The sequence below is a fragment of the Bufo gargarizans genome, chromosome 8, assembly GCF_014858855.1.
Source record: "Bufo gargarizans isolate SCDJY-AF-19 chromosome 8, ASM1485885v1, whole genome shotgun sequence".
Taxonomy (NCBI): Eukaryota; Metazoa; Chordata; class Amphibia; order Anura; family Bufonidae; genus Bufo; species Bufo gargarizans.
This window is the reverse complement of record NC_058087.1, coordinates 183,071,966-183,329,367: the sequence shown is the minus strand read 5'-3', so window position 1 is coordinate 183,329,367 and position 257,402 is coordinate 183,071,966. Positions and strand designations below refer to the sequence as shown.

Sequence of the window (257,402 nt, the reverse complement as noted above, 5' to 3'; positions counted from 1 at the left end):
AGTATTATAGTAGTTATATTCTTGTACATAGGAGCAGTATTATAGTAGTTATATTCTTGTACATAGGAGCAGTATTATAGTAGTTATATTCTTGTACATAGGCAGTATTATAGTAGTTATATTCTTGTACATAGGAGCAGTATTATAGTAGTTATATTCTTGTACATAGGAGCAGTATTATAGTAGTTATATTCTTGTACATAGGAGCAGTAGTATTATAGTAGTTATATTCTTGTACATAGGAGGCAGTATTATAGTAGTTATATTCTTGTACATAGGAGCAGTATTATAGTAGTTATATTCTTGTACATAGGAGCAGTATTATAGTAGTTATATTCTTGTACATAGGAGCAGTATTATAGTAGTTATACTTGTACATAGGGCAGTATTATAGTAGTTATATTCTTGTACATAGGAGCAGTATTATAGTAGTTATATTCTTGTACATAGGAGCAGTTATAGTAGTTATATTCTTGTACATAGGAGCAGTATTATAGTAGTTATATTCTTGTACATAGGAGCAGTATTATAGTAGTTATATTCTTGTACATAGGAGCAGTATTATAGTAGTTATATTCTTGTACATAGGAGCAGTATTATAGTAGTTATATTCTTGTACATAGGAGCAGTATTATAGTAGTTATATTCTTGTACATAGGAGCAGTATTATAGTAGTTATATTCTTGTACATAGGAGCAGTATTATAGTAGTTTATTCTTGTACATAGGAGCAGTATTATAGTAGTTATATTCTTGTACATAGGAGCAGTATTATAGTAGTTATATTCTTGTACATAGGAGCAGTATTATAGTAGTTATTCTTGTACATAGGGCAGTATTATAGTAGTTATATCTTGTACATAGGGCAGTATTATAGTAGTTATATTCTTGTACATAGGAGCAGTATTATAGTAGTTATATTCTTGTACATAGGAGCAGTATTATAGTAGTTATATTCTTGTACATAGGAGCAGTATTATAGTAGTTATATTCTTGTACATAGGAGCAGTATTATAGTAGTTATATTCTTGTACATAGGAGCAGTATTATAGTAGTTATATTCTTGTACATAGGAGCAGTATTATAGTAGTTATATTCTTGTACATAGGAGCAGTATTATAGTAGTTATATTCTTGTACATAGGAGCAGTATTATAGTAGTTATATTCTTGTACATAGGAGCAGTATTATAGTAGTTATATTCTTGTACATAGGAGCAGTATTATAGTAGTTATATTCTTGTACATAGGAGCAGTATTATAGTAGTTATATTCTTGTACATAGGAGCAGTATTATAGTAGTTATATTCTTGTACATAGGAGGCAGTATTATAGTAGTTATATTCTTGTACATAGGAGCAGTATTATAGTAGTTATATTCTTGTACATAGGAGCAGTATTATAGTAGTTATATTCTTGTACATAGGAGCAGTATTATAGTAGTTATATTCTTGTACATAGGGCAGTATTATTAGTTATATTCTTGTACATAGGAGCAGTATTATAGTAGTTATATTCTTGTACATAGGAGCAGTATTATAGTAGTTATATTCTTGTACATAGGAGCAGTATTATAGTAGTTATATTCTTGTACATAGGAGCAGTATAGGTTATATTCTTGTACATAGGAGCAGTATTATAGTAGTTATATTCTTGTACATAGGAGCAGTATTATAGTAGTTATATCTTGTACATAGGAGCAGTATTATAGTAGTTATATTCTTGTACATAGGAGCAGTATTATAGTAGTTATATTCTTGTACATAGGAGCAGTATTATAGTAGTTATATTCTTGTACATAGGAGCAGTATTATAGTAGTTATATTCTTGTACATAGGAGCAGTATTATAGTAGTTATATTCTTGTACATAGGAGCAGTATTATAGTAGTTATATTCTTGTACATAGGAGCAGTATTATAGTAGTTATATTCTTGTACATAGGAGCAGTATTATAGTAGTTATATTCTTGTACATAGGAGCAGTATTATAGTAGTTATATTCTTGTACATAGGAGCAGTATTATAGTTTATATCTTGTACATAGGAGCAGTATTATAGTAGTTATATTCTTGTACATAGGGCAGTATTATAGTAGTTATATTCTTGTACATAGGAGCAGTATTATAGTAGTTATATTCTTGTACATAGGAGCAGTATTATAGTAGTTATATTCTTGTACATAGGAGCAGTATTATAGTAGTTATATTCTTGTACATAGGAGCAGTATTATAGTAGTTATATTCTTGTACATAGGAGCAGTATTATAGTAGTTATATTCTTGTACATAGGAGGCAGTATTATAGTAGTTATATTCTTGTACATAGGAGCAGTATTATAGTAGTTATATTCTTGTACATAGGAGCAGTATTATAGTAGTTATATTCTTGTACATAGGAGGCAGTATTATAGTAGTTATATTCTTGTACATAGGAGCAGTATTATAGTAGTTATATTCTTGTACATAGGAGCAGTATTATAGTAGTTATATTCTTGTACATAGGAGCAGTATTATAGTAGTTATATCTTGTACATAGGGCAGATTATAGTAGTTATATTCTTGTACATAGGAGCATTATTATAGTAGTTTATTCTTGTACTATAGGAGCAGTATTATAGTAGTTATATTCTTGTACATAGGAGCAGTATTATAGTAGTTATATATTCTGTACTATGGGCAGTATTATAGTAGTTTATATTCTGTACATAGGAGGCAGAATAAGTAGTATATTTCTCTGTAATAGGACAGTATTATAGTAGTTATATTCTTGTACATAGGAGCAGTATTATAGTAGTTATATCTTGTATATAGGAGCAGTATTATAGTAGTTATATTCTTGTACATAGGAGCAGTATATAGTTAGTTATATTCTTGTACATAGGAGCAGTATTATAGTAGTTATATTCTTGTACATAGGAGCAGTATTATAGTAAGTTATATTCTTGTACTAGGAGGCAGTATTATAGTAGTTATATTCTTGTACATAGGAGCAGTATATAGTAGTTATATCTTGTACATAGGAGGCAGTTATTATAGTAGTTATATACTTGTACATAGGAGCAGTATATAGTAGTTATATTCTTGTACATAGGAGCAGTATTATAGTAGTTATATTCTTGTACATAGGGCAGTATTATAGTAGTTATATTCTTGTACATAGGAGCAGTATTATAGTAGTTATATTCTTGTACATAGGAGCAGTATTATAGTAGTTATCTTGTACATAGGGCAGTATTATAGTAGTTATATTCTTGTACATAGGAGCAGTATTATAGTATATATTCTTGTACATAGGAGCAGTATTATAGTAGTTATATTCTTGTACATAGGAGCAGTATTATAGTAGTTATATTCTTGTACATAGGAGCAGTATTATAGTAGTTATATTCTTGTACATAGGAGCAGTATTATAGTAGTTATATTCTTGTACATAGGAGCAGTATTATAGTAGTATATTCTTGTACATAGGAGCAGTATTATAGTAGTTATATTCTTGTACATAGGAGCAGTATTATAGTAGTTATATTCTTGTACATAGGAGCAGTATTATAGTAGTTATATTCTTGTACATAGGAGCAGTATTTAGTAGTTACTATTCCTGTACATAGGAGGCAGTATTATAGTAGTTATATTTCCTTTACATAGGAGGCCAGTATTATAGTAGTTATATTCTTTACATAGGAGCAGTATTATAGTAGTTATATTCTTGTACATAGCAGTAGAGCCAGTATTATAGCAGTATAGTCTTGTACATAGGAGCAGTATTATAGTAGTTATATTCTTGTACATAGGAGCAGTATTATAGTAGTTATATTCTTGTACATAGGAGCAGTATTATAGTAGTTATATTCTTGTACATAGGAGGCAGTATTATAGTAGTTATATTCCTGTACATAGGAGGCAGTATTATAGTAGTTATATTCCTGTACATAGGAGGCAGTATTATAGTAGTTATATTCTATTACATAGGAGGCAGTATTATAGTAGTTATATTCTTGTACATAGGAGCAGTATTATAGTAGTTATATTCCTGTACATAGGAGCAGTATTATAGAAGTTATATTCTTGTAGATAGGAGCAGTATTATAGTAGTTATTTATCTATAGGGCGCACTATGATGATAGTTAGTATTAGTGTAGTGACTTGGACCATCTTGGGCATAGATCCATTATTTCGGACAAGAAGAAGTTCTTGTTGTTTGCTACAGTATTTTAAACTGTAGAAATCTTGTCCTTTGTCACTCAGATCACGAGCTTGCGGTGAGGAGTTGAGGTCCAGGACTGGTGGGAGGCAGCATTCCTGTTTTATGTGCAGTATATTGGTTTTATGAAGAATATAATAAACATTTGATTCTAATGAAAACATGAACCTGTGTTCAGAAGAGAATAACAGGGCCAAGGGACGGCGTCGTTTATCTCTCCCCATTCTGAATCCTGTCCAGACCTCTCTATTGTAATGGGGTTTCCCTCTGGAACTTTTTACTGTATAATAGGGGGGATTTACTGACAGGTGTTTCCTACAACAGACTGGAGTTTGTGCGCCATAAGATCAAACCTACGGCAGCTATGAACCAGATTCTGGAGTGAATTGTAATAAATCTGTCATGTCCCGACCAATAAGTCCGCTGTTTTTTCAAAAGTGGCAAGAGCTGTTCAAAATGGCAAAGATTCACACTTTTTTATGCAAACTGCCACTTGCTGATAAAATGGGCGACTTTTGTACCTTAGAAAACTGGCGAGGTGCCAATGATAAATTCCCCTCTATGGCTTCCAATTCATCTCATATTCAAGATCTCTGTTTATAGTTAGTGAATAGGAACATTATGGTTCGCAAGAGGCTGAAAACCTGTCCAGGCCTATTATTTGTCACAGCTGAAGGTTTGTTACCATTGTATCCAGTCTACAAAATCCTCTGTGAGCTATGCATATCAGTAGCACACGTCTCCTGCCGTGATGTTTTCTACATTATATCAGTCTAATCTCAACTGACACGACAAAATCTAAGGGGAAATAATCAGCGGTTGTGAGAATCCCACTGAAAACAATGGAGCTTGGATTGCATATGGATTCTGCGTGGATTTCTGTGCTGATTTTGTATGGAAAAATCCATTGTGTGAAGAAGCTCAAAGAGAACTCACAGTTATGAGGTTTTCAGTTTCTGGCTGTAAACAAGAATGTTCCATTTATGGAAAGCAAGAGGAGGTCTTGAAAATTGTCGGAAATTGATACACAGTAAGCACATTTTATTTAAATTTTCCATTTTATTATAAAAATAGACAAATGGAGAGTATTAGAGAATTATAATAATAATAATAATATCTATAAAAATATTTAATATAATAATAATAATAATAATAATTATTATTATTAATATTAACACTGAATATAATCTGTGAAGGATATTGTAAATTTTAGGGCTCTTTCACACTTGCGTTCTTGTCTTCCGGCATAGTGTTCCGCCGTCGGGGCTCTATGCCGGAAGAATCCTGATCAGTTTTATCCTAATGCATTCTGAATAGAGAGAAATCCGTTCAGGATGCATCAGGATGTCTTCAGTTCCGGAACGGAACGTTTTTTGGCCGGAGAAAATACCGCAGCATGCTGCGCTTTTTGCTCCGGCCAAAAATCCTGAAGACTTGCCGCAAGGCCGGATCCGGAATGAATGCCCATTGAAAGGCATTAAAGCGGATCCGGCCTAAATCTAAACGTCGTTTCGGCGCATTACCGGATCCGACGTTTAGCTTTTTCTGAATGGTTACCATCATGGCTGCTGGGACGCTAAAGTTCTGTTTGCCATGGTAAAGTGTAGTGGGGAGCGGGGCGAGCAGTATACTTACCGTCCGTGCGGCTCCCGGGGCGCTCCAGAGTGACGTCAGGGCGCCCCACGCGCATGGATCACGTGATCGCATGGATAACGTCATCCATGCGCATGGGGCGCTCTGACGTCACTCTGGAGCGCCCCGGGAGCTGCACGGATGGTAAGTATACCGCTCCCCCGCTCCCCACTACTACTATGGCAACCAGGACTTTAATAGCGTCCTGGCTGCCATAGTAACACTGAACGCATTTTGAAGACGGATCCGTCTTCAAATGTTTTCAGTTCACTTGTGTTTTTCCGGATCCGGCGTGTAATTCCGGCAAGTGGAGTACACGCCAGATCCGGACAACGCAAGTGTGAAAGAGGCCTAATCCATTAAAACTCAAGAAGTTCCACTGTTACAGTTCCCAAAATCTAACGTACCTAGGGTACCGCCATGGGGTCTGTGTACATGCCTCAACATGAAGTCTTATTGTAGAATGATAATATGGATTTTATAAACTATTGCAATCTTCCTTTAGCCTAGAAGAGAAGGTATTTGCCTATTAAAGGACTTGTGGTGGCATTGGGGTGCCCTGGTAGTTAATATACTAAAGATGCCCTCTTCAGGAGTCAGCTCCGTTAAGCGGCAGGGGGTCTGACTACTTCTAGGTAAAATTTAAAGCTTCACTTCTTGCTTATAGATTTTCGTTGTGGGAGACAAAGAAGACGGAAGGATTTGGGGTAAATATATAAAAGCTGCCATTCCCCTCCCCCACAAAGAGTTTTTGGATATATTCCTGTGTATCAGTCCTGTGAATTTAATTGTATGCGTCGTGGGAAGAAGTAGTAAACCAATTCCCCGTGCTGCTGACAGACATGTCGTCTCATGCTTATGTTGCTACTTGGAAAATTACGCCTCAATCTCATCGGGAGGAAAGGGTTTGCACAATGAAAAGCAATATGGAAAGTTATTATATCTGAAATGAGCTCCTGCCGCTTCTGATTATAGAGCCGTGCACCTACTTGTTGTAGAGCTCATCGCTCTCATGGATCCGGCGCAACTTTCTCCAGTGTTTGGTGCCTATTTAAAGGAGAAATGCACCTAGAAACCTTACAGTGCACCCGTCCTTTCTCCTGACATGTCTATTTTAGTAAATAATTGTATTCCATGTGAAACAACAATTCTGGAGCTTTCATTCTTATGACTCTGTCTTGTGCCATTACTGTAGTATTCCTTCCAGAAGCTTATGAATAAAGGTCCAGTGAGGTATTACTACGCAATCAGTGCTGCCCCCCCCCCCCATCTGGTATCACCCAGATGAGCCGCCATTGCAGACTGCTGTAAACTCATTCATAACTTCAAGTAAGAATAATAGAGGATTGGTATAACATACAGTCATAAACATAGATGCTTCAGAATAGTTTTTACATGGGGGGTGCAAGTAGCTACTAAAACAGATGTGTCAGTAAAGGTGAGAGCTCCTCTTTAAAAAGGGGTCCCCAGTGTAGGGCAGGGTCAGCCACCTGTAAATAGTGTGGATGACAACTCCCAAGAGGCTCTTCTGCCTTCCTGCCATAGATTTCATATCTGCATTTGCTTCTGATTAGCAAAACATAAATAAATAAAAACATATTTTTGCAGATGACACTAAGCTGTGTAGCACTGTACGGTCTATGGAAGATGTCCACACACTACAAGCTGACTGGGACACTCTGAGTGATTGGGCATCAGCTTGGCAAATGAGGTTCAATGTGGACAAATGTAAAGTTCTGCATCTTGGTAGTAATAATCTCTGTGCTTCATATGTCCTAGGGGATGTAACACTGGGAGAGTCACTTATAGAGAAGGATTTGGGTGTCCTTGTAGATGGTAGATTAAATTACAGCACAATGTCAATCAGCTGCTTATAAGGCCACCAGGATATTGTCTAAACGAGGCATGGATTTGCAGGCAGGGATGTGATATTACCACTTTACAAAGCATTGGTGCGGCCTCATCTGGAATATGCAGTTCAGTTCTGGGCACCAGTCCATAGAAAGGACGCACTGCAGCTGGAAAAAGTACAGAGGAGAGCGACTAAACTGATAGGGGGAACGGAAGGTCTTAGTTATGAAGAAAGATTAAAAGCATTACATTTATTTAGTGTTGAGAAGAGACGTCTAAGGGGGGACATGATTAACCTATACAAGTATATAAATGGGCTATACAAAAAATATGGAGAAAAACTGTTCAGTTTAAAATGTGCTCAAAAGACGAGGGGGCGCTGCCTCCGACTGGAGAGGAAAAAGTTCAGTCTCCGGAAGCGTCAAAACTTCTTTACTGTAAGAACTGTGAAGCTGTGGAATAGACTCCTCAGGACGTGGTGACAGCAGGAACAGGGGACGGTTTCATAAAGGGTTTAGATAAATTCTTTAAAGTAAAAAAACATTAATGCTTATGAAAACGTGTAGAAATCTGAGTCTCACTTCCTTCTGGGATTCACGTCCCCACCGATCCCTTGGTTGAACTTAATGGACGTTTGTCTTTTTTCAACCGCATTAACTATGTAAGAAATAATAATTTAAAGAGCGCCCCTAGTGGTACCACCATGATATTACTATTAAATGTTTTCACTTGCGTTATTAATGTGATTTTTTTCTTTTTTTTTCTTGCATTTGTCATTTGTATTGTATTGTATAGCTGATAAAGTTTTTTTACCGATTTCTTTTTTTTTTTTACTCAATAGTAGTTGTTTTTTTTTAGGAATCAGGCTTTTATTTTACTTTTTATAACTATCATTTTTTCTATGACTGTGTCTGAAATATTTTCCCCCTGTAATAGTCAAACCCTGAAGCAGAGTCACATGACCAGACAATCTGTGATCACGTGAATCACGGCCTCCAGTGTAGACAGCGCTCAACCTGCGGCCCTCAAGATGTTGCAAAACTACAACTCCCAGCATGCCCTTATAGCTGTAGGCTGTCCAGGCATGCTGGGAGTTGTCGTTTTGCAACAGCTGGTGGGCCGCAGGTTGGGCATCACAAGGAGAGGCTGTAACAAACCGCCATACAGCGGTTATAACACACTAGCAATACATAATACTATACATAATAAAATCATAATAAAAAATAAAAAATTTTTGAACAAGAACGAGTTTTACTCCAACAATTTCCTGATCTACATCAAAGTTTGCGTAGTAAACAGTGTATGAAAATGGACTGGAATACAATTTCAAAAAGTCTAGTTTTTCAGTTTAAAAGTCTTTCTTGAGCAAGGCCCAGTACTGCTAAAAGTGCTTCAGGCATCACGTTGGGATTCCAGCGGGCTCGATACCCGTTCTCCATTGTAGAAATATCTTTATGGACCCGCTCTCCGTGTTCGTCACTTACGTGTCCCCAAATTGAGTGGGAAAAAGTCAAGATGGAAATGTAAGAAATGCACTTTCAATGACGTTCGGCAGCCAAGTTGTTCATGTGCTGTAAGCCGGTTGTCTACTCATTCAGTCTGTTCTGCACTGCGAGCACAAACGCATCCCGAGCTGCAGGACGCACTCGCTTTGTCAGATTCTTGTGCTGATCATAAGTAGTGTATTTGCCGTATATGTAGCAGAAATTGTCTGGATCGTTAACACATTTGCGTTTATCCATCTTAAAAGGGTTTCTGTCACCTGAAAAATGGGTATTAAGCTGGCTGACACTAGCGATGTGCTGACTATAACTATATTAGCGCCATCTCACTGCCTGCCGCGTTATTGAGAAAAACAAACTTTTATAATATTCTAGTTAGTCTCTAGGGGGGGGGGGGGGGCGTTGCACCTGCTCTTTGAGGCTCCATTTGCCCACCTCTTTTCACGCCCTTCTTCTCTTGATTGACAGGGCCAGGGCAACGCTGCTCTCCTGTGTCTACTTAGAAAATCTCGTCCCGTTCAGTATTCGGCGCAGGCGCAGTGAGGGAAGGACATTCTCCGGCAGCCGGCTTCCTCCCTGTGACGTATTCAGCGCAGGTGCAGTGAGGAAGCCAGCAGCCGCCGGGCGTCCTTCCCTCACTTTTTTTTTTTGTCATTTGTATTGTATTTTTTTTTTTTTTAAATAGCGCCCCTAGTGGTGACACCTTAATACTACTACTGTAAATGCTCATAATAATCATAGGCATTACGCTTTTTTTCCCCCCTCCCCTTGAACTGGTTAAACAGATGGAGCAATTCGATTGCTCAAGAATCCTCGGTCGGGAAGCTGAAGGAGAAGACAAGTTTTCCTTTCACTGTTCGAATGACTTTTTTCCCCCCCAAATCAGGGGATGTCAGCCATGTTCAGATCAGGAAAAACCCGAGTAACAGCCGGTGTTTATCACAGTTGCTTCCACCAGACAAGTCGCACTATAGCGCGCTGAGCCTCACCTCTTTGTATAGAGAAATAAGTAAAGGGGGGGCGGTGAAGCAGGAAGGGGACGCTCTCTTACTGTGCCAAAATAAGACAAGTCAGGCAGAAACAGCACTAAAATTACCAATATTTTGCGCCAAATAATATGTGATGCATTTTGGGACTCCTCCCTTATTCTGGATAGCTTCTAAAACGCTGAAAAAAACGGAGAATTTACGCCCGGTGTTTTGGCGCCACTTGACGTGGAATTCTTGTGCCCTCTGCTTCGTACCTCTTCCCTGTTCCACGTGTACGTGTCTGTCAGTGCAACAAATGCGTTTCTATTATGTATGTGCGCGAAGTCATGTTTGACAGCGCAGGATTGCGGCAGAACAGAGCGGGGCTGTCATCAGTGTAACGACGGGGGCTTCTCCTGTAGATCATCATCTAGGACATTTTTAATATAGATGAACCCCCCCCCCCCCCTCCCGAGATGCCCTCCGGCGCGGTCAGCAGAACGGACCGTGCCACCCAGATCTGCAGCACACAAGTATGTGAAGCTTCCAGCTCCAGTAGAGGGTGGTGGCGGCGTTCTTACAGGTTAGACCAGTCATCAAAGGGTTAAAGCAATCTCCGGGATTTGATGGAGTGAGAACAGAAGGTGTTTTCCTGGAAGAAGGTAGATTGCTGGGCACAATACATAGAGACAGATCTGTGGGCGCAGAGACGGCGGAAATAGTCCGAGCTTTGCTGCTCCTTCAACTTCTTTGTGCACCAAAATGAAAAAAAAAATAGAGAAACAAGTAATAAAATCATCACAAAAGAAAAATGTACAACCTGAGCGAGTGCTGGGAGAGTGCGGAGGACTATGACAGGGACCGGGGGAGACGGCAGTGTGGAGGTTTTATATCTTGGGCTGAAAGATTTCTCTCCTATCTCCAAGTTGCTTCAGGATTAGGAAGTTTGCAAAGGAAATTTTTGTAACTTTTTGAATGTAAAAAAAAGTTGTTGTTTTTTAGGCGGCGGAATAATAAAAAGCAAAGTCATCTGCATTAAAAGTGTATTCTCACATCAGAATATACCGTTCTGGCCTCTGTCACCGCCACCTAGTACATCTGACACATAAGGGTCCCACCTCTAGGACCACCACCTAGTACATCTGACACATAAGGGTCCCACCTCTGGGACCGCCACCTAGTACATCTGACACATAAGGGTCCCACCTCTGGGACCACAATGGACTGAAATGACGGGTGTCCCCTGGCCCTGACCCCATCCAGCCCAGGTAACTGCATACGGGAGAAGAGTGAATGGAAATGAGAGGAGATTATATTTTACAGGATCAATATGGTCAACACTTGGATCCTGTAGCACAAAATGTAAGGTAAAAGAATACTGAGTAACCAATCCCATCATGGGAATGATCCTAACACCAGGAGGTGAGGTGGGAAGGGGCGGGGATTGAAGAATCTGTAGCCAATCAGATCATGGTAGGGATCACAGCTGCAGGAGATGAGTTGGAAAGGGGCGGGGATAGAACACTCTGTACTGTAACCAATCGGATAATGGCAGCAGGAGATGAGTTGGAAAGGGGCGGGGATTGAAGAATCTGTACCCAATCGGATAATGGCAGCAGGAGGTGAGTTGGAAAGGGGCGGGGATAGAACACTCTGTAACCAATCGGATCATGGTAAGGATCATAGTTCATAGAATAGAAGGAAAATAGAATATCTTAGCCAATCAGATCATAGGACAGATCACAGGTGCAGAAAGTAACCCACAGCAGGAGAGGAGCGTGTTGACCTTGGCGGAGGCAGTGACCTGCCCACTCATGTGATTATATTAGTAAGGACATAATACAGAGGCGACAGTTTTTGTGTTACTTGATCTGAAGATTTTGTTTTGCACTGGGTGAGTAACGGGAGTAGGCGACAGTGTGGGAAATCTGAGGCCGAATAACAACCGCAGCCGCCATCAGTAGAGCAAAAATTGTATCATCTGCTATTTATCGAAGGTCTTAAAGAAGACCGGTCACTGGGACAACCCTAAAGGTGGTGTAAAGGGTGCGACAGTTACATCAGCTGCTGAACACCCCTCAAGGCCAATCAAAGGGTCAAAGCTAGCATGCCCTCCATGGTGATGAGGGGTCCCTACTGTCCTAACCCCATAGGGAGATCCAAAATTACATGACCCCAGGGGGCCTCGTGTCTAGTGCTGCGTCACCTTGTAGAGGCCCCAATTTGAAGCGATGATTCTGGTCACATCAACTATTATCACATTATCCCTATCTTATCTGATTTTTGGGGTCCCTCATTTCACCCATTTTCAACCTCTGTCATGGAGAATAAAGACATTTTCCATTCTGCAGACTTCACACCTTCTGCAGCATTCCCTGCTTGTTCGGTGTCTGCACAGGGATTCTTCTGCGAGTATTTTTCACCTGGCATTGTACAGTAATTATACAGTATGAAGGAAAAACTAACTGTTCCCCTGCATTATAGGAGCTCAAGCCTAGCTACTGGGGCCAACAACCAGATTGTTGACTGTTTCCAGTAATAAACTGCAGAATTGTGAATGAGGCTCTGGAGTATAATACAGGATGTAACTCAGGATCAGTACAGGATAAGTAATATAATGTATGTACACAGTGACTGCACCAGCAGAATAGTGAGTGCAGCTCTGGAGTATAATACAGGATGTAACACAGGATCAGTACAGGATAAGTAATGTAATGTATGTACACAGTGACTGCACCAGCAGAATAGTGAGTGCAGCTCTGGAGTATAATACAGGATGTAACTCAGGATCAGTACAGGATAAGTAATGTATGTACACAGTGACTGCACGAGCAGAATAGTGAGTGCAGCTCTGGAGTATAATACAGGATGTAACACAGGATCAGTACAGGATAAGTAATGTAATGTATGTACACAGTGACTGCACCAGCAGAATAGTGAGTGCAGCTCTGGAGTATAATACAGGATGTAACTCAGGATCAGTACAGGATAAGTAATGTAATGTCTGTACACAGTGACTGCACCAGCAGAATAGTGAGTGCAGCTCTGGGGTATAATACAGGATGTAACTCAGGATCAGTACAGGATAAGTAATGTAATGTATGTACACAGTGACTCCTCCAGCAGAATAGTGAGTGCAGCTCTGGGGTATAATACAGAATGTAACTCAGGGTCAGTACAGGATTAGTAATGTAATGTATGTACACAGTGACTGCACCAGCAGAATAGTGAGTGCAGCTCTGGAGTCTGATACAGGATGTAACTCGGGATCAGTACAGGATAAGTAATGTAATGTATGTACACAGTGACTCCACCAGCAGAATAGTGAGTGCAGCTCTGGAGTATAATACAGGATGTAATTTAGGATCAGTACAGGATAAGTAATGTAATGTATGTACACAGTGACTTCACCAGCAGAATAGTGAGTGCAGCTCTGGGGTATAATACAGGATGTAACTCAGACTTAGTACAGGATAAGTAATGTATGTACACAGTGACTGCACCTGCAGAATAGTGAGTGCAGCTCTGGAGTATAATACAGGATGTAACTCAGGATCAGTACAGGATAAGTAATGTAATGTATGTACACAGTGACTGCACCAGCAGAATAGTGAGTGCAGCTCTGGAGTATAATACAGGATGTAACTCAGGATCAGTACAGGATAAGTAATGTAATGTATGTACACAGTGACTCTTCCAGCAGAATAGTGAGTGCAGCTCTGGAGTATAATACAGGATGTAACTCAGGATCAGTACAGGATAAGTAATGTAATGTATGTACACAGTGACTGCACCAGCAGAATAGGGAGTGCAGCTCTGGAGTATAATACAGGATGTAACTCAGGATCAGTACAGGATAAGTAATGTAATGTATGTACACAGTGACTCTTCCAGCAGAATAGTGAGTGCAGCTCTGGAGTATAATACAGGATGTAACTCTGGATCAGTACAGGATAAGTAATGTAACGTATGTACACAGTGACTGCACCAGCAGAATAGGGAGTGCAGCTCTGGAGTATAATACAGGATGTAACCCGGAATCAGTACAGGATAAGTAATGTAAGGTATGTACACAGTGACTCCACCAGTAGAGTAGAGATTGCAGCTCTGGAGTATAATACAGGACCAGTATTGGTAATATAATATATTCAGAAAGTGACTGATCTTTGTATGCAGACTTCTTTATATCTATATCAGAAACGGGATGGCTCCTATAACATCCTGTAGAGCTGCTGACAGGCGTTCTCCTTCTTCTCCCTTGCTGTGACTGGTTTCTATACAGGGGACGTGCGGTGTCTTTATCTGGTGCCCTCTGCCCCCATTACACACTATATCTGCATTTAAATAGCACAACTCATCTCCCAACCTTTCCAAAATGTTTTTCGTCCTGAGCCGCATGAGAGGGAAAGTGGAATTTAAATGACTTCTTTGCTAGGAGCTCCACTGATGAGCCGCCCGACAACCTGCAAGAGGCAAAATCGCCTTGTTCAACGGATGACCCCGGCAGATGCCCAGATCCTGCCAGTCCACACATGCAGTATGGCGGTTATTAATGGCAGTTTACAGGGAAGGGGCATGGACCTCCTGAGCCTCAAGCAGGTCTCAGAGGGCACGGGGAGCCACGAAGCAAGGTGAACTCTTTGCCTCAGGCAGGGATCTACTCTGACTGCAGGGGGCAGCATTTCAGTCCCAGTGGGGCACCTATTGGCGGCCATGTTTAGCACCTGCTGATAGGCTATAGCCTCCTGGCTGATGTCTGTAGAGGTTGGCAACGAGGGGCACTATGAGTGTGGCCCTGTGGGGATTACTGTGTCCCTGGCACCACAGCGACTACACGAAGGCTGATATTATAGCGATCGTTATGGGGTGGCACTATGGGCAGTGTAGTCCTGACAGTATTCCTGGGGGAGCACCTAGCAGAGCCCATTGTGTGCCATGGCCCAGCACTGTATGGCATTATTAAATGCTTAATGCGTGGCACTATTATGTTGGTGTATTATACTAGTATGTCGTCACTGCATGGCAATATTATGCAAGCGTGTGGCACTATAATGAGGCTAGATTGTGGCACTGAGTGTTAGTGTGATGTAGGCATCGTATAGCAGTATCATAAGGGACGTGTATGGCAGTATTAGATGAGCAGGATGATACCATTGTGCATGCGCTGTTATGTAGCTGTTGTGTGACACTTGTCACAATATTGTAGACACTAAACGTTAGTATAATGTGTCACTGTATGGCAGTGTATACCCTTATGTGGCACTATTATGGGGTCAGATTATGATACTATTATGCACTGTATGACATCACACAATAATGTAGTCAGTGAATGTTAGTACAATGTAGCGGTATTATATGGAAAGCATATGATACTATTATGTAGGCAGTGTTGTAAGGGCAGTGCAGGCTACCATTGTGTATGAAAAGGGGCACCCAGTGTACCACTGTATCTGTATGGCAATATTACATTAGTATGTAGTACTATTAAAGGGGGTTTCCAAATGTTTACTATGCTCAGGATGGGTCATCAGTATCTGATCAGTGGGGTCCGACCCGTGGGACCCCCCACCGGCGCTCCTGTGAGTGCAGCCTCCTTCTCTCTATACTCACCAACCACAGCGCCGTACATGGCATAGTGGCCGTGCTTGGTATTGCAGCTCGGCCCCTTCACTTCATTGGGCTCTGAGCTGAGTCTAGGACACGTGACCGGGGAACGTGTCGTCGCACGGCCTAGGAAAATCTACTGCAAGTGCCGGTGCCTTCTCAAACAGCTGATCTGTGGGGGTCCCAGGTGTCGGACCCCCACCAATCAGATACTGAGAGAATAACACTTGGAAAAACCCTTTAATGGGCAGATTACTACACTATTTTGTATGACAGTATTATAAGAAAAGTGTATGATGCTATTAGGTAGTCACTGTGTTTCCGTATTATAAGAAAGTGATACAATATTATGGTCACTGTATGGCGGTACTATAAGAAAAATGATACTATGATGTGTTCAGTGTATGGCGCTATTATAAGGAAAGTGTACAATTCTATTTTGTAGTCACGTTATGGCAGTGTTATGAGGGTAGTGTACGGCACTATTATGTGGTCACTGTATGGCAGTGTATCATACTATTAATCAGTCACGTTATGGCACTATTATGTGGTCACTGTATGGCAGTGTATCATACTATTAATCAGTCACTGTATGGCAGTATTATGTGGTCACTGTATGGCAGTGTATCATACTATTAATCAGTCACTGTATGGCACTATTATGTGGTCACTGTATGGCAGTGTATCATACTATTAATCAGTCACTGTATGGCAGTATTAAAGGAAAATGATGATACTGTTATGTAGTCTCTGTATGACACATGACAGTATTATGTAGACGCTGCTATAGCACTGTTACTAGGCCTCATTTTTAACACCCTTATTTGGACAGTAGTATGGCGGCATTCATTTTCTCCTGTTTAAAATAAACTTGGTTGTTGGCCCCACATTTTAGGGTCCTCCAGAGACATTGGTCAGGTCATTATCGGTGTAGACGGCAGGGGTTACACAGGGTCGCTGAGAGAGACGTCCCGGAGCTGAGACAGAGCGCTCTTTTCATCTCTCAGGACCCCCGTCTGCTGTGAACGAGATTACAGTAAACCCGTATCAATGACACTTGACGTGTCCGGCCCTCCAAGTCCTCACGTTTCCACTTGACGTTTCTGCAGAGCATCCATATAGGGTCTGGCGGTTCCCGTATCTCTGACCTTTCGGGCCCGCTCTCACCCCACCGTCCTCTCCTTATCTGTGGCAGACCCATCATGGACACATGACGGGGCAGGCTGGTACTGCGGCTGATAACGCACATACGGAGACGTCGCCTAATCTCCTTAATGGCCTCTTATAGGAGTCCTCCTCGTGAAGGATGGATTAGCGTCGCCATCGGCGTTGGTTTAAGTGTATTAATGGTAAGGGTTAATCTCTTTTCTTTTTAGCAGCGACTGGAGGTGAAAGTTGGCTATTTACGTATAATCACAAGCGGCGGGCTGACATGCCTAACGTTAATTACAGTTTAGGAAGGATCCCGCCTCGGGCCGGCGCATCCCTTTAAAAAAGCCTTTGTGGGGTATACTGCTACATGTGTTGGGTGTGCACTTGTTGCCTTTATTAGTCTCCGCATTGACACTGACTTACCATTAACATGCAGAACGCTCACTTACTCCAACAGAGGGGAGATCAGCGACTTACAGACACCTCCGGCGCCGCTTATCTCAAGGGGAGACATAGGATTCTGACAGGGACCTTAGAAGCCATAGGAGTCAGAATCTTCCCGTAGCCGTGGGTAGTTTGATCTACAGTCTGCAGCAGGCGTCCTCAAACTGCGGCCCTGCAGCTGTTGCAAAACTACAACTCCCAGCATGCCCGAACAGCCTACAGGTATCAGCCTACAGCAGGGCATTATGGGAGTTGTAGTTTTACAACAGCTGGAGGGCCGCCGTTTGAGGATGCCTGGTACTCTACAGGATCAGACTACACAGGACGTGTTTGTAGTCTGTAACCATAGAAACACATAGGTTTGCAGAGGAGCTGCATAGACTAAATAGATTTTCTTAGAAGGTTTATTTACAGTTTTTAAGATTTTTTTTTTTTTTAAATGGTTACAAAAATATACACTCCCTGGAAAAAAAAATTACGAACAGGAATGATCATTTCCCGTGTAAGTAACAAATATAAAGATGTTCTTCGAGGAAGGCTTAGCGACAACCAATATGACCACCAGGGTGGTCGCCCAGCTTTTCCGAGAGTCTAGGATCAGAAATGTAATAGTAAGGAAAAAGGGGAATAAGATTTGTCATTTAGGAGCTCAGCTGAGGGACCTGTCACGGCGGCCATATTGGTTGTCACCCAACTTTTTCAGGAACTTAACAGCAATAGGCTGAGACCGGCCATTTGTTATCTATCCACCTACAGCATGAGGCTAGTGACGCCAAAGTGAGAGGTCTTCACTTACTTTGCGAAATCTTGGTCAATGAAACACCGGTTTCGGAGTAACCCCGCCCAGAGCTGGACGCCGACAATCCCGAAGATGAAAAACACAAAGAAACACAAGAGAAGGACGTTGCCTAACATAGGCAGAGTATCTAACAGCAGGGTCACCAGTATTCTCATACCTGCAGAGGAAGACAAAGACAACACGTCACAGACACGGGAAATATTACACAACTAGTTTAAAGGGGAACTCCATATTTCTAGTTCTCAGCAGCATTTTGCTCCAAAAAATAAATAAAAAATAGATGATGCCTGAGAGTAACATAATAACAAAATAAAAATTGTAACAAAATAGAATTGTTTTTAAAATGAGGAGTTCCCCTTTAACTGCCTATTTTTTATGTTGCTGGGTCTCCTACTACAGCATTGATAGGGGTTGTCATCCAGCTTTCCGGAGATCCTGATCTGCATTAAAGGGGTATTCAGACTATAGAATGCTTTATAAATGTCTGATAGGTCCTGTGACTTTCTAACATTTGAAAACCTAGCAGCGCCATATTTTACGTCCCACCCCGTATCAGCCACACTTGATGATAAGCCAGTAAATCTGATCCTCCGGCACAGAGCTGAAGGTTCTCCACTTTGGACAATCTGTACTTGGTAGAAGGGTCGTAGGACAACGCACTGAACACAAAGTGTCCTCCAGCGATCAGCCGTGATCTGTGGGGAAACCTGGCAGTTAGGCCTCATGCACACGACAGTATTTTTTCACGATCCGCAAAAACGGGGTCCGTAGGTCCGTGATCCGTGACCGTTTTTTCGTCCGTGGGTCTTCCTTGATTTTTGGAGGATCCACGGACATGAAATAAAAAGTCGTTTTGGTGTCCGCCTGGCCGTGCGGAGCCAAACGGATCCGTCCTGAATTACATTGAAAGTCAATGGGGACGGATCCGTTTGATGTTGACACAATATGGTGCCATTTCAAACGGATCCGTCCCCATTGACTTTCAATGTAAAGTCTGGAGTCCCTTTTATACCATCGGATCAGAGTTTTCTCCAATCCGATGGTATATTTTAACTTGAAGCGTCCCCATCACCATGGGAACGCCTCTATGTTAGAATATACTGTCGGATATGAGTTTTCACGAAGTGAAAACTTAGATCAGAAAAAGCTTTTATGCAGACGGATCTCCGGATCCGTCTGTATGAAAGCAACCTACGGCCACGGATCACGGACACGGATGCCAATCTTGTGTGCATCCGTGTTTTTTGACGGACAGGATACACGGATCACGGTCTCGGCTGCAAAACGGTGCATTTTCCGATTTTTCCATTGAAAGTCAATGGGTCCGCGAAAAAAAAACGGAAAACGGCACAACGGCCACGGATGCACACAACGGTCGTGTGCATGAGGCCTAAGTGTTTAATTTCCCTGCAGCGCCTCCACAGGAGAGATGAAGTATTACACAGTGTCCATTCCCATCGATGGTTTGTGTGTGTGTAATGCAGGACAGGATGGGTCCTCTGAGTAAACAGAGGACCCCCCCCCCCCCCCATCCAAACTCAGAATTCTCTAATAGGGTGTAAGAGAATGGGACAACCCCTTTAACATCTATTTCCATGGCTGCCCGATAATTCAGAACATTTGATAATCTGGCATCCGTTTCATCCCATTAAAGGGTTTTTCTGGCAGTAGAAAATCGATGATCTATCCTCAGGAAAAGTCATCAAAATCTGATCGGTGGGGGTCCGACTTCCGGAAAGCACAGCGCCATACATCGTATGGTGGCTGTGGCTGGTATTGCAGCCCAGGCCCATTCACTCGAATGGGACTGAGCTGCGCCTAGGCCATGTGACGTCACTGGCTGCAGTGCTCAACGGTCTGATTGGCGGGGGTGCTGGGAGTCGGACCCCCACCGATCTCCTACTGATGACCTCTCCTGAGGACAGGTTATTAATATTCTACTCCTGGAAAATCCCTTTAAAGGCATTTTAACGCTTTTTCTTTTCTTGGCGAATATTTTTTTGTGCACGGATAGAAATTAACATCCTAACAAACAATATATTTTGCTCGGATTGAGCGCCATGACGACCAAACAGCGAAACCAAGAAAACAAATAGCCTCTCTGTGCTGAACGAGCCCTCGATATACTAAACACCAAATAAACAGTATAAGCCGCTCTAAATCCAGACGCCCCCGCACCCCAGTAATGCAGCAAGCACTATCGCTGGGCCAAAGCATGTTCCATTAACGGTCAATCGCAATTAATAACAGACACAGAGCGCCTGTGTCCATGAATCACCTCGACTGGAATACTACCACCATCTTCCAGACTGATGATGGGTGAACCCTATTATTGTTAAAGGGGCTCTGCCCTGTAGGGTCTTCCCAAAAAATAAGCTGAGCACTGTTAGTCCTGCTGCTGGGGAACCAAGTGATCGGCTCTAATCTCTGAGGGAACCCAGTGTTTCATTTCCCTACAGCTCCACCACAGGACAAAGTAGGCATTACACCGTTTGCATTGAAATCAATGCGCTTCCTGTGAAATGTATGGATATGTCGGGTCCTCCAGAGGTGAAGACGCTCCTGAATTTGGCCTTAGAAGGGTAACGTGAAGCTCCTGGGCTCCAGAAAAGCTTTGCGTCGCCAAAGCCTGGGGGGCGACCTCTATCTCTGCACCCCCAAGTGTTTTCTAACCCCTTTAAATATGTACCTGCCTAAAAAAGTTTGATGTCACCTGTCACAATGGAAGCCGGGTGACACCTGATACAAGTGTCTGGCGTCTCCTTGTCACCTATCATTATGTCATTGATGAAAAAAAGCCGCTTTCTTCCCAAAACAGCGCCACACCTGTCCACAGGTTGCGTTTGGTATTACAGTTATGTCCGAGCTGCACAGCCAGGCACAAGTCTCGCACGTGACTCTATTACTGACTCTGTGGGACCCGACATATCCATGCACAGGTACGGTAATTTCAATGGAACTACTGTGTAATGCTTCATTTCCCCTGTGGGGGTGCTGCAGAAAAAGGAACACTGAGTTCCCCAGTAGCTCGCAGATGATCTCTGTGACCAGCTTATCATTGTGGGCCCCCGATGACCCCTTTAAAAACATTAATATAGCGCTAAGCATATGTTCACATATCAGGAACACACGTGCACTATAAGTTTAGATCCCGACTAATAAACTGATTCAATTCTTAATCTATCTTTGTAGCATTTGGCGCTAGTTTCTCCGTATAGACATTCTGCTACCAGCAGCCACCACTAGAGGGAGCTGACTGCAGACTGTGTTATTATTGAGTTCAATGTATGGACAGTATGCAGGCAGCTCCTGAGCTCCCTCTAGTGGTGTCTGCAGGTAGCAGAATTCTATGATTGAATTCCATGTCCATGCAGAGGATCTGGAGCTCTGTATCTGAAAAAAAAAAAAAACTAAGTTCTAAGTATTATAAAGATCTATGAAGAAATGAATCAGCATAGAATGCTCTAACGAAAAGTGACGGGGGGTCACAAGGGGGCATACGCTCAAAGTGAATCCACACAAAGCTGGAAAGCTGCTTCATTCGGGTTATATACGGTTGATGGGAAGGCAGAGCGGCCTGCAGGAAACTCTGACACCCGCTGAGATATTGATTTCATTCCTTCCAGATATTGTCAGATCAGACGTCCCTGCGGGGGCTGGAGTTGGGGGGTCCTACAGCTCCGGATGACATTTTTTCATTACTGTTTCTACCTTAAAAATAGTTGCAAAGTAAAATAAAATGACGATTGACGAAGCCATCAATATAATTCACATGGCAACGAGAAGGCAGCATTGGCCCCTTGTTCCAGGGGCCCCATATATTAGAGAGTGGCGGCTGAGAACTTGCACTTACTTGGGACTCTATTAATGGCTCTTAGCGGCCGTAAAACTCGGACAGTGCGGATGGCAGACAGGCTGACGTTGTGTCCGTCCAGAGAGTATTCCATCATCCTAGGAGAAAGAGAGCGCAGGTGAATGAGAGAGCACATAGTGACATCACGTGGAGAGCAGGAGAGTCCCCATAACAGAGCTAGCTATGCCCATAACAATAGCGCCCCCCGTCTCCCATAATAATGTCTGCCATGGCGCCTTCATAACACTGAGTGTTTCCATACAGTGTCCTCATATCAATAACAGCCACAGATCTAGCACAATGGCCTCATAACAGCAACGGTGCCTTCATGACACGGATATCCACAGCGTCCCCCATAATATAGACAGCCATAGTACCCTCATAACAGTGACACCCATAGTGTTCCCCATAATACAGCCAAACATAGTACCCTCATAACAGTGACACCCATAGTGTTCCCCATAATACAGCCAGACATAGTACCCTCATAACAGTGACACCCACAGTGTCCCCCATATTACAGCCAGACATAGTACCCTCATAACAGTGACACCCACAGTGTCCCCCATAATACAGCCAGACATAGTACCCTCATAACAGTGACACCCATAGTGTCCCCCATATTACAGCCAGACATAGTACCCTCATAACAGTCACACCCACAGTGTCCCCCATAATACAGCCAGACATAGTACCCTCATAACAGTCACACCCACAGTGTCCCCCATATTACAGCCAGACATACCACCCTCAGTACGGTCACATCCAGTGTCCCCAATACAGCCAAACATAGTACCCTCATAACAGTGACACCCATAGTGTTCCCCATATTGCAGCCAGACATAGTACCCTCATAACAGTCACACCCACAGTGTCCCCCATATTACAGCCAGACATAGTACCCTCATAACAGTCATATCCACAGCGTCCCCCATAATATAGACAGCCATAGTACCCTCATAACAGTGTCACCCATAGTGTCCCCCATAATACAGCCAGACATAGTACCCTCATAACAGTGACACCCATAGTGTTCCCCATATTGCAGCCAGACATAGTACCCTCATAACAGTCATATCCACAGCGTCCCCCATAATACAGCTAGACATAGTACCCTCATAACAGTCATATCCACAGCGTCCCCCATAATATAGACAGCCATACTACCCTCATAACAGTGTCACCCATAGTGTCCCCCATAATACAGCCAGACATAGTACCCTCATAACAGTGACACCCACAGTGTCCCCCATAATACAGCCAGACATAGTACCCTCATAACAGTCATATCCACAGCGTCCCCCATAATATAGACAGCCATAGTACCCTCATAACAGTGTCACCCACAGTGTCCCCCATAATACAGCCAGACATTTTTAATGTGTATAAATATATCAGGGGTCAGTACAGAGATCACTCCCATCATCTATTTATCCCCAGGACTGTGACGAGGGGACATCCTCTGCGTCTGGAGGAAAGAAGGTTTGTACACAAACATAGAAGAGGACTCTTTACGGTAAGAGCAGTGAGACTATGGAGCTCTCTGCCTGAGGAGGTGGTGATGGGGAGTACAATAAAGGAGTTCAAGAGGGGCCTGGATGTATTTCTGGAGCGTAATAATATTACAGGCTATAGCTACTAGAGAGGGGTCGCTGATCCAGGGAGTTATTCTGATGCCTGATTGGAGTCGGGAATTTTTTATTTCCCTAAAGTGGGGAAAATTGGCTTCTACCTCACAGGGTTTTTTGCCTTCCTCTGGATCAACTTGCAGGTTTGCAGGCCGAACTGGATGGACAAATGTATTTTTTCGGCCTTATGTACTATGTTACTATGTTACATGAGGGTGGTATGGCTGGCTGCATTATGGGGGACACTGTGGGTGTGACTGTTATGAGGGTACTATGTGATGCCCACTGTACCCCCATAATTGAGACAGTCATAGTACCCTCAGTACAGTCACCCCCACAGTGTCTCGAGGAGCTAATTCTAATTTATTTCTGCCATTGTTTGCTGTATCCGGTCCCGGCATCACGAGGCAGTAATTGTACCGCGCTACAGAATATGCAGTCGCCCTCACGTTTCGATACGATCACGGTGTCTGGCGCCGCTCCCACATAATGAGGGGTATTATTTCCCAATATACATCTGAATGTGCATTGTATTGATTTTCCCGCCTTGTTTTATACATCTCAGCAATCAAGCTATTGTGGTTATTTTCCGCCTCGGCGGCTCGGCGGGCGCTGTCATGGCTGATTGCCGTTCTCCTCGCTCTTGTGGGGAAGTGATTTTTCTCTCCTGGTCTCCGTTTGTCCTCATATCTGTTTACATGGGCAGAAGATTTCTCAGAAGACTTAAGAAAACTTTCTATCAAGTAGTAAACTTGTAGAGACGACGTGCCGCGACGAGAGCGACGATTACATTTAAAGGGACGGTCAGTGCAAGACTGGGGGGAAATCGTAGCCACAAAATAATATGTCCACCCCCCCCCCAGGTGCTGACTACAGGTTGTGCGCCGGGCCCTTGTTGATGTCTGGGCCCTAAGATCAAAGGAATTATAACAGTGGAAGGCAAAGTTATACAGGAGGCGGAGATAAAACATCTCAGAACCAATCAGATCGAGGGAGGGAAGACAGCGGGAGAGAAACTGTGAAGTGGGCTGGGATAGAACACAATGTAGCCAATCAGATCAAATGACTGATGACAGCCGGAGAAAGGAAAACGGGAAGTGGGTGGAGATAAAAAAAAAAAATATAACCAATCAGATTAAGGGAAAGATGACAGCGGCAGAAGAACCATTGTGAAGTGGGCTGGGATAGAACACAATGTAGCCAATCAGATCAATAGAGTGATGTCAGCAGTAGGAGAGAAACTGTGAAGTGGGCGGAGATAAACACAATGTAACCAATCAGATCAGGGGACTGATGACTTCAGGAGAGAAACTGAAGTGGGCGGAGATAGAACACAATGTAACCAATCAGATCAATAGAATGATGTCAGCAGTAGGAGAGAAAATGTGAAGTGGGCGGAGATAGAACACAATGTAACCAATCAGATGTGCATGAGGGAGGGCAACCTGCAAAGGCCAGTGCCAGAAGAGGGCACTGTAGATATATTTAAACAAATTGGGCAATATTTTCATGGGACCTGTACATGTCTACACAGCGACCCCTATGTGCAAGGCAAGGTAACAGACGGTGTCATCCATATCAGCCACTGCGTCCCCGCGGGGGCATGTGGGCTGTTATGTGGCCATTCCTACCAGCGACATGAAGAGAGGTGGGCGGACAGGGCAGAGAAGAGAACACTAGTGCGTAGACTGGGTGACCGGGTGACCAGAGGACTCCCTGACCTGAGGGCCCCGTACTACACTGTACATATAAAGCGACCAGGAACACATGTAAGGAGTCGCTATTTCAAGGGAAACTTTACAAAGCCAGTAGAGGTCCGCTGAATTCCTTTATTTCAGCTATTTTTTATTTTAATACATTTTTGTGTATTTTTAGGAATATAAAGATATTTTTCAGAATTTTTTATTGTATGTAATTTTTTGTGCATTTGTTGTATATTCTTTTATATATTGTGGGTGAACATCTCAATATTTCTGTATCTTTCTGCCTCTTGTGTATTGTGTGGGTATTTTTATACACTTTGTGTGTTTCCGCAGATTATTCCCTTTTTTTCAATTTATTTCTATGTGCATTTTTGTTTGTATTTTATACATTTTGTGACCTTTGGCATATTTTTTGCACATTTTTGTTTATTTTTATTTTATATATTCTTTGACAGCTGTTGCATGTTTTAGGATATTTTTGTATAACTGTAAAATTTTTGAATATTTTAAGTGTCTTTGCATGTTTTCTATTACTTTTTATATATTTTTTCATTTTTTTTTTGCCTGGCGTGGCATTTTACATAACCGAATAGCAGCTCGGTAAACAACTCCCCCAGCCACTATTCTCCCTGCCTTTCTCTCCCTCTTACTGGCACAGACATCGTGTCCTCTTATGGCAATCAGAATGTTCCCTGGAATTTACTGTCAGAATTAAGAAGACAGAAAAACACAACACAACAGACTTTACAGGACGGTGACTAAGCAGCTGAGAGGCCGCGTCTAATGAAATGACTAAAACCGCACAAACAAATGAGCGCACTCTTATAAGACCTTTCATTGGCTGTAATACACACATGACCCCAGAGCCCGCTGGTGCCAGACATCAGACCTGGCGAAATATGAAAGGGTAATTGTGCCAAGTCTGCTGCTGTTATACTCATCACTGTGAGGGAAAGACGGGGAGAAGATAAGAAGTCCAACGTCTAAAATGTCCCAATGTCAACACAATACACCAGTGGTTACAATCAGGTACATAGGAGCAGTATTATAGTAGTTATATTCTTGTACATAGGAGGCAGTATTATAGTAGTTATATTCTTGTACATAGGAGGCAGTATTATAGTAGTTATATTCTTGTACATAGGAGCAGTATTATAGTAGTTATATTCTTGTACATAGGAGGCAGTATTATAGTAGTTATATTCTTGTACATAGGAGCAGTATTATAGTAGTTATATTCTTGCACATAGGAGCAGTATTATAGTAGGTATATTCTTGTACATAGGAGCAGTATTATAGTAGTTATATTCTTGTACATAGGAGCAGTATTATAGTAGTTATATTCTTGTACATAGGAGGCAGTATTATAGTAGTTATATTCTTGTACATAGGAGCAGTATTATAGTAGTTATATTCTTGTACATAGGAGGCAGTATTATAGTAGTTATATTCTTGTACATAGGGGCAGTATTATAGTAGTTATATTCCTGTACATAGGAGGCAGTATTATAGTAGTTATATTCTTGTACATAGGAGCAGTATTATAGTAGTTATATTCCTGTACATAGGAGCAGTATTATAGTAGTTATATTCTTGTACATAGGAGGCTGTATTATAGTAGTTATATTCTTGTACATAGCAGTATTATAGTAGTTATATTCTTGCACATAGGAGCAGTATTATAGTAGTTATATTCTTGTACATAGCAGTATTATAGTAGTTATATTCTTGCACATAGGAGCAGTATTATAGTAGTTATATTCTTGTACATAGGAGGTAGTATTATAGTAGTTATATTCTTGTACATAGGAGCAGTATTATAGTAGTTATATTCTTGTACATAGGAGCAGTATTATAGTAGTTATATTCTTGTACATAGGAGCAGTATTATAGTAGTTATATTCTTGTACATAGGAGCAGTATTATAGTAGTTATATTCTTGTACATAGGAGGCAGCATTATAGTAGTTATATTCTTGTACATAGGAGCAGTATTATAGTAGTTATATTCCTGTACATAGGAGCAGTACTATAGTAATTATACTCTTGTACATAGGGGCAGTATTACAGTAGTTATATTCTTGCACATAGGGGCAGTATTACAGTAGTTATATTCTTGTATATATGAGCTGACTAAAAGAAAAGAGTAATATTTTTCTAATCTCATACCACCACTGTAACTTGATAAGTTAGCGCACAGTGCAGTCCAATCAGTGACATATTCGGTGAGTATGGTTATGTTCAGACCATAAAACCCCAAGTGAAATCTACAACGTCCTACCAGTGTAGAAGCTTAAAACCCCCTGGACATCATTTACTACTCACCCAGCCATGACGATAAAAAAATCCAGTCTGTTCCACGTGTCTCCCAGGTAACACTTCTGCCCGAAGATGCCCAATGCTATCATCTTAATGACCATTTCCACCGCAAAGAAAGCGAAGATGAAGCCATCGAATGCCTGGGGCAGAAGAAAAGACAAATCCTTATTACCACTGATTCAATTTACTTCTAGAAGACCAACTTCTGTTATTTCCTGTGGGACTGATACATCCGCACGGCCCAGTGCACCCATCAGAATGCAGGTAAATTATAAGACGGTGACATGTTGGGTTACTTCAGTATCTCCTCTATGCTGGTGGTGGGATGTAAAACCATGAATGGGTGGGAGAACACCATCATCATTTGGTCATAGACATCTTTGAGGACCCCTTTAAATTCCTTGTAGTGAAAGAAGAATAACCAATATGGCATCTACAAAGCATTTGACCACCCAAACCACATCCATATGATGTTTATCTTACTCAAAACCTTGGATTTGGTCTCTGGCTTCTTCTATAATAAGAAGAGTATTAGTATAAAGATAACGAAATGTCCAAAATGGTGTCCCTCATTGATTTCTATAGCTCCAGAGAATAGAGTATCTATCTATCTATCTATCTATCTATCTATCCTATTTATTTATTTCATCTATTTTTCTTGTATCTGTTTATCTCCTATCTATATTTCTATCTAACATCTATCTGTCTCATATGTATCTGTTTCATATCTATCAATCAATCTAACCCTATCTATCTTACTCCACCAAGGCCAGGACCCTCGGTGACACGTACCTATCATCCACAATGATTCCTTGTACCGTCTTACACTATCTATCATCTATCTCATATCTATCTATCTATCTACTATCTTCTATCTATCTATCTATCTATCTATCTCATATCTATCTATCTATCTCAAATCTATCTATTGTGGGGGTTCACTCTGGTAGTGAGGATAAGCGCAGTACAGAGGCAAATTACAAGTTCGTAATTCAAACTTCAGTGACTATTCACACATGATGCCTAAAACAAAACGTCACTTTTGCTGTGTTGGTGTTACATCACACCCAATGACAAGTTAATAAAACAAAAGTCACCTTGGTGGCAGTTCTGCCTCAGAAAGTTCAAATACAGAATTTAGGGGGCCTGTTCCCCTGACACACGGGTCTCCGCTCTCCAGCCCAGCACAGGCCTCAGATCCCAGCACACAGACCTCCTGAGCTCCACTGTCAGACGGAGGTAATCCTCTCCACCTGGCTGGTTTATGTCTGGCAAAACCCGGCCTGGAACGTGGGGAGTAGTCACCCACCCAGCACTTTGACAACTCCCAGTAAGAGCCGTCCTAGATCAGCTATTACAGCCATGCTAAGTACCAAGGTGTCAAACAGCAACTGCTGCTGACACATAAAAACCGTCTCTTACTCCACCAAGGCCAGGACCCTCAGTGACACGTACCTATCATCCACGATGATTCCTTGTACCTTCTTACACTACCTATCTATCTATCTATCTATCTATCTATCTCATATCTATCTATTATCTATCATCTATCTATCTATCTCATATCTATCTATTATCTATCATCTATCTATCTATCTATCTATCTATCTATCTATCTCATATCTATCTATCTATTTACTACCTTCCTTCTTAATGATGGATTTGGCTGAACCTTTGGGGATTGAGCCTCTTGCAGCAATAAGATGTTCTCCCCGGTATCTCTGAAGATGTATGTGATAGTCGCACTTTGGCAGTGAGCTCTTCTCTCCTGTATCCTCTTTCCCCTTTAAGTGACAGACCCAGGAGTGATACACAGGGATACATGGCAGCAGTGTAAACCACAGTGCGGTATGTGAGGACCGCGCTGCCGCGGCCTTGTACAGCGCAGTAACAATATTTCCGTGTTTTCTTCGCCATGATTGCCGCTGTTTACGTGAACTTTCAATCCTTCTTGAAAGCGGCTGCCAATAAACTGTGAACTGTCGAGGCGACTGCCAGGAGTCCTCGCTCTCTTTGTCCTACATGACTTTTTCTTTTTTCTAGAGAAGAAATATATTTAGCCGGCTCGTGCTGCGTGGCGACAGCCAAGAAACGGCAAAAAAAGTGAACGTGTTAACAATCCGAGAGCAGCAGAACGACAATTTAATTGGCCCCAGAAAACCAGTCAGTATATCCGAGGAGCTGAGAGCCTGAACTGCCCAGACCCCTCTATGGATTACACAACTGAATTATAGATTTACAATAGCGGTTCTGTGCTTCATTAGTGCAGGTGTAGCGGAGCTGAGTTTGTCACATGCAGCAGGGCTGAGATTAGCAGCGGGAATAGGATTGTGAGATATGCAGGTGCAGCAGCACTAGGGTTGTTCTGCTCTACCTGCAGAGCTTGCCGAAATCCATGTGCCTGCTGCCTCATTTACATGAATTGAACAGATTTTCAGTCGCTAAACCTGCCGCATGTGAAGGCACCCTTAGATGTAAGAGAACTAAAATGGTCCGCATAGTAGAGTTGGGTTTGTCAGGAGCATCTGATCTAGGGTTGCTAGATGTAACAGGGCTAGGATTATCAGTGTAGTAGAACTAAGGTTGTAAGATGAAAGAGAAATAAAACGTTCTGTATAGTAGAGTTGGGTTTGGGCTAGGATGGTTGGTGTAGTAGAGTTGGGTTTGTCAGGAGAAGCAGAACTAGGGTTGTTAGATGTACTGTAACAGGGCTAGGATGGTTGGTGTAGTAGAGTTGGGTTTGTCAGAAGAAGAACTAGGGTTGTTAGATGTACTGTAACAGGGCTAGGATGGTTGGTGTAGTAGAGCTGGGTTTGTCAGGAGAAGAAGAACTAGGGTTGTTAGATGTACTGTAACAGGGCTAGGATGGTTGGTGTAGTAGAGTTGGGTTTGTCAGGAGAAGCAGAACTAGGGTTGTTAGATGTACTGTAACAGGGCTAGGATGGTTGGTGTAGTAGAGCTGGGTTTGTCAGGAGAAGAAGAACTAGGGTTGTTAGATGTACTGTAACAGGGCTAGGATGGTTTGTGTAGTAGAGTTGGGTTTGTCAGAAGTAGGAAAACTTGGGTTGTTAGATGAAAGAGAAATAAAATGGTCTGTATAGTAGAGTTGGGTTTGGGCTGGGATGGTTGGTGTAGTAGAGTTGGGTTTGTCAGGAGAAGCAGAACTAGGGTTGTTAGATGTACTGAAACAGGGCTAGGACGGTTGGTGTAGTAGAGTTGGGTTTGTCAGAAGTAGGAAAACTTGGGTTGTTAGATGAAAGAGAAATAAAATGGTCTGTATAGTAGAGTTGGGTTTGGGCTGGGATGGTTGGTGTAGTAGAGTTGGGTTTGTCAGGAGAAGCAGAACTAGGGTTGTTAGATGTACTGAAACAGGGCTAGGACGGTTGGTGTAGTAGGGCTGGGTTTGTCGGGGGCAGTAGTATATAGGATGATCAGAGTAGTAACACTGCATTGATCAGATATAGTAGAGCTTTGGAGATGTGACAGAACAAGGATTGGCAGATATAGCAGAGCTGAGATGGTCAGGTGGAGCAGAGCTGAGCTTTTGTATGTAAAGCAATGGAATATTAGGATTAGCAGACCTGGGCAGTCACGTAGAGCAGAGACAGGTTTGTGCAGCAGAACTGTGTTTGCCAGGAGCAACAGACCTGAGACCAAATCGAGAGCGTACACCCAAAGAGCTAATAACAGGCTCAGCTCTGCTATATCTGTACATTAGCTCAGTGGTGACAATCAGGAACAGAAGGCTGTGTCATTTTACTTACCTGACCTCGGCTTGGGAGAAACAACAGGAACTAGTGTGAGGGCCCCGGGGGCCCTCTAATTACCGCACAATGCACCCGGTATTGTCAGAGCTGCGCTCAGCAAGTTACAGGTACATACAAGAGAATGGCAGAGCGGTACCAGGGGCCCCCGAAATGTGTACCACCGAGGGGGGGAGCAAGGTATCCTCTGATTAAGGTCACAGTTACTTAAAGGGCATCTCCATAAAAATTCCCCTTTTCTTCTGACGACCTGACAACCAATACGGCCCCCATTACTTCTCCCCCAGGGTTGTCATTGAGGTATAAAAAGGAGTAACGCCAGGTGAAGGGGTCCTGGTACTAGGCAGGGCTATTTGCAAATTTTTAACACACACTGTCTTTCAATTCCTTATTATTATCAAGATCTCTGCATTCTGTCAGTGAACGGGGACATTCCAAAGGCTGAACACCAGCCCCCAGAGGGTTTGTTACCATTATCTCCGGTCTAGACAATCCTCTGTCAGCCGAAATAAAAATCTGCAGCGTAAAACTCTCTCCGGTCCTGGCAGTTTGTTACAATGTATCAGTGCAGGTAAAATGGAACAGCATAGAGTCCAGACTGTCGGTGACCATGTACACTGGATGCAGACGTGCACAAGTCTTTAGCTTCTAGATGTAAACAAGAATGTTGCCATTCACTGACAGCAAGCAGAGATCTTTAAACCAGAAAGTGGATTAAGCTTAGTAATATAAAACGGAAACACCCCTTTAATTACTTGCTTGGGAACGGGGGACCTGCTGCATTCCGGTGGGCACTCAGAGGCCTCGTTTCAATAAACTTTATTGACAGTAATTCTAACATTCCCTTTAGGCCTCATGCACACGACAGTTTTTTTTCACGGTCCGCAAAACGGGGTTCCGTTGGTCCGTGATCCGTGACCGTTTTTCCGTCCGTGGGTCTTCCTTGATTTTTGGAGGATCCACGGACATGAAAAAAATGTCATTTTGGTGTCCGCCTGGCCGTGCGGAGCCAAACGGATCCGTCCTGAATTACAATGCAAGTCAATGGGGACGGATCCGTTTGATGTTGACACAATATGGTGCCATTTCAAACGGATCCGTCCCCATTGACTTTCAATGTAAAGTCTGGAGTTCTGTTATACCATCGGATTGGAGTTTTCTCCAATCCGATGGTATATTTTAACTTGTAGCGTCCCCATCACCATGGGAACGCCTCTATGTTAGAATATACTGTCGGATATGAGCTACATCGTGAAACTCATTTCCGACAGTATATTCTAACACAGAGGCGTTCCCATGGTGATGGAGACGCTTCAGGTTAGAATATACAAAAAAACTGTGTACATGACTGCCCCCTGCTGCCTGGCAGGTGCTGCCAGGCAGCAGGGGGCAGACCCCCCCCCCCCTGTTTTTAACTCATTGGTGGCCAGTGGGCCCCCCCTCCCCTGTTGTTAACTCGTTGGTGGCCAGTGTGCGCACCCCCCTCCCTCCCTCTATTGTTTTAATACATTGGGGCCAGTGTGCGCGCGCCCCCCCAACCCCCCCTCCCTCCCTCTATTGTTTTAATACATTGGGGCCAGTGTGCGCACCCCCCCAACCCCCCCCCCCTCCCTCCCTCTATTGTAATCATCATCGGTGGCAGCGGAGTAGAAGATTTTCATACTTACCTGCTTCTTGCTGCTGCGATGTCTGCGTCCGGCCGGGAGCTCCTCCTACTGGTAAGTGACAGCAATGCGCCGCACAGACCTGTCACTTACCAGTAGGAGGAGCTCCCGGCCGGACGCAGACATCGCAGCAGCAAGAAGCAGGTAAGTATGAAAATCTTCTACTCCGCTGCCACCGATGATGATTACAATAGAGGGAGGGAGGGGGGGGGGGGGTTGGGGGGGTGCGCACACTGGCCCCAATGTATTAAAACAATAGAGGGAGGGAGGGGGGGTTGGGGGGGCGCGCGCACACTGGCCCCAATGTATTAAAACAATAGAGGGAGGGAGGGGGGGTTGGGGGGGGGGGCGCGCACACTGGCCCCAATGTATTAAAACAATAGAGGGAGGGAGGGAGGGGGGTGCGCACACTGGCCACCAACGAGTTAACAACAGGGGAGGGGGGGGGCCGCACAATGATATTCAAACTGGGGAGGGGGGGGGGGTCTGCCCCCTGCTGCCTGGCAGCCCTGATCTCTTACAGGGGGATATGATGGGGTTAATTGTACTATCATATCCCCCTGTAAGAGATCGGGTGCTGCCAGGCAGCAGGGGGCAGTCTTGTACAAAGTTTGCAGTGTATTCTAACTAGAAGCGTCCCCATCACCATGGGAACGCTTCTGTGTTAGAATATACTGTCGGAAATGAGTTTTCACGAAGTGAAAACTTAGATCAGAAAAAGCTTTTATGCAGACGGATCTTCGGATCCGTCTGTATGAAACTAAAACCTACGGCCACGGATCACGGACACGGATGCCAATCTTGTGTGCATCCGTGTTCTTTCACGGACCCATTGACTTGAATGGGCCCGTGAACCGTTGGCCGTGAAAAAAATAGGACAGGTCATATTTTTTTCACGGCCAGGAAACACGGCTCACGGATGCGGCTGCCAAACGGTGCATTTTCCGATTTTTCCACGGACCCATTGAAAGTCAATGGGTCCGTGAAAAAAAACGGAAAACGGCACAACGGCCACGGATGCACACAACGGTCGTGTGCATGAGGCCTAAAGGAAACGGTCCGCGGTGGAGAATACTCCTTGTGATTTCCTGACACGTTCTGCCAGTAAATGAAGACTTTGTCATATCCTTAATTTAGGAGCCCGCGGAGAGCCATAATGTCATAGAATACGCTTTACGTCCAGAAATATCACCGCTCTGCAGCTTGTAAAAAGTGAATGTACAGATTTAGCAGAGCTGAGTTTGTCATGTATCTGTCTGGGCACTGATAGGTCTATCTGTACTGGCAGCCCTATGTAAAACTACAGATAACTGCATAATATCCTAGTCAGTTGTGCTAAAAATGATAAACTCGGCTCTGCTATATCTGCAGTCATAATCTCAGGCACAGGGAGTGCGCTGATGGAGATGAACAGGTTAATCTTTTTTCTTTTTAATTGTCCCTCCAGAGGTTGGGATTGCATGGGGCTGCTGGTTCTGCGGCTGGAGGATTGGTGGCTGTTATTAATATATAACGCTGCTGTCTATTTCTGTACCAGATGTAAATATAAAGTCAGATCCCACAAGAGAGGAACGTTCTGCAGGGGATCACACAGCAAACACACGTGTACATGAGGGGCCACATGCAGGATACATGGATGGATGGACTATAGACCAGGGATCAGCAACCTCTGGCAATCTATCTTTTCAGAAACTACAACTCCCAAATGCTTCATTCATAGATTGCGGATAGTGCAGCTCATACAGCAGAATAGTGAGTGCAGCTCTGGAGTATAATACAGGAGGTAACTCAGGATCAGTACAGGATAAGTAATGTATGTACACAGTGACTGCACCAGCAGAATAGTGAGTGCAGCTCTGGAGTATAATACAGGATGTAACTCAGGATCAGTATAGGATAAGTTATGTAATGTATGTACACAGTGACTGCACCAGCAGAATAGTGAGTGCAGCTCTGGAGTATAATACAGGATGTAACTCAGGATCAGTACAGGATATGTAATGTATGTACACAGTGACTCCACCAGCAGAATAGTGAATGCAGCTCTGGAGTATAATACAGGAGGTAAATAAGGATCAGTACAGGATAAGTAATGTATGTACACAGTGACTGCACCAGCAGAATAGTGAGTGCAGCTCTGGAGTATAATACAGGATGTAACTCAGGATCAGTACAGGATAAGTAATGTAATGTATGTACACAGTGACTACACCAGCAGAATAGTGAGTGCAGCTCTGGAGTATAATACAGAATCTTACCTCAAGGATTGTGCATCTCTCTGACAAACACTCCACGTCTTCACAGGGCTGGAACATCCCGAGGGTGACACAGTTCAGCAAAATGACCAGCATGCTGACGTGCTCAAACCACGTGGAGAGGAAAGAGTTAAGGAAAGCTGAGAGAAATGGTGGAAAAAAAGTAGTATAATACACCACAGAAACATATAGTAAGGGTATAGAGCGCTGCAGGATGTACTAGACTTATAGAATATAGACTTGGCCTCAGCAGACAATGTGTTACTTATAATTTATTGTATTGCAATCCCCAGAGGTGTGATGTAGATACAACGTTTCAGTCCTACATCTCGGACCTTCTTCAGTAACAGCCAAAACCACCGCTGGGAAATCAGCCAAGTCCTACAGCAGCAGACACGGTTCATATGTGTATGGCGACTATAGCCAGGGTCAGGGAAAGCTGGGTGACTGCTGCCCTCCAAGGCTGCCATACTGATTGCTGCCACCCAGCTTTTCCAGAAGGAAGTTTTCCGCCTCATGACGTCCATGACGAGGTCTCGTGTGACGGGGCAGAGGCTGCTAATTCAGCAAATTATTACAGAAGACATGTCAGGACAGAGATACGTATGGAAAATACAGATGGAAAAAGTGGCGGACTCCGGAGAGAGAAGAGAAATCCACAGAGTGATGATCGTCAGCGGAATAAATAACAGCGCGGAAAAGTGAGATAATGAGGATAGATAGATGGAGATATATGAGATAGATAGAGATATATGAGATAGATGGAGATATATGAGATAGATGGAGATATCTATCTGTCTAATATCTATCTATCCATCTATCTCATATCTATCCATTCATCTAATATCTATCTGTCTAATATCTATCTATCTATCTGTCTAATATATATCTATCATCTATCTATCTATCTATCTCATATCTATCTGTCTAATATCTATCTATCTCATATCTATCTATCTATCTATCTATCTCATATCTATCTATCTATCTATCTATCTATCTCCTATCTAATATCTATCTATTATCTGACGACCGGCGCTTGTATTTTGTGTTATGTTGATGTTTTTTCTTTATTCCAAGTTTCTGTCTTTTCTGTTTCTGGAGAATTTGAGCGATTCCAGAACGCGGGATCATAAACCAAGGTCTGGGATTCACTGGGATTAAAGGAACAGACCAATTGGACTGAATACCTGGAGACAGGAGGACGGACGGACAGACGCCTCCACGCAATGACTTCATGATCACAGGGGGCTCTTGGCCTCATGTTTTTTATATTCTGCAAACTTAAAGGGCCACTCCACCTTTCATTAACATTGGCTCTGTAGTCAGCAAACGTAAATTCCAGCAAGTTTATAATATATATTAGCTATATTTTTGCCATCTTCATTTATTTGTTTAGGCTTTATTTCTTAGAAAACCTTCAGCAAGCAGCTGTTGATGGATCTGATGTTCCTATACCTTGGCTATACATATAGTACATTGAACACATATTGGTGTCCTCTTGTGATTGTGGTGTTGGCATGATGTGTTCATTAACCCCTTAACGCCCTGAAGCTAAGTTCATTAACACATGCATGCTGTATACGCCGAGGGCTTGATCAGATTTAGGTGAGTAACCCATGCCGTGTACTGTCATAGGTGAATGCTGGCTGCTCGGGTATACATCACCATGTCCTATGGCTTTGGCTATAAACAACATAATGATAATCATACAAAAAAAAATCTTTTAATCTGCTTTTTGACAGTTTCCACTTTGCAATTTCTTTTTTTATTTAGCCTTTTTACGGTGTAATTACTAAAACACTGCATTGGAAGGCAAGCAAATCCTGCAAAACTGCCGTTATGAATGTAATCCACAACACAAGTGTGATCGTAGCCTAAAAGAATTAGATTGTAAGCTCCAGGGGTTAGCGACAGCAGACACAGAATTATTCCCTACTTTACCCCACGTGTAGAATGCAGCCCAGACCTCAGTAATATTAGATAAATGATTGTTTGATGTGACTACTCTCATCGTTATCATCATCCACATCCGTTTTCCATCTGGTGAATAATCATTTACAGAAGAACAGAGGAAGGAAGTCGGGAGACACAAGTGCTGCCTGACAGAACAGAACTCGGCCTGGCGGCTCCAATCATACGCCATGTCTGTTCTAAATATGACTCCACGCTCCAGAAAGATGAATCCATACATCTGCTAATAAAGCCCCTGACACTAGGGGGAGCTAGCTGCATGTTATGCTGCTTCCATTCATTTCAATGGGAGTTGTATAAATATGTATGTAGTGAACTCCCCCTAGTGGTGGGACGGGTGCTGGCAGTCAGAATTGTATCATTGATTTCTATGGTTGTAGAGGGGTAGGCATCATACTGGCTCCGCTTGTTAGGGGGCAATCTGCTGGCATCGTTTACGATGGATGATTTTGCTACTATTTTAGATTTGTGTTTTCAGCCATATTGCAAGCAAGATGAAGTTGCATGCCTCTGGGAATTTTTGTAGCTGCCTGTCTCTAGGTGATGTTGTAAAATAGCAGCCTGTCTCTAGGTGATGTTGTAAAATAGTTGCCTGTCTCTAGGTGATGTTGTAAAATAGCAGCCTGTCTCTAGGTCAGGGATCAGCAACCTCCGGCACTCCAGCTGTTGTGAAACTACGACTCCCAGCATGCTCCACTCACTTCTATGGGAGTTCTGAGAACAGCCAAGCAAGTGTGCATGCTGGGAGTTGCAGTTTCACCACACCTGGAGTGCCGAAGGTTGCTGACCCCTGCTCTAGGTGATGTTGTAAAATAGCTGCCTGTCTCTAGGTGATGGTGTAAAATAGCAGCCTGTCTCTAGGTGATGGTGTAAAATAGCAGCCTGTCTCTAGGTGATGTTGTAAAATAGCAGCCTGTCTCTAGGTGATGTTGTAAAATAGCAGCCTGTCTCTAGGTGATGTTGTAAAATAGCTGCCTGTCTCTAGGTGATGGTGTAAAATAGCAGCCTGTCTCTAGGTGATGTTGTAAAATAGCAGCCTGTCTCTAGGTGATGTTGTAAAATAGTTGCCTGTCTCTAGGTGATGTTGTAAAATAGCAGCCTGTCTCTAGGTCAGGGATCAGCAACCTCCGGCACTCCAGCTGTTGTGAAACTACGACTCCCAGCATGCTCCACTCACTTCTATGGGAGTTCTGAGAACAGCCAAGCAAGTGTGCATGCTGGGAGTTGCAGTTTCACCACACCTGGAGTGCCGAAGGTTGCTGACCCCTGCTCTAGGTGATGTTGTAAAATAGCTGCCTGTCTCTAGGGGATGTTGTAAAATAGCTGCCTGTCTCTAGGGGATGTTGTAAAATAGCTGCCTGTCTCTAGGTGATGTTGTAAAATAGCTGCCTGTCTCTAGGTGATGTTGTAAAATAGCTGCCTGTCTCTAGGTGATGTTGTAAAATAGCAGCCTGTCTCTAGGTAATGGTGTAAAATAGCTGCCTGTCTCTAGGTGATGTTGTAAAATAGCTGCCTGTCTCTAGGTGATGTTGTAAAATAGCTGCCTGTCTCTAGGTGATGTTGTAAAATAGCTGCCTGTCTCTAGGTGATGTTGTAAAATAGCTGCCTGTCTCTAGGTGATGGTGTAAAATAGCTGCCTGTCTCTAGGTGATGTTGTTAATAAAGCTTTTTAGCAAAATTCTAAATATATGTATATTAGCAAATTGATCAACATCCTATTCTCTACATAAATAAATGTAACCATTAAAACTGGAATACCCCTTTAAGACATTTCCCAAACGCATACGTAATAACATTTTAGTAGGTAAATTTGGGGCATGTTAAGCTCCGCCCCCGAGGAATGCCCCATACCCAATCGGTAATGCCCATTTATGGTCGGGACTTACATTAGCCCGAATTAGTGTGAAAACTAGGGACAATCCCTGCAAATTCGGATCAGGTGGCAGCTATGCTCAAACTCACCCAGCAACGCCCACTTCTGGACAGTGCCCCCACAGGGCCTGCTTATTTTGGGGTGGGGCCAATCCAAATTTTCTGGGATTGTCTCTGGAAATGCAGGACAATCTTTACAATTTCTGGATACGTAAGGAGTGGACGCAATCCCATTAGACGCAATGCGACATCACAATCTTCCTGTTGCGTGACACATGTTGCTGCGTCATCCCAGCTTAAGGTGACTGAGCGGCCGTACATACATAGAGCCGAACGGGCATGCACATGTATGTTTGTGGCAATAATCGCCGCTGCTGCGGTCTATCCCGCGTGAATATGGATGGTTACAGTTCTCACATCTGTAGGTAACATCAGGGAATTGATCATCTGCCGTTTCATCTCTCTCCATCTGTTTACTGTGTGCGAGGCTTAGGTCCTGCGCAGGCCTTGGTCGCCATGGTAACAGTGCAATATCAATTAAAGTTCAGTTGCCATGATCCTGCTTTCCTGCGCTGCGAAGGCCTTGATGATATTAGCAGAAAGCTTCTGTATTGTATGGGAGGGCAGGCGGATTATTATTATTTTTTCTTGGTCAGACAATCGCTTCCATTTAACTGTTTCGCCCACAAAATGCGCATTAAAAAAAAAAAAATGTTGCTAAAGTATTGGCGCCTGCTGAAAAAATACTGAGGGCAGCTGTTCCTAAAAAGTGCCCAGTGTCTTGGAGTGTCCACAGGGGTGGTCAATTTTGCATTCTCTGCTCCACCACCAAGGGAGTAGCTATGGGGTCATTGCACAGGTTCTGGGTGTCGGGGGTGATGTTACTGTACATACAGGGCACCAAACTGACTCTGTGACTATGGGGAAGCCATCTCCCCTACCCCAAGGGCCAGAGACATTTCCTGAACCTCCTGGGGAACAATACAAATGATGTAACAGGGCCCCCCACTTTCCATGTGCCATGGGTGTGGTCTTATGCAGCAGAAGGGCCCCTTTGGGCACCCGGGCCTGTGTCCGCTACCTCAGTATCCCCTATGGTGACGTACCTGCCGAGGGGAAATTACAGGGATGAGATATATGAGTAGAGGACTACAACTCCCAGCATGTCCAGGCTGTTATTATGGAATATCAGGGTAGAATTCAGAGAGGGACTATAACAGGTGAGAACTACAACTCCCAACATGCCCAGGCCACTATTATGGTATATCAGAGGACAATTCAGAGATGGGGAGTATAATGGGGGAGGACTACAAGTTCCATGGTTTTCAGGCTCACTATTTCTCCACTGCTGAACTCCGCCCCCCCTACACTGATCACATGACGGTGACATCACAGGTCCTTACCACTTCTCCTCTCCACTGCTGGACCCCCCCTCCCTGATCACATGACGGTGACATCACCACAGACCTTTACCACTTCTCCACTGCTGAACTCCGCCCCCCCTGCACTGAACACATGACGGTGACATCACAGGTCCTTACCACTTCTCCTCTCCACTGCTGAACTCCGTCCCCCCTACACTGATCACATGATGGTGACATCACAGGTCCTTACCACTTCTCCTCTCCACTGCTGGACCCCCCCTCCCTGATCACATGACGGTGACATCACCACAGACCTTTACCACTTCTCCACTGCTGAACTCCGCCCCCCCTGCACTGAACACATGACAGTGACATCACAGGTCCTTACCACTTCTCCTCTCCACTGCTGAACTCCGTCCCCCCTACACTGATCACATGATGGTGACATCACAGCTCCTTACCACTTCTCCTCTCCACTGCTGGACCCCCCCCCCCCTCCCTGATCACATGACGGTGACATCACCACAGACCTTTACCACTTCTCCACTGCTAAACTTTGCCCCCCCCCTGCACTGAACACATGACGATGACATCACAGGTCCTTACCACTTCTCCTCTCCACCGATGAGCTGCGGCCCCTCCTACACTGATCACATGATGGTGACATTATCACTGGTCCTTCAGCTCTTGTACTGTGGCAGATTTTTTTTGGTAATTTATAAATCCCTGCCAGACCATTTTTTTAGGTCCCAGAAAGAGGACATGTCTTACAAAGCTGCTTTTAAAATTCTGTGGTCGCCCTTGGAAACAGACAGCGGTTTAGCTCCACCCCCTGTCAGACATGTGACCTGACAGCTGGGCTCTGTCTTTTTAACTGTCATCTGAGCTCCCACAATGCAGTGCTCTCTGGTAACAGGAAACCAGCAGACGTGTGAATTTAGCTGCTTTAGATGTGAATGGAGAACTAAATTTAATACGTTTATTTTTTTTGGTAGGTTTTGACAATGGGAAGTCGTACATTTTTAGTCCAACTTTTAACCCCGTTTTTAGGTCCAACATTCTACGCCGATTAATTTCTTACCCTGCATAGACAGAGGTATGTGATAAAATGACGTCTGCCATCAGTCACCCCTAGGGGGAGCTCAAGAGATGACCGCATACTGTGTCGTTATTGAGATCTATGTAAACTGTATGCAGTCAGCTCCTGAGCTCCCCCTAGTGATGGCTGTATATATCTGTATGCAGTAAGCTCCTGAGCTCCCCCTAGTGGTGGCTGTATATATCTGTATGCAGTAAGCTCCTGAGCTCCCCCTAGTGGTGGCTGTATATATCTGTATGCAGTAAGCTCCCCCTAATGGTGGCTGTATATATCTGTATGCAGTAAGCTCCTGAGCTCCGCCTAGTGGTGGCTGTATATATCTGTATGCAGTAAGCTCCCCCTAGTGGTGGCTGTATATATCTATGCAGTAAGCTCCTGAGCTCCGCCTAGTGGTGGCTGTATATATCTGTATGCAGTAATCTCCTGAGCTCCTCCTAGTGGTGGCTGTATATATCTGTATGTAGTAAGCTCCTGAGCTCCTCCTAGTGGTGGCTGTATATATCTGTATGCAGTAATCTCCTGAGCTCCCCCTCGTGGTGGCTGTATTGACCTGTATGCAGTAATCTCCTGAGCTCCCCCTAGTGGCGGCTGTATATATCTGTATGCAGTCAGCTCCTGCGCTCCCCCTAGTGGTGGCTGTATATATCTATATGCAATCAGCTTCTGAGCTCCCCCTAGTGGTTGCTGCAGGCAGCCACAGTTTTACCCTGGGTAATTTTTCCATTAATGGCAGAAGAGACCAGCTCAGTGATTTATACATAGAAGTGATTTGCTGAATTAAAGCAGATTTGATTGCAAGCTCTTGGGACCAATAGGTTAGCAGTAGAATTATATCTCTATATCGCTCCAGTCACAAACAGTAAACCGCATCTCTGCTCTTTTTACTTGCGGTCATTAGAGGTCAATGTGCTATTACAAAATGCGCCAGCGCATTTCAAACTCAAAGCTTCCCACATCCGGCGCTGTGATAAAAGATTTTTTCTGCCTAAAATGTCAATAACACGATTATTACAGATCTCCGCGCTGCCACGGCTCATCAACTTAATTACTTGTTAATTAAACTTTATTGTTGCTATGCTCACAGAAATGATTGCAATGTGCTAGGAACACGCAACATCAATATGGATGGATATTGGACGGACATATTGCATCATGTTAGTTCACGTGAACGCTCTGTGTAAATTTTAATCACTGAGTTTTCTTATAAAGAGGTTTTCCAGGCTCCTGACTTTAGTATCTGATCGGTGCTGGAACAGGAAGTACAGCGCCATCCAAAGTGTAGTGGCCGTGCTGGGTTACTGCAGCTGAGCTCCCATTCACTTCAATAGTAGCTGATCTGCAGTAACCCAGAACGGCCAGTACACTTTGGACGGCGTTGTGCTTCCTGTTCCAATGAAAGGGCTAGCTACAGCACCGGGAGACTTCAGGGAACAGCTGATCGGTGGGGGTGTGGGGTGTCGGACCCTAGCCGATCAGATATAAATGGCCTACCCTGAGGATAGGTCATCAATATGAGAAACCTGAAAAACCCTTTAAGAAAATTACATCATGTACTGTAGAGGTGGTCTTTGTGGATGCTCTGGGTTCTACAAAGAGGGAAGCCCCCGTGGACTCGTTGGTCAATGGAATCTGCAACATTGGCCTTTTCCATATTTATAGATATAGGATGGGAAAGCATGTCCCACTTATAGTCTTATGGTCCACCGCTCGTGGAGGATCTCCAAGGAATACATAAACTGTTCAATAACCACGAGCCAGTTAGTCTAGTTGAGGTAAGCCCAAGACGATGGTTGGTTGAAGGCTCTTCTCGGCAACATTTTTCAATAATGGCTATTCTATGCATTTGGTAGGGATTTCTGGTCCAATAGAATTCCTTATTGGTCCATTCAAATGGACATACCATGTGACACTTCTTTGAGGAATTAATTCCACTCTTAGATTTCTATTGGCGTATGAGACCATTGGTGATGGTCTATGAACTGGGTCAGTCACCAATTTCCGGAATGAAGCAGCCTAGCCACACAACCATTGAAGGCCAACTAAACTGAATTCCATATGTTCCATATTCCATAAGTCCCTACTGCATTGACCAAGTAGGCATACGCTATAATACTACTATAATGGATAATTCCATCTGGAAATAGCTACAGACCTAAATAGTGGTGGCTTATGAGCTAAGTCAACCACTAATCTTTTAAATGAAGCAGCTAAGGTTCTCGACCATCAAAAGTCATCTAAACTGAATTCTCTGTATTCAGTAGGGATCTTTTGCAGACTAGAAGTCCCTATTGGCCTGATCAAGTAGACATACCTTGCGATACTTTTATGGATGAATTCCACTGATCTATGAGTGGACACTATTGACGGTGGACTATGAACTAGGTCAACCAACAATTAATGGAACAAAGCAGCGAAGACGCACAACCATCAAAGGTCAAATAAATTGTGTTTCGTAAAGATGTCTGGCCCACTGGAAGTCCCTACTGGCTTGACCAAGTAGGCATACCTTATAATCATAATGGATGTAAACATCTACTGACCTGGTGGTCTATGAGCTGGGTCAACTACAGAACTGATCCTTCCAATGAAGCAGCCAAGGTGCTCAACCATCAAATGTCAACTAAACTGCCTTCCATGTGCTCGTTATGGATATTTGTCTCACTTGAAGTCCCTACTGGCCTGAACAAGTAGGCCTACCCTGAGATATTTCTATTATGGATAAATTCTTAGATATATGCTGGCCTTTGAGTAGATATCATTGGTTGGGGGTCTATGAGCTGGATCAACCACCAATTCCTCAAAGGTGCTCAACCATAAAATGCCAATTAAATTCAAATCCTGTGGCCCAACCAAGTAGACATACCCAACGGTAACATCCTTAGATATCTATTGACCTGTGAGTATATACTCTTGGTGGTGCTTTACAAGTTGGGTCAACCACCAATTCCTGTAATAATGTAGCCACTGCGTGATCCAAATTTCCTTGAATCCTATGGTCGATTTCCCTAACTCAGAATCTCAAAGATGATGGACCCAAGAGGCCGCCAATGATCAAACTTATGAGGAACAGACGCGTAACTTTAGTGCCGCATTGGCGTATTTGCCACAACTGGAGGGTATCTGTAGGACACAGGGTAATGAACTAAGACTATCTCCATGGAGACGTTCTGAAAATGACCCATAAAAGTTTACACGCCCTTCCTTATTTTCAAAGTCTGAGATGTTAATGGCGTTGTCCCTCCCAGGCCTCTTTGTGTGAAGACTTCACCCTCTAGCGGGATGTGACCTAGAACTGAATCAGTTTTAATGTTCATGAAAGTTTTCCAATCCAAATGCATGAAAAAAAGCAATTAACACCATGCAACTATCATAGTCTGCAGATAACAAATAGTGTGTGAAAAAGGCGTGTGAAAGGAATTAGAATAAACCCCCGTTCCACTCCACTCGCCTCCCAAGACAGAAAATTCATTATCACCTAACTAAACGGCTTCCACCTCCGTGAGATACATCAGTGGCCACGTCCTGCAAGATTCTATCCGTACGGCCTCGAGATAAGATTGCTGTGAGCTTAGAGGGGCGCTCCATCTCAAGTGATGGTATATTTCTAGGACAGGTGGGGTCCAACCTGTGGGACTGAGGGGGCTGCTCCGCTGAGTCAGTGCGTTGGCCACCCACTGCGGCACAGCTTCATTCAAACAAATGGGTCCAGCTGCATTTCCCAGCACGGACAGGGAAGCACAGTGAAGGCACCGCAACCCCGATTCATCCATGCAACCCCTTCATTCCTGATATTGGGGGGACACCCCCACACACACACACATTGTTCCTAGTGATCACTTTATGAGATGGGAATACAACTTTAAGAGAACTAAAGATTTATTCTTGAACTTGATGGAAGCTGTAAACATTTGTATACAGTGAGCTCCCTCTAGTGGTGGCTTCAGGCAGACAGAAACTCCCTTTAAAGAACACTGGTCAGCAGAATCATGACATAGGTGCAGTTGATTCTGCTGATTGAAATAATACCTGTCTTGGTAGGCCCCGGCCCTGGGTGCACTGAAGCCATGATTTGCACAAAAAAATAAAAGGCCCCCCCCCCCCTCCCCTCTGGAATACTGCAACCTATTTTCACACGACAGGTACAATTTTAATCAGCAGGGTGAACCCTACCAGAAAGTATGTCTGGTTTTATAGGGTTGATCCTGCTGGCAGGTGCTCTCCTCAATAAATACAAGGTGCAGTCTAGTTACAGTAACTCTGAGCTGTGTATAACCACAGCTGATGTTTCGCTTCTCTGTGTGTCTGGGAGGCAGATTGATGCAGCACGGCACCAGGGAGAGACGCCACTAATGCAGCGCAGATGTCTCTTCTCGGGCTCCTCGTCTTCAGCACAATCTACATTTCTAATTCTGGATCCCGCACAGTCGCCCGGAGGAGCTGGGCCTCACATTGAGCGTTCTCTGTAATGCTGTCATCTATATTCACTGTACACATCAACATGGCGGCAGAAAGCAGCCACCAGTCTAAAATAACCATGCAAATCCTGCAGCAAAAACGATAAGGCGATGAAAGTTTCTGGAAAAAAGTAAGTTCATAAATATGTGATGTGCTCTATATCCCCTGTGCTTTACACTGAATGTGCTCTCACACACCAGTCTTGATAGCAAATAAAGCTCAAAATCAATCTGGTGAATGGTAAGGACAATCTTGGCTTCCATATAACTGGGCAGATTTGCTGGTCAGTTAGATTTCATCTGATCCTGAGAAAGCTGGGTGAAAACCAATGTGGCAACTACTACTACTGCTATCCAGCTTTCCTACTGCCCTGAGTCTGAATTTGCCTGGTAAAACAATGACCCCCCAGTATTGCTTCTCAACAAAGGGATTTACTGTTTAGGAGTCCGGTGCGTGGTCTTGGACTCCATGATTGTACAGTATGTCTATGTAACCAAGGGATGTGCTGTTCAGGAGTCCAGTGGGTGGTCTCTGACTCCAGCACTGTATGTCTATGTAACTAAGGGATTCCCTTTTCAGGAGTCCAGTGGGTGGTCTCAGACTCCATGATTGTACAGTATATCTATGTAACTAAGGGATTCCTTGTTCAGGAGTCCAGTGGGTGGTCTCGGACTCCAGCACTGTATGTCTATGTAACTAAGGGATTCCCTTTTCAGGAGTCCAGTGGGTGGTCTCGGACTCCAGAACTGTATGTCTATGTAACTAAGGGATTCCTTGTTCAGGAGTCCAGTGGGTGGTCTCGGACTCCAGCACTGTATGTCTATGTAACAAAGGGATGGTCTGTTCAGGAGTCCAGTGGGTGGTCTCTGACTCCAGCACTGTATGTCTATGTAACTAAGGGATTCCTTGTTCAGGAGTCCAGTGGGTGGTCTCGGACTCCAGCACTGTATGTCTATGTAACAAAGGGATGGTCTGTTCAGGAGTCCAGTGGGTGGTCTCTGACTCCAGCACTGTATGTCTATGTAACTAAGGGATTCCTTGTTCAGGAGTCCAGTGGGTGGTCTCGGACTCCAGCACTGTATGTCTATGTAACTAAGGGATTCCCTTTTCAGGAGTCCAGTGGGTGGTCTCGGACTCCAGCACTGTATGTCTATGTAACAAAGGGATGGTCTGTTCAGGAGTCCAGTGGGTGGTCTCTGACTCCAGCACTGTATGTCTATGTAACTAAGGGATTCCGTGTTCAGGAGTCCAGTGGGTGGTCTCTGACTCCAGCACTGTATGTCTATGTAACTAAGGGATTCCTTGTTCAGGAGTCCAGCGGGTGGTCTCTGACTCCAGCACTGTAAGTCTATGTAACAAAGGGATGGTCTGTTCAGGAGTCCAGTGGGTGGTCTCTGACTCCAGCACTGTATGTCTATGTAACTAAGGGATTCCTTGTTCAGGAGTCCAGCGGGTGGTCTCTGACTCCAGCACTGTAAGTCTATGTAACAAAGGGATGGTCTGTTCAGGAGTCCAGTGGGTGGTCTCTGACTCCTGCAGTGTATATATCTGTGTAAGCAGGGCCGTCTTTAATATTGATTGGACTCCGGGCAAGAATTTACTTGGGCCCCCTGGATCCCGCCTTCCCACACCCTAGCAGGCAATCACACCCTCCACCACAACACACACACACAAAAAATCCACACACCTTGTAGAGTAGTAAACTTTACTAATGATGAGAGGCCACTAGAGGTGTTCCTCGGCAGTAATGTAAATACTGTATTTTTTTGTGAAAAGTCAGTGTTTACATTAGAAAGCTTGCCGAGACGCGCTATAGACACCAGAACTACTACGTTTAGCTGTTGTGGTTCTGGTGACTATAGTGTCCCTTAATATAGAGAAGAAAAAAAGAATCAGCACAAAAGTATCAAATAAAATGGCTGTATAATTATTCTAAAAATTAAAAAAGCACAACTTCTGACACAAATATATAGTATTTTGCAGATTACTTTATTTCATTTTTTTACAATGTGCAGATAGTACTGTACTACTAACCCCTCCATCCACCCCTACATACAGGGTAATACAGCGCCTCATACCTCATACATACAGGGTGATACAGCGCCTCATACCTCTTACATCCAGTGACGTCTCTTTGATGTAGATGTTCTCTTTCCTCATCTTCTCCTTTCAGACCAGACACCATTTTTTCAGCCATTTCTCGTCTCTGCAGTTTGACAAACAAAACCTTAAGTTTCCTACTTTTCCATCATCCTCCCATCTTCTGGACAAATCATCCTACCACCCCCAATACTGTGCCGCTGTGCTCCCCAATACTATACTGCAGAAACAGATAAACCCCCTGATAATAGTAGTCCCATGCAGATAGTGCCCTTTAGTAATTATTGGCACACAGTGCCCTAAAATAACTGCGCCCAGCAAATAGTGCCCCTGACACTAATAGTGTAAACATAACTTCCCCCCTAAAAAAATAATTGTGGTAAGCTGATACTGTGCCAAGGTGCCCCCACAGTAATAGTGCTCCCAAAAGTCCAACCAATAGGAATAAATCTCTGCTAGAGCACACATGGTAGTAATAATAGTGCTCCTACAGGGCCCCCAACATGTCCCCACTGTGCCCCAGAAGTAATAATGCTCCCATAGTGCCCATACTAGTAATCATGTTCCCTGTTGTGCCTTTTCATAGGTGTATAACATTTATATCAAAATATCCTAATTATAGTGGATCTGATATATAATAGGCCATATTGTGTTAAATTCACCATTGTGTATGTATTCTAAAATAGGTCGAAATAGGTTCATGGAAAGGACACAGTTCATACAATTTCTTCTCTGTAGATGTACCAGTCTGAGAAGAGTCATTCTTGTCTCCTTATAGATTTATGACTGAGATAAGGATATTTTGTAGATGCTTCTTGTACTAATTATCCCAATGGTTTAATGTCTATTGATGAAGCAGAAAATCTGTGATGTATATGTATAATGAACATTAAGTTTTAGTATAAGATAATCAATAGGACATATGTATTGTACTATATTGATGAATATTATGAAGGACGTCAATGCATCTGTTATCTTATATATATATATTTCTCACGAGGAACGCATACACTCCTAAAGCATGGTGAGAAATGTTTTAAGTGTAAAATTTTGTTAGTAAGATAGTATTATTTTAACTAACAATCAATCAACAGAGGAGACACACATGTCTGTGAGAGTACAAGGTCTATTATATTCTTATCGGTACGTAACTTTGAGAGTATGGGAAAAGTCTAAATGGTACCACAAAGTCTATGCCTTAATTGGTTTATGTGTCAAAGATAATCCCTTACCTCTGATTTAGGATTCCATATATTATGTGTATAGAATGTAAGAGAAATCAGACCTGGACAGTTAACCCCTAATAGTGATGATGCTAATAGCTTATGCAATAGTGCCACCTAGGTATGAATAGGTAACATTGCACCAACAGCTGAAATGCATTCTGGGTGATACAGTGACATCACAGTCATTATCATATGTACACGCCTAACCGATAATGATTGGAAAACTCCAAGTTAGGAAGGTGTGTATAACTGATAAGTTTGTGATCATAAACCACACACATGTGAATGGTAAAAAATTATAACAGGTAGCAACAAAAAACACAGGAAACACAGAGAAACAAAAAAAGAAAGGAGAGACCCCAGGAGAAAATTCCCAATGATCAGAACGGGCCTTAGAGCTGACTTCCCTTAGACTCTGCATATCAACTGCATTCTCGGGTAATGTATAACTTTATTATGTGTAGTATCGATTGAATTAATTGGCCTGCTATTTAGATACTTCCCGCTTTATTGCAGATGTGTAATGTTAGATGTACTACATCAATATTATCACTATTCAGTAAATATGCATATTACTGAATAAACGATCTAATATTGATATCAGAGAGAATCTCTGATTGGAATATTCATTCCATAGTCATATCAGGCTTGATAATTTATAACTTATGCAGCAATACTACCCGATATCCGAGATTGGTCATAGTTTGAGCAGAGCAAGGGTTCGTATCTGTCCTTATCACTATTGAGTTTTATATCTCATAATTGTCGTTGGGACACTTGTATTACATTTTTATGTTTGAGAGGTGTTATGGAACGCTGGTAGTCGTGTTAGAGCAATCTAGTGATGAATTTTGGGTGCTGCATATCACTGTGTGTTATTTCATATTATTGAGTTTTTCTATTGATTAGGCTTTGACTGTATTCTGAGTTATTGTATAATAAATTATTAATATTTTTGCATAGACGTTTGTATCATGATTTACTGATCGCACAACATAATTCAATTAACAACTAATTCTTTTTGAGATGTTTTATATGTCCACCTCCAGAATCAATTCCCTTTGAAAATTTTCCTTTGATTCTTTCTTTTATATAAAGCATTTGCTTTATATCCCCAACATCCCCATAGACCCCCAGTAGTAATAAAGCCCATCATAATTCCCCCCAGTAGTAATAATTCTCCTTATAATGTGCCAGTGCAAAAAATACCACCTTTTAATGCCCCCAGTTGAGATAATGTCCCCATAGTGCCCCCATAATGTGCCAGTATAAAATACCCCTATATAGTGCCCCCAGTAAATGCCTCATAGTGCTCCTCTCTCCCCTTCCTCATAGTACTCACCATAATGTGCCCCAGTATAAAATGCCCCTATACAGAGCCCCCCATATAAAATACCCCTTCTTTGTGGCCTCAGTAGATGCCCCCACAGTGCCCCCAATAATGTGCCAGTAAAAAGTGCCACAAATAATGTGCCAGTAAGTAGTACCATATAAAAAAAAAAACACTTAAACTTACCTCCATCAGGCTGGCAGCAATGTGATGCCTGTGTCCCACGCTCTACAGTCAGGCGGTGCGATGACGTCATCGCGCTGCCTGCACCGGCCTCTGATAGGCTGCCTAGTGCCCGCAGCCTATCATAGGAACGGGGAAGGGAGATGCCTCTCCCTCCCCCGCCGCAGCACATCTATATGTATCGCCGTCCTGAGGAGGGTGATACAGGTGACTATGGAAATGAGCGCTTCCACAATGGAAGCGCTAATCTCCCTGTTCCCTGCCGCTGCCACCCCCCAATAGTCACCAGGGCCGCGCCGCCTGGGGCCATTGCCTCACTTTGCCTAATTGGCGGTGCGGCCCTGCTAGTGCCCCCTGGAATCTTGCGCCCGGGGCAACAGCTTCTTTTGCCCCGCGTTAAAGACAGCCATGTGTGTAAGGGCCCATGAGTCCTGCCCCTGATATAACCAGTAGTGTTGATTGAGCACCAAAGTGCTTGTGTGCAACACTTTGCGATGCTCGGGTGTTCTACCGAGCACAATGGAAGTCAATGCTCTGAAGAGGGGAGGGTGTCGGGACTGTAGTTCAGCTAAGGAGTCCCTGTTCTGACTCCATATAAAGCTATATCCATATATGGAGTCAGTGCTTGGGGACACCCAGTGTATTTAAATCTAATTTCTGAAAAGTTTATGCCGGGATTTGAACTCCCAATGTTGTACATTAGAGGTAAGGCCCTTATCACTACATCAGAAACTACTATGAGGTTTTCCTGACACACCTTAGCATTCAGCTTTATAGCTGAGTGGATAAGGTCCTTGCCTCTAATGTACAAGGTGTTGGGAGTTCAAATCCCAGCATAAACTTTTCAGAAATAGATGCTGAATTACATTTAAATACATCGCGCTCAAGCTGAACTGGTGTTTGGCCGAGCATGCTCAATGAACACTAATAACCAGGCGTCCACTAATGATGTCATCATGTGCCTGGTATAAAGTGAGGTTTCATTCAATTACCATTTAGAAAATCTCTACTTGCTGTCAGTAAATTGGTACAAAGCTGCATAGTCTCACAGCTGAGGGTTTGCTACAATTGTTCCCATTCTAAATAATCCTATATAAATTTAATAATCTGGACTACAGCCAGATACATTTCAACTGCTCTGATACACAGTAACAAACTTAGGCTACTTTCACATTAGTGTTTTTTTGCGAATCCGTCATGGATCTACAAAACCGCTTCCGTTACCATAATACAACCGCAGGAATCCGTCATGAAAGGATCCGGTTGTATTATGTCTTCTGTAGCCATGACGGATCCGTCATGAGCACCACTGAAAGTCAATGGGGGACGGATCCATTTTCTATTGTTTCAGAGAAAACGGATTCATCCCCATTGACTTACATTGTGTGTCAGGACGGATCCGTCTTGTCAGACATTGAAAGCAATCAGAGATCTTAAAATGCTGAAGAACTGAGACAAAGTCTATTAAAAAGTTAAAGAACTGTTCATTACACAATGATTAGGCTTCATTTACAAAAGAGTGGAAAATGGGTTGTCCAAGATAAAAAAACATGGTTGATTTCTTCCAAAAACAGCACCACATCTGTCCACAGGTCGTGTGTGGTATTGCAGCTTAGCCCCATTCACTTCTATGGAGCGGAGCAGAGCTGCAATACCAGTCACAGTAAATGAATGTTTGTGGGAATAGAAAAAAAGGAGCCATGTGTTTCAAATTCTGGGCAATGCCTTTAAGAAAAAAGCAACAGGGTACCATACAAATCATGTCAATGTTAGATCCCCCTCCCCCCCCCACTTCATGGAAAACGGCGAATGAGGCTGATGAAATGCTTGATTCTGTCATGGCGTAAAACCACAGAGGAAGGAAGGAAAGAAGCTCTTCACATCCCAAAATCTCTGTGGTTTGGATGTGGAGTGCGTTTGCATCTTCAATACTTAATGCAAAAAAAAAAAAGCTTCCGGATATAATAGAAAACATCCTTAAAGAGACAGTACACTAAAGAAGACAATGGAGGAGTCTTAAAGGGCAAGTCCATCCCTTCCTAAAATTCCTACCACTCACTCTGCAGCACCCATTGCTTCAGACCATGTATATATTACATTACAATAACTGTATGTAAAGTGTAGAAAAACATTTAAAGGGGAACACAATACATGAGAATAAATTAAACCTTACCCTAACCCAAGAAGAAATGGCAATTTTCCGTGGAAGTTTTTTGTTACATAAACTTCTAAAATCCTGTTTTTTCTGCTGTAAAGGTCACAAATTGGAGCCGCGCCGCTCACCCTTCTAGGAATCTAACAAGGGCCGAGAATTATCGCCTCTGGCTGCTGGAAAGCGCCATAAAAATTCTCCATCTTTAAGGAAAACATTAAAAAGGAGATTTGTAGGTGTTACGGTATTAATTATCGTCTAGAATCTGCGCTGCGGGCGCGTCCGGTGAAATATGGTTCCATCTTACATAAATTGTTACAATATGGGTTATTCTTCATGTTAATTGCAGGGGGAGGGGAGACACCTTTTAGGAATAAAACAAAGACGAGACGTCTTGTATACGGATGGGGAAGAGATAAAAGATGCAGAGATAATTTCCGTCACTGGGGTCTAATGGGCGCGAGCTGGAGGCCGGGCACGACATAAATCGCCAAAGTGCCCGTCAGGGGATCGGAAACAGCTTCCAAGAAATCATCCATCCCCTTTATAAGGCACAGCCAGTCAGCAAGGCCAAGAGCAGTCGAGATAGATCGATAGAGATGGCCTTGCGGTTCGCCCTGCGGTTGGTTCACGGCGAAATTTGCTCGTTCGCGATTCGCCGAACATGCGATATTCGCGCCCGCCATATTCTTTTTACATTGTGAAGAACTTTGACCCATGACACATCCATCAGGTGGGACAGGACAGCCAATTGAGACGTTTCGGCACATGGACATATCCTCTACCTTATAAATAAACCTGATCTGGCCGCCATTTTACATTCAGTGTTTTGCCAGTGTAGGGAGAGGTCGCTGTGTGGAGCAGGGACAGGCTGTTAGGGACACCAAACGCTAGCTAATAGGGCCACAAAAGTCCTTTTAAGGACTGGTATAGGTGTGCTATCGATAGGTGTGACATACTGAGGGGTGTAATACACTTATAATATACTTTCTTAGGCCTCATGCACACGACCGTTGTTGTGTCCCGTGTCCGTTGTTCCGTTTTCCGTGATTTTCTGCGGACCCATTGACTTTCAATGGGTCCGTGGAAAACTTGGCTAATGCACCGTTTGTCATCCGTGTCTGTGATCCGTGTTTCCAGTCCGTGAAAAAAATATGACCTGTCCTATATTTTTCACGGACAACGGTTCGCAGACCCATTCAAGTCAATGGTTCCGTGAAAAAACACGGAGGCACACAAGATTGTCATCCATTTTTTTTTCCTATCATTTGCATGGAAAACTTGACTTAGACTTTTTTTTACTTTCCTTCATGTCTGGAGATCCTCCAAAAATAAAAGAAGACACACGGAAACAAAAACGGACACGGATCACGGAACAACGGAACCCCTTTTTGCGGACCGCAAAAAAATACTGTCGTGTGCATGAGGCCTAACATAGAAAGCAGATTATAGTGCAGTTGTATTGTGCAGCAGTTGTGTGCGGTTCTGCAGCTATACAGAGGGACAAACGCTATTAGAAAAAATAATTATAACTGGTGTGATTTACCAGTCGTCCCCCCCAAAAAACTGATAGAAGCGGGGTGTTATATGCCAATAATATACTTTCTTTCTAGTGTATTTGGGTACTGCAGCATTTGTTTTCTGTTTTGCTGCGTTCCTTCAGCTACACACAGTGACAAACGGTATTGGAAAAAATGATTATAACTGTTGTGCGCATGCGCGTACGCGAAAATTACATTGCCGATATTTCGCATTGAAAGAAATAATGAATGGAGATCGCAAATTCGAATACTACATCTGGTGTCACTGTCCATGTTGTGGGACTATTTGTGCACTTCTAGTAAGTATTTCTTGGCTGCAAATATGAGCTGAAGGTGTTTCAGGTTCGCCTGCCATTAAAATGAATGGGACCCGCTGCGAACTTGCGGTTCTCGAACATTTGATCGCGTTAGCGAACCGTCCCGGCAGATGTTCGTCCTCCATCACTATAGATAGATAGATAGATATGAGATGGATAGAGATATTAGATAGGAGATGATAGATAGATAGATAGATAGATAGATAGATAGATAGATAGATAGATAGATAATAGATAGATATGAGATAGATATGAGATAGATACATAGATAGACAGACAGATAATATATAGATAGAATCTATGTTTGAAATAGTAGAACTGTGGTATATAATACAATCTGGGATAATCTATATTAACAGATCAGAATAGACCAAGTTCCACTGCATTTCAGACTTTGAGTTCCCTCCACTCTTCATCTCGTTAATGCTAACCTAAACATATAACATACACTCCACATATAAAAATAACACCCTCCATGATAAGCTAAACAGGGGATGACTAATATAAAGCTGTGTCCGCTGCGCACACATCTGGTGAAGTGGTTAATTCTGCAGAATTCCGTCATTTACACAAGTCTGTGAACACTTCTCTGGTGGATCCGACGCAAACTAATCGGGAAAGATCCACGGCCAGCGAATAAAGGGGAATCCTGCTCTAATATACCTTCATGGTAAGCAAAGGGATTCTTAATATATGGTTTGTACACAATCCAACTGCTAGATAGATATGAGCGAGAGGATAGATAGATAGATAGATAGATATAAAAAAATAGATATGAGATAGATAGATAATAGATAGGTATATATTAGGCTACTTTCACACTTGCGGCAGGACGGATCCGGCGGCACGGCGAAATAGCCGCAGGACGGATCCAACATGGTGAACAGCCTGTCGGATCCGTCCTGCCGCAAGTGTGAAAGTAGCCTTAGATAGATAATAGATATGAGATAGATAGATATTAGATAGATAGATAATAGATATGAGATAGATAGATATTAAATAGATAGATATTAGATAAATAGATAGATATGAGATGATATAGATCACCTTCATGCGCGTCCATACTATCTGTAGTATAAGTACTTTATACTATAGTATAAAGTAGAGACCGGTGATTTGATTTCTGTCATTTAAAAGTTAAAAGTAAGTGGTTGCTGAGAACCAACATCACAATCATTGCAGACTGGGCCTGGAAAAGAGTCACGGCCAGTGGGGTACACACAATCCATGGGGCCCCGGTGTGAAACTGATCCATGGGGCCCCCTCCCCAGCGCCGCCCCCCCCCCTCCCCCAACCTCTTACATTTAGCTCATGAGTGACACACCGCTGACATCAGCATTTCTGTCCCTCAGTGAGGTCTGCATAGAGTTAATCACAGGTTCCATTTAAATATCTGCCATCTTTACATTCTTTCAAAGCTGAGAGATATGACATAGAACATAGGGGGTCGGACTTTACAGGCCCTTACTGACATGGACATGTGAGAAGATGGAGTTGCCCTTTAAGCAGTATGAGGCAGTGTAACATGTGTCCTCCGGTAATGAGAGGCTGATCATCCCGAGCCGGGTCTGCGTTTCTTTTCTGTCAGGCAGAACTCTCTCTTTACATCATTATTATTCCGAGGAAAATACAATCTTCTTGTGTCAAACGTACAAGTCTGAACAGCGTCTCGTCCGCCCAAATTCAAATCAGAACATCATGCGCCGTGTGTTCAAGGAGAGAACCGCCGCCGTAACATTCCTTCGTCCCCTCTAACGAGCCCTCTCCTCCGATGGACGTGACACGATTGTTCTGTTACACCAAAGATAAAAAGAGCAAAGCATAATGGGAAATGTATCCGGAATATCTTTCGGCTGCTGCGACTCCATAGGTGGGGTTCACTGTGTCCTCGCCGAGAAGGGCGGCCATTTTGACTAAAAATTTAGCTGGGATAGCTGAAGTAACTCTACAGTCTGAGGACCCCATCAAGAGCTTCTTGGACCCTTATAAATGTAACATGTAAGCCTCACCCATGAAGCATTCAACCCACTCAGGATGCCCACTTATGGGTGGGGCTTACCAAGCTTGCCATAAGCTTACATAAGGTGGGCCAAGACAGCCTGAATTGGCCAGGACTGTCTCTGAAAATTAGGGACTGTTGACAGCTGTCCCTAATGTCCCCCTCAGGGACCCTATAAGCGCTGCCAATTTTAGGGAGCAGTTGAGGATTATCATTGGAGCCACAAATGAAGGATGGTTTGAGGAGTAATTTGGCCACCTTGATTTTTCTATGGTATTGTCCATGGGGCCTACAAAAATATATAACTAAATGATGTAAGTCCTGCCCCATAACGAGCCAAAAACATCCAAAAAGCAATTAAAGGGGAGATTTATCAAACTGGTGTAGAGGAAAACTTAGTTGCCCATAGCAACCAATCAGATCGCACCTTTCATTTTTCAGAATTCCTTTTTAAAATGAAAGGTGAAATCTGATTGGTTGCTCTGGGCAACTAAGCCAATTTTCCTTTACACCAGTTTTGATAAATCTACCACTAAATCTTAATTTCTGAGGATTTGTTTTGCTCCTTTCTGTAAAATGTGAGGGTTAATATGACGCCCGTTGTTGCAGGTCCCCACGGATGGTCTCGCCATGAGCGCAGCATCCGTGTCCTACACATCTCCATCATGTCTAATTTATACAGAGCTAATTAAGTCCTGGGGACCGTGTGGAAATTGAAGGGTTCGTGGCCCGCCGCCTTCATGGGCCACGTTATGAAATGTGTAAATCAATTATAATAATATCTCGCATATCACCATGGACGGGGATAAAATTAGGAACATGAATGTTTTAGCACCTCAGATTAAAAATCAATCATCTAAATGATCATCTTGTCTCTCGATGGGGAAGGGAGTCAGAGAAGACAAAAGCCGGGCTCCAGGGCCTAATCTGTGACCTTGGGAGAAAAAGGATGAAAAAAGCCTAATAAAAATCACATTAAATTGCTTGCATTATATAAACTTAACTACAAAGGATGCTTCTGAAAGTATGGAAATCAGAGGGAAACAAACTACATAATGGTGGCGGCCATTTTGTAGAATCAAGAAATGATGGGGGAGAGTTATGAAAATGCCTGCTGCCCATAGCAACCAATCACAGCACTACTTTCATTTCTCAGTGGGCTCTTATAAAATGAAACCTGTGCTTTGATTGGTTGCTAGGGGCACCAGGTATCAAAATGGTCTCAGTGAGAAGCGGCCTTGTCGCCCATAGCAACCAATCGCAGTCTCTGTTTAATTTCTCCCGGGTAGGTCTAAAAAATGAAAGATGAACTCTGATTGGTAGCCATGGTTGAACTCTGTAGGCTGAGAGGACTGGTATATTTAAGATTGCGCACTGTACACATTACAAATGACTTTGTATGCATTCCGTGTCCATATGTCCGCATGTCCGTTCCGCAAAAAAAAAAATGAATATGTCCTATTCTTGCCCGTTTTGTGGACAAGGACATACATTGTTACAATTTATCCACCCAAAAAACGTATGCAACACGGATGTCATCCGTTTTTTTTTTTTTTTTGCAGAGCCATCTTTTGTGGACCGCAAAATACATACGGTCATGTGCATGAGCCCTTACCAACATTTCATTTGGTAAAATCGTGACGTATAAGCCCCACCCACAAAACAGCCGGACCCGCCTGGAAACAACCGCATGTGGGTGGGGTTTGCATTAGTCACGCCCATTCTCACCCTGGGACTGAGCTAATTTGCCCGGCAAATTTGGGAAAGTGGGCAACTATGGAGAATTCCAGCAGGGTTGGATACGTTGCGACTGTTGGGTCCTGACATGTGTCCAATGAGTCTGCTCCTTTAAGGAGTGCTCCTTTAGGAGGTGTCTCATTCGAGACAACCTACTAATCACTGCAAGATTTATAAGCCTTGGGGATGGCTGACAACCAATATGGGCACCCACCGGAGCTGCCGCAAAGACTTTGCCAGTCAAATCTGCCGAGTTACATAGCGAATCGACTTCTCATCCCCCTATAGCCAGATAACTAGTCAGACCTGCCAGTCAGGAGTCTGGAAAAGATGAGTGACAACCTTTTCCCCATGACACATAAAGGCGGCCATATTGGTTGTCATTCAGTTTTCCCGGATATAGATATCGGCTATCTAGAATTCTTATTGGACGAAAGGGGGTGACCCAAGGGCTTATACTTACCTGTAATTACAGGGAAGAGGGGATTTATCCATGATAAACACCCGGCGAGTTATACTGCAGACTTCATTATACTGTAATAAAATAGACTTGAAGCACAATGACAAGGCACCGCGCAGCCGCCGTATTCCCTGAACAGGTTAACCTCGCGCCGAAACAGATGCGATTGTGCAAAATGCGTTTAGATTGGCCGGGCTTGTACGGCGAATTGTTTCCATAGCTTAATATTCCCAGGGGCCACCCCTTTAATAACATTTTGAAAGAACCTGTTCTCATACCATGCTTGAAGGATCTCCGGCCCCGTCTTCGGCAGAGAATGTCCTGGAAATTTGGCTTAATTCACTCAGAGGCTGATAAAAGAGTTCTCTACTGGGGCCGAGTACCGTTACAATAATAACCCCTCAATCTATTCGCCCGAGGAGGCGCATTTATCAATGACAACCAAAAAAAGAAATGGCGCTCTCTCCGGTTTATCTTGATTGATTGACCAGCGGTGCCAGCGGAACAGGGGTGAACCCTCTCAACTTGCTCCCGCCACTTTAAACAGAGCCACAAGGGTTTAGAAATGGTGGTGGAAGGGGAATATAGTGTAATACTAACAGTGCCACACAGTGCCCACATAATAGTGTCGCCATACAGTATAAGCATAACACTGCCATGCAATGGATGTTAACATGCTAAAATGCTCATATAATATTGCCATAGAGTGCACAGATACTACTGCCACATGCTGCCCATATAACACTGCTAGATAGTTCGCAAATACAACTGATGTAAAGTGTCTGTCCTCCCTAACACAGCCTAAATGATACATCTAAACAGGAAAACGAGATGGTATCATGATGCCCATGTAATATTGCCATATAGTAAGCACTGCAGATAATAGTGCCATACTGTGGCCAAATACAGCCAATATCCATAGTAACATAGCTCAAATAATACATCTGTAAAGGAAAAAGAGATGGTACCATAAGATGCCCATGTAATGCTGCCATGGAGTGAGCAGTACAGATAATAGTGCCATACAGTGGCCAAATACAACCAATATTCCCACTAACACAATCCAAATAAGGCCTCATGCACACGACCGTTGTGTGCATCCGTGGCCGTTGTGCCGTTTTCCGTTTTTTTTCGCGGACCCATTGACTTTCAATGGGTCCGTGGAAAAAGCGGAAAATGCACCGTTTGGCAGCTGCATCCGTGATCCGTGTTTCCTGGCCGCGACCTGTCCTATTTTTTTCACGGCCAACGGTTCGCAGACCCATTCAAGTCAATGGGTCCGTGTAAAAACACGGATGCACACAAGCTTGTCATCCGTGTCCGTGATCCGTGTCTGTGATCCGTGTCCGTTTTTTCCTATCATTTCAATGGCAAACTTGACTTTGATTTTTTTTTTATTTTTTATGTCCGTGGATCCTCCAAAAATCAAGGAAGATCCACGGACGAAAAAACGGTCACGGATCACGGACCTACGGACCCCGTTTTTGCAGACCTTAAAAAAAAACGGTCGTGTGCATGAGGCCTAACACCTCTAGAAAGGAAAAATAGATGGTACCATAAGGTAGCATTGTAATAATGCCCTAGAGAGTGCAAATAATTGTGTCGTACAGTGCCCTCATAGCACTGCTAGATAATATACTAGAAAAACTAATATAAAGTGTCTATCCTCCCTAACACAGACAAATAATACCTCTAAGGGAAAAAGGGATAGTACCATAACATGCCCACATAATACTGCTAAAAAGTGAACAGATAATAGTGCCATACAGTGACCAAATACAGCCAATATCCTTACTAACACTGCTCAAATAATACATCTATAAAGGAAAAGGGGATGGTACCATAAAATACCCATGTAATTCTGCCCTAGAGTGTGCAAATAATAGTGTCATACAGTGCCCACATAACACTGCTAGATAATACACTGGTAAAACCAACATACAGTGTCTATCCTCCCTATCACAGGCCAAATAGAACCTCTAAAGAAAATCAATGGTACCATGAGGTGCCCAGACAATACTGCCAGAGGGTGCAGATACTAGTGCCATACAGTGCCCATATACTACAAATAAACAAACCAATATATAGTGCATATTCTACCTAGCATAGCCAAAATAATACCTCTATAATGGGAAAAATAATAGATGCCTACATAACATTGCAATAGAACGCACAGAGAATGGCGCTATACAGTGCCCATATAATCATATCTGACAACTCTCCTGGAACATCCGGGAGACTCATGGAAAAAGTAGAGATCTCCTGGACTACCTGAAGAGCTGGTGAATCTCCCGGGGGCCCACATGGAGGGCTACGTTCTCTCAGTGAGTAGCCCTCCATGACATTAACTATATGTGCCTCCAGGATGCTGTCTTATCAGACCAAACAATGCAGAGGGGGTAGCAATGCGGTACTGAAAGGGTGTGTGGTCCATCATGAAGGGGCATGGTTTTACAATGCTCTCTTACAATGTGTCACATAAAAACCTCTTCAATAATCATAGGTTTTCTATACGTAGCCAACGCAAGGATCTGCCGGTGCCGAAACACTTTGTAGAGAAGGGCCACAATGAAAATGATCTAAGGGTCATGGTCATCGATCATGTTCCGCCCCCGAAGGGGATAGACTGAGTGCACCTAAGAAAAAGGAACTCTCATGGATATACCTTCTGAATAGACATAAACCAGCCAGATTAAACGTGGAATTTAAAAGCAATGTACACCTTTCAGATGCAAATTTGTTTATGATTGGATTTTACTTATTTTGGGCTAAAAATAATTTTTCGAATTGGTCTTTATTAAAAATATTGAGCCGTTCTGTCACAAAGGGTTAAAGGGGTTGTCTGAGTAAGGCTACTTTCACACTAGCGTTTTTTGCGGATCCGTCATGGATCTGCAAAAACGCTTCAGTTACAATAATACAACCGCATGCATCCGTCATGAACGGATCCGGTTGTATTACGTCTTCTATAGCCATGACGGATCCGTCTTGAACACCATTGAAAGTCAATAGAGGACGGATCCATTTTCTATTGTGCCAGATTGTGTCAGAGAAAACGGATCCGTCCCCATTGACTTACATTGTGCGCCAGGACGGATCTGTTTGGCTCTGCTTCGTCAGGCGGACAGCAAAATGCTGCAAGCAGCGTTTTGGTGTCCGCCTCCAGAGCGGAATGGAGACTGATCGGAGGCAAACTGATGCATTCTGAGCAGATACTTTTCCATTCGGAATGCATTAGGGCAAAACGGATCCGTTTTGGACCGCGTGTGAGAGCCCTGAACGGATCTCACAAACGGAAAGCCAAAACGCGATAAAAAAAATAAGGCTACTTTCACACTAGCGTTTTGGCTTTGTATGTTTCACACTAGGCAAATGTAAGGACTTTACAATGCACTTACTTTATCTCCAGTTGCTGCTTTCTCAGATTTGACTGAGGGTCACATGACCTGTGATGTCAGCTTCTCTCCCTGCTCTGATGATGTTTTGTGCACAAGCCTGAGAGATCAGATATGAGTCTGTACACAGATGTCACTGTGCTGGCCACGCCCCGCTTCACTGCCATCTGCTCTCTCCCTGGATTCTTAACCCCTTCAGCTGCACAGACTCAGGGCTGAAGGCTTTACTGAGTAGCTGCAGGCAGTGAGGAGACAAATGCTGGGCACAGGAGCTGACAGGAGTTCTGCAGAGCATTGCACAAGAACAGGTAGGGGGAAGATCCTGTATGTATCAGCAGTGTTATTATACAGCTGGGACTTTTAGTCCTACACATACAACATACTGCTAAAGTCTCCCAGCAGGCAGACATGTCACACATATTCACTCTCTTTGCAGAGCAGGGGGGAGGGGCAGAGATTGTTTTTTTTTATTGCAGGTAAGCAAAGGGCCAGAAGGGAACCAGGGAAATGAGGAAATATATTCTTTTTTGCTGAAAACTTGCTTAGTTCAGTTATATATTGCTGACCATCAGATTTACAGTGCTATATATTTTTTTCATAACTCGGACAACCCCTTTAACGGTTTGACTAGCTGTGTGAATTGTACTTTTTTACTTTCACTTTGTGCCGGTCATCTTATTATCTAATTTACTAAGAGGTCATAAACATTTATTTAAGATACATTCTTATTAGTAAGATAAGAAGTGAGCTATAATAGGTGTTTATAATGTCAGAGAGCAGAGATAAGGAGCCCGTCAGCTAAGCAGTCTGACGGAGCAGAGAGAAAACTCAGATCCCTCTATTAGAGCATCTCAGCCCTGTACAGAGAAAAGGGCTCCATATTTGTAATAAAGACCAATAAAAAAAATATGATTTTTAGCTCAAAATGAGTACAATGCACTAATAAAAAAATGCCCCTAAGGCCTCTTTCACACGGGCGTCTTCTTTTTTTTGCATTGCGGGAACACGCACGATTTTTCAGCGCGAGTGCAAAACATTGTAATGCGTTTTGCACTCGCGTGAGAAAAATCGCGCATGTTTGGTACCCAAACCCGAACTTCTTCACAGAAGTTCGGGCTTGGGATCAGTGTTCTGTAGATTGTATTATTTTCCCTTATAACATGGTTATAAGGGAAAATAATAGCATTCTGAATACAGAATGCATAGTATAATAGTGCTGGAGAGGTTAAAAAAATAAATAAAAAGATTTACTCACCTTCTCCTCTTGATCGCGTAGTTCCCGGTCTCTTCTTTACTTCTTTAATGATGAGCTGTGGGCTAAAGGACCTGTAGTGACGTCAGATCACATGCTCCATCACCACGGTGATGGACCATGTGATTGGAGCATGTGATCTGACGTCACCACAGGTCATTTAGCCCACAGCTCATCATTAAAGAAGTAAAGAAGAGACCGGGAACTACGCGATCAAGAGGAGAAGGTGAGTAAATTTTTTGATTTTTTTTTAACCCTCAATTGATCACCTACTAAGCATTCTGTATTCAGAATGCTATTATTTTCCCTTATAACCATATTTTAAGGGAAAATAATACAGTGAATAGACTGTCACCTAGCAACCATGCGTGAAAATCGCACCGCATCCGCACTTGCTTGCAGAAGCTATGCGATTTTCACGCAACCCCATTCATTTCTATGGGGCCTACGTTACGTGAAAAACGCAGAATATAGAACATGCTGCGATTTTCATGCAACGCATAAGTGATGTGTGAAAATCAACGCTCATGTGCACAGCCCCATAGAAATGAATGGGTCCGGATTCAGTGTGAGTGCAATGCGTTCACCTCACGCATCGCACCCGCGCGGAATACTCGCCCGTGTGAAAGGGGCCAAAGGGTGTGTATAGCCTTTGAGGTTAGCCATGTTGTACAGGTGTATTCTGCTTGTGCGCCTCCTTTACCTTTGGTTTGCTCTGCTATATTGTGATACTGTAATATTGTTAGAAATAACTGTACTGATATATGATCCTTTTTTTTTTCTTTCTCGTGTTTTAGATGCTGTTGATGACGTGGAGTGAGACCCCATGTGCCACTATTCTATTTCCACCATTTTTTTTCTTTCTGACTACTGCATCCACCGACGGTCTGATTAAGGCCTCTTTCACACTTGCGTTGTCCGGATCCGGCGTGTACTCCACTTGCCGGAATTACACGCCGGATCCGGAAAAACGCAAGTTTACTGAAAGCATTTGAAGGCGGATCCGTCTTCAAAATGCGTTCAGTGTTACTATGGCAGCCAGGACGCTATTAAAGTCCTGGTTGCCATAGTAGGAGTGGGGAGCGGTATACTTACCATCCGTGCGGCTCCCGGGGCGCTCCAGAATGACGTCAGAGCGCCCCATGCGCATGGATGACGTGCCATGCGATCACGTCATCCATGCGCGTGGGGCGCCCTGACGTCACTCTGGAGCGCCCCGGGAGCCGCACGGACGGTAAGTATGCTGCTCCCCCGCTCCCCGCTACACTTTACCGTGGCTGCCAGGACTTTAGCGTCCCGGCAGCCATGGTAACCATTCAGAAAACGCTAAACGTCGGATCCGGCAATGCACCGAAACGACGTTTAGCTTAAGGCCGGATCCGGATCAATGCCTTTCAAGTGTTCAGGATTTTTGGCCGGAGCAAAAAGCACAGCATGCTGCGGTATTTTCTCCGGCCAAAAAACGTTCCGGTCCGGAACTGAAGACATCCTGATGCATCCTGAACGGATTTCACTCCATTCAGAATGCATTAGGATAAAACTGATCAGGATTCTTCCGGCATAGAGCCCCGACGACGGAACTCTATGCCGGAAGACAAGAACGCAGGTGTGAAAGAGCCCTTAGCGACGTAATCATTTTTTTTTTTTTTTTTTTACTTTTCTTTTTCAGTTTCCTTTTTATAAAGGAGCAATGAAAAAAAAAATGGTCTGGAGGACTGTTTGATTAATATATATATCTGTGATTATGAGACCCATGATTGGATGACAAGAAGTGGGTAGGTTTCCACCTTCCTGGACACATACGTGTAGCGGCAGGTGGAACCAGCACAATTCCGCACATGGCGAGTAGTGCACGGGAAACATTGTCCCTAGCGAGCAATCGCAGTGCTGCAATTTTCTTAAGGATATATATATAAAACTTTTTACGTAAGACTCTAATATAGGCATGGGAGATTGTTTACAGCTTGGTGCAGTGTTACATAAGACCGCTATAATTGTGCTGTGCCGCTAAATGTCCATTTTTTCCAATGACACACGAAGTCATCGCTGCACGTCCTCATTTGACTGCTGTGAACGGTGGCAGCGTATAATTCAGGAGGGAGCACTACACCAACAACAGCTACAAACATTCAGTCTGTACAATAACACGTAGCACTTAGGAAGCTTTTAACTCTGTTTTGAGGTCGGGGGAAAAAAATAAGAAAAAAAGAAAGTTTTTCCTTGACTTTTACAACAGGTTGGAGGCATAGTCACAAGCACCAGCAATTAACCTATACTGGGGACAGTGCATACATATAAGTATGCCTCAGCTGCATGATACATCTGGAAAGGATGACTGATATAAACATCTATACATTACCTAAATAGACATCATATAGAATATAACTACTATAATACTGCTCCTATGTACAAGAATATAACTACTATAATACTGCTCCTATGTACAAGAATATAACTACTATAATACTGCTCCTATGTACAAGAATATAACTACTACAATACTGCCCCTATGTACAAGAATATAACTACTATAATACTGCTCCTATGTACAAGAATATAACTACTACAATACTGCTCCTATGTACAAGAATATAACTACTATAATACTGCTCCCTATGTACAAGAATATAACTACTATAATACTGCCCCTATGTACAAGAAGATAACTACTATAATACTGCTCCTATGTACAAGAATATAACTACTATAATACTGCTCCTATGTACAAGAATATAACTACTATAATACTGCTCCTATGTACAAGAATATAACTACTATAATACTGCTCCTATGTACAAATATAACTACTATAATACTGCTCCTATGTACAAGAATATAACTACTATAATACTACTCCTATGTACAAGAATATAACTACTATAATACTGCTCCTATGTACAAGAATATAACTACTATAATACTGCTCCTATGTACAAGAATATAACTACTATAATACTGCTCCTATGTACAAGAATATAACTATAATACTGCTCCTATGTACAAGAATATAACTACTATAATACTGCTCCTATGTACAAGAATATAACTACTATAATACTGCTCCTATGTACAAGAATATAACTACTATATACTGCTCCTATGTACAAGAATATAACTACTATAATACTGCTCCTATGTACAAGAATATAACTATAATACTGCTCCTATGTACAAGAATATAACTACTATAATACTGCTCCTATGTACAGAATATAACTACTATAATACTGCTCCTATGTACAAGAATATAACTACTATAATACTGCTCCTATGTACAAGAATATAACTACTATAATACTGCTCCTATGTACAAGAATATAACTACTATAATACTGCTCCTATGTACAAGAATATAACTACTATAATACTGCTCCTATGTACAAGAATATAACTACTATAATACTGCTCCTATGTACAAGAATATAACTACTATAATACTGCCCTATGTACAAGAATATAACTACTATAATACTGCCCTATGTACAAGAATATAACTACTATAATACTGCCTCCTATGTACAAGAATATAACTACTATAATACTGCCCCTATGTACAAGAATATAACTGCTATAATACTGCCTCCTATGTACAAGAATATAACTACTATAATACTGCTCCTATGTACAAGAATATAACTACTATAATACTGCCTCCTATGTACAAGAATATAACTACTATAATACTGCTCCTATGTACAAGAATATAACTACTATAATACTGCTCCTATGTACAAGAATATAACTACTATAATACTGCCCCTATGTACAAGAATATAACTACTATAATACTGCTCCTATGTACAAGAATATAACTACTATAATACTGCTCCTATGTACAAGAGTATAACTACTATAATACTGCCCCATGTACAAGAATATAACTACTATAATACTGCCTCCTATGTACAAGAATATAACTACTATAATACTGCTCCTATGTACAGGAATATAACTACTATAATACTGCCTCCTATGTACAAGAATATAACTACTATAATACTGCCCCTATGTACAAGAATATAACTACTATAATACTGCCTCCTATGTACAAGAATATAACTACTATAATACTGCTCCTATGTACAAGAATATAACTACTATAATACTGCCCCTATGTACAAGAATATAACTACTATAATACTGCCCCTATGTACAAGAATATAACTACTATAATACTGCTCCTATGTACAAGAGTATAACTACTATAATACTGCCCCTATGTACAAGAATATAACTACTATAATACTGCCTCCTATGTACAAGAATATAACTGCTATAATACTGCTCCTATATACAAGAATATAACTACTATAATACTACTCCTATGTACAATAATATAACTACTATAATACTGCTCCTATGTACAAGAATATAACTACTATAATACTGCTCCTATGTACAAGAATATAACTACTATAATACTGCTCCTATGTACAAGAATATAACTACTATAATACTGCTCCTATGTACAAGAATATAACTACTATAATACTGCTCCTATGTACAAGAATATAACTGCTATAATACTGCTCCTATGTACAAGAATATAACTACTATAATACTGCTCATATGTACAAGAAATTAACTACTATAATACTGCTCCTATGTACAAGACTATAACTACTATAATACTGCTCCTATGTACAAGAATATAACTACTATAATACTGCCTCCTATGTACAAGAATATAACTACTATAATACTGCCTCCTATGTACTCCTTTCCGTATATATACAGGGATCGGCCCCAAGATGGGAGGCCTTATTACTGGTATTACTGTCACTATATCGCACATTTCACTTGTACTGTACTTGAACTGCATTTCACCTGACTTTGCAGAAAAAAAATTGAAAGAATTGAATTTTATGACATGCGGCGCTGCCAAGAATCACCCGTCTGACACTAATAATTCCTGAGCAATAACTGTATGAAATCAGACTGAAGTGATCACGATCGTTAAGACTGAATACATTCTCCTCCCAACATGGCAGACGTCTGGCGGGAGAAATATGGGGTTAATGTGACTTGTGAACGCAGAATATTTTATCTAATGTGGATGGTGACATAGAAGAGTAGGGGCCCGATAGCACGGACCAAGGAAACCCCTATATTTATCTATCTAATGCTCAAACAATGGCCGCACAGGACAAAAAGATATGGAGGTGCACGCCCGTTGGTCCGACACTGACCCAAAATTGGAAAAAGGCTCCAGTATAGAGCCGAAACGTCGTGCTTCCAGCATGGGCGAATAAAGTATAGCAATTTTTAAGGTGAGAGCGCTGCCTGATTTTCTTTTTAATTTTTTTATCTTTGTATCTATCCCATATCTATCTATCTATCTATCTATCTATTATCTATCTATCTAATATCTATCTATCTAATATCTATGTGAGATCCGGATATTACAGGTCCTTCATTAGATCCGTTATTATAGAGCAGGTTCCGATCAGGTAGAAATGTCTGGATACAAGACATATAGCATATGCCATGTCTTACCGGGGCCCACCAGTAAAATTCCCTCTGGGGCCCCCAGTACAGCTACATGCACACAGTATCTGCCCACACAGCGGGGCGCTACCTGACGACTGAATATGGGGGTCCCTGCGGTCCTTGCGGAGGAGTGGACTAGGGGTCCCCAGGGGGGTTACCTGTTCTATGTGGACAAGTCTGAGCCCGAACATCTGCAATCATATACCAGCAGCCGGCTCGACATAAGATCCGAGGATACATGGGCGGGGGGCACAGTATAGGCACATAATGACTTATTGGAAAATGCACTGATTTTATAATCCCCGGAGGAGTCCATTAGATTTCATCTCGAGGGACAAAATACTATCAGATAACAGATCATTAGGAACCGCGAGGCGGCCTATAATACAATATGTCTCTAGATCTATCTATCTCCTTTCTATCTATGCTTCTATATGGCTGGTTAATGCCAGATTAGTGGGATTTCCGGATTACCTGGGGGGGGGGGGGGGGGGGGGGGGTGCTTATAAAGGATCTGTTATGAATTATGATGCGGTCTCGTGGGGCAGTGATTGACAGTCGCTGTGTTCTGGTGAGTGCCCGCATTACAAGCATGCTTCATACATACAGTACACACATATATACTGTAGATATACCGTATATGCTGACACACTGCGCTGTATACACACATCTATACGTCTGGGCGGTTTAGTCTTGGCGCTGTTCCAGTAAATGGCGCATTATATATTCTATTAATAAGACGTCTGTCAGGAACACTTCCCAGATTTCACCGAGCGCGGACTACTGGGGAATACGCTGCGATTAATTCACCCCCTGGTGTTTAACGCCGTGCTCTGCCCGCTCCCGGCCCTCGTCTCTCGTCTCTGACCTCCTTCATGGGGTCCATGGTGGTCACAGAGGTTTCACCGCGGATAACTCAGGTGGACCGCGGTTCTTGTCAGCCCATGATTATCGGAAGTGCACCGTGAGCGCCATCAAACCGCCGCCGGAACTCTAGTGGGCGCCAGCTGTGCCATGTACCCCGGGCACCCGTCTAATGGGCATGATAAATTATAACACATTGTTAATGGAGGAAATGAGACATTATGGAGGCAAATTTAAAGGGAGAGATCATCCATCATCATTTCCCCTCTAACTCCTTCATCTCGGCTTGTCACATATCCAGACTCTATATATATGTCAATGTCTGAGGAGGAATCCATGTTGTTCTCCTTCCCTCCAGCGCTGGAGCTTGTGATCCAAGAGTTTGGAGAGGAGGTGGAGCTCCAGCCTTGTGGTGCATTACCAGCTTCTGACAGCAGAGGGCGATATAACGGGAGGATCTACCAGATCCTAGAGCTGCTCCGTGAGAGATCTCAGTGTGTGCGGAGCAGATTCAGGGGATATAGGGGTCCTGTGAGGATGGACTATCAGCCTCTGGATGGAGGCAATCAAGGTCTCCATTCACTGACAGTAAGCAGAGATTGTTATATTGAGGTTCTAAGCCATGTGTAAAGTTTAATCTATCTGCTGTTTGCCTTACGATAAACCATTGCTGCCGCCATTTACATGCGGAGATCCTGGGATAAGAGAGGAAATCCCCGGCCGCCAATCTGGGGGATGTAATCCTTCTGTCACCTCCTTATATGTCACAAAGACTTCACAGAGAGAGAGAGCGAGAGACCGACAGAGAGAGCGAGAGAGAGAGCGAGAGAGAGACCGAGAGAGAGACAGAGAGAGCGAGACACCGAGAGAGAGACAGAGAGAGCGAGAGACCGAGAGAGAGACCGAGAGAGAGAGAGAGCGAGAGACCGACAGAGAGAGAGAGAGAGAGACCGAGAGAGAGAGAGCGAGAGAGAGACCGAGAGAGAGAGCGAGAGAGAGACCGAGAGAGAGACAGAGAGAGCGAGAGACCGAGAGAGCGAGAGAGAGAGAGAGCCAGAGACCGAGAGAGAGAGCGAGAGAGAGACCGAGAGAGAGAGCGAGAGAGAGAGCGAGAGACTGAGAGAGAGAGCGAGAGACCGACAGAGAGAGAGAGAGCGAGAGACCGACAGAGAGAGCGAGAGACCGAGAGAGAGAGAGACAGAGAGAGAGAGAGCGCGAGAGACAGAGAGAGAGAGCGAGAGAGACCGAGAGAGAGACAGAGAGAGCGAGAGACCGAGAGAGAGAGCGAGAGACCGACAGAGAGAGAGAGAGCGAGAGACCGACAGAGAGAGCGAGAGACCGAGAGAGAGAGAGACAGCGAGAGAGAGAGAGAGACAGAGAGAGCGAGAGACCGAGAGAGACCAAGAGAGCGAGAGAGAGAGAGAGCGAGAGAGAGAGCGAGAGACCGAGAGAGAGAGAGAGAGAGAGACCGACCGACAGAGAGAGAGCGAGAGACAGAGAGAGCGAGAGACCGAGAGAGACCAAGAGAGCGAGAGAGAGACCGAGAGAGCGAGAGACCGAGAGAGAGAGCGAGAGACCGACAGAGAGAGAGAGCGAGAGACCGAGAGAGAGAGACCGAAAGAGCAAGAGACCGACAGAGAGAGAGAGAGCCCGAGAGAGAGAGCCCGAGAGAGAGAGAGACCGAGAGAGAGCGAGAGAGAGAGAGACAGAGCACGAGAGAGAGCCAGAGAGAGACAGAGCACGAGAGCAAGAGAGAGACAAAGAGAGAGCAAGAGAGAGACAGAGAGAGAGCACGAGAGAGACAGAGAGAGCAAGAGAGAGACAGAGCAAAAGAGAGAGAGAGACAGAGAGAGCGAGAGAGAGCCAGAGACCGAGAGAGACCAAGAGAGCGAGAGAGAGAGCCAGAGACCGAGAGAGCCAGAGACCGAGAGAGACAGACCGAGAGAGTGAGAGAGAGAGACAGAGACCGAGAGAGAGACAGAGAGAGCGAGAGAGAGACAGAGCAAAAGAGAGAGAGACCGAGAGAGAGACAGCAAAAGAGAGAGAGAGACCGAGAGAGAGACTGAGAGAGAGCAAGAGAGAGAGACCGAGAGAGACAGAGCAAAAGAGAGACTGAGAGAGAGTAAGAGAGAGAGAGCAAAAGAAAGACCGAGCACGAGAGAGACAGAGCAAGAGAGAGACCGAGAGAGACAGAGCAAAAGAGAGACCGAGCACAAGAGAAACCGAGAGAGGCAGAGCAAGAAAGAGAGAGCAAGAGAGAGACAGAGCACGAGAGAGACTGAAAGAGACAGAGCAAGAGAGAAACCGAGAGAGACAGAGCAAGAGAGAGAGACAGAGAGAGAGAGAGACCGAGAGAGAGACAGAGCAAGAGAGAGACCGAGCAAAAGAGAGACCGAGAGAGACAGAGCACGAGAGAGACAGAGCAAAAGAGAGACCGAGAGAGACAGACAGAGCAAGAGAGAGAGCCAGTGAGAGAGAAAGAGCAAGAGAGAGAGAGCAAGAAAGACAGAGAGAGAGACTGAACAAGAGAGACAGAGCAAGAGAGAGACAGACAGAGCCAGAGAGACAGGGCAAGAGAGAGACAGGGCAAGAGAGAGACAGACAGAGCCAGAGAGACAGAGCAAGAGAGAGAGAGACTGAGAGAGCCAGAGAGAGAGAGAGAGACAGAGCAAGAGAGAGAGACAGAGAGAGAGAGAGAGAGACAGAGCAAGAGAGAGAGACAGAGCAAAAGAGAGACCGAGAGAGACAGACAGATTAAGAGAGAGAGCCAGTGAGAGAGAAAGAGCAAGAGAGACAGAGAGAGAGAGAGAGAACAAGAGAAAGAACGAGAGAGACAGAGCAAGAGAGAGACAGACAGAGCCAGAGAGAGAGACCGAGGGAGCCAGAGAGAGAGAGAGACAGACAGAGCAAGAGAGAGAGAGACTGAGAGAGCCAGAGAGAGAGAGACAGAGCAAGCGATAGACCAAGAGAGACAGAGCAAGAGAGAGACAGACAGAGCAAGAGAGAGACAGACAGAGCAAGAGAGAGAGACAGACAGAGCCAGAGAGAGAGACAGACAGAGCCAGAGAGAGAGACAGACAGAGCAAGAGAGAGACCGAGAGAAACAAAGCAAGAGAGAGACTGAGATAGACAGTGAGAGAGAGAGAGCAAGAGAGATAGACAGAGAGTCAGAGAGACAGAGCGAGAGAGACAGACAGAGCAAGAGAGAGATAGAGCAAGAGAGAGATCGAGAGAGACAGTGAAAAAGAGAGAGCAAGAGAGAGACAGAGACAAAGCAAGAAAGAGAGAGAAAGAGAGTGAGAGCAAGAGACAGTGAGGCAGAGAGAGAAAAAGATAGTGTGAGCGTGAGATAGACAGAGCAAGAGAAAGCGAGAGATAGAGAGAGAGAGGGAGAAAGACTGATAGAGAAAGTGATACAGAGAGAGAAAAAGAGAGGCAGAGGATGAGAGACAGATAGATCAAGAGAGAAAGAAATTAAGAGTCAGAGAGAGAGGGAACGAGAGTACAAAAGAGGAAAATAGAGACAGAAAGAGAGAGAAACAGTGATCTAGAGAGATAGCGAGAATAAGACAGAGACCAAGAGAGATAGTGAGAGACAGAGAGAGAGATAAAAAGAGACAGAGAAACAAACAGCAACTAGAGAGACAGAGACGAAATACTGAAAAAGAGAGAGAGAGAGCTCTCCATCAGTTATATATAGCTCTGACAGACAAGAGACTGTGAGGAATGTAGATGTAGCAGAGCTGGTATGGTTACAGGAGTGAGATATCAGCTCTTCCAGCAGGTCTCATTACAGTCCAGTGTGCGGCCGTCCTTCCTGGTCGTCAGGATCGTCCAGCACTTCTCCAAAAATGTATGACTGGTCAGTCAAAAAAACAGCGAGACAACGCTGCGATCCGATCATCGTCCCACCATACCGAGTCATCGCATCATCCCCCATCACCCAAATGCAGGCATTTCTAGTTTTTTCCTTGTCAGCCCTCCCCGGGTGCCCCCTGTTGCCTGGCATTCAGGGAACCATCCAGCGACTCGCGCGTGCTCATGCAGGCGGTTGCATGTTGTTTCCAGCGCGGCCCTGTCTGGTACATGTCAGTCTATGTCAGCTCCAAACAACTTACAAAGGATTTTAAATATTTATACGAATCTATATTTCAGATATACAAAAGGCGCTCAAAATGCCTTCCCTAATACTCATGAGCGAATGGAAGAAAGCGCGGAGAAGCCGCTCTGCGGTGCGGTATGTGCCGGGGGTAATTGCAGGGCGATAACCTTAGTTAAGCTAGTCAATCAGAGGTGACTGTCAAATTGAGCCCCTCTTAAAGGGGTAGATCTGTGTGGACTAAAACTAGGAGTGGTTCATCGATATGGATACCGGTGCGGTTTTCATAGGGGGTTAACACACAGCTTTCCTGGGCTCCTGATTGCCTAAATTCCCTAGTTATGGTCCCCTGTGCTCTACTGCGGCATAAGTAGGCAATGTTGCCATTCAGCAAGTCTGGGTACGATGAGCGACTACCCTTTTAGGGATCATAATGGTAGCGGAAATGGTTGTCAGGAAACCAAAGAATTACCGTAATCAAGAGTGAATGACCCCCCTTTTATTTAACTGAACAAAAGTAGTTATAATACTATCTGAATAGTACAATTACAGAGTCTGATACAGGCTGTCATAAAACTGCTGCAGAATGTTCACCTACTAGCTCCATATGGTGCTTACATATAGTACTGCAAAACAGTGCTTACTTAGCAATATACCGCGTACAGTGCTTGGAAAATGCCTCAGAGGTTTGTTAGAGAACATTAGTGATCAAACGGCATCATGAAAACCAAGGAACACACCAGACAGGTCAAGGATAAAGTTGTGAGGAAGTGTAAAGCAGGGTTAGATTATAAAAAGAAAAAAAAATCTCAAGCTCTGAACATTGTTCAATCCATCATCCGAAAATGGAAGGGGTATGGCACAACTGTAAACCTACCAAGACATAGCCGCCCACCTAAACCAACAGCCCAGGCAAGGAGAGCACTTATTAGAGAAGCAGCCAAAAGGACCATGGTCACTCTGGGGGAGCTGCAGAGATCCCAATTAAATACAAGGTGAGAAAATGTAGAAAAGTTCAAGGGGTATGAATACTTTTTCACTGTAGTGCTTAAAGGGGTATTCCTCTTATGTGAAGTTATCCTCTATCCACAGGATAGGATAGGGCAAAAGTATTAGATCGATGGGGATCCTACCGCTGGGACCCCCACAGATTACGACAATGGGTGTCACCGTACCCTGTGAAGCACCACCGAAATGAACTGAGCAGCCGGTCAGGCATACCCGACTGGCTATTCCGTTCATTTCGTGGGGCTCCATGGGGTTTAAGGCCCCCTTTATTGTGATCGGTGGGGGTCCCAGCAGTAGGACCCCTACCATTTAATAGTTATCCCCTATTCTGTGGATTGAGGATAACTTAATATAACCGGAATACCCCTTTAAATAATAATATTAATGATTACATAATACTTCCATACAGTCTCCACTTAATAGTGCCATATAGTGATTACATAATTTAGTGAATATATAATATTGCAACATAGCACTTAGCATAATACTGCCATACAGTCTCCCCTTAATAGTGCCATATATTTATCGCCGTATAGTGGCATTCAGAGAATATTTAAATGCTGCCATATAGTGCTTGCCAGTGCTTACATAAAAGTGCCATTTAATGGATACATAATACTGACATACAGTGTGCACGTAATATAATAAATACCCACTTAAAAGTGCCATATAAGGCTTACATAAGAGTGCCATTCCTTGAATAAATAATACTGCCACCTGCTGCTCACTTAATTGTACCATAGGATTCCTAAGTAATACTGCCATTCGGCAAATAAACAATACTGCCTTACAGCGCGTGTTTCATACTGCAATATAGATTTTACATAACAGTGGCATTCAGAGAATACATACCACTGCCATATAGTGCTATATAGTAAACGTGCCATTTAATGGATACATAATACTGACATAAAGTATTAATATAATAACACCGTACAATAAAAGTTCCATATAATACTTTCATAATAATGCCATTTATTAACAAATAATACTGCCATAGAGTGCTGACAAAGTAATACGATAGAGCACCCACTTAATATTGCCTTATAATTGTTACATATTAGTGCCATTTAGTGGAAAACTAATACTGCCAGATAATAGGGCCATATGAAGCTTACATAATGCTACCGTTCAGTGAATACATAATACCACCAATAGTCCTGTAGATTGCTTCTATAAATGTGCCATTTAATGCAGACATAATACTGCCATATAGTGCCAACGTAATTTTCGCTCTGTAATAGCGCCATATAGTGAATATATCTCGATAGTCCAAGCAATGCCACTGCACAGTACCTGGATAATACCGCTGCCGGAAATCCAGAGGGACCCCGGAGCCAATTTCCCCTTTTGCCCCTCTGTAATGACGGGCATACTTACCTCGATACCATTGCTCTGCTGACTGTTTCCTTCACCAGGGACTCCATAGTGTAAACTATAAGCCAGGGTTGGAGGAAAACATGAATAGTACAGGATTCTTTTTCGCTGTAACTTGTGTTTTTTTTGTTGTCTGTCCGCCCCGGGGTGAGAAAAGGAGCAGGTTACATAATTCTGTCATGCTGATGAATTTATTCCCGCGCCCGCACGTCTGGCGGTTGCACCTTTCTAATCTATCATTTTAATTGGTTTTCAGAAAGTCCGGCTGATGATCACGCTGCGGCGCCTCAGGAGTTCCAGGGCCGCCTCGTTCGCACCACGAGAAAAGCGGATCCAGAAAGGACCCGGATCCACAGGTACAAGGTGCACTTTTTCTTGTCTCTTTTGGCTTCAAAAATTTAAATAGCAAAAAAAAATACAAAAAAATAAAATAAAATGAAAAATTCAGCGCTTAACATAAAGTAATTTCAGGGGCGAAATAAGGGGATGGGCGCGCTCTCAGTTTTGGTAAGTACTCGTATTCCATAGGAGATCACAATTCTGTGGCATCGTCTTTTAGAAGTCTACATTGTGCTGTTCCTCTGTTATTCCTCCTGGAAATGAATGAATACATTGACTACAGAGTGTCACCATGTCACTGATCAGAGGGGCGTGCCCCTACAGCTCCCTGCACCAGAAAAGTGGTACCAAAAAGTTGCACATTTTTGCACAAGCCCCTGCGTTGCTCCAAAATGTGCAGGTTTTTGCTGAGCTCGTCACTTTTCTTTAAAAAAATAAGTGGGATAAGTGGGTGTGGCGTGATCGATATGGATTGACCGATATAACATTACTTATGCCAGAAAACTGATGGAAATTACACCTAAACTTTAGCACCTCGCTGCCGTAGATTTCAACTCCTTGCGCCCGGACCTCTTGAGATGTGCCGAAAATATTAAGAGGCGCCCACCTCCTAATATACAAGGCGCATCTTATCCCAACGTCTTTTCTATTAAGGCTACATGCACAGGACCGTATGTGTTTTGCAGTCCGCAAACTAGAGAAAAATAGGATATGCGCTATTTTTTTTGCGGAGCAACGGAACGAACATACTGATGCACACGGTGTGAAGCGAATGGGTCCGCATCCTATCCGCAAAAAAAAACGGAACGGAACACTGCAACAAACAACGTTCGTGTGCATGTAGCCTTAGGCCTCATGCACACGACCGTGCAAAACGGCCAAGAATAGGACATGCTATATTTTTTTTTGCAGAGCCTCGGAACGGTGCAACGGATGCTGACAGCACACAGAGTGCTGTCCGCATCTTTTTCGGCCCCATTGAAGTGAATGGGTCTGCACCCGAGCCGCAAGAAATGCAGCTCGGATGCGGACCACAAAAACGGTTGTGTGCATGAGGCCTTAGACTGTAGGGAATGGTAGCACTGTCAGAGGATATACACTGTACATTTCCAAGAGGAACAACAGAGGAACGGCACAATGTAATGTTCTAAGAAAAGATGCTCTAAAAAGATGGATGTGCCTTACAGTTTCTCGGAACTCACCCCCTCTCTCCCATTTATTGGAGTGTTTGGTTTGGCTGAAATGAGCTAATTTGCATACTTTTTTCCCATAGTGCATTGCAGGAACCATTACTACCAGGTCTCTTCAATGAGAAGAATACCCCCAGGAGCAATTTTTTTATTTGATTTCCACGCAAACAAAAAAAAAAATTCTGTTCTGTAGGTTTCTATATATTTGTGGTGAAGAATCCGGACGGCAAAATATTATTAAAAAATTAGATGAATAAAGAAATTGTGCTAAAATTTCTAAATAATCTGAAAAATGCACAAATATAAAAAAAAGAAAAGAAAACATTTTTTTAAATGAAGTTTTAAAGGACATTCTGAGGTTTAGGAAGAGGGGCCCCCATTTAGGACCCTTATTTATTATCCCTAACCCTGGAGCACCATCCATTATGCAGAGTTCTCATGGATTGTAATGTAAATGAATGTAACACTTCATTTCCCCTGTGGTGGCGCTGTGGGGAAGTTGAAGAGTTGCTGCCAGAATCAGATAAAAGCCGATCGCTGTGATCATCTTATCAACATAAGATTGTCCGAAGCTGACCCCTTGAAGATTAAGAAAGGGCATCTGTAGACCATAGGGGATAACAAGTCATTGGCACGCCCACAAACCGCCATAAACCCCCCTTCCTCCATAGTGTCCTGTAATTCATTGACATAGTACACCGCCAGGTGTATGAATATTTTTTAGGACCATGTAGGCGCCCGGCTGTCCGTGAATGCCTACGATGCCGCCCAGGAGGGTCTTGGTATTTTTCTCTCATTTTTCATACCTGTCATGATAGCAGACGATACCAGGAAACACCAGCGGCATACTTACCAAATTTGCAGTTGGTAAATTTGGAATGACTAGGCCCTGCCCTCAGGATCGCCCCCAAACCGTGTGTGGGACCGCCCTTTTCTGGGTGGGGTTTACATAAACCCTGCCCATTTTCTGCCAGAATTTGCAGGGATTGTACCTAATTTTACCAAATGAAATGTTGGTAAGTATGGACGTCTGATATGACACCTGTCAATGTCATGATGAAACCCGTGACCTGTAGCCTGATGAGCCCACCCCAAACATATAACATGGCCGCTATTCGTGAGGCCCATCCTAAATATTTCCTCATCAAATATTAAAAAGCTTCCTAAGGAAAGACACAGCGGCAGAAAGGCCCACAGGTTGTCGTCATATATCGGCTGCTAGACGGCCGGTTGCTAGGTAACGAGTGTCCCTGTGGTGGCTCAGAAAGTCACAAGATGGCTGCCACTCTGGCGGGCACATATGTCACCTATCCCCGTCCACCTGCTGCCGGATTCCTCCTCCTTCGGGGAATGAAAAATGAGTTTAGCAAGAGAGTAAAAGCCTTTCCTGACAGACAGTTTGAGATGGAGCGATTAAGTGCCGGCCCTGCAGGCCTCAGGTAGAAGCGGCCATCTTGCCCTTTGCAGTAGGTCACCCGTGGTCTCACGTGTCATATCTGTGCGTGGCTTCATGCTGTACCAGACACGTGACCATGGTTCATCCCCAACATACATACAGATTACTAAGTATCCTCCATTTAGATGAAAGCTGTGTATCCACCACAGAAATGGCGCCAGTATACTAAAAACTGGGGTGTCAGGATGTGATAGATAGATATGAGATAGATAGATATGAGATAGATAATAGATAGGAGATAGATAGATAGATAGATAGATAGATAGATATGAGATAGATAGATAGATAGATATGAGATAGATAGATAGATAGATAGATAGATAGATAATATTGTAGATAGCAGCACTCCAATTGAAAAATCAGGTGCTAAACCTCAAGATCTCGGACAAAAACATCCACAGTATGTAGAAAAGAAGGTGAAGAGGCAGCACTTTCTGAGTGCTGCCTCTTTACCTTCTTTTCTAGATAGATAGATATATAGAGAGATAGATGATAGACAGATAGATAGATAGATAGATAGAGAGATAGATATGAGATAGATATATATATAGATACAGTTGCAAGAAAAAGTATGTGAACCCTTTGGAATAATATGGATTTCTGCACAAATTGGTCATAAAATGTGATCTGATCTTCATCTAAGTCACAACAATAGACAATCACAGTCTGCTTAACTAATAACACACAAAGAGTTAAATGTTACCATGTTTTTATTGAACACACCATGTAAACATTCACAGTGCAGGTAGAAAAAGTATGTGAACCCCTAGACTAATGACATCTCCAAGAGCTAATTGGAGTGAGGTGTCCGCCAACTGGAGTCCAATCAATGAGATGAGATTGGAGGTGTTGGTTACAGCTGCCCTGCCCTATAAAACACACAGCAGTTCTGGGTTTGCTTTTCACAAGAAGCATTGCCTGATGTGAATGATGCCTCGCACAAAAGAGCTCTCAGAAGACCTACGATTAAGAATTGTTGACTTGCATAAAGCTGGAAAGGGTTATAAAAGTATCTCCAAAAGCCTTGCTGTTCATCAGTCCACGGTAAGACAAAATGTCTGTAAATGGAGAAAGTTCAACACTGCTGCTACTCTCCCTAGGAGTGTCCGTCCTGTAAAGATGACTGCAAGAGCACAGCGCAGACTCCTCAATGAGGTGAAGAAGAATCCTAGAGTGTCAGCTAAAGACTTACAAAAGCCTCTGGCATATGCTAACATCCCTGATAGCGAATCTACGATACGTAAAACACTAAACAAGAATGGATTTCGTGGGAGGATACCACAGAGGAAGCCACTGCTGTCCAAAAAACATTGCTGCACGTTTACAGTTTGCACAAGAGCACCTGGATGTTCCACAGCAGTACTGGCAAAATATTCTGTGGACAGATGGAACCAAAGTTGAGTTGTTTGGAAGAAACACACAACACTATGGGCCAGATTTATCACGACTCTGACAGCTCACTCCACTTTCACATATGGCTAAAGTCAGTTTTAGCCAAGTCAGATTTATGATCGGCCTTTTAAGACTGTAATAAATGTGGTTTGACGGTAGCAGTTTATCCGTCAGTAAGCAGCTTTACAAAAGTCGCACATCTTTATGAAAAAGTCGCACGTTTTATGAAAAAGTCGCATGTTCTATTAAAAAGTCTCATAAGATAAGCAATGTCCTCACTGGAGTGAAATTGCGACTTTTTTGCGACTTTTTTGCGACTTTTTAAAAAAGTCCCAATAGTAAATCTGTCTAGAAATTCATTTACATAAGAAAACACGCCCACTTTCAGAAAACTGGCGAGCATAGTGCAGAGCAGAAGAAAGTCGCAAATTTGTGCGCAGTTTTAGCCTTTGGGACTTTTTTGAGACTTTTTCACTCCATTATTCTGACCTGAGCTAATGATAAATCTGGCCCAATGTGTGGAGAAAAAGAGGCCCAGCACACCAACATCAAACCCTCATCCCAACTGTGAGGTATGGTGGTGGGGGCATCATGGTTTGGGGCTGCTCTGCTGCGTCAGGGCCTGGACGGATTGCTATCATCGAAGGAAAAATGAATTCCCAAGTTTATCAAGACATTTTGCAGGAGAACTTAAGGCCATCTGTCCACCAGCTGAAGCTCAACAGAAGATGGGTGCTGCAACAGGACAACGACCCAAAGCATAGAAGTAAATCAACAACAGAATGGCTTAAACAGAAGAAAATCCGCCTTCTGGAGTAGCCCAGTCAGAGTCTTGACCTCAACCCGATTGAGATGCTGTGGCAGGACCTCAAGAAAGCGATTCACACCGGACATCCCAGGAATATTGCTGAACTGAAACAGTTCTGTAAAGAGGAATGGTGAAGAATGACTCCTGACCTTTGTGCAGTCTGATCTGCAACTACAGGGAACGTTTGGTTGAAGTTATTGCTGCCAAAGGAGGTTCAACCAGTTAATAAATCCAAGGGTTCACATACTTTTTCCACCTGCTCTGTGAATGTTTACATGGTGTGTTCAATAAAAACATGGTAACATTTAACTCTTTGTGTGTTATTAGTTTAAGCAGACTGTGATTGTCTATTGTTGTGAACTGCCTGATCAGGCAAACTGTATGCAAACAATCCGGATCCGGCCTTAAGCTTTTTCTGAATGGTTACCATGGCTGCCAGGACGCTAAAGTCCTGGTTGCCATGGTAAAGTGTAGTGGGGAGCGGGGAGCAGTATACTTACCGTCCGTGCGGCTCCCGGGGCGCTCCAGAGTGACGTCATCCATGTGCATGGGGCGCTCTGACGTCATTCTGGAGCGCCCCGGGAGCCGCACGGACGGTAAGTATACCGCTCCCCACTACTACTATGGCAACCAGGACTTTAATAGCGTCCTGGCTGCCATAGTAACACTGAACGCATTTTGAAGACGGATCCGTCTTCAAATGCTTTCAGTTCACTTGCGGTGTTACGGATCCGGCGGGCACTTCCGGCAAATGGAGTACACGACGGATCCGGACAATGCAAGTGTGAAAGAGGCCTTAGATGAAGATCAGATCACATTTTATGACCAATTTGTGCAGAAATCCATATCATTCCAAAGGGTTCACATACTTTTTCTTGCAACTGTAGATATCGTTGCCTCGGGTGCAGGAAAGCCTAGCTACATCTCTGCCCTTGGTCACCACCAATATTCTGTTCTGTAAGGGGCAAATACCCTGTTAGCACCTATAAAGATTTATTATGGTGAACTTGTAAAAAAAAAAAAAAAAAAGTTAATCAAAAGTGGAAAATTCCTTTAAGAATTATCACTGCCAATCAATTATAACTTTCCCGGCTGTAAACAATTATTGGTCGCAGGTAATTCACAAAGCGCGTCTCCCTGTGAGCTCTGTTCTCCAGTCTGAATGCAGAAGACGTCTCACATCCCTCCTCAAGTCTGACTTCTGGCCCCTCGGAGCAGCAGGCAGGTCAGGGCCAAGCACAAGACTCCACTGATACATATGTATGAACCGCATCTGCATGTATTAGACGGGATTCATATCTACCCATTACATATCAAGACTTGTCTGATCCGACCCCTCACTCTGGGGGTCACATACTTGTTTAGAATCTCACAGTTACCGAGCCAGCTCTAAATTATCTGCACTGCGGGGTTAAATGGTAGACGGAGCAAATCATTATACGGGATAACAATATAGCGGTCATATACACACAGAAAAGGAGGAGGAATATTCTGCAGAATTCAACCAATGCCAGACACAGAACAGCAAGAACAAGATGTCATTCATTATAAGATACAGGAATATTCCTGTACATAGGAGCAGTATTATAGTAGTTATATTCTTGTACATAGGAGGCAGTATTATAGTAGTTATATTCTTGTACATAGGAGGAGTATTATAGTAGTTATATTCTTGTACATAGGAGGTAGTATTATAGTAGTTATATTCTTGTACATAGGAGCAGTATTATAGTAGTTATATTCTTGTACATAGGAGGTAGTATTATAGTAGTTATATTCCTGTACATAGGAGGCAGTATTATAGTAGTTATATTCTTGTACATAGGAGGCAGTATTATAGTAGTTATATTCTTGTACATAGGATGCAGTATTATAGTAGTTATATTCTTGTACATAGGAGACAGTATTATAGTAGTTATATTCTTGTACATAGGAGGCAGTATTATAGTAGTTATATTCTTGTACATAGGAGCAGTATTATAGCAGTTATATTCCTGTACATAGGAGCAGTATTATAGTAGTTATATTCTTGTACATAGGAGACAGTATTATAGTAGTGATATTCTTGTACATAGGAGCAGTATAGTTATAGCAGTTATAGTTCTTGTACATAGGGAGCAGTATTATAGTAGTTATATTCTTGTACAGAGGAGACAGTATTATAGTAGTTATATTCTTGTACATAGGAGCAGTATTATAGTAGTTATATTCTTGTACATAGGAGGCAGTATTATAGTAGTTATATTCTTGTACATAGGAGGCAGTATTATAGTAGTTATATTCTTGTACATAGGAGGCAGTATTATAGTAGTTATATTCTTGTACATAGGGAGCAGTATTATAGCAGTTATATTCTTGTACATAGGAGCAGTATTATAGTAGTTATATTCTTGTACATAGGAGCAGTATTATAGTAGTTATATTCTTGTACATAGGAGCAGTATTATAGTAGTTATATTCTTGTACATAGGAGCAGTATTATAGTAGTTATATTCTTGTACATAGGAGCAGTATTATAGTAGCTATATTCTTGTACATAGGAGCAGTATTATAGTAGTTATATTCTTGTACATAGGAGGCAGTATTATAGCAGTTATATTCTTGTACATAGGAGGCAGTATTATAGTAGAGTTATATTCATTGTACATAAGGAAGGCAGTATTATAGTAGTTATAATATCTTGTAACATATGAGGCAGTATTATAGTAAGTTATATTCTTGTACATAGGAGGCAGTAGTATAGTAGCTTATATTCTTGTACATAAGGAGGCCAGTATTATAGCAGTTATATTCTTGTAACATAGGGGAGACAGTACTTATAGCCTGTATATTGTTAGTACATAGGAGCTGTATTATAGTAGTTATATTCATTGTACATAAGGAGGCGAGTATTATAGTAGTTATCATTCTTGTAAATAGGGAGCAGTAAGTATAGTAGTTATATTCTTGTACATAAGGAGTCAAGTATTATAGTCAGTTAATATTCTTGTATCTAAAGAGCGCAGTATTATAGGTAGCTTATAATTCTTGGTACATAGGAGACCAGTACTTATAGTAGTTATATTCTTAGTACATAATGAGGCTGTATTAGAGTAGTTATATTCTTGTCACATAGGAGCAGTATTATAGTTATTATAGTACTTGTACCATAAGGAGGCAGTAATAATAGTAGTTATAATTCTTGTACATACGGAGCAGTATTATAGTAGGTTATATTCTTGATACATAGGAGGCAGTATTATAGTAGTTATATTCTTGATACATAGGAGCAGTATTATATTAGTTATATTTCTTGTACATAGAGGCAGTATTATAGTAGTTATATTCTTTACATAGGAGGCAGTATTATAAGTAGTTATATTCTTGTACATAGGAGGCAGTATTATAGTAGTTATATTCTGTACATAGGAGGCAGTATTATAGTAGTTATATTCTTGTACATAGGAGGCAGTATTATAAGTAGTTATATTCTTGTACATAGGAGGCAGTATTATAGTAGTTATATTATTGTACATAGGAGCAGTATTATAGTAGTTATATTCTTGTACATAGCAGCAGTATTATAGTAGTTATATTATTGTACATAGGAGCAGTATTATAGTAGTTATATTATTGTACTAGGAGCAGTATTATAGTATTATATTCTTGTACATAGGAGCAGTATTATAGTAGTTATATTCTTGTACATAGGAGGCAGTATTATAGTAGTTATATTCTTGTACATAGGAGGCAGTATTATAGTAGTTATATTCTTGTACATAGGAGCAGTATTATAGTAGTTATATTCTTGTACATAGGAGGCAGTATTATAGTAATTATATTCTTGTACATAGGAGGCAGTATTATATCAGTTTCATTGTTGTACATAGAGGGCAGTATTATAATTGTTATATTCTAGTAAAATCTTTTGACCACTGTTCAGGATTTATTAATATTAATTTAACACCAAAAAAAAGTTTCCACCTGAATTCCAATGTAGTGACCAGAGACGATTGAGAAAGCATTTCTCAGAAAATTCATAAGGTTGATTTATTTCATCCTGTCTGGGAATCTATTGTTTTATATAAACTCGTTCCTTGGAATTCAGATCAAGTCTCTATTAATTCTGTGTGTAAACAATACATAGCCATGAGTCATGCGCGCACTAAATGGTGGGAGATTTCTTGCATCGAGGATCCAAGCACTTCACAACCTCAAGAGTATGTACCGGCCAATTATACAATCATCCCGTAGTGTAAACCTATCATTTTCCCCTTAGTAGCAGAACAGGGATGATCAAAATGGAGCTCAGGACTTCAAAGTAACTTGCAACCTTTCGATTTATTATTATTCTAAGGTCCAAAATGATTTTCTTACTATATCTTATATAGTGGTCGGAGATCTTTTTTCTGATATAGAGCTCCAAATTTTACACACAGCTGAATAAGGCTACTTTCACACTCGCGTTTTGGCTTTCCATTTGTGAGATCCGTTCAGGGCTCTCACACGCGGTCCAAAACGGATCAGTTTTGCCCTAATGCATTCTGAATGGATAAGGATCCGCTCAGAATGCATCAGTTTGCCTCCGTTCCGCTTCCATCCCGCTCTGGAGGCTGCCTGCAGCGTTTTGGTGTCCGCCTGACGATGCGGAGGCAAACGGATCCTGACGCACAATGTAAGTCAATGGGGACGGATCCATTTTCACTGACACAATATGGCACAATAGAAAACGGATCCGTCCCCCATTGACTTTCAATGGTGTTCAAGACGGATCCGTTTTGGCTATGCTACAGATAATACAAATGGATTCGTTCGGACGGATGCATGCGGTTGTATTATCTGAACAGAAGCGTTTGTGCAGATCCATGACGGATCCGCACCAAACGAATGTGTGAAAGTAGCCTTAAGGATAACATTCTGACTTCCTGGAGTCACCACCAGAGGGAGCTGCGGAGGATAAAAAGTACAATGTAAATTCATTAGCTCCCTCTAGTAATGGCTGCAGGTAGCAATTTTTTTTTTCTTTAAAGTGTAAGATTAGAGGCCCGATTTACATTTTTGAGACCCAATCTTTCATCTTCTGTAAGGGGCCAGTCGGGAGGTCACCATACACATTGGTGGTCCTGCTGAAGTTGACATGTTTGGCCAACAGTTATCTAATGCGTTCAAAGCAACACTGACCTCTGTGTTTGGTCCTGCCCACAAAATGTCTGCCCCTTCTGGTGGTCACCACCGTCTTTAATTTGCATTGGATCTCAACAGAGCTTTCGAGAAAACTACTTTCCCCCCCGACAGAGTTAACTCTATCTGTCTACATCATGAGGTATCTGGAAACGCAATGGAAAACAGATGCCAACGTGGGCCCTTTGATGTTACCGAAAAAAAGAAATGTCTCAGAACATCTTAATATTTCTGTAAACGCAGAAGACGCTCGTCTCGTCCTTCCTGCCTTATCGGACTGACGATCTGCGCGCTGACAGCTCCTGGTGTATCCACGTCGTTATTCAAACCGAGAGACCCCTGGGTCCGGCCGCCCCATCCGCCTGCATTATCCTGCGCAGACCGCTCGCTGTCCTCACCTCATTTTTCTTTATATGATTTTTTTTCCATCTTTTATCTCGACCTGTCGGTATAAAAGCCGCCATATCAATGCTTTATCCGTCTGCCGCCCTTCTCTACTCATGAAAGACATTTAAGCCGAGTTCCAGGACCGGATGAAAGAGAATAAACATCTTAGAGGATTAATTAGACATTTCCCAAAGTCCTTGAGGAAAAATAAGAATCTGTAGATCCGCCATTACCAATGTCAACATTAACGGGGCCGAAGAGGAGGAAGAATATCTGACCAATAGGCAGCAGCCCCCAGTATATGTTATATAGACCGTGCTGGTATAACCTGGGCATCTCCTGTATATAATTATATATGTACAGCTGGTATAAGTTATACATCTTCTTCTATATAGTGATATGGAGCATGCTGGTATAACCTGGGCATCTCCTGTATATAATTATATATGTACAGCTGGTATAAGTTATACATCTTCCTGTATATAGTGATATGGAGCATGCTGGTATAACCTGGGCATCTCCTGTATATAATTATATATGTACAGCTGGTATAAGTTATACATCTTCTTGTATATAGTGATATGGAGCATGCTGGTATAACCTGGGCATCTCCTGTATATAATTATATATGTACAGCTGGTATAACCCGGGCATCTCCTGTATATAATTATATATGTACAGCCGGTATAAGTTATACATCTTCTTGTATATAGTGATATGGACCATGCTGGTATAACCTGGGCATCTCCTGTATATAATTATATATGTACAGCTGGTATAAGTTATACATCTTCTTGTATATAGTGATATGGACCGTGCTGGTATAACCTGGGTATCTCCTGTATATAATTATATATGTACAGCTGGTATAAGTTATACATCTTCTTGTATATAGTGATATGGAGCATGCTGGTATAACCTGGGTATCTCCTGCATATAATTATATATGTACAGCTGGTATAAGTTATACATCTTCTTGTATATAGTGATATGGACCATGCTGGTATAACCTGGGCATCTCCTGTATATAATTATATATGTACAGCTGGTATAAGTTATACATCTTCTTGTATATAGGGATATGGACCATGCTGGTATAACCTGGGCATCTCCTGTATATTATGATATATGTACAGCTGATATAAGTTATACATCTTCTTGTATATAGTGATATGGAGCATGCTGGTATAACCTGGGCATCTCCTCTATATAATTATATATGTACAGCTGGTATAACCTGGGCATCTTCTGGATATATTCATTTCTAGATATTATTATATGTCACTTGGAAGAAGTTGGGTGGAAATAATTACAACAACAATGGAGTCAGAATCAGAAATCCATACAGGAAGGAGATAATTAGCAGCTTGGGGAATAGGACAACATTGATGAGTCCTCTGTGATAGGCTCGTCGGTGAATTGCAGTTAGCTAGTTATTATGTAGGCTCCAGGGGTACGGGGCGATCGGAGGAAGTCAGCATTCACCTCTATGGTGTTAAAGGGCCACTAACCCTAAAGAGCTGAGCGGCTGATATCAGTCACATATGTACATTATATATATATATATCTTCCGGTTTGTGATGGTAAGTAGTGATCATGGGGGTAGGGGAGCTTCCTGTACTTCCTGACGCTCATCCTATGAAAATGGATTGAAAGGTTAGACTTTAGTGTCCCGCCCTCGGTCGCAGATTCTAGCTTTTCTACCCAGTTTCCACCATGATAATGAATTATGGCGCACAAATCCCACCCCAAGGACAATTTTCTCACTGGATACAATCGACAACTATTCTGGATGGACATGCCCTTTAATTAGAGACACAAGTCCCAATTTCAGCCGTGTAATCATTTCCATATTCATCGATTTGGACGTATTGGCAAGCCAAGAGTTAACCCTCTTTCTGCGAGAATCCGAAGTGCCCGTCTCAGTCTGTATTGAGGAAGCGGCGGAATGCAGGACGCGGTACGCATCAGTGTCTTCCAGCTCTTTCCCGATGTCTGTCCCTATGAAGATGGCAGATAAGTCTGTCAGTGTTTCTGCCGCCGTTATCGTATGAGTCAGTTAATAGGAGCGCTGAGGATCCCGGCACAGAACCGTCCGCGCTTATATACTGCACTGAGAGCCAGGCATGTGTATACGCAGTGACCCCGCACCCTATGCGACCGATATACTCCAACCACCGACTCCTGGGAACACATTTTACTTAATTTTCTAGGTTATTCTAAGGGGTGACCAGGGACAATAATTAAAATGCACCCCCCTTTTTTTTTGGGTGTTGGTTCATTCCTCCACACCCGTTCCATGAAATGGTATGGTCCAGAGTTTGACTTCACTCCCAGATTTCCACCACTTTCAGGACTCTTGGGCTCCTTCTGTTTTGCTTGGGGTGTGTAAATGGGCGATGGGGTCAACTTGAGCTGGGTTTCCCTCTGTATGGGCCCCCGGAAGAGCCACAGGGGTCTCTCTGAATATGTAATGTGGCACCATCAGATATCTCTGAGGGTTGTCCCTCTACTTCTCTTACAATGAAGTGAAAGGTTCCTATCCAAAAGGATAATTCCTTTAAACACCTAAAAAGTGACAACAACCCGAATGTCACTGTCCTTTAAGTAGTCAAGAAAAGCTTCTATTCATGGGACAACTTCTTAAAAGGGAGGCACTATTTTAGGACAACCTTCTTAAAGGTGTCCCCAAAAATAATCTGAGTTTTACTTCTCTGAATGAAAAGTGGAGAAAAATTCCTAAAGGCATCTAAAAAATTCAGTTGGGGACAGGATAACTTCCCTGGGCAGCCTTTCGGGGCACCTACAGAGGTTGTCACTATACTTTTTCTACATGTAGTAGACAGAATAGTTAAGCTTATGTTCTGGAGAAGACAGCTGGTGGCAAATCCTTGACAACCCCACGGAACAATTTTTTAGGTGTTTCTAGGAGTTGTAACTTTGCTGTTACATAGATGGGATAAAACTACTAACGGACAGCTTTTGGGGCACCTACAGAGGTTGGGACTACACTTTTTCAGCATGGTACAGAAGCAAAGATTCAAGGAGAAGACAACTACTTAAAGGTGGCAAATCCTTCACAACACAATGGCACCATTTTTCAGGTGTTTATAGGGGATGTCCTTCTGCTCATACATAGATGGAAGGAAAACAACCAATATGGACTGCCTCTTGGGTCACCTACGGAGGTTGTGAGTAGACTTTTTTTAACATGGAGCAGAGAAGGACGCAAAGCTCCCGGACGAAGGCTACTCCTTAAATCTGGCGAATTCTAAAAGTTGACAACCCTATGGCACCATTTTCAGGTATTTTTGGCGGTTGTCACAGTGCTTTTCCAAATAATGAAGTTAAGAGAGAAGCTCATACCTACATGGAAGAAAACAACAAAAATGCATGGCCTTTTGGGGCACCTACGGAGGTGGTCACTGGACTTTTCCTACATGGTACAGAAGTAAAGGTCCTGGAAGACATCATTGACAACCCTATGACCCAATTTCTCAGCTATTTTTAGAGGCAGTGATTCTGCTCATACATGGGATGGGAAACTTTTGGGTCACCTACAGGGCTTGTCACAAGACTTTATCCACATGGAGTAGAGAAAGAAGCAAAGCTCCTGGAAGAAGGCAACTCCTTAAAGGTGAAATATCCTAAACGTTAACCACCCTATGGCACCTTGTTCAGATACGGTCAGATATTTAGGGGTCATCACCCTGCAATCTCCACAGCAGGAGGCACCATGATGGTGTAAACTAACAGTAATGGCGGTGAATAAGGGTTCCTACACGTTCCTACTCACGCACCCTGCGGGCACACAGACCCTCCCCCACTTCCCACCATGGTGGCTGGTACCGTGGCTTCTCTCATCTTCCCCGTGTCTCGCTGGTACACCGAGGTGATTTGATCACAGCTGACATCTCAGCTTGATAACAGCATGACGTGCAGCAATTTCTCCAGAAGAAAAGACGTTTTATCGGCGGTAGATGGCGGCTTGGGATTTTGGAAAGCGAAATAAAATCAAGGAGTGATCTAAGACGCCAAGTCTGCGGAGACGGCTGAAGCCGCAGCGGGGTCCGGAGGGAAGTCTTACTTCTTATCCGCATGTTACAGGACGGCAGGCAACCATCGGGCACAAGGGACTTAGATGACTATTTTGTAATTTATTTTTCGGTATTTTCTGTTTAGGTAGAGGGGCATCAAACAACCAATCAGAACAAGCAGAAATGGTTGCTATGAGCAACAAGGCCAACTTTTGTTTCTTTAGGGTAATTAGGGCACTTTCACACTAGCGGTTTTTCTTTTCCGGTATTGAGTTCTGTCCTAGGGGCTCAATACCGGAAAAGAATTGATCAGTTTTATCCTAATGCATTCTGAATGGAGAGCAATCCGTCCAGGATGCGTCAGTTCAGTCCCTCTTACGTTTTTTTGGACGGAGAAAATACCGCAGCATGCTGCAGCTTTCTCTCCGGCCAAAAATACTGATCACTTGCCGGAATTCCGGATCTGGCAATAATTTACATTGCAGTGTATTAGTGCCGGATCCAGCATTAAGTGTTCCGGCAAAACGGATCCGGCTTTTCGGTCTGCGCATGAATACCGGATCTGTTTTTCCGGATGACACCGGAGAGACAGATTCGGTATTGCAATGCATTTGTCAGACGGGTCAGGATCCTGATCCGTCTGACAAATGCCATCAGTTGGCATACGTTTTGATGAATCCGGCAGGCAGTTGCCGCGACGGAACTGCCTGCCGGAATCCTCTGCCGCAAGTGTGAACTAGCGTTATGGAGTCCGTTATGGCTTTCCGTTATAACAGGTGGTTATAACGGAACATAACGGAATCCATAATGCGGAAGGAAAGATCCGTTTTGCTGCCCATAGACTTGCATTATGACGGAATGCAAAATGGACACCTTTAAAAGGCATTCCGTTTTGCTCTCCGTCCTAATAGAAGTCTATGGGAATCAAAACGGATCCGTCTGGTTCCCGTTATGCAAGACGGAAAACAAAATCCTGTCGACAGGACCCAGACGGGTCCGTTTTGATTCCCATAGACTTCTATTAGGACGGAGAGCAAAATGGAATGCCTTTTAAAGGCGTCCGTTTTGCATTCCGTCATAATGCAAGTCTATGGGCAGCAAAACGGATCCGCCCTTCTGTCTTATGGATTCCATAATGTTCTGTTATAACCCGGTTATAATGGAAAGCCATAACGTACTCCATAACGCTAGTGTGAACACGCCCTTACTGTGTTTTTTTTTTTTTGGTTTGTTTTTTTAACACAGAGGGGGCACATTGGCGATTGCTATCAGTTTGTGTCTGGATATCCGGATCCGGCAGGCAGTTCCGGCGACGTTTTGCGGACAAGCACAGGCATTGTTACAATGGATCCACAAACAAAACGGATGCAACACGGGTGTCATCGGTTTGTTTTGCGGATCCGTGTTTTGCATGAGCTCTTAGATAGATATTGATAGATCTATGCAAATGTGGTGCATGGATGGATATTAGATAGATAGGATCCTGATCAGTCAGAAAAATGCATTGCAATACCGGATCCGTTTTTCCGGTGTCATCAGGCAAAACGGATAAGGTATTATTTTTTTTCTCATCTTTAAAGGTCTGAGCATGCGCAGACCGGAAGGACGGATACGGTATTCCGGTATTTTGAATGCCGGATCCGGCACCTATAGATTCCTATGGAAAAAAATGCCGTATCCGGCATTCAGGCAAGTCTTCAGTTTTTTTCGCCGGAGATAAAACCGTAGCATGCCACGGTTTTCAATTTTGCCTGATCAGTCAAACTGACTGAACTGAAGACGTCCTGATGCATCCTGAATTGATTACTCTCCATTCAGAATGCACGTGGATATGCCTGATCAGTTCTTTTCCGGTATTGAGCCCCTAGGACGGAACTCTATGCTGGAAAAGTATAACGCTAGTGTGAGAGTACCTTGGCTGCTCTGTTCTGGACGTCTGTGGTGGATGATGAAATCTCCTTTCTGGCCTCGTCTTGTCTGACGTAGACACCTAGAGTATAAGTTGCTCCTTATAATACTGCTCTGCGCAAAAGTTCAATAGATTTAATTAAAGTCCGGCCGTTTGAAGCAGATAAGTTTAAAAAGAAGCATTTAATCCCAATAATTACGTTTTCGGAGGCGGCCATGATAAGCCCCTTGATGATAAGAATCGGCTTTAATTTGTCCCAGAGCCTGAGTTCTGATGGCGTGCCGTCCCTTCGCAGATTACTTCCCAGTATGAGAAGTCGTGAGATGGGGCGAGGACTATACGTATGTGTATGTAGGACAAACACCTCTCTGCTTCTCCCAGGCACAGAGGCTGTTCCGGAGTCTGGAGAAGCTGGGTGACTGCCCATTTTGGTTTCATACACGGTTTTCACCCGTCTTTTCCAGACTCCAGCTAGTCTACGATGTAATATATCCTGAACTGCTAGAAGGGAGGCGAGTGATACCCTCTGTGGGAGCTGTGGTGGAGGCCACACCGGTCTTCACCCAGCTTTTCCCCGCTCCTGAATGCCCCACCTTCATACATTCTCCAAACCTGACTGGTTGTATAACCGGACACATTTACTTTTCAGGCGTCTGGGAAAGCTGGGTGATAACAGCTAACGGAGCGGAAATGGATGCTACAAAGTCTTTTACCCAACTTTCCCAGTCCTTTGAATGGATGTATCACCCAGCATTCCAGGACCCCTGAATGGCACATCTTCCTAATTATGCCGCAATGCGCTCCCCTCTGCCATGTAGGTGCATAAGCAGGGATAGTTACTTCTCAGTGGTCTGGGAAAGCTGGGTGACCCCTCTGAGAACTGGGATCACCATTCAGGTGATCCACGTGTAATATGGCCCTGCCTCCCTGCAGTCAGATATCGCATCTTATGCCCATAGGCCGCCCCCACGTAGCGCCAGGTTTGCTCTTCAGGATCCTGGGAAAGCTCGGTGACATTGACCCAACTTTCTAAGCATGTACTATAACTGAGACAAGACCTTACAATGAGCCCTGCACGTCTTCTGTGTTCTTGGTATGTTACAGATGATTCCTGCATGTCTTCCATGTTCCTGACATGTTCCAGATGATCCCAGCACATCTTCCATGTTCCTGACATGTTACAGAGGAGCCCAGCACGTCTTCCATGTTCCTGACATGTTACAGATGAGCCCGGCACGTCTTCCATGTTCCTGACATGTTACAGAGGAGCCCAGCACGTCTTCCATGTTCCTGACATGTTACAGATGATTCCTGCATGTCTTCCATGTTCCTGACATGTTCCAGATGATCCCAGCACATCTTCCATGTTCCTGACATGTTACAGAGGAGCCCAGCACGTCTTCCATGTTCCTGACATGTTACAGATGAGCCCGGCACGTCTTCCATGTTCCTGACATGTTACAGATGAGCCCAGCACGTCTTCCATGTTCCTGACATGTTACAGATGAGCCCGGCACGCCTTCCATGTTCCTGACATGTTACAGATGAGCCCAGCACGTCTTCCATGTTCCTGACATGTTACAGATGAGCCCAGCATGTCTTCCATGTTCCTGACATGTTACAGATGAGCCCAGCACGTCTTCCATGTTCCTGACATGTTCCAGATGAGCCCAGCACGTCTTCCGTGTTCCTGACATGTTACAGATGAGCCCAGCACGTCTTCCATGTTCCTGACATGTTCCAGATGAGCCCAGCACATCTTCCATGTTCCTGACATGTTACAGATGAGCCCTGCACGTCTTCCATGTTCCTGACATGTTACAGATGAGCCCAGCACGTCTTCCATGTTCCTGACATGTTACAGATAAGCCCGGTACGTCTTCCGTGTTCCTGACATGTTACAGATAAGCCCGGTACGTCTTCCGTGTTCCTGACATGTTACAGATAAGCCCGGTACGTCTTCCGTGTTCCTGACATGTTACAGAGGAGCCCAGCACGTCTTCCATGTTCCTGACATGTTACAGATGAGCCCAGCACGTCTTCCATGTTCCTGACATGTTACAGAGGAGCCCAGCACGTCTTCCATGTTCCTGACATGTTACAGATGAGCCCGGCACGTCTTCCGTGTTCCTGACATGTTACAGATGAGCCCAGCACGTCTTCCATGTTCCTGACATGTTACAGATGAGCCCTGCACGTCTTCCATGTTCCTGACATGTTACAGATGAGCCCAGCACGTCTTCCATGTTCCTGACATGTTACAGATGAGCCCTGCACGTCTTCCATGTTCCTGACATGTTACAGATGAGCCCTGCACGTCTTCCGTGTTCCTGACATGTTACAGATGAGCCCTGCACGTCTTCCATGTTCCTGACATGTTACAGATGAGCCCTGCACGTCTTCCATGTTCCTGACATGTTACAGATGAGCCCTGCACATCTTCCGTGTTCCTGACATGTTACAGATGAGCCCAGCATGTCTTCCATGTTCCTGACATGTTACAGATGAGCCCAGCACGTCTTCCGTGTTCCTGACATGTTACAGATAAGCCCGGTACGTCTTCCGTGTTCCTGACATGTTACAGATGAGCCCTGCACGTCTTCCGTGTTCCTGACATGTTACAGATAAGCCCGGTATGTCTTCCGTGTTCCTGACATGTTACAGATGAGCCCTCGTCTTCCTCCTCGCTCCGCCTCCTGTCTCATTGTTCTTTATTTCCGCCATGTTATTATAATAATTCCGCCGGATAACGAGGAATCTTGAAGAAACACGGTGGAAATAAAGGAGCAGGCGGCACATCTGCTCGGGTTGGCGGATTTTAATAAGTTAATTGGCGTGGATTCGATGCTACATGGGGTCAGTTACATAATGGTGGGAGGCGCGCGGTTTGCCGGCAGAGCTGATCTGCGCAGCGTGCCAAGAACGTCTCCTCCATGTCACTGACAGGACAGGGGTCCTCACCCATAGCCTCACAGCACATGGAAAAGCATCATTTATATCATACTACACCTACTGTATGTAGCAGAGCTGGATTTGTAATGTCTCATTGTGATATCATAATGACAAACTCAGCTCTGTACACCAGACAAATCTAGCCCTGCATTATAATAGGTCTGCTACATCAGATAAATTCAGCTCTGCTATATCTAACAAATCTAGACATACTGCAAACCCAGGTCTGCTGCATTCACCATATTAGGTCTCCTGCATCAGATAAATGAAGCTCTGCTGCATCTACTTAACAGCCCTAAGACATGCGACAAACTCAGCACTGCCGCAGCTGACAAATCCAGTTCTGCTATATAGTATATTTTCGGCTCTGCTGCATCCAACAAACTTGATTTGCTACATCTAGCAAATGTAGGCCTACTACAAAACCCAGCTCTGCTTCATTTCACTAAGGCTCAGCTAACTCAGTCGCTCTTCATCTGACAAACCAGGCTGTAACACATCAAACTCAGCTCTGCTTTATCTGACAACTTAGCTTTGCTGCATCTGACACAAACCCCAATGCAAGGGCAAAGCTCAGCACTATAGCAGTTGACAAACACAGCTCTGATGTATTTGACAAACTAGCACTGTTCCGATGTTGCATCCCACAAAACTGGCTTTGTGGCATCTAATAAACCTAGCTCTGCTGCATCTAACAAAATCAGCTCTATTGCATTTGACTGCCTGGCTCTGCTACATTAAAAAAAAACGGATTATGCTGCATGCACCAAGCTCAGCTCTGCTGCATCAGACAAACGTAGCTGTGAGGCATCAGACAAACTGCCATGCAGGAGCCTGGAAAAGCTGGGTGACAACTAGTGTGCTGGCTGCCCTGGCAGACATATTGCTTGTCTTGACACCCAACTTTCCCAGAAACATGCAGATGTGATCCTTGCCCCTTGTCTCTGAGCCGCTGTCCATGGTCCTGAAGACAAGAACTGCATCCTGAGTCTCAGAGAAAGTCTTTAAACCCCTGATGCCAACCAGGAGGCAGTGCCCGGTGTGACTGTGCTGTGCCCTGCCTGAGCATGTAAGTGCGGGACTATTGCATGATATCATCATGACAAAGTCGCCTCTACGCCACAAGATAAATCTAGCCCACTCATTTTAGCTCTGCTGCATTAGATAAATTCAGCTCTGCTGCATCTAAAAGCCCTAGTTTGGATGCATCCAACAAACCTAACTCCACTGTATCAGATAAATTCAACTCTGCTGCATCAGAAACATCACTTTCTTGCGTCTAACAAACATAGCTCTGCTGCATCTAAGTAGCCAAATTCTTCTGCGTGTAATCAACCTAACTCTGCTGCATCTAACAAACCTAGCTCTGCTGCATCTAACAGACTTAAAACTGCTGCACCTAACAAATCTAGCTCTGCTGCATCCAACAAACCTAGCTCTGCTGCATCTAGAAAACCTACATTTTCTGCATATAGCAAACCTAGCTCTGCTGCATCTTACAAACCCAAAGCTGCTGCATATGAAAAACCCTGGTGTTCTTCTCTAACACATCAGACAAGCTTAGCTCTGCTTCATATGACAACATGTCTTTGCAGTGTTGAAAAAGAGCCTGAATGCATGTAACAAACTCAACTTTTTTGCATCCAACCAAATGGTACTATTGCACCTGACAACGTCAGCTCTGCTGCATTTCACAAACTGGTTCTGTAGCATCTAACTTTACTGTTTTACCGCATCTAATGCAATAACTAACTCAGCTCTGCTGCATCTGGCAATATCAGAGTCCGTGTATCACATGGCACGTCATTCATATGAATGTGATATCAACTGATTCCCTGCGCGCTGTCAATGAATGAGCTCCCCCACCACATGCAGTCCAGCCCTGCTCACCCAGCAGATGGTTTGTTACAGTGTGTTCAGTGTAGTCGTCCCCAGTCATTCTCAAAATACACAAAAATGTGTTTTCAAAAATGTGTCCGGAGAAAAGAGCGTGGCGAAGAGGCGACAAAAACGTGTCCGGAGAAAAGAGCGTGGCGAAGAGGCGACAAAAACGTGTCCGGAGAAAAGAGCGTGGCGAAGAGGCGACACATGAGGTGGCGTCAGGAAGAGAAGTCATAGTCATCCAACAACACTCACTGATAGAGCTGCAGTTTGTAACATTGTATCAGTGTAGGTTCTGGTATCTACTGTATCTATCTATCTCATATCTATCTATCTATCTATCATCTATCTATCTATCTATCTATCTCATATCTATCTATCTATCTATCTATCTATCTATCTATCTATCTATCTATCTCTCTCATATCTATCTATCTATCTATCTATCTATCTATCTATTATCTATCTGTCTATCTTTCCTTTTGAATCCAATTCTGGCTTTGGCTCAGAAAACTGCCACACAATCTGTGGAAACGTCCGAAGGGTAAATCCTTATTTTCCTGGTCCATGAACAGAATGCCAGACAGTGAAGACTGACACAAGCACAGAGAAGAGACAGAGCACAGGGGTAATGGAAGCCCCTCGGGGTCTCTGGTGACAAGCTGCCCCCAGCGTCTCTTATCTGATCAGACGGTGAAAACGGGGGAAATGTTTGAAGAGAATATCATAATATTTTTAAAGAATTTTTTTGCATTAATTCTGACCTGAAGAGCTGACAATTTAATGGGCTGTGATGTCATATGGTGTCCACACCTGACCCCTCACATCCCCCCACCACAATCCATCACACTGCAGAATCAATCGCATCCTTGTTGTGCCTTCGGCCAGTGCGCTCCCCATTACGGGATATGCTAAGTGCGCGGCTCTGGTCCAGAGCCAGTGAGAGGTCAGCACAGCGAGGACCCGACACAGCGGCCGCCAATTATACAACCGCACTATAGTCCCAGGAAGACACAGCCGCAGAAAAATGCCCAGTAACTGGCTATTATCCATCTGTCTAGGCAAATGTGGTGGATGGATAATAGATAGATAGAAGAGAGATAGATTTTTTACAGGTCCGTATGTGGAACCATTCACTTCAATGGGTCCGCAAAAAAAACGTAAATGACTACTTGTGCATTCTGTATCCGAATGTCCGCATGTCTGTTCCGCAAAAAAATAGAAGACGTCCTATTCTAGTCCGTTTTGTGGACAAGCACCGGCATTGTTACAATTTGCGGATCCGTGTTTTGCATGTGTGCATGAGCCCTTAGATCAGGGGTGCACAACCTGCGGCCCCCAGAGCCAAGGTTTGCGGCACCCGTCCTGATTGTGTGATCAGCTGTGTTTCTTCCTGGAGCGCGGCACAGGGAAGGATGACCGCTCCTGCCCCTGTACTCCTAGCAGGACGGGTCCCCGGCTATTGGTGAGAGTGGGGGAGCCGAGGAGAAGGCAGGCGCAGTTTATCAGCGCTTCTGCCTTCTCCTCAAGGAGCGCTCTGCAGCAGTGGCGTACTACTAAGGTGGGGGGGGGGGGGGTCCGCCCCGGGTGCTGGCTCTCAGGGGGGTGCCAGAAGCAATGAGCGCTTCCATCAATACAGATAGAACATCTCCTTGCTGGAGCGCAGGGAGCTGCGTCCTGTCACTCACCGCTCAGCTCCCCGCGCTCCTCCCCTTCTTCAGCCCAGCGGCAGGAAGGCGTCTCCCTGCCCCACCATTCTGCCTGCAGACATGGATCGCACTGCCAGCCGGTGTGGGCGGAGCCTGCAGCCAGGGAATCTGAGTAAGCTCCGCCCACACAGTGCTGCAGAGCGATCTGTGCCTGCAGGCGAGAGAGGACTGGACAAGGTGAGTAGTTAGGGTACTTTCACACTAGCGTTTTTCTTTTTCGGTATTGAGTTCTGTCCTAGGGGCTCAATACCGGAAAATAACTGATCAGGCATATCCCCATGCATTCTGAATGAAGCGCAATCCGCTCAGGATGTCTTCAGTTCAGTCTTTGTGCACCCCTGCCTTAGATAGATCTATGCAAATGTGGTGGATGGACAGACAGACATTTCAGATTGATGACAGATAGATATTTCTGAGGCTTGTGACCGCTTGTCAGTGACAGGTTAAGCCTCATTTTTCTACATCTTTCTCTCATTCTCTCCGTACACAATCAATTTATTTTATGACATTTAATTCATTTCCTGAGACTTTTGTAACATTGCAGCGGAGAGCGCGGAGCCGTGTCTCTGCAGCGTAATGCGCGCGCTGCACCTGAACCGTGACCAGCCTGGAATTCATACCATTTACATACAAGGGAATGTAATTACATGCAGCCGGTCATCAGCGCCGCACTCACATGTAATAACCCTGCCGGGGCTGGAACAATGGAATTAATGGCGTCTGGCATTGATAGCGCTGAGCTCATTCCCACTATGCGCAATTTTACCAATTATTTCCTCGCTGCGTAATCTTACACCACATCTAATTATTTCCTGACCATTCATTACACTCCAACACACTGGGGCTGAGCCGGAACTATAGCACTGCTCATCCTGAGCTGCCTGGTTCGGGAACAGAATTATACCGTAAGACTGGCACTGACAGTAGTAGAGAAAGCAGTGAGGAACAGAATTCTTCATTTATTTTTTCATCTATCTATTTATCTAACTTCTATCTATCTGTCTGTCTGTCTTTCTATCTAACATCCCAGAGTGGTGTTACCACTACTGCACCCTGCTACTATCTCTAATGGGCTAATATAATGTCATCTTATGTATGTCTTTCCAGGTCCTCCACAATCTGCATTCATAATCTTATGTAACTGTTTATTACATGTAATGTGCCTGGTTCACCAGCAGGTGGCAGCGAAAATGGCGGGGCTATCCTTAGAGAGTATAGAACTTACCATTCCATTCTCCCCCCTTTGGGCAGAAGTGGGCCAGTCCTGCTTGCTACCAGAATGAGATGGGGGCAGTTCTGGTTTGTTCTGGTTGAGACTCCATGTTGGAGCTGCCAGGATTCAAACCTACTTTTTGGCTGAACATAGTCCGACTACAAGAGTGAAGTGCAGCATAAAGAGGAGACAAAGACACCAAGTTAGCAGAGTTGAGTTTGCCTGCCAGTTTAATCCTAAAGCCTGCTGGAACCAAGACAAAGCCTGAAACAGTTTGAAGAAATGTTTATTCAAAGTAAAGCTGCCATTGAACTTCATCTCAAGGTCTGGACTCAAGTTCTTCTTTCCAATCCCTCAAATATTCCCCCTATTTATTGCTTCGAAGCCAAAGCCTGGGGTTCAGCCATATCCAGGTAGGAGCACCGTGACACATAAAGAGACATTTAGGCCGCACTACACCACTCAGCATTCCTACACCTGAGACGCTCGATAGAGAGGGCCCTGGGGGGAGGCGCCCGTTGCATATCTATCTCCTATCTCTATCTATCTATTTATCTCCTATCTATCCTTCAGTCACCTGAGGGTACTTTCACACTTGCGTCGCTGGATTCCCGCAGGCAGCCAGGCATCCGGAAATCTGTATGCAAACGGATACCATTTGTAGACGGATCCGGATTCGTCTCACAAATGTATTGCAATACCGGATCCGGTATTTATCTTTTTCACACGTTTAACCGGATCCGTTTTTCCGGAACACTGAGCGCCGGATCCGGCATTAATGCATTTCAATGTAAAATAATGCCGAATCCGGTATTCCGGGAAGTGTTCTGGAATTTTGGACGGAGAAAAAGACGTACAGTGACTGAACTGAAGACATCCTGATGCATCCTGAGCGGATTGCTCTCCATTCAGAATGCATTAGGATAAAGCTGATCAGTTTTTTCCGGTATTGAGCCCCTAGGACAGAATTCAATACCGGAAATGAGAAACGCTAGTGTGAAAGTGCCCTAAGGCTCTTAGTCCTTATTTTTCTGGTTCATGAAATGTTGAGATATTTCTGATATTATCCGAGATTCCCTCCTGCCAGTGATGTTGAACTTCTAAACCCCTGATAGATCTAGGACTCGGCAGGAGCCATATTGATCGATCCCAAATATTCTCTCCGGTTACCAGCTGAACATCAATAATTACATGTTCCTGGTTATTACAGCACATAATCCCCACAATACAGATGTACGTCTCCGTTATAGATTAATCCTGTCTGGACTGATGAGATTTGTTGTCACCGAGGCTTAGCCCTTCAATCAGAACTAATAGATCCAGTGATGTGTTTCAGCGGGGAAGACGACCACTGCGCGCCTCTGCTGTAGGTCCAGCAAAATGTCAGCCTTTAAAGGAGCCCTATCAGGGTATATGACCTGCAACAAAACTAGAAGGTGCCCTACAAAAATGTTCCCCTCAAAAAGAGGAAATCGCATGGTAATTAACCTCAGTTCACTGAGTGTGACTTGTTCTTTTCCATGTAGCCCTCTCTGCCTCTCCCACAGCAGGAATTCCTAGCATAAAATACTGATCAGCTGATGAATGTAGCTTTCTACACGCAAAAAATCCCCAAAAAGTTATTCTGGATGGAATGATCACAGGACAATGTATCCTGTGGCTGCCAGGCCATGCTGGGAGTTGAAGTTTATAACAGCTAAAGTGCAGCGAAACTGTTGGACCCATTTAGAATCAGGATCTTGCAGTTCTCTCTGCCCCTACCAGAGCAGGAAGTCTCAGCATAATGCTGATCAGATGGTCAATGTAGCTTTATATAAGCCCACTGCCAGGGCATACTGGGAGTTTACCAACAACTAAAGATCGTCAAAATAGGCAACACAATCGAGACTATGGCTGCTGCAGCTCTTTCTGCCTCTACCGCAGCAGGAAGTCTAAGCATATTACTGATCAGATGGCGAATGTAGCTTTAAGTATGATGGGAATTCCACAAAAACTAAAGATCTTCAAAATAGGTGGAGCAATAATGACTATGGTTCCAGAAGCTCTCTCTGCTCCTATCACAGCAGGAAGTCCAGAGAATTCTAAGATCACTTCCCCAGCCCTATAAGAAAATAGAAGGTTGGTCAATGCACTATGGGGTTCATATCATGGTCTCTGTTTTTTACAACTACAACCCCTACCAGCACAGCGGGCGATGTGAAAGAGGCTACAGACACCAGTTGTAGCTATGTAGAGTACACAGTGATTAAGGGCTGACGCGCTTTGAAGCTGTGTGAAGCTTGCAGGGATCCTGCCCTACATGATATTAACCTTTCCTTTTCTAATAAGAACTTATTTCCCAGAAGCCCTTTAGTTGTAATTACAGAGGAATTATCCAGCAGCATCATAGCACATGCTGCCCTCCACGCGTTTCACGCTCCATAATACCAACACAGTTATTACAGCTCCAGTACCCACTGGTATACAAGAAGCGGAGGCCAACCTCCGGTGCCAGGGGTACAACTGGTGCATGGAGGGCAAAGTTGACTTCATATCCTCTATACAGTGAGATTCCAATCATCTGGAATACTCGAGACCTAATGCCCTGGAGAACAGAACCATGCCCCCATAACAACTGTGACATCCACCGTGCCCCCATAACAGTGACATTCACAGTGTCACTATTACAGTGACATCCACCGTGCCTCCATAACAGTGACATCCACAGTGCCCCCATAACAACTGTGAAATCCACCGTGCCCCCATAACAACTGTGACATCCACCGTGCCCCCATAACAGTGACATTCACAGTGTCCCCATAACAGTGACATCCACAGCGCCCCCATAACAGTGACATTCACAGTGTCCCCATAACAGTGACATCCACCGTGCCTCCATAACAGTGACATCCACAGTGCCCCCATAACAACTGTGACATCCACAGCGCCCCCCCATAACAGTTGACATCCACAGCGCTCCCATAACACTGACATCCACAGTGCCCCCATAACAGTGACATCCACAGCGCCCCCATAACAGTGACATCCACAGTGCCCCATAACAGTGACATCCACAGTGCCCCCATAACAGTGACATCCACAGTGCCCCCATAACAGTGACATCCACAGTGCCCCAATAACAGTGACATCCACAGTGCCCCCATAACAGTGACATCCACAGTGCCCCCATAACAGTGACATCCACAGCTCCCCATAACAGTGACATCCACAGTGCCCCATAACAGTGACATCCACAGTGCCCCCATAACAGTGACATTCACAGTGTCCCGATAACAGTGACATCCACAGTGCCCCCATAAAAGTCACATCCACAGTGCCCCCCATAACAACAGTGACATCCTCTATGCCCCCATAACAGTGACATTCACAGTGTCCCCATAACAGTGACATCCACAGCGCCCCCATAACAACTGTGACATCCACAGTGCCTCCATAACAGTGACATCCACAGTGCCCCCATAACAGTGACATCCACAGCGCCCCCATAACAGTGACATCCACAGTGCCCCCATAACAGTGACATTCACAGTGTCCCCATAACAGTGACATCCACAGCTCCCCCATAACAGTGACATCCACAGTGCCCCATAACAGTGACATCCACAGTGCCCCCATAAAAGTCACATCCACAGTGCCCCCATAACAACCGTGACATCCTCTATGCCCCCATAACAGTTATATCCACGATACAAAACAGAGACGGCCACTGTGCCTCCATACCAATAACAGTCACTTTGCCCCAATAATAATAATAAAATGACCCCCATAGCAGGGGCAGCCACATTGCCCCACATGACCCAGGAAATTCTGGAAGATATTCGGAAACAATTAGAAGGCCAGCAGATTGGGATCATCAAGCAAGCAGTGAGCACAGGGGGCAACGCCAAGCCGTGGGGGATACATGACGTGTCATTGGTTACAGTGAGGCGTGGGAGGGCGATGGCGGCTTTCCCTGTCGATGTTGACAAACGCTGGACTGCTGGGGACTCTGAATTCCCCATTATCAGACTTCTGGATTAAAATACTTTTAATGACGTAATTGCGCTCACCACGCGGTGAGAGCGGTGACGTCAGCGCAGGTCCTGCTGAATGTAGATAGAAGATCCTTCTGCGTTCCGCATACGGTCGGTATACAGAGCCATTCATTTCAATGGGTCCGCAAAAAGATGCGGACAGCACTCTGTGTGCTGTCCGCATCCGTTGCTCCGGTCCCTGGCCCCGCAAAAATTATGAGTCCTGTCCTATTCTTGTCCGTTTTGCAGACAAGAATAGGCATTTCTGTAATAGGCCTCTTGTTCTGTTCCGCAAATTGCGGAAGGCACACGGGCGCCATCCGTGTTCTGCGGATCCGCAATTTGCGGACCGAAAAAAAAAAAGGCACGGTCGTGTGAACCAGCCCTTAGTTTGTGATTCCTGGTTTTAATAAAATGAGATAATAAGGCTTTATTATTTTATATTAGCGTTTCTTTACAGGCGCGGTTCTACACTTTCTTCTCACCCCTTCCTGGCCGCGAGAATCAAAAACCGTGAGAACACTCCATATTACAATAAAGTAAAAAATAAAAAGTAAATTAATAATACAAAACAGGAACATAACGAGGGAAGGAAAGCTGTGAATCTCGTCTCGTCGCTGAGCGTACTGGAGAGCACTTAAGACGGATTCAGCGTTCACTGCTCGTTCCTTGGAGAAAATCTGGAAATGTTTTTCTTTTAATTATTCATTTTTTGCAGCCTCCTTTTTCTTTTTTTTTTTCTACCGCCATCTGGTCAATCTGGAGCCAATGTCTACATCCAGTCATGGAGAAGGTGACTCTTCCCTGTCCTTCTCCTATGGAACCGCTGCGGTAACCGCTTGTGCGCCGGTATCTCACTTTAGCGTATTAATGCAATTTTAAAAAACATTTTTCCTTGTTTTTTTATGTTATCGAGCAGCTTTCGAGCGCAGATGGTTGTTTACTACGCCGCTCAATCATCCGATGGAGAGATGTGTGAATTTTACCGGGAATTTTCAATAATAATAACAATAAATAATTGACGGCGCTTTTTACGAGCCTCCATCAGCTCGCTCTCGGAAATCATCACTTCTTAATGGTGTCATCGCAATGTGTTTTTAATGAAGTGGAGAAAGCACTGGTTTGAGTCTTTGTACGGCTTCAGAGGCCTTGACATGTGAGGATGAAAAATGATGGACGTTGCGTGGACGATGGACATTTTCTGTCCATAACCATCACAAATGAGCTTATCACATGAGATAGTGAATGGTCATAATGGTCAAAGCACACATCTCTATGCGCCCACTCTGTACCTATGTGAGCCTCCTTGGGCCCGTATTGTCCATTGGTGGGGCTCTGAGAGCCAGTATTGTACAGCTGTAAACCGTCCAAGTCCTGGCCCTGGTCAGCATTGATGGACCCACGCTATACCCATGTGGTCCTCAATGGGCCTACAATGTACTGTATGGGCCTCTATGGACTCCTGTGAGCCTTCTTCATGGGGTGAACACTTTACCCTGTGAGCCTTTGAGACCATACTGTACTCCTGTGGGTCTCCAAGAGCCCATATGTACCACTGGTAGACCATCCAAGTCTCATACTGTACCCCTGTCAGCGTTTATCAGATTATACCATACCCTGGTCAGCCTTTATGGGCCCATACTTTACCTCTATGAACCTAAATGAACCTATACTGTACCCATGTGAGCTTCCATGGGCCCATATTGTACCTATGTGACCCTTTGAGACAATACTCCCGGTAGTCTCCTAGGAACCTATATCGAGCCCTTTGGACCATCACAGGCCCATAATTACATCTCTGAGCCTTCCTGGACCCATATTGTACCCCTGTAAGCCTCTATAAATCCATGCTATACCTCTGTAAGCCTCTATGGCTATATACTGTACCCCTGTATGCCTCTATGGATCCATGCTGTATCTCTGTAAGCTTCTATAGAGCCATACTGTATCTCTGTAAACCTGTATGGTTTATACTGTACCTTGGTTAGCCTCTATGGATCCATAATGTACCTATGTAAGCCTGTATGGATCTATACTGTACCCCTGTATTCCTCTATGGATCCATACTGTATCTCTGTAAGCCTCTATAGATTCATACTGTACCTCTGTAATCCTCTATGGTTTATACTGTACCTTGGTTAGTCTCTGTGGATCCATAATATAGCTCTGTAAATCTCTGTGGGTCCATATTGTATTTCTATAAGCCTCTATGGATCTATACTATACCCCTGTAATCCTCTATGGATCTATACTGTACCCCTGTAATCCTCTAAGGATCTATACTATACCCCTGTATTCCTCTATGGATCTATATTGTACCCCTGTAATCCTCTATGGATCTATACTGTACCCCTGTAATCCTCTATGGATCTATACTATACCCCTGTAATCCTCTATGGATCTATACTGTACCCCTGTAATCCTCTAAGGATCTATACTATACCCCTGTATTCCCCTATGGATCTATATTGTACCCCTGTAATCCTCTATGGATCTATACTGTACCCCTGTAATCCTCTATGGATCTATACTATACCCCTGTATTCCTCTATGGATCTATACTGTACCCCTGTAATCCTCTATGGATCTATACTGTACCCCTGTAATCCTCTAAGGATCTATACTATACCCCTGTATTCCCCTATGGATCTATATTGTACCCCTGTAATCCTCTATGGATCTATACTGTACCCCTGTAATCCTCTATGGATCTATACTATACCCCTGTAATCCTCTATGGATCTATACTGTACCCCTGTAATCCTCTATGGATCTATACTGTACCCCTGTAATCCTCTATGGATCTATACTATACCCCTGTAATCCTCTATGGATCTATACTGTACCCCTGTAATCCTCTAAGGATCTATACTATACCCCTGTATTCCTCTATGGATCTATATTGTACCCCTGTATTCCTCTATGGATCTATATTGTACCCCTGTAATCCTCTATGGATCTATACTGTACCCCTGTAAGTCTCTATGGATCTATACTATACCCCTGTATTCCTCTATGGATCTATACTATACCCCTGTATTCCTCTATGGATCTATATTGTACCCCTGTAATCCTCTATGGATCTATACTGTACCCCTGTAATCCTCTATGGATCTATACTATACCCCTGTAATCCTCTATGGATCTATACTGTACCCCTGTAATCCTCTAAGGATCTATACTATACCCCTGTATTCCTCTATGGATCTATATTGTACCCCTGTAATCCTCTATGGATCTATACTGTACCCCTGTAAGTCTCTATGGATCTATACTATACCCCTGTATTCCTCTATGGATCTATACTATACCCCTGTAATCCTCTATGGATCTATATTGTACCCCTGTAATCCTCTATGGATCTATACTGTACCCCTGTAAGTCTCTATGGATCTATACTATACCCCTGTATTCCTCTATGGATCTATACTGTACCCCTGTAAGTCTCTATGGATCTATACTGTACCCCTGTAATCCTCTATGGATCTATACTATACCCCTGTAAGCCTCTATAGATTCATACTGTACCTCTGTAAACCTCTATGAATCTATACTGCACCTTGGTTTGCCTTTATGGAGCCATAGCTCTGTAAATCTCTGTGGGTCCATATTGTATCTCTATAAGCCTCTATAGATCCATACTGTACCTATGTAAGCCTCTATAGATCCATACGGTACTCCTTTGAACCTTCTCCTGTAAGCCCTCTTTGGGGCCACCCTGCGCCCATGGGAGCCTCCGTGCGCGGTATGAGCTGAGACACGGCAGTATATCTGTAATATATTTAGTACAGCAATCTTCCATTCAAACAAGCTCTTTAAGAATATTCAGTGGAGCGCCTGTCCTGGTCGAAAGGCCGGACATGAACCACACAATACCAGGCAACATACGGTGTATTCCATAGACTAGGACCACAATTATTCGTGTCATCAGATCGCCCTCTTGACTCCTCGGTCCATTGTAACAAACATCAATAAGACATATATCCTGCCTTGTCAATTAGATAAACCAACCTCCCCAAAGTCCTAATTTACCATTCCATTAGTAGAAGGGTCAATGGAAAATTGTCCTTTTCTCCACCCAGTCAATACAAGCATGGAGACAGCTCAAGGTGAGGTGGAGTAATGCTGGCGGTGGTCATACTCTCATCCATTAGTGGTAGATGGCTGTGCCCTCATTACATTATAAAGGCCTTGGAGTTTTCTGACAATTCTCTGTATGTCCAGAATCACAGTCCACCCATCATGTCTCCAGAACTCAACATCACAAGAAGGTCTGGCCCAAAAGAACCCTTCAGAAACATTCAGAGCACATTTGGATACTTTGGGGGTCATTTACAGATATACACCACTTTTTGGCGTACATATGTTGCATAATCTGTGACTTTTCCCTGCTCACGCCAGGTCTAAAAAAGGGTGCGTGACGTGGGTGGGAAAGGGGGGCTGGCAGGCCTGTTTTAGGTGTAGAAAATGGTCTAAATCTACACCAGCAAAGTAGCTGGTGTAGATTTAGACAGATGGTGGATACGCCAAAGTTGAGCAGTTTTTTGCTGGATTTGGAGCAGGTCAGACTCGGCTCAGCGCTGGTTCTCTTCCTGAGATATTAATACGATTGCTCTGGGCTGTGTATCATTCGTGATGAGATGCAGGTTGTCAGGAATCCGTCCTGAGATACAGAGACCACAGAACACTGCTTTCGTCTTCTGAGCTCCTGCTTTGTGTTTCCGGCCTCCACTTCAAAGCTGGTTAACCCTACACAGGAAACTGCCTCCAAGACCAAGGAAACATATTGAGAAGCCTTCATGGCAGCCTGACTTACAAGAGTAGCTATAAGTCCTTCACAGTTATATCTGAATATACTTCGGCAGGAGGATATGATTTACTCCAGATACATCATGAAAAGGGGTTGCACTTCAATAAGCTGTTAAAATGTTTACTGAGACGATCTGTGCCCTATGTATCCCAAAAGGCTACATATGGGTAGGAAATAGTTAACTGGCAGTTCTTGGTGGGGATACAAGCTGGTCTTGAACCCCCCTGGATAGAGAAGAAGAGAGTCTGCTGCTGAACAGGCAAGACACAAGAAGTCTTCTGTGTGTGCTTCAGAAAAGTAGGCCAAAGCAGAAGTTCTCCAGGAAAACACCATTCCTGGGAGTGGAAAACTGCCAGAAAGACAACTTTCAAAAAACTGAAAAGAAAGTGCGTCACTGGGAGAACCATTTGTAAAAGCTGGTAGTAGAAGAAAGGGGATGCTCCTCACCCATTTGTGTCACACTCAGGGCACAACATCTTGTAAAGTGATCAAGAGGTGAAGGACTTCAGAATGCCACCAGATACTCCCTCTGGATCACACCAGGGCCAGACTGCACATTGGAAAGGCAGATGAGAAGAGACGGGAGCTTCACAGTCGGCAAAACCCAAGTAGGCGGTTTGTAGCTCAAATCAACACAGTTTTATTAAATAGTTGGCAATAGCAATAGATACAGAAAGTTTTCTAAGGATTAGGGAAGGAAGCACTGAATAATTTGCAGAAGGTTGAGGACCAAAGAGGGCATGTTGGATTGAGACAGTAAGGTAAATACAGTGATCCCTCAAGATACAATGGCCTCAGGATACAATATTTTCAACATACAATGGTCTTTTCTGACCCATCGTAAGTTGAAAAAAGACTCAACATACAATATCTCAGACTCAGATCCAATTAATCAAGGCCACTTCTCTGGTAAAATAGCTGTATTAGTTGCTAGTTATCAGCTACTCCCGACTGTGATATGTAAGGACTTGTTTTATCTCTCTTAGTTATCTTCTTATTTTTCTTAAATCTTAATTTTCTCTTATCTTGTATGACATTTTGGGGCTTTGGAACCGATTGCTCAACTTACAATGGTTTCAACATACAATGGTCCTCCTGGAACCAATTAATATTGCATCTTGAGGAACCACTTTACAAAAGTATGTGGCAATAGACTTTACTGCACTTGGTGAGGGTTAATTGCTTCTGGCTCCTGCCACACTTCAAATCTGATCTAGGACTGCACCCCTGCAGTTGGACACTGCAGAACAGATGTTGAGAGGGAATGCATGCCTATGGTCAATTTGGATCAGGATAGAGAAGGGAAAATTAGGGGCAGGTAATGCTGAAGTGATGACGGTATTATTCAACCAACTTAAAAAGGAACTCAGAGAAGAACTGCACCGCCAAATACATAACGTAGGATATTTAGCAAAACTGGTGAAAAGGAAAACTGGCTTAGTTTCCCACAGCAACCAATCAGATTCCACCTTTCATTTATTCAGAGCTCCTTTGGAAAATGAAAAGATCAATTTAGATTGGTTGTTTTGGTCAACTAAACCAGTTTTCCATACCACCCGTTTTGATAAATCTCCCCCTTTGTTTCTTGATCACGACTATAGACATCCGTCCTGTCACCAGGTTTCCCGTTTTCGCCTCCTTGTGATTCTTTTGCTTTTTATATGGGTATTAATTAATTGTAACATGTTTTTAAATAATTTAGTGTCTTTTTTTAATCAAGTCAATGCCTTTTTCTATGGATAAGTTTATGCAGATGTTTGGCGTGTCACTCGGGGAGTTTCTGCATATTCTTCACCCCCACCTCCTCTTTTCTTTACTGCCAATTTAGTTTTTTATATCACTTTTTGGTCTCATTGTTCATGTCATGAAGTACTTGATGAAGGAACCACTTTGGTTCCAAAACACATTGTGTATTGCAACAATACAGATCCTCTACCGCAAGTGCCAGATCGGAGTGTGTCTTCAGAGGTCTGATTTTCCTCCTGTATCTTGGTCCAAATTGACAATAGGCATGCAATCTTAGTATACCTTTAGCAGTTCCCAACTGCGGGGTGCAGTCCTAGATTGGATGGCTAGTCTGTCTCAGAAATCTGTCTGGCTCCAGAAGCAATTTATCCTCACCACATGCAATAAAGTCTATTGCCATATATGTGCGTTTACCTTACTGTCTCAGTCCAACACGACCTCTTGGTCCTCAACCATCTGCAAATATCCAGTGCTTTATCCCTTTGGAGGATGATTTTTAGCAAAGTTGCCTTTTTGACAGTTTTCCACTCTCAGGAATGGTGTTTTCCTGGAGAACTAGCCTGTTCCTCGGAGTCCGGTTAGGAAAGTGAGCAGCAGCCAGGGCCACTCTGCTATACCATTCTACAAGGTGTTATGCCCTTTGCATACCATCCCAGGTTAGCAGGTATATCCCGTATCCTTTTTCTCAATGCAGTATGGTCCCCCCTTTACTTTGTCATGTGATTATGGACAGTTTGGGCAGATTGCTAGTACTTATAGAAAGAGACTCCGGGAGGACGATCACTACAGCCACCTCCGATATACAGCTTTTTGGAAAAGCCTACTCTGTGAAATACCTGAAGAACTTTGCCTATTGCTTGTATTTCTACTGCAACCCCCATCATCTTTTCAGTTAAAAGAGAGATTTTATTTATTCTGACCTGGTCACTGCCTTCACCATCCGCCATAGTCAACCCTCTACCTTTGAACGCCATTACCATCCCCACTAACTACAAGGACATCCCACCCAGCACCAGGCAGGAGCCCTCAACAGTCCAGGGTGTGCGCTAAGGGGAAGAAGGGTTGCGCCCCTCCACTCACTGCTCGCGTGGCCCATGAGAACTACGCCCACCCTCATTGCCTTCCTCTCCAACTCTCCACAACCACGCTACCCTCCAGCGCACTGCACATATATGTTAGGAGCTTCTCCTGGCGTATACGTTAAATGAAGGAACAAATCAGTTGTACCCCCATTTGGCATCTGCTCAACTCCACTCCTAATGGACTGAACTGCAATGTACTGTACAAGGGCAACATCCATCATTTAACCTCTTCACTGCCGCCCCGCTCCTGGCGTGTCCCTGCTGAGTTCAGTAAGCTGTGTCCTGCAGCAGATTTGGAATGACGGATGGGGTTTCTCTGGAGTTCACCTGTCTAGACCACAGGAAAGCCAGGATGGATCCGTAAGATTTATGGATGATGAAGAACCAGAGAAACTGCAGGAGCCTAGAGAGAAAGATCCTACAGGGGAGCAGATGCAAAGCCCCAGCAACACAGCATCATATCCTCCGGGATCAGACGTGACTTCTACTTCTGAATGATGGGGAAAACATCTACACATCTCATATAGAAAGATTTACACATTCTGCAAAGCCTGATGTTAACATGGCAGGATATACAGGAGATGCCCAGGTTATACCAGCATGCTCCATATCACTATATAAACTGAGCAAAAATATAAACGCAACACTTTCGGTTTTGTTCCCATTTTGCATGAGCTGAACTCAAAGATCTGAAACATTTTCTACAGACACAAAAGACCCATTACTCCCAAATATTGCTCACAAATCTGTCTAAATCCATGTTAGTGAGCACTTCTCCTTTGCCGAGATAATCCATCCCACCTCACAGGTGCGGCGTATCAAGGCACTGATTAGACAGCATGAATATTGCACAGGTGTGCCTCAGACTTCCCACAATAAAAGGCCACTCTGAAATGTGCAGTTTGATCACACAGCACAATGCCACAGATGTCGCAACGGTTGAGGGAGCATGCAATCGGCATGCTGACTGCAGGAATGTCTACCAGAGCTGTTGCCCGTGCAATGAATGTTCATTTCTCTACCATAAGCCGTCTCCAAAGGCGTTTCAGAGAATTTGGCAGTACATCCAACCGGCCTCACAACCGCAGACCACGTGTGACCACACCAGCCCAGGACCTCCACATCCAGCATGGTCACCTCCATGATCGTCTGAGACCAGCCACCCGGACGGCTGCAGCAACAGTCGGTTCGCATAACCAAAGAATTTCTGCACAAACTGTCAGAAACCGTCTCGGGGAAGCTCCTCTGCTCGTCGTCCTCATCGGGGTCTGGACCTGACTGCAGTTCGTCGTCGTCACCGACTTGAGTGAACAAATGCTCACATTCGATGGCGTCTGGCGCGTTGGAGAGGCGTTCTGTTCACGGATGAGCCCCAGTCTTCACTGTTCAGGGCAGATGGCAGACAGCGTGTGTGGCGTCGTGTGGGTGAGCGGTTTGCTGACGTCAACGTTGTGAGGCAAATGGTGACCACACCAGATACTAACTGGTTTTCTGACCACCCCCCCCAGTAAGGCAAAACTGTGCACATTTCAGAGTGGTCTTTTATTGTGGGCAGTCTAAGGCACACCTGTGCAATATTCATGCTGTCTAATCAGCACCTTGATATGCCACACCTGTGAGGTGGGATGGATCATCTCGGCAAAGGAGAAGTGCTCACTAACATGGATTTGTGAACAATATTTGGGAGTAATGGGTCTTTTGTGTCTGTAGAAAATGTTTCAGATCTTTGAGTTCAGCTCATGCAAAATGGGAGCAAAACCGAAAGAGTTGTGTTTAATTTTTGCTCAGTGTACAAGAAGAAGTATAACTTATACCAGCTGTACATATATAATTATATACAGGAGATGCCCAGGTTATACCAGCTGTACATATATAATTATATACAGGAGATGCCCAGGTTATACCAGCTGTACATATATAATTATATACAGGAGATGCCCAGGTTATACCAGCATGGTCCATATCACTATATACAGGAGATGTATAACTTATACCAGCTGTACATATATAATTATATACAGGAGATGCCCAGGTTATACCAGCATGCTCCATATCACTATATACAAGAAGATGTATAACTTATACTAGCTGTACATATATGATTATATACAGGCTATACCCAGGTTATACCAGCATGCTCCATATCACTATATACAGGAAGATGTATAACTTATACCAGCTGTACATGTATAATTATATACAGGAGATGCCCAGGTTATACCAGCATGCTCCATATCACTATATACAGGAAGATGTATAACTTATACCAGTTGCACATATATAATTATACACAGGAGATGCCCAGGTTATACCAGCATGCTCCATATCACTATATACAAGACGATGTATAACTTATACCAGCTGTACATATATAATTATATACAGGAGATGCCCAGGTTATACCAGCATGCTCCATATCACTATATACAAGAAGATGTATAACTTATACCAGCTGTACATATATGATTATATACAGGCTATACCCAGGTTATACCAGCATGCTCCATATCACTATATACAAGAAGATGTATAACTTATACCGGCTGTACATATATAATTATATACAGGAGATGCCCAGGTTATACCAGCATGCTCCATATCACTATATACAAGAAGATGTATAACTTATACCAGCTGTACATATATAATTATATACAGGTTATGCCCAGGTTATATCGGCATGACCCATATCTGGTGAATGTGCCATATGACTGTGCCCATCTCTAGTGGCAGCTCTAATAATGCATAGACAGCACGGTGTGAATTAATATGGAGGGGGGTTGGCACAGTCTCTGTTATAAACGCTCCATCTGCGGGCCGCCATGTGAGCGCTCTTCTGCCCGTCTCTGTGGACCGACACTTCAGCTGTTTGTAGGTTCAGCTCTCAATAAAAATGTAACACATTAAATTACTCGTCCCAGCTGTTCAGGAGCCGCTGGCGCCGCTGCTCTGCGCTGGAGGTAATCAGGGGCCGCAGAGAAGACTGGCAACTCAGCAGCGTCTGATCCCCCCTGAGCTCCATCTCCTCTCTGCCAAGCAGTGGGCAATTTACATTAACTACTTAGCTGTCAAGTAGACGTTCCTGAAACGCGTCAGAGACAATATGGCCGTCATCTGTAGGTTTGTGGGTGTTCAGATTCGATTGCAAGCTGATACACTGGAGGACCCAGCACCTATATGCATGGCACAGATATAGAAAAGAACGGTGTAATACCTCCTTTCACCTCTGGAGGCGCTGCTCAGAAATTGAACACTTGTTTTCTCCAGTTGATCGCCGGGGGTCACAGGAGCAGGATTGTCGGAGCCAGTATCAAAGCTGGTAGGCTTAGATATACTGCCTGAACTGAATGTATTACGCAGGATAAGCTTAGATACACCAACCCAAGGGACAGTATCACAGCTGGTAGGCTTAGATATACTGCCTGAACTGAATGTATTACGCAGGATAAGCTTAGATACACCAACCCAAGGGACAGTATCACAGCTGGTAGGCTTAGATATACTGCCTGAACTGAATGTATTACGCAGGATAAGCTTAGATACACCAACCCAAGGGACAGTATCACAGCTGGTAGGCTTAGATATACTGCCTGAACTGAATGTATTACGCAGGATAAGCTTAGATACACCAACCCAAGGGACAGTATCACAGCTGGTAGGCTTAGATATACTGCCTGAACTGAATGTATTACGCAGGATAAGCTTAGATACACCAACCCAAGGGACAGTATCACAGCTGGTAGGCTTAGATTTACTGTCTGAACCTACCGTATTACGCAGGATAAGCTTAGATACACCAACCTAAGGGACAGTATCACAGCTGGTAGGCTTAGATATACTGCCTGAACTGAATGTATTACGCAGGATAAGCTTAGATACACCAACCCAAGGGACAGTATCACAGCTGGTAGGCTTAGATTTACTGTCTGAACCGACCGTATTACGCAGGATAAGCTTAGATACACCTACCCAAGGGACAGTATCACAGCTGGTAGGCTTAGATTTACTGTCTGAACCGACCGTATTACGCAGGATAAGCTTAGATACACCAACCTAAGGGACAGTATCACAGCTGGTAGGCTTAGATATACTGTCTGAACTGACCGTATTACGCAGGATAGGCTTAGATACACCAACCCAAGGGACAGTATCACAGCTGGTAGGCTTAGATATACTGCCTGAACTGACCGTATTACGCAGGAAAAGCGTAGATACACCAACCCAAGAGACAGTATCACAGCTGGTAGGCTTAGATATACTGTCTGAACTGACCGTATTACGCAGGATAAGCTTAGATACACCAACCCAAGGGACAGTATCACAGCTGGTAGGCTTAGATATACTGCCTGAACTGACCATATTACGCAGGATAAGCTTAGATACACCAACCCAAGGGACAGTATCACAGCTGGTAGACTTAGATATACTGTCTGAACTGACCATATTACACAGGATAAGCTTAGATACACCAACCCAAGGCACAGTATCACAGTTCATAGTTTTAGATACATCCAGAGAGTATCACACATATAGATATAGATGCACTGAGACTGTATCCCAGATGATAGGCTTAGATACACCAGTTCATGGTAGATTGGCAAATATGATAAGTTAGCTACACTGGCCCAGCAGACAGTATCACACATGATAGGTTTAGATACATCAGATCCACAGTAGACTGTCTCTTAGGCCTTATGCACACCGGCCGTGTGCTCCCCGCATCACGGATGAGGACCCACTCATTTCAATGGGTCCACAATCCGGAGCTGCGGTGCGGAATGGAGGAACGGAACCCCACGGAAGCACTATGGAGCGCTTCCGTGGTGTTTCTGGCCGTGCCTCCGCACTGCAAAAAAAATAACATGTTCTATTTTTTTTGCGGTGCGGACGGATCACGGACCCATTGAAGTTGAATGGGTCTCGCTCCGTCCCGGCCGCCGCAGGGACGTTGCCTGTGCATTGGGGACCACAAATTGCGGTCCCCAATGCACGGAACGGATGCACAACGGCCATGTGCATGAGGCCTTATAGTGAGATTTAGTAGCATGATGCGGCCTGAAGTGATTTGAGGTTGTCTGAAGCAGTATCACACACGATAGGCTTAGATACAGTGGCTCAGCAGACAGATACAGTAGGCGAGCAGATAGTATCACACGATAGGGTTAGATACATCAAGTCTGTCATATATGAGAGGCTTTTATTAGATACTTTCAGACCGTATCAGACATGAGGGGTTTAGATACACAGCTGTTAGGATTAGAAACAGTGGCTCAGCAGACAGTATCGCTCATGATAGGCTTAGATACACAGCTCAGCAGACAGTATCACACAGGATAGGATTAGATACACGGCTCAGCAGACAGTATCACACAGGATAGGATTAGATACACCGCTCAGCAGACTGTATCACACAGGAGAGGATTAGATACACAGCTCAGCAGACTGTATCACACAGGATAGGATTAGATACACAGCTCAGCAGACTGTATCACACCGGATAGGATTAGATACACAGCTCAGCAGACAGTATCACACAGGATAGGATTAGATACACAGCTCAGCAGACAGTATCACACATGATAGGATTAGATACACAGCTCAGCAGACAGTATCACACAGGATAGGATTAGATACACAGCTCAGCAGACAGTATCACACAGGATAGGATTAGATACACAGCTCAGAAGACAGTATCACACAGGATAGGATTAGATACACCGCTCAGCAGACTGTATCACACAGGAGAGAATTAGATACACAGCTCAGCAGACTGTATCACACAGGATAGGATTAGATACACAGCTCAGCAGACAGTATCACACAGGAGAGGATTAGATACACAGCTCAGCAGACAGTATCACACAGGATAGGATTAGATACACAGCTCAGCAGACAGTATCACACAGGATAGGATTAGATACACAGCTCAGCAGACAGTATCACACATGATAGGATTAGATACACGGCTCAGCAGACAGTATCGCACAGGATAGGATTAGATACACAGCTCAGCAGACAGTATCACACAGGATAGGATTAGATTCACAGCTCAGCAGACAGTATCACACAGGAGAGGATTAGATACACAGCTCAGCAGACAGTATCACACATGATAGGATTAGATACACAGCTCAGCAGACAGTATCACACATGATAGGATTAGATACACAGCTCAGCAGACAGTATCACACAGGATAGGATTAGATACGCAGCTCAGCAGACAGTATCACACAGGAGAGGATTAGATACACAGCTCAGCAGACAGTATCACACAGGATAGGATTAGATACACAGCTCAGAAGACAGTATCACACAGGATAGGATTAGATACACAGCTCAGCAGACAGTATCACACAGGATAGGATTAGATACACAGCTCAGCAGACAGTATCACACAGGAGAGGATTAGATACACAGCTCAGCAGACGGTATCACACATGATAGGATTAGATACACAGCTCAGCAGACAGTATCACACATGATAGGATTAGATACACAGCTTAGTAGATAGTATCACAGCTGACAGGGTTAGATACACAGCTCAGCAGACAGTATCACACAGGATAGGATTAGATACACAGCTCAGCAGACAGTATCACACAGGATAGGATTAGATACACAGCTCAGCAGACAGTATCACAGCTGACAGGGTTAGATACAGCGCCTCGGCAGACATCATTACATTTGATAGGTTTAGGTGCAATAAAACTGTATTGTATATGGTAGATTGGATAGACAGTATCACACATGACTGGCTTAGATACACTGAAGCATCACCCTTGACAGAGTTAGATACGCTGTCCCTTTAAGCCTCCTGCAGGATTTCCAGATTTCTAGCCGTCTCAGTGAAAGGTTACGGAGTAAATGATGGCGGTCGGTGGCGTTCCTTGTAGAAAGGCTTTTACCGCCACTGGTCGTAGCAGGATCCGCGTCGCTCTGTAGTGTTATTTGATCGGATACGCGGTGTCGCTGCTTGATTCTGCGCCCACTGGCACGCAGCTACAGGTGTCCGCCTTTTAAAGGTTAATAGATACAACACGGGGCGTTTAATTAAAATCTCACACAGACACAGACGAAAATGACTTTTAGGGAGAGAGCAGCGCCCACGCGAGAGCAGCACGGCGCCCTGTAAAACGCGGGACGAGGAAGCCCGAAGATTACACTTCCAGGTGCCATGCTGCATCTCATGTTGCTTGTGTTGCGATGGGAACGTATATAGGCCTGTTCATCCTGAGCATCCTAGCAAATGAACAGAATGCAAGTTCAGTGAAGACTGACACAGAGTGCAGCGTGAAGCTTCTGCGTCCTAAGGGAAAATGTGTAACAGGAGCCCACCGACTATGTGGCATTTATAGGGACCTACTATGGGGACCCTTGAAATTTGGAAAGGTAATGACAGTATTTTCCAGCTGTGTGCGCCAGCGCTGGGGTAATGTCAGGCAGCAGCAGAAAAGCCTGTGATTTAGCCGTCTCCCACAGTCACTTTGTGGAAATGACTGCAATTGTGACTTAGAAGAATCACTTTGACCTAGTTTAAGAGCCGCAGCGAGGGCCGCGTGCTGTGCCCATCTTATGTCGTGCCGCAGTCTGGCCATCGTACACACCTATAGGATGGATCCTGAGCGTGAGGGCATCACCGGGCACTGCTCATCATTATTAGGTAACTTATACATGAAAGGGGGGGGGGGACCCAAAAAATCTAAATTAAACCCCTTACTGGTGCTGGACCAGATGGCAGAGGGCCCAATGCTTGGTGTTTAAGGTTGACATACTTATGGGGTGTCTGTGGCTGATATACTTATGGGGTGTCTGTGGCTGATATACTTATGGGGTGTCTGTGGCTGATATACTTATGGGGTATCTGTGGCTGATATACCTATGGGGTGTCTGTGGCTGACATACCTATGGGGTATCTGTGGCTGATATACTTATGGGGTGTCTGTGGCTGATATACTTATGGGGTATCTGTGGCTGATATACTTATGGGGTGTCTGTGGCTGATATACCTATGGGGTGTCTGTGGCTGACATACTTATGGGGTGTCTGTGGCTGATATACTTATGGGGTATCTGTGGCTGATATACTTATGGGGTGTCTGTGGCTGATATACTTATGGGGTATCTGTGGCTGATATACCTATGGGGTGTCTGTGGCTGACATACTTATGGGGTATCTGTGGCTGATATACCTATGGGGTGTCTGTGGCTGACATACTTATGGGGTGTCTGTGGCTGATATACTTATGGGGTATCTGTGGCTGATATACTTATGGGGTATCTGTGGCTGATATACCTATGGGGTATCTGTGGCTGACATACTTATGGGGTGTCTGTGGCTGATATACTTATGGGGTATCTGTGGCTGATATACTTATGGGGTATCTGTGGCTGACATACCTATGGGGTATCTGTGGCTGACATACTTATGGGGTGTCTGTGGCTGATATACTTATGGGGTATCTGTGGCTGATATACCTATGGGGTATCTGTGGCTGATATACCTATGGGGTATCTGTGGCTGACATACCTATGGGGTATCTGTGGCTGACATACTTATGGGGTATCTGTGGCTGACTTACTTATGGGGTATCTGTGGCTGATATACTTATGGGGTATCTGTGGCTGATATACTTATGGGGATTTGTGGCTGATATACTTATGGGGTGTCTGTGGCTGACATACTTATGGGGTGTCTGTGGCTGATATACTTATGGGGTGTCTGTGGCTGATATACTTATGGGGTGTCTGTGGCTGACATACTTATGGGGTATCTGTGGCTGACTTACTCATGGGGCATCTGTGGCTGATATACTTATGGGGTATTTGTGGCTGATATATTTATGGGGTATTTGTGGCTGATATATTTATGGGGTATCTGTGGCTGACATACTTATGGGGTATCTGTGGCTGACTTACTTATGGGGTATCTGTGGATGACATACTTATGGGGTATCTGTGGCTGACTTACTTATGGGGTATCTGTGGCTGATATACTTATGGGGTATCTGTGGCTGACTTACTTATGGGGTATCTGTGGATGACATACTTATGGGGTATCTGTGGCTGACTTACTTATGGGGTATCTGTGGCTGACTTACTTATGGGGTATCTGTGGCTGATATACTTATGGGGTATCTGTGGCTGATATACTTATGGGGTATCTTTGGCTGATATACTTATGGGGTATTTGTGGCTGACTTACCTATGGGGTATTTGTGGCTGACTTACTTATGGGGTATTTGTGGCTGACTTACTTATGGGGTATTTGTGGCTGACTTACTTATGGGGTATTTGTGGCTGACTTACTTATGGGGTATCTAAGGATGGGGTACTGATGGGGCAGCTGTGCCTGAGACATTTGTGGGGCATCTGAGGCAGAAGCTTTTTTGGGGGCATCTCAGAATGAGGCATTTATGGGGGTGTTTGGTACCTATAAGGGCATCTCTAAGCCTGGCGCATCTATGGCTGGCACACTGTCATGTAGGTATTGGTGACAATGCAAATAAATAAATAATTGTAGTAAAAAAAAAAAGATTTGAAAAATTTACCAAAATGTTCCCAGTTGTCAAGTATGGTTTGGTAGAGGGAACCTTGGGGCCCCTGCTCCCCAGTCCCAAGGCGCCAGTGCCACGGTACATCACAATACATTCCCTCCACTGCGGTCTCCGGATGAATGGAGTCCTATGATCTGAGCGCAGCTGTTCGTTGTCACACGTCCATTGTTAATAAGCACCGGGGCCCAATGACGTCTCCGAATTCCCGGGGGCCACAGACACTTCCTGGGGTGTCCCTTAGAGGTTCCTCTTGACAAGATTACAGGGTATGACGAGAGGGCTTAGCGTGACATGCAGTGGCCATCCCCGTTGCCTGGGAAGGATCCCCCAAGGACAGAGAAGACGCAGGAAGGATGCGAGACGCCAGGGGCCCGATTGGCCGCGGGTTCCTGCGGAGTAAAACCGCGGATAATCCCTGCGCGCTTGTCTCTTCATTACCGTATCACCTTGACGCCGATGATTCCTGGAAATCTCCAAGAATTCGCATTTTACTAAGGTCAGGCGTAACTGGGACGCCTGGAAATGTACATTCAGGCTTCCATATTTCTCACAGTAGCCTGCGGCTGTCAGGGCATGATGGGAGTTGTAGTTTTGCCACAGGACTCCTGTGTTCTTGAAATGAAAACCAGTTGCGCCCCAATTCACAGGCACAAAGCAAAATCCGTGGCCAATCCTCATGCAGATGCTGACTTGGATGAGGTTCCCAAACTTTTCATATTGGGTCATCACCTCAGTTATGTTGCTAGTCATTGAGATCTGGGGATGAACCGTCGAAAATGGAGAGGCTTGGTCAATGGATCAGCTATTCTCCTGTTTAAGGTCCCTGGTCCTCACAGGTTGAAGACAGTGAGCAACAAATGGTTAATATTGGAGAGTTAGTGATACAGAGCTCCAAAGCCCCTGCGAAGACTTCGAGCTGAATGATGAAATTCTTGCTACCTGCAGCCACCACTAGAGGGAGCTCACTGCATACAGTTTTTGCATAGGAAGCAATAGTAAACCAGTATGCAATAAGCTCTTAAGCTCCCTCTAGTGGTGACTGCAGGTAGCAAGAATTATATCATAAGACTAAGCAGAGGATCTGGAGCTCTGTATCAGGAAAAATGGAACGGCGGCTGCTATGACGCTATATTAAGACATGAATCGGTTCACTGTAAGGGTTAGGCTCTCGTGTCTGGATGCTTGGCAGAATTCCCCCGGGAAAGACGGAGTTAATCATTATATCACACAGCAGATTTTCTCAGCACAAAACCCCCAGCAGGATGTCAGGAGGAGAAACAATGACAGTCTCTTTTTTATTCCGGTTATTTTCTTTCGGTGGCTGTGACGGGCGAGAATCTGCGCGTGTGACGTGCGCTCTGAATAATTACATTTTTCCCTTTAATCTGCTTTTGTTGCCATAGTTTCAAGCTGCTGATAGAACGAGATTAAAGGAACGCTGGTCTTTGTGGAGTTCCAATTATGGGGGATCTCTAGGAGAGGAGGAGAGGGGTTTTCCTGCGCTGTCACCGTGCAGGCGCAGCCGCTGATCTCTGATTATCGGGGCCACGTATGACCTCAACCGTAAGGTGATCCGGGATTTCTCCTCCCCCAAAAGATCCTCCGGTAGTAGTAGTTAAAGGGAACCTGTCACCAGGATTTTGGCCATAGAGCTGGGGACATGGGCTGCTAGATGGCCGCTAGCACATCTGCAGTACCCAGTCCCCATAGCTCTGTGTGCTTTTATTGTGTTAAAAAACAGTTTTGATCGATATGCAAATGACCTGATATGAGTCCTGTATCTGGAGATGAGTCCAGCGGAAAGGAGCCCAGCACCGCCCCGCGTCCTCCGAATCTCCTCCTTGCTGGCTGACGTCACAGAGCTGGAGCGCCGAAATCTCGCGATGCGCGAGCTAGCGCATGCGCAGTGTCGGCATCATGTTCATTCCCTGTACTGGCATCAGCACAGGGAACGAACTACGCATGCGCTAGCTCGCGCATTTAGAGATTTCGGCGCTCCAGCTCTGTGACGTCAGCCAGCAAGGAGGAGATTCGGAGGACGCGGGGCGGTGCTGGGCTCCTTTCCGCTTGACTCATCTCCGGATACAGGACTCATATCAGGTCATTTGCATATCGATCAAAACTGGTTTTTAACACAATAAAAGCGCAGAGAGCTATGGGGACTGGGTATTGCAGATGTGCTAGCGGCCATCTAGCAGCCCATGTCCCCAGCTCTATGGCCAAAATCCCGGTGACAGGTTCCCTTTAATGAGGGATCAGCAGAGAGGTCACCGACAGCAGATCCGACCTCTGCTAATTAATGTGGAGGGAAAATGTCACCCAAACACGTATCTCTCTATCTATCAATCAATAAAGCTTTATTGGCAGGTCTAAAATTATACATTAGTATTGCCAAAGCTTGTGGGAAATAGGGGGTTAAGAAATGGGGACACAACCGGGGTCGTGTATAGGAGTCCGATATATACGATCTATCTATCTCATATCCATCTATCTATCTATCTCATATCTCCTATCTATCTCATATCTATCTATCTATCTATCTATCTCTTATCTATCTATCTATCTATCTATCTCTTATCTATCTATCTCATATCTCCTATCTATCTCATATCCATCTATCCCATATCTATCTATCTATCTATCTATCTATCTATCTATCTCATATCTATCTATCTATCTATCTCATATCTATCTATCTCATATCTCCTATCTATCTCATATCTATCTATCCCATATCTATCTATCTATCTATCTATCTATCTCATATCTATCTATCTATCTATCTCATATCTATCTATCTATCTATCTATCTATCTATCTCATATCTATCTATCTATCTATCTATCTCATATCTATCTATCTCATATCTATCTATCTATCTATCTATCTATCTATCTATCTATCTATCTATCTCATATCTATCTATCCTAGTCGTTTGCTACATTGTATCATTTCAGGTAAAAATGTAACAGTCTGGAGGGCAGCTCCCAGAGGATAATCTAGACTGGATACAATTGTAGCAAACCCTCAGCTGTAAGAAGTACTGGCTCTGTACTGATTTTCAGCCCATGGAAAGGAGACTGTCCTCATTCCCTGACAGCCGGTAGAGATCTTAAACCTGGCGATGAACTGAAACACAAAGGCGCACAGTTACTAAATCTGTGGCGCAGAGTCATTGATCTTTTGCACAAACTGCGGAGGATCCATAATCTATTGATTTCAGCAGGGATTCTGTAATGCCCCATTTGCCCTGCGGAGGCGCTGCTGGGGAACTGACCATTGCTTCCAGGGTCTATTAAAAAAAAGTGTTCTCAGGGGCATTTGATATTGATGGCGCGTATCCTGAGGAGCCGACTACCAGCAACAGGATGACCTATGACCACCTTATATTCAGAGGAAGCCTTCTATGACAGGCTGTCCAAAGTGGAGAATTCCTTTAAAGGGGTTGGCCGCCCTTTGGAGGGGTTTTGGCTGCCCGCCCCCTCCTGGCCAGACCTGCATGAGGGATGCCTATTTACCTTCTTTCCACCCCTGGGTCCTGGCTCCTTCACTCCCCGGCCTCGGCTGCCTCGCTCGGGATCCCTGCTGCAAACATCCCCTTTGATACTGCTGCAGCCAATCACTGGCTGCAGCGGTGACCTGACCCCCTTGCATCATGTCAGTTGGTCACGTAAGGGGGTCAGGCCACGAATGCAGCCAGTCAATGGTCATTGGGAAACCGGTAAGTATGCCTGCCTTATGGAGGTGTGGTTTGCCAAAACACCACCAAAAGCTGGCCAACCCCTTTAACGCTGCATGGTGGCACAGTGCGGTATTATACAGGGGTATCATGTGACACATATATGTCATAGGTAAATATACCGCCACATGACGTCACAGGCCCTGCCTGGACATGTAATATGACGCCTACAGAATTCTATGGCGCCACCACACGCCATATTTCGGAGGTTTTGTCCTGGTGCCAGGTGGCATGCACATAGAGGAGGTGGCGGCTGTGCCCCAATGCCACCTATGCCAGTCTACCGGCGCTGGACACACTGACACGAGTTTGAAGTTTGCGCTCTCGTCTAATTACAGCCTGCAGTCTGCCTAACTAAACAACAATTAAAGCCAGGGACATGCGAGGAGCGCACACAGTCATTACCGTCTACTGCAGCCCCGCCGCGCAGACCGTTAACCCCCTCACCACCAGGCGCCTGCCAGCCGAGGCAGCTGCCGGCAGACAGCCCGGGCCGGGAAAGTGTTAATAGGACAGCTGTCGGCTGGGCGTGTAATAAATAAGTATATATGATGCACAATTACCGTCTCTAGGGCAAATGAATTTGCTTTACACCACGCAGCGTTCGCCTTAGAAATCCGATCGTCCCCGTTGCGATTTCCCGCCTCGTATTCCGTGGATTCCGCTTTTTATTTTTTTAGACATACGATTAATTTCATTTTAAAATAAAAAAGAATTCAAAGAGTCACATATTTGTAATAATGGAAGGAAAGGCGTTCGGCGGTGGGGTGCCAGTGAAGCCGCACCAAAACCGCGTGACCGCAAAGTCGGCGAGGAATTACAAAGCAACAATTTACTGCGCCAAAGTTTCTTAGGCTGTAAAACACGGGTGGAAGGAAACAGAAAGCACATAATAATCAGTCTGCAGCAGATGCATCACTCTAGGCAGGGATGCTCAACCTGCGGCCCTCCAGCTGTTGCAAAACTACAACTCCCAGCATGCCTGGACAGCCTACAGCTATCAAACTACAGCAGGGCATGGTGGGAGTTGTAGTTTTACAACAGCTGGAGGGCCGCAGGTTGAGTATACCTGCTCTAGAGGATCAGTGTTCATCCTAAGCCTCCTGGTTCAAGAACAGTGTCCCCAAGCTACAGTAGACAGTAGGTGTAAAACCAAAGGTTGCGAACTACAGTAACGATCACTGTTCATCCTGAGCCATCCGGTTCATAAATAGAATCCCAGAAGTATAGTAATAGGCAAATATAAAGCCACAGATGGCAGGTTCAAGGGCTATTCCAGAGAATTATTCTTCATCCTAAGCCTCCTGGTTATGTCCCATGAGTTAGCTATAGTAAGGATTACTGTTCATCCTGAGCCTCGTGGTTCATGAATAGAACTTCAGAACTACAGTGATCAGCAGATATTAAGCCACATATTTCAGATTTAACGGCTATTCCAGGCACTCACTGTTTATCCTGGGCGCCAGATTCATGAATATTATGCCAGAGCTACATAAAAGCTCGACTATAAAGCCTCAGATTGTAGACTCTAGAACCATACCAGGGAATCATTGTTCATCCTGGGCATCCTGGTTCATCAGCTTAATACCAGAAGTGCAGCAGAGAGAAGGTATACAAATTCTAGGGCCATTAGGAGATCAGTGTTCATCCTGGGCCTTCTGGTTCATGAGCAGATCTCCAGAACTACAGTGGAGAGCAGCTATATAGCCACAGGTTACAGGCTCTAGGGCCATTCTAGAGGATTAGCGTTCATCCTGAGCCTTCTGCTTCATGAACAGAATCCCAGAATTACGGTAAAGAGCAGTTTGTGGACAATTATCCTGGGCTTCAGTTTAGACCGACACTCAACAAAAGAGGTAACGGCGAGCTCAGTGAGTGGAAGGCTGAGTGACATCCTTTAAGGGCAAATTCCCCCTGGTGACATCATCAGTTGGGATGCGGTGATGTCACTTCTCCCAGATGCCGCTGTAGCCCAATAGCCCATATATTCCAGAACGTTCCCCGTCATGGAAAGGGTTAAGAAATTGTGGGAAAAAACATAAAGCTTAGGAGCCCCCATGAGACGATCCCGGTGCATTGTGGGTGCAGGGCGTCCGCAAAACTCTGAGGCCTCTCTTGTACAAACAACGCTGGTTCACTGGGCAGAGCAGAGCGCGCGGCGGTGTCGCTGGTATTCGGAGCGGGGGCAATGGCGCACGCGGGCAGGATTTCATCACTATTTAGTCTGAGCGCATTCCCCACATGTCAGCTCTGCCTTCTGCTAAACATCGCTGCACTTATAAGGAGCAAACCTACCGCGCCAAGCCGCGCGCACAGCCGAGACAGACATCCCGGTGTAGCAGAGCTGAGCTAGTCATTGGGCACCGCTCTCCATGCAGTATCTAAGGGTATACCGATGAAGCTGCTTCATATCATGGTGCCCCGTACCATGACAAATTCAGCTTTGCTACATCAGAGGGGCATCATGAATGCTGGCAACGCTGGCCCTTTAAGAGCAGAAAAAAAATCCCCATAAGGCTACATGCACATGACCGTATGTGTTTTGCGGTCTGCAAAAAAAAAAAAGAATGTCATCCGTATGCCATCCGTTTTTTTTGCAGATCCATTGTAACAATGCCTAAAAACGGACAAGAACAGGACATGTTCTATTTTTTTTGCGGGGCTACGGAACGGACATACTGATGCGGACAGCACACCTTTTTTTTTTTGCGGACCCATTGAAATAATGAAATAAATGGGTCCGCATCCTATCCGCAAAAAAAACGGAACGGACACGGAAACAAACAACGTTCGTGTGCATTTAGCCTAAATGCAAGTTTATAGCAAAGCTAAGCGGGAAAGCAACATGGCCGCTCCTTGGTATCCTGCGTCACCCAGCTTTCCGCAGACCACGAATGGTGGACACAAAGGGTCTGCTGGTACTGGAACCAGTATGAACCAGTGAGAGGTGTGAGCTCGGGGGGGGAGGTAAGAAAAGCAGATTCCTGCATTAAACTTTCACCAGGTGCATCTGTTCTCATAGTGAATGCAGTGACAAGAGCGTCCACAGGGGGCGCACTGCATGGCAGACACTGGGCTGAGATACACTCAGAGAGTATCACACGTGATGGATAGTGGAATGCACCAGCTCAGCAGACAGTATCACACATGATAAGCTTAGATACACAGCTTATTAGACAGTATCACACATGAAAGGCTTAGATACACCAGCTTATTAGACAGTATCACACATGATTGGCTTAGATACACAGCTCATCGGACAGTATCACACATGAAAAGCTTAGATACACCAGCTCATTAGACAGTATCACACATGAAAGGCTTAGATACACCAGCTCATTAGACAGTATCACACATGAAAGGCTTAGACACTAACTCAGCAACACAGTATCACACATAATAGTCTTAGATACACTAAGATAGTATCACACATGATTGGCTTAGATACACAGCTCGGCAGACAGTTTCACTCATGATAGGCTTGGATACATGACTCAGAAGAATGTATCACACATCATGATAAGCTAAGGCAGTCTAGCTCAGCATCAGGGTATCACACATGAAAGGCTTAGATACAACATTTAGCAGATAGAGCACATAACAGACTTAGATACACCGAGACTGTATTGCACATGATAGGCTTAAATACACCGCATAGCAGCTATATCACACATAATAGGCTTAGATACATGACTCAGTAGATTGTATAACTCATGAATGGCTTAGATACAGGAGCTTATCACTTGGTATCACACATGATAGGTTCAGATACACAGGCGCAGTCAACTGCATTGCAAATGATACGCTTAGATACATCACCTGAACAAAATCACAATGGGCTTAAAAACACTGACTTACAAATAGCATCACAACTAATGGGCTTAGATACATCCACTCAACAGATCTCATATACACTGTATACACCATGGATTTAGATACACCCTCTTAGCAAATGTCATTACACATGATAGGCTTAGATACACCATCTTAATAGAGAGGCTCACATGTGATGGGTTTTCATGTACTAGCTGATAGGATACACCATGTTGACAGAGAGTATCACACATGATGAGCTTATATACACACGCTCGACAAACAGTTTCAAACGATAGACTTAGATACGCCATCTTGGCTGATAATATCACACATGATGGTCTTAGATACACGCACTCATCCATTGTACACATAATAGGCTTAGATACAGCAGCTCAAAGGAAATGATTACATACAGACAGTATCACACATCATGAGCTTAGATACACAGCATCCCTGGGGATTGCTTTTTATTCAGTAACATTACATACTAGGGATTGTAGTGTTGTGTGGCTCTCTGAGACTGTATCACACGTGGAAGGCTTAGATACGCCAGGTACTATAGTGCTGAGTGGCTCCCCTGAAGATGTTAAGTGTAGCGGGTGCTGCCCCCTTGAGTGTGGGTCTGGCCGTATAACCCCTGAGTAACCTTCGTCAGGGTGGTTTCGCCAGCTTGGGCGCCGCTCGTCTTTATGTGGCCATATGTCCGACTGGAAAGCAGGAGATTAATCAGTGATGAAACTGCAGGAGAACCTGCTGGTGGGAATTCAACCTTCTCCCTAAAAGAATGTGAGGAACGGCGGCTGACAATGGCCGCCATGTTGATTACAGTACGATAAAAACAATTGGGGAGATTTATCAAAACTGGTGTAAAGGAAAACTGGCTTAGCTTAGTTGCCCATAGCAACCAATCAGATTCCACCTTTCATTTTGTAAAGCAGCTCTGAAAAATGAAAGGCCGATTCTGATTGGTTGCTATGGGCACTGACCCCCATACACAGCTTGTAACATGGGCCAAAGGAGCAGGAGCCATAGAACCTGGACCTGTGACGGCAGCGGTATTGCAGCTCCACTGAAGTGAATGAGGCTGAGCTGCAATACCACTCACCGCCTGTGGTCAGGGGCGGCGCTGTTTCTGGAAGAAAGCAGCCATGTTTTTTTCTAATTCTGGACAACCCTTTTAAACTGGAACTGAGTAAGCATGAAATGAAGCCCCCGAGAATCCTACAAGACCCTCGTATCACACGTGATTAGCTTAGAGACAATGCAACGGTATCACATGCAAAATTTTTAGATACAGTGAGATGGCGTTATATATGATAGGCTTAAATACACAACGCTGCATAACATTTGAAATGAGATACACGAGTACCACAGACAGTATCATACATAATAGGCTTAGGGTCCGTTTTTTGCGTTCCATATACGGTTCGTATACGGAACCATTTATTTCAATGTTTCCGCAAAAAAAACAACGGAATGCACTACGTATGCATTCCGTTTCCATATTTCCGTTTTTCTGTTCCGTTCAAAGATAGAACATGTCCTATTATTGCCCGCAAATCACGTTCCGTGGCTCCATTCAAGTCAATGGGTCCGCAAAAAAACTGAACACATATAGAATGTACTCCGTATATATTCTGTATCCGTTCCGTTTTTGCAGAACCATATATTGAAAATGTTATGCCCAGCCCAATTTTTTTTTTGTAATTACTGTATAATATATATGCCATACGGAAAAAACGGAACGGAACCAGAAACTCTACTGAAAAAAAAAATGGAAAAACGGATCAGGGAAAACGGCCCGCAAAACACGGAAAAAGCCATACGGTCATGTGAACGAGCCCTTAGATCCAGAACTCAGTATACAGGGTAAGGCCTCATGCACACGGCCGTTGTTTGGGTCCGCATCCGAGCCGCCAAAAGATGCGGACAGCACTACGTGTGCTGTCCGCATCCGTTGCTCCGCTCCGCGGCCCCGCTAAAAAAATATAACATGTCCTATTCTTGTCCACGCTTTGCGGACAAGAAGAGGCATTTATATTGATGGCCGCCCGTTAGGCAAATTGCGGAAGGTATACGGACAGCTTCCATTTTTTGCAGATCCGCGGTTTGCGGACCGCAAAAAAATGGAAACGGCCGTGTGCATGTAGCCTAATTCATAATATTTACCGGCAGTATCACACATGAAGGGCTTGGACACCAAGGGTCAGCAGACAGTATCACACATGAAGGGCTTGGACACCAAGGGTCAGCAGACAGTATCACACACACAACAAGATTAGGTACACCAGCTCAAAAGACAGTATCACACATGATAGGCTTAGATACAGCAGATCCCCTGATGGAATTACACATAGGCTTAGATACAGCAGCTCAGCAAACGGTATCACATGTGACAGAATTCGATACAGCAACTCAGCAGAAAACATCACACATGATAGGCTTAGATACAGCAGCTCAGGAGATTGTATCACACACGATAGCCTTAGATACAACAGCTCAGCAGACAGTATCACACATGATTGAAACACAGATCAGCAGCCAGTATCACGCATGACTTAGATACAGTAGCTCAGCAGATTGTATCACACAGGACAGAATTGTATCACACAGGATAGGCTTAGATACAACAGCTCAGCAGACAATATTATACACGATAGGCTTAGATACATGAGTCAGCATTCCGTATCACACATAAAAGTCTTAGAGATGCAGCTCATTAGACAGTATCACACATGATAGACTTAGATACAGTAACACACATAATATTGACAATATCACGCGATTGGCTAAGGTACAGTATCACACATAATATTCATCAACTCCATTGACAGTATCACACAAGGGACTTAGATACACTGGCTCAGTATCATACACGACAGGCTAAGATACAGTATCACACATAATATTCAATAACTCTATAGACAGTATCACACAATGGGCTTAGATACACTGGCTCAGTATCACACACGACAGGCTAGGATACAGTACCACACATGATATTCATCAACTTTATACGCAGTATCACACATGACCAGTTTAGATACACGACTCAAAAGACAGGGAATATTACTTATATCCTGTTCGCCGGCAGGAATTGAAGCACCTGAGGATCATCCGGCACAGACTATAACTCCTGCCATCCACCAGCCGCTCTGTAATGTATTATTATTTATTATTAAAGCGCTATTCATTCCATAGCGCTGTACATATGACATAAATCACACGGTAACACAGGCGGCTGTGATGCTCGGCTGATGGTAACACAACATGGCGCCCTCATCACACATGTTCTGCCGCACTGAATACTTTGTAGGACAAGAAGAGATTTTGCAAGGGTCGTATGAACATCTGTCAAGACAGAGACAACGTAATTCTGGAGATGGAAGTCTCATAAAACATCATCGCTTTCCCGTCCCGGAGAGATGACAGGACGCAGAATATCATTTTCTTCCTTCTCCGATGACTCTTTTATTACAGTGGAACACAATCACAGCTTCATGGTTTCAAGCAATGGCTTCCGGGTTTTGAGAAGAAACACGGTGGTCTCAACCAAACCTAGGGCCTTTCAAGCTCTTGGCTTACCAATTATGAAATCCTCGTTAAACATGATTATGCATATACCTCTTAAAATCCATTTCCACAGGCTCTATCCCAGCTAATTTCTCTCTGTGTCTTCATGAGGTCCACCACCACTCAAACCCATGACGGTGGATGGACCAGTTTAGTGGCACCTATGAAGAACTTTCATAGAAAAAAGTACAGTAGAAACTACTATTACATCTATCGGTGCATTGGCTATATGGACCCCACACTTGTCTGATCACAGAAGATGTAATGGTCTTCAAGTCCCTCATGAACTTTAGCCTTGCAAGATTCAATGCTGACTTTTGGAAAAGTCCTCTGCTCGTGACAGAATGTGGACAAAAAACTGCAGATTAGGGTATCCAACTGGTTCATTACAACACTCCAAGTACTGTCCTAGAGAAAGACTCCTACTCACTAGTACCATGCTGGATCTCAAATGGCTTTTCTTGAATATCTACAGGAAGGCCACCCATGCTTTATATCCAATGCAGCTTCTATGTTATATCAAGCAAAAGTTCCCAACTCATTACATTGTGGTAAAATCTTCTTCTGTAGGCAGGACCTCACTCATGTCCTTGCTGGTTTCTGTACAAAGGAAGTCTACCTCTTGCTATACCATTGGCAGGTCCGATAGTGCTTCTATTACAAGTCTGGAGAAAGGTTTTTATATAGTCACTAGAAGTTCGAACCATATAAGACTATAGTAATTCCCTCATACATTATACCCATTCTGGATCTCAGCAGTAATACCTCAGCTAAGTATAACCATGTTGGATCTCTGATAGCTTTTACTGCTTGTCTGGAGTAGGTTTCTTACTCATTATACTCATGTTAGGTCTCCGATAGCTTCCAATACTCATCTTGAATAGGTCCCCTACACATTACACCCATGTTGGATGGATGTGTGATAGCTTTCATTACTCATCTAGAGCAGATCTCCTACTCATTATACCAATGTTGGATCTCCAATAGCTTTTTATATTCATCTGGTGCAATTTACCTACTCATTTTAGTCATGTAGGATCTCGGGTAGCTTTCCTTACTAATCTGGAGCAGCTTTCCTACCCATTATACCAATGCTGGATCTCCGAAAAGCATCCTATACTTATCTTGAGTAGGTAACCTACTCATTCTACCCATGTTGCATCTTCGATAGCTACCTATACTCATCTTGAGTAGGTCGCCAATTCATTACACCCATGTTGGATGTCAGCTCGTTATTCATCTGGAATAGATCACCTACTCATTACATCCAGGTTGGATCTCAGGTATCTTTCATTACTCTTCTGAAGCAGGTCACCTACTCATTATATCCATGTTAGATCTCCAATAGTTTTCCTTACTCATCTGGTGCAAATATCCTATACATTATACCAATGTCAGATCTCAGGTATCTTTCCATACTTATCTAGAGCAGGTCTTCAAACTAACTATACACATGTTGGATCTCCAACAGCTTTCCTTAATCATCTGTAGCAAATCTGAAACTCATTATACTCATGCTAGATCTCCAGTAGCTTATCCTGATCATCTGGAGCAGTTTACCTACTAATTATATTTATATGGGATCTCCAGTAGCTTTCCTTATCAATCTGGATCTGCTTTCCTACTCATTATACCAATGTTGGATCTCGGATAATTCTCTGATACATCTGATGCAAATCTACCAATGTTGGATCTCAGAAACAGTATGTTCCTCTTCTAATCTGCAGCAGGCTTCCTAGTCATATATGTGGTATCTACCCGAGGCAGAGGTGATGGATGTTGGGTCATATGATAAGAACCACTTTATGAAACATCTCCCTTCTTCCAGTTTTCATCAGCACAGGATAATACCTCAATTAATTGCATGCTAATATATCTGTGCAGCATGGGATCTGATCTGCCTGGCATCAAACACCAAACTCTTCCTTTTAAGTAGAAATTTCTAGCTGCTCCAGTGAAGTTTGCCCAGCTGAACGCAATCCAGTTATCTGCACTTTCCAAAGTTCCATCTGATTCCCCGGCTCAGCAATCTGCCGCTTCTTCTGTTCTTCACCATCCTCCATTGACAATTATTCCTCAGTAGGAAAACATCATGTTTCCTAAGTCTGCAAGCAGATTGGTTTTCACAAGTGCAAAGCCAACTACAAGCTCTCTATCTGCTGCTTCATTATTACATCCCCCATTGAAATTTTTTTTTTATTATTTTTCTTTGCTTTACTTCTTTTTCTTTCAAAATGATCTGCATCTGTCATCTCCAAATACTATGATATACTGCCTAGAAGTCACGTGACATTTATGTCAAGAGCAATTCCAGTCTCAAACGCAATTAATATCAATGGTGCAGTGAGTGAAAAACCAACAACATCTACATAAATTAAGGTTTACCACATATGTCATTTACATTTTTTGGGAGATTAAAAGAAAGATAAATATTCTCTGTACCCTATTTAAATTTTACAAGCCACAGAAGAATATAACTACTATAATACTGCTCCTATGTACAATAATATAACTACTATAATACTGCCTCCTATGTACAAGAATATAACTACTATAATACTGCCTCATATATACAAGAATATAACTACTATAATACTGCCTCCTATGTACACGAATATAACTACTATAATACTGCTCCTATGTACAAGAATATAACTACTATAATACTGCCTCCTATGTACAAGAATATAACTACTATAATACTGTCTCCTATGTACAAGAATATAACTACTATAATACTGCCTCCTATGTACAAGAATATAACTACTATAATACTGCCTCCTATGTACACGAATATAACTATTATAATACTGCTCCTATGTACAAGAATATAACTACTATAATACTGTCTCCTTTGTACAAGAATATAACTACTATATTACTGCCTTCTATGTACAAGAATATAACTACTATAATACTGCTCCTATGTACAAGAATATAACTACTATAATACTGCCTCCTATGTATAAGAATATAACTACTATAATACTGCTCCTATGTACAAGAATATAACTACTATAATACTGCCTCCTATGTACAAGAATATAACTACTATAATACTGCTCCTATGTACACAAATATAACTACTATAATACTGCTTCTATGTACAAGAATATAACTACTATAATACTGCTTCTATGTACAAGAATATAACTGCTATAATACTGCTCCTATGTACAAGAATATAACTACTATAATACTGCTCCTATGTACAAGAATATAACTACTATAATACTGCCTCCTATGTACAAGAATATAACTACTATAATACTGCTCCTATGTGCAAGAATATAACTACTATAATACTGCTCCTATGTGCAAGAATATAACTACTATAATACTGCCTCCTATGTACAAGAATATAACTACTATAATACTGCCTCCTATGTACAAGAATATAACTACTATAATACTGCCTCCTATGTACAAGAATATAACTACTATAATACTGCCTCCTATGTACTAGAATATAACTACTATAATACTGCTCCTATGTACAGGAATATAACTACTATAATACTGCTCCTATGTACAAGAATATAACTACTATAATACTGCTCCTATATACAAGAATGTAACTACTACAATGTGTTATGACAAGTCAAAATACCTTTACATACTTTGCAATCTTCAAATTCATTGCAAAAAGTCCTCCTCTGCTCCATCTGCGTGGTATCGCTGCACAGCACATGGTGGAGCCTCTTCCTGGCAGGACACCGGCCCTATCACTGTCTGACCTGTGACGTGATCCCGCAGGCTGAGCAGATGACTAGTATGTGCTGCTGTTTACATATCTGTGGATGCTGTGAGCTGTTACTTGGTCTCATTAATTCTGGAGACTGAGATCCCGTTGATCCCTTCAGAGCTTTAATTAGATAAATCATGGTGGATGTGATGCTCAGAGTCGTCGGGGGTTCGAGGGGAGGAGGGGTGTGCGCAGTGGTCTATATCACCAGAATATTTCCTGTGACATCCAGAATGGTGTAAGGGATAGAAAAGATGATTCTCTGGAGGAGCCCTGGCCCCCTAAGGTGGCCCCGAGGCCTCTCGACCACATAAGGCGACACTAGTATTATAAACAGCACATAATTGGTGGGGGGTCCCTGGTAGTCAGTTTGCATTGGATCCCTGGATCTTCAAGTTCTGCGTCTGTTTTTCCAAAAAGAAGCGGGGCTTGTGCTGATTTGCATTAAAGGGGTGTTTCAAGACCGTGCAGGAAATGTTCCAATGTAGAATTGGGGGCAGACTTCAAAATGTTCTACAATTTGGGATTTAAAAGCTGAACGTTATAAATAGTACCGCCATTCAGCTGTGCAAATTCTTTAGCTCACAGACGATTGCCTGCACTGATTCGTGGTAGCAAACCTGCAGCCCAGTGAGCAGGATTTAGACTATACTTGCCAAGTCTTCCTGAACATCTGGGGGGCTCCCACAAAAAGGGGACAAGTCCCGCACATCCTAAACAGCAGTACCCAAAGTGTGCTTACTGTGCCTGGTGCCCGGGTGCCGCAACATCAGAATCCTAAAGAACATTTGGTGGACGGTGCCACGTCTCTGCAATAGGGTGTGGCCTGAAAAACGGAGCGTGGTTATGCAAAATATAATGATTTGGCAACGCATCTTGCATCGCTTCTCCTGAATCCTACTTTCACTTTTACTTTGTGCTAGTCATCTATTAACCCTAATCTCTAAATTACTAAAAAGTCAAAAACACCTATTTAGGCCAAGCTCTTAGCACTAGGTTTAACCCCTTACATGCCGCAGGCAATGGCACCCGCCACATGTAAGCAATGACAGAGAGAGCGGACTCTGTCTGTCTCTCATCGGCACCCAGCAAATCAGATTGCGGGGGTGCTGATGTGTGTATAGGTTGGATGGGACCTGGTGTAGGCCCCAAGCCTGCTGGTCAATGTCAGTATAGCACCAATATTAAAATGCAATGCACTATAGGGATAGTGCATTGTATTTTAGAAACAATAAAAAGATTGACTGTTTTAGTCCCCTTGTGGGACTATTAAGTGGTTCAAAAAAGTTAAAAAGATTATTAAATAAAAAAATTCTAATAAATACCGCTTTTTTCCATTGAAAATATGCTTTTCAATAAAAAAAAAATCTCCCCCACCATGTTTGGTATCGCCGCATCCGTAATGGCTCTCACTACGCAAATATTATGTAAATTATCTCCTACAGTGAAGATTGTAAAATGAAACCAACAAAAATGCCAGAATTGCTCATTTATTCTTAGTCACCACCGAAAAACTTAAAGAGGACCTTTCATCAATATAATTTTATTTAAATGACCCCCCTACCTAATAGTCCGGCATCCACTGATGTTCCCCCTTTTTTTTTTTTTTCAAATCGACCCCCGAATCTTGAAATAACAGCCTTTTTCTTCTGCTGCAGCGTCTGTCAATCAGACGCTTTTTTGTAGGGGGCGTTGCTCAAGTCTTTTCTTTGCTATTCTCCTTGGCTGAGAGCGCAGCCAATCGCAGCGCTCTCTCTCAGCCAGGGAGAAGGAGCTCAAGTTCTCGCGAGAATCGCGAGAACTTGAGCTACCTAACATCCGGGTTCCAGCGCCATCTTGGATTCCCCTGACGAGGATCGCGGCGGGTGAGGAAGCAGCGCAACGAGCGGCAGGGTAAGTATTAGAATATACCCCTTATGTCTAGGGGTATATTCTAATACTTACCCTGCCGCTCGTTGCGCTGCTTCCTCACCCGCCGCGATCCTCGTCAGGGGAATCCAAGATGGCGCTGGAACCCGGATGTTAGGTAGCTCAAGTTCTCGCGATTCTCGCGAGAACTTGAGCTCCTTCTCCCTGGCTGAGAGAGAGCGCTGCGATTGGCTGCGCTCTCAGCCAAGGAGAATAGCAAAGAAAAGACTTGAGCAACGCCCCCTACAAAAAAGCGTCTGATTGACAGACGCTGCAGCAGAAGAAAAAGGCTGTTATTTCAAGATTCGGGGGTCGATTTGAAAAAAAAAAAAAAGGGGGAACATCAGTGGATGCCGGACTATTAGGTAGGGGGGTCATTTAAATAAAATTATATTGATGAAAGGTCCTCTTTAAGATCAAAAAGTGTTATTTACCCCAAATTGATACCAATGAAAACTACAAGTCGTCTCGCAAAAATCAAGCCCTCAAACAGCTCCATAAAAAGAAGAATAAAAAAGTTATGGGTCTTGGGAAGCGGCGATGCAAAAAGATTTTCTTTTTTATATAAAAAGGGTTTTATTGCACAAAATTTGTAAAACGTAAAAATAACTATATGTATTTGGTATCGCTGTAATCGTACTGACCTGGAGAATACAGATGTTATGTAATTTAGGCCTCCTGCACACGACCGTTGTGTGCATCCGTGGCCGTTGTCCCGTTTAACGTGTTTTCTGCGGTCCCATTGACTTTCAATGGGTCCGTGGAAAAATCGGAAACTGCACCGTTTGGCAGCCGCGTCCGTGATCCGTGTTTCCTGGCCGTGAAAAAAATATGACCTGTCCTATTTTTTTCACGGCCAACGGTTCACGGACCCATTCAAGTCAATGGGTCCGTGAAAATCACGGATGCACACAAGATTGGCATCCGTGTCCGTGATCCGTGTCCGTGATCCGTGTCCGTTTTTTCCTATCATTTCAATGGCAAACTTGACTTAGATTTTTTTTTCATTTTTCATGTCCGTGGATCCTCCAAAAATCACGGCAGACCCACAGAAGAAAAAACGGGCACGGATCACGGTACAACGGAACCACGTTTTGCGGGACGTTAAAAAATACTGTCGTGTGCAGGAGGCCTTATGCTGAAAAATGAATGCCGCAAAATTTAGGGTCCATTCACACGTCCGCAATTTCGTTCAGCCTTTTGTGGAACGGAATTGCGGACCCATTCATTTCTATGGGGCAGCACGATGTGCTTCCCGGATCCGGAATTGCGGACCCGCACTTCCGGGTCCGCAATTTAGTTCCCGAAAAAAATAGAACATGCCCTATTCTTGTCCGCAATTGCAGACAAGATTAGGCATTTTCTATTAAGTGCCTGTGACGTGCGGTCCCCAAAATGCGGAACGCACATCGCCGATGTCCGTGTTTTGTGGATCCGTGGATCTGCAAAACACACACGGACGTGTGAATGGACCCTTATAATGTAGAAACTCAGTGGCGGCATTGCTGTTTTTCCCCATCTCCCTCCCAAAAAGAGGTAATAAAAGTTAATCAGTTAGTTATCTGTACCCCAAAGTAAAACCATTAAAAACGACAACTTGTCCCGCACAAAACAAGCCCTCATACAGCTACATAGATGGAAAAATAAAAACGTTATAGCTCTTGGAAGGCGACGATAAAAAAAGGAAGAAAAACGCTTGGTCAGTAAGGCCCAAAACAGGCTGGTCACTAAGGGGTTAAAAGTCATCGAGATTGATTCAATTCGCTGGCGATCTTAAAAGCGTTAAGAAATCGAAAGGACTCATTTATCAATCATGTCCTACAGCAAGAATGTTTTTGTTGCCTATAGCAACCAATCAGAGCTCGGCTTTCATTTATCAATCTGCTCTGGAAAAGTGAAAGCTGAGTTCTGATTGGTTGCTATGGGCAACCAAGACAGTTTTGATAAATAAGGTCCAAGGGGCAGAGTTATGAAAACTGCCTCTGTTGCTTATAGCAACCAATCAGAACTCAGCTTTCATTCTTCCACAGCAGAGTATGAAATGAAATCTGCGCTGTGATTGGTTGCTATGAGCAACAAGGACATGTTGTTGGAAAGAATTGCGCCACCTGTAGGTTCCTGGTGGTAGCTTCACTGAATGTCACTGCTATGATATGATAGGGGGACACAAATTCCAGTCGCACCCTTGACCTTTTTCCTCAGGGGCCTATAATAAATAGGGCAGCAGTAGTTTATATAAATGAGGGGGTCCGGGAGCTAGGTCTCCGTACTGACCCCAGAGCTAATTTCTTAAAGCGGCCATACTTAGTCCTGGCTAATGTTTCAGTGATTCAGGCCTCTGACAAACACCTCTGGTGTGAACGCTGGGCGCCGTTTCCACACTGCACGCCTTTGCTATAAAGAGACTCCATAAAGTCAAATGCACAGACATTCATAATTCAGAGGCCGCGAGAGGAACCAGATGGGAACCAGATCTCGCCGTCTGACTATTTTTATGTTCTTGGAAACTACGTGTTTTTTTGGACACAGCTGGTAACAGCACTGTACTCCGTATGCCCCTTTATCTCTGCCGCCGTCCCTTTAAGGATCAGCATTCAAAAATGATGTTGCGTTCTTCAAGTTCTTAGGGGGGCGCAACAGCAGGCGATTAGGGCATTAATAGTTGTGGCGTCCCTCATTCGGGCCTCCATCAGGATGCAAATCCTTAGGCCTATAGATTCCTTCCGCATTCCTTACAGTCCTTCTTATCATCAGCAGATAGAACTTCCTGTGACCTCTTCAGTCCCAACAGCGGCAAGTGCAAAAATGGTGGTCACCCAAACAAGAAGACTAATGGTTGCTAGGTTACCATCACAAAAATTCGAGAAACCCTATTTTTAAAAGCCCCGGGCAAACCTAATGTAGGAATTTGTTTGGTAAAATGGCCGCCCTGTGGAGCTGTACGGTAATAGATATTTGAAGTCGCGCTCAGCATCCTGGGAGTTCATCGAATTATTATTGCGCGTTATTCACGGTTATGTAACGCTGGGTCCGTTGTCACATACGGAGTCAATTGCGCAGCAATAGATGTGGAGCCAACAAGGGCGAGCCAGCGAAATATGGAGCAGAAATGAAAGCCACGACGGGGTGTTCTGACGAAATGAAGCAGCTCCATCATTCTCCATTGTTGTGTTGTCACACTCGGCGTCAGCCCTAACCAGCTGGCATCTGCTTAACCCTTCCCATCCTGGACAGGACCTCATCCTGTTCGGTTATGGCTATGACATTATTATTAATATTGGGGCGAGGGCAGAGTTGTCGGTGACATTGCTGTTTATGGGGAGTTCTTATAAATAAAGTTCATTGAAATAAGAAGACGACAGGTAGGCTTTGGCAGTGGTGACTACCAGGGGACCACTGTTTACGTATGATGTTGTCTGCAGATTTATCATACATTTTAGACATGTTGTTTGATATCATGTGTACTATGTATTATAAAATCTCAGAGGCCCCCTTTATTAATCATCACTTGGAGAGCCTCTTTAAGAACATCCTGGAGAGCCCTTTAAACAACCACCTGGCAAGACCCTTTAAACACCATCTGGAGAGCCCTTTAAAAACAACTATCTGGAGAACCCTGATCACTTCCACCTGGGGCTCCTCTTTAAAAACTACACAGGAAACACCTTTAAACACAACTTGATGTCATCCTTTACTAAAATCAATCGAGACCCCTTATAAACCATCCAGAGAACACCACCTGAAGAACACTTTTAATCAACAAAGAAAAGAGACTTAAAGGGCATCTGGCAGCAGGATCAATCCTGTTAAACCGGTCTGGTAGGGTTGATCTTGCTGATTAAAATGATACCTCTCTTGTGAAAATCGGTTGTGGCGTTCCCAAGAAAAAATACTTTTATTCTAAGTGCAAAAGAGAACGTCAGTGCATGGAGGGGCGTGGAAATCACTGGTCAGCTGAGGGGCTAAGCCCCGCCCCTCTGTGCACAGCAGGTCTTATTTGCATTAAGAATAAAAGTCTTTTTTCTCGGGAACGCCTCAACCGATTTTGACAAGACAGGTATCATTTTACTCAGTAGGATCAACCCTACCAGGCACTATGCCTGACTTAATAAGGTTCATCATACTGACAGGTACTCCTCAAAGGGTTTGTGCACTTGTGGACATTTTAGGAGAGAAACCAGATGGTGACCACGGATTACAGGATCTCCACAGTGATTGGCTGTAACCTCTTCCATTCCCCTGCAGTGCCTCCACAGGAGAAATTAGGTATTACGCAATTTTTATTGACCTCAATGGCCCGGCTGTGTGTCATTAGAGACATCTGTTTTTCCTTTTCTAGGTACAAAACCCAGCGCTGGATATTACTCTGCCGGTTTCCAGGCGACAATGAACTTTGCTGACAAATGTACCAATTATGCAACATAACAAGCCGCCTTAGGTTGCAGTGACCTTTCCCCATTGGAAGTAAGTGCCCCCCCCTCACCTTTCTAAAACACTTCACTGGGATGTTCAGTACATGAAAATACGAGGCGCTGCGCCCCTACCCCAGACTGCCGCACTCAGCCGAGAAACGCGGGAAACCTTCCTACTGCCTCCCTCCCTCCTCGATGTGTATAACACCCGAAATACCTGTTCCTGTTGGATTCATAGTCAGCAGCAGGAAGTTACAGCCTTCAGGAATCTGCTTCGAGAAAACACCTTACCTACAGTAATTAGAACGTGAGCTCTTCGGCTCGCGTTTCTTTCACCTTGGAAATAAATGAGGGGTTGGGGGGGATAATGCGTCCGATTATTAATACTTCCTATCGGAAAGACAATTTCATGCGACACTGAATTAAATGCACGTTGAGGACAATTTTTTTTATTGCACTGTGGGGGTCAGGCATCAATGGTTTATGTTTTATGTTTAGCACATTTTGTAGCAAAGAAATTCATTTCCATAATCACAAAATAAATTCTCTATCACAAAGTGCTATTCTGTATCAATTACTCGTATTCTGTATATCACAAAATGATATCCCGTGTCGCCAAGCAGGTCCTTGTGCCCCACAAAGTGGTTCTCTGGATCACAAAACTTTCTTTTTGCATCACAAAACTGTATTCTGTACAAGAAAATGATATTCCGTATCAATAAATGTTATGTTCTATATCACAAAATAACATTCTTTCAGGACAAAATGGTTCCTATTATTCCGTGTCTTATAGGCTACATGCACACGAACGTTAGGGCTCCGCAATTTGCGGTCCGCAGCACGGGCACAGACCGCGGGGCGGCCGCATGTGGATCGTGGACCCATTCACTTGAATGGGGTCCGCGATCCGCATCCGACGGTCCGCATCGCCAAAAAGTAGTGCATGCGCTACTTTTTGGCGGTGTGGCGGCACGGCCGGAAACACCACGGAAGCAGAGTTCACACACACACATGGAGTTGAGCGAATCGAATCTATCGAAGTGGAATTTGATCTGAATTTCAGGATAAATTTGATTCGCCGTGAAGCCGAATTTCTTCATGCTTCGTGGTGGCGAATCGATTTAACCTAAAATAGTGTAAAAAAAAATATATATCATACTTACCGTCTCCATTTGCTGGCGACGGGCCGGCCGCTGCCATCTTGATTTAAGTCCCATGCGTGGTGACGTGGGCCACGTCATCTCGGGCCACACGAGATTTCGTGCCAGATCTTCAAGCAAGATGGCAGCAGCGGTGGCATCTGAGACGTGCAATGATAGGGAGCGGCGCTATCGCAGATCCCTGTCATTGCACCCGCTACTTACAAAAGTAATTCGTCACTAAGCGAATTTTTGGGTAAAATTCGGAGAAGCAGCCAAATTGAATTTTGACGAAATTCGCTCATCTTGTTAACGCGTTATGACTTTGACTGTTAAAGGGGTTGCCCAGGTTAAGGGCTGCTTTGTTTACACTGGCACACTGCTAGGTGGAGACTTCCTCACTACTGCACCCGCTACTATCTCTATTGGGCTAATATCATGTGGAACCTTCTTTTCCATTCTAACACCCCCCCCCCCCCCTCCTTCTCTGTGGTGTGGTGGGTGAGTACCATTTTCTGCAGGAAGGGTGGGGACCAGTTCTAGTCAGTTTAGCTTACCCCCTGCTAGGGGAAGGAACCAAGGCCATGTCCCTGCTGGATGTGCCTTGTCTAGGCCAGCTAGAGCACCTTCAGCTCTGCTGGATGTGGAGGCCACAGCTTGGAGCCTCTGAAGCCAGGAGGAAGAGTACCTTGGATTAAGCTGGAGTCAGACTACAGAGAGAAGTTGCAGCGGACAGCTGAAGCCAAGTTGTACAGTTAGCTTGTCAGCACAGCAGAGCCGGACAGCAACTGATGTAGCAGAGAGGGGTTTGCCTGCCACAGTTTTAATGCTAAAGCCTGCTGGGACCAAGTTAAAGTCTGTAAGCTGTTGGAGAAACGTTTATGCAAAGTAAAGCTGCTTTTCAACTTCATCACAAGGTCTGGACTCAACTTATTCTTCATCCCACCATTCAACTACCCCCTTTTCATTGCTTTGGAGCCAACGCCTAGGGTCCAGCGTATCCAGGTAGGAGCACTGTGACACATGCACCAACATTAAGGGACATTTAGGCCACCCTACACCACTCTGGCATTCTGTCACAACCAGACAGCTGAGAAGCTCTGACAGAGGCTTTTCAGAACCTCCCCCTTGAGTTTCTGTGTTGTGGTATTCAGCTCCTCCTCTCGTTAGTCTCTCTCAGCTGTCATGTGTTGGACTAATGGCTTCCCTTTAAATTCTTCCCCAGAAAGCTTTTCTGGGCGGCTTATATTTCTTCCTGGAGTATGTGTGCATGCCCAAGCTGGTTCTCCTCTCCTCTACTAAGTTAAGTGTTTACTGTTATCTGTTATTTTCTGTTTGTTGGATCCCAGGTGACCCTGACTCCCTCCGTGTCTGGTGTAGGGAGCCGGTGGTCGTGTCCCCTCACTATTGTAGGGTGCTCAGGGCTTATATAGTCTAGGTACGTGGATATGCATACCTCCACCATTTGGATCTATGCATAGGCTGAGCAGCCAGGGAAAGTGCCAGGTCTTCTACAGGGGTCTCCCTTTTGTTCCTTAGCTTTTGGATCCAGCGAGTTATTTATGCATGTTGTTTTGCCTTGTTACCTGTACACATTCCGTGACATTATAAGCCGCCATAACCGTCTCAAGCATGGATCCGGTTTCACTTTTGGCTGAACGCCTTCAGGGTCTTTCATTGGAGGTAGCTGATCTCCGCAGGACTTGTTCTCAGCTTCAAGTGACCGGTTCAGCTGGCGTTCATGGAGTTTGTTCTGAGCCTAAGATCTCGCTCCCGGATACGTTTTCCGGGGGTAGTGAGAATTTTGTGCGTTTTAGAGAGGCTTGCAAACTCCATTTTTGCCTTCTTCCCCATTCTTCTGGTGATGAGGAACGGAGGGTGGGGATCATTATATCGCTGCTCAGGGGTAACGCTCAGTCCTGGGCCTTTTCGCTGCCGGAGGGGGCACGGCCCCTCCGTTCAGTGGAGGAAGTCTTTTTAGCCCTGGGTCAGATATATGATGATCCGGATCGTATTGCTCTGGCGGAGTCTAGACTACGTCTCTTATGCCAGGGTAAACAATCCGCAGAAATATACTGCTCAGAATTTCGGAGATGGGCAGCTGATACTGGTTGGAATGATGCTGCACTCCGAAGTCAATTTTGCCATGGTCTTTCAGAGGGATTGAAAGATGCATTTGCCTTTCATGAGAGGCCTATTTCTTTGGACTCTGCTATGTCTCAGGCCGTTCGTATTGACAGGCGTCTTAGAGAGAGAGGAGAGATCTCTCCTTCCTGTCATACTCGGTCCCAGGACTGTGCAGCGGTCCCATTCTGTGCGCAGGGGTCTCAGTCGCTGTCAGCCCCTTCTGAGCAGGAGCCCATGCAGCTGGGGTTGATTTCCTCTGACAATAGAAGATTCAGCTCGCATGGGAGGGTTTGTTTTTGTTGTGGAGGTATTAATCATTTGGCAAATATTTGTCCCTCTAGGAGATTCAGGCAGTTCTCTGGGTATAATAAAGAAACAAAGAGGAAAAAAGTCTTTTAAAAATGTTCCGTCTGTTACTATTGGCAGGGTTGAGGCGGAAATTGAAGATTTTCCGTTTGCTTGTAGTTCCCGTTTTGTCCTGCCAGGGTGGCGCTAGAGAGCAAGAACATTTTTTGTGAGATTTTTGTGGATAGTGGAGCAGCGGTCAATCTCATTGATAATCAATTTGCGATAACTCATGGATTCCAGGTGCGCACTTTGGGAAAGGATATTCCGGTTTTTGCTATCGACTCCGCCCCACTTTCTCAAAAATCATTAAAGGGCATAGTTCACAATATCCGTTTAATTCTGAGTGATGCTCATGTTGAGGATGTGTCATGTTTCGCCCTTAGCGGTTTACCCACCCCTCTGGTGTTGGGGCTGCCCTGGCTCACTAAGCATAACCCCACCATTGATTGGCAAGCGAGGCAAATAAATGGTTGGAGTGACTTTTGCAGAGAGAATTGCCTCATGACATCTGTTTCTGAGGTTGCTACTAAGACTGTACCATCTTTTCTCTCTGAATTTTCGGATGTCTTCTCTGAGAGTGGAGTTCAGGATTTGCCCCCGCACAGGGAGTACGATTGCCCTATTAATCTCATCCCAGACGCCAAGCTGCCTAAATCTCGTTTATACAATCTTTCCCAACCTGAAAGGGTCGCTATGCGTGCTTATATCTCTGAGAGTCTGAGAAAGGGACACATACGACCCTCGAAGTCACCTGTTGCCGCTGGTTTTTTCTTTGTCAAGAAAAAAGATGGTTCTTTAAGACCTTGTCTGGATTTCAGGGAGCTGAACAATATCACAATTCGTGACCCTTATCCGCTTCCTCTCATCCCGGACCTATTTAACCAGGTTGTTGGGGCTAAAGTCTTTTCCAAATTAGATTTAAGAGGGGCATACAACCTGGTCAGGGTCAGAGAAGGGGACGAATGGAAGACGGCCTTCAATACCCCTGAGGGCCATTTTGAAAATTTGGTTATGCCTTTTGGTTTGATGAATGCCCCAGCCGTTTTTCAGCATTTCGTGAACAGCATTTTTTATCATTTGATGGGAAAATTTGTATTGGTGTATTTGGATGACATTTTGATTTTTTCTCCCGATTTCAAAACTCATAAGGAACATTTACGTCAGGTCTTGCTCATCCTGCGGGAGAATAAATTATATGCGAAACTGGAAAAATGTGTGTTTGCGGTTCCAGAAATTCAATTTCTGGGGTTTCTTCTCTCCCCTTCTGGTTTTCGCATGGACCCCGAGAAGGTCCGCGCTGTGCTTGAGTGGGAGCTTCCTGAGAATCAAAAGGCGCTGATGCGTTTTTTGGGCTTTGCCAATTATTACAGGAAGTTCATTTTGAATTATTCTTCTATTGTTAAACCACTCACTGATATGACCAGAAAGGGGGTAGATTTTTCTTCTTGGTCAGTAGAGGCGCGTAAGGCTTTTTCTGATATCAAGGAGAGTTTTGCTTCCGCTCCCATCTTGGTGCAACCTGATGTTTCTTTACCCTTCATAGTTGAGGTTGATGCTTCTGAGGTGGGTGTGGGTGCGGTCTTGTCTCAGGGTTCCTCTCCTGCCAAATGGCGACCGTGTGCCTTTTTCTCGAAGAAACTCTCCTCCGCAGAGAGAAATTACGATGTGGGAGATAGGGAATTGTTGGCCATCAAGTTGGCTTTTGAGGAATGGCGCCATTGGCTAGAGGGAGCCAGACACCCTATTACCGTATTTACTGACCATAAAAATCTGGCCTACTTGGAGTCAGCCAAGCGTCTGAACCCGAGACAGGCCAGATGGTCGTTGTTCTTTTCTAGGTTTAATTTTGTTGTCACGTTCCGCCCTGGAGTTAAGAATGTGAAGGCAGATGCCCTGTCACGTTGTTTTCCGGGAGGCGGGAATTTTGAAGACCCGGGTCCCATTTTGGCTGAAGGTGTGGTGGTCTCTGCTCTTTTTCCTGAATTGGAGGCAGAGGTGCAGGCAGCCCAGTCAGAGGCTCCTGATCTTTGTCCTCCTGGGAGGTTGTTTGTGCCTCTCGCTTTAAGACACAAGATTTTTAAAGAACACCACGATACGGTCCTTGCTGGGCACCCGGGGGTAAGAGCCACACTGGATCTCATCGCTCGGAGATTCTGGTGGCCTGCGCTTCGTAAGTCGGTTGAGGGTTTTGTGGCAGCCTGCGAGACTTGCGCTCGTGCCAAAGTCCCTCATTCACGGCCATCAGGTCCTCTCCTTCCCTTACCCATTCCTTCCCGTCCTTGGACACATCTGTCCATGGACTTTATAACGGACCTGCCTTGTTCCTCGGGGAAGACTGTGATTCTGGTGGTGGTGGACCGTTTTAGCAAAATGGTGCATTTCATCCCTTTTCCTGGTTTGCCCAATGCTAAGACGCTGGCGCAGGCATTTGTTGATCACATTGTCAAATTGCACGGTATTCCTTCAGACATAGTCTCTGATAGGGGCACGCAGTTTGTTTCCAGATTCTGGAAGGCTTTCTGTTCTCGCTTGGGGGTTCGGTTGTCATTCTCTTCTGCTTTCCACCCGCAGTCGAATGGCCAGACAGAGCGCGTCAATCAGAATCTGGAGACATATCTGCGTTGTTTTGTAGCGGAGAATCAAGAGGATTGGTGTTCTTTTTTGTCCCTTGCTGAGTTTGCTTTAAATAACCGTCGTCAGGAGTCCTCTGATAAGTCACCATTTTTTGGTGCATATGGGTTTCATCCACAGTTTGGGACTTTCTCGGGAGAGGGGTCTTCTGGTTTACCTGATGAGGACAGGTTCTCCTCGTCTTTGTCATCTATTTGGCAAAAGATTCAAGATAATCTAAAGAGCATGAGTGAGAGATATAAGCGTGTGGCTGATAAGAGACGTGTGCTTGGTCCGGACCTGAATGTTGGTGATCTGGTGTGGTTGTCTACCAAGAATATCAAATTGAAGGTTCCCTCCTGGAAGTTGGGTCCTAGGTTTATTGGACCTTACAAAATCCTGTCTGTCATCAATCCTGTTGCATACCGTCTTGATCTTCCTCAGACTTGGAAGATCCATAATGTTTTTCATAAGTCCTTATTGAAACCTTATGTTCAACCCATTGTACCCTTGCCTTTGCCTCCTCCTCCGATTATGGTTGATGGGAATCTTGAATTTCAGGTCTCTAGGATTGTGGATTCTCGTCTTGTCCGCGGTTCTCTTCAGTACCTTGTTCAGTGGGAGGGGTATGGTCCTGAGGAGAGGATGTGGGTCCCAGTGACGGACATTAAGGCCTCTCGTCTCATCAGGGCTTTCCATAGGTCCCATCCTGAAAAGGTGGGTTCTGAGTGTCCGGAGTCCACTCGTAGAGGGAGGGGTACTGTCACAACCAGACAGCTGAGAAGCTCTGACAGAGGCTTTTCAGAACCTCCCCCTTGAGTTTCTGTGTTGTGGTATTCAGCTCCTCCTCTCGTTAGTCTCTCTCAGCTGTCATGTGTTGGACTAATGGCTTCCCTTTAAATTCTTCCCCAGAAAGCTTTTCTGGGCGGCTTATATTTCTTCCTGGAGTATGTGTGCATGCCCAAGCTGGTTCTCCTCTCCTCTACTAAGTTAAGTGTTTACTGTTATCTGTTATTTTCTGTTTGTTGGATCCCAGGTGACCCTGACTCCCTCCGTGTCTGGTGTAGGGAGCCGGTGGTCGTGTCCCCTCACTATTGTAGGGTGCTCAGGGCTTATATAGTCTAGGTACGTGGATATGCATACCTCCACCATTTGGATCTATGCATAGGCTGAGCAGCCAGGGAAAGTGCCAGGTCTTCTACAGGGGTCTCCCTTTTGTTCCTTAGCTTTTGGATCCAGCGAGTTATTTATGCATGTTGTTTTTCATTGTTTCCTGTACACTGTCCGTGACATTATAACCAGGTCTTCTACAGGGGTCTCCCTTTTGTTCCTTAGCTTTTGGATCCAGCGAGTTATTTATGCATGTTGTTTTTCATTGTTTCCTGTACACTGTCCGTGACACATTCCTACACCTGGGTACCAGCTACTACATCACTGTGCCCTTGTTGTACTTTTTTTCCTCATAAAGGCCCTGGGGGGAGGCACCCGCTGCACTACCAGTGTTCCTGGTGACATCACGACACTGATGGGCGGTCATTAGCGCTGCCCTAGACTAAGGCACGCCCATTAGTGCCAGTTATGTCACCGGGGTCACTGCTAGGCGGAAGCCTAGCTTACCCATGGCGAGCCCGGCACGTCACCGGATCTCCAGAAAAAGCCCTTGGCCTGCACAATTCGGCGCAGGGCAAAGGAGAGCATCGGAGCGTGAAATGCTCCAATGCTGATGTCATAGGGTCTGAGTGGGGGAAGTAGGGAATGTGTCCAGGTTCAGCTCTGAACCCAGACAGCCCCTTTGACCCTGCTGCATCTGTATATCCAAATTTTTTATTCTGTATCACAAAAGTATGGGTGGAAATCCCATAAAATTGCATTTCAGCTGTGGGGCAGTATTTCCGTGAGCTCCGTAAATGACCTTTTGCGTGTTGTGTGACCTCCTCTGCCTGGTTACACGCCTGTCGACCCACCTACGAGGACAGGTGGGGGCTATATCCGCGTCTTGCAGTGAGGATTAGTAAGAAATCTTGGCTGTAGGACAGCTGAGTGGTTACTCGCGGTCAGCTGTCTCTACCATCTATATGGTGTATAATACCGCAGTCATATGATCTACCTGATAACTGCCATGTATATGTCCCCGGCTGCCCTTAAAGGCACAGTACCACTTCTCTGCCTCCGGGTATTGACTGTAACGTCCTGTGTCTGTTCTTATCTTATTCATCTCGGGGATATTGCTCACGATTTTTCTTTTTATGTTCTGCAACTTTTTGATGGTATTGGGTTCCAATTTCTCACTGCGTTCAACATCTCTGCTTGCTTTAAGTGAATGGAAACCCAGCCTAATAATTCTCCCTTCTGAAGGTCTCCTACAGTTGCAATCCTGACTTGACTTGTAGCATGCTCCTTGGTACAGATTTTTAAGGATATGTATTCTAGTGTAGCAGAGCTACGTTTGTCATCTGCAGCGAGTCCCCTGGCACAGCTCATAATACAACCACCTTGTTACCTGTCGTTTTTTTTGCCATAGGACTTCACATACACCTTTCGGTCATAAAGATGGCCTAACCTTGGGATATTTGATATGTGGGGGTCCAACTACTGCCCAGCTGAATGGAGGGACCATATTACCGCAGGGAGCACCTAGTCCAGGCATCCTCAAACTGCGGCCCTCCAGCTGTTGTAAAACTACAACTCCCACAATGCCCTGCTGTAGGCTGATACCTGTAGGCTGTTCGGGCATGCTGGGAGTTGTAGTTTTGCAACAGCTGGAGGGCCGCAGTTTGAGGATGCCTGACCTAGTCCCTTCCACTCTACCCAGAGACACAGCGCCATATATACAGTAGTGGCTATGTCTGGTACTGCAGCATGCATCAACTCAGCCCTATTCAACTTAAACCGGACTGCAGTACCAGGCACAACCCGGCGCCATGTCTGGATAAAAAACGAAGAGGATGAGCCCCCTGAGCATTGCTGCCCCTTCATTTAGCTGATTATATAGGCACCGAAGTCAGACCAGCACGATCAGATATTGATATGACGATTCAGGAAAACCCCTTTAAATAACAAATTCCGGTGCATCCTATGACATATGACCTGTCGTATCCTTACTATTCATCAGAAGAGGAGTTTTGGACAGTAAGGTCCAGACACCCTGGCTCTCTCCAGTGGGTGGACGATCATGCTGGGCCTTGTAGTTCGCCCATGGCTGGAGAAGCGCCGGTTGTGGTGACTGAACTTACAGTAAGGCCTCATGCACACGACCGTTGTGTGTTTTGCAGTCCGCAAAACACGGACGGCGTCCGTGTGGTTTCTGCAATTTGCGGAACGGCGCGGGCAGCCATTGATATAACTGCCTATTCTTGTCCGCAAAACGGACAAGACTAGGACAGGTTATTTTATTTTTTGGCGGACCGCGGAACGGAGCAACGGATGCAGACAGCACACGGAGTGCGGGCCCTATTGAAGTGAATGGGTCCGCATCCAAGCCGCCAAAACTGCGGCTCGGATGCGGACTAAAACAACGGTCGTGTGCATGAGGCCTAATTCCGGGCTCATCCCTGTGATTACAGCGGGGACGAAGCAGCTGCTTGTTGCCGTTCTTCTAATGACATCCAGCTGCTGTAAACTGAAAACCATTAGCCACGACATGCCTTCCTCTCCTTCAGTCTCTCGCCGGCATCTCCCGTCTCCTGCTACGTCCTAAGGACTCCGCTGCAATCGCCCGCCCTAAAAGAGCGTTTCCACCCAAAACATGCTCCTCCCCTCCTGTCACGGAAACCCTTTAAAAGCTGAGTGACTACCATTATGGCCGCCATTACACCTTGCACCAGGGTGGACACCCAGAATTCGAGGATTCTGATATGATGAATTTATTTTATGAAAAATTTTCTAATTTCAATCCTTACGACAAGTGTGTCTATAGGCGGGCGCAGAAATAGCAGTTGCACCCGGCGGTCTCGCATCTTTGAAAATTCGGCTTGTCCTGACTCAAAAATGGGGGGGTATGTAAAATCTGCCTAAGGCCCCTTTCACACGGGCGAGTATTCCGCGCGGATGCGATGTGTGAGTTGAATGCGTTGCACCCGCACTGAATACCGACCCATTCATTTCTATGAGGCTGTTCACATGAGCGGTGATTTTCACGCATCACTTGTGCGTTGCGTGAAAATCACAGCATGCTCTATATTCGGCGTTTTTCACGCAACGCAGGCCCCATAGAAGTGAACGGGGCTGCGTGAAAATCGCAAGCATCCGCATGCAAGTGCGGATGCGGTGCGAATTTCACGCACGGTTGCTAGGAGACGATCGGGATGGAGACCCGATCATTATTATTTTCCCTTATAACATGGTTATAAGTGAAAATAATAGCATTCTGAATACAGAATGCATAGTATAATAGCGCTGGAGGGGTTAAAAAATAAATAAATATTATTTAACTCACCTTAGTCCACTTGCTCGCGCTGCCCGGCATCTCCTTCTGTCTCCTTTGCTGAACAGGACCTGGGGTGAGCATTAATTACATGAACAGGACCTGTGATGACGTCACTCCGGTCATCACATGTTCCATCACCATGGTAAAAGATCATGTGACGGACCATGTGATGACCGGAGTGACGTCATCACAGGTCCTGTTCATGTAATTAATGCTCACCCCAGGTCCTGTTCAGCAAAGGAGACAGAAGAAGACGCCGGGCAGCGCGAGCAAGTGGACTAAGGTGAGTTAAATAATTTTTAATTTTTTTTTAACCCCTCCAGCGCTATTTCACTATGCATTCTGTATTCAAAATGCTATTATTTTCCCTTATAACTATGTTATAAGGGAAAATAATACAATCTACAGAACACCGATCCCAAGCCCGAACTTCTGTGAAGTGCATTACAATGTTTTGCACTCGCGCAGAAAAATCGCGGGTGTTCCCGTTATGCACCCCCACATTTTCCCGCAACGCCCGTGTGAAAGAGGCCTAAGGCTTTTTCAGTGTTTTGCGGTCCGTTTTTCACGGATCCATTGTTCAGTTTTTTGTTTCCGTTGTGTTTCCGTTTCTGTTCCGTTTTTCCGGTCCGTTTTTTCCGTATGGCATATACAGTATACAGTAATTACATAGAAAAAATTAGGGTGGGCATAACATTTTCAATAGATGGTTCCGCAAAAAACGGAACGGAAACGGAAGACATACGGATGCATTTCCGTATTTGTTCCGTTTTTTTGCGGACCCATTGACTTGAATGGAGCCACGGAACGTGATTTGTGGGCAATAATAGGACATGTTCTATCTTTAAGGCCTCATGCACACGACCGTTGTTTGGGTCCGCATCCGAGCCGCCGTTTTGGCAGCCTGGATGCGGACCCATTCATTTCAATGGAGCCGCAAAAGATGCGGACAGCACTCCGTGTGCTGTCCGCATCCGTGGCTCCGTTCCGCGTCCCCGCCAAAAAATATAACATGTCCTATTCTTGTCCGCGATTTGCGGACAAGATTAGGCATTTATATTGTCGGCGCCTGTTACGTTCAGCAAATTGCGGAAGGAAACACGGACGCCTTCCGTTTTTTGCGGATCCGTGTGCATGAGGCCTAAACGGAACAGAAATGCGTAAATGCAATGCATACAGAGTACATTCCGTTTTTTTTTGCGGAACCATTGAAATGAATGGTTCCGTATGCGGACCTTATACGGAACGCAAAAAACGGCCAGTAAACGGGGAAAAAAAACGTGTGCAGGAGGCCTAAGGGCGAATCTGTAAAAAAACAGTGTAGCATTCGGAGCACGAAGGGTTAAGGCGGCTTCGTACCTGCCTACGGTTATGGAGGCTTTTTTCGCTGCTACTGGAGGGACATCCAAGGGATATTAAATAAATATTACCGGGTGTTAATAACGCCGCTCGCCTAAATTCTCGACTCTGCAATTTCCTCGTAAAATTCCCCAGATGATGACAATGGTTGCCTAGCAACCAGACATTATTTTAAAGAAATCACCCCCCCCCCCATTCCACTGACACTCCGCATCCGCGCACAATTTGTAAGGAGAAATTCACGTCTGTCAAGATCTTCAGATCTGAGTCTCCGCTGCTTTCTAGAACATTCTCAGGGTAAAATCATTCTCCTCATTTGCCTTCTCTTCAACCAGAAAAGTGAAATGAAATGTCCAGGGATATGGAACGGCCGGAAATACGCGCAGAACGGCGAAGCCTGGCGGCACCCAGCTTTCCCAGGCTCCTGTACCGCAAATACTGGCATGGTGACACAAGCAATGACTAGGCAGAACTCAGATTCAAGACTCAGGACTAATGAAAAGCTGGGTGGCCCTCTGTAGGAGACTAGATAGGCAGGATTACACCACTGACAAAAGTCTAGCATTTCCGTATTGGATCCCATTGTAACTAGAGGGCAAAGTTATCATGAATGAGACTGCTGGAGACTAGATAGGCAGGATTACACCTGGTAATAGTCTAATAATTCCTGTTCTGTCTATCCCTCTTTGGACCCTGTTGTGTAGAATGGCTGTTATCAAAAGGGTCTTCCTCTTATTACTAGAGGATAGAATTATAATGAATAAATGACAGCTCTGCTGTTCTGCTGGAGACTAGATAAGCAGGATTACAATACCGACAATAGTCTATTTTTGAATCTCTCTTTTTTGGCCCTGTCATGAAGATTGACTGTTATCAGAAAAATCTTCCCCTTATTCGTGGAGAGCATAATAATAATAATAATAATAATAATAATAATAATGAATACATGTTAGCTGTAGTTTGCTGCTGGGGACTAGATAGGCAGGATTACACTACTGACAATAGTCTAACATTTGATCTTTGGCTTTGCTGTGTATAATGATTGTTATTAGAAGGTCTAAGCAATATTACTATGGGGCATAATTATAAGAAACAGAATGACAGCTCTGTTGTGCTGCAGGAGACTAGATAGGCAGGATTACACTAATGGCAATAGTCTAACACTTCCTCTTCTGTATATCACTCTTTTCAGTCGTGGTGTGAAGAGTGACTGTTCTCTTTATTACTAGATGTATAGTATATATACTAGTTATAATGAACAGTTTGCTGTTGGGGACTAGATAGGCAAGAATATAACATTTACTGTTCAGTATATCTCTCTTTTTTGGCTCTTCTGTGAATATTGACTGTAATGACAAGGGTCTTTGCTTATTACTAGCGGGCAGAGTGTTAATGAATAAATGATAGCCCTGTTTTGCTGCCAGAGACTAGATAAGCAGGATTACACTACTGACGATAGTCTAACATTTGATCTTTGGCTTTGCTGTGTATAATGATTGTTATTAGAAGGTCTAAGCAATATTACTATGGGTCATAATTATAAGTAAGAAAAAGAATGACAGCTCTGTTGTGCTGCAGGAGACTAGATAGGCAGGATTACACTAATGGCAATAGTCTAACACTTCCTCTTGTGTATATCACTCTTTTCAGTCTTGGTGTGAAGAATGACTGTTATCTTTATTACTAGAGTTATAGTATATATACTAGTTATAATGAACAGTTTGCTGTTGGGGACTAGATAGGCAAGAATATAACATTTACTGTTCAGTATATCTCTCTTTTTTGGCTCTTCTGTGAACATTGACTGTAATGACAAGGGTCTTTGCTTATTACTAGCGGGCAGAGTGCTAATGAATAAATGATAGCCCTGTTTTGCTGCCAGAGACTAGATAGGCAGGATTACACACTGTAAATAGTCTAACAATTCCTATTTTGTTCAGCACTGCTGTAAAGACTGATTCTTCTCAGAAGGGTCTTTCCATTATTATTAGAGAATGACATTATTATGGCTGAATGGCAGCTCCATTATGCTGCTGGAGACTAGATAGGCAGGAGTACACCACTTCCTGTTTTTATCTCTCTTTTTTTGCCCTCTTATAAAGACTGATTCATTATCAGAAGGCCCTTCCCATTATCACTAGAGGGTGGAATTACTGTGAATGAATGGCCGCTCCACTGTGCTGCTGGAGACTAGATAGGCAGGAGTACACCAGTGACAATGACAGAGGGAATATAGATACACTCTGCTCTGTTATACTGTAGGTCGGGAGAGACTTCTATATGCAGCACTCAGTTGGGGAAGGGGCAGTGCTACTTTTACTATGAAATTATAAGACTCTTTTAGCCCCATACACCCCCACTGATCGCACTGCGCTGTGTATACAGATGCCATAAGGACATATATGCCTCCATACGGTTTTGTATATGGAGAGCTTCAAAATGGTTGTCACCCAGCTTTTCCTGACCCTTTACCGGGGCCTCCAGTGACAGCTGTTATGGCAGCCATATTGGTTTTCACCCAGAAACAGATATAACTAGACAAATCAGAGTCATGACAGCTGACCGCCCCCGGTCCGTGGTGGCGGCGATAGTGGCAGCAGAGATTTGCTGCCAGCACCCAGGTATAATGCTGCATTTAAATGCTAATCCATGACTGACAGCTTCTAATACCAGCCACGGTGCGGATAATTGCCGGCGCCAGGCCCCTGAGACGCATATGCCACCCCGGGCCCTAACCGCTGACACAAATAACGGCAAGGTGCCATGCAAATCTCCCGCTCCCCCCCCGAAGGCTTTTTTATATCACAGTAGTCAGCGGCAGATTATTGCTTGTATATTAATAAATTAGCACAAATTGAAGGTGTCCCTCGCTGGCGCCAATTCTCAAATTATACGGGCCGGGATAATAAAAATAAGAATTTCAAGAGAATCTGTCGGATAATATTGCGCTATGGAAATCTATAAGCTAAAGGGCAAAATATTCTACAGTTTTTAAACCGGCCCCTGGATCTGAATACTTTGGGAATTTCATGTAATTAGACATTTAGCATAGCCACTGAGTTATTCAATAAAATGTATCTGTACAGCGCCACCTGCTGGTTGCTCTTCTTATATTTCTGTGGCCTGCTCTCTGAGATGGAAGCACATGCTCAGTTCCATCCTTCAGCTGCCACCTGCTGCAGCAGAACACACCCTCTGAGAAAGGGCACGCCCCTCTGAGAAAGGGTACGTCCCCTAAGCTGAGAGCTTGAAATAAATCTAGCAGAACAATTGGAGCAATGAATGGGGAGATCTCTGGATCCATGTGAGGTACAGGGCTGGTTCTAGCTTTGTTAGAAGGAGGTTGTCATGAACTAGATCATGTATGATTTTCATTTTTTTACATTAATCATGGGATATCCCCTTTAAGACTCCAAATAGTCTGTTCATTCTGAGCTAGTTTTTGCATGAATAGAATGCAAGAAATACAGTAAAGACTGACACATAGACAGATCAGTGGGAAATAAAAAGCAATTTTTTTCCCATTACACCTGTATAATTATCTTTCCATCAGCTGACTCTAATGCACATAGTCATGTGACAACTTAGCTCCGCCCACATTAGGTAAGTCTGTGGAAAAACGGCTATAGTAAATGGTACCACTGAATAACAATACTAGGGCTCCAAGGCCGCAGCCTCGCCCTTATTCCCGCAACTTTTTTCTTCTCTGTTCACATCTAAAGCTAAATTCACACTTCTGCTGGTTTCTTGTTGCCAGAGAGCAGTGCCTTATGGAAGCTCAGATGACAGTTACAACAAGCTCAACTGTTAGATCACATGACTGAGTGGGTGGAGCTAAACGGCTGACTGTTTCCCGAGGCAGCCAGCAGAGCTTTGACCAGAAACGGAGAAATCAAATGGAAATAACTCAAAATCTGTACAAAAAACGTAAAGCAAACGATTTGCAAAGTTCCTCAGATTATTCTGTAGATTAAAACCGTGAGATTTTGTTAAAAAGTGGAATTACCCTTTAAATTCACCAGAAATCGGCCAAAGATTTTACAATGAAAAGGTATTTAATGACGTCAGGGAGCGTAGAAGTGAAGTGGAGGTAAGGAGGGGTTAATCCGGTTCTTGGTTCCGTTGCGGATTCATATACAAATAGTACATCACTGCTAGCGAGGAATGCGGAATATTCGCGGGTCCTACGGATGTCTAAATTCCACAGCGCTAGGTATGTGGCTCTGTATACTAACAGACAGATGGATCTCAAAACCCCGCAGGACGCTCGGCTCGCTGTCATCGTTTCCTGTGTCGCTCAGTTGATCACTGGGAAAGTCGGGGGAGGGAGGTGTGGGAACATCACCAATATGTAGGTACAGGACCATAACATTAAAAGAGTTTCCCAAGCTTTTATAACTGATGACCTATCCGCTGGTGGGGGTCCGACACCCGGGACAGTAGCGCCGCAGCCTTCTCACAGCTTAGCCTGGGCCAGTGACGTCACCTTTATCGGCCACATGGCCCTTTGAAGTGAATGCTGCAATACCAAGCACAACCACTATACAGTGTACGGCGCTGTGCTTGGGGAGCTGAGAGAAGGCTGCGGCGCTTCTGCAAGCATCGGTGCCTTCTCAAACATCCGATCGGTGGGGTCCCGGCAGTCGGACCCCCACCAATCAATTCAAAAATCCTGAAAAACACCTTTAAAACAGGAAAAGTGAATAGCATAGCTTATCTTGTGATGATGGCGCCTGTCAGGGGGCGGGATATATTAGGCAGCAAGTTGACAGTCATTGTATGGGAAGCAGGAAAACTGAGCAAGCGTAAGGATCTGAGCGAAGGGCCAACCAGTGGGTCACAGCATCTCCAAAACCAGTCTTGTGGGTATGTAGCTGTTAGTACCTACCAAAAACAGTCCAAGGAAGCACTGGCGACGGGGTCATGGGCACCCAAAATTTACTGATGCGTGTGGGTGGGGGGAGTGAAAGCGAGCCTGTCTGGTCGCGCTCCACAGAGAAACGGAAAAACTTATGGCTGGACTCCTTCAGAGGTCTTGCGGAGTCCATGCCATAGTGGTCACAGCTGTTTTGCCGGCACACGGCTGACCTACACAATATTAGGCAGGTGGTTTTAATGTAATGGCTAATTAATTGGCCCACTAGCCCTAAAAACCCCCGACGGCGGCCATGACACAGATACCCGGGAGATTACTGTGGAAGTTTTCAGGGATCAAAACCAATATTAGGAAGCTGCTATTTATTCAACCGCATCGTATGCAAGTGGTGGTTCGCCAAATTCTGTCTGCCTGCGGCCACCACTAGGGGGAGCTTACTGCATGCTGTGTATACATTGTTCAGTCTTCAGTGCGCTACCCCTAGTGGTGGCTGCAGGTAGCAGAATTGTATCATCTTTGAAGCGAATTTAGAGCCGCGTCAGAAAAAATGGATATACTAAGAAAGTATGCAGGATGCTACAAGGTGGACATCCCCTTTAAAAAATCAAATAAAAAAAATAATGCATAAAATGAAGATGGAGCTCAAGCCTTTGCATTGTATCCTTTGATATTTGGTCAGGCAGGGACAGGGGGGCACGGTATGGGTGAGAGATAATGGATATGACCCCTGTGCATTTTTATAGCGACCCCGTTACATGTCACTCCAGCGGTCTCCTCGTCCTTCATGGCGGGGGCCTGATTTAAACAATTTTAACTGGCTCCGGGCAATTACCTGTCAATTGAGAGTGTTGTCTCCCTGAGTAAGCAGTTTACATTGCCTGGGAGCAGAGGGAGAGCGCGAGCGGAGCTGCTACCCCTCTCCTGCCGCAGCCGGCCTCATTATTTCCATAAGCCTCCGCTTGCATGACTGATGGCCGAAGGGCGATACGGCGCCCCCTTAGCATGTGACTGTCACATGGACTGAAAATGCACAACGGGTAATTCCGAGCTCTGCTAAATGACACATTTTATTGCCGCGCGCCCGGGCAGCGCTCACCCTTTTCAGCGCCCGTAGGGAGCGTCGCGTGAATTTTTTATTTATTTTTTTCTCCCTCTTTTTTTAATTATTGCCTTACCGCTGGAGATGCTTACAAGACATTATGAAAGCAATAAAGCAAACGGGGTTAGACGGGACAACGTTATTATATGCGGCGTTAACCATTTCTCTCCCGGAGGGTGAGTAGCCGAGGCTGGGATTTAAAGGGGAAGTACGCCAGGAGAGGGGGTTTATGAAATCAGTCTTAAATGCATCTGTTATTTAAGATTTTTGATGTTTGTTTACACTTTTTTTGCGCACTTTTGCATCTCGTGCATGAGTAAAATACCTTTGGTTCTCACTGTGGCAAAATCCAGGATTTTTTATTTGAATGCCGCAGACTGGAGCTAAACCTGTGGTCCCCAGTGGTGTCCGTACGGACATTGCACCAAGAACGGACACGCCCTTTCTTCGTACGACTGAGGCTATAAACCGCGGCCGCATGCTTTGAAAACAATATGAGGCAGATTCAGCGACTTTCGCCTTTGTTGCAGGCGACTCTCTGGCGCGGAATTCGAGCCAAATTCCATTGGCAAGAAACCTCGTGCGAACGAGGCCTTCGGGTACAGACCACATGGGGCCGATTTTCTGCAGCGGGGTCGGGGTTGGCTACAATTGTATCCAGTCTAAACAGTGCACCAAACACCCCAAACCGATACATTGTATCAAACCTTCGGAGGATTATTTTCCTGTGCGTCTAGTCTCCATACGGTTGTAGCAAACCTAGTAGACCTGGAGACATGCACTGACAGCAAGCAGAGATGTTGAAAATGGTAAGTAATCGAGGCAGACCGCTTATTAGGAACTCTTCAGTTAATCCATAAACCACGTTCTCGACGACAGAGAACATGTTTTCCGAGTAAACAGTTTTGCTGTGTGGGTTTCGCTCTTGTCTCAGCTGCCGCTGACGCGTTTGGCAAGCATCTCCAGATGTTAAAAGGAATAGACATCTCAGATACAGGTTTCCATAGAGCCCGGGGCCATCATTCTGCAGAATAACTTCAGCGTGACAGGTAACTCTTCCAGCATTGAGAATAGCGGCTTGCTTAGGAATTACAGAGACAGTCAAGAATTTTGTTTTTCGGGTGGAGGATCAGACGTTCTGGAGTCTCGAGCTCAGAAGTTTACAGGTGGCTCATTCCCCAATGTACAAAAAGTGCATCCACAGCATGGATTCTACTCTTCAGTCATCTTGCTGATGGTTTCCACCATGGGAGGAACCACTGGTATCTCGTAGAGTAAGCCGGGCTTCAAAAACGTTCAACACTGTGACCTTCTGGAGGAGGGTGATATTTAGTGGACGGTGGTGGTAGACCGCTACATGTTATGCCATGCGGTGGTGGGAGTCATTGGGTAGACTCCTCCCTGCATTTGTAGACCAGGCTTAAAGGGACTGTCCAAGTCCGTCAAGAGGTGGAGGATTTGGTTATTCCTCTGCCGTCTTGCTGATGGTTTCCACCATGGGAGGAACCACTAGTATCTCGTAGAGTAAGCCGGGCTTCAAAAACGTTCAACACTGTGACCTACTAGAGGAGGGTGATATTTAGGGGACGGTGGTGGTAGACCGCTACATGTTATGCCATGCGGTGGTGGGAGTCATTGGGTAGACTCCTTCCTGTATTTGTAGACCAGGCTTAAAGGGACCGTCCAAGTCCGTCTAGAGGTGGAGGATTTGGTTATTCCTCTGCCGTTCCAGCGCCAACAATCAGCTCCTTCCACTGGTTCCTGTTTCCTTGGATACCCATGTGACCGCTGAACCCAACCACTGGCCTCAGCAGTCTCTTTGGACAACCCCTTTATTGGTCAACATGGCCACCTGCAAAAAGCAAAGAGGGATTTTTTGAGGACTGGTGCATGAAGCCTCCTAGTTCATGAGACCTTGGGTTCTATGGTGATCTGAGTTTGGTTCAGTAGGATCGTGGGAAGTCCGGGTGTCCTGCCCATAAAGTGGGATGGCGAATTATTAGCGCCCCCTAATGGAGGGAGTCAGTTGTCCAGAATCACACAGGCCCCTTGGATCCTGGACCCTAGGCTACAGGTCTGCATATTTGCCGCGTCTCTCGGTCACCTCCTTTTCTGAAGAGTCAATTCCTATTCTGTAAGCGACGGGACCGGTTCTGATCGCTGAATGGCAGTTGCGATCATTGGCATCATACATCTATAGGCCGGGCACCGCGCCAACCTGTATATGACTCAGCCATATGATGTGCGGTGAAATGTTGCTGTTTATTACACACGGCACATATGCTGATTATAGTGTTCTTTGCTCAGGATCCCCAACTGCTCATTTATGGTCAATGGTCCCCTTCAAAGAGTTGGAGGCCCTATGCCTAAATTTTACTATTTAAATTTACTTTTTTATGCACCCTCTTATAAATACCCGCTCTACGGCACTCCCCCTGAGCTATTAGCAGCGCTCATCCAAATTTTCCTGATTCAAGAATAAAATGCCGGTACTGCAATGATGACTGACACACTTGCAAAGTAATAGAATTAGATAATCTTATTCATAAATATGCAGGTAATGGGAAAAGCTGGGTGACAACCCCTATGGCTGCCACAAGCGTACAGTGTACTCATCGCTTCTCGAAACTGGCTGAATAGAATATAAGGGGTCGACCTGGGGATGTAAAAAAGGGAACCGCACACGGTATAAATGTTGAGCCACTTTGTAAATCCCTAGGTTTACTGATCTCATACCGATTCTGGTTTAGATGATGTTCTCTTCTCCATTCACAGACAAAGCTGCAGCCAGAATTCAACTGGAGCTCAGAGGACAGTCATGCTGTTCAAATCATGTGACTGACACAGGAGGTGGAGCTAAACCGCTCTCTATTTCCACAGGCAAACAGCAGAATTTTGAAAACAGCTCTGGATGTGAATAGAGAAAAATGCAAAAACATTTTCTAAAGTCCCACTGAATGAATAAGTGACTCCGTTTTTTAGAAAGTGACCCAAAAGGCGTGAATTCTCATTTAAACGTCTACCTCCATGAACGGCCATGTGACTGAGGATATGAACGCTGCCGCCTCCTCCCGGGAAGGTTTTCCCATGAACTGATATATTTAGATCCTATAGAAAACTTGAAATTGCAGTCATCTGGCTGACTGCGCGGTGACAACTTCCAGACCTCGCCACAAACTCCTCGTCTTAACTTAAATATTGATGTCATCACAAGATCCAAAAATGGCCTTCGCTGTGACCTTCATTCTGTCTGTGAAACTTTGCTTCCTTGTGCTTCCAAGCAGGCAGATATGGACGGGGACGTCATACACGCTATGAACTGCGACCTGTCTGCCATAGAGTTCTTAGGTGTCTGATATGGGGTCTGATATTGGGTCTGATTTAGGGGTCTGATATGGATCTGATTTAGGGGTCTGTTATGGAGTCTGATTTAGGGGTCTGATATTGGGTCTGATTTAGGAGGTCTGGTATACTGTTTGATTTAGGGGTCTGATATTGGGTCTGATATGGTGTCTGATTTAGTCATCTGATATGGATCTGATTTAGGGGTCCGGTATGGGGTTTTATTTAGGGGTCTGATATGAATCTGATTTAGGGGTGTGATATAGATCTGATTTATGGGTCTGGTATTGGTCTGATATGGTGTCTGATTTAGGGGTCGGATATGGATCTGATTTAGGGGTGTGATATGGATCTGATTTATGGGTCTGGTATGGGCTTTGATTTAGGGGTCTGATATGGATCTGATTTATGGGTCTTATATAGTGTCTCACTTAGAGGTCTGATATGGATCTGATTTAGGGATTTACTATGTGATCTGATATAGCGTCTGATATGGATATGATTTATGGGTCTGGTATGAGTCTAAAATGGCTTCTGATATGGATCTAATTTAGTGATCTGATATGGGGTTTGATTTAGAGTTCTTGCGTGAAGTCTGATTTAGGGGTCTTTAGGTGTCTGATCTGGGGTCTAATTTAGGAATTTGATCTGGGGCCTGATTTAGGGATCTGGTCTGGGATCTCAGAATCTAAGGTCTTATTTAGGGATCTGATCTCAGGTCTAATTTAGGGGTCTGACTTAAGTTCTAGTCTAGGGCATGATTTAGGGGCACGGTTTAAGGTCTGATTTAGAGATCTGATCTGGGGTCTGATTTAGCGATCTGATCTGGGATCTGATTTAGGGGTCTTGGATTTGATTATGATCCATTAGTCTTGTCCAGGGTATGATTTAGGGTCTGGTCTTGTGTCTTAATGTAAGAGTCTAGTCTGGGGTCTGAACTAATTTAGGGGTCTGGTTTGGTGACCAAATGAATTTACAGAACTGGGAAAGATTTTTACAGGGGTTCCCTGTGCTAAGTAAGAGGGCCGTTGGAAATCCCTGTTCTAGCTGTGTGTGACTATTATCTCAATGACACCTATAGGTGTCAGACTCCACCCCTCATGTTATTTTCCTTTTTCCAAAATTAGTCTCTCCTCTTCAGTTAATAGGGATTTCCCCTTTAAAGGGGCTTATTCCATAATTGATGTAAAACATGTTAATCAGACATCATATAGTACATGACATCCTCTTTCTAACAAAGCTAGACCCAGCCCTGTACCTCACATGTATCCAGAGATCTCCACATTCATTGATCCAATTGTTCTGCCACATTTATTTGAGGCTGGCAGCTCAGAGGCTAGTCCTTTCTGCAGCAGCTCTCTCCCTATCACAGCTCAGGGGCGTGTCCTTTCTACAGCAGCTCTCTCCCTATCACAGCTCATGGGGCGTGTCATTTCTGCAGCAGCTCTCTCCCTATCACAGCTCAGGGGCGTGTCCTTTCTACAGCAGCTCTCTCCCTATCACAGCTCATGGGGCGTGTCATTTCTGCAGCAGCTCTCTCCCTATCACAGCTCAGGGGCGAATCCTTTCTGCAGCAGCCCTCTCCCTATCACAGCTCATGGGGTGTGTCCTTTCTGCTGCAGCTCTCTCACTATCACAGCTCAAGGGCCCTGGCTTTTTCTGAGAGGGTGTGTTTTTTCTACTGCCACAGAAGATAGGGTTGGCAGCAGTTGAAGATTTAAACTGAGCATGTGCAACCACTCCACTGAGGTGGACAAGAAATAAGGAAAAGAACAAACAGCAGGTGGCGCTATACAGATACATTTTATTGAAAAACTCAGTGGCTATGCTACATTTTTAATCGCATACAATTACAAAAGTATTCAGATCCAGGAGCTGGTTTGAAAAATGTAGAATATTTTTTGTGGCATAACCCCTTTAACTATAACTTATCCCTAAAGTTAAATTTTAAAAACTCTTTTTTTTTGGAAGAAGCTGGGTGACAACCAATATGGCTGCCATTATTTAAGCGGACACTGTCCCAGACCCTAGAGTGATTCAGGAATAGTTTCCAACACTGAAATCCCAAATTGTGGCCCGTTTTCATTCTTGTTCTGCCCAGGAACGCCCCCACAGTCCAACTGCATAGAAACACCCCTTTTATGCAAATCACCACAAGCCCCGCCTCAATCACAAACAGAAGACAAAATGTAGATGTCATTTAAAGGGCCCCGGGCGGGTTCTTGCCTGGGAATGCTGACAAGTCCTTTCCTAAGTTTCTTCCAAGGAAATCACAAAATCCTTTACGACTTTTTTTCCCCAACTTTTTTTGTTCTTGGTTTTGAGAGGCGGCAGATGTTGGCATTTTGAGGACGGCGTGTCGCTGCGAACGAATGTACCGGAATAAAGCTGCAGATTACCAGCGGAATTAGATGCAAAGTAATCTCAAGAGCTGGCACTTGGAGCCGGTTCATAGGGTTTACAGCTGGGCAAATGGAGGGGGATTAGCGTCGCCGCCCAGGTGTGAGCCGCTAATCATCGTGATTCGCAGGACGGTACGTTTTCTGTTACAAGCCGGCAACAAGTGTTCACAAGTGTGCTTAACCGCCCGCTGACACAATGTGCATCAGAACGCGGCCAATAAACTTCAAAGCTGCTGATGGTACAACTGAGGCATGAGGCGCGAGGTACCTCAGCAATGTTATTAGTCTCTATTGACAACAATTAATAGATATATAATGATATATGGTTCCTCCATCCAATGTTCAAAAGTATGCAGGACGTGGAATCCTATAAGCTAAATAGCTGCTGTTGATATCACTGAGGCATGAGGCACCAGGTACCTCGGCAATGTCCTTTGCTTCTGGCGACGTCTATCAATATATATAGTTCACTATTTTATATGTTGGCTCAGTATTTAGGCAAATATAACCTATAGGCTTAATGGCTGCTGTTGATATCAGTGAGGCACGAGGCACCAGGTACCTCTATAATATATGTAGGTAAATACATATACAGACGTGGACAAAATTGTTGGTACCCTTTGGTCAATGAAAGAAAAAGTCACAATGGTCACAGAAATAACTTTAATCTGACAAAAGTAATAATAAATTAAAATTCTATAAATGTTAACCAATGAAAGTCAGACATTGTTTTTCAACCATGCTTCAACAGAATTATGTAAAAAAATAAACTCATGAAACAGGCATGGACAAAAATGATGGTACCCCTAGAAAACACAGAACATAATGTGACCAAAGGGACATGTTAATTCAAGGTGTGTCCACTAATTAGCATCACAGGTGTCTACAACCTTGTAATCAGCCATTGGGCCTATATATATGGCTCCAGGTAATCACTGTGTTGTTTGGTGATATGGTGTGTACCACACTCGACATGGACCAGAGGAAGCAAAGGAAAGAGCTGTCTCAAGAGATCAGAAAGAAAATTATAGACAAGCATGTTAAAGGTAAAGGCTATAAGACCATCTCCAAGCAACTAGATGTTCCTGTGAGTACAGTTGCACATATTATTCATAAGTTTAAGATCCATGGGACTGTAGCCAACCTCCCTGGACGTGGCCGCAGGAGGAAAATTGATGACAAATCTAAGAGACGGATAATCCGAATGGTAACAAAAGAGCCTAGAAAGACTTCTAAAGAGATTCAAGGTGAACTTCATGCTCAAGGAACATCAGTGTCAGATCGCACCATCCGTCGTTGTTTGAGCCAAAGTGGACTACATGGGAGACGACCAAGGAGGACACCATTGTTGAAAACGAATCATAAAAAAGCAAGACTGGAATATGCCAAACTACATGTTGACAAGCCACAAAGCTTCTGGGAGAATGTCCTGTGGACAGATGAGACAAAAATCGAAGTTTTTGCCAAGGCACATCAGCTGTATGTTCACAGACGAAAAAATGAAGCATATCAAGAAAAGAACACTGTCCCTACTGTGAAACATGGAGGAGGCTCTGTTATGTTCTGGGGCTGCTTTGCTGCGTCTGGCACAGGGTGTCTTGAATCTGTGCAGGGTACAATGAAATCTCAAGACTATCAAGGAATTCTAGAGAGAAATGTACTAGCCAGTGTCAGAAAGCTTGGTCTCAGTCGCAGGTCATGGGTCTTGCAACAGGACAATGACCCAAAACACACCGCTAAAAACACCCAAGAATGGCTAAGAGGAAAAAATTGGACTATTCTAAAGTGGCCTTCTATGAGCCCTGACCTCAATCCTATTGAGCATCTTTGGAAGGAGCTGAAACATGCAGTCTGGAAAAGGCACCCTTCAAACCGGACACAACTGGAGCAGTTTGCTCATGAGGAGTGGGCCAAAATACCTGCTGAGAGGTGCAGATGTCTCATTGACAGTTACAGGAAGCGTTTGATTGCAGTGATTGCCTCAAAAGGTTGCGCAACAAAATATTAAGTTAGGGGTACCATCATTTTTGTCCATGCCTGTTTCATGAGTTTATTTTTTTACATAATTCTGTTGAAGCATGGTTGAAAAACAATGTCTGACTTTCATTGGTTAACATTTATAGAATTTTAATTTATTATTACTTTTGTCAGATTAAAGTTATTTCTGTGACCATTGTGACTTTTTCTTTCATTGACCAAAGGGTACCAACAATTTTGTCCACGTCTGTATGTAACCTATAACCTTAATGGCTGCTGTTGATATCAATGAGGCATGAGGCACCAGGTACCTCTATAATATATGTAGGTAAATACGTATATGTAACCTATAAGCTTAATGGCTGTTATTGATATCAATGAGGCATGAGGCATCAGATACCTCTACAATATATGTAGGTAAATCAGTAAATTTAACATAGAAGCTTAATGGCTGCTGTTGATATCAATGAGGCATGAGGCACCAGGTGCCTCTATAATATATGTAGGTAAATACGTATATGTAACCTATAAGCTTAATGGCTGTTATTGATATCAATGAGGCATGAGGCACCAGGTACCTCAACAGTGTATGTAGGTAAATACGTATATATGTAACCTATAAGCTTAATGGCTGCTGTTAATATCAGTGAGGCATGAGGCACCAGGTACCTCTAAAATATATGTAGGTAAATACGTATATGTAACCTATAAGCTTAATTGCTGCTGTTGATATCAATGAGGCACGAGGCACCAGGTACCTCGGCAATGTCGTAGGTTTTTACTGACATCTATGGATATATACTGTGTGGTTCACACGTGTTAGATGCTGGCACATTACGCAAGGAAATGTATCCTACAGTCTTAATGGCTGCTGTTGATATCAATGAGGCCCGAGGCACCAGGTACCTCGGTAATGTCATTTGTCTCTGACCACTATTAAAATAGATTTATTTAAACATAATAAAACCAGCCGGATCCCCGGTGCCGGGAGCGTCTCTGATGCCAGGCTTACGCCAGGGAGGTGCCCTTGACTGTGTCAGGACTATTTACACTGCGCAGTTTATTGGCAGGGTCTGGTTGGCACCTGAACATCTACACAGCGTTAATAAGCTGTCACCACCGATCCTACATCATAACAGAGAGCTGGCAACAACAGGCAGCTGGCGGGGGCACCCGCAATCCTGGGGCGCCGTTTTAAAGGACCTGAAACGGCTGATAACAGAAAGTAACAGCCTGCATTCTGCTGCATCAGAAATAGAAGCAAAACTTTCCTTACAATGTTTCCTTCTGTAACCAGAAAGTACATTCAATGGAGATTGCTGGAGAACGGTTATGGAATTACATTTCAAGCGATTTTCCCCATGTAGTACTATGCTTTGGATGGCCCTCAGGGAATAACAGGGAGACTTGTGGGCTGCCACCAACATCCCCAAACAGAGCAGGGGGATTGACATTATCCACGTGGCAGTAGCATGCATAGCAATTCCATAAGTGAGCACTCGCCGTATTAAGGCATGTAATGCGCTGACGTGTTTCGTTCTATGCAGGGTGAGGACGAGTCGCCTCAGTACGTTCCAAGCGCTAATATTGATTTGTGTCAATGTGCTGGTTTATGGAATTGCTATATAAGCCATTAACAGTGCTGATGGGCCCACAGGGCAAACACAAGGAATTGAATTCCCCCATTATAATTCGATCACCCCCCCCCCCTCCCACCCATAAAGGGAGTGATTTCTAAAACAATAGTATATTAGGAAATTGCTTGAAAAGCAATTCCAAAACATAGAAAATGAAAGAATAATCCCCCACACAGTAAAAGGGCAGATATTTGTGGTTCCCCCTACATCTGACTACATGACCTAGAGAAGAGCCTCGTCGTAGCCGCAGCACATTCCCAGTTGCCTCCGCTCCACTTTCTACCTATCTGCATCGCCTTACTGCCAGGGCTCATGCACACAAACGTATTTTCTTTCCGTGTCCATTATGCCATGTGCATTCCGTTTCCGTATGTCCGTATTTCTGTTCCGCAAAAAAAATAGAACATGTCCTATTATTGTCCGCATTACAGACAAGGACAGGACTGTTCTATTAGCGGCCAGCTGTTCTGTCCCGCAAAATACGGAATTCACACGCACGTCATCCGTATTTTTTGCGGATCCGTTTTTGTGGACCGAAAAATACATACGGTCGTCTGCTTGAGTCCTGACTGTCACTCTTGTCGAACTCTATCTCGTGCAAAATTACCGGAACATCCCCGGGAGCTTCAGCGTTTCATTCGCTGCCAGGGGGTCTGAATTTTTGATTTCCCAATTAAATATTGTTGCAAATGTCACTGGCGGAACACAAAAGGCGGCGTACGGACTGCAAATAAATAAACCTGCATTAATGGCCGTTAGTGGAGTCGTACTCGCGTATTTTATTTTATTTTTAACTTTTTTTTAAATATTACATTTATATTTTTGTAAAGCTTTTATGGGTGTATGGGTCCTGGAATCTCATAACACTAAACAGATCTCTCAGTGACACGTCCTTCTCAGATCGTACACTCCCTTTACGACGCGCCCCTCGCTGTGTTTCCATTATTGTTTTTTTTTATTATATTACAACTTTTTTTTTTTCCCTTATGGTCTTTTCTAATGCTTTTATCGTGTCTGGGTTGCGCCATTTCTGTCACTCACGTGTCATGTATCCGATCTCTCAGTCTTACATAATGCATTCCCATTTATGATGTGCCCCTCGCTGTGTTTCCATAAAAAAATTTTTATTATATTTAATTTTAAAAAAAATATTTATTATTTCATTATTTCCTTTTCTAATGTTCTTATCGTGTCTGGGTCGCACTGTTTCTGTCACTCACGTGTCACGTAACAGATCTCTCAATCTTAAATAATGCATTCACAATAGTACCCCTCGCTGTGTTTTATAGTTTTTTTTATTGTTATATTTAACATTTTTTATTTATTTATTACTGAATGATATTTATTTATAGTGTATGAGTGGCACCGTTTCTGTCGCTTATGTATCTGTAAACAGATTTCTCAATCCTGAATAATGTATCCCCGTTTACGACGTGCCCCTTGCTGTGTTTCTATTTTTTTTTCTATTACATTTTTTTTTTTTTTTATATATATTTTTTGATTATAAGAGTTATTTATTTTTTTCTAATGTTTTCCAGTTATGGGTCCCGCCGTTCCTATCGTTCATGTATTGGTAAATGAATCTCTTAATGACATCTCCTTCTTAAGTAATAAATCCCCATTTGTGACGCGCGCCCCGCCATGTTTCTTTTTATTATTTTTAACGTGATTAAAATCCAATGGTGAAAATTGACGATGATGAGCTTCGCTATTACACCGTGTGTTTTTAAAATGAAAACTAATGACTGGGAAAATAGAAATGTCAAACGCTGGAAAGAACTAGAGGTAGAAAGGATAGAAAATAGCTGGGGCGGGAGGGGGAGGGATACAATATAGCAAAGTCTCAAAAACATGGTGTCACCATATTGGAAAAGGTTGCAGGATTAGGCCGCAGAGTGCAGCATTATCTGTTGATTGCTAATCCCAGCTCACGCGACTCGCAGGGGCTACTTTATCTCATTCGGGTGCCTTTTAGGAGCCAAGGACGAGATTACAGGAGGAGACCTTACACGTAATCTCCTTTATGGCACCCGATAAACCCTCCTTTTATCTTAAGTTCTTCCACTTACCCGCCTCAGCCTGAACATTGGATACACCACTTGCCTTCTGCTTTGATTCCACTTCAAATCCATTATATTGCCCTTTGAACTATTTGCTGGCACTGTCTCTTTAAGAAAACCACGCCCATTCTCTGCTCTTGTCCGTTTCTAGATCCTGTAGGGAAACACTTCACCGGTTGCAGGTTTGACCAGGATGAGAATATGCATTATATCAAAGTGGTCAGTGCTGTAGAACAGACTGCCTCTCTGGGCTGCACAGACTTGTTTCAGGTCCCTTCTACTCCAACATCTGGGAGCAGAAGGAAATCAGGTCCCTTTTTCTCTGACATCTGGAAGCAGAATGAAATCAGGTCCCTTCTACTCTAATATGTGGAAGCAAAAGGAAATAAGGCCCCTTCTACTCCAACATCTGGAAGCAGAATGAAATCAGGTCCCTTCTACTCTAATATGTGGAAGCAAAAGGAAATAAGGCCCCTTCTACTCCAACATCTGGAAGCAGAAGAAATCAGGTCCCTTCTACTCTAATATGTGGAAGCAAAAGGAAACTCCAACATCTGGAAGCAGAAAAAAATCAGGTCCCTTCTACTACGATATCTGGAAGCAGAAGGAAATCAGGTCCCTTCTAGTCTGACATCTGGAAGCAGAAAGAAATCTGGTCCCTTCTACTACGATATCTGGAAGCAAAAGAAAATCAGGTCCCTTCTAGTCTGACATCTGGAAGTAGAAGGAAATCAGGTCACTTCTACTCTGATATCTGGAAGCAGAAGGAAATCAGGTCCCTTCTAGTCCGATACCTGGAAGTAGAAGAAAATCAGATCCCTTCTACTCTGATATCTGGAAGCAGAAGGAAATCAGGTCCCTTCTACTCCAATATCTAGAAGCAGCAAGACATCAGGTCCCTTTTAGTTCAATACCTGGAAGTAGAAGAAAATCAGGTCCCTTCTACTCCGATATCTGGAAGCAAAAGAAAATCAGGTCCCTTCTAGTCTGACATCTGGAAGTAGAAGGAAATCAAGTCCCCTCTACTCCGATATCTAGCAGCAGGAAGAAATCAGGTTCCTTCTACTCTGATATATGGAAGCAGAAGGAAATCAAGTCCCTTCTACTCCCACATCTGAAAGTAGAAGTAAATCAGATCCCCTCTACTCCGACATCTGGTGCAAGAAGGAAATCAAGTCCCTTCTACTCCACATCTGAAAGTAGAAGTAAATCAGGTCCCTTCTACTTTGACATCTGGTGCAAGAAGTAAATCAGGTCCCTTCTACTCCGATATCTGGTGCAAGAAGGAAATCAGGTCCCTTCTACTCCGATATCTAGAAGCAGAAAGAAATCAGGTCCCTTCTACTCTGATATCTGGAAGCAGAAGTAAATCAGGTCCCTTCTACTCCAATATCTAGAAGCAGGAAGACATCAGGTCCCTTCTAGTCCGATACCTGGAAGTAGAAGAAAATCAGGTCCCTTCTACTCTGATATCTGGAAGCAGAAGGAAACCAGGTCCTTTCTACTCCGACATCTGGAAGCAGAAGGAAATGATTGAGCTTTCCAAACATCTCTTTTTATTTTGTGGGCTTATCCCTCAAAATGGACCTCAAAGGTGTGGGGCTTATGCCAATGTGCTCAAAAATGGGTGTTTTTCTGATGGTGTTGGGGGACGAAGCTTAAAATATTACGAAACATGGCTAGATTGTGTACTTATAGCATGGGCGCATGTGTCATAGAGACAGTCGATGCAGCTGCCTCGGGGGCCCCTGAAAAGAGGAGGGCCAATGGAGATTGGCCCCCTACCCCTTGCTATTGTTATGTAAGGTGCCAGAACCGTAGCTAGGATTTTTTTCACCCAGGGAAAAGATTTGGTTCACTGTCCTCCCTAGTCACTACATATCCCGGCCTAAGCAAAACACAGTCCTGGGAAACAGAATGGAAAGGGGTGGAGCTTGTACAAGATGACCCCAAAGTGGGCTGTTTGTGCACATTTGGGGGGGTCTTAGGGGGGGGGGCTTATTGGTAAATGCAGACCCTTCTACCCTGGGTAACAAGACCATGATAGAGGCCCATTCTGATCTCTGCTATGGTGCCCCCTGTCTTCTCAGGAAGGCATTGCAGAAGCTGGATGCAAGCTCATTACATGACCATCGTTAAGGCTTCTCATGCTTTCTAATTACACTTCATAACGAGCGGTAATTACACAGAATGATTTCCATGCAATTACCCACACCAGTATTACAGATCTGCCTCTATGTTCGTGTAGCGGGCAAGTGCCTAAAGAGCGATTCCATATAAACAAGGGGCGCTGAGCTCATTGCCTGCTAGAAGTTGTAGGCCAGAGGGTCATTACTAGGGACCGATCCCACGTAACTAGATATGAATAGATATGAATAAAAACTCTCATCATTCTCCAGCCATGTAAGGGAGAATAATGTGTATTTGTGGATCTGAGATCTCTAGAAGGAGAAGCCGCAGGATCCTATAATAGATAGTGGTGGGAAGCTTCCCTGTTAGGGAAAAAGTCATGACACCAAAAGTTTCTTCTTCCACGGAAAAGTCACATACGTCCAATCCTTACAATTAGTAATAATATTTTGGTACACCCCCTCCCCCTCCTTCTCAACGGCCCATGTTCTTTACGGCTGCTCTTTTTCTGCAATCTACAGGAACGTCTCAAAATTTAGGGTTGCCTACTGGGGTCCAAGGTGTTGCAATGGCAACCAGAGAGGCAAGCAGAAATTAAAGGGAGTGCACACCCTCCACTGGTAATACGCCATCTGTCTGCAGCGTATGATAGAGTTTTCATTAATCTTGTGAATACCCGTCTTCTAGGAAGTTCAGGGCATCTTGAGCGGATGGGAGGCTATAGTAAGGATGAAGCCTCAATCTTGTGGAGGGAGACTGTCCTCTATGAGGAAGGTCATCCAGGGGTGGTCACTGCCGTCGCATCAGTTTCCACCATGACTATGACCCCATTAAACCTACCTGGAACTTTTTATCTACAGGTCTGGCCGAATCACAAAACATCTCATGTGTATGGAGTTTGGCAGAAACTTGGATGGGGTCTACTGAGGTTGGGGGCTAGAGAAGGATCCAAAAGGATGGATTTTTCCAGTTGAATCCTTTTGTTGACTTTGTAGGTAATGAGAGGAAGTGAGGTTATACACTGGATGGGGGTCAATCATGTGGATCTAGGAGATCCTGCCGAATCGCCATCAATCTCATGTCTATGGAGATTGGCAGAGACTTGGACAGGGTCTACTGAGGTTTAGGGTAATAGAAGGATCCAAAAGGAAGGATTTTTCCAGTTTAATCCTCTTGTTGACTACGTTGGTAATGAGAGGAAGGAAGGTTATAAACTGGTTGTGGGGTCAATCATGTGGATCTAGCAGATCCTGCCGAATCGCCATCAATCTCATGTCTATGGAGATTGGCAGAGACTTGGACGGGGTCTACTGAGGTTTAGGGTAATAGAAGGATCCAAAAGGAAGGATTTTTACAGTTGAATCCTTTTGTTGACAATGTTGGTAATGAAAGGAGGTTATAGACTGGATGCAATGTCAATCATGCAGATTATGAAGATCCTGCCAAATCACCAACAATCTCATGTCTAAGGAGCTTGGCAGAGACTTGGATAGGGTCTACTGAAGTTGGGGGCTACAGAAGGATCCAAAAGGATTGATTTTTCCCAGTGGAATCTTTTTGTTGACTACATTAATAATGAGCGGAAGAAAAGTTATAGCCAGGATGTGCGGTCAATCATGCAGATCTAGCAGATCTTGCCAAATCGCCAACAATCTCATGTCTATGAAGATTTGCAGAGACTTGGATGGGGTCTACTGAGGTTGAGGGTATAAGAATGATCCAAAAGGAAGGATTTTTCCAGTTTAATCCTCTTGTTGACTACGTTGGTAATGAGCGGAAGGAAGGTTATAAACTGGTTGTCTGGTCAATCATGTGGATCTAGCAGATCCTGCCGAATAGCCATCAATCTTATGTCTGTGGAGATTGGCAGAGACTTGGACGGGGTCTCCTGAGGTTTAGGGTAATAGAAGGATCCAAAAGGATAGATTTTTCCCAGTGGAATCCTTTTGTTGATTACATTAATAAGGGTATAAACTGGTTGTGGGGTCAATCATGTGGATCTAGCAGATCCTGCCGAATCGCCAACAATCTCATGTCTATGGAGATCGGCAGACCCACGGTCCAGAGAAAAGAGGTGCCTGGTAGCCGCTTATCCCTGTGCTCAGTCACAAATGTTCAGCAGGGATATTGGGACTTATCGCCCTCAGACAAATGTAGTGGGATCTGCCAATTAGTTTCTAATACCTATGACCATATTAAACTAGTAATGCCTGTCTGATTACCTCACTGGTGGAGGTAAGCGTCCGCCACACACATCCAGCACCGCTTATCATTCAGATAATTAGCTGGGACAGAAAAAATGTTGTCCTATCAGATAGAATCATCTAGCGACCCCATAGGCTACCTGGCCCAGTCTCCATGATGATCTTAAAGAAACACGTGCTATGCTTAGGATATGGCATGACTCCGGCCATGAGCCCGGAGAGTACCTTAATCTGAAGATGTGAGTGATCTGTGACTGGTTGCTGGGGACTCACTTCCTGACAACCCCAAAACTGTGGTTGCTAGGTAGTATATACCTAGCAACGACTAAACCCCAATCATTACTGACCACATTCCCAATGTGTTCCATATTGTGTGCATATTTTTATGGTGCAGAAATGAAGACTTGTCTACAAAAATAACGAGGACAACTGGGGGGGGGGGGGGAGTCAATACGCCCCCTCCCCCCATTCATTTATTTCCACCGCCGCCAGCTTTACACCCTTACAATCAGATTGCAGACTAACAGCTCGATCAGCACTTTAATGCCAGGTGAATCCTGGAATCCTTTGTAATGTTTGATTTAACAAGGAATATTCTGCAGCTTTTCACAGGGCCGAAGGCGTCCTGCATCATGTAACAGGCAGCGAGTCTCCAACCGCGCCGTCCCACAGAGCGGAACACACACAGAATATGCTGCAGCCATCCAACTATTAACCCTCTGGATGTCGCCAGACCACACCTGCACTATAGCGAGGATTCACAAGGGAGGATGTGGTGGTCACACGTAATATACACTATACAATATCACACATAATGTCAGCCTATAGATATGATCTACATAAAAGGTTGACATACATTGTTGTACTGATCCTGAGTTATATCCTGTATTATACTCCAGAGCTGCACTCACTATTCTGCTGGTGCAGTCACTGTGTACATACATTACATTACTTATCCTGTACTGATCCTGAGTTACATCCTGTATTATACTCCAGAGCTGCACTCACTATTCTGCTGGTGGAGTCACTGTGTACATACATTACATTACTTATCATGTACTGATCCTGAGTTACATCCTGTATTATACTCCAGAGCTGCACTCACTATTCTGCTGGTGGAGTCACTAGGTACATACATTACATTACTTATCCTGTACTGATCCTGAGTCACATCCTGTATTATACTCCAGAGCTGCACTCACTATTCTGCTGGCTAATATCATTACCATTTAGTGCTGTACACCATGTTCATGTTCTTGAATTCAGATTCCTACATTTCCTTCCTGTGGAGTGTGGACTTTTGTCTTTATTTGAACCACATACAATTGTAATTAGCTCCATTATTCTAAATCTGTACAGCAGAGCAGCGTCCACATTGTCCCCGTCCCCCCCGTCCCACAGATCATCCAGTCCACAGCCCCGGGGAGCATCCACCATGTTCCTACAAGATGCTGCTGACAACAAAGTGAGTTTTCAGCAGGAAATCAAGTTACAGCTCTTGTAGTCAGCTCCCGCGTGCCGGGGGGGTACGTATCAGTCTGTCCGCCTCTCCCTGGCGGCACGTCACCGCCAAGATGAAGATGTGGAAGAGAGCCTGTGATTAGGAAGCCGGGAGTCTACTAAAGAGCGCGCAAAAAAGACGCAGCGCAGTCTGTGGAGAGGCGATAACTAGGGTAGAACTGCAAGTACCAGCAGGCCTAGAAAATTCAGGATTATTGGATGCTCCTAGAAAGGAGAATAAAACTCACTGGTCTCACGGGGTGAAATAAAAAAATCAAAAAAATGGTCACCGTGACTTTGGATCATCGATAATATGACACGTGGATGGGAATTTCTGGATTATTTAAAAGTATCGAAATTAAATTGATTTAAACCCCCTGCAGAATCGGCCGACCTTCTAGCATGGGGCATGTTGGATCTCAATCTGCCCAATCCTTTTAGTGAGATAAGTCCGGGATATCTGGCAGCAACATATCCCACTCCTGCTATTGAGAATACTCCCATCATTGGCCTAGCAGAGCGCGTGCGAGGAACAGCTGGGGGGCTACTTAGCGTATACGCTCTGGAAAGGGAGCACTCCTGCCGGATTACTCGATTTGGGTTGTAGTCCTGTTGGCAGATGACCCCCGATGCTGCATCCACTGGTGGCGGCTATTATCTATTCTGAGGATCCCTGCGGTTCCGCCATTTTCCTCTCAGACACTTTCCCACAGTCCAGAATAACACAGATAGCAAAAAGTCACATCGATTTGGCTATTTCTGAATGGGGGGCGGCGGGCGCTCGCTCGGCCCTGGGGACCTCTTCCCAGGACAATCTAAAGCATTTGGGACCTCATAAAAACAATGCAGCCGAGAGCTCAGGGAAGCTTCACCATCTGTTCCGTCCATCTCCCCGCTCTGCCGTCATTACAGGTTAACCCCTTGTATAACCACAGGTATAATCAGCCGCGGGCATGAGGTCCCTGGAATAAGGCATCGCCACTGGTTCCCCCAATTATCAGCCAGGGGCGGAACGGGTACCAAAAGTGGCCCTGGAAAAATAAACTTAAAGTGGCAGCAAGGTTGGTCCAAATTGATAGAAGGCAGGGAAAATATAAGTAGGCGGGGCCAGCAATACCAAAATACCGCCCCTGCAGAACCAGATACCACAGTGCAGCACAAAACACCGCCCCAGCAGAACCAGATACCACAGTGCAGCACAAAATACTGCCCCAGCATAACCAGATACCACAGTGCAGCACAAAATACCGCCCCTGCAGAACCAGATACCACAGTGCAGCACAAAATACCGCCCCAGCAGAACCAGATACCACAGTGCAGCACAAAATACCGCCCCAGCAGAACCGGACACCACAGTGCAGCACAAAATACTGCCCCAGCAGAACCAGATACCACAGTGCAGCACAAAATACTTCCCCAGCAGAACCAGATACCACAGTGCAGCACAAAATACTGCCCCAGCAGAACCAGATACCACAGTGCAGCACAATATACTGCCCCCGCAGAACCAGATACCACAGTGCAGCACAAAATACTGCCCCAGCAGAACCAGATACGACAGGGCAGCACAAAATACCGCCCCAGCAGAACCGGACACCACAGTGCAGCACAAAATACTGCCCCAGCAGAACCAGATACCACAGTGCCGCACAAAATACCGCCCCAGCAGAACCAGATGCCACAGTGCAGCACAAAACACCGCCCCAGGAGAACCAGATACCACAGTGCAGCACAAAATACTGCCCCAGCAGAACCAGATACCACAGTGCAGCACAAAATACCGCCCCTGCAGAACCAGATACCACAGTGCCGCACAAAATACAGCCCCTGCAGAACCAGATACCACAATGCAGCACAAAATACCGCCCCTGCAGAACCAGATACCACAGTGCAGCACAAAATACTTCCCCAGCAGAACCAGATACCACAATGCAGCACAAAATACCGCCCCTGCAGAACCAGATACCACAGTGCAGCACAAAATACTTCCCCAGCAGAACCAGATACCACAATGCAGCACAAAATACTGCCGCGACAGTATTCAACTGTATCATTAATTAATGCTGAGAGCATCAGATCATTTTGTACCCAGCAGGCGACCATGAGAAGGGCTTGAGTGTCCCCCCTGGCTATGGGCCGATCTGTAAATTTCACTGTAGGGTCTATGGCCGCCCCTGGGCCTCAGATCTGCCATGTTGGATTTTCCCACATAAGACATCATACGGCCTATAATAACCGGATGCCCTTTGGGCCCTGCTGTATCGTCCGCCTGGTGAAGGTGGTTTTATTGTAACCTAAAAAAAATGACATCTATTTCAGGGCTCCTGGGATGGAAGTGCTAACGACAATGCTAATTAATTTCTCGTAATGAGGCTGAAGGCCGTAAAACGCTGGGATTTCCTGGATACAAAGAACATTTCCTCTCCTCGCAATGATTTATGGTGACAAACGTCTTAGACTTACCGTACTGCTTATGTCTACAGAGAGAATGAAGGAGGATGCATGAGGCGGCCACAAGACTGTTCATGTCCTAGATATATTGCTCTTAAAGGGGTTGTGTCACTTCAGAAATTGGCATTTATCATGAAGAAAAAGTTAACACAAGGCACTTACTAATGTATACCTATAATCAATACACTGCTCGTTTCCATAGTTACGACCACCCTGCAATCCAGCAGTGGTCGTACTTGTACACTATAGGAAAAAGCGCTGGCCTCATTGGTAACTGGGATGGGGGGTGCAGATAGGCGGACACTTTTTCCTATAGTGTGCAAGCACGACCACCAGTCCTGTTGGTCGTAACTCCTGTGCATAATGTGATGGAAAAACGAATCCAGCCAGCAAAGGAGGCAATATGGACAATCACAATACATTAGTAAGTGCCTTGTATTAACTGTCTCTACATAATAAATGTAATTTATTGAAGTGAGACAACCCTTTTATGAAACTGACACTGAACAAGAAGGGGATGAGGAGAGACAGTTCATCATTTATATAATCATCGTAAAAGGTAAATTGCCTTCAGTTCATACATTTGTTACATTATTATATTATGCCCCAGTCACTGTGTACATACATTACATTACTTATCCTGTACTGTTCCCGAGTTACATCCTGTATTATACTCCAGAGCTGCACTCACTATTCTGCTGGTGCAGTCACTGTGTACATACATTACTTATCCTGTACTGACCCTGAGTTACATCCTGTATTATACTCCAGAGCTGCACTCACTATTCTGCGGGTGCAGTCACTGTGTACATACATTACATTACTTATCCTGTACTGATCCTGAGTTACATCCTGTATTATACTCCAGAGCTGCACTCACTATTCTGCTGGTGCAGTCACTGTGTACATTACATTACTTATCCTGTACTGATCCTGAGTTACATCCTGTATTATACTCCAGAGCTGCACTCACTATTCTGCTGGTGCAGTCACTGTGTACATACGTTACATTACTTATCCTGTACTGATCCTGAGTTACATCCTGTATTATACTCCAGAGCTGCACTCACTATTCTGCTGGTGCAGTCACTGTGTACATACATTACATTACTTATCCTGTACTGATCCTGAGTTACATCCTGTATTATACTCCAGAGCTGCACTCACTATTCTGCTGGTGCAGTCACTGTGTATATACATTACTTATCCTGTACTGATCCTGAGTTACATCCTGTATTATACTCCAGAGCTGCACTCACTATTCTGCTGGTGCAGTCACTGTGTACATACATTACTTATCCTGTACCGATCCTGAGTTACATCCTGTATTGTACTCCAGAGCTGCACTCACTATTCTGCTGGTGCAGTCACTGTGTACATACATTACATTACTTATCCTGTACTTATCCTGAGTTACATCCTGTATTATACTCCAGAGCTGCACTCACTATTCTGCTGGTGGAGTCACTGTGTACATACATTACATTACTTATCCTGTACTGATCCTGAGTTACATCCTGTATTGTACTCCAGAGCTGCACTCACTATTCTGCTGGTGCAGTCACTGTGTACATACATTACTTATCCTGTACTGATCCTGAGTTACATCCTGTATTATACTCCAGAGCTGCACTCACTATTCTGCTGGTGGAGTCACTGTGTACATACATTACATTACTTATCCTGTACTGATCCTGAGTTACATCCTGTATTATACTCCAGAGCTGCACTCACTATTCTGTTGGTGCAGTCACTGTGTACATACGTTACATTACTTATCCTGTACTGATCCTGAGTCACATCCTGTATTATACTCCAGAGCTGCACTCACTATTCTGCTGGTGCAGTCACTGTGTACATACATTACTTATCCTGTACTGATCCTGAGTTACATCCTGTAATACACTCCAGAGCTGCACTCACTATTCTGCTCGTGCAGTCACTGTGTACATACATTACTTATCCTGTACTAATCCTGAGTTACATCCTGTATTATACTCCAGAGCTGCACTCACTATTCTGCTGGTGCAGTCACTGTGTACATACATTACTTATCCTGTATTGATCCCGAGTTACATCCTGTATTATACTCCAGAGCTGCACTCACTGTTCTGCTGGTGCAGTCACTGTGTACATACATTACTTATCCAGTACTGATCCTGAGTTACATCCTGTAATATACTCCAGAGCTGCACTCACTATTCTGCTGGTGCAGTCGCTGTGTACATACATTACATTACTTATCCTGTACTGATCCTGAGTTACATCCTGTATTATACTCCAGAGCTGCACTCACTATTCTGCTGGTGCAGTCACTGTGTACATACATTACATTACTTATCCAGTACTGATCCTGAGTTACATCCTGTATTATACTCCAGAGCTGCACTCACTATTCTGCTGGTGCAGTCACAGTGTACATACATTACTTATCCTGTACTGATCCTGAGTTACACCATGTATTATACTCCAGAGCTGCACTCACTATTCTGCTGGTGCAGTCACTGTGTATATACATTACTTATCCTGTACTGATCCTGAGTTACATCCTGTATTATACTCCAGAGCTGCACTCACTATTCTGCTGGTTGCTATTGGAAACACTCTGTAGGCTTGTTTCCTATCAGCTCCTGTAATGTTGGGGGCAGGTAGATTTTCCTACTGTAAAGAGGACATTGTCCACAATGCTATTCACCAGAGCAAACCCCATGCAGAGCAGAGTAGTGGCGGTTCAGCGGGTGTATTTGTGTTTGTCATGGCTGACATTATAAGTCAACAAGGGCAGTGATAACGGAGTAAATGATGTCATGTTACGACGCATTTCGGCCTCGCTATTCTATTGATTTTCTGCGGATAATGTCGTGTAAACGCTTTCTCTGACATTTATCAGCGATAACTAAGCAAACATGCACGTCCCTTCCTACAAGGCGGATGCAATTACTCTCACATCAGATTCATCCCATTACGGACTGGGATGGCCCTTTTGTCTCGATAACTGCCGTCCAGTGTGAACACGGCTGAGTATTCATGTGTCCTGGATGAATAACCAGCCGGAGCAGTGACTAATCCTTCGGTCACATCCGCTATTATGGAGAGCCAGCTATTATACCGACATAAACATCCCAGATCCCCAAATGTCCTAATAGTCTGGGAAGGCGCATTCTTCTGTCATTTCTAAAGTATATTACCGCTCGCGTATACCGCCTCAGTGATGTCTGTAAAAAATGGCGTATACAAGAAAATCCTCAGATTATAGGCAAAATCAGGATGAGATCAAGACTTGTAGAGGCCGCTGGAGAAAGAGTGAAACCTCCTATCCACTGTCAGGAAAGAAAGAGGGACTTATGTAGAAGGATCCCCTAATAGCACTGCCATATAGTGCCCAAAAGATACTGTTATACAGTGCACACCTAATAGAGCCATACAGTGCCCAATAATAACAATGCCATGTGGTTCCTGATAACAAAATACCTTAAAATATTCAAATAATAGAGCCATACAGCGCCCACATAACGGTGCCATACAGTACCACCCAGTAACAAAACTATACTGCCACACAGTACACTGTAAGATTAATATCATAAATATTATATAGTAATAGTGCCATACAGTACACTTTAACAATATGCAGCATGCTGTAATAGTATTACCATACCCTATAATACCTTTGGTAGCAAAGCAATGATAAATGAAGTTCCTGTACTGCACAGTAATGGTTGTGTCGCTTGTCTCTTTGCAAAATTACAGCATGTGGATCTAACCTCACCCTCCAACACCAGTTTACGCGTTTCAGACACTTGGTCCTTAGTCATAACTGAACGGAATTTTACTATGGACATACCCTATAATACTAGTACCATACGGCACACTATAATATTAGTGCCATACAGTACATTTCAATAATACTGCCATACAGTACTATTAATATTAGTGTCACACTGTGCAATGTAATAATAGTTCCATACAGCACACTGTATACTAGTAACATACCCTGTAATACTATTGCCATGCTGTACAATGTAATAATGATGCCATAACTGTGTAATAATAGTGCCATACCCTGTAATACTAGTACCATACCGTATAATGTAATAATAGTACCATACCAGTGTAATATTAGTGCCATCCACTGTAATGATAGCATCATGCAGCACACTATATAATAGTACCATACCAGTCTAATAATAGTGCCATACCCTATATTTCAAAATACAATACTGTAGAATGTAATAATACTGCAATCCACTGTAATAATAGTACCATACACTGTAATAATAGTGTCATACAGCACACTGTAATAATAGTACCATACACTGTAATAATAGTGCCATACACTGTAATAATAGTGCCATACAGCACACTGTAATAATAGTACCATACACTGTAATAATAGTGCCATACCGCACACTGTAATAATAGTACCATACACTGTAATAATAGTACCATACACTGTAATAATAGTGCCATACAACACACTGTAATAATAGTACCATACCCTGTAATAATAGTGCCATACACTGTAATAATAGTGCCATACCGCACACTGTAATAATAGTACCATACCCTGTAATAATAGTGCCATACCGCACATTGTAATAATAGTACCATACCGCACACTGTAATAATAGTACCATACCCTGTAATAATAGTGCCATACCGCACACTGTAATAATAGTACCATACCCTGTAATAATAGTGCCATACCGCACACTGTAATAATAGTACCATACCCTGTAATAATAGTGCCATACCGCACACTGTAATAATAGTACCATACCCTGTAATAATAGTGCCATACCGCACACTGTAATAATAGTACCATACACTGTAATAATAGTACCATACCGCACACTGTAATAATAGTACCATACACTGTAATAATAGTACCATACCGCACACTGTAATAATAGTACCATGCCCTGTAATAATAGTACCATACCGCACACTGTAATAATAGTACCATACCCTGAAATAATAGTGCCATACCGCACACTGTAATAATAGTACCATACCCTGTAATAATAGTGCCATACCGCACACTGTAATAATAGTGCCATACCCTGAAATAATAGTGCCATACCGCACACTGTAATAATAGTACCATACACTGTAATAATAGTACCATACACTGTAATAATAGTGCCATACCCTGTAATAATAGTGCCATACCGCACACTGTAATAATAGTACCATACACTGTAATAATAGTGCCATACACTGTAATAATAGTACCATACCCTGTAATAATAGTGCCATACCGCACACTGTAATAATAGTACCATACCCTGTAATAATAGTACCATACACTGTAATAATAGTACCATACCGCACACTGTAATAATAGTACCATACACTGTAATAATAGTGCCATACAGCACACTGTAATAATAGTACCATACCCTGTAATAATAGTACCATACCCTGTAATAATAGTACCATACACTGTAATAATAGTACCATACCGCACACTGTAATAATAGTACCATACACTGTAATAATAGTGCCATACCGCACACTGTAATAATAGTGCCATACACTGTAATAATAGTGCCATACCCTGTAATAATAGTACCATACACTGTAATAATAGTACCATACCGCACACTGTAATAATAGTGCCATACACTGTAATAATAGTGCCATACCGCACACTGTAATAATAGTACCATACACTGTAATAATAGTACCATACACTATAATAATAGTACCATATCGCACACTGTAATAATAGTACCATACCCTGTAATAATAGTGCCATACCCTGTAATAATAGTGCCATACCCTGTAATAATAGTGCCATACCGCACACTGTAATAATAGTACCATACACTGTAATAATAGTACCATACCCTGTAATAATAGTACCATACACTGTAATAATAGTACCATACCCTGTAATAATAGTGCCATACCCTGTAATAATAGTACCATACCGCACACTGTAATAATAGTACCATACACTGTAATAATAGTGCTATATACTGCAATATTAGTGTCTTGCCATACACTGTCATATTACAGTACCACACAGGGTTCATATTTGCCCCAGATCATAACGCTAGCTCCGCTATGATAACCTCTTTTCAGTGATTATGCAATATAATAGTAATCTACTTATTATTTACAGGCCGGGACACATTTCCTTATGTAATGTCACACTAGTGATGCCATCAGCGGCTCCACATAATGGAGGGATTCATTAGCCCCTGGCACAGATCAGGGTGGTGACCCCTTGGACACGGCACAGAGCAGTCATGCATCATCATTTTCCTTGAGGGTTAATCATAAGAAGATTTCCTGCAGAAAATGCTGAAAAAGACAATAAACCGCACAGAAGAGAAGAAATCCCTGCGCAATTTATTAAAAAAAAATATAACGAGAAGCTTCATTTCACCGTACGTGGGAGAGCCGGTCGGGTATTAGTGACTGGTTACCATGGTAACTATCGCTGCGAAACTTGTGTTCCCCGGATCCTGCCAGGAATCTGAGTCTCTGACAAGGTAAAAGGGAACTCCAGAGATTCGGCAAGAAGTTCCCCTAGTAACCAGTCAGCAGTCACAACCCCATGTACACAGCGCCATTATACAGGGAAGACATCACTGCTACATGACCCCCAGACCGGACAATGAGACACTGACACTCGGGGTACAGGATAATGACACCGACACTTGGGGTACAGGATAATGACGCTGACACTTGGGGTACAGGATAATGACACTGACACTTGGGGTACAGGATAATGACGCTGACACTTGGGGTACAGGATAATGACACTGACACTTGGGGTACAGGATAATGACACTGACACTTGGGGTACAGGATAATGACGCCGACACTTGGGGTACAGGATGATGACGCTGACACTTGGGGTACAGGATAATGACACTGACACTCGGGGTACAGGATAATGACACTGACACTTGGGGTACAGGATAATGACGCTGACACTTGGGGTACAGGATAATGACGCTGACACTTGGGGTACAGGATAATGACACTGACACTTGGGGTACAGGATAATGACACTGACACTTGGGGTACAGGATAATGACACTGACACTTGGGGTACAGGACAATGACACTGACACTTGGGGTACAGGATAATGACGCTGACACTTGGGGTACAGGATAATGACACTGACACTTGGGGTACAGGATAATGACGCTGACACTTGGGGTACAGGATAATGACGCTGACACTTGGGGTACAGGATAATGACGCTGACACTTGGGGTACAGGACAATGACACTAACACTTGGGGTACAGGACAATGACACTGACACTTGGGGTACAGGATAATGACGCTGATACTTGGGGTACAGGATAATGACGCTGACACTTGGGGTACAGGATAATGACACTGACTCTTGGGGTACAGAATAATGACGCTGACACTTGGGGTACAGGACAATGACACTGACACTTGGGGTACAGGATAATGACGCTGACACTTGGGGTACAGGATAATGACACTGACACTTGGGGTACAGGACAATGACACTGACACTTGGGGTACAGGATAATGACGCTGACACTTGGGGTACAGGATAATGACGCCGACACTTGGGGTACAGGATAATGACGCTGACACTTGGGGTACAGGATAATGACGCTGACACTTGGGGTACAGGATAATGACACTGACACTTGGGGTACAGGATAATGACACTGACACTTGGGGTACAGGATAATGACACTGACACTTGGGGTACAGGACAATGACACTGACACTTGGGGTACAGGATAATGACGCTGACACTTGGGGTACAGGATAATGACACTGACACTTGGGGTACAGGATAATGACGCTGACACTTGGGGTACAGGATAATGACGCTGACACTTGGGGTACAGGATAATGACGCTGACACTTGGGGTACAGGATAATGACGCTGACACTTGGGGTACAGGACAATGACCACTAAACTTGGGGTACAGGACAATGACACTGACACTTGGGGTACAGGATAATGACGCTGATACTTGGGGTACAGGATAATGACACTGACACTTGGGGTACAGGATAATGACACCGACACTCGGGGTACAGGATAATGACACTGACACTCGGGGTACAGAATAATGACGCTGACACTTGGGGTACAGGATAATGACGCTGACACTTGGGGTACAGGATAATGACGCTGACACTTGGGGTACAGGATAATGACACCGACACTCGGGGTACAGGATAATGACACTGACACTCGGGGTACAGAATAATGACGCTGACACTTGGGGTACAGGATAATGACACCGACACTCGGGGTACAGGATAATGACACTGACACTTGGGGTAAAGGATAATGACACACTGACACTTGGGTACAGGATAATGACACTGACATTGGGGTACAGATAATGACACTGACACTTGGGGTACAGGATAATGGCGCTGACACTTGGGGTACAGGCTAATGACACTAACACTTGGGGTACAAGATAATGACACTGACACTTGGGGTACAGGATAATGACACGACACTTGGGGTACAAGATAATGACACTGACACTTGGGGTACAGGATAATGACACTGACACTTGGGGTACAGGATAATGACGCTGACACTTGGGGTACAGGATAATGACACTGACACTTGGGGTACAGGATAATGACGCTGACACTTGGGGTACAGGATAATGACTCCGACACTTGGGGTACAGGATAATGACGCTGACACTCGGGGTACAGGATGATGACGCTGACACTTGGGGTACAGGATAAGGACGCTGACACTTGGGGTACAAGATAATGACACTGACACTTGGGGTACAGGATAATGACACTGACACTTGGGGTACAGGATAGTGACGCCGACACTCGGGGTACAGGATAAGGACGCCGACACTCGGGGTACAGGATAATGACGCCGACACTTGGGGTACAGGATAATGACGCTGACACTTGGGGTACAGGATAATGACGCTGACACTTGGGGTACAGGATAATGACACTGACAACCATTCATGTCGCTCCTATCAGTGGCTCCACGTTTCCCTTGCAACTGGTTTGATCATTTTCAGTGTCGGGGGATGGGGTCATACAGACTGTATTTATGATTTATGAATATTAATTATTACATCAGCTCCTTAACCATTTCAGCTCCTGCCATCTCCGGGCTCCCATTATACATCGGTGTAAATCACTCCTATTAGAATACAGTATCTGATTCTTCAGTTTCAAAACAGAAAAAACACCACGACTAGAAATCACCACATAAGGTGCATCTGAAGTGTAAAAATGATAACTGATACAAAAAAGAGACAAAGTATACATACATGGAAATGGAGGAGGCCAAAATAAATAAATAAATAATATAAATAAATAATAATAAGTTTATTATATACACAAAGCTCTAAGAGACAATTAAAAACACAAAAAACATCCAGCGCGAAGTTACCGACAATAGCGAAGTGTCCACGGTCACAGCCCTCACCCTCAACAAGGTGGCATAATCGTGTGAAGGAGAACTGCTCAAAAATAGTACAAAAAAGTGCTAATCCAGACAATAAAGCATGATCAATAAGCCATAATAATGTGACATACAAGAAATATTATGTGTAGGAAAAGCACCAAATAAAGAGATGTTTCACAGTAAATGTGCTGTGGGGAAAAAACACCCACGTGACCCGGGTGTCCTTTTATTTCAATAGGTCAGACCCCACCAATCAAAAACACCCAGTGTGTATCACTGCCCAGCAGCATCCCCACCCCCGAGGACCCGGGTGTCCTTATATTTCAATAGGTCAGACCCCACTAATCAAAAAAAAAACACATGTATCACTGCCCAGCAGCTTCCCCACCCCCGAGGACCCGGGTGTCCTTATATTCCAATAGGTCAGACCCCACCAATCAAAAACACCCAGCGTGTATCACCGCCCAGCAGCTTCCCCCCCCCGAGGACCCGGGTGTCCTTATATTCCAATAGGTCAGACCCCACTAATCATAAACAACCCGCGTGTATCACTGCCCAGCAACTCCCCCCCCCCCCCCACGAGGACCTGGGTGCCCTTATATTCCAATAGGTCAGACCCCACCAATCAAAAACAACCCGTGTGTATTACCACCCAGCAACTTCCCCACCCCCGAGGACCCGGGTGTCCTTATATTCCAATAGGTCAGACCCCACCGATCAAAAACACCCAGCGTGTATCACCACCCAGCAACTTCCCCACCCCGGGGACCCAGGTGCCCCTATATTCCAATAGGTCAGACCCCACTAATCATAAACAACCCGCGTGTATCACCACCCAGCAACTTCCCCACCCCCGAGGACCCGGGTGTCCTTATATTCCAATAGGTCAGACCCCACCAATCAAAAACACCCAGCGTGTATCACCGCCCAGCAGCTTCCCCACCCCCGGGGACCCAGGTGCCCTTATATTCCAATAGGTCAGACCCCACCAATCAAACACAGCCCCTCTAAAGATTCGACCTAGTATAAACATACATTTGCGCTTCAATTTCTCACCGTTCTTAGGATATCTGCTTGCTGTTAGTGAAGGGAAACACACGGCTGAAAACCTATCCAACCTAATATTTCTCTCAGCTGAAGGTTTGCTGCTTTTACATCCAGTGTAGACAGCACAAGCAGGCGGCACAGATTTTCTCTCCTGATCATTTGTTACTATGTATCAGTGCAGATAAAAGTAATAATCTTTATTTTCATAGCTCCAACATATTCCGCAGCGCGTTACAATCAGGGGGTTCATGTACAGAGTCATAAATAACACATCAACAAACCAGTCAACAATTCGAACAGGAGGAGGGAGGGCCCTGCTCGCAAGAGCTTAGGATCTTTAGAGTTTGTTACAATGTATCAGTGCAGATAAAATCATAATAGTTTCTTACAATGTAGCAGAACTTAGGGTAAATATCTGCCTAGCCCTCACCCCTTTTTCAGGCTATCCCTATACACAGGGTCTAATATTGGATTCCGTGCAAATAAAATAAAAAACAGATTCTTATAAAGGAAAGAGCAGGATAATAAGGACACAGGAGTAGGTAAATTTACAGAGGGTGGCTGCAGGAGCGACATGTCCCACCAGCCTCCTCTCGATGTGGGACGCCTGCACCCTCAACATATTCCAATCTGACAATAAAAGAGAAAAAATTTGATCTGTGGGACACGAGCATTGGAAAGGGTATAAATCTCCCCATTCATCACAAGAGGGTTTAGCCGGGATTATCAGACAAATGTATTAATAGCCGTCACCGGGGGAATTCAGAATTATATTTTTTTAATTGAATGCGCAATCGACTCCAACTGAGAAAATAACAAAGCAAAAAAAGGGGGCAGGAGGTCATTTCCATAGGACTGTCTCCTGGTTAAAATGTCACCGGCCCGGCACAGGAAGTCAATACAGAAACCTTAAGTTGATTAGTAGATTGTGTTAGCCGTATAATGGAGTACATGGATTTAATTAAACATGGCCTTTATAGATACATGTCTGACATGGCGGTCAATAACTGCTGGTCTGGAACCTCCTTATATTCTATAGGATCCTTGGTGACACACTCAGAGGACCGGCTACTAATGGCAGTAATGACATAAAGAGAATGAATCGACATCAATCATGGAGCCACTGTATACATTACATTACTTATCCTGTACTGATCCTGAGTTACATCCTGCATTATACTCCAGAGCGGCACTCACTATTCTGCTAGTGGAGTCACTGTGTACATACATTACATTACTTATCCTGTACTGATCCTGAGTTACATCCTGCATTATACTCCAGAGCGGCACTCACTATTCTGCTGGTGCAGTCACTATGTACATACATTACATTACTTATCCTGTACTGATCCTGAGTTACATCCTGCATTATACTCCAGAGCTGCACTCACTATTCTGCTGGTGCAGTCACTGTGTACATACATTACATTACTTATCCTGTACTGATCCTGAGTTACATCCTGTATTATACTCCAGAGCTGCACTCACTATTCTGCTGGTGCAGTCACTGTGTACATACATTACATTACTTATCCTGTACTGATCCTGAGTTACATCCTGTATTATACTCCAGAGCTGCACTCACTATTCTGCTGGTGGAGTCGCTGTGTACATACATTACATTACTTATCCTGTACTGATCCTCAGTTACATCCTGTATTATACTCCAGAGCTGCACTCACTATTCTGCTGGTGCAGTCACTGTGTACATACATTACGTTACTTATCCTGTACTGATCCTGAGTTACATCCTGTATTATACTCCAGAGCTGCACTCACTATTCTGCTGGTGCAGTCACTGTGTACATAAATTACTTATCCTGTACTGATCCTGAGTTACATCCTGTATTATACTCCAGAGCTGCACTCACTATTCTGTAAACTTCTGGCAAAATAACACAACTTTTAGATTACGATGTATAAATAAACAGTAAAATGATGTTTAGAGGTGGACATTCCCTTTAAGTGTTACTTAACATTTATTTTGGCCTTATCAGAGGGAGGGGGAGGGGCAAATAGCTTCAATGTAGCTTTTATTAAGCATTGTGGCAACATACAAATTGAATATTTAAAGGGATATTACACACATTTATCTCACAGGTTTGTCAGTATCAGTAGGAGCTGATAGAGAACGGTAATAATTGTGCGGTCACGGTGATATTACTGCCATTATATTCTATTATCCCATATGACACTACAATGCTTTATAACAGTAATTCCGTTCAGTGGCTGCTGCGTTATACGCCACGCTATCCGCCGTAACAGCTAACGCACAATTAATTTACAATTATAGGCTATTCTTGCCGTCTGTGGCATACGCTGACCCTGGTCTCGGCAGAGGTGTCCTGAGCATTATGGTGGCGTTCACTTTTTCCAACATTTGAGTACTTGCACATAAAAGTGGCCCTTGGGGGCCACACAATGCCTCATCACAGCTTTACCACGCTGAGCTGAACAAATCACTGGTAATGGCGGCAAATTTAGCCTAAAAATAGAAACATTTTACAGCCTTTGCTTGCTTGGCTTTATTAAAGGGAGTGCCCAGTTTCATGATATCCTCAGGACAGGTCATCAGGACAACCCCTTTAATTGTTTATGGAGCTTGAGTTACATTATGTTTTATACTCCAGAGCTGCATTCTGAATTCTGCTGGTTTCCTTCAAACCGTTGATCCCACCTTTTACAGTGAGACATATGGCGTAAATAGCTCCCACAATGTCAAACAAATCCTGCATGCAGCTTTGAAGGTGTCTGGAGTACGTCAAAAGCACTTTGATTTCTGTGAAATGATGCGTATATGGAAGGACCATGTAGAAAAGCCTACACTGGGACTAACGCACTGATTGTCTAAGGCTGGGTTTACACAATACCGCCACAACTGCGCCGAAATCTAAGCATTTTCCGCCATTTTTCCAAAAAGCTGCAGCGTGTGTATATCCAGCCTTATTCTCGGTAAATTACCCACAATGCATATGCACGAGGCCCTGTGCAGTGGTCCCTTTTAGAAAAACTGGCCTTGTTGCCAATAGCAACCAATCAGAGCTCAGCTTTCATTCCTTAAAGGGGTCGTCCAGCCCCTTGCGGGATTCTGAGTCGATTCAAAACATATAGAATACATACTCACTGATTGCCCGCCACAGCCTGGGTGCCCGCTTCTAAGCACTTCCTGTCGCCATTTTGACACACAGGAAATGCCAATCTCTGGCTGAGGTGGATGCCCACTGCGGCCAGTGTTTGGTTTAGAGGGCATTTTCCTTGTGCTGAAACGGCAGCAGAAAGTGGAGAGCAGCAGAGACCCAGGCAGAGGAGGAATCGAGGCAGCAGAGGATCATTGAGATGAGTATTGTTTTTAATGTTTTGGGCTGGAAACCCCCTTTAAGCTGCACTGGAAGAATAAAAGCTGTGCCTTGATTGGTTGCTATGAGCAACGTAACCACCCAGCATGTCAGAGCAAGGCCGAGCTGGTTTAAGTTTCATCTTCCCAGGGCAGTGCAGAAAACAGCCAATCAGAGTTAAGCTTTTATTTTATAAATGCTTTGGGAAAAATGAAACATGGTCTCTGATTGGTTGCTAGGGCTCATAAGGCAAAGCTCCCTTGGCAACAGAATAAAAACCTCCATGTCCATACAGTTTTGGCCGCCTCGCATCTGGTTACGTTTCCATTGTGACACACAGAAGAAAATCCTTCAGGTTCTCGTCTCTCATCCAGAAGCCAGGTGATGGCTGAACTCCCCGGGGACGCCGCTTTGTTTATGAAGCAAGGTCTGCACGGGGTGGCTGCGGCTGCTTGTGTTAATTTCCGCCATGAGGCTCGGCTGTGCTTGCCGACGCTTGTACTGAAACTGTTGATTTGCGACCTTTGCTGACATTATGACTCGTCACTTTTGGAAATGTCAAAAGTGACATTAAAATGGAAGATACACCATAGTGGCAGACAGGCGGAATATGTGAACCGCCGTAAAAATCCGAAACCAGGTGCCACTTGCAAGAAGAGACCCTATATAGATTAGCCCCCACCCCACCCACTGGATCTGAAAGAGTGGTGTGGCTATAGCATACTCACCCACATTTAGATTCCCCACATTTCTGTGCACCACTATACAGGCTCCGTGTGCTTGTCTATGGCCTCTGTGCACCGCTATACCTGCTCCGTGTGCATACCTATGGCCTCTGTGCACTACCATACAGGCTCCACATGATCGTCTATGGCCTCAGTGTACCCCCATACCTGCCCTGTGTGCACACCTATCGCCTCTGTGCACCACCATCCATGCTCCGTGTGCTCGTCTATGGCCTCTGTGCACCACTATACAGGCTCCGTGTGCACGTCTATGGCGTCTGTGCACCACCATACAAGCTCCTTGTGCACTTCTATGGCCTCTGTGCACCACCATACGGCCTCTGCGCACTACCATACAGGCTCCGTGCATGCCTATTGCCTCTGTGCCCCACCATACAGGCTCTGTCTGCACGTCTATGGCCTCTGTGCACCACCATACAGGCTCTGTGTGCACGTCTATCACGTCTATGGCCTCTGTACACCATCATACAGGCTCTGTGTGCACGTCTATGTCCTCTGTGCACCCCCATAGAAGCTCTGTGTGAACACCTATGACCTCTTTGCACCCCCATACCTGTTCCGTGTGCACACCTATGGCCTCTGTGCACCACCATACATGGTCTGTGTGCATGTATATGGCCTCTGTGCACTACCATACAGGCTCTGTGTGCATGTCTATGGCCTCTGTGCCCCCACCATACAGGCTCCATGTGCACGTCTATGGCATCTGTGCACCACCATACATGTTCCGTGTGCACGTCTATGGCCTCTGTGTGCCACCATACAGGCTATGTGTGCACGTCTATTACGTCTATGGCGTCTGTGCACCACCATACAGGCTCAGTGTGCACGTCTATGTCCTCTCTGCACTCTCATACAGGCTCCATGTGCACGTCTATGGTGTCTGTGTACCACCATACAGGCTCCGTGCATGCCTATTGCCTCTGTGCCCCCACCATACAGGCTCCATGTGCACGTCTATGGCCTCTGTGCACCACCATACAGGCTCTGTGTGCACGTCTATCACGTCTATGGCCTCTGTACACCATCATACAGGCTCTGTGTGCACGTCTATGTCCTCTGTGCACCCCCATAGAAGCTCTGTGTGAACACCTATGACCTCTTTGCACCCCCATACCTGTTCCGTGTGCACACCTATGGCCTCTGTGCACCACCATACATGGTCTGTGTGCATGTATATGGCCTCTGTGCACTACCATACAGGCTCTGTGTGCATGTCTATGGCCTCTGTGCCCCACCATACAGGCTCCATGTGCACGTCTATGGCATCTGTGCACCACCATACATGTTCCGTGTGCACGTCTATGGCCTCTGTGTGCCACCATACAGGCTATGTGTGCACGTCTATTACGTCTATGGCGTCTGTGCACCACCATACAGGCTCAGTGTGCACGTCTATGTCCTCTCTGCACTCTCATACAGGCTCCATGTGCACGTCTATGGTGTCTGTGTACCACCATACAGGCTCCGTGTGCATGTCTATGTCCTCTCTGCACTCTCATACATGCTCCTTGTGCACGTCTATGTCCTCTCTGCACTCCCATACATGCTCTTTGTGCACGTCTATGTCCTCTCTGCACTCCCATACATGCTCTTTGTGCACGTCTATGTCCTCTCTGCACTCTCATACATGCTCCTTGTGCACGTCTATGTCCTCTCTGCACCCCCATACATGCTCCTTGTGCACGTCTATGTCCTCTCTGCACTCTCATACATGCTCCTTGTGCACGTCTATGTCCTCTCTGCACTCTCATACATGCTCAGTGTGCACGTCTATGGCCTCTGTGCACCCCCATACCTGCGTTGTGTGCACACTTATGGCCTGTTCTCATGTGAATCACATAAACTTCGTAATTTGCTAAAAAAAAACAAAAAAAACCCCTCAATAATGAAAGAGATGAAGACAGGTGAACGAAACACCATCCTGTCCAATGTGCTACAGATCACAAAACACAAAGCCGGAGGAGGGGTGGACAGAATGGCGTGTTTATGGCTTCTCCTTCATATACTATGGCTTCAAAACAAACAGCAGTCACATAAACCACCCACCACCACATGATGGAATTTACAGGTCTAGTTTTTTTTATACCCTCTGGCACCAAATGTCCAAATGAAATACAGCAGAACCGTCACTTTTTATAACTTTTAATGAACCAGGAGACATGATTGTTATAACTAGCTGAACGGTACAGGCATTCGGCTATCATTTTACGATGGAGATCTTGGAATTGGTAACGTGACTCTTAATCGAACCCGGTGGCTCTCCAGATGCTTAGGAGGTCCATCGGACAGCTATCACTCCTGACTCCCTCACATCTCTCTCGTACACATGCTCGTTCGACACAGCTCAACATGTAAGTGTATTTAAAGGGGAGAGGGGAGAAAGCTGCCAGACACTTCTAGCGGCAGCTTGTCTCTCAGGAGAACAAAAGCATCTTTGCCTGGTGGAGTTGGGAGCTCCCCGAACACTATAAAATGTCGTCCATACCTGCCGTTTCCGGTGGGTTTGGCCGACAATACACTAATGTATATGGAGGCCTTAAGGGTAGACCATCAGTATATGATCAGTAGGCATCTTGCATTACAATGGGAATCACTGAGGGGGGACACAGTGATAATACCTTTTCCTGCTGCTTATTTTGGAGGTCCTGGGGATCAGAATGCACAAACTGACAGCCTATACTCTAAGAAGTCATTATGTCTAACGAGTTGGATCTGGCACCCAACTTTGTCATATGCTGGCTATTCTCATTGCTGGAGTGATCCCACTGGAAAATCTAGACTCGATTATGACCTCTCCGAACGTTATATTGAAATATCTAGACTCGATTATGACCTCTCCGGACTTCCGATTGGAATATCTAGACTTGATTATGAACTCTCTGGACGTCCCATTGGAATATCTAGACTTGATTATGACCTCTCTGGATGTCCTATTGGAATATCTAGACTTGATTATGAACTCTCTGGATGTCCTATTGGAATATCTAGACTCGATTATGACCTCTCCGGACATTACATTGGAATATCTAGACTTGATTATGACCTCTCCAGACGTCCCATTGGAATATCTAGACTCGAATATGACCTCTCCGGACGTCCCATTGGAATATGTAGACTCAATTATGACCTCTCTGGATGTCCCATTGGAATATGTAGACTCAATTATGACCTCTCTGGATGTCCCATTGGAATTTATAGATTTGATAATGACCTCTCTCCAGACGTCCCATTGGAATATGTAGACTCAATTATGACCTCTCTGGACTTCCCATTGGAATATGTAGACTCAATTATGACCTCTCTGGACGTCCCATTGGAATATGTAGACTCAATTATGACCTCTCTGGACGTCCCATTGGAATATGTAGACTCAATTATGACCTCTCTGGATGTCCCATTGGAATTTAGAGATTTGATCATGACCTCTCTCCAGACGTCCCATTGGAATATGTTGACTCAATTATGACCTCTCTGGACTTCCCATTGGAATATGTAGACTCAATTATGACCTCTCTGGACGTCCCATTGGAATATGTAGACTCAATTATGACCTCTCCAGACATCCCATTGGAATATATAGACTCGATTATGACCTCTCTGGACATCCCATTGGAATATCTAGACTTAATTATGACCTATCTGGACCAGTGGTGTGCCCAGGGTGGTCCGCCCCAGGTGCCGGCTCTCACGGGGGTGCCAGGCCCAAGAGCAATGAGTGCTTCCATCAATACAGATGGAAGCGCTCATTAATGGAGCGCTGACGCCCACATACTGCAGCGGGGCATGGGAGCGTATAGTTCCCTGCCTGCCCCACCGCTGATCATGGCCATAGGCTTCAGGCCTAGTAGGCCTGAGGCCTATGCGGTAGTGAAATCCCGGCGCAGGCGTGCGCGATGACATCATCACGTGCGCCTGGGGGTGCCTTCCTCTGCAAGCAAGCGGCTAGACATAGGTGAGGTTTTTTCTTTTATCTGCTAACTTTGGGGGACACAGGAGGACATGTGGGGAAAATATTATGGTGGGATACTGTGTGGGGGCAAATTATTATGGGAGGATTACTATGTGGGGGCAATAATTATGGGAGGGATTACTATGTGGGGGCAAATTACTATATAGGGCAATGTGGGGGAAACTACTGTGTGTGGACAGTGTGGGGGAAACTACTGTGTGGGGGACACTACTGTGTGGGGGCAGTGTGGGAGAAATTACTATATGGGGCAGTGTGGGGGAAATTACTATATGGGGCAGTGTGGGGGAAATTACTATATGGGGCAGAGTGGGGGAAATTACTGTATGGGGCAGTGTGGTGGACACTACTGTAAGGGGGGCAGTGTGGGAGAAATTACTATATGGGGCAGTGTGGGGGAAATTACTGTATGGGGGCAGTGTGGGGGACACTACTGTAAGGGGGGCAGTGTGGGGGAAATTACTGTGTGGGGCAAATTACTATATGGGGGCAGTCTGGGGGAAATTACTGTGTGGGGGCAGTCTGGGGGAAATTACTGTGTGGGGGCAGTGTGGGGAAAATTACAGTGTGGGGGACACTACTGTGTGGGGGCAGTGTGGGGGACAATGCTATATGGGGCAGTGGGGGGGAAATTAATGTGTGTGGGCACAGTGGGGGAAATTACTGTATTGGGGCAGCGTGGGGGGCCTTGCTATTGGGGAGGCACTGTAGGGGCAATTCTATTATTTCTGTGGACACTATACAGGGATTATTACCTGGAGCACAATATAGGGTGTTATTATTACTGGGGGCACTCTAGGGGACGTTATAGCTGCTGTGGACACTATAGGGACATTTGGGGTAATTTATCAAACTGGTGTAAAGTAGAACTGACTTAGTTGCCCAAAGCAGCCAATCAGATTCCACCTTTCATTTTAGACAGCTCTTTTGGAAATCCAGTTGTACTTTACACCAGTTTGATAAATGACCCCAATTATGTCTACTGGGGTCACAAACACCCTAGACACGCCACTGATCTGGACGTCCCATTGGAATATCTAGACTCGATTATGACCTCTCCAGACGCAGAGCTGAATGAATCCTGTTTTATTTTTTTCCTAGCAAGACGATGCAGAACACCACCAGACACTGGGAGCGTTTCATGATTTCCTTTTAATGTCCCTTTTTCATCGTATTTTCTCACGCTTCAAAAGCAGTCTGATGCCTGCTCCTTATTTCACTGTCCTGCATCAGTGGCCACGTTGCGGGCGATTTAGGGGTAAAAAAAGATGTCACGTTTTGAAGGTTCTGTCAGAAGCGGCGTAGATGCTTGTTCATCAGCCAGGAGAAGACTTACCAAGATAAAAAGCTTAGACTGTGACAGAACAGCTGTGGTGCAGGTCGGCCCAACACCTCCTTCCCTCAGATGTGGACTGGGGATAACGCAAACATAATGTCCTATCGGGCCCCGGGCCATATGATGCCTAGACAGCTTTTATTGTCACTCTCTAAATTCAGGTATATCGAATATCATAACAGTCGTATGTACGGCACCCGCTCCTTAATGGTTGCTATTTCCAGACTTTCATCTCCGTTTTGACAAAACGCAACAGTGATTTCAAAGGTTTAGTGTTCGCGGGTCGGTCATAAATCAGCTGTTATGAGAAACATGAGGGCAGATGTTTTGCAAGCCGTCGGCTATGCGTGCACTTATTTATTTTGATGTAGGGTAGGATGGTATAGTGTGACTGACCATTGAGGCATTAGGGGGTGACTGCTCCTTTAACCACTCTTTAAAAGGGTATTCCAACAATAGACATTCATTGGATATTCCCAGGATAAGTCCCAAATGTCTGACAGGTGGTGGACCTATTGGAGAACGGTGTCCCCTAATGTGCCCTTTACAAGCCAGGCTGGTTCCACCGGCTGGTTAGTGGTCCAGAATTTTTAATGCCCTTTGGGGCCTTGGACCAGTCTCAGTTCCAGGAAGAACGGCGCATGAGGATTGTTTTACTTGATTAATATACATTTTAATGGAAATCTAATGTGACTAAAAACGAGCTTCTGTAATAATATAGGATTCTGTACTCCGAGGACTGAATCTTTTGGCATGAGAAATGTCAGAAGCTGAAAGAAAGTGTGTCCTTGATCTTGGCTTTGTTACGTCGCTGAGCAGCAATAGGGTAAAATCTTCTCTTTGTATGTGAAAGAACCATACATAATGTCAAGGTCTTAACAAATCATCTAACAAAACAGTATTTGCCACCTGAGAGGAAACGTCTACGGAGCGGAGAATGGATGAGGAAATGTCAGGGATAGGGGTACAGAGATCAGATAGCTCATGAAAGACGGTACAAAGAGTAAGAATGAAAGAAGGGGAGGGCGGATATAGAAAGAAGAGAGAAAGAATAAAGTGCAGAAGAAAGGGAGGTAAGAAATAACAGAGAAGAAAAAAAAATAACGATAACGAAGAGGGAAAAAAACATGAAAAAGGAGAGAAGGCAACAGAAAGGGAAGAAAGGTAAACGAGGAAGTGATAAAGGAAAGAAAGAAAGAGCAGTGCTTGAGTTGAAAAGGACAATAAGGAAGAAAAGGAAGAAAGAACAGAAAAAGATAGATCAGAAAAAAAAAATTAAGAAAAAGAGAGAATAATAAAAAAAAATACAGGAAATAGTAGAGAAGAAGACCGCAAAAATAAGAGAGGTGACTGAAGAAGTGATAAAGGAAAGAAAGATAGAACAGGAAGGAGAGAGAAGTGTAGGGGAAAGGACAATGAACAGAAGAAAAAGAAAGAATAGAGAAGAAAAAAGTCTGAAAAAGACATGAAATAGGAAGGAAAGAGACAGCAAAGGTAAGAGAGGTGAATGAGGAAGTGAAAAGGAAATAAAGCTAGTACAAGAGGAAAAGAGTGAGGGGAAATGGAGGATGAATAGAAGAAAAGGAAGTGATAGAAACACAAACAGAAAAAGGAAAATGGGTTGGAGATGCAACGAAGAGAATGCGAAGAGAATGGAGGAAAGTAACACAATAGCATAGAAATGAGGACTCAGAAGAAGAGGAATAAGAAAGGAATAGTGAATAATAAGTGAAACTGAGAGAAGAGAAAAGTGAAATAAGAGTAGCAGATCACTGAGGGTGGAAGTGACAGCGGGAAAAGAAAGAGGGAAAGAAAGGAGGTTGCAGGAGAGGTAAAGGTGAGAGGAAGGCAGAGAAGAGATAGAATGGAAATAAAGCATGAGAAGTAGAGGGGCCGAAAAAAAACACAATAAAAGGGAGATAAAAAGTGATCAGCTTAAAATAAAGAGAACAAAGGAGAAGAGGAAACTAAAAGGAAGAGATAAAGAAACTAAAAGGAAGAGATAAAGAATAAGGCAGAGACTGGGTGTGATAATATCTACAAGCTTCTAGTCTACGTATTGCCATAAGATCTACTCTGAAAAATGCAGAAGATCCAACATGTATTTCCCCAGAGGACCTGCAGCAGATATCTGATATCCATGGAGGTTTTTCCTCACTGTAAGTGGATGTGGCTGCGGAAAACTCAATCACTTGATTTGATGCGGACATTGGTATGGATTCTGTGAAATACTCAGAGAGAACTTAGAGTAAGGTAAGGAGATAACCTACAGTGAAGAGAAACGGAAGAAAGAAGATACGACAGCAAGAAAGGCGTTTAGAGGAACATTGGAGAGAAAGGACACAACAAGAACAGAAGAAGAGCCACGATAGAAGATGAGAGGAGAAGAAGATGTAAGATGAAGAGAGAAAAGGAAGTAATGGAGAGAAGAAAAGGCGAGGAAGTAATGAGAGGAGGAGAAAGTGAGGAGGTAACACGTAGAGCAGAAGGGGAGAAAACGTCAAGGAGAGAAGGAGGGGAAGAAGTAAATAAGGAGAGGGTAGGTGAGGAAGTAGAGGAGACATGCAAATGAGAAAATACTGAAGAAAGTGAGAGGAGAAGCACAGAAGAGATTAAGAGAGGAGGAAGTAACATGGAGAGCCAGAAGCGAGGAAGAGGGGATGAGTAGCAAGAAGAGGAGGAGGGAGGAAGTAACAAGGAGAGGAGGGGAAGAAGTAACAATTAGAGGGGGAACTGAGTAAGTAATGGGGAGAAAAGGAGGCAAGGAAATACCAAAGAAAGGAAGATCAGAGGAATAAACAATAAGAATAAGAGGTGAGGAAAAAATAAGGACTGGAAGAACAGAGACTGTAATAATTAGGGAAGAAGGAAGTGAGGAAGTAACAAAGAAAGGAAAAAGTAATGAGGCAACAAAAAGAATAAGAGCTGAGGAGGTAACTAGGAGTATAAAATGTAAGTATCAAAGAGAGGAAAAGACAGAACCGTGGCGGTCTTGACTCCCAGCAGTTCAAGTGAAGTGGAAAATTTGGGTCATTTGACAATACAGACGCTAAAATGGGCCACATTATGGTTGCCTGAATGCAGCCTTAAAGCGGTTGTCTCCCTTCAGTAAATAGAATGGTAATACAAGGTACTTCCTAATGTATTGTGATTGTCTATATTGTCTCCTTTGCTGGCTGGATTCATTTTCCATTATATTACACACAGCTCGTATCCAGGGGTTATGACCACCCTGCAATCCAGCAGCAGTGGTCGTGCTTGCACACTATAGGAAAAAGCACTGGACGCTCTGATGGCCGGGACCATGGGAGTGCGCACAGGCACGCATGCGCAGCATCTCTCCTCCTAAACTCTAGATACGAGCAGTGTACAATGCAATAGATAAAATGAATCAGGGAAAGGAGGCAATATGGAGAATCACAATACATTAGTAAGTGCCTTGTACTAACTTTCTCTACATGACAAATGCCATTTGCTGAAGTTAGACTACCCCTTTAAGTGTAAGACGCCTATCTGAAGGAGGCCTTACACAGTAAATTCTGGAAGCTGTCGTATACAGTTCTAGGTGAATTTCCCAATTATGGATGCTTGACAACCACCACCCAAGGGACTCTGCTACATATGCACTAACAAGACCCCCCCTCTGAACGCTGTAAAAGTCGGTAGTGCATGATCTGCACATATGACTCAGTGGATGACTCTCTGCAGTAATCAACCCACTTCTCTGCTTTTGTTTGGAGGCCCAGCACCCGCATCAGCCCAGGTGCAAGCTTCCAGTCCTGGCGGTGTGCTTGCTCAGACACCGGCATCCATCACAGATACAGGGTATAAATGCTTATTGCAAGTTGTTTAAAGGGGTTTATCTGCATCGATATATCACCCTAATTGCCCAGCCAGGGAAGGAAGGGAGATGTCAGCGTGCAAACAGCACGTATGTTTAAACAATCAGGGCATTGCAAATGGTTGGGTGCTGGGGAACGCTGGTGGAAGGTGTGCAAATATCAGATCCATCAGGAGCCAGGCTCAGCTCGTGTTTGCTCTGAAGAAGACAAGATGCACAAACCACTGTACACTAATAATACTCATATAAAAGAGGCAGGAGGCCAGGGAACCAGTGACAACCTTATACTGGGACTACACCTGTGATCCATCCAAATCTATGGATATGAAGGAAGATGCTGAAGGTTTACATTATCGCCCGAGCACTTGGGGTACAGGCATACTTGACAACTTTTAGCAGTAGGCCCCTGGGAGGTGCCTGACTGCGGTACGCCGCCATGTTTCTTCAGGGCAAGGACAATCCCTTTTTTTTTTAGGCCCTGTCTGTTTCTCAGAAAGTTTTGACAGGAAGGAAATGCTATCTGTCGGTACCTATATCATTTATAGGGAGAGACAGGGAGGCAGTACTATCTGTACCAATATCATTTACAGGGAGGCAGTACTATCTGTACCTACATCATTTACAGGGAGAGACAGGGCGGCAGTACTATCTGTATCTACATCATTTACAAAGAGAGACAGGGAGGCAGTACTATCTGTACCAACATCATTTACAGGGAGAGACACAGGGAGGCAGTACTATCTGTATCTACATCATTTACAAAGAGAGACAGGGAGGCAGTACTATCTGTACCAACATCATTTACAGGGAGAGACACAGGGAGGCAGTACTATTTTTACCTACATCATTTACAGGGAGAGACAGGGAGGCAGTACTATCTGTACCAATATCATTTATAGGGCGGCAGTACTATCTGTACCTACATTATTTACAGGGAGAGACAAGGAGGCAGTACTATCTGTACCAATATCATTTATAGGAAGGCAGTACTATCTGTACCTACATCATTTACAGGGAGAGACAGGGAGGCAGTACTATCTGTACCTACATCATTTACAGGGAAAGACAGGGAGGCAGTACTATCTGTACCTACATCATTTACAGGGAGAGACACAGGGAGGCAGTACTATCTGTACCTACATCATTTACAGGGAGAGACACAGGGAGGCAGTACTATCTGTACCTACATCATTTACAAGGAGAGACAGAAAGGCAGTGCTATCTGTACTGACATCAATTACAGGGAGAGACAGGGAGGCAGTACTATCTGTACCTACATCATTTACAGAGAGAGACAGGGAGGTAGTACTATCTGTACCTACATCATTTACAGAGAGAGACAGGTAGGCAGTACTATCTGTACCTACATCATTTACAGGGAGAGACACAGGTAGGCAGTACTGTCTGTACCTACATCATTTACAGAGAGAGACAGGGAGGCAGTACTGTCTGTACCTACATCATTTACAGAGAGAGACACAGGTAGGCAGTACTGTCTGTACCTACATCATTTACAGAGAGAGACAGGGAGGCAGTACTGTCTGTACCTACATCATTTACAGAGAGAGACAGGGAGGCAGTACAATTTGTACCAACATAATTTACAGAGAGAGACAGGGAGGCAGTACTATCTGTACCTACATCACTTACAGAGAGAGAGAGAGAGAGAAAAAAAGAAAGAGAGAGAGAGAGAGAGAGAGAGAGACAGGGAGGCAGTACTATCTGTGCCAACATAATTTACAGAGAGAGACAGGGAGGCAGTACTATCTGTACCTACATCACTTACAGAGAGAGAGCGAGAGAGAGAGAGACAGGGAGGCAGTACTATCTGTACCAACATCATTTACAGGGAGAGACAGGGAGGCAGTACTATCTGTACCTACATCACTTACACAGAGAGAGAGAGACAGGGAGGCAGTACTATCTGTACCAACATTATTTACAGGGAGAGACAGGGAGGCAGTACTATCTGTAACCTAAGCTCAGAGATAGTGGTCCTCTTGCTGTCACAGGGCCTGTTGCTACATAATAACCTCCAACCATTATAGGTGCCATATAGTGACGTCACAATGCCTCTGCACCGCGGGTTCATCTCTGTCAGGGCAGCAGCTCTGGCGCTCCTGCAGCTTGAAGCATTTTGCAGTGTTTGCGGAGTGTCAGACTACTGTCTGTTGTGTGCAGCTGTCAGAGGACGACATAAGGTGCCATGTTCTCATCAAACACTCCAGATTCATCCTATAGTGAAATGTCGCCTTTTTCAGCTGTTTCTTCCAAGGCTGGATTTATATATGAACTTTTAAGTGCAAAAGCAGACGCTCTATAAAGACTAGAAGGTAAAGCACAACGTGCCTCTACGGGAGGGCGCCTCTAGTGGCCAAATGGTTAAACGACTTTATATTCCACAGCAAAACTTTGCAATGAAAAGAACCTTCAGATACATTGAAGCCTCTTATTTAGTGAGAAATGGTCTTAAAAACACAATCTTATGCCAATTCAACCACTCGAGGTGTTTTTGTCATCCTCAATGCCACCGCGCCAACCCCAGGAACGAAAGCTAAACCAGACCTGACAGCAGCACTTATGCTGCAAAACAAGTCGTCTCTGCCTGCCGCGTAATGTATTCTGGAAGACAATGAGAAAGGTCTGCAAAATGTGCGCTTGTAAGTATTGCATGGGCCATGATATCACTGAGGCACAAGGCACGGAGGTTCTCATACCTAAGCGTATCTCATAACATAGGATATTAGGTCATATTCAGTAAACCATGTTAATGAATATTTACTACTAGTCCCAAACCCAATTGTAAAAATAAAATAAAACGCCCAGTCTTGTGGATTTTTGGGACTGTTTTTGACCCCATGAAAGCAGCTAGGTAGTCTATGAGGAGCCAGGGCTTGTTCACTTATAATCGGCAGAGTATCAGACCACCTTCAAACAGCAAGAGGTACAGGTCATCCTAAAACAGTGGGAAGTTGTAGCCACCCTGAAACAGCAAGAGGAACAAGCCACTCTAAAAAAGCTTGTGCTCTGGCCACCGTAAAACAGCAAAATGTACAGGCCATCTTCAATCAGCAAGCGGTTCACACCACTCTAAAACAGTAAGAGGAACAGGCCATCCTAAAATAACCTAAGAATTTGGCTATTCAAAAACAGTGAGACGTTCTAGTCCTCCTGAAACAACAAGCCAACTGAAAACAGCAAGAGGTTCAGCCTACAATAAACTGTGAGAGGATCTGGCCACTGTAAAATAGCAAGCGGTCCAGACCACCCTAAAGTAGTGGAAAGTTCTGGCCACCATAAAATAGTAAGAGGTTTAGGCCACACTAAAACAACGAGAGGCCCAGTCTATCCTAACACAGTGAGACATTCTGATCACCCTAAAGCCAGTGAGAAGTTCTGGCCATCCTAAAACAGCGAGAAGTTCTGGCCACCCTAAGCCAATGTGAGGTTTTGGCCATCCTAAAACAGTGAGATGTTTTGGCCACCCTAAGCCAATGTGAGGTTTTGGCCATCCTAAAACAGTAAGAGGTTCATGCTACCTTAAAATAACAAGAGGTTCAGGCCACCCTAAAACAATGAGAGGTTCTGACTACAAAAGGTCCATGCAACACCAAAAGAGCAAAAGCCGGTACGGACCACCCTAAACTAGCAAGAGGTTCTGGCCATCCTAGAACATCAAGATGGTCAGACCACCCTAAAACAGCTTTCTACTCTTTACATGGAACTACAATGGGGTAGGAGGGCAACGAGCACTGGTTGATCAAGTACTAGGAGGGTGAGGTATGACGCACCAGCAGGGGCCTTCTCTTTGTAATGGAAAAGCTCCCAGATGTTCACGCGACCATAAAACAGAAAAAATTTCAGGCCACCCTATAACACTCAGCGGTACAGGCCACTGTATGGGAAGGGTATGGGAGGGCAACAAGCTCCAGTCGCTCCAGTCCTAAAATAGTTGGGCCCCTTTTGTCTTTTTGCTATGGGCCCCTAGGCTGTAAGTCCCCTTTACCAATATAGGAAACAATCAAGTAGCATGTCAACATCCAGAACAGCTTATACATTTTTTTGCAAAAGTTGGAGATGACCCACTGAGGACCTCCAAGAAATTATAATCTAGAAGGTCCACTGGTCCCAGATCGTTGAATTTTACAGAATCTTGCTTTATTAAAAAAAAAATTAAATATTTTTTGAAACAGGAATTATTTCATAGTTTGTCATATGGGGAGCCCCCCCTAAGATGTTTCCTATACTTTCCCATGTTTATGGAGGCCCTGTGGTCGCTGTCCTGAGTGGGGTCTCTTCATGGTTGATCCTCACACAGGCCTCCCGAGCAGCTGCATCTTTTTGCTTTGAAATCAGATCCGTCCCTCAGAGTCAGGAACGTGTGGATTATTTAGGCTTCTGGGGACGAGTATTAGATCCTTTCACCGCTGTTGGGACCAGCTGGGCACATGGTCGTGACAAGCTGGGCGAAGCAAGTGTCCAACAGGTGAGACCAGAATCAGTAAGGCTCCCGGAGAAGCTAAAGCCAAGATGCCTGCCACAAAATTTTTGATTTAGAGTGCTTGCCCTTAGGTAACTGAGGAAAGGTTGTCTCCCAACTTTCCAAAAACCCTAAATCGCATACAGTCACACAATGCATATTTCTATACCATTGAGGTGGAAGGAAAAGCTTAGTGATAAGCCCTGGATGGCTGCTGTAGGTAGGTGGTCACCTGGGAAGGAGAGGACAATGCAAGGCCATCTCCGTCTTCCATCTCACACTCAAGGAAGATGTGATACAAGGAGTTGCTTGTTCAGGTCCTCGCACTGTGGTCCTACTTGTGGCATCATGGAATGACCGCTCGTTTGGCGGGCTATTTTTTATTTTTTTTAGAAAGTGGCCCTAAGCAACAAGCAAAGTAAGGTTCCCCTCAGTTTCCATTTTAAGACATTTTTTCTTGTACTGTCATATCCCATAAAACCGCCATAGAGTGCTAATGTAATACTCATATACAGCACACATAATACCACACTGTAATGATCCAATAATATAAAGTATCCAAATAATTCTTCCTTAAAAAAGCTCACATCACTGCCATATACTCCAAAGTTTTTACATAATACCGCCATATACTGTATAATTCTCACATAATATTACCATATAGTTCTCACACAATACTACCATATAGTTCTGGCACAATTCTTCCATAAAGTTCTCACATAATACTACCTTACACTGTAGTTCTCATATAATACTACCATATAGTTCTGGTATAATACATCCATATGTTTTTCACACAATACTACCATATAGTTCTGGTATGATACATCCATATAGTCTTACATAATACTACCTTAGGCCTCATGCACACGACCGTATGTGTTTTGGCGTCCGTATGGCATCCGTTTTTTTTGCGGATCCATTGTAATAATGCCTATCCTTGTCCGCAAACTAGAAAAAAAAAAATAGGGCAAGCACTATTTTTGTTGCGGGGCTACAGAATGGACATACTGATGCGGACAGCACATGGTTGAAATGAATGGGTCCGCATCCCATCAGCAAAATAACTGAACGCACAAGAAAGCAAAATACGGTCATGTGCATGTAGCCTTAGGCCTCTTTCACCCGACCGTATGGCTTTTTCAGTGTTTTGCGGGCCGTTTTTTCCGGATCTGTTGCTCCATTTTTTGTTTCGGTTCCGTTTTTCCGTTTGGCATGACGGGGTATTGGTTATATTTTGCTCGCCCCTACTACAACTACCTGCTCTCACCTGTTCAGCCCACACAATATACCAATACACCCAACCATCCCAAAAAGACTCGGACACCTGTTGGAATGTATTGGCCACAGCAGCCGTTTATTAATATAAATACAAACATAACATAAACCATGAAAAATTCCCAACAATGACTCCTCCTAACGGGGGAGGTCCTTGGAGCCCACAAACCCCCCAGCTGCTGACCCGGGGTGAGCCATTTTGCCTCCAGCCGTGACCCCCAGCTCGGAAGCACCACAGAATGGCCCCCCCCCCCTCAACAGGGCCACCATGGGAGTCCAGCCCCAACCGTGGGGGCCCTCCCAATGTCCTCCAGTTCCACCGTAACCAACTCCAAGGACCCCCCACTGCCAACGCCACTGTGACAAGACCGATCCATTCTTCACATGCACACATCGCCTCGCGCGCCCCCCCCCCCAGCCAAACTTAAAAGGGAGGGTGGGAGGGAGCTTTCTCAGGTAACCAAAATGGCTACCGTCCACTTTCCCCCTACTCTATTTAACCCCTACACCCCTCCCCTCCTGCTCAAACCCACCAATACGACCCTCCTGCATCCACCCCACCCCCTGCTACCCCAATCCTAATCTCCCTGGGGCTCCCTAACCAAACCCCCCGTCATGTGGGCCTACCCTTAGGGGCCCCCCTTTTCTCCCCCCCTTCCAGTCCGGCCATTTCCTATACAGTATACAGTAATTACATAGAAAAGAATGGGCTGGGCATAAAAAAAATTTCAATAGATGGTTCCGCAAAAACGGAACGGATACGGAAGACATACGGATGCATTTCAGTATGTGTTCAGTTTTTTTTGCGGACCCATTGACTTGAATGGAGCCACGGAACGTGATTTGCGGACAATAATAGGACAAGGCTCAAAATGTAGCGGAACGGAAATGCAGACATACGGAAACGGAATGCTCACGGAGTACATTCAGTATTTTTTTGCGAACCCATAGAAATGAATGGTTCTGTATACGGACCGTATACAGAATGCAATAAACGGCCCGTATATGGAACGCAAACAAACGTTCGTGTGAACGAGCCCTTATACTGTAGTTTCTCACACAATACGACCATATAGTTCTAGTATAATATGACCATATAGTTCTAGTATAATATGACCATATAGTTCTAGTATAATATGACCATATAGTTCTCACATAATACTACCTTACACTGTAGTTTTCATATAATACTACCATATAGTTCTCACATAATACTACCTTACACTGTAGTTTTCATATAATACTACCATATAGTTCTCACATAATACTACCTTACACTGTAGTTCTCACATAATACTACCATATAGTTCTCACATAATACTGCCATATAGTTCTCACATAATACTGCCATATAGTTCTCACATAATACTACCTTACACTGTAGTTTTCATATAATACTACCATATAGTTCTCGTATAATACTAAAATTGAATTATCCAATACTACAAAGTTGTTAGTTTTCTCCTCGAGCTCCCATCCTCGGAGGTCCTGGAGAATCAGGGGCCCCGGGCAACTTTGCAGTGGGACCAAATTAACGCCTACTCCGGCCAAAGGTACTGCTACTGCGGCTTCACAGTTTGGGGGTCCCTAACAGACAGCGCCTCTTATCTCAGCTTCCTAGATTGGACAATGCAGTGCCCCACGTGTAGCTATGATCTAAGTGACGGTATGTGGCAGGCAATCGGTGCAGCAGGTCACACGACACATATTTAAGTCAATACCAATCATCGCCACAAGCAATTTCCATTGACTTCTATGGTGAGCAGAACAATGTCAATGACTGCGTACTAGAGACGTAATGTAACTAATGTACTGTATGCCCCTCCATTAGTCACTGCGGGTTACTGTCCTCTGCTGCCCCCCCAGAATCAACCCTTGCTGTCAGCTATAAACTTGGCAGAAACTTAATTGCCATCTTCCATCGGGCTGCAATGGTTGTTGCAATGCAAGTCTATTGGACTTACAATGCAATGGCAGCATGTGCTGTCAGCAGGCTCCAGGTATAACCTCTGCATCATGTATTTTGCTGCTGGTCTAGTGCCAACCCCGGCACAGCATGCCATGCATACCACCGTGCGCCCCCCCCCCTAGAGAAAGGGGACCCAATCCAGGGGGGTCTCATCCCTTAGTTGTGGTTTCCACAAGTGCTACAGTGTTACAAGAGAAGTGAAAATGGGAGGGGGGCAGCAGAACCTCCTGTTTCCTGCTGGTGTCAAGCAGCTGCTGAAAGGCGCCTTCATTTTTATCATGGCGACAGATATCCTCTCTCCACCCGGCCTGTTTCCCAGAGTCCCCCAGGACTGATCCCGCCTGACACTCTCGCTTTCACACACGTCGCCAGGACAGGATGGAGAAAACAGGATCTGCCAGAAGAAGGGGAATGGGGTCTTTGCATGCAAAGTCTGGATCAGGACAGGCCATCAATCAGCGCAGACGTTTCCTGGACTTCGTGAAGCAGACAGGCAAACAGTCCATCCATGTGTATAAAAGACAGCGCTCTATATACAATCCCCGCGCGTGCTCCTTCCTGGCCTCCGCGAGACGCTGCAGAGTATCGCTGAACTCTTCCCTGTACCCCGCCGCCGTCCGGTGCTGGCTGTTGCCTAATATGGCGATATGGGCACCGTATAGTTAATGATGTCACGCTGTTTAAAGGGGCAGGGGAGACGGCATGGTTAATGGCGTACAGCGTCCCTCTCCCGGAGCGCGCGCCAGCCATGGCTAACACAATTAGGAAGCTGCAGGGACACGCTCTTACTAAATCACTCTCATATAATGGAAAAAGTTGTCCCTCCCGCAGCCTCTTATATACAAGGCATCGTCCGGAGAGTTATGATCGGCCTCCGCGCTGTTTGCATGACATTCATTATCTCCTGGTGATTACCAGGGCTATGCGCAGTTAAAATACCCCGCCGTTGCCGGTTCAGCTGACTGCGTGTGGTACGGCCCAGCGTTCAGCCACCGTGACGTCCGTATGTAATATATCTATACGTGCAGGGGAGGGGATAACGCTCAGCCTCCGCAGCAATGATGGGGATAAGAATCTCTAGAGAAGCTTCTTGACAATAGGTGGTTGGTTACGTTTGAGTCTGTTATGCGTAGCAGAGCCGGGTTTGTCGTTTGGTGGTGAACCTGCTCAGTTAGGTTCTCTTAGAGCAGGGATCAGCAACCCTCGGCACTCCAGCTGTTGTGGAACTACAAGCCCCAGAATGCTCTGTGTATTTCTATAGGTGTTAAGAGAACAGTCCAGTAGACGTGCATGCTGGGAGTTGTAGTTTCAAAACAGCCAGAGGTTGCTGACATCTGTCTTAAGGCATTGACAATGCAATGGCAAATGACAAATCCAGCTCTGCTGTATATAGTAGAATACAATCAGGGCGACAAGATTGCCCTATGAAGCGCAGTTTATGGGTCCAGTCACACGTCCGTGGTGTACTGCGGATCCGCAATACACTCGGCCGGCATACCCATAGAAATGCCTATTCTTGTCCGCAATTGCTTTATGTTCTATTTTTTTCCGGAGCCGCGGACAGTAAGATGGGCGGCACGCTCCGGAGATTCGGATGCGGACAGCACACTGTGTGCTGTCTGCATCCATTCCTGCCCCATAGAGAATGAATGGGTCCGCACCCGTTACGCACAATTGCGGACGTCTGAATGGAGCCTAATAGCGGTATCTTATCATATGAACACCGTGTCAACAAAAAGGACTCCTGAAACTGTGGAGCCAGGGAGATAGATAGATAGATAGATAGATATGAGAGATAGATAGATATTAGAGATAGATAGATAGATAGATAGATAGATAGATAGATATGAGATATATAGATAGATAGATAGATAGATAGGAGATCAATAGGTGGATGGATAGATAGGGAGAGATAGATATGAGATATTGATAGATAAAATAGATACGTAGAAAGAAAGAAAGGTAAATAGATTATAAGAGATAGATAGATAAATTAAAATCATTTGGAGTCACACAATCTCTGCTATCCTTGGGCACTGTCCTTCTCATTCTCCCATAAATCCAGTCCTATCGACCTAGGACTCTCACACATCAAAGAACCCACAAGGTCAACCCATTGAAGAACAGGACACGTCTGATCTCAACAAGTTTGTTCCACATCTCTTCAAAAACATCACCACAAAGCACAAAACCTAAAAAAGATCCAATGTAAAGGAGCAGGACTCTGACTGCCATCCTCATAAAGCCGTGCGGAACACTAAGCCCTCTCCCAAGGAGGTCACCATCAACCTTCTACTCTTTTCCAACCATAAAAGAGCATGGTTTCCCAGATATTTTGTCTCGGAATGACTTTCGTTTCTCATCATCCCAGATGTAGCAGGTCTGAGTTTGTCACTGGGTATATCTTGTGTACTGAAAACATACTGCATTATCTTGTTTCAGAGAGCTATCACAATGCGAGGAGGAATGCAGCTTCCAGGAGTTAAAAGACAAATTCAGCTCTGCTGCATCTGTTTTTCGACTTGAAGGCCCTAAGCAGTCATCATGCTCCCCCTGTTGGAAACCCTGTTCCTTCAGCATAAACTTCGATCCAAGGAAAGCGTAAGCAACTTTAATGCAGGCAAATTAGAGAAACTGTATCATCATCATTAACACCATCCTTCCTACCAGGACCCTCCTCCTACATGAGAGGACGAGGGATGTTGGAGAACGTTAGAGAATTTCCAGGAAAGGATATGGGTTACAGACCAGTCGAAGACACCAGCTGCGTGGACGGGTGGTTTGTTTAAGACAGAAGAATACAGTGGGAGCCAACGCTGGGTACGGGACCTGTTCACCTTCCTCAGAGCCCTGACCTTGTTCCCGACTTCTGCTTGAAGATTCCCCTGAGCCCAAACTTCCCAGAGCTGATTTTTCTGCACTTCCCCCATCCTCTTCTTCTCCGGGATCCCCCGCCGGTGGCATGGGGGGTATAGGAACCCTGATATCATCTCCGGCCAGCGGCTGGAAAGGTTCTCTTCTCTCGCCATCAGTCATGATAGCAAACGGCACCTGAAGAAGAAGAGCACAAGAGATCATTTAGGTCTTTAGGGTGATCAGAGAGACAACACAATGGTCAGCAGAAGACTCATCCACCTCATTTGTCTTCAATAAATTAGTCATCATCTCTACCAACCAAAGAACATCTCATCTAAAAATCACCTAGAGTGATTGAGGCGTCTTCTTCTGTCAAATTTCTTTGTCAGATCACATTCTTGAAAAGCTGGAGCATAAGCAATATGGAGACCATTCCCCCAACCAGAATGGGTTATGACCCAACTTTTCTGAAGGGCAAATCTTCTTCGGTATAACGAGGCAGATTTGCCATTCAGGAGTGGACATCTTAAAGGACCTATATCTATATGGGTCATCACCCATGCTGATATCTATAAACAAGGGCTGAAAGGAACAGTGAGAAGACTTTAGACAAAAAGACTGACTTGTTTTAATTGTAGGGTAAAGGACTCTTCAAGGTTCTTCATGTTTGATTGATGGACATGTCCAAAATGAAGGTTCTTAGATCATATTGGAGTAGAATGTAGACTCTAGAGGAGATTTTATGAATGGGGTGTTGGTAATTCACACCGTATATCACAATCCCATGTTGTAGGTGAGGGGTCAATGATTTTATCAAGTCAAAGTTTCTAAAAAACCTTGGTCCACACTTCCCCAATGTGAAGAACTCTCAGTTCTCTCAAGAGGAACCTGGAATATCCTAAACAGATCTCCACAATGGGGTTCTGTATGTTTGGTGGACGTGTCCTAAAAGGTGGTTCTTGGATCATATTGAGTCAGAATCTAGACTTTGGAGGATACATTATGAATGGGGTGGGGATAATTCACACCATATATCACCATCCCATGTTCTAGGGGAAGGGTCAATGATTCTATCAAGCCCAGTTTTCTAAAAAATGTGGTCCACACTTCCACAATTTGAAGAGTTCTGAGCTCTCCCAAGAGGAACCTGGAATATCTTACAAATATGTCCAAAAAGGACACTGAGCAACCGAGAAAATCCAAGAAGATGGGTAGGAAGTGTCAATCAAATACAGAATAGAGACATCATAGCAAGAAGAATTGCAAATTTCAAGGAAGACAAGGACGGGAGGAAAACAATGGGCGAGATTATTGAGGAAGAGACGGATCTTGCAGCTGAGATAGAAGAATTGGGAGAAGTGCCTGTGATGTAATAAGGAATTAGGGTGTTATAATAGGTCACTCTCGCTAAACACAGATGTCCACTTGTGTCCTCAATGACTAGTAATTCAAGCAAGTTCACTCTTCACCTGAAGATGATTTCTACATGACAAAAAGAAAAGTATCTGAAGCTCTTTGTCTGGCAGCGGGCACTCCCTAATACTCATCCCAGTTGCCTGCCTGGCAGGACCACCTTCTACTTCGGCAAACATCTATAAAAATGTGATCATTCCCTCTAAAGAGCCTTGACCATATGGTGGCCCTTAAAGGGCATAGCCCTATGAACTACATACAAACCCCACACCCTATTTAGAGGCTGCAGGACCCAGAATATAGACTTTGCTACAGTGTGCATCACACGAGGGACATGTATACAGTCTCTCCATATATTATCCAGTATCTTTCCTCGGACAGAGACAATGTGCAATGTATACAAAGAATATCCATGTGAAATATGAATATACAGAGTAGCATATACAAGGTGTAGATGATCTATGGGCAGATGCAAGGCAGAGTGTATACCTGTGCACATAATCGAGTCACATATTTGTAATGACCCTATAGATCACATAGTGTATGCTGTCTGAAGAGCGGTGAGTATGCGCAGGCGAGCAATGTAATGTATACAGTTTACAGACAGTCAATGTACAGTAGACACATATTATACATACAATATATCCCAAGCTGCTTTCGCCATTGCCCTGTTATTTGAAGGCTTATAATGATTGCATTTGCTTGTGCCCAAATTAGGAAGAGACGTGTTTGTGAAAAGTGAAAAAACAGGCAGAAGACTTGAGCAGGCTGGGGATAGGGAATTGGTTCCTGATGTGTCTTGCTGGGGTATAACATATGTGCATGTTAAATAAGTTAACTTAAGCCTTACTTAAAATCCCTCCATCCCCCCTCCAGACCCTACCACTTACTGGAAATGATGAGGCTCTATAAACCAATTAATACCAACTGCCCCCCCCCCCTTCCTTACACAATTACAAGATACAATGTATCAGCCCCCACAGGCAACATTGTATCTTCTGCATTGTCTAAAGCAACATTAATAAATGTTAACGGAGCATGCTCTGTCCCAAATTATGCACAGTGTGCCAGGTGCCCCCCCCACATGCCAATACTTAGGTGCCACCCAGCACCATGGGTGTTAAAGGACCTTGCCCACCCTTCCAAATCTAAGATGGTAAACCAAATACTTAGGTGCCACCTAGCACCATGGGTGTAAGAGGACTTTGCCCACCCTTCCAAATCTAAGATGGTAAACCAAATACTTAGGTGCCACCCAGCACCATGGGTGTAAAAGGAACTTGCCCACCCTTCCAAATCTAAAGCCCCTGGTGATGGTAAACCAAACACTTAAGTGCCACCCAGCATCAATGGTGTAAAAGGACCTCACCCATCCTTGCAGATCTTCAGCTCATGGTGGCGGTAAACCAAATACTTAGGTGCCACTCAGCGCCATGGGTGTAAAAGGATATGACCCATCCTACCAGATCTACAGCTCCTAGTGATGGTAAACCAAACACTTAGGTGCCACCCAGCACCATGGGTGTAAAAGGACATCACCCATCCTGTCAGATCTTCAGCTCATGGTGATGGTAGACCAAACACTTAGGTGCCACCCAGCTTCAGAAGAGTTAAATGGTTATATCTTGCTTGTTACTGCCATAGCACTTGAAGATGGCAACCTAAACACAGATGCCGGCCAACCCACCTTCTAGTCCCATGATGATGGTAACCCATACACTTAGGTGCCACATGGACCTATGAGGGTTAAAAGACCCAACCCACCCTATTAGCCCCACAGGACTTAGCAAAACAGGTGTCACCTGGCACCACTAGGGTTAAAATGAGCAAGCCATCTTCTTAGTTGTAAGGCACATGCTGATGGTAACCCACACACTGTGGTGCCTGATGTGTCTTCTGTAGAACTTACAATGGAGGGCATAACACAGGACCTCCTCTACCCAAAGCAAGTTACTGAGCCCATATGGTGCCCATCATGCCCCCTTACCTTAATTTAACGGATTCCTGGCTTCCCAAAAGCATAGCTCACCTCCACTTTACATGAACGCCCAAAGTAATAATGATGGGGATGGAGGAAGGGGTGAAAGGTCCCCCCCTGAGCTCCAAGTAAAGGGGTATATCCAGAGATTGTAGGGGCTCCAGGTGGGATGTAATGGGCAGGGTGGTGCCTTGATGAGTAAAATCCAGGGTTTGGTAGATCCAGCACAATCCAAAAAGGTTCTTCTGCTTGATCCAAGGGGTGGGTTCTGGTGCTGATGCTGGGGGTCTTAGATCCTGCTACCAGGGGGTCTCTTGGAGTTCAAGCTCCTTGCAGTAGGGAGAGCATTCACTCCTCATCCCAGCAAAGCCTTAACAGAACTGAGCAGGAAACTTGTACTCATGTACCAGGAGGGAGGAGAGAAAGCACAACTAGAGATGAGGGAGGGAGAGGAGGAGTGGAGGAGAACCAGGGGGAGGAGGAGGAGGAGGGTGGACACAGAGGAGCAGGGACAGGAGGAGGAGGATGGAGAGGTGCAGGACACCTCTGATCCCTGCATGGAGGTGACAACTAGGGACTAAACCCTCCCCCACCTCACCCCAACCAGACTGCCTGCCTCTCACCCCCCAGGGGGGGCTCAAGTGAAAGCACCTGTTCTCACATCGTCTCATCATCCCCTAAAGGTGAAGGCAGCTGGGGACTGTCACCGTGCAGACACATGTGCCACCCAGGACTACGATCCTCATCCATAGGGAGCTGCATGTGTCTATGAGAGGCTGGGAATTGTCACAGCCTGAGGGTGCAGCCTATGGGAGCATGCATCACACATGTCATCATCATTATCATACATATCATCATTATACATGTCATCATCATCATAAGTATCATCATTATACATGTCATCATCATTATCATACATATCATCATTATACATGTCATCATCATACATATCATCATTATACATGTCATCATCATTATAATCACACACGTCATCATCATCATAGATGTCTTTATCTTTATAATCACACATGTCATCATCATACATATCATCATTATACATGTCATCATCGTAGATGTCATCATCATTATAATCACACACGTCATCATCATACATATCATCATACATGGTATCATCATTATAATCACACATGTCATCATCATCATACATATCATCATTATACATGTCATCATCATAGATATCATCAATGATGACTGCATGTATGATGGTATGTATGATGATGACATGTATAATGGTGATATGTATGATTATGATTCATAATCATACATATCATCATCATTATACATGCCATCATCATTATAATCATACACGTTATCATCTTCATTATACATGTCAGCATCATAAATATCATCATCATACATATAATCATCATCATACATGTCATCGTGATACGCCATCATCTTTATAAATGTCATCATCAGTATTTTTTATTTTTGTATAGTATTATTTTTTGTATTTATTATCCTTATTATTATTATTTTATGACATTGATATATTTTTATTATATTATTTATTGTAATATTTTCATCAAGTATTTTTTTACATAATTTATATTTTAACGTTTACATTTTACTTTTTGAATCTATTTTTTTATATTTATTATTGTTGTATTTCTATGTCTATTTATTATATTATTTTTTTAGATTACTTGTATCATTTTTATTATTTATACTTAATGTGATTTCTTTATATTTCATGTCATATTTATACGTTTCCGGATTATCACCCATTGTCGCTGTCTTATTCTCCATTATATAGATGCCACCCTCTTGGCGTATTTTTTTTTTTTAGATAAGTCATTTCGCCGTCACCTTCTCTTGGTCGATATGATTCACAAATTGCCAAATTTGTACCAAAGTCACCAAAACTAAGCTGACCAATCTGGAAATGTCCTACGGAAGTCATGGTGGAATGGAAGGTGAGATCCGAACCGTGTTAGGTCTACGCCTGGTCAGATTTGGCATCAAGTCACAGCCCCCGACTGAAGACCGCCCATCCATACTGAATGACTCTGTGCCCACTGATATAGTCACCCATGGCAATCTCTGCGCCCGTGAACCAGCTCCCTGCATCTGAATGGGGTTGTTTTGGTGGCAAACACATGGATTTCTGCAGATCATCCAGAGATACTGGGAAAGTGGCAGAAACGTCTGCAATAAACCTGCTGCGTGTGAACACACCCTGAAGCAGGGCGCTCTGCAAGGTAATGACCACGTGTTGATGGACAGGTGAGTCTCCTGCAGCTGCACCTGCCCTGACCAGGGGAGAAGCAGTGACAGCCCCCCCCCTCCCGGGCAGCCTCACGTCCTTCGAGGATAAGCGGCGCTGACTGGAATAATGACAGATATCCCTGTGCACAAGGTCGGAAAGTCTCTTAATTAGGAGAGCTCAGCACATGGCGGAGGGGGAATTACACAACGGCGGCTCCTGCAACGAACCCTCGTGAATGTGACTCCTGAGCAGCAATCGCCTCGTTGATATCTGATTCTGGGAAAGCTGGGTGACAACCAATACGGCTGCCGTTATAGCTTCACTTGCAAGTGATCAAACTCAATATTGGTACTTGTCACCCAGCTTTCCCAGAACCAGAAATGGCTCTATATGGGCCGGGTGCATCCCTAGAGGGAATCCCTGTACCATACGGCTAGGTCTGCGCAGCGACATTTTGTTGCAGCAATGTCGCGTGACAATTTTTATAATGATAGTCTAGTGTCGCACTGCGACATGCGACAGTCGCAAAAAATCTATTTGAGATTGATTTTTCCTTGACTGTCGCATCGCAGTCGCAGCATATCGCATCCAAAGACAATCATTATAAAAATTGTCGCGCGACATTGGTGCGACAAAAAAATCTGTTGCGCGACTTATTGTCGTCGTGTAGACCTAGCCTAAAGGGCCCCTCTGTCCCATATGAGGAGACCAGTGTTGTCATAGTTGGGGCCCCTGATACAAATTGGGGGCTTCATGTCCCTTGATTTCTGGAAAACCAGTTTCAGCACAGCGGCCCATCGGACCCCAGTCCGATCGGGAACCCAGAGGGCTCCGCCAGGCAGAGTAGTCCAGGATAAGGTTAATTCCCCATCCAGCAGCTGCCGCTCTCATTAACAGAATCTCACATCTCTGCAGACTGAGGACAGCAGTGTGAAGGCGCAGGCGGCAGCATCCCGCTAAGCTCCTTACATTAACCCCTGCACGGCCGCCCGGCGACATCTGGACGGGGTTTCGCTGACTGCACCTAATCCGGGAGCGGGTGTTATTGCACTGCTGTAGGATGATGGGAGTCACAGTACACGGCTGCACATGGAAGCTTAGACCGGAAGAGCTGGAATCAGGATAATGTATATTACAGACGTGGGCTTGTAAACCTCACAGACACCGGTAAATGGATTTTACAGCGTGTGCGGCAACATTTAACCCTTTACCACACCATCACATGCTAACACTCATCAGCTGTTTATCAAGACCAAAAAGACTAATTCGAAAGTCGTGAAATTTTACAGGATCGTCAAAATCTTGTGCGCTTTCACAAACTTTTATCCAGTAGGTGGCAGCATAACCATGCTCGGTGCTTTACCGTTTATTTAAAGGGGTTGTCCAGGATTAGAAAAATATGACTGCTTCCAAAAACAGCACCACCCCTCTCCATAGGTTGTATTGCAGCTTCGCCCTATTGGAGATGAACTGCAATACCAGATAGAACCTATGCCCAGGGGTGGCGCTGTTTTCAGAAGAAAGCAGCCATGTTTTTCTAATCCTGGATGAATGACTAATGTAAAAAATAAAAATCAGACACTACGTAGTACAGGACAATCTCTTTCTAACAAAGCTAGAACCAGCCCTGTACCTCACCTGGATCCAGAGATCTCGCCATTCATTGCTCTGCTAGATTTATATCAAGCTAGTAGCTCAAGGGGAGTGGCCTTTCAGCCGCAGCTCTGGAGGTGTGTCTCAGCTCTCCCTATCACAGCTCTGGGGGCGTGTCTCAGCTCTCCCTATCACAGCTCAGGGGGCGTGTCTCTGCTCTCCCTATCACAGCTCTGGGGCGTGTCTCAGCTCTCCCTATCACAGCTCTGGGGCGTGTCTCAGCTTTCCCTATCACAGCTCAGGGGGCGTGTCTCAGCTCTCCCTATCACAGCTCAGGAGGCGTGTCTCAGCTCTCCCTATCACAGCTCAGGGGGCGTGTCTCAGCTATCCCTATCACAGCTCAGGAGGCAGTTGAAGGATGAAACTGAGCATGTGCAGCCATCTCAGTGAGCAGGACAAAGAAATGAGAAAAAGAACAAACAGCAGGTGGCGCTATACAGATAGATTTTATTGGATAACTCAGTGGCTATGCTACATTTTTAATTACCGTATTTATCGGCGTATAACACGCACAGGCGTATAACACGCACCTTCATTTTAAGAGGGAAATTTCAGGAAAAAAAGGGTAGCTCAGAACTTTTTTTTATTAATATTAATACCACTTATAAGGTAAATAATGTAAAAGGATGACACTTATGGGGCTCTGTGGATGACACTTATGTCATCCACAGATCCCCATAAGTGTCATCTACAGATCCCCCATCAGATGGATAAGTGTGGAGAGAGGAGGCGGGAACATTCATGGCGGGACCCGGTGCAGTGACTCTACTCTAATACACCGGGCCCCGCAACTGTTAAACATTCAATCTGACTCTATATCTAATTGTACGGTACTTACTGTAGTACCGGAGGTATAACATTAAGACGGCGCAGACCGGCATCTCCCTCGGTCATGCGCCGCCTGTCTCAGCTCCCTCCTGATGCGCTGCCTGCCCCAGCTTCCTCCTCATGCGCCGCCTGCCCCAGCTCCCTCCTCATGCGCCGCCTGCCCCAGCTCCCTCCTCATGCGCCGCCTGCCTGCTTATCTCACTTTATGAATGAACAGGCAAGCGGCGCATGACAGAGTGAGCTGGGGCAGGCGCCGCATGACAGAGGGAGCTGGGACAGGCGGCGCATGAGGAGGGAGCTGCGGCAGGCGCTGCGCCGTCTTAATGTTATACATTCGGTATGTAAAAACATGGCTTCTTAACATTATATCGGCGTATAACACGCATACATCATTTGCCCCCTATTTTCAGGGGGAAAAAGTGTGTGTTATACGCCGATAAATACGGTACATGTAATTACAAAAGTATTCAGATCCAGGCGCTGATTTAAAAACTGTAGAATATTTTTCCTGGGACAACCCCTTTTTTGGTAAAACAGTTTCAAAACCTTATATAAAAAAATGTGAGAGTGCATAATCAGATTGATTTAGGCCTCTTGCACACGACCGTATATCTTTTTTAGTGTTTTGCGGTCTGCAAAAAAAGGATCCGAAAAAAATACGGATGACGTCCGGGTGCATTAAATTTTTTGCTGAATGGACCAGCTGGCCCTTGATAGAACAGTACTATCCTTGTCCGTTATGCGGACAATAATAGGACATGTTCTATCTTTGAACGGAACGGAAATACGGAATCGGAATGCATACGGAATACATTTTTTTTGCAGACCCATTGAAATGAATGGTTCCGTATACGGACTGTATACGGAACGCAAAAAATGGAACGGAAACGGAAAAAAAAACCGGTCGTGTGCAATAGGCCTTATGCTGGGGTCTTAAAGGGACCATGTCAATAAAATAGGTTTTGTGCCATGTGCTATGAAAGATTTTCTGGGCGCAATTGCAGGTCAGGGGAACTCCTCACTGCTCTGATACAGGGATGCCCAACCTGCAGCCCTCCAGCTGTTGCAAAACTACAACTCCCAGTATGCCTGGACAGCCTACAGCCATTAGGGCATGCTGGGAGTTGTAGTTTTGCAACAGCCAGAGGTGGGCCACAGGTTGAGCATTACCCTGGGTTCACACCTGAGCATTCGCGATGGAGCGCTCTGTATGCGCGATTGTACCGGCGTTTACAATTGCGCATACAGAGACAAGCGAACGCCCATTGTCGCGCGTTCCTGAAAGTCTATGTACGGGAACGCGCGACAAAACGCCCCAAAGAAGCTCAACTTTTTTTGAGCATCAGGCGTTTTACAGCGCGATCGTACGCGCTGTAAAACGCCCAGGTGAGAACCATTCCCATAGGGAAGCATTGGTTTCTCCTTGTTGAGCGTTTTACAGCGCGTAGGAACGCGCTGTAAAACGCTCAGGTGTGAACCCAGGGTTACTGCTCTAATAAATGCCTGAATGGGCTCACCTCACAATCGGGAGATATGTGGCGACTTATTCTCCAAGCCCCTTATTAGAAATTGCGGACATGGAGCATTTAAAGGGGCCCTGCTAAGGAGGCTGTGTGCTATGGACAGTATTCTTACAGCAGCACAGAGTATTTGAGACAGGGTTATAGTAGTCTGGCATGTCTCACACTGGCGTCATATGATGGAAACAATGGAATCATCCACAATAAGTGTAGAAAGAGCTGGGTCCACATCCACAGCAGCACAGAGTGTTTAAGCACACAAGAAGCAGCGACCTGTTCACTCATGTGATGATGTAAAAAGGAGACTGAGAGTAATGTAGTGGAAGGTGTACAGATCTCAGCAGCACAGAGTATTTCAGCTGTGGACTGGTAGGAAGTAAAGTGATCTATCCATTCATGTCATGATGGTAGCAAAGGACAGAGTTGCTTGTGACACAGACATAATCTAAGCAGGGGGCTGACAGCAAGGTGTAGAGATCCCTTCAGCACAGAGTATTTCAGCAGCTGAGCGTTAGAGGTTTCAGTGACCTATCCACTCCTGTGGTGAGGTTATTGAGGACCTGGCTGCTTGTGCATGACATAAGCAAGAGTGGGAGAAATTCAGTGGAAGGAGTAGAAAACCCATGCAGCACAGAGTATTTCAGCAGGTTAGGTGTTCTGAGCTTGTGGGAGGCAATGACCTGTACAGAGCTGCATATGATAGTGGTAGTAGTAGAAGTAGTAGTAGTAGTAGTAGTAGATGCGAGAGGAAAAGAGTCATACAGCATAGAGAGGATTTTAAGCAGCGCAGAGGATTTCAGGATACACATGTGAATATATATATATTTGGCTGTAGACTGCCTTATTTCCAGAGCTGTCAATACATCAATAGATACAACACAGCGGATACCTGGGAGACACTGACAGGCCTTGCAGGCCGATCAATAAAAGTTGTTTATTTAACCAACGTTTTGGTCTGCTGCACCAGACCTTCATCAGGAGCCTTCAGTGGGTGGAAACAATGTATCAGCCTTGAAGAAGTATATTTACATAATATGTAGCAGAAGAAAGCAAACACTGCTCCATCTGCACACAGCGCAGGGTCCAGCTGCCACTGCTCTGTCTGAATAGGCCATGGGGACAGGGGACATGGCAGGATCTGGCTGTGAACTGCTGGGGGGGAGAGACATCTTCAGGGGGGTAATATCTGCAATGTTACTTTCTGTCCTGGGATCAGCAGTGCCGATACTGTGTAGGAGCTGCTCCCTCTTGGGGATAACATGGGTATTAATGAGTGGGGGACTGATGAGGACTGTAAATATGTTCAGCTCTCAGTGCATTAACTTTCTGGTGGACTTGTGCTCACTATATTACATGAGTTCTATTGCTTGCGGTATTATATGGGTACTGTTATATGGTCTTTATAGCAGACACTACTACAGGGGCTCTATGGCTGACACTATTGTTACCAGCACTGTGTCTTGCATGTATGCGGATGAGGCAGTTGGTGCTATATTATATGGTCTCTATGCCAGATACTGCTATAGCGACTAAATGGGCACCGTGGCTGGCACTATTATATGGTCTCGGTGCCAATTGCTAGCATAAGGGCCCTATAGATTGTGCAATCATATGGACACTAGGGATGGTACTGTTATATGGTCTATATGTCAGAAACAGTGTAAAGGTCCTGTTGCTGGTGCTAATACATGAGTATTATGGATAGTACCATTATATGGGCACTATAGCTGGTACAATTATATAGTATATATGTCAGACACTACCACTCTGCAAGACTCCTGTTGCTGGTGCTGTTATATGAGCATTTTGGATGGTACTATTATATGGTCTATAATTCATACACTATTACATTGTAAGGCTTCTGTTGCTGGTGCTATTATATGAGCACTATGGATGGTTGGATAGTAGTATTATATGAGTACTATTGCTGGTACCTCATAAGGGTCCTGCTGCTGGCGCTGTTATATAGGGCCTATGGCTGGTACTATTATATGGTCTGTAATTCATACACTATTACATTATAAGACTTCTGTTGCTGGTGCTGTTATATAGGGCCTATGGCTGGTACTATTATATGGTCTATATTTCATACACTATTACATCGTAAGGGTCCTGCTGTTGGTGCTGTTATATGGGTAGTATGGCTGGTAGTATTATATGGTCTATGTCAGGGGTAGGCAACCTCCGGCTCCCAGCTGTTGTGAAACTACAATTCCCAGCATGCTCCATTCATTTCTATGAGAGTTCTTAGAAGAGCAGAGCAAGTATGCATATTGGGAGTTGTAGTTTCACAACAGCTGGGAGACGGAGGTTGCCTACCCCTGGTCTATGTGAAAGACACTACTACAGTGTAGGGTCCTGTTGCTGGTGCCGCTTTATGGGCTATATGACATTTGGATGAGTTAATGTCTCATAGATCTTTGGTCATCCGGCTATATTTTGGTGGCCCCATGGAGAGGAGGCAGCAGTAGTCATTTTGGACCCACACTTTCCTGTTGCCGACGATACTTCTTCCTAGTGATCGGCAGGGTCGCAGTGCTTGGTCCCCAGTGATCGGACATCTAATATCCAGTGGTATGGAATGGTGTGAGGGTCTTTCGTGGAGGACACTCATGCATGAGATAACATACTATCAATCTGCTCACATAGTCACAAAAAACACGCAAAAACGAGCGTTCACAAAACCATATTCCATGACCCAGTTACATCTGTGTTTCAAAATTGGTCAGATGTAGCAGAGCTAGATGTGTTTATCGCATGATTTATAACGTACGCGAAACAAGCTGAAGAACAAGTTAAATGGCAAATTCAGGTCTGCTATAATCTGTAGATGCCCTGTTGTATGACTTTCTTTATCCAAACCTGTTTGGAGTCAGTGTGACAGTGGTCCAGTGTAAATCTCCGCATGACCATTAGTTGGCGCCATTACTTAGTAAGTCATCACACTTCTCTGATTTCTTCAGGTACTCGAGAAGTTCAGATTAATTCCACTAAACATTAAAATTTAACAGAAATGCACCCCAATATGCCTCTGCCAAGGGTCCGAGAAACTGAGATATAAGGGGTTGCATACTGGCATCCATGACACCCTGCTGTGGTTGTCTGCTGCTGCTTGCAAATGATCATGTAAATCCTTATAAAGGGCGTCAAGAAGAGAGCAGGGACTATGAATCCCTATAAAGTCTGGGTGACTCTGGGACTAAATGATTGCTCCAAGGCTGTCAATTAGCATCAGAAGAAGTTGGATGTATACCTAGTAACAAGGGAAGAATGGCACATGATAATCATTCAGGATCCATTTTTAATATTATCATTGCTTTACTGAATATTTTCCAAACGGCGAAATAAATCTGTATGCTGCAGGTTTCGTTTTAGACTCTTAGGACACGATAACGCAGGACGACACATATAACGAGGCCCTCGGTCAGGGAGGTATTTCTGTGAGGAAAATAAAATCATAGTCATAAAAGAGAATACTCTGAGTGCAGCTCTGAAGGCGATGGATCATTGATGATTAGATTACTCTAAAGTATTACGGGAAATCAGAGACTAAAATCACACCTATGTATTATCCGGACTGTGCCCTCTCCTCCCCTGAACAAGTCTGCAGCATCAGTGAAACAAAGGCAGAAAATTGCTATAGTTATGTACGGTCACTGAAGACACTGACAACCTACATAGTAATGACATTATATAATGCTACCTACCAGCAATATTTATTAACACTGCCAAAACATAGCAGTACAAGCTAATTACTACTAAAATACTGTCACTTATGAACATCAATATAGCTACCATAATACTGCCCTCTATGTACAAGAATATAACTACTATAATACTGCCCTCTATGTACAATAATATAACTACTATAATACTGCTCCTATGTACAAGAATATAACTACTATAATACTGCCTCCTATGTATAAGAATATAACTACTATAATACTGCCCCCTATGTACAAGAATATAACTACTATAATACTGCTCCTATGTACAAGAATATAACTACTATAATACTGTCTCCTGTGTACAAGAATATAACTACTATAATACTGCCTCCTATGTACAAGAATATAACTACTATAATACTGCTCCTATGTACAAGAATATAACTACTATAATACTGTCTCCTGTGTACAAGAATATAACTACTATAATACTGCCTCCTATGTACAAGAATATAACTACTATAATACTGCTCCTATGTACAAGAATATAACTACTATAATACTGCTCCTATGTACAAGAATATAACTACTATAATACTGTCTTCTGTGTACAAGAATCTAACTACTATAATACTGCCTCCTATGTACAAGAATATAACTACTATAATACTGCTCCATTGTGCAAGAATATAACTACTATAATACTGCCTCCTATGTACAAGAATATAACTACTATAATACTGCTCCTACAGTATGTACAAGAATATAACTACTATAATACTGCCTCCTATGTACAAGAATATAAGTACTATAATACTGCTCCTAAGTACAAGAATATAACTACTATAATACTGCCTCCTATGTACAAGAATATAACTACTATAATACTGCTCCTATGTACAAGAATATAACTACTATAATACTGCTCCTATGTACAAAAATATAACTACTATAATACTGCTCCTATGTACAGGAATATAACTACTATAATACTGCCTCCTATGTACAAGAATATAACTACTATAATACTGCTCCTATGTACAAGAATATAACTACTATAATACTGCATCCTATGTACAAGAATATACCTACTATAATACTGCTCCTATGTACAAGAATATAACTACTATAATACTGCTCCTATGTACAAGAATATACCTACTATAATACTGCTCCTATGTATAAGAATATAACTACTATAATACTGCCCCTATGTACAAGAATATACCTACTATAATACTGCTCCTATGCACAAGAATATAACTACTATAATACTGCTCCTATGTACAAGAATATAACTACTATAATACTGCTTCTATGTACAAGAATATAACTACTATAATACTGCCTCCTATGTATAAGAATATAACTACTATAATACTGCTCCTATGTACAAGAATATAACTACTATAATACTGCATCCTATGTACAAGAATATAACTACTAAAATACTGCCTCCTATGTACAAGAATATAACTACTATAATACTGCTCCTATGTGCAAGAATATAACTACTATAATACTGCTCCTATGTACAAGAATATAACTACTATAATACTGCCTCCTGTGTACAAGAATATAACTACTATAATACTGCATCATATGTAGTGTCGACCTGGCTAAGTACGGCACCGAGGCCAAATTCACTAGCGTCGGTCTGTACTTTAAACGGCCGCGTGAAGTTGGCTGCCTGTAGTACAGGGGAGCTTGAGAGGGCGGCCTTCAGTGCCCGGAAGGCCGTCTCACAGTCGTTTGTCCAATCGACTGCGGAGGGCAGCTTCTTCTTGGTGAGGTCCGTCAAGGGCTTCCCCAGGCTACTATAGTGGGGGACGAACCTCCTATAGTACCCAGCAGTGCCCAGGAAGGACATCACCTGTTTCTTGGTCCTGGGGGTGGGCCAGGATGTGATAGCATCCACTTTCCTGGGCTCTGGCTTCAGGGTCCCCCCGCCTACCCGGTGCCCCAGGTAGTGGACCTTGCTCATGCCCAGCTGGCACTTTTCTGTCTTGATGGTCAACCCTGCCTGGTGGATCCGCCCCAGCACCTGCACCAGGTGCTGTAGGTGATACTCCCATGTGGGACTGAAGACGGCAATGTCATCCAGATACGCGGCCGCATACTCTTCAAGTCCCTTAAGCAGCGTGTTGACCATCCGCTGAAAAGTGGCAGGGGCATTCTTTATGCAGAACAGCATCACAGTGGATTTGTACAATCCAAAGGGGGTGATAAAGGCAGAGTGTTCCCGTGCCTCATGGGTCAGGGGAATCTGCCAGTACCCCCGGCTCAGATCCATGATGGTCAGGTACTGGGCCCTGGCCAACTGATCGAGCAGATCATCGATGTGTGGCATAGGGTACGCATCGGTGACTGAGACAGCGTTGAGTCCCCTGTAGTCCACGCAGAACCGGGTGGTCCGTTCCTTCTTTGGGACGAGGACCTTAGGCGAGGCCCAAGCGCTGTTGGATGCCTGGATGACCCTCAGCTTTAATACCTTGTCAATCTTCTGGCACATGTGCTGCTGCACCTCCAAGGAAACCCAATATGCTGAACGCCGGATTGGGGGGTGATCCTTACTGTCCACGTGATGGACGGCCAACTCCATCCTTCCGAGCTTGTTGCTGAACAACTCCCGGAAGGGGTGAAAGGTGGCCCATAGCTGGGACCATTGGTCCTTCAAGAGCTGTTGGCCCACCTCCACATCCTTGATGGACCCACCCGCCTGCACCTGGGTGAGCATGTCCAGGAGGGTTTCCTCCTCCCCCTCTTCTGGAAGGTTGCAGACAGGGAAGGCACATGCCTCCCTCTCCTGATGGGCCTTCATCATGTTCAAGTGGAAGGCCTTCCGCCTTCCCCGGGCATGGTCCAGGGTGACCAGGCATGTCATGGCGTTAAGGCACTGATGCACGAGGTACGGGCCTTCCCAGGCCGCCTGAAGCTTGTCCTGAGGTACGGGGACCAGTACCCATACCTTTTGACCCATCTGGTAGGTCCTCTCACAAGCGTTCTGGTCGTACCATCGCTTCTGGTCGGCCGGGGCCCGCTTCATATTATCTTGCACCAGCTGCGACAAGGCCTGCGTCTTGTTTCGGAAGCGCATGACATACTCGATGACCGACACTCCAGGGCTGGCTATATCTCCTTCCCAGGCCTCTTTCACCAGAGCCAGGGGCCCCCGCACAAGTTGCCCGTACAGGAGCTGGAAGGGGGAGAACCCCGTGGGGGCCTGTGGTGTGGGACCTCTCGGTAGGCAAACAGTAGATGTGGGAGGTACCGCTCCCAGTCACGCCCATGGGAGTCGACCAACATCTTAAGCATCTGCTTTAAGGTGCCATTAAACTGTTCGTACAGGCCGTTGGTCTGTGGGTGGTACGGGCTGGTCACCAGATGTTTCACTTATGTTTGCCTACAGAGGGACTCCATCAATTGCGACATGAACTAGGTCCCCCGGTCGGTGAGCATTTCCTGGGGAAAGCCCACTCTGGAGAAAATCTCCATCAAGGCGTTAGCCACCTTGTCGGCCCGAATGGATGGCAAGGCTTCCGCCTCCGGGTATCGGGTGGCATAGTCTACTACGGTCAATATGAAGCGTTTCCCGGAGCTGCTGGAAATGGACAGCGGTCCAATCAGATCCACAGCCACCCTCCTGAAAGGCTCTTCAATTTTTGGCAGCGTTAACAGTGGGGCTTTGGGGCACCGCTCCACCTTCCCCACCAGCTGGCAGGTGACACATGAACGGCAGTAGGCAACCACATCAGCCCCTATCTATGGCTAGTAGAAATGTTGGGCTGATAGGGTACCACTAGCTGTCGGTCCCTAGGCCACGCCTCTGGTGAGCCCTGCTGGACCGTGACCCGATACAGCCATCCTTGGTCCCAGACCATCCGCTCGAGGTCTGAGTCCGAGGGGGGCTGTGCCGCTTGCTCCTTGAGAGCTGTCAGGCTGGCGTCAGCCACTAAGGTTGCCTGAAAATCCTGACTGGATGTGGCCAGAATAGACAAGACTGCCACGTCCCCTATCAGGTCCTCGGGACCTGTCTCCTGGCCTCCATCTGACTCGGCAGCCACTTGGTCGGAAGCGGGAAAGCCATCAGACCCCTGAGGGGCCCCAGCACTCCCACTGCGCGTCACAGCAGCTATGGCCGCTGCCACCGCTGGTAGTGCTTGCTTCCCCTCGGCTTCCAACCAAGTCACCAGTCCAGACGGACTAAGCTGGCCCTCTGACATCCCAGTGGTGGAGGAACCCTGCACTGAGGCTTCACCTGGCAGCCCTACTTCTCCTGGGACAGCCCTGACCTCATTTGCATCCTCCTCCCCCACAGCTGTCTGCCCCTTGCTTGTCCCCGCAGTCACCACACCGGAGGACAACAGGTTCCAGCAGGCTTGCTGGCCACACTCTGGGGCTTTAGCACAGCTGGCAGGAATGACCCCCTCTCCACTGAAGGGAGAGGTACACATTACATCCCCCACCCCCACATCTCCATCAACAGGCATGTTAGGTATATTCACAGTATCATCGGGGGGAAGGACGGACATTACATCACATTCTGGGGAATCGGACCTCGGGGTGTCAGCGGCCACGTACTTAGACACAAGCCGCCCCAGGTCCGTCCCCAGCAAAACACTGGCAGGGATATTTGCGTATACCCCCACCTCCCTTAATCCTCGACCGGCGCCCCAGTCCAAATAAACCTTGGCGACGGGCAGTGCCGGTTCTACTCCTCCAATCCTGGAGACAGTAAGGGATCTCCTGGGCAGTAATTCATTGGGTGCCACCAGTTTAGGCTGAACCAATGTCATCTCAGCGCTGGTGTCTCTAAGTCCCATGGCCATGGCCTCGCCCATGGAGACCGATTGAACATTGTCAAGGGACCTCCCACCACCCCCACCCACACACAACAAAGTTAATGGTTTCCAGGTCGATGACTTTGACGGGTCCCTCGGACGCTGTGGACACGTGGCCTTGAAGTGTCCTGGCTGTTTACACAGGTGGCAAAGTTGGTGTTCCCCCACCGACGTGGAAAGTGAAGCCGGGGCCGGTGCCCACTTGGGCCTAGGTGCAGGGGTAGAAGGTGCAGCGTGCGTCTTACCCCCTCTCCAGCCAACAGGTTTCCGAGCCTCTGAAGTCTGGTTGTTGGTGTATTCATCGGCCAGGGTTGCTGTTGCGGAGGCCTCCTTTGGCTTCCGGTCGCGGAGGTACTGCTGTAGGTCCTCTGGGCAATTCCACAAGAACTGTTCTGTGGCGATGAGCTCCTTCAGCTGAAGGACGGTGGTGAGTTCCAATCCTGTGGTCCAATGGTCGACCGCTCTCAGCAGGGCCCGCATGTGATCGGCCCAGTTCTGGGTAGAACCCCGCTGCAAATTCCTGAGCTTTTTCCGGTACGACTCAGGGGTTAAAGAGATTCTGTCACCAGGTTTGGGACTATAGAGATACGGACATGCACGCTAGATAGCCGCTAGCATGTCCGCAATATACCTGTCCTATAGGGCTGTGTGGTTTTAATTTCTTTAAAAAAGGATTTTATAGATATGTAAAGGAGTCTTGTAAGGTGACCAAGGGGCTGTACGTACCTTCCTGGAGCCCAGCCGTGCCCAGTCGTGCCCGCCTGTGAAGGAGCCCAGCACCGCCTATGTCTCCTCCTTTCATCAACGATAGATAGCCGTAATCTCGCGATGCGGCACGGCTAGGCACAAGTAAGTTGCGTACAGCCCCTTGGACACATTTAACACTCATTTACATATCTATAAAATCCTTTTTTTAAAGAAATTAAAACCACACAGCCCTATAGGACAGATATATTGCGGACATGCTAGCGGCGATCTAGCCGTGCATGTCCGCAGCTCTATAGCCGCAAACCTGGTGACAGAATCCCTTTAAGTTATATTGCCTGACCAGAGCCTGCATGAGGTTCTCATAGCTCAGGATGGTCTCGCTGGGCAGGTACCCGAAGATTTAAAGGGCTTTTACCCGGAGCCGTGGAGTAAGGAATCTGACCTACTGGTCCTCTGGCAGCTGGTACTGATGGCAGGCCGTCTCAAATGCCAACAAAAATGTGTCCAGGTCCCCGTCTTTGTCGAGTAGGGGAAAGTCCTCTGCCCGCAGTTCGGGAATCCGGACATCTGGACACTAACACTGGGCTGGAGAGGGCTGCTGGAGTTGGAGCTTCAGCTGGAGCATTTGTAGCTGGTGTTCACGCTCTGCATGCTCGCGACATTCTGCAGCTGCTGCTTCAGCTTTCTCCCGACGTTCTGCAGCCTCTGCATGCTCGTGACGCTCTGCAGCCTCTGCTTGCTCGCGACGCTCTGCAGCCGCCAGGAGGAGCTCAGAAGCTGCCTGGTCTCCGGCCTAGAGATGGTCCAGAACAGCTGATGGGGATGGGCAGGTGGAGTGAGGCCCACCGCGGACCTCACCTCTGGGAACTGGCTCCTTGGGGAGCTTTGGCTATGCTCCCCCTCGCCTTGAATAAAGTTGCCTTCTACCTCCTCTTGGCCCCCTATCTGGACTGCGTCCTCCACGCCATCATTCATAGCCTCGGCCATCTCCTTAGCCTTGCTTTGTGTGTAACTTGCCATCATTGCCACGGATGGTCACTGACACAGACTGCCATCTGATGCATACACACCTTATTGTATTTGCACTCAGCCTGTCTAGTGTTGAGCTGATCTTAAGACTCCAGCGGCAAAAGCTACTGCTGGTCGTCTTTAGTGTCTGGGAGTATGCGTCTCACACACACTAGTATCTCAATCCCATTTTGCTGCCACCAATATGTGACGAATACCAGACCTCGTGCCCGCTTGACGTCACCTACATTGAGCTTACGAGCGCGGTATGGTCACAAGTTACCACAGCGTGACGGTACGCCCTCCAGCGGACCCTGGTGGATAAAGTCACGCCTCAACCAGCCAGTTTGGAGGCAAGCTAATCCTGCAGGAAAACCCTCAACAGGAGGTCTCAGCATTTGCCCAGGATCAATGATACCTCCCAGACATGTTGGCCCCTACATTTCATCCCAGACATAATTCGGTTATATTTTTGTGATCCTGGGGCAAAGGCAAACATCCACGTAGTCCTGGCTTGAGGCTAGGATGCCCGGGAGGGGAGATATTCAATATCTCCCCACAGAAACCACATAGCGGCCCCATGTTTGGACTCTAGTTGTAGCCAGAACCATCCTCCTGTGACATTCTGGTCTGGGGCTATGAGTCCTAAGGGGTTTTATGGGTCATTTGCTGCCAGCACCAGAGAAGGAGGGGTGGATCCTACCCATAGGTGGGGAGGGGTGCGTCCGGCTACAGGTCATAAGCCCATGCAAGCCAGCGGGCGGGGTCTTTTCTGAAGGGGGTCACATCGTGCCAATGTGTTTGGAGAAACCGGGAACCAGCTGACATCACTGCCCCCACGTGACTGCAGCCAAGGACTATTCCACCATTCTAATCCAAAGGAACTTTCATCTTGCCCGGTAACTGACTTTTGCTCTGCTTAACCCTGTTGTACCTATATCTCCTGTATCTGTAACCTCAGACCACTGTATATATTCTCTGTGTATATTGTGTTATATCTAGTGTGCCCTTAAAGGGATTCTGTCATGAGATTTTAGCCCTATAAGCTAAACATATGCCCATGTCCGTACTAATAACATGAATCCTAAACTGGCCTTATTAAACCTGCTTGAGGCTCTATTAGCCCAAAAAACTGGTTTTTATAACCAGTCAATCGCCTACCTAAGGTGCCCAAGGGGACGTCAGTTAATACAGGGTGCCCGCCGTCTGGTGCACCAGGAGGCGCATGCGCTGCCAGGAGTCCGCGGCGCATCAGGCTGAGCATAGTGCAGGCGCTGGATCTGGCAGAGGGTGGCGCTGAGGTGAGGAGGGCGGCGATTAAGACTGGGAAGGAGGCGCTGGGCACCAGACGGCCGGGCACCCTGTATTAACTGACATCACGCTTTTGGTAACGCGTGACCATACCGCTCTCGTGACCTCGACGTAGGTAACGTCAAGCGGGCACGAGGCGTGGTATTCGTCACAGCAGGGTTTACGGAGTAGGCTTAAAATATATGCCCTACTCCAAAAATAAGCCCTAGATACACCTGTATTTTATTTTATATAAAGGGAAGGTGGGGGAAATGTGTGGGCTACAGCAGCTCAGGAGCGTTCAGGAATGGCTCCTGAGTTTCCATGAAACTGTGGGCGGGCGGGCAGTGCATGCTTTAGGCTTCAGTGAAGCCGCCAGCCCGTGCATACATCGTGGCACGAAGCAGCTTCACTAAATGCTAAATTATACCAACAGCCCGCGCTTCCCTTAACTTTCACGTTGGGCGGGCTGACGGCTTCTCTGTATGCCCTGTACTGCCGCCAGCCCGCACGTTGTTACTTACATGAAGGAGGCAGCAGGAGGATCCTGGGGGAGCTCCCTACATCTCTTCTGTGCCATGTCTGCTCTCTCTGGTACCGTAGATTGCTGCCTAGGTCCCTTGGGTAAGGACAGCTCAGGGGCAATCTACGGTACCAGAATGAAAAATGTGTGGCAAATATGACTATAACTGCCCTCATCCATAGGAATGTACTCATGTACAGCAGTATATGGGTGCATTCCTATTAATGAGGGGGGTTATAGTATATTTAATATGAACACTGTCCAGGGACTGTTCTGTAATTGACATGTGTCTATATAAAACATGTTCATGGAGCGAAAATAAGCCCTACCCCAATTATAAGCCCTAACCCTTTTCTTTTTTTTGAGAAACACGGTATGTATAAGAATATAACTACTATAATACTGCTCCTATGTACAAGACTATAACTACTATAATACTGCTCCTATGTACAAGAATATAACTACTATAATACTGCCTCCTATGTACAAGAATATAACTACTATAATACTGCTCCTATGTACAAGAATATAACTACTATAATACTGCTCCTATGTACAAGAATATAACTGCTATAATACTGCCTCCTATGTACAAGAATATAACTGCTATAATACTGCTCCTATGTACAGGGATATAACTACTATAATACTGCTCCTATGTACAGGAATATAACTGCTATAATACTGCTCCTATGTACAAGAATATAACTACTATATTACTGCTCCTATGTACAAGAATATAACTACTATAATACTGCCTCCTATGTACAAGAATATAACTACTATAATACTGCTCCTATGTACAAGACTATAACTACTATAATACTGCCTCCTATGTACAAGAATATAACTACTATAATACTGCCTCCTATGTACAAGAATATAACTACTATAATACTGCCTCCTTATATACAAGAATAGAACTTACTATAATACTGCTATATGTAACAGGATTTAGATATATAATACTGCTCATTTGTACACGATATATAACTACTATAATACTGCCTGCTATGTACAATAATAAACTACGATAATACTGCCCTCCATGTACACGATATAACTTACTATATTACTGACTCCTATGTACAAGAATATTAAATACTAAATATGCCTCCTATGTACACGTATTATAACTACTATAATACTGCTCCTACCTATGTACAGAATATAACTACTATAACTACTGATCCTATGACGGATATAACTCTATAATACGCCATACTATGTACAAGAATATAACTAAATAATACTGCCTCCTATGTAACAAGAATAGAACTACTATAATACTATCCTATGTACAAGAATATAGCTATATATATACTGCTCTATGTACAAGTATATAACTACTATAATACTGCCTCCTATGTTACAAGAACGGACATAATACTATAATAATGATCCTATGTACAGGGAATAACTACTATAATACTGCTCCTATGTACAAGAATATAACTACTATAATACTGCTCCTGTACAAGAATATACTACTATAATACTGCCCCTATGTACAAGAATATAACTACTATAATACTGCTCCTATGTACAAGAATATAACTACTATAATACTGCTCCTATGTACAATATAACTACTATAATACTGCTCCTATGTACAAGAATATAACTACTATAATACTGCTCCTATGTACAAGAATATAACTACTATAATGCTCCTATGTACAAGAATATAACTACTATAATACTGCTCCTATGTACAAGAATATAACTACTATAATACTGCCCTATGTACAAGATATAACTACTATAATACTGCTCCTATGTACAAGAATATAACTACTATATACTGCTCCTATGTACAAGAATATAACTACTATAATACTGCCTCCTATGTACAAGATATAACTACTATAATACTGCTCCTATGTACAAGAATATAACTACTATAATACTGCCCTATGTACAGGAATATAACTACTATAATACTGCCTCCTATGTACAAGAATATAACTACTATAATACTGCCTCCTATGTACAAGAATATAACTACTATAATACTGCCTCCTATGTACAAGAATATAGCTACTATAATACTGCTCTTATGTACAAGTATATAACTACTATAATACTGCCTCCTATGTACAAGAATATAACTACTATAATACTGCTCCTATGTACAGGGATATAACTACTATAATACTGCCTCCTATGTACAAGAATATAACTACTATAATACTGCTCCTATGTACAGGGATATAACTACTATAATACTGCCTCCTATGTACAAGAATATAGCTACCTATAATACTGCTCCTATGTACAAGAATATAACTATTATAATACGGCCCCTATATACAAGAATATAACTACTATAATACTGCTCCTATGTACAAGAATATAACTACTATAATACTGCCTCCTATGTACAAGAATATAACTACTATAATACTGCTCCTATGTACAAGAATATAACTACTATAATGCCTCCTATGTACAGAATATAACTACTATAATACTGCCTCCTATGTACAGAATATAACTACTATAATACTGCTCCTATGTACAAGAATATAACTACTATATACTGCCTCCTATGTACAAGATATAACTACTATAATACTGCCTCCTATGTACAAGAATATAACTACTATAATACTGCCTATGTACAAGAATAAATACTATAATACTGCTCCTATGTACAAGAATATAACTACTATAATACTGCTCCTATGTACAAGAATATACTACTATATACCTCCTATGTACAAGAATATAACTACTATAATACTGCTCCTATGTACAAGATATAACTACTATAATACTGCTCCTATGTACAAGAATATAACTACTATAATACTGCTCCTATGTACAAGAATATAACTACTATAATACTGCTCCTATGTACAAGAATATAACTACTATAATACTGCTCCTATGTACAAGAATATAACTACTATAATACTGCTCCTATGTACAAGAATATAACTACTATAATACTGCCTCCTATGTACAAGAATATAACTACTATAATACTGCCCCTATATACAAGAATATAACTACTATAATACTGCCTCCTATGTACAAGAATATAACTACTATAATACTGCTCCTATGTACAAGAATATAACTACTATAATACTGCTTCCTATGTACAAGAATATAACTACTATAATACATGCCCCCTATGTACAAGAATATAACTACTATAATACATGCCTCCTATGTACAAGAATATAACTACTATAATACTGCTCCTATGTACAAGAATATAACACTATAATACTGCCCCTATGTACAAGATATAACTACTATAATACTGCTCCAGTACAATATAACTATAAATACTGCTCCTATGTAATAACTCTATAATACTGCCTCCTATGTACAAGAATATAACTACTATAATACTGCCTCCTATGTACAAGAATATAACTACTATAATACTGCTCCTATGTACAAGAATATAACTGCTATAATACTGCTCCTATGTACAAGAATATAACTACTATAATACTGTGCCTATGTACAAGATATAACCTACTATAATACTGCTCCTATGTACAAGAATATAACTACTATAATACTGCTCCTATGTACAAGAATATAACTACTATAATACTGCTCCTATGTACAAGAATATAACTACTATAATACTGCTCCTATGTACAAGAATATAACTACTATAATACTGCTCCTATGTACAAGAATATAACTATAATACTGCTCCTATGTACAAGAATATAACTACTATAATACTGCTCCTATGTACAAGAATATAACTACTATAATACTGCTCCTATGTACAAGAATATTCCGTCCATAGATCTTGCTATATGAATGCTTCCTAGCACAGTGTTTCTGGCTGCTTCCTCCCGGCAGTGATGTAGGAAGTCCATTGCCCCCTCATTCTTCAGCGCTCCTGCATCTCCTCTATTATATCTGTCATTTGATTTATCATTCATGGAGGATATGGACAATAGTAATTATCCTGATCATAGGAGATGGATCCTGAACAGCAGGGATACTTTCTCTGTGTGATCAATTAGACATAGATCGACAAATTACTCTACTCCCCCCAGACGTCTCCCATCAGCTCCCCCACTGTGTCCTGTCTTTTATGTAAGTACAGGTTTATTTTACTGTGTATGCTAATTATTTGATAAATTGCACTTTTACTATAACTGCAAATGGATTCTACCTCAGTTTCCAGGAAAAATGTGTTGCCGTGTACTACAATGTGTGCTAGACACTTTTTCCGTCTCACTATCCCAATATCGTCCCAATCTATCTATCTCATATCTATCTATTATCTATCTATCTATCTATCTATCTATCTATCTATCTCCTATCTATCTATCTATCTATCTATCTATCTATCTTTCTATCTATGCTTCTATATGGCTGGTACAGGCCAGGTTAGTGGGATTTCCGGATTTCCTGCGGTGGGGGGAGGGATGTGCTAATAAAGGAGATGCTATGAATTGTGGAGCCTGCGGTCTCGTGGGGCAGTGATTGACAGTCGCTGTGTTCCGGTGAGTGCCCGCATCTCACACAGGAGGCGTCTCTCAGAATATACCGTGAATATCATAGACTGAAGCCTGCTTGTCACTTGGTTTGTGAACCGGACAATGCTATAGTTGCTGTGTACTGTGATGTTGCTCTAGGAGCCCTGTGATAAGTAACCATGGGGCCTCATAGCAGAAAAGACCCTAAATACCCTTTATACAGCCATTGAGTTAAATGATAAATTTCTGCTTCCCTGCTGCCACCACTAGGGGGAGCTCATTGCCTGTGGATTTACACTGCTAGCTTTGAATCCTAAAGTCACCAGTGAGCTCCCTCTAGTGGCGGCTTCAGAATGTTTGTGATCGGAACAAGTGGTAGGAGTTGCACATTCTCGACCCTAAACGCCCTCCTCCTTCCCGGAGCGTAAGTGAGTGGGGTGCACGGCAAAGTTCTCCGATGCGGGGTCCACCTCGCTGATACTGGAACCCCTAAATTAGCAGTTTTTGCCTGGGGTCACTCAATACTATGCTTCTCATGTTAACAGTTTCTTAGTGTGCGCCTTCTAGTGCTGAAGGATCGCAAGTTAAATAATTTCCTGTATCTCTTGAAGGGGCAGTACAGTATTTTAACTTCCTCCCCCACTAAGGTTGCCTACCGGTTGTAAACCCCCAATAAGCTATCTTCAGAGGGGGTTCCCCAATATTTTACTTGTTTTATAGCAACACCGCCATTGTTTTTGGTGGGTGATGTTGCGCCCTCTGGTGCGGGTACCGTGCTCCTCCATGATTGTGCTCAGCTCCACCTCCAATTGTGTAACCCCGAGGCCGGAGACGTTCTGGAGGATCTCCTGAGGGAATGTTTTCCAGGTCCTGGCCCGGAGCCGTGTTTAGAGGAGCCTGAAACGGCTACAAATCAGAAGGGACCGTCTGCTCTGAAGTAAATAATGCTTGATCATTGCACAATGAAACGCCCCGCAGCTTTCACATTTCTATTGTGTTGAAATTTCTCAAGATCTCTGCTTCCTGTCAGTGAGTGAAACCATTCCGGCGTACAATCAGAGTCTATAGAGTGTATCCCTTTTGCTCTCACAGTGGTTATAATGTCCAAACTCTTGCTTTTTTTCAGACACTTTAGCAAAGCACAGGTTACGAAGTCGCAGCTTCAACTTATCACATGTGACATTAACACAAAATAACAAACCCTTGCCCGGCGAGGCTCTAACTAAACACATAAACCTATCCCTGACTCACCTAGAGAGCCCTGTTCACACATGGAATACAAGTGCGGCTTTCCTCAGCCATTCAGTCCAGCAACCTCCAGGCTGTGACACCAATACCTTTTGGGGGATTGTGGCCCAGTAGTCCTCCCGAATCTGGCCTCGTGATCCTTGTTTCACAGTCGAAACCCAAAGTTCAGGCTATCGCCTAGCCTCATGGCCCCTCAGCCCACCCGGCTGAGACCACTCACACAGAGCCTCACCAGGACTCTGTTCCCGGATAACACACTCCCCCCAGACTGACATACTGGGAGGCGCTTTATGCCGGCCTGATTACAGCAGGCCTCACCTGCGATCACCTCAGGTAGAAGGTAATACCCGTGTCGGAAGGTTGTGGACAGGCAGATCCCACTGCCAAGCCTACCCGCCAATCCAATTAAAATCCAACCCAGAATTAATAAACAAAACTGTCTCGGCAAAGCTTTGCTGAGACCACGGCCACTCTCTGGATTTTAGTTGTCTCACCCATCTGAGGTACCTGAGTGGGACATACACGCCTTCCAGCACTGTGCACATTACCACAGTATCTATGTGTATATGTGTATGTATCTGTGTGTATATGTACATCTATGTGTATATACACTCACACTACAAATAGGAAAAAGAGGCTACAATTTGCACGAGCTCACCAAAATTGGACTGTTGAAGACTGGAGAAATGTTGCCTGGTCTGATGAGTCTCAAATTCTGTTGAGACATTCAAATGGTAGAGTCCGAATTTGGCGTAAACAGAATGAGAACATGTATCCATCATGCCTTGTTACCACTGTGCAGGCTGGTGGTGGTGGTGTAATGGTGTGGGGGAGGTTTTCTGGGCACACTTTAGGCCCCTTACTGCCAATTGGCCATCATTTAAATGCCACGGGCTACCTGAGCATTGTTTCTGACCATGTCCATCCCTTCATGACCACCATGTACCCATCCTCTGATGGCTACTTCCAGCAGGATAATGCACCATGTCACAAAGCTCGAATCATTTCAAATTGGTTTCTTGAACATGACAATAAGTTCACTGGACTAAAATGGCCCCACAGTCACCAGATCTCAACCCAATAGAGCATCTTTGGGATGTGGTGGAACGGGAGCTTCGTGCCCTGGATGTGGATCCCTCAAATCTCCATCAACTGCAAGATGCTATCCTATCAATATGGGCCAACATTTCTAAAGAATGCTATCAGCACCTTGTTGAATCAATGCCACGTAGAATTGCAGCAGTTCTGAAGGCACAAGGGGGTCCAACACCGTATTAGTATGGTGCTCCTAATAATTCTTTAGGTGAGTGTATATCTATGTGTCTGTGTATATATCTATGTGTATATGTGTTGTAAGGCAGTGACAGGCCTCATAGCTGCTAGGGGAGATTCATGGCAGGAGTTTCTGTGTCTTCCCCGTCAGTCATCAGGTCTGAGGCAGCACCAGGTGACACCATCAGTCTGGGATAAGAGCCCAAACTGTCAGTCAAAGAGAAAGAGAATCTTGGTGCAACAGGGTCCTGCTGGAGGCTCTGGAAGGGTGGTCTCAGCCAGGCTGGCTGAGGGGCCATGGAGCTAGGTGTTAGCCTGAGCTTTGGGGGACTCCCTGAGGCCTGGGAATCGACAGTCGCTAGGCCAGAGTCAGGCGGACTTATGGGCCACAATCCCCCAAAGGTATTGGACTGTGTTACAGCCTGGAAGTGCTGGAGTATTGGCTAAGAAAGCCGCATGTTGGTACCGTGTGTGAACGGTGCTATAAGTGTGGTAGGGCTATGTTATGTTTAGGTAGAGCCCAGACGGGCAGGCTTTTATTTTGTACTGTTTTGTTGTTGCTGTGAAAATAAATCTGACGTTTGGACCTGCAATCTGGCTAATTGTGAGAATGACCCCCGAAAAAGAGCTAATCCCCCACAGTGTATGTATCTATGTGTATATGTGTATGTATCTATATGTGTATGTATCTATGTGTATATATCTATACGTGTATGTATCTATGTCTGTATATATCTATGTGTATATGTGTATGTACTGTATCTATGTGTGTGTATGTGTTTATCTCTGCACATGTGTATGTATGTATCTGTCTATGTGTGCATATGTGTACAGTGTGTGGCCTTCTTCTGGTACTGATGCAGCCTGGCCTCTCCTACCAAACACTATTCCCTATGTGCAGACAACTAGGAGCTCTGACTACTCTCCATATATACAGTTTCTCGGTGAACTAGAACCTTCTAGTGGGAGGGGTGGAGTGGAGAAGCACAGCCTAAACAAAAACATTGTTGCAGTTTCAGTCTGCCATTGACTTGTATAGAGTTTCAATACAAGTCTACGGGAATGAATAAGCGGTTTTTCCAGACATAAACAAGTCAGACAAAAATATAAACCTAAGAACATAGCCAAGATAACACAGGAGCGGCTTAGGGTACTTTCACACTTGCTGGATCCGTCAATCAGGATGCTAACTGATGACAAATGCATTGAAATACCGGATCCGTCTCTTCGGTGTCATCCGGAAAAAGAATCCAGTATTCATTTTATTTTTTTGCATTTTTAAAGGTCTGCGCATGCACAGACCGGAAAGCCGGATCCGTTTTGCTGGAACACTTAATGTCGGATCCGACACTAATACACTTCAATGTACAGTACAGACCAAAAGTTTGGACACACCTTCTCATTCAAAGAGTTTTCTTTATTTTCATGACTATGAAAATTGTAGATTCACACTGAAGGCATCAAAACTATGAATTACCGTATTTTTCGCTTTATAAGACGCACTTTTTCCCCCCCAAAAGTGGGGGGAAAATGGCCGTGCGTCTTATTAAGCGAATACTTCGCTGGCCGCTATGCTGCACAGCGCGGCCAGCGAAGTATCAGTGACAGTGTGGAGGGAGGAGGCGGAGACACTCATGGCGGGGGGGATCTGTGCATGACACTGAGGGGGGATCTGTGCATGACACTGAGGGGGGATCTGTGGATAACACTTATGGGGCTCTGTGGATGACACTTATGTCATCCACAGATCCCCCTAAGTGTCATCTACAGATCCCCCATCAGATGCATCAGTGTGGAGTGAGGAGGCGGAGACACTCATGGCGGGGCCCAGTGCAGTGACTCTACTCTAATACACCGGGCCCCACAACTGTTAAACATTCAATCTGATATATATCTAATAGTATATGCTCTGTACGGCTCTTAATGTAGTACCGTAAGTATAGCGCAGACCGGCATCTCCCTCGGTCATCCGCCGCTTGCCGCACCTCCTTCCTCATGCGCCGTCTGCTCCAGCTCCCTCTGTCATGCGCCGCCTGCCTGTTCATTCATAAAGTGAGATAAGCAGGCAGGCAGCGCATGAGGAGGGAGCTGGGGCAGGCGGCGCATGACAGAGGGAGCTGGAGCAGACGGCGCATGAGGAGGGAGCTGCGGCAGGTGGCGCATGACCGATGGAGATGCCGGTCTGCGCTATACTTACGGTACTACATTAAGAGCCGTACAGAGCATATACTATTAGATATATATCAGATTGAATGTTTAACAGTTGTGGGGCCCGGTGTATTAGAGTAGAGTCACTGCACTGGGCCCCGCCATGAGTGTCTCCGCCTCCTCACTCCACACTGATGCATCTGATGGGGGATCTGTAGATGACACTTAGGGGGATCTGTGGATGACATAAGTGTCATCCACAGAGCCCCATAAGTGTTATCCACAGATCCCCCCTCAGTGTCATGCACAGATCCCCCCTCAGTGTCATGCACAGATCCCCCCTCAGTGTAATCTACAGATCCCCCATAACAGTGCGTCATCCACAGATCCCCCCATAACAGTGCGTCATCCACAGATCCCCCCCATAACAGTGCGTCATCCACAGATCCCCCCCATAACAGTGCGTCATCCACAGATCCCCCCCATAACAGTGTGTCATCCACAGATCCCCCCATAACAGTGCGTCATCCACAGATCCCCCCATAACAGTGCGTCATCCACAGGTCCCCCCATAACAGTGCGCCATCCACAGGTCCCCCCATAACAGTGCGTCATCCACAGATCCCCCCATAACAGTGCGTCATCCACAGATCCCCCCATAACAGTGCGTCATCCACAGATCCCCCCATAACAGTGCGTCATCCACAGATCCCCATAACAGTGTCATCCACAGATCCCCATAACAGTGCGTCATCCCCAGATCCCCATAACAGTACATCATCCACAGACCACCTTTAGTTCAAAAGCTACCAAAAGCACACCTTTTGGTTCAAAATATTTTTTTCTTATTTTCCTCCTCAAAAACCTAGGTGCGTCTTATCATCAGGTGCGTCCTATAAAGCGAAAAATACGGTAACACATGTGGAATTATATACATAACAAAAAAGTGTGAAACAACTGAAAATATGTCATATTCTAGGTTCTTCAAAGTAGCCACCTTTTGCTTTGATTACTGCTTTGCACACTCTTGGCATTCTCTTGATGAGCTTCAAGAGGTAGTCACCTGAAATGGTCTTCCAACAGTCTTGAAGGAGTTCCCAGAGATGCTTAGTAGAGTTGAGCGAACACCTGGATGTTCGGGTTCGAGAAGTTTGGCCGAACTTCCCGGAAATGTTCGGGTTCGGGATCCGAACCCGATCCGAACTTCGTCCCGAACCCGAACCCCATTGAAGTCAATGGGGACCCGAACTTTTCGGCACTAAAAAGGCTGTAAAACAGCCCAGGAAAGAGCTAGAGGGCTGCAAAAGGCAGCAACATGTAGGTAAATCCCCTGCAAACAAATGTGGATAGGGAAATGAATTAAAATAAAAATTAAATAAATAAAAATTAACCAAAATCAATTGGAGAGAGGTTCCATAGCAGAGAATCTGGCTTCCCGTCACCCACCACTGGAACAGTCCATTCTCAGATATTTAGGCCCCGGCACCCAGGCAGAGGAGAGAGGTCCCGTAACAGAGAATCTGTCTTCATGTCAGCAGAGAATTAGTCTGCATGTCATAGCAGAGAATGAGGCTTCACGTCAGCCACCACTGCAACAGTCCATTGGCATATATTTAGGCCCAGCACACACACAGGCAGAGGAGAGAGGTCCCGTAACAGAGAATCTGGCTTCATGTCAGCAGAGAATCAGTCTGCATGTCATAGCAGAGAATCAGGCTTCACGTCAGCCACCACTGCAACAGTCCATTGTCATAATTTAGGCCCAGCACCCAGGCAGAGGAGAGAGGTCCCGTAACAGAGAATCTGGCTTCATGTCAGCAGAGAATCAGTCTTCATATCATAGCAGAGAATCAGGCTTCACGTCACCCACCACTGTAAGAGTCAATTTTCATAAATTTAGGCCCAGAACCCAGGCAGAGGAGAAAGGTCCCGTAACAGACAATCTGGCTTCATGTCAGCAGAGAATCAGTCTTCATATCATAGCAGAGAATCAGGCTTCACGTCACCCACCACTGTAAGAGTCAATTTTCATAAATTTAGGCCCAGAACCCAGGCAGAGGAGAAAGGTCCCGTAACAGACAATCTGGCTTCATGTCAGCAGAGAATCAGTCTTCATATCATAGCAGAGAATCAGGCTTCACGTCACCCACCACTGTAAGAGTCAATTTTCATAAATTTAGGCCCAGAACCCAGGCAGAGGAGAAAGGTCCCGTAACAGACAATCTGGCTTCATGTCAGCAGAGAATCAGTCTTCATATCATAGCAGAGAATCAGGCTTCACGTCACCCACCACTGTAAGAGTCAATTTTCATAAATTTAGGCCCAGAACCCAGGCAGAGGAGAAAGGTCCCGTAACAGACAATCTGGCTTCATGTCAGCAGAGAATCAGTCTTCATATCATAGCAGAGAATCAGGCTTCACGTCACCCACCACTGTAAGAGTCAATTTTCATAAATTTAGGCCCAGAACCCAGGCAGAGGAGAAAGGTCCCGTAACAGACAATCTGGCTTCATGTCAGCAGAGAATCAGTCTTCATATCATAGCAGAGAATCAGGCTTCACGTCACCCACCACTGTAAGAGTCAATTTTCATAAATTTAGGCCCAGAACCCAGGTAGAGGAGAAAGGTCCCGTAACAGACAATCTGGCTTCATGACAGCAGAGAATCAGTCTGCATGTCATAGCAGAGAATCAGGCTTCACGTCAGCCACCACTGCAACAGTCCATTGTCATAAATTTAGGCCCAGCACCCAGGCAGAGGAGAGAGGTCCCGTAACAGAGGATCTGGCTTCATGTCAGCAGAGAATCAGTCTGCATGTCATAGCAGAGAATGAGGCTTCACGTCAGCCACCACTGCAACAGTCCATTGGCATATATTTAGGCCCAGCACACACACAGGCAGAGAGAGAGGTCCGGTAACAGACAATCTGGCTTCATGTCAGCAGAGAATTAGTCTGCATGTCATAGCAGAGAATGAGGCTTCACGTCACCCACCACTGCAACAGTCCATTGGCATATATTCAGGCCCAGCACCCAGGCAGAGGAGAGAGGTCCCGTAACAGAGGATCTGGCTTCATGTCAGCAGAGAATCAGTCTGCATGTCATAGCAGAGAATGAGGCTTCACGTCAGCCACCACTGCAACAGTCCATTGTCATAAATTTAGGCCCAGCACCCAGGCAGAGGAGAGAGGTCCCGTAAAAGAGGATCTGGCTTCATGTCAGCAGAGAATCAGTCTGCATGTCATAGCAGAGAATCAGGCTTCACGTCAGCCACCACTGCAACAGTCCATTGTCATAAATTTAGGCCCAGCACCCAGGCAGAGGAGAGAGGTCCCGTAAAAGAGGATCTGGCTTCATGTCAGCAGAGAATCAGTCTGCATGTCATAGCAGAGAATCAGGCTTCACGTCAGCCACCACTGCAACAGTCCATTGTCATAAATTTAGGCCCAGCACCCAGGCAGAGGAGAGAGGTCCCGTAACAGAGGATCTGGCTTCATGTCAGCAGAGAATCAGTCTGCATGTCATAGCAGAGAATCAGGCTTCACGTCAGCCACCACTGCAACAGTCCATTGTCATAAATTTAGGCCCAGCACCCAGGCAGAGGAGAGAGGTCCCGTAACAGACAATCTGGCTTCATGTCAGCAGAGAATTAGTCTGCATGTCATAGCAGAGAATCAGGCTTCATGTCAGCCACCACTGCAACAGTCCATTGGCATATATTTAGGCCTAGCACACAGGCAGAGGAGAGGTTCATTCAACTTTGGGTAGCATCGCAATATAATGGTAAAATGAAAATAAAAATAGGATTGAATGAGGAAGTGCCCTGGAGTCCAATAATATATGGTTATGGGGAGGTAGTTAATGTCTAATCTGGACAAGGGACGGACAGGTCCTGTGGGATCCATGCCTGGTTCATTTTTATGAACGTCAGCTTGTCCACATTGGCTGTAGACAGGCGGCTGCGTTTGTCTGTAATGACGCCCCCTGCCGTGCTGAATACACGTTCAGACAAAACGCTGGCTGCCGGGCAGGCCAGCACCTCCAAGGCATAAAAGGCTAGCTCTGGCCACGTGGACAATTTAGAGACCCAGAAGTTGAATGGGGCCGAACCATCAGTCAGTACGTGGAGGGGTGTGCACACGTACTGTTCCACCATGTTAGTGAAATGTTGCCTCCTGCTAACACGTTGCGTATCAGGTGGTGGTGCAGTTAGCTGTGGCGTGTTGACAAAAGTTTTCCACATCTCTGCCATGCTAACCCTGCCCTCAGAGGAGCTGGCCGTGACACAGCTGCCTTGGCGACCTCTTGCTCCTCCTCTGCCTTGGCCTTGGGCTTCCACTTGTTCCCCTGTGACATTTGGGAATGCTCTCAGTAGCGCGTCTACCAACGTGCGCTTGTACTCGCGCATCTTCCTATCACGCTCCAGTGCAGGAAGTAAGGTGGGCACATTGTCTTTGTAGCGTGGATCCAGCAGGGTGGCAACCCAGTAGTCCGCACAGGTTAAAATGTGGGCAACTCTGCTGTCGTTGCGCAGGCACTGCAGCATGTAGTCGCTCATGTGTGCCAGGCTGCCCAGGGGATAAGGACAAGCTGTCCTCTGTGGGAGGCGTATCGTCATCGTCCTGCCTTTCCCCCCAGCCACGCACCAGTGATGGACCCGAGCTGCGTTGGGTGCCACCCCGCTGTGACCATGCTTCATCCTCATCCTCCTCCACCTCCTCCTCATCCTCGTCCTCCTCGTCCTCCAGTAGTGGGCCCTGGCTGGCCACATTTGTACCTGGCCTCTGCTGTTGCAAAAAACCTCCCTCTGAGTCACTTCGAAGAGACTGGCCTGAAAGTGCTAAAAATGACCCCTCTTCCTCTCCTCCTCCTCCTCCTCCTGGGCCACCTCCTCTTCCATCATCGCCCTAAGTGTTTTCTCAAGGAGACATAGAAGTGGTATTGTAACGCTGATAACGGTGTCATCGCCACTGGCCATGTTGGTGGAGTACTCGAAACAGCGCAACAGGGCACACAGGTCTCGCATGGAGGCCCAGTCATTGGTGGTGAAGTGGTGCTGTTCTGTAGTGCGACTGACCCGTGCGTGCTGCAGCTGAAACTCCACTATGGCCTGCTGCTGCTCGCACAGTCTGTCCAGCATGTGCAAGGTGGAGTTCCACCTGGTGGGCACGTCGCATATGAGGCGGTGAGCGGGAAGGCCGAAGTTACGCTGTAGCGCAGACAGGCGAGCAGCGGCAGGATGTGAACGCCGGAAGCGCGAACAGACGGCCCGCACTTTATGCAGCAGCTCTGACATGTCGGGGTAGTTGTGAATGAACTTCTGCACCACCAAATTCAGCACATGCGCCAAGCAAGGGATGTGCGTCAAATTGGCTAGTCCCAGAGCTGCAACGAGATTTCGCCCATTATCACACACCACCAGGCCGGGCTTGAGGCTCACCGGCAGCAACCACTCGTCGGTCTGTTGTTCTATACCCCGCCACAACTCCTGTGCGGTGTGGGGCCTGTCCCCCAAACATATGAGTTTCAGAATGGCCTGCTGACGTTTACCCCGGGCTGTGCTGAAGTTGGTGGTGAAGGTGTGTGGCTGACTGGATGAGCAGGTGGAAGAAGAGGAGGAGGAAGCCGAGAAGGAGGAGGTGGCAACAGGAGGCAAAGAATGTTGCCCTGCGATCCTTGGCGGCGGAAGGACGTGCGCCAAACAGCTCTCCGCCTGGGGCCCAGCTGCCACTACATTTACCCAGTGTGCAGTTAGGGAGATATAGCGTCCCTGGCCGTGCTTACTGGTCCACGTATCTGTGGTTAGGTGGACCTTGCCACAGATGGCGTTGCGCAGTGCACACTTGATTTTATCGGATACTTGGTTGTGCAGGGAAGGCACGGCTCTCTTGGAGAAGTAGTGCCGGCTGGGAACAACATACTGTGGGACAGCAAGCGACATGAGCTGTTTGAAGCTGTCTGTGTCCACCAGCCTAAATGACAGCATTTCATAGGCCAGTAGTTTAGAAATGCTGGCATTCAGGGCCAGGGATCGAGGGTGGCTAGGTGGGAATTTACGCTTTCTATCAAATGTTTGTGAGATGGAGAGCTGAACGCTGGCGTGTGACATGGTTGAGACGCTTGGTGACGGAGGTGGTGGTGGTGGTGTTGGTGGTACATCCCCTGTTTGCTGGGCGGCAGGTGCCAACGTTCCTCCAGAGGCGGAGGAAGAGGCCGAGGCGGCAGCAGCAGAATAGGCCGAGGCGGCAGCAGCAGAAGAGGTAGCAGGGGGAGCCTGAGTGACTTCCTTGGTTTTAAGGTGTTTACTCCACTGCAGTTCATGCTTTGCATGCAGGTGCCTGGTCATGCAGGTTGTGCTCAGGTTCAGAACGTTAATGCCTCGCTTCAGGCTCTGATGGCACAGCGTGCAAACCACTCGGGTCTTGTCGTCAGCACATTGTTTGAAGAAGTGCCATGCCAGGGAACTCCTTGAAGCTGCCTTTGGGGTGCTCGGTCCCAGATGGCGGCGGTCAGTAGCAGGCGGAGTCTCTTGGCGGCGGGTGTTCTGCTTTTGCCCACTGCTCCCTCTTTTGCTACGCTGTTGGCTCGGTCTCACCACTGCCTCTTCCTCCGAACTGTGAAAGTCAGTGGCACGACCTTCATTCCATGTGGGGTCTAGGACCTCATCGTCCCCTGCATCGTCTTCCACCCAGTCTTGATCCCTGACCTCCTGTTCAGTCTGCACACTGCAGAAAGACGCAGCAGTTGGCACCTGTGTTTCGTCATCATCAGAGACATACTGAGGTGGTATTCCCATGTCCTCATCATCAGGAAACATAAGTGGTTGTGCGTCAGTGCATTCTATGTCTTTCACCGCTGGGGAAGGGCTAGGTGGATGCCCTTGGGAAACCCTGCCAGCGGAGTCTTCAAACAGCATAAGAGACTGCTGCATAACTTGAGGCTGAGACAGTTTCCCTGGTATGCATGGGGGTGATGTGACAGACTGATGGGGTTGGTTTTCAGGCGCCATCTGTGCGCTTTCTGCAGAAGACTGGGTGGGAGATAATGTGAACGTGCTGGATCCACTGTCGGCCACCCAATTGACTAATGCCTGTACCTGCTCAGGCCTTACCATCCTTAGAACGGCATTGGGCCCCACCATATATCGCTGTAAATTCTGGCGGCTACTGGGACCTGAGGTAGTTGGTACACTAGGACGTGTGGATGTGGCAGAACGGCCACGTCCTCTCCCAGCACCAGAGGGTCCACTAACACCACCACGACCATGTCCACGTCCGCGTCCCTTACTAGATGTTTTTCTCATTGTTATGGTTCACCACAACAACAAATATATTATTTGGCCCAATGTATTGTATTCAAATTCAGCGGGATATAAATTGAGGCCTAGTATTTAGGCGCTGGGTCACCGGTATGGATTTAGTGACAGAATTAGACTTGGAAATGCACAGAAGCGTGTGTGTGAAGTTATTCTGAATGACCCTATGTGCACCTTCAATATATATACCCTTTTAGGGATAGATTTCAAATAGCTCTGATATAGCAGAAACCACTAAATTATGAAATTGCTAAATTGGGAATTGTACTTCAACCCAGAACAAAAATGTGCTTTGACGGACACTAAATATCTTGCCCAGCAACAACAGTACAGCGGTGGGTAACGAGAGATTTAGAGGGATTTAAATTTGAGGCCTAGTATTTAGGCGCTGGGTCACCGGTATGGATTTAGTGACAGAATTAGACTTGGAAATGCACAGAAGCGTGTGTGTGAAGTTATTCTGAATGACCCTATGTGCACCTTCAATATTATATACCCTTTTAGGGATAGATTTCAAATAGCTCTGATATAGCAGAAACCACTAAATTATGAAATTGCTAAATTGGGAATTGTACTTCAACCCAGAACAAAAATGTGCTTTGACGGACACTAAATATCTTGCCCAGCAACAACAGTACAGCGTGGGTAACGAGAGATTTAGAGGGATTTAAATTTGAGGCCTAGTATTTAGGCGCTGGGTCACGGTATGGATTTAGTGACAGAATTAGACTTGGAAAATACACAGAAGCGGGTGTGTGTGAAGTTATTCTGAATGACCCTATGTGCACCTTCAATATTATATACCCTTTTAGGGATAGATTTCAAATAGCTCTGATATAGCAGAACCACTAAATTATGAAATTGCTAAATTGGGAATTGTACTTCAACCCAGAACAAAAATGTGCTTTGACGGACACTAAATATCTTGCCCAGCAACACAGTACAGCGGTGGGTAACGAGAGATTTAGAGGGATTTAAATTTGAGGCCTAGTATTTTAGGCGCTGGGTCACCGGTATGGATTTAGTGACAGAATTAGACTTGGAAATGCACAGAAGCGTGTGTGTGAAGTATTCTGAATGACCCTATGTGCACCTTCAATATATATACCCTTTTAGGGATAGATTTCAAATAGCTCTGATATAGCAGAAACCACTAAATTATGAAATTGCTAAATTGGGAATTGTACTTCAACCCAGAACAAAAAATGTGCTTTGACGGACACTAAATATCTTGCCCAGCAACAACAGTACAGCGGTGGGTAACGAGAGATTTAGAGGGATTTAAATTTGAGGCCTAGTATTTAGGCGCTGGGTCACCGGTATGGATTTAGTGACAGAATTAGACTTGGAAATGCACAGAAGCGTGTGTGTGAAGTTATTCTGAATGACCCAATGTGCACCTTCAATATTATATACCCTTTTAGGGATAGATTTCAAATAGCTCTGATACAGCAGAAACCACTAAATTATGAAATGCTAAATTGGGAATTGTACTTCAACCCAGAACAAAAATGTGCTTTGACGGACACTAAATATCTTGCCCAGCAACAACAGTACAGCGGTAACGAGAGATTTAGGGGGATTTAAATTTGAGGCCTAGTATTTAGGCGCTGGGTGACAGGTATGGTTTAGTGACAGAATTAGACTTGGAAACACAGTAGCGGGTGTGTGAAGTTATTCTGAATGACCCAATGTGCACCTTCAATATTATATACCCTTTTTGGGATAGATTTCAAATAGCTCTGATATAGCAGGAACCACTAAATTATGAAATGCTAAATTGGGAATTTTTCAACCCAGAACAAGAAATGTGCTTGAACGACACTAAATAACTCGCCCAGCTACAGCACTAGGGACAGATTTAGCTGGATATAAATTTGAGGCCTAGTATTTAGGCGCTGGTGACCGGTATGGATTTAGTGACAGAATTAGACTGGATATGGCCAAAAATAAACAGACTATGCTGGTTAAATGCACTTGGTGTGACAGCTTCACCCTGATGTAGGCTTTAGCCAAAAAACAACCCACCATTGAGGTTAAATGCACTTGGTGACAGGCGCAGCTTGCCCTGATTTTGTATATGGCCAAAAAATGAACAGACTATTGCTGGTTAAATGCACTTGGTGTGACAGCTTCACCCTGATGTAGGCTTTAGCCAAAAACAACCACACCATTGAGGGTTAAATGCACTTGGTGACAGGCGCAGCTTGCCCTGATTTTGTATATGGCCAAAAATGAACAACTATTGCTGGTTAAATGCACTTGGTGTCACAGCTTCACCCTGATGTAGGCTTTAGCCAAAAACAACCACACCATTGAGGGTTAAATGCACTTGGTCGCAGCTTGTGCTGGCGCACCACAAGACACAAATGGCCGCCGATCACCCCAGAAAAATGAGACTGACAAACGGTCGTGCAGCCTAAAAATGAGCAATTGAGGATCAGCAGCTCAATGATCCACAGCTGCAGATCGATCAGTTAATCAAGTCCTTTGGAGGAGTTAATTGACCTAATCTCGCCCTACTGTCGCAGCCGCAACCTCTCCCTACGCAATCAGAGCAGAGTGACGGGCGGCGCTATGTGACTCCAGCTTAAATAGAGGCTGGGTCACATGGTGCTCTGGCCAATCACAGCCATGCCAATAGTAGGCATGGCTTTGATGGCCTCTTGGGGCAAGTAGTATGACGCTTGTTGATTGGCTGCTTTGCAGCCTTTCAAAAAGCGCCGAAGAAAGCGTCACAAAAAGCGCGAAGGGAAGAAAGCGACGAACACCGAACCCGAACCCGGACTTTTACGAAATGTCCGGTGTTCGGGGTCCGTGTCAGGACACCCCAAAATTCGGTACGAACCCGAACTATACAGTTCGAGTTCGCTCATCCCTAATGCTTAGCACTTGTTGGCCCTTTTGCCTTCGCTCTGCGGTCCAGCTCACCCCAAACCATCTCAATTGGGTTCAGGTCCGGTGACTGTGGAGGCCAGGTCATCTGGCGCAGCACCCCATCACTCTCCTTCATGGTCAAATAGCCCTTACACAGCCTGGAGGTGTGTTTGGGGTCATTGTCCTGTTGAAAAATAAATGATGGTCCAACTAAACGCAAACCGGATGGAATAGCATGCCGCTGCAAGATGCTGTGGTAGCCATGCTGGTTCAGTATGCCTTCAATTTGAATAAATCCCCAACAGTCACCAGCAAAGCACCCCCGCACCATCACACCTCCTCCTCCATGCTTCACGGTGGGACCAGGCATGTAGAGTCCATCCGTTCACCTTTCTGCGTCGCACAAAGACACGGTGGTTGGAACCAAAGATCTCAATTTGGACTCATCAGACCAAAGCACAGATTTCCACTGGTCTAATGTCCATCCCTTGGTTCTTTAGCCCAAACAAGTCTCTTCTGCTTGTTCCTGTCCTTAGCAGTGGTTTCCTAGCAGATATTCTACCATGAAGGCCTGATTCACACAGTCTCCTCTTAGCAGTTGTTCTAGAGATGTGTCTGCTGCTAGAACTCTGTGTGGCATGACCTGGTCTCTAATCTGAGCTGCTGTTAACCTGCGATTTCTGAGGCTGGTGACTCGGATGAACTTATCCTCCGCAGCAGAGGTGACTCTTGGTCTTCCTTTCCTGGGGCGGTCCGCATGTGAGCCAGTTTCTTTGTAGCGCTTGATGGGTTTTTTGACTGCACTTGGGGACACTTTCAAAGTTTTCCCAATTTTTCGGACTGACTGACCTCTTTTCTTAAAGTAATGATGGCCACTCGTTTTTCTTTACTTAGCTGCTTTTTTCTTGCCATAATACAAATTCTAACAGTCTATTCAGTAGGACTATCAGCTGTGATCCCCTGACTTCTCCTCAACGCAACTGATGGTCCCAACCCCATCT

The 257,402-nt window shown here is 44.5% G+C and overlaps 1 protein-coding gene and 1 long non-coding RNA gene across 2 annotated transcripts; one reads left to right on the top strand and one right to left on the bottom strand.

The window, feature by feature from the left end:
* Nucleotides 1-17,888: 17,888 nt before the first annotated feature.
* LOC122945504 (voltage-dependent T-type calcium channel subunit alpha-1H-like) lies at nt 17,889-219,206 on the bottom strand. Its single transcript, XM_044304567.1, has 7 exons — nt 218,820-219,206; nt 215,301-215,614; nt 35,337-35,448; nt 27,657-27,790; nt 22,002-22,099; nt 18,146-18,305; nt 17,889-17,940 (listed from the first exon to the last, which is right to left on the bottom strand). Exons 2-7 carry the CDS (start codon nt 215,597-215,599, stop codon nt 17,889-17,891), a joined length of 855 nt encoding a protein of 284 aa, XP_044160502.1. The 5' UTR covers nt 215,600-215,614; nt 218,820-219,206.
* On the top strand, nt 70,617-94,539 carry LOC122945062. Its single transcript, XR_006391087.1, has 3 exons — nt 70,617-70,731; nt 76,884-76,983; nt 94,410-94,539. It is a non-coding gene; the product is annotated as an uncharacterized LOC122945062 (long non-coding RNA).
* Nucleotides 219,207-257,402: the final 38,196 nt, after the last annotated feature.

Bases quoted from the DNA above. Each gene is read 5' to 3' on its own strand.
- LOC122945504 (XM_044304567.1), bottom strand. From the start codon at position 215,599: ATGACTGATGGCGAGAGAAGAGAACCTTTCCAGCCGCTGGCCGGAGAT. The intron at 35,449-215,300 runs ATATCCTTTCCT...TTTCCTCTCCAC, and splicing joins CTTCGACTGGTCTGTAACCC to GTGGTTTGAGCACGTCAGCA. The intron at 22,100-27,656 runs GTGAGTAGTAAA...TCTTTCTCCTAG, and splicing joins TTTTTTATCGTCATGGCTGG to GATGATGGAATACTCTCTGG.